The 270,683-nt window shown below is 42.0% G+C and overlaps 18 protein-coding genes across 32 annotated transcripts; 9 read left to right on the forward strand and 9 right to left on the reverse strand.

Annotated features, from left to right (window-relative positions):
• Nucleotides 1–8,447: 8,447 nt before the first annotated feature.
• Nucleotides 8,448–24,376, reverse strand: clic4 (chloride intracellular channel 4). Its single transcript, XM_058615923.1, has 6 exons — nucleotides 23,930–24,376; nucleotides 13,761–13,870; nucleotides 12,174–12,299; nucleotides 11,391–11,497; nucleotides 10,250–10,431; nucleotides 8,448–10,069 (listed from the first exon to the last, which is right to left on the reverse strand). Exons 1-6 carry the CDS (start codon nucleotides 23,996–23,998, stop codon nucleotides 9,905–9,907), a joined length of 759 nt encoding a protein of 252 aa, XP_058471906.1. The 5' UTR covers nucleotides 23,999–24,376; the 3' UTR covers nucleotides 8,448–9,904.
• Nucleotides 24,377–25,043: 667 nt separating this feature from the next.
• srrm1 (serine/arginine repetitive matrix 1) lies at nucleotides 25,044–34,693 on the reverse strand. Of its 7 annotated transcripts, none has more exons than XM_058615430.1 (17): nucleotides 34,537–34,693; nucleotides 33,579–33,668; nucleotides 32,542–32,664; nucleotides 30,371–30,541; nucleotides 30,051–30,145; nucleotides 29,733–29,957; nucleotides 29,201–29,392; nucleotides 28,978–29,097; nucleotides 28,653–28,858; nucleotides 28,429–28,506; nucleotides 27,678–27,761; nucleotides 27,332–27,467; nucleotides 27,130–27,216; nucleotides 26,571–27,050; nucleotides 26,278–26,464; nucleotides 25,996–26,169; nucleotides 25,044–25,869 (listed from the first exon to the last, which is right to left on the reverse strand). In XM_058615430.1, exons 1-17 carry the CDS (start codon nucleotides 34,555–34,557, stop codon nucleotides 25,771–25,773), a joined length of 2,568 nt encoding a protein of 855 aa, XP_058471413.1. In that variant the 5' UTR covers nucleotides 34,558–34,693; the 3' UTR covers nucleotides 25,044–25,770. The 7 variants fall into 7 exon arrangements, with proteins under 7 accessions (XP_058471413.1, XP_058471412.1, XP_058471414.1 ...); XM_058615429.1 differs by having other exon boundaries at nucleotides 27,678–27,764; XM_058615431.1 differs by having other exon boundaries at nucleotides 25,044–25,895; nucleotides 27,678–27,764.
• Nucleotides 34,694–35,402: 709 nt separating this feature from the next.
• Nucleotides 35,403–38,663, reverse strand: tdh2 (L-threonine dehydrogenase 2). The gene is made up of 9 exons (XM_058615173.1): nucleotides 38,369–38,663; nucleotides 38,052–38,260; nucleotides 37,538–37,580; nucleotides 37,384–37,454; nucleotides 36,947–37,096; nucleotides 36,698–36,870; nucleotides 36,521–36,611; nucleotides 36,174–36,443; nucleotides 35,403–36,044 (listed from the first exon to the last, which is right to left on the reverse strand). Exons 2-9 carry the CDS (start codon nucleotides 38,245–38,247, stop codon nucleotides 35,899–35,901), a joined length of 1,140 nt encoding a protein of 379 aa, XP_058471156.1. The 5' UTR covers nucleotides 38,248–38,260; nucleotides 38,369–38,663; the 3' UTR covers nucleotides 35,403–35,898.
• Nucleotides 38,664–38,717: 54 nt separating this feature from the next.
• On the reverse strand, nucleotides 38,718–45,481 carry zgc:154055 (uncharacterized protein LOC556036 homolog). 2 transcript variants are annotated; one of them, XM_058615168.1, is made up of 11 exons: nucleotides 44,998–45,481; nucleotides 44,764–44,814; nucleotides 44,363–44,471; nucleotides 44,094–44,219; nucleotides 43,427–43,600; nucleotides 41,696–41,913; nucleotides 41,447–41,608; nucleotides 40,568–40,709; nucleotides 40,256–40,476; nucleotides 40,007–40,158; nucleotides 38,718–39,105 (listed from the first exon to the last, which is right to left on the reverse strand). In XM_058615168.1, exons 1-11 carry the CDS (start codon nucleotides 45,180–45,182, stop codon nucleotides 39,005–39,007), a joined length of 1,641 nt encoding a protein of 546 aa, XP_058471151.1. In that variant the 5' UTR covers nucleotides 45,183–45,481; the 3' UTR covers nucleotides 38,718–39,004. The 2 variants fall into 2 exon arrangements, with proteins under 2 accessions (XP_058471151.1, XP_058471152.1); XM_058615169.1 differs by lacking the exon at nucleotides 44,764–44,814 and having other exon boundaries at nucleotides 38,721–39,105.
• Nucleotides 45,482–46,018: 537 nt separating this feature from the next.
• On the forward strand, nucleotides 46,019–66,363 carry lck (LCK proto-oncogene, Src family tyrosine kinase). 3 transcript variants are annotated; one of them, XM_058615170.1, is made up of 14 exons: nucleotides 46,019–46,109; nucleotides 51,653–51,729; nucleotides 54,171–54,283; nucleotides 54,735–54,795; nucleotides 55,915–56,005; nucleotides 57,163–57,261; nucleotides 57,404–57,507; nucleotides 58,408–58,557; nucleotides 58,653–58,805; nucleotides 59,929–60,108; nucleotides 62,424–62,500; nucleotides 65,063–65,216; nucleotides 65,608–65,739; nucleotides 65,837–66,363. In XM_058615170.1, the coding sequence occupies exons 2-14, from the start codon at nucleotides 51,678–51,680 to the stop codon at nucleotides 66,028–66,030; spliced, it is 1,560 nt and encodes a 519-aa protein (XP_058471153.1). In that variant the 5' UTR covers nucleotides 46,019–46,109; nucleotides 51,653–51,677; the 3' UTR covers nucleotides 66,031–66,363. The 3 variants fall into 3 exon arrangements, with proteins under 3 accessions (XP_058471153.1, XP_058471154.1, XP_058471155.1); XM_058615171.1 differs by having other exon boundaries at nucleotides 51,656–51,729; XM_058615172.1 differs by lacking the exons at nucleotides 46,019–46,109; nucleotides 51,653–51,729 and adding an exon at nucleotides 51,936–52,467.
• fam167b (family with sequence similarity 167 member B) lies at nucleotides 46,026–50,278 on the forward strand. The gene is made up of 3 exons (XM_058615174.1): nucleotides 46,026–46,109; nucleotides 47,372–47,656; nucleotides 49,240–50,278. Exons 1-3 carry the CDS (start codon nucleotides 46,026–46,028, stop codon nucleotides 49,501–49,503), a joined length of 633 nt encoding a protein of 210 aa, XP_058471157.1. The 3' UTR covers nucleotides 49,504–50,278.
• Nucleotides 66,364–67,680: 1,317 nt separating the features above from the next.
• Nucleotides 67,681–71,890, forward strand: LOC131444858 (probable histone deacetylase 1-B). Of its 2 annotated transcripts, none has more exons than XM_058615542.1 (14): nucleotides 67,681–67,836; nucleotides 68,534–68,646; nucleotides 69,062–69,179; nucleotides 69,274–69,348; nucleotides 69,445–69,583; nucleotides 69,707–69,848; nucleotides 69,931–70,023; nucleotides 70,111–70,219; nucleotides 70,302–70,442; nucleotides 70,715–70,823; nucleotides 70,911–71,041; nucleotides 71,138–71,308; nucleotides 71,410–71,461; nucleotides 71,552–71,890. In XM_058615542.1, the coding sequence occupies exons 1-14, from the start codon at nucleotides 67,785–67,787 to the stop codon at nucleotides 71,577–71,579; spliced, it is 1,473 nt and encodes a 490-aa protein (XP_058471525.1). In that variant the 5' UTR covers nucleotides 67,681–67,784; the 3' UTR covers nucleotides 71,580–71,890. The 2 variants fall into 2 exon arrangements, with proteins under 2 accessions (XP_058471525.1, XP_058471526.1); XM_058615543.1 differs by having other exon boundaries at nucleotides 71,138–71,290.
• Nucleotides 71,891–72,519: 629 nt separating this feature from the next.
• Nucleotides 72,520–77,445, reverse strand: tmem54a (transmembrane protein 54a). Its single transcript, XM_058615544.1, has 6 exons — nucleotides 77,308–77,445; nucleotides 74,899–75,095; nucleotides 74,335–74,394; nucleotides 73,879–74,073; nucleotides 73,653–73,790; nucleotides 72,520–73,053 (listed from the first exon to the last, which is right to left on the reverse strand). Exons 1-6 carry the CDS (start codon nucleotides 77,318–77,320, stop codon nucleotides 72,925–72,927), a joined length of 732 nt encoding a protein of 243 aa, XP_058471527.1. The 5' UTR covers nucleotides 77,321–77,445; the 3' UTR covers nucleotides 72,520–72,924.
• Nucleotides 75,666–81,683, forward strand: zpcx (zona pellucida protein C). 3 transcript variants are annotated; one of them, XM_058615541.1, is made up of 11 exons: nucleotides 75,666–76,754; nucleotides 77,015–77,076; nucleotides 78,712–79,028; nucleotides 79,097–79,209; nucleotides 79,289–79,350; nucleotides 79,428–79,599; nucleotides 79,691–79,796; nucleotides 79,952–80,037; nucleotides 80,356–80,432; nucleotides 80,512–81,301; nucleotides 81,604–81,683. In XM_058615541.1, the coding sequence occupies exons 3-11, from the start codon at nucleotides 78,816–78,818 to the stop codon at nucleotides 81,623–81,625; spliced, it is 1,641 nt and encodes a 546-aa protein (XP_058471524.1). In that variant the 5' UTR covers nucleotides 75,666–76,754; nucleotides 77,015–77,076; nucleotides 78,712–78,815; the 3' UTR covers nucleotides 81,626–81,683. The 3 variants fall into 3 exon arrangements, with proteins under 3 accessions (XP_058471524.1, XP_058471523.1, XP_058471521.1); XM_058615540.1 differs by having other exon boundaries at nucleotides 75,666–77,076; XM_058615538.1 differs by lacking the exons at nucleotides 75,666–76,754; nucleotides 77,015–77,076 and having other exon boundaries at nucleotides 78,504–79,028.
• A 758-nt stretch (nucleotides 81,684–82,441) lies between these two features.
• On the forward strand, nucleotides 82,442–91,343 carry pabpc4 (poly(A) binding protein, cytoplasmic 4 (inducible form)). Of its 2 annotated transcripts, none has more exons than XM_058616061.1 (15): nucleotides 82,442–83,073; nucleotides 85,708–85,901; nucleotides 86,796–86,911; nucleotides 87,845–87,984; nucleotides 88,064–88,158; nucleotides 88,232–88,369; nucleotides 88,477–88,572; nucleotides 88,658–88,927; nucleotides 89,141–89,231; nucleotides 89,904–89,999; nucleotides 90,098–90,228; nucleotides 90,317–90,407; nucleotides 90,525–90,655; nucleotides 90,732–90,839; nucleotides 90,928–91,343. In XM_058616061.1, exons 1-14 carry the CDS (start codon nucleotides 82,881–82,883, stop codon nucleotides 90,831–90,833), a joined length of 1,884 nt encoding a protein of 627 aa, XP_058472044.1. In that variant the 5' UTR covers nucleotides 82,442–82,880; the 3' UTR covers nucleotides 90,834–90,839; nucleotides 90,928–91,343. The 2 variants fall into 2 exon arrangements, with proteins under 2 accessions (XP_058472044.1, XP_058472045.1); XM_058616062.1 differs by having other exon boundaries at nucleotides 90,104–90,228.
• Nucleotides 91,344–91,787: 444 nt separating this feature from the next.
• Nucleotides 91,788–96,977, forward strand: ppie (peptidylprolyl isomerase E (cyclophilin E)). The gene is made up of 10 exons (XM_058614548.1): nucleotides 91,788–91,856; nucleotides 93,639–93,737; nucleotides 93,877–93,920; nucleotides 94,317–94,343; nucleotides 94,925–95,006; nucleotides 95,757–95,860; nucleotides 95,950–96,073; nucleotides 96,177–96,362; nucleotides 96,460–96,602; nucleotides 96,775–96,977. Exons 1-10 carry the CDS (start codon nucleotides 91,826–91,828, stop codon nucleotides 96,841–96,843), a joined length of 909 nt encoding a protein of 302 aa, XP_058470531.1. The 5' UTR covers nucleotides 91,788–91,825; the 3' UTR covers nucleotides 96,844–96,977.
• Nucleotides 96,978–97,716: 739 nt separating this feature from the next.
• Nucleotides 97,717–99,619, forward strand: LOC131444303 (gap junction beta-4 protein-like). The gene is made up of 2 exons (XM_058614500.1): nucleotides 97,717–97,835; nucleotides 98,212–99,619. The coding sequence occupies exon 2, from the start codon at nucleotides 98,306–98,308 to the stop codon at nucleotides 99,089–99,091; it is 786 nt and encodes a 261-aa protein (XP_058470483.1). The 5' UTR covers nucleotides 97,717–97,835; nucleotides 98,212–98,305; the 3' UTR covers nucleotides 99,092–99,619.
• A 2,193-nt stretch (nucleotides 99,620–101,812) lies between these two features.
• gjb3 (gap junction protein beta 3) lies at nucleotides 101,813–104,503 on the forward strand. Its single transcript, XM_058616370.1, has 2 exons — nucleotides 101,813–101,977; nucleotides 102,549–104,503. The coding sequence occupies exon 2, from the start codon at nucleotides 102,620–102,622 to the stop codon at nucleotides 103,478–103,480; it is 861 nt and encodes a 286-aa protein (XP_058472353.1). The 5' UTR covers nucleotides 101,813–101,977; nucleotides 102,549–102,619; the 3' UTR covers nucleotides 103,481–104,503.
• A 461-nt stretch (nucleotides 104,504–104,964) lies between these two features.
• hmgcl (3-hydroxy-3-methylglutaryl-CoA lyase) lies at nucleotides 104,965–107,533 on the reverse strand. Its single transcript, XM_058615510.1, has 9 exons — nucleotides 107,398–107,533; nucleotides 107,155–107,238; nucleotides 106,899–107,006; nucleotides 106,675–106,770; nucleotides 106,437–106,585; nucleotides 106,285–106,348; nucleotides 106,002–106,190; nucleotides 105,783–105,908; nucleotides 104,965–105,435 (listed from the first exon to the last, which is right to left on the reverse strand). Exons 1-9 carry the CDS (start codon nucleotides 107,491–107,493, stop codon nucleotides 105,334–105,336), a joined length of 1,014 nt encoding a protein of 337 aa, XP_058471493.1. The 5' UTR covers nucleotides 107,494–107,533; the 3' UTR covers nucleotides 104,965–105,333.
• A 13,782-nt stretch (nucleotides 107,534–121,315) lies between these two features.
• Nucleotides 121,316–125,804, reverse strand: zbtb8a (zinc finger and BTB domain containing 8A). Its single transcript, XM_058615436.1, has 4 exons — nucleotides 125,642–125,804; nucleotides 123,187–124,064; nucleotides 122,283–122,452; nucleotides 121,316–122,151 (listed from the first exon to the last, which is right to left on the reverse strand). The coding sequence occupies exons 1-4, from the start codon at nucleotides 125,704–125,706 to the stop codon at nucleotides 121,834–121,836; spliced, it is 1,431 nt and encodes a 476-aa protein (XP_058471419.1). The 5' UTR covers nucleotides 125,707–125,804; the 3' UTR covers nucleotides 121,316–121,833.
• A 253-nt stretch (nucleotides 125,805–126,057) lies between these two features.
• gale (UDP-galactose-4-epimerase) lies at nucleotides 126,058–130,961 on the reverse strand. Of its 2 annotated transcripts, none has more exons than XM_058615399.1 (11): nucleotides 130,822–130,961; nucleotides 130,011–130,138; nucleotides 129,750–129,862; nucleotides 129,006–129,119; nucleotides 128,709–128,885; nucleotides 128,513–128,626; nucleotides 127,638–127,704; nucleotides 127,463–127,548; nucleotides 127,279–127,356; nucleotides 127,052–127,166; nucleotides 126,058–126,932 (listed from the first exon to the last, which is right to left on the reverse strand). In XM_058615399.1, the coding sequence occupies exons 2-11, from the start codon at nucleotides 130,129–130,131 to the stop codon at nucleotides 126,874–126,876; spliced, it is 1,044 nt and encodes a 347-aa protein (XP_058471382.1). In that variant the 5' UTR covers nucleotides 130,132–130,138; nucleotides 130,822–130,961; the 3' UTR covers nucleotides 126,058–126,873. The 2 variants fall into 2 exon arrangements, with proteins under 2 accessions (XP_058471382.1, XP_058471380.1); XM_058615397.1 differs by having other exon boundaries at nucleotides 129,750–129,865.
• A 17,390-nt stretch (nucleotides 130,962–148,351) lies between these two features.
• On the forward strand, nucleotides 148,352–151,494 carry insm1b (insulinoma-associated 1b). Its single transcript, XM_058615354.1, has one exon. It carries the CDS (start codon nucleotides 148,757–148,759, stop codon nucleotides 150,281–150,283), a length of 1,527 nt encoding a protein of 508 aa, XP_058471337.1. The 5' UTR covers nucleotides 148,352–148,756; the 3' UTR covers nucleotides 150,284–151,494.
• A 3,281-nt stretch (nucleotides 151,495–154,775) lies between these two features.
• ralgapa2 (Ral GTPase activating protein catalytic subunit alpha 2) lies at nucleotides 154,776–235,564 on the reverse strand. The gene is made up of 41 exons (XM_058614732.1): nucleotides 235,299–235,564; nucleotides 222,812–222,922; nucleotides 221,898–221,947; nucleotides 213,947–214,004; nucleotides 212,507–212,550; nucleotides 212,210–212,390; nucleotides 211,928–212,043; nucleotides 211,339–211,477; nucleotides 210,410–210,618; nucleotides 209,557–209,796; nucleotides 209,148–209,330; nucleotides 208,689–208,820; nucleotides 208,453–208,601; nucleotides 208,247–208,358; nucleotides 207,344–207,581; nucleotides 206,554–206,733; nucleotides 204,563–204,709; nucleotides 204,123–204,245; nucleotides 203,553–203,638; nucleotides 203,382–203,472; nucleotides 203,121–203,294; nucleotides 202,326–202,502; nucleotides 201,484–201,677; nucleotides 201,249–201,347; nucleotides 201,004–201,159; nucleotides 197,465–197,593; nucleotides 196,837–196,965; nucleotides 196,650–196,708; nucleotides 196,464–196,572; nucleotides 194,044–194,154; nucleotides 193,736–193,804; nucleotides 193,315–193,452; nucleotides 190,910–191,087; nucleotides 188,764–189,595; nucleotides 188,052–188,123; nucleotides 187,582–187,705; nucleotides 187,310–187,465; nucleotides 184,397–184,555; nucleotides 182,518–182,645; nucleotides 162,834–162,955; nucleotides 154,776–156,803 (listed from the first exon to the last, which is right to left on the reverse strand). The coding sequence occupies exons 1-41, from the start codon at nucleotides 235,402–235,404 to the stop codon at nucleotides 156,640–156,642; spliced, it is 6,174 nt and encodes a 2,057-aa protein (XP_058470715.1). The 5' UTR covers nucleotides 235,405–235,564; the 3' UTR covers nucleotides 154,776–156,639.
• Between the last annotated feature and the right edge of the window lie 35,119 nt (nucleotides 235,565–270,683).

A 270,683-nucleotide genomic window follows, 5' to 3' on the forward strand; every position in this document is an offset into this window, starting at 1 on the left:
TTTTCATTTTTGGCCATAAAAGAGTGTTAATATCAAATGAATGATGTTTTAGACTGCCGTCTTTAATAACTATATAACACAACACTACTTTTACTTTCAGTACCTGAGTAGGACATTTTAAATCAGAATCATAATCCTTTTATTATCTGGAAGGAAATTAAAATAAATTAAAATTAATTTAATTATTAATTAAAATTATTAAATTTAAATTTTAAAATTAAAAATGTAATTAGAAATTTAAATTAAAATAAACTACTTGCAATACTTGAGTACAAAAAATGCTGAATACTTTAGTACTTCCACTTCAGCTTCTACTTTTACTCCAGTCTTGGTCTCTAATACTTTATACATCTGTGTCTATGTCCAGAGTGGAGCCGTTATGGTGGAGTCCTGGCCCAAACACAACCTTTTAATATAGAAATAGTGAGACAGTAAAGAAGGTTTTTCTCTCATAAGATGACAGGGGGGAAAAACACAGACTCACATCCAACCAAAGCAGGATCCTGGGTTCTGTGGCCCAGCCACAGAAGCAATGGACCCAGGAGGCTTCCGTAGTATGAGCACTGGTGCGGAGAGAACACAGGGACGGCTATACACACACACACACACACACACACACACACACACACACACACACACACACACACACACGATGTGCAGCCTTCCCGGCAGGCGACAGTCAACTCACTGGAAAAATACGGTAAGTGATGCATTAAAGTGCAGGACTTTGAGGCATCGCAGGGACAGAGCGTTATAAGGCAGAGCACGGGCGAAAACACAGAATACAATCTCCAAAAAAGTAGGATTTGTGGGGTAAAGTGGGTCAGTGCAGGAGAATACACCCACAAAGAAATACAGTTGGATAAATGTAAAATACAACTGGACAAATCCATGTCAGAGTGGTCATATTATACACAGTAACTGTGTGCATATAAAAGGCAGAACTACGCAATTAGAGTGATCAGAAACAGCAAAAGAAAGAGACCTTGATCCAAATAAACAACATTCATAAAATTAAAATGGCTCCAGAAGTAGAACCAAAAGAAAACAAGCTAAAACTTCCCAAAAATCCAAGCGTTGAGGCCTGTGGTTCCATTTCTCCTAACCCCATTCCTACTGAATTACTCCCCCCCGATATCAAGCCACAGGACTCTCCTCATTAAAAGGCACGGCACAAACGTCTTCACATGTTTGTCAGTGTGAGACGGCACTGGAACAATAACAGGGACACGGCTGCAAGTTTATGGGACATGGGAGCCGCAGCTTTCGCCGCTCAATCCCACAAATTCTCCAAAACTAAATGTGACTCAGGACTAATAAAAGAAGCTGCTGGAGCTGATGACAGTGAACCAGCCTCCTGACAGGCTGCACAAGTAACACTGACTGTCTTATTAATGCTTAAAGTATTCTGACAAAGCCTTTTGTTACTTACTTAAACCACACACACAAACTAATGGAAGTCTAAAAAGCCATTAGGCTACAGAAGGCTTAGCCAACACAAACCATGCACGGAGGCTATGAAGGAGCAGCTAAGGGCAATCAATACATCTCTCCCCATCCTCCTCCTCCTCCTCTTGATGCTGCTTTCTTCCGTGCAGTGTTAAAGCGAAGTGTCATAGCATCCTCTATGGCTGCTGGCGAGTAAAGGAGACGCTGGTTGAGATCAGAGAGAAGCCCGAGCACCTTAAGCGTGGGCAGATCAGATGCGTCCATTAACGTCGGCTGCAAGTTAATTGCCTTTCGCTCTGGGCCCCTCTGCACCGTGGCTGTATCTGACAACTGTTATTGTGTTAGGACACAAACGTCAAAATCAAAACAAGACAGGAACTCCACTGTCGGTGAGGGCCATGACAATTTAGTCTGTTGTCATTTACCATGGTGACATGGCAGGGAGAAGCCAGCTGGAGCATTTCTGGCTTTCTTTCTTTTTTTACAGGCCAGGATAAGAAAGCCAGCGAGCTAAAGATGGATGACATAACCCAAACTTCAAAGACCTCGTCGAGTTCTGAGAGGGAACCTGTTAATTCACTTTAATGCACTGTTATGCACACACACACACACACACACACACACACACACTAACCAAAAACCTTGGATCACCAGCGCACCCAACATACATTTCCTGATTCCTTTCATAAAAGGAAGAACACGAGCGTGGTTGGTTATGAAAACACACACACACACACACACACACACACACGGCAATAATTCACTACATACCAGACAGAAAACTCGCCACAGGCTTTGACACACTAACGTAATATAAACTGCAAGGTAAACCATCCTGTGTGTGTGTGTGTGGAGATAAGGTGAGGGCGTGGCTGCTGACAGAGCAGAGTCTTTTATGTCTAATAACTCCACCGTCACAGACAAAATAAAACAGGCCACTATTGTAGTCTGCTAAAGAGACTAAACAACGTGGACAAAGGCACCTGGAGGCACGGAATACCTGCCATCTTTCATGTACACAGAAGAGATTTCTCTTTTTAAAAGCACTGCATTTAAAATGTCACTTTAGCCCCCCCCCCCCACACTCACAGCAGCCCGCTCGCACTTCCTGTGCAACACTGTTGACCGTGTAAAAGGAGATAAGAACAAAAGCCCTGCAGCACAGTGTCCATCAGCTCTGAGAGCACCCCCCTCTTTTGGCTTACTGTAGCTGAGCACCCTCTAGTGGCCGTTGTGTGCAACAGCACATCTCCTTCTTGACATTGCATCCCAAAACCCTCATCGCGCCTCTTTCGGCAACCAAAAAACTAACCAAGCGACTGCGGCAGTTAACCACAGCTCTGCCACAGGGCGTAACAGCCGCATCCAGATGACGAGCGGGGGGGGGGGAAGGGGGTGAGGGGGCAGCTTTCTGTGGGCCGCCCAAGGGGGTCCCACCACAACAGGCCCCCCATTTCCCCACCACAGTAGCCACCGCCGAGCCCTGGAGAGACACAGCCACCCCACCACATTTTAATGAGGGCTAAAATAAACAATGTGATCACACAAAACCCACCCTGACTGGTTGACTGCAGGCACTGGAGCAGAGCAGATAAGCAGGGCTGTTAATCGCCGGTCTGGGAGTTGCATGGGGTGGCTGATGCTGCAGTGAACTCCACCGGCAAGGCAGCAATAGACCCTCAAATAATGAGGGACGGCGTTTATCTTCAGCCTCTCGTGGAGGAACAGGAGGACAGACTACAGGTTTCCCTTTAACTGACACCGAGACTCCAAATAAAAAGGTTAAATAAGACAATGTGAGCAGTGACAGCCACCAGAAACACTGGCCCCCAAACCAAGACACGTGCTTCAGACATGTCATTTTTATTAAATAGATAACACTGAAAATGGCTCTGGAAACAGTTCACTATTCTAAAATAAAATACTGTATATGTGACAGGTGGAGTCAAGGGTTTCTTGAATACACAATAAACGTGTGTATTGTTAATAGGCCTTGTTTAAGCAGGAAACACACAAGTGTTAACATTATAACATCATTATTATTATTGACGGCTCTTTTCAGTTCCTGTAAGCGAAGACACTGTGTCACGGAAAAGTCCCATCATTTAATAATGCTGTGACACAAAGGTCATGAGGCCACTTTTCATTTTCCACAGCAGCCATCGCCTACGTCCACACAGATACTTTGTTCCTGTTCTTAAGTACAAAATATCTGTACTTTACTTTATTTATATTTCTATATTTACTCTAAATACCTTTGTTACTCCCGAATACAATCAGAAGGTATTTGTATTTATATGGAGCTTTTCTTGCTTTTCACACACTTCAACATGGATTTAGCGTCTTAGCTCAAGGACACAGAGCCAGGAATTGAACCCACAGCCTTCCACACATATCAATACTCCTCACTTTAATACTTTAATAAGTGACTTTTTTTTAAAGTTAAGTACATTTTATATCAGAAAATGTACTTTTGATACTTAAGTACAGTAAATGTCAAACTTTAAGACTTAAAAAAGTGACTTTGACTTCTACCAAAGTCATTTCCTGGTCACATACTTGTACTTTTTACACCTTTAAAGTACTTTAAACACAGACTGTCTACGTCTGATCCAACATAGGAACAAGTTTTTTAATTATTAACAATCATTTTTGACTAATTACAGGAGCATTTCTAAGTATCTATGAATGGAATGATTATTATTAAAGTGGATAAGTACAGATAATACAGATAATAACAATAAAGATGGAGATTATTTGCACCTGGTGGAATATCAAAATGGCGGCTAATTTAGAGGAAGACCTGAGTATTTGGGTCACAGTCCCTGAACGCAGCGTTTTTAAACGTCTGAACATTTAAATAAAAAACAACAACTACGTCTGTGAACATTCACGCAAACTGAGACCTTACATTAAATACATGAGAAGATTTAAACCACAGGCCCCAAAACTGCGGGAAACCAAACCTCAAAAAACCCCACGCGAACCCCGCGGAGAAACACGCACCTGTCTGTGGATGAGACGCGGAGAGAGCCGCTGCCAGCACTTATGGAGACGGAAGGAGAAGATGGAAGGCATTATGGGATGGTGGTGGGGGGAGGCTGTGGGGTCTACTCTCCAGTGCCGTGCTGTGCCGTGCCGTGCTGTGCCAGGCCGGCTGCGTCGCCTCTGATTGGCCTCTCACCGGCGCACACCTGGGCCAATTAGTAAATACTCAGGAGCTCGCGCAGGTATGCGCTTATTAACAGCTGTGAGTGATTAAAGGACGTGAATGTAAACATCAGCAGCAGCAGGTCACACGAGGTAAAGCTCAGACAGGTGTGAATTATGAGCGGTGGCTGCGTTCCATTTAGCTTTCACAGTGTCGGGTGTGTGCGGCGCTGCGTCAGTGTCACCGTGTCCTCGTCTCCATGAAGTGAACAAAGCTGTCAGCCAAGTGTCACGTCACTTAAATCATTATTATTTTACATATTTGACTGAAATGATATATTTAAAAAAATGCATTTAAAGCTACAGTGCATTATTATGCCTTTGTCTGTCTCAGACATTTACATTTAAGCATTTAGAAAAGCACTTTTATCCAAAGCCAATTACAAAAGAGGAATAAGCTGCATAGAAGAAGTCTTGGTTTGAACTCCAGTGGACTGATAGAGGTTGAGAGTGCAAAAGTGCATCCAAGTGCAGAAGGAGGAGGTCAAAGGGTAAGTGCTCGGGCAGAAGACGCTCTTGGAAGAGCTGGGTCTTCAAGAGCTTCCTGAAGGTAGACAGGGACGCCCTCAAACTGTCAATAATCACATCTGTGATTCTGAGGTTCAGAGCGGGATAAACCTGCGTCGCCACAAGGTGATTCACGGAGGAGAAAAGCAAGAAAAGTGAACTTTAAATTTGACTAATTCTAATCATTACTGATTATCCTAGTTCCACAGAGTATTTGGATAAGTATGTTACTCCGTGTGCGGGTGATCTGATGTCAGCAAGACGTAGAAAACAATCATGATTACACTCATTTTTGAAGAAGTGTGTATTCATTAATGATTCAAAGGTACAAAGTGACTTCAAAATACACTTTGTAATTCCCTCTAAAATGACAAACATCCTCTCCTCTCTGAAGTGGAGTTGTCCTGCGTTGACCACATGAGAGGCCTTTGTTCGGTCGTTCACGAGCGTAACTCAAACACAAGACGATCAATAACCACGTCAGGTGACAGGTGCACGGAGTTCATATGCAAAGAAGGATTTTCACACATTGTGGGTTTGGGATATCACTGTGTACCCTTGACTGAGCTACTTTACCCGTGTCAATATTGAACCAGCTGTATAAATGGGTGTTGTGCACAAACCTGCAAACTGAACTGGTTCTGCAGAGAAAGACGAGCCGGTGCCAAACAGAAAAGACTTCACTGAAGTGTGGAGAGGAGAGAGGTGCAGAGGAGAGGAGAGAGTCGACTGATTCACCTGTTCAACGAAAAGAAGAAGAAACAAACAGTAAACCATACTCATCACGTACAAGTCAAGTCACACACTTTGTGCTTTGTTCTTCCCCACACAGAAAACATCCAGGGCAGTAACTGTGTGTGTGTGTGTGCAATATAGAGTGTCTTATATCCTTTTCTTCAGCACAAACATTCATTTCCACCCACTATATAAACTCTAGAGCTGAAACGATTAATCAATTAATTGATTACTAAATTAATCGACAAATATTTTGATAATCAATTAATCGGTTTGAAGCTTTTTTTCATGATTAAAACAAGATTTCTGATAGTTTAAGCTTCTTAAATGTGAGTATTTTCTTCATTTCTTTGCTCTGGAGAACAAAGAAATCATTAAAAGTCAATCATTTTGGTTTGTGGACAAAACAAGACATTTGAGAACATCATCATTTCCAGGTTTGACGAACACCGATCAACATTTTTTAAGGTTTTCTGATATTTTATGGACCAAACGATTAATCGAGAAAATAATCGTCAGATTAATCGATTATGAAAATAATCGTTAGTTGCAGCTCTAATAAACTCACCTTTTTTTTATCAACAAAAAGAAAATAATTATTGCTACTTTATATCACGACAAACAAAATGTGATGGAAAATGACTCTACAAAAAAACACATTTTTAAAGCCTGAATATGTGACTTATAAACACACCCAGGATGTCCATATAAGGAGTTGTGTATTATTCCCATGCTAAATGAGGAAAAAAAACTGTTTGTTTTCTAATTTTAAGGACGTCGATAAGGGATGATATAAACAATACAACTGAAGAAAGAAAAAGTATAAATATACAACTGAATGTATGCACAGATGAGGAATTATGAATAAATTAAAATGGTGGTTGTAAACATGGCATGAAGGTAAGAGGAGCACAGTACTGTTAGGGTGCTGAAAGGTCAGGGTAAGAGCTAAGAGTGTCCTCACTATAAATGTCTGTGTTCACAGTTGAGCTGATTTTCTGGTTCACTTTGATTCCAAAACATGTTGGAATGTTACCACCATTCAGTCGTGTTGGTCCCTTGGTTGGTTGTGTAATAAAGACGATTTCCTTTCCTTATTGTGTGTAATACAGGGCCTGTACTACACACACACACACACACACACACACACACACAGACACACACACAGTCTTCTTAGGACACTTCATTGTCTTCAGTCGTTTGAACAACTTAACCAAAACCTCATCCCTGACCACAATTCAACTCTCAGCCATACACTTTAACCAGTTCCTCATTAGGACCAGGTTTAGGTCTCCATGAGGACTACCGGTCCTGACAAGGTCAGTGTTTATGCCGAACAAAAAAAGGTCCAAAATAGGCAACAAACACACACACACACACACACACACACACTGGGTCTGTGTGGATTTGTGTGTGCAGAGACTGTGTGTCAGTGTTCTGGAGGTGAAACCTGACACTTTAATGATCTGGAGCTCATCCAAATAAAACTGTGCGCCCCCCCACACACCTTTTCTTCTTCTTCTTCTTTAAAAAAATCCACCCCTGCTGTTTCAAAATGTTCATGTGTGTGTGTGTGTGTGTGTGTGTGCTTCAGAACAGCAGGCTGAAAAACATCACCACGCTAACGGCAAGAGGGTGTCATCGGGGGGAGGAGGAGGAGCCCACAGTGGGCGGACACCCACATGAGACATTCCTTGGAGACAGAGAGTTGTAAACAAACATGCTTTGGCCCAGGGGTTCTCAAACTGTGTCTCTGTGTTGGTCGGTTGGCCTCCAGACACGTTCACATAGAGCAAGAAAAAAACAGAACAAAACAAAAAACCACATGAGACGTTTTTTTAAATACAAATCATTCGGTGGAGGAATGGAACACGGCTTAACAAGTAACATATAAAGAGTTCATAAAGGACGACGAAGGTCCTCTGTGAACAGCTGAGTGTGATTCATAGACTCAAGATCACGACACATACATGTTTAGATGGTTTATAAAACCTGAAACCACGCTTCACCACAATGAAACTTCACTTTTTAATCAGAATCCATGAAACTAATTCAATTATTGTTCATTTGAAGTGGAAAAAAAGACAGATCAAGGTGTTATTATGGAATGAGTTCATCTTTAAACACCTTAGAAAAGCACGTTTAACAGCAGGAAGTGTAGAATAGTGGGCTCCATGTTAATCTGAATCTTAACCTTCCTCATCCTCAGCTGATGAAGTTATTTAGTCTCCGTGACAACTGTGGAGAAACACACAGATATTAAATAAAACAGCAGGACCCAATACAAAGAATTTATTTTTATAAGTGGAAAATTGATGTAACTCCACCCTGAGGCCAAGAAAGAACTTTTAAGTGCAACTGCAAAGGAGATAAAAACTTTTAAAGATAAAAGGCGGACGAACACATCAAAGCCGTGACGGGGAGTCATGGCAACGCTGGCCGCGACACGTAAACATGCATCAGGACACGTGTAACAGTTGTGTTCGTCTGCCACTGAAAAACAGCAAACACGTCAACACCGACATCTTCTACAACACGAGTCAGAGTTGCCAATAAGAAGTTTATTTCAGTTCAGTCGACATAGCTCGGATATTTTTCTGTGAACAACTTCACACATGTTATGAAATCATCTCTGGGGGGGCGGAGAAAAAAAAACAAAAAAAACCTTCCTGTTAAACCTCTGCAGAGAGAAATGGGTTAGTCCAGAATTCAAATCCAAGCAGGCGAGGGAAAAATGGCCCGCCCTCAAAATTCTGATGATACGTAGAAAATTTACACGTTGAATTCTGAGAAATCCAAAACAAATATTTACAAGTCCTTACTTACGTTTGCCGTCGAAAAATTAGTTACCATCACAAAACGTCTGAAAAATATGGCAAACGGGAGAAAACAAAAACAAAAAGGAGGTTTGGTTTTTGTTTCATCCGCGCTAAAGCACTCTCGGAGCTACTGTATCGTTACATACGTTCACAGGCACACGGTACGTTCCATAGCTACGCTGCTCGGCGTGTTTTTATCATAAATATCTTTAGCGTTAAGTGTTTTCTTTTCACCTCCAGAGTCTTTTCACCTCCACTCATAAGAAGGAAAGACTCGTGTCTGTATGGCAATGTAGTGATTTACAAAAAAGTCCTTAAACAATCCCTTTAAACATGTCTGTGAGCTACATAGAGTTGAATATTTGTTTTAGACCTCAGGTGATGTTTTTCCTGAGTTGCGAGTGTTGCAGCGGTTACAGGGAAAACACAATTCTACTGAGTTTTTGCCTGTTTTAAGGCAATGAGGAAATCAGAGCATGGATGCCAGGTAGCTTTACCTGCAGTCACAATGATTTTTGCTGAGCAATAATAAAAAGTAAAAGCATCACTTATCTGATATGTAAACCACTTAAGTTTGGATTAGCTTCAGCTTCTACTTAAACCTGTCAAAATAAACAAAAAACACTGAAGCTTCAACACTGTTTACGACGCCTCTCAATAAGCAAAAAGACAAAAAAAAACTGCTTCTCAGTGTTTCATTTTTATAGCAAAGAAAGAGCAAAATAATCATTATTAAACAAGTAGAAAATTGACAGCTGGTGACCTTTTCCCCCCTTCATGCAGAGAGAAGGTCAGCTTGAAGGTCACTTATCAGGGCGTGTGGTCATCGACGACGCTCGTGCACGACGGCTGCCTTTCTGTCTCACGACTCCTCAGGACGTTCATCAGCAAATGAATAAACAAGAGAAATTGGAGGTGGAACGACTGCACCGACTTAAGAAAATAATCAAAACGTGGGACAGAGACGGATGAGGGTTCATGCATTTGCTCTAAATGAGGGGGGGGAGAAGAAAAAGAGGTCCAGAGTTTGTTTTTTTCTTTCTCGTGGATGAGCACATCAGTCCTGGTGCTGAGCAGAAAGAGAGAGAGGGGAGAAGAGTGAGGGAGGAAGGAGGTGTAGAGGGGGGAGGTGACGGAGTGACTACACAGTGACCGGTGGAGGGAGGGAGGTAGGAGGAGGAGGTTTATTTGACCAGCCTCTTGGCGACGTCTCCGTAGGCGATCTCGATCTCTTTGTCACTGGGGCAGGTGTTGGTGAACTCCTCGCGCGTGTAGGCGATGTTCAGGTACTTCCAGATGGCCGTCATCTCTTTGGGGATGTCGAAACCTCTGTACTTCTTGGCCACCACCTGCAGGGACAGTGAGGGCATCATGAGTCATACGTGAAGAAGCAAATGCATGAATCACGCCGTCATTTATGTCGGTACGATAAACGCGCTTAGGCGAGCAAACATCTACTACATTCCTGCATACTATATTTAAAAATAATAATAATAATAATAATGATAATAATTTTATTCCTCACTCACCTTAACTATGTGCAGTTTTGGCAGCAGGTTGCAGTCGGCCAGAGTCATCTCATCGCCATCCAAGAACTTGCGACTGGAGACCTTGACGTCCTCGATGCTGTTGTGGTCGATCTCATCGGGCAGCGGTGATCGGAGGTACTCGTCCAGCTTCTGCAGGGTCTTCAGGAGCCCGCGCTCCAGAGCTACGAGGAGACACGGGATACGTGATTACTTTAAAATAACAAAACTGACTTCAGTTTATTTATAACATGCTCAGTATCAACACACACGCCTGGACCGCTGCAGCTGGAGTTATATACTGAGCGACCACATGAGGGCAGCATTCCATCACAGAGACAAACCTTTGTCATGTGCGTTTCAATCCTGAGACTCGGTATATTGTTAATCTAACCTCATCTATCATCCTTCATTTATCATTTATAGATTAGTCATTCATACTTTTTTTCATTGGAAATTATGACACAGGTTTGAATGTATGACCTGAATGTGGCTCCATGCTTGGTTCAGTGACCTGTTCCTTTAGATAGCACTTATCACTGAACCATGAGATTCAGCTCCAAACTGTTGACACAGCCTTGCCTTTCACATCCAGCTGCACATGGCTCAATATTTTCCCAGGGTGGAGAACAGCCGCTGACGACGCGATACAAAATCTAGGTAATCTGTGGAGATTATTAACATTGTTCCCGGGAAACAACCCCAGGATTCCACAGAATCTCAAAAAGCCAATAGAATAGATATTTTTCCTTTTATTCAAATAATCTTATCTGGTGGTTAATCATATGGCTTTTCTCTGCCAGTGCAGTCAGGTTACATTTAAATGAAGAACTGTCAGGGTGAGACTGTGAGCACCAGTTCATTCTCAGGATAGCTACTCTGTGGTTTTATGTGGAAAGCTCCGCCAGGTGAGACGGAAAGCACGAGGACAGGAGGCAGCGGCAGAACAAAAGCTCTGTGTCCCAGAGTGAGAGTGTAATTCACCAATCAGGGCAGGGCTACCGACGTCACCTAGCAACCAGTAACTCTCACTGTACAACAGGAAGGTTTCTCTAGTGCTGCTCTTAGCACTGATCTCTTGCATGCATGCATGTGTGTGTGTGTGTGAATGTGTCTCACAGAGAGACACGGGCAGCCAGCTTACCCTCATTTGCATCGGGTTTGGAGTTTTTGATGTACGCTGAAAACTTTGCAAAGATGTCCATACCAGCTGTGTTTGATTCAGGGTGTCTCGCACCAAGCTTTATGTACCTACAAACACACAAAAACACACGTACATATACATTTACACACACAATATTACAGTATTCTTCTGAAACACTGATAGGGTGCACCACTTTAGCTTCGTTTTGCTTCGTGTGGACAGGCTTCGTTTGCTAAAAACTAAAATGCCCAAATTTAGAGAATTGTTTTCTTTTAAATAATAGCATATTTGCAAAATTACCAGTTAAATCTGCAACTAACGATTATTTTCATAATTAATGGTCCATAAAGTGTCAGAAAACGTAAAAAAAAAGGTTGACCAGTGTTTGTCAAACCCGGAAATAATGATGTTCATCTCAAATGTCTTGTTTTAATGATTTCTTTGTGTTATAGAGCAAAAAACAAAAACAATATTCACATTTGAGAAGCTGAAACAATCCGAAAATTTGTTTTAATCATGAAAAAAGCTTCAAACCGATCAATCGATTATCAAAATAGTTGACGATCAATTTAGTAATCGATTAATCGAGTATTTGTTTCAGCTCTATAACCAACCTATGATTTTATCTGTCTTCAGTTGGGATAAATGGACTTGGAGCTAAAAGCTAAAAAAGGTATTAAGAAAGTATAAAACCAAAAATACTAAGTGACATTTTGTGACGTCAGTGTGTTTAGATTGTAGGCGTGGCCTGTTGGAGGCACAGGGATTGGAAAGAGCACTCACTTCGGTGGGCAAAGCACATCCTCGAGGAACTCCTCGATCTTGTTGACGTCAGTTTTGACCTCGCCGTTGAAGGTGACGAAGGGCGGGTGTGTGCCGGGGGCCAGGTTCTGGAGGTCTGCCGGCTTTCTGGAAGAACAAAGAATGTGGAGACTTTAGCACGTTTGGCATGTTTTAATACAGTTTGTCGAAAGGTTGTCAAAGTGCAAGACATAAGAGACATTACGTCTTTGAAATAAATACAAAATACTCTATGACGACCTGCTGCACACGAAGCAGCGCTTGTTTTTTTTAATCCAGCTATAGCTGCTGTGTCTTTGAGCGTGTGTGTGTGTGTGTGTGTCTGTCTCCATGAGAACGCTTGTGTGTCCTTCAAACTAGCATATTTTGTACCAGATGTCTCTGGCAGGCAGATGCCATTGACACACAAACAAATATGAGCATGTGTCGAGTGAGCAGTAGCACTACTGTGTGAATGCACACAGCCCCAGATGCTTCGATCCATTCACTGGAGACGACACAGACGAACAGATGGACGTACGCTGGCAAACAGCGTGAATCTTCCCTCGGTCCAGCTCTGTGTTTCCGACAATGTTCATTAACATTAACGGTGGAGTTTTGAGTCAAAAAAAAGGCACAAAAACGGGAAATATCGTCAAGCTTATGGCATGAAAAAAGGAACTGGCTCCCTGACTCACTGATATCACTGAGGAGTGGTAAGAAACCACAGCTTTGACCCACAACTACGACTCATGTAAACATGTTGCACTCAAGGACGTGACATGTGACATGTGACATCCACGTCCTTGTGCAGCTGTAAAAACCCTGACTGTTCTTCATTTTCTTTTTTACACTACAATAAAAAGACAGGTTATTATCAGCATGGAGTTGTTTGTTACATACCTTCTTTCAGGTAAAATGCATGCAAATAAGCTCAAGACTGTGCATGCACTGACCTTTTCATGTGCACACAGTTCTCCTTTTAGCATAAAAAAGCTCAGCAATGGTCAGGTGTAAATTTTGGTTGTTTGTTTGTTGTTTTTTTGGGATTTTGTCCCAGAGGAGGAGAAGCAGCTGCTGCTAGAGACTGTGGGACAAATGTGAATGAAATAACCGTAAAGCCATAGAAGCCAGGCATTCATCTGACCATCAGCCATGGCTGAAAATAATCTGGCACTTGCCTGTCCTGGAAAAAACATGAAAGGGACCATTTAGATGAATCACACAGACAGAACATAGTGGGTTTGGCAGAGAACATCTGGTGCTGGAATCCACATGTGAGGGGAAATTGCAGATGATAACTGGTTTTCTGATCCCAGGCATGAAAAATAAGACGTTGCCCACCAAAATCTAAGCAGGAAGTGAGCGGAGTTAGGAACCTCAAATAGCCCCTCCAGGGTCTGTGTTTATTTTCCTCTGATATTCTTCAGCCTGGGAAAGGGTCATGGGAAAACCAAATAAGTAGTTGGGAAGCACTGAGCGTGTCAGAGGTGTGGCTGTGTTACGGAGTCTTTCACAGAAACACCCAGACATTTCAACAAAAAACGCAATATTTTTATCCTTTTTTCGAACAAATCAAAAAGGACTCACCTCTTGAGATCGACCGTGGTGACGTTGAAGACGACTCCTTTAAGCCACAGGATCATGAAGAGCCTCTGAGAGAAGGGGCAGTTCCCGATGCTCTCGCCATCACTTCCCGCCTTAAATAAACACACAAGTTAGAAGAGCAGCAGATTAGAAGTCGGCAATAATGTAACGGTGCCTCATTCCTGAGGACCGGGTACACAAACGACGGCACCTCTTCCTATCTGATGGAGACAGTCATGTTCCTGGATTTAATCATTACATATAGAACACACAAAAGCAGCAGACAAAGATCTTACAAGAACATCTGTAACAAGTTTCTATTGCTGATAGCACTTGGCTTGAATCTAAAGCCGTAACGGAAAAGATAGCAATAATCTTAAGATCCCATCTCTGCTGCACAACCTTTATGGCCCTCGGGCGTTTTACTGCACTCGCCCATTTCAGACAATTACTCTCTCATACATAGATCTCAAACACATTAAAGGAGGAGGGAAACAGTAGAGGGCCATCTCCGTCTCTTAAATGCTTCACCACACTTTCCCTGCATTAGTCTGCCAAGCTGCTGCCTGACAGTAAGAGGAAACTTCTAGAGTGATGGACTCACTCAGGCGGCCTCTTCTTACCCTCTTTTGTTTGACTGCACACACACAAGACTGAGCAGTGGTGGTGAGAGGTGCATCAACATCATTAATGATGATTCACATCTATCTGAAATCAGATATTTAATGTGAAATCTGGAGATTGATCTAGGAAAATTGAAATAAAGAAGAGCTGGATTACGAAAAAGAAAACCTCAAAAGCAGTGATTTATTACACTCTCACTCTCAAACTGTCAGAGATCTCTCAACCATCTCCATAACCATCGCTTTTTTCTGTTACACACTGTGTTGCATGTTTGCTTTGCTCGACTCACGGCCATGTAGGGAGTAAGAGGGGTGTAGAAAACCACAACAAACTGTTTCTTAAGCGCAAACACTTGTCATTAACCACCTGACCACATTTATCACGACTATTAGTGGTTTGACAACTCAGGAATAATCGTGATGACCTTTGTGGCCATGTTGTCCGGCCGTACTGACAGTAAACAACCATGCATATTATATAATCTTCACTGAGGACTTGTTGCAGAGCTCCAGTATAACACAGCCTGTGAGGGGAAGCCGCTCTCCACTCAAGGCCAGCCAAGAAAGAATCATCTATTCATCTATTCACAAGGACATGCATGGAGGTCATTCATGTATCTGTGCTGTGGAATGCACCTCTTTATTCAGATAATACAGTTTCTTTTGTCAGTCATTCCACTTTCATTGTGTGAAATGCAAAATAAGAACACACACACACACACACACTGTATTTTTTTCACTATGTTGCAAACCAATTTGCAAAGATATTCAAATCAGCTTCAGCTCCACAGCTTTATTCTGCGACGTGTGCTCCGTGTTTGAGACGCAGGTTCTGAACTGTCTTCAATAGAGGACTTTGTTTTTGGAGCATGAAGTCAGTCCAGCAGCTCCTTGCCGGTGTGGACAGGCTGGCTGCTGTGTCCTCTGTGTGACACCCTGTGGGATGGCTCTGTTTGATCTGCCTGCTGGCTCCCATTGTACTGCGACTCTTCCCTCCCCTAAATTCAGTATCTGAAAAGCATGGATTAGATCATTGCCTTTGTTCGGCAAATGAAAGTCCTCCTTTCACTTTACAAAATTCAATTCCACAATAAAAGCTTTGGCCGTGAAGTGTTGGCGGTATCATGGTCCACGGCCATCACTGGACCAGACTTGCATTAGCGGATCCTTAGGGGATCAGGCAGACATCAATGGGATGATTAGTCCATTTTCCCCACAGCCTTACACCTACAGAGAACCACTCAGTTCTGGATCCAAGGTGGCAAAGCAGCACAGCAACTGTTCCCATGGCAATGGTCAGACACATGTGACACAGAAAACAGAGCAAACAGTGCGGAGAGGGCGACCAGTGTCTGAAGACAACTCTTATTCTGTGGGGACATTAATCATTCATCAAAATAAAATCAGGCAATTACAGTACTTGGACACAGCACGCAGCACATGAAGACATTTTACACTTCTCTCTTCCTCCTCAGTCTGTTCTTGGAGCAGTGGCAAGGTTCCAACCCTCAGGAGTCTGCAGCACAGCAGACAGCCGCTCTCTTTCCTACCACAATGATAGGTGGGATGCAACAAGAGACTTCAGGACAGACAGACAGACAGAGATTCGACGGGAAGCAAGGATTTTACGGGCAGTGTCTGTAAAAGATGCGAGAAAGAGGAAAGAAATCCTCAGCAGCTGTGTGCTATTTGGCACACTGTTCTTTCTTCCTCCTCCTCTCCCCCCTGTATCCCTCTTTCCCCTTATCCTGGGCCCCTCTGTGGCGTCGGAGGGGGGCGGGAGGCGGGGGAGTTGGGCATTTGGGGAGGAGAGGCAAACTATTCGAGACATGTCCTGTTTCTCCCGCCAAAGAGGGCGCTTTGTTTAGTTTAAGAGATGATGTTGGTCGGGCTGCATTTCCGCCGCCTGTGGCACATAAAGTGCTGTGCTGTTAAAAGGAGCTACACTACACAAGTGAGGAGATCAGAGTTCAAATTAGCACCAGGACACTGACCTCACCTGATCAATAGAAATCATAAACATGCAAGATTTTTTTTATATCATTCCAAGGGCCCAAAACCAATCTGTAAAACATTACAACAACTGCTCTCCACCACACAAACACCTCCCAGCATGCCGCTTGTTCACTGTGCCACTGGAGAGCATTTTACACAGCAACAACACAAAGCACTTTTTGTTGTGCTAGGAAAGTGTTAGGAAAGTCACCAGCAAGCAAGTGCAGAAGAAAGAAAAAAACAAAAAAAAAAGGTTTCTAACTGGCCCTTATAAGGCAACGGACATTAGTTCACAAAAAAAAAGCACATTTTCCGAGAAGTTAACCAGCAATTCGGTTGCAAATGCGAGCAGCATTCACATGAACACTGAGCTGTGTCCAGTGACTGCTCTGCCAGTTTTACCACCCATGACTCACATCTTGGAGACAGCAGTGCCATCTTTTATAAAGACTGAAAACCTCCTGTGAAACGGCCACAACTCAATCTGACCCACAGCAGCAACAGTCGACTAATGCTAACGGACTCTTGTGCTTCATTTAAGCTCAGTGGATGGGTCACGAGTGGACAGATACTTGGTTTATTTAATGCCAAACACACACACAGCTGCCCATCAGCGGATGGTAATCATGCTCAAGTCGGATGTTGTTGAGAAATCTCAAAAAGGAAAGCTTGGCCCCACAGCAGTACAACAAGGTTCTTTCTTTCAGCCGGGGGTCCAATCATGTCCTTGAAAGAAAACACAGTGAGGTCATTCCTATTATCACTTCCTTTTTGACTTTGAGTGATTATGTAGCCACTGATGTAATCACAAAACCTAGACCGACTACAGAAGGTTTTCACTGACACCGATATTTTACAGGTATCCTTGTCCAGTGTCATAACATTTTAAGAGCAGTCACATAAAATCCAAGAGCTGTTACTTAACCTCTCCCCTCTATTTTTTGTTCTTCCACTGACATTTCTACTCATCTGATGCAACATCACAGTAACAGTAGCCAACCGTCAGGGACAATGGATCCTGTTCAGTCTGGGCACGGTCCTCCCAGTCTCAGCTCACGGTCTAATTTTAGTAACATGGTGGCCCGTGCCTTCCCCTCCCCAGTACACTTCATACTCTAAATTGGGTGGGCTGCTCAGCAATTTCGAGCCACACTTTGACCGAATAAGGAACTGGCTGATGCAAGGAGCGCGGCAGCGTTCCACCTCCTGCTCTGACACACAGTGGGAATGTCTGTTTGAGAGTAGGCAGCCATGGCAACGTCATGGCGACACCTCTCCCCGTTTGCTGGTTAAGTATAGAGGCTCATGTTAGGACTGTCCCAGCCAAAATCAGTCAGTTTCAGACAGTGTTGCTCAGTCCACGTTGGTCTAAGCTCAGCCTGGTTGCTGGACGACAATACATTGGGCTCATGGCACCTACACACTAGAATTATCTATCTATTGTATATAGTGTATATTATAGTTTGGCTCATTGTGTATTGCAATGTCTTTAATTTCATTTAATTTTTAAGTGCACTTTTCATTGTATTGTATTTGTATTTTTGACTTATTTGTACCACTGCTACGATGACCCAATTTCCCCTCAGGGATAAATAAATAGATAGATAAATAAATAAATAAATAAATAAATAAATAAATAAATAAATAAATAAATAGCTAGATAGCTAGCTATCTATAAGTTTGAATGACAAGGCCCGGGGTGTGTGTGTGTGTGTGTGTGTGTGTGATGAGAAATGCTTCCCCGGCTGTGACCATGGTGAGGGGGATGAGTGTACGGAGGACTCAGACCCTGCTGGAACACGGAAACACCATCACATCCTTGGTGTGGCTCTGACTCAGGCTGACATCACACAGTGGAAACCTCAAAGCCGTCCAGACACAGGGCTACTGTTTCTGAGGCCTGAGCACATAAGCGTCGACTTGTGGAAAATTGGAGGCTCAGGTCTAAAAAAACAGTGTTTTACAGCATAACCATGCTATGGCAATGATGTAAGCTAAGTCAATAAAGTTTGACCACCAAATTTCTAAAGAGATAAGAGACTGAGTGAGTTTAAAGCACGTGGTGGACGTCTGCTAATGAGTAAGACTGAGCCAAAATGAGGCAAAAGCAAACACAGAGGCAAGTGGAAGATCAGTGTGAACAAACATCATCATCCTCACTCTGCTGATTCAAGTGTTCAGCCTCAGATCCACCTTCCACCCAAAACACATCCATAGACCCCAGACAGATGACTAAGTTACACAGTATTCACATTTATACAGCATGTCCATGCTGATATTTAAGTATGGAGAGGCAAAGGTCGAGCTATTACTAAATCTATGTGGTACCAATGCCTTGCCTCCACCGCTGGAAGTTAAGTCGTGACTCGTAATTGATTAGCCCTTAAAACTACCAATCTTTAAAATCTCAACTACACTGACTGAGGGTACAAACGTTTAATTTCAGCTCAAATTAACTCACCATCTGTTCATTTAGAACAACTGTCTCGTCTTGACAACTGTGCACACATGGGAGGCAGCAGAGCATGTGTCATGGCCAACAAGCACTTGCCTGAGACAGTTTCTGTCTCTGTCACTGTCTCACTCGCTTGTTGTATTTACTCTGACCTGTCCCTGAGTTGTGTTTCCATACATGTCTGCTTTGAACATTGAAATTTGCACTGATGTACACTGTACATTACAATAAAAGCAACATTTGTCGTCTTATTGCAGTGTTTTCAATCCATTTTTGATCAATTCCTATGAGTTGAGGTTTACGGAGGCCCTTATAACTAATATTTGGTAAACTTGTCGCTTTTGTGGGGAGAGGATGAACCCAGTCACTTTATCCTCCATGTTCAGGTACGGCAATGTAATGAAAAAACGTAGACGGTGAAATACAAGCACACTGGATCATGTTAAGACTGATTGAGTTACATGTGTAGTCGGGAGGATTCTCCTTATTCACAAACACACCTCGTCTCACAGAGAAGATGATGTGACAGAGAGGCACAGGTACAGTCAGAGGATTGTTTATAGAAAAATAAAACACTCCACGTTCCAGTGAACCAGTGTTTCTCCTTCATTCATTTAGCAGTGGCACAGCACCGTTATTAGCACCGCTAAAGTCTTACATAATATCAAATGATTTGAGCACAACCTCCTACGTTAACTTGGAATTGTTTTTAAAAAAAACAAACAGAAAAAAATGCACTTCATGTACTTAGAAGAGTCTGAAGTGGCCGCTCATTGATGTTAGAGGCAAGCCTAACTTCCTGTCATTGACCTTGAAAGAGAAACGCCTCATTAGTCATTGGTTTCCTGGTCATGCAACAGAGACGAGATCTTGAACTAAGCTTTTCCTCTAGATGTTCTGACACATCATGATATTATACAGCCATTTATCCAAGTGAAATTAGGATCAAGGCCCCAAGTCAAGCAATGATCCAGCCAATAATCTTCTGGCATAGACATAAATGAACCTCTGAATTTGCCTTCCCATTAAAAAAGGCAGTGTTTGCACAGTACCTCTCTGAATTGCTGTAATAAAACATTAACATAACCATACAAATTAGGTTCATTTCCAGGAAGTCAGTTGACCTGATCGTTGTACAGAGTCAACGGGAAGGAACGGGAAGGAAATTCACAGATCAAGAACAATGACAAAGTAACTGCACCGCATTCTACAACAAGCAATAAGCCATTAATCTTTGCCCGATAACTCATGACGCAAACCGAATTGCTGTTACTTTGCTGTTTAATAAACTGCCCTATTGATTTTCCTTTGTATTTCTTTTGTCAGAGATGGCAAGAACAACAACCAAATTCATTGAAAAAGAACATGCAAACAGAAAGTAAATTGCTGTAAAGGTTTTTATTACCACCACCCATCAAAGGTTACTCTCGGACCAACTGGTAAAAAAAAATATACAAGCAACTCTTGACCTTGTATTTACTTTCAAACAACTGCCTTGAACAAAATAAGTGCTGAAAAAGCTCACTGTGTTCCCATAAAAAAATCAGCACATCATGTGGAACAAGTCTCATGTTCATTATTGTCACATGTTGTGACAGCACAATAGGACAGGAGCAGCTCTTCTTGAAGCCAACAGAACAGAATCCTTGTGTCTACCACAACACTATGGGAACCATATAGTTTCTTACATGAATGAAAAAAAATGTAAATCAGCATGTATGCAGCACGATGTGTGTTCCTTCTGCAGAGTGTACTCATGCTCCACACCCTGATCATGTCTACAGAAGTGCTGCTTTGTGTTGGGACCAATATCTCTGTCCCTATGGGAGCATCCCAGAGGACGTACACAAACACAGATGTTACCCAGACCTAAAAGCACGTCTGTGACATGTTTTGTTTACTCTGGCTTTGTTGATGCTTCTGGTGAGAGACAGCGAGAGGTTTTGCAGCCACAGTTGCAGCCGCATACACGAAGAGAGATAAAGCCTGTGTGTTTCTCTTAGCTCAGTCACGTCATATGGTGGCGGCAAATGGTTCCCTCTTCAATGTAGATACATGTCTGACTGAGGGACATGTGATTTTAAAAATGATCTATGGTAATTGTCTTCATTATCGCATCATTTAATTTTGGTTTAAGCAGGAAACAAAACAAAATCACAATTATCAAAATTAATCAGAACACAAATTGAAGATTGTGATACAATCAAATTGTGACAAAAGCATATAATCCCAGCCCTAATTACCAATTACGATAGTTTAATATAGTTCCAGCTGCACTTGTATCCTTTTCAGCTTGACGTTATTGTGAAACATCTCAGAATACAAAATATACAGCAGATTTAGGGACAGGCAGGCAGGAAGCGAGAGATTCTCCAGCTCACAGCAGAGACCACGTTACCACTCCTGTGTAAAACAATTCAGTATCTAATCTGCTGTGCAGTGATGAGGTCAATGGTTGGCCCTCCCTCTTACGCTGTGCTCACTTGCAACGAAACGCAATAAAACTGTGACAATGCTGAGCTTCACCTTAACGCCCTCAAAGACGGACACAATGTCAAGCGTTCCCATAGCAATGCAATGACTGTTGCTATAAACACTGCAGATAGAAAAGTGCCAGATCATCAAAGGAGCTGTGAACAGGCAGAGTCAGCTACTGTCAGTGGGTAAACATCATCTATACAGAAAGACACTGTGTGGCAACTCCTATACAACAAATATAATTAGTCTGCTTTGATATGTGGCAGTGCACTAACAGATCTGACACCACTGCGCATGGAGAGAGCACACACACACTTATCAGCTGTTCCCAGAGGCCTGACTAGCAGCATTGTGCCTATGGCAACCTGCGTGCCTGCCATTGTCTCTAATGACTGTGTTTAACTCTGCACAGTAAAGACAATGGCATCAATAATAGACGTGGACATGTCAGATGATGATGAACATAACACAGGGACCTGCTAGAGCGTTGAAAACCAAAGACCACCAAGCTCTCACACAGACAAGGTGAGAAAATATGAAATTCACTCATGTACACAATGAGCTGTACAGTCCAAACAGGGAGGGGCTGCCTGACTCAGCCATATATAAAACCTGGTCAGTTCTTTCCCCTCAGTGTCATCAATACCTAAGAATTACAGTCTCTCTATGAAACAGTCAGTGGAAAACAATAAGTAAGGAGAAAGAGGATCTGGACAAGTGACTTCAGATCAAAAACAATATTTACTGCAATAAAAATCCCATCAATATAAGGTTTGGTATATATCAATATTTTAATGCACTGTGTAAACACTGTTTGTTGTTTTCTTCAACTTTCACTCAAGAGCAAAACTTAATCTTTGACGTTTTATTGTGATAATTATCGATATTGGCTGATTTGAAATCACCCAGCGCCATAAACCACAGCTACTGCAGCTTAACAATACGACTTTTACAGAGCCGGGAGGACAGATTAGCAGATAAGAATCTTTTTACAAGGATTAGTAATTAACTACTCACACAAGTTGGATTTAGAAATGACGTTTTCCAAATATAGAAGCAACCACAATCACAATCTCTAATGACTTGTTTGCTTTTCTGGTCAGTAACCACCCACCACACCACCAATAACATGCTCCCCTATCAACGAACGCATTTAAGATTGACAAATCATTGAGTAACGACCTAAACACCAACATTACACTCAAAATAAAGCGGTCACCAACGACGGAGCATGGTCCAGATACAGAGCCAGACCTAGACGCTGTCCTGTCCTAAACCAGAACTACAACTCTCATACATTAATGATAATAATTTTGATGGACTGGACATGCGTCCTGCCGACGGTGTTCCCTGCATTTGGTCCCATGTTGGCTGGGATTGGCACCAGCACCCTCTGCAACCCTCATGTGGAGGATGAAGCGATCGTATTTTTCCTGCTTTTCTACCTCTATGGTACGAGGAGTGCGAGAAACTAAGACCACTAATGACAGTCAATCACGTTTAAACCAATCAGTGTTTCAGACACAAGGGGATGAAGAAAGGAACACGTGACATCTGATAGACAAACTGTTCTGAGAGTTTTCATCTGGACAGATGCTTTGGTTAACAAAAGGAACCAAAAATGGCAACTTAATCTACACATTTCTTCCTAAAATTAATCGTTTTAGTTTAAGATGCTCATTTTGTTATGTATAGTAGAGGTTGAGCGATTCTATGGTCAATGTCAATCTTTAGAAATAAGTGCAACTAATGGCTTAACCTTCTCCATGAAAACAAATCAGGTTTTACTGATTTGGCAGCATATATTTTTGAAGACAAAGATGTGTAAACTACAAGAAATAATCGACGGTGACAATTATTAAAAAAAAATGTGATAGTTTTTTTTTTTAAATGGCCAAAACAATGGGTTGGTCTATCTCTAATTTTTACTTGACAAAAGAAGAAAATATGATATTTTTTTTTTTATTACAGTTATTTTTTATAGTCCCTTGAGTTCTATGTGAAAACTGATTAAACATATTGCTGCATTTCACTTAATTATTAACACAGAAATACTGATAGACATGTTTGAACACATACAACTACTATTGAGATATTACGGTGTTTTGGACCGATATTGTCTGATCTGAATGCGTCCAGCACTGTTTTATATCATTATTTACTACATCAATCGACAAAGAAGCGCATAAGAAGCAGTGCAGCGACGTGTAAGTGTCTTCTGTGTCGCTCCAAGTACTGAGCTTTTGTTCACGACATAACGCCCGGGATGGACGGAGGGAGAGGGACAGAGGGAGGGAGCTGCACCCGCCCTGCGTGTGACACTGCGGGATCCACATGGCCACAATGGCAAAGAGATGTTCAACCATAAAATGTCTACTTCATGGGAAAACCGTTCTCCTCCTACTCGTATTTCAATACATATTTTTTTTAAAAAGCGTGAATAAAACATTCGGACACGGCTAGTTTCAGGGGTATTAGCTAAACAACACATTTCCACAACACTAACGTTATTTTCATTTTTCCAGGAGAGAAATAAAACACATTTCCACACGAAGAAGTGATAAATGTTACTTAAACCAAGCAGAGAAACTTCTCTCAGACGACGTGTGCTGCGCTCTTACCTTCACAAAGAGCTCGATAACGGGCTCAGAGTCCGCCTTCACTCCGTTCTGCGGCACCGACAGCGACATGGTGGTGGATGCTACTTCTGGAAGTTTCGCTAACAAGGATGAAGAGGGTTTTTTCCCCCTGCTACCACGCCCGCGTTAGCCCGCTCCAATTCTCCAGAACCTTTACTTTTTTTCCGTACTGAAGCCCAGTAAGCGCTCCTTTTTTTTCCTCCCCGGGGAGGAGCCGCAGATAGAGGCAGAAGAGTCTGTTAGAAATGTGGGGAGAGGGAGGCAGCGCCGCGGTGTCCTCCAGCTAACGAGCACCGTTTGTTTCGACGAGGACGTGTAACTTGGAGCTAGCTGCAGCTAAACTGCCACAAGCATAGCCCGGGTGTGTGAGGCTGCTGCCGATGTTGAACAGGGGAGGGAGGACGAGGACGAGTGGGAAGAAGAAGCAACGGGAATATTTAAGGCAGTGATGTCATATGCAGCGCAAACAGAGAAAAATGTGGGAGGGTTAGAGGAGGGGAGTTTTTGTTAGGAGAGGATGAGGAGGACGCCGGGGAGACACTCAGCGGCTGCTCACATGTAGTGCGGGCTGTTCCAAAATCCACACTTTAGTAGTATTTTTTTTCCCCCTTTTTCCTTTGTTTATGTCAACATTTTGAATGTCTGTGTAAACTTTAAGTTGGGGACCAAAGGGGTAGAAAAAAGTCACTTTGTCACCCCTCTAAAGGCAATTTAATCTTAATTTTAGTCCTGTTATTTACGTTCACATATTGTACTAATAGTGTGTTTGTATCTGATACCCCTCATCAATTATTACATTAACTGCCAACTATTTCGATTCTTAAGTCATTTAAGTGACTGTTATAAATAAAATAAGTTATCTGATTTCGGTCTATTAAGATATTTTCCACTTTTCGCACAATTGTGTTTATATCCGAGATAAAACCAATCATTTTATTTAGAACATAACTAAAGCATCAATCATTACGTGGATAATTAGTTAATTGTGGATGGGTTTTCTTATCAACCTAAGTGTAAGCGCATGCAAGTTTCATACATCCATGTAACAACTGCCGCCAAAAGTCTCAGTTGTTGAAATGAAGGAAAAATACACATGTCCTATAAAAAAGGTTTTAATTTTGACATAATGACCAGATGACAAGGAACCAGGATTACTAAATACAAATTATATAGCAGTCCAATGGAGATTGGCTCGGTGTAAGAGTGTCAACATAAAATTGCATATCGATTCATTTGGAAAAATTAAAGCATACTCCATAGATCAGACTGGTTTAGTTTTAAAACAAGATTATTTCAAAGTCAGGAGAAAAAAAAACAGCAGGTTAGACATTGCCAAATGACTCGATTAATTAACAATGTGGGACAAGACATTCAGTTAGAGCCTTTTAAGAGCACACAGCTGTGTCACTGGTTCCACTAATCAAAGGCAGTAACAGTGTGTTCCTGTATGTTGGGTTTTTCTCTACACTTTGTAACGTCAGTGGTTCATGCACATCAGAGACAATCGCTGCACATGCAAGTCTAGTGTAGGCTGTGGAATTTATCTGAAACCTGCCCCAACTCTAACCTGTGAGCTGCAACAATTTCCCTGCTCAACAATTTCAAACAGACAACAGACTTCTTAACTGTTAAGTTACACAAGCTGACAAAACAAGCTCTGAATGCAACACACTCTTCAGAATGTACCAAACCAGTATAAAGAAAACAAAAAAAGACTTAAGGATTAACAATTTGTACATTCTAAAGCTGAACCAGGTTGATGACAAACATCAAGTGAGAGGGAAATTCTTAAGTGAGAAAGCCACTTGGTTCAAGGACATCTGTTATGGAGACAACTGAGCCTTCCTCATGGATCGCAGGGCTTTCTCTCTTAGGTGCTTCTCTAGGTCGTCCAAGCTGTCATCTACTTCACTCTCTGATTCCTAAAAGAACACCTCAAATTAGCCACCTGGACACAAATAACAATGAAGGTGCATGGCAAACAAAAATATGTGTAAAAATGTACCAATTTTAAAAATTAAAAAAAAGTCTTTACATTTTTTGTTTACCTTTCTTGAGTCGCCATCCTCCTCCACAACCTGGTTCTCTTGTCCATCTCCAGCACCAGTGGCACCAGTCTTCTCCTTCTTATGCTTCTTGTGTTTCTTCTCTTTCTTGTGCTTCTTGTGCTTCTTTTCCTTCTTCTTTTTCTTTTTCTTTCCACTGCCATCAATGTCAGAATTCTGCAATACAACAGAACTTTATGAGCAAGACAGAAAGGATGACAGACGTGCAACAACATAACATGATATTGAGACCATTACAGTTGTAGTCATACAAAGATAAAATACCTTGCTTGGAGACTGACTGCCAGAAACACTGCGGGCCTTTTTAGCTGCTGGTGGGGAACCACTGGCAGAGTGAGCTGGTGAGGGGGAGGCAGATTTTGCAACTGGACGCTTCTGAGCTGCTGGTTGAGGGGAAACAGATCTAGATCTGGAAGATGCTCTTCTCATGGGCTGGGGACTTGGAGAGGATCTGTGGAGAAGAAACCAGAGACATCAGTGGACATTCAAAAAAAGTCCAAAAAACCCCCCAAAAAACTAGAAAATGAGAGTCAGATAAATGCTGGCTACTTATTTACCTCTGGTTGCTACGTGGCTCTGGGGTGCGTGACACTCTGCGGATGGGTTTGCCACTGTGTGAAGGGGACTGTTGTCTTCTATGGTTAGATGGGGATGTGCTAGAGGTTTCAAAACGACCCTGGGGACTGGGGGAACTCCTGACAGCGCGACCACGGTTTACAGGGGATGGGGACATGCGGTGTGCTTCTGCAGCAGGAGATCGTGTATCCCTGCTTTGCCAGCCTGACGGTAACATGGGACTCCTCCTGTGTCTGGGTGGCGATGAGCGTGGAGGTGAACGTCTCCTGTGAGGAGGAGAACTTCTGCGCTTGGGAGACCTGGAGGAATGTCGCTTGGCAACTGGGGAGGAGCGCTTTGCAGGTGAGCTGGACAACTTCCTCCTCTGTGGAGGCAAAGGTGAGGGGCTGTAGCGACGCTGGATAGGGGGCGAATATCGTCTGGGAGATGGAGATCGTCGGCGAGGAGGTGGGGAAGGAGACCTGGGCAAGCACCAAATGCAATTGTAAAAAACTTTTCCTTCGTAAATGTATATTAGTGATATAAAAAACATGTTCATACCTGCGTCTAGGAGGAGAGGGGGATCTGCGGCGTCGTGGGGGAGAAGGGGTGCGACGTCTGCGCCCAGGAGATGGAGAACGCCTTTTCCTGTTGGAGAACAAACACAATGAATATTTAAAAAGAACATAATTTGCACAACATAATGAACTTGGTTTTAAAAGTTAAATCATTCAGACAGTGTGCAAATACTATGGTGCCCAACCTTGGAGATTGATCCCTGTGTCGCCTCCTTGGGGAAGGTGTGCGGCTTCTTCTCCTCCTGACTTCACCGTTTCTGGCTCCGGGCCCCGCTGCAGGCCTCTTGGGGGCTTCATCTTCTGAGGAGGAAGACCCTGTATCTGAAACCAGAAGGAGAGCAAGGGCATCAGAAAGTGCTCCATTATAGTCGTCACTGTATGCCGTGAGGAAAAGACACCAAGGTTGGGTTGTTAGGACACAGCTTCAAAAGTCCATGAGACGATGGGAGCAAGATGACATGGACAGAGACTTGGTTAGAGAGAGGGGTCGGGTATGGGAGAGGAAAGAACGGGGATAAAAACGCTTTTAACCTGAAGACGACTGTCGATTCTGCCTGCGATACTGACGTCGCTGCTGCACCGAATCTGCTGTTGCCCCTTTTTCATTTTTATCCTCTTCTGAAATGTAGAGCATTGAGTGTCCCATCAGTGTTAACCAAACCAGTGACAGAATGCCATGGAAAAGTTGCAAATAATACAAAAAACAGACCCATTTTATTGGTTTCAATATTGCGTAGTGCAATATATGACCTATATCCCTTGTATAGGTACAGATTTAATGTTCCCTGTTTCAATTGAGACAGAATTATCACATCAAATTGCCCCAGCTTATTAAATTGGAGGTTAATACTGTTGTAATTTACTCAACTTTCTACTCATCTCATTTACTACGTCATGACAATATTCTCTTTTGAGGTTTTTGAGGGGTTCAAACCTCTGGAAATGCCTATATATGGTTTTTTTTTCTGCACAGAGATCTCCAAAGATTTGATTTGTGTATTTTGCAATGGGACAATTTTTGAAGGTTCTCAGTCTCCCTTTCCTCCGTTCTGAATAAGCCCCTTGGATGACAGGTGAGCCTAAGTCCATATCTACACTGAGGATAATGTAAATGTTTGCATTATGCTTATCCCTCTAAAAACAGGGCAAACCAAAGAGGCAAAAAAAAAGTGTCAATTAAGTCAAGCAGAGGTGGGTAGGAACTCCATTATGAGTGGTCATCTCAGTGAGCCATACAGTGAAAGGCCATTTTTGTTCTTTAAGCAGACAATTCATCTCTTACCTGACTCAGACCTGTCAGAATGTCTAGGCTTAAAAGGAGAATCACTCCTTCCTCCTGCTGCTGCTTTCTGTTTTAAACCTGAAAAACAGGGCACCAAGAAATTAGTATACAAAAATAATAATCTAAGCACCACAATGAGCCATGGAGATGGAGTAGTCACATGTCAGTATAACACAAATATGCAATAAATATGGCGAATGGGTAATTGATTAAAGGAGTAGTACCCAATCTGGGTGGGGACGCTGAACCCCGTCCTCTTCTCGCCCTGGGAGACGGCGACCGTCTGTCTTTCACTGCGGGGCTAACTGAGGCATCTCGATGATGTAGCGGTTTTCGGGGTGGTGTGTTTGATAGTCGTTTCACAGCTTTCTTAGCTGAGCCAGAGCCTGAGGAGCTGCTGCCAGAGGATGAAGCAGAGCGAGAGCGCCTCCTGTAAGACGAGCACATTTGATTTACAAAAAAAAACCCCAGAAAGATAGCATAGAGGATAGAAACCTAGCAGTAATATCCCCCAGAAAAAAAGCCACCCGTGCCCACTATCATACTGACCTGCGAGGTGGGGAGCGTCTGGGTCTGTGTCTGGAGTTGGTGGGACCACGTCGAGGGGGACTCCTGCGGCGAGGAGACATCCTCCTCCTGGGACTTGGTCTTCTACGAGGGGAGTAAGATCTGACCAGGTAGAGGAGGAAGGTGAATTGAGAATGTTTTAGAATGATACTTTCTTACAATTGTCGACTGGAAGATGTTGTCGGAGAAGAATCTCAGAATTTACCGAGAACGAGAACGTCGTCTGCGAGAACGGGAATGAGAACGGGATCGGTGATGAGGTCTTTCCCTCCTGCTTTCCTTCTCCCTTTCTCGAGACCGGGGCCTTTCTTCTTTCTTTTGTGTTTTCTCTGGAGTGGGTTCTTTGACCTCTGTGACTTGCTGTGAGTCTGCTTTCACCACCTCCACAACTATGTCACTAAAGACCAGAGATAAAGTTTTAAATATTACCTGTGCATTTAATATTATTAATCTAAAAACAGAACTGTACTGCACTATACAACCAATTGTACTACACAGCAATTAAAATGCTAAAATCCTAACATAAAGGAAAGGAAAACATCTTTATTGTCATTATACAACTGGTATTGCACAACAAAATGTCGAGGTCAGATGGAGGGTTGATCAGAGCCGCTGCGAATGAGCGCGCTGCCACAAGGGACCAACCTAACCGAATGTAACTAGCAATCTAACATGTTGTTTTGATGGTGGGAGGAAAGAGGAGAATTTTCTTTCTTTTAAGGAAATACTCAACACACCAGGTGGAAGAAGCTTCTTGAACCACTGGTTCAGGCAGGGCCTGTCCTGATGTATCGGGTTCCACGATTGGCTCCACAGGTTTCGTGGGCAGCTGCATCAGCGGTGGCGGTGGTGAACTGCCACCAACTGGACTGGGTTTGCGCCTTGGGGAGCGAGACGGGCTGCGTTTCCTTTCACGCTTCACCGGCGACCTTCGTCGTGGGGATGGCGACCTTGTCTTTCGTCTTAACAGAGAAGAACCACAAAAGAATATGTTACCACCTACTGTAGTAATAATAAATCCAGCAGCTGTGCAGTGATGCATTTTTGTTTCTTACCTTCTTGGACTTTTTGACTGAGCTCTCTCTCTGGTGTCCTTTTCCTTCTTATCCTCATCCATCTTCTTAAGAGAAGCTAGCTTCTCCTGTTCAATCTACAAAACAAAAAGGAACCATGAGGGGTGGATCACAGCATCACATTGACAAACAAATCTACACAACAGTGTTCATAGTTCCCTGTGGCATCAAACACAGAGCTCACTTTTGTCTCGCTCTCTTAAATATAGTTTTGTCTCATCCATTTTTTTTTTTTTTTTAGTTCACACTAGACGACTACACAAAGTGCTGTTCTGTCAAGTGTTTTAATGTCTGTTCCTCACCTGTCTCTGTTTAATTTCCTCTTTCTTCTGTTCCAGAAAAGCAGAGGGGATGCCAGCAATGTTCTCCTGGGCACTCAACAGCAGGGGCCACAGGTCCCTCATGAACTCCCGGGCATTCTTTCCGTCCAGAAAACCTGTCAGGTTGATCTGCATCATCTTGCTATCCGGGTGCTGCAACACACACACGAAGGGGGGAGAGAAAAGACCATATATGGATTGAAATAATGTAGGGCACAAATCAATTGGAGGCAGGATCCCACAAATGAGATTTCCTACCACTTTCCTATACCTGTGACTATGTAGCTAACCGTACTTTCAACATATTATATACTAACAAGAATACTTGGGTCCTGAGTCCAATTCAAAACTTAATAAATAAGTAAATAAATAAATAAAGTGATTGACTTAAACACATACTCACAAACTCATCAAACTGAGAATGCAAGCTATCTAAGGGAAGTCTAGTGATAGAAAAACTGCATGCAACCCTGCTGTTCTGATTTACTTCCCATATAATTTATCTATCATAGCTCTACCATATCAATAGACATGTTCAAATATTTGATTTTCTCTGTGCTGTCCCCACTACTATGTCCCGACCCACCCATTGTTATCCAGTCTCCCCACAGTCTACACTTCTGGAGTTAAACAAATAGCCACAATACAGAGTGCTTTAAAACCCAACAGTGCAAATACAGTTCCGGTGTCTTCAGTGAGTCCCGTGGGATCAGTGGGCACGGAGCTCCCTTGGCTTGCTTCCGCCTCCCTACTGCTTGAGACTCAACCACCTTGAGCTTAATGTTATATCATTTATCTAAATTGCAAGAGACGAACAAGCAATAATGAGTACACAGTTACACAAAAAATGTTTTCTTTCAACAACTGATTATGAGAATTACTGGGAGTTCGTAATCTAAATTTAATAGACCATAATGCAAAAGTAACCTTTAAAACTTAGCTTCAACAGTCATCAAAAGCCATAGCAAGCAAAAGGTAACTCATCTCATTTTTAATGTGAAATGCTGATGTATATTTGCACATGTATATTTATTTACTTTTAGCATCTCAGCAGAGTTTTAAAAGGGTAAATAAAACTTTGCTATAAATACATAATAAATGGAACTAATATTATTCTAATGGGGACACTATGTAAATTTCCCTCCATGGAACTTTCCCCCCCAAACACCCTAAATTATTAAATATATCAGTGGGGTAGTAAGTCTTCTGTCTGTCTGAAACATCAACATCAGTGAGCCTGAGCATTACAGCTCTACTGACAAGAAATTTATTACAAAGCTGGAAAGCATTGTTCTTTACAACTGAAGATCCAATTTGTTTTATATGTGACCACTTGCAACAGTGATGTTGTCTGTAGTCAGAGGTGTAAACAGAATAACAGTGACCTCCAGTGGTATAAACTCTGTTTGATACAGCGGTGCAGCGACACCTTCACATCACTGTTGTTTGGTTAAAAGTGGAAAATGGGACATGGGAGTGGTCACTGTTCTGGCCACTCCCAACAGTAGCTACCCAAGACTTGAAACTTTCATCCAAACAATGCATTTCAGCTTGGCTTTAAGAAACTCTTAATATGACTCTGTAAGACAATAAACAGGATTAGTTTGTCTAAACAATGGGCTGAGACACATTGTAATACCTTTCCTGTTTCCAGTATATAATGCCAGTTACATATAAAGGGATCTGGTAAGTTAAATGAATAATCATCATATACCAGCGGAGAATGTGATTATGGCATTGCTTAGTTGTGTCTTTCACTGACATGATATAGATGACCCTGCATACAACTCACCTCAAACCACACACTGCATCATGAAGGGAGAGTTGGGCTCAGTGACTTTGGGCTCAGGAGAGAGCTAATTAGGTGTTGGTGCTATACTTCTGATGCAAGGTATAACATCCATATTGGTTCAGGCCTTTTAAATCATAAATCACATCATCATTAGAAGACTGCTAAATAAAGGCACTTTGTCACATAACAGCAAAACATGGTTATGTCATCATATTAGTTTGATACCAATTGTTACTCTACCCATTCACTTTCAATTTGACAAAGATGTGCAATTATTATATGCCTTATTATTTGCAAAGCAATACCCTCAAATGTATGACAGCTCTGAAACAAACAAAGAAAACACAAGCAGTGATGTTACCTTTTCCTCAAGCTGGTTAAATATGAACTCTATGACGACATCGTCCTCAAACCCCAGAATCCCGGTCACCCGTTGAGTAATCCAAGGTTTGATGACTTCCAGGTTCACTTTGGTCATGTCCACCTAAGGGCAACACAAGCAACACAAGAGTGAAGACCATCAATGATTGAATTAACTGACAGCAGTATGTGGTTTGATGAAATCAAAAAACAAAACCCTACAGGCAGCTGGAAAATCACAACTCTCACTTGTATTCACACAATTAAGGCAACAATCAGCTTAACTAGGGATGTGACCATATTGCAAATTACACAGTATCACAAGAACCAAGTGTCTTGTAACAATTGTGGACATGTGGCAATATCAAACGTGTTCCTGGCAAAAACTGTACTTTTAATTCAGCTGCAGTGGAGCAGAGTGGAGGGAAGTGAGTGGGTGTGTGAGTGGAGGGAATCCTTTGCACTCTGCTCATTGCTTCTGCAGATCTAGTACAGCAGAAATGTTGGTGGTCAAGGAAAAGGTAGCATGCAGGAGAGAGAGAGTTCAAGATTCTGAAACAATGGATGCACTAGCTGCATTTAAATCTGACCTGTGGAAGGATAAAAGGTAATGGACAAACAATACACTGTGGCAACCTGAACAGGGAGAAGCCAAAACAAGAAAACAAACAAAATGCTGACAGTGATCATAACCAATGACCTACATGTCAGAAAATGAAGTTTAGTGAAATAAGTGGCTACCTGGATATCATCAAACTGAAAAAATTGAGAAGTTCTACAGGAAAAGGTCATTTTTTAAAAAGCCTTTCACAGGCCAGACGACTCTAAAGGAAGTATTTGCAAACATAAATCCCCAATCCAGAGTGAGACCTAAAGAGATCTCAATACACATTGATAAATTGTATTTTAAACCTAATGTTTGACCTTTTAAGTGGATTGTTTTGGCCTTGGATATGAACACAAAAAAACATTGGATGTTTCCATTTCAATTGTAACATAAGTATTAATGAAATGTTATTAATATGGGTGATCACAAACCTTCTTGTCCAGACATTCTGCAAATTTCAGCTGCTTGAGCAGTTTCTTGTGCTTGTTGCTGAAACGGTTGTCTTGCTCCGCACTTGTGCCCTGAAAAACAATCGACAAACAGATCAGTCAGCTTGTTATTAAGCTTAACGCCGTCCTGTCTAACACACATGTCACCGCATGCTTCAACCATGGTACTTGACATATAACCAACACCAAGTACGACAGTTCAGTGACTGATTGTGCCAACATGTGTGTCGTAATGTTAAGCGTTCAAATAGTGGGTGAAGACAAGCTCAGGTGATCAAATTATCGTGTTAAATTCACGCCGCCACACTGAGCCAAATGATACGGATACCTGTTAGCTATCGAGAGTCAAGCTAACAACTAGCTTGCTTAATCCTACACGATGAAGGCTAACATGCTAACATTAGCCAATGCATGTTTTATCCGTAACATGATAGTGTAGCCAGAATAGGCTTATGTTAAAAGTAATATACAATACACGTTAATGACCGTGTATACTCGCTACCGGGAGCGAATTAATGGTCGTGACGAGCGTACAGACTCAGAAACGACGCACCGCCCGGGCGCCATCTTTAGCTACAGCTAATCAGCCATAGCTAGCTAGATTGGCTCGTCTAATGCCTGGTCGTGTGCCATTTTGCTAGCTCATGTTGAAATGTTATAGTGCTTAATCAACACATAATAGCTCACGAATATATCAGAGCAAATGTGCACGTTAAGATATGTGCTCCCATACTATGAAAATGCACAATTTAACCACGACCATTGACGGAGCCCTAGACTGTGATCAGATGATAGACGAAGCCCTGACCGTGACGTCCCTGGCTGCATGGATCTCCTGGCCACAAATCACCACATCAATGTTCTAAACAAACAATATAACCCCAAATGCGACTTAACACCAACATATTTAGGAAGACACAAATCAGTGTAAATATCTTACGCGGAAGAATCCCGCGTCCATTATCGGAGAAAATGAATAAACGCCGCTGCTGAGAAAGACGTGTGTGACGAGCCGGATGGAGATTGCGCCTCTGGAGGAGTAAACCGGTACTACATCTGATGGAATGGCAGCAGAGAGGGAGGGGGGATTATTTTATGTCATCATCTATGATAAAACATTTACAATTTCTAAGAAAATTAGTCCTGCCAAAGTGGGTGTGGTCTGACTGTGTGTTCCTTTATATTTAGAGCAATCATGATGCCTTTGATCTGTGTGTGTACTCTTTCCTGTCCTTGATCTGCCCTCAATTCAAAGCTCCAGAAAAGGCTAAATACTCCCAAAAGTATAAAAATCAGAAGATAAGAAATACAGAATAACCTCGGAAGTTTTGACATTTGTCGGAATCAGCTGCAAAATGTAGGATTAGTAGGCAACCAAACAATAAAATCACAATTACCAGGATTTGTGTAACGACTGGCATTTAAATGTTTCTTGTTTAAAATTATTTTTGTTTTTGAAATGTTTGTAGTAAAGAAGAACTATTAGATTGGGTAAATTGTAAAATACTCAATAAGTACACTCAGGAGACCCCATAATCAATATTTTTGTACATATTGATATCATTGATATATGATATCAATGGTGGAGTGGCTCAGTGGTTAAGACCCTGTGTGCAAAGACTTCATGGTCGCAAGTTCAACTCCACCCTTGGCAGGTTGTGCTCAAGTCGCTTTGGATAAAAGTGTCTACTAAATGACATGTAATGTAATGATAATCACTACTCATTAAACAACATTTGTCTTATTTGAACTACACTACAGTGTAATCAACATTACATAAAGCATTGTTTGTTACTTATATTTATTTATTGCCAAAATCAAAAAAAAGTACAGGCTTTCTGATAGATGTAACAGCAATGTCAGTTTGTGCATAGAAAGTGTGTGATTTTTCATTTGATTCACAAAGATTATTTTAATATTGTCCATTTAAAACCACTCAGAGTTATGGAATCATAGAGTACAATAGGTTTCATTACCTTAGAACTGGTGCATATTTTTATTAAGCATTGTAACAGACTGTGTTGCCCGTGCATGTGGTAAATGTGACGTTATGTTTACACCATGGTAACAATTACAGACGGCAAAGATGATGAGAAGGTTTAACAGTATATTATTCCCTGAAAAAGACTGACTGGCATGTGCATGCTCGTGTGCATGTGAATCCATTACTTTGTAAACAATCCTTGGCTCATTGCGGTGATGTTCCAGAGTAACATAGAATAGTGGTTGACGGTGTCTGCGACAGAAGTAACAGATGGTGTATTATTGGTTGGTCTGGGGTAAACCATCACTCAGGTTTTTGCTAGCTGACTGGCAAGCCCTCGTTGGTCCTCTTGTGTCGAATGGAGTGCAACATGTTTATCACCATCTCTTCAATCCCGAAGGTTGGTGCCCAGCCCCAGTCTCTCTGGGCATTGGTGTCATCAAACCTCACGGGCCAGCTGTCGGCTGCAAAACAAATCATTTCAAAATAAAATAACATTTCAAAATAAGACAGTAGAGATATCACAGTCTACATCAAGCCATTGTATTTTTTCTGGGAATGTCTCTCATGTCAGGTGGACTCCAAGTTCATACCGATGGTCTGGCGGACAGTATCTGGGTTGTAGGTGACTTTGAACTGGGGCAGATGCTTGCAAATTTCTTGTGCCAACTCCTCTGGCGTGAAACTCATGGCAGCGATGTTATAGGTACGCAGGGACAGCTGACACTGGGGGGCCTGCATGAACTCAATGGTGGCACGGTGGCAGTCAGAGATATGCATCATAGGAAGACGGGTGTCGGGCCGCAAGTAGCACTCATGGCGGCCAGTGCTGACAGCATCGTGGAAGATTTGAATTGCATAGTCTGTAAAGACAGAGTGCTTATTCCATCACATCCAGCTGATTGCACTATGTATACATTGTACAGATGTTATTTAATACCTGTTGTTCCTCCTCCAGGATTTGTTGTGGCTGATATCACACCTGGGTAACGTAGGCAGCGGAAGTCCAGGGCATATTTATGATGAAGATACTAAAGAAACAATGACATACCAGAACCATTTGGGTTTACTGTATGCAGTCATGTCATCACAGGTGTATCTGTTAAAATAACCATACCTCCCCCATCAGTTCCCCGTGCACTTTTGACACGCCGTAAATTGTTTGCGGTCTCTGGATACAGAGGTCTGGGGCTGGGTCTCGAGGAGAAGAGGGACCAAACGCACCGATGGTGCTGGGAACAAAGAGGCGCAGACAGTTCTCCAGGGCCAAGTCCAGCACATTATGAAGGCCTAGACGCACAACACGACAAACACTCAGCACGGAGAAGAGGTGGCACGTGGAAATGCTGGGTGCAATCAAGCAAACCTGAGATGTTGATCTTGCGCGCCAACGCCACATTAGCCTCGCCCACAACGCTCAGCAGGGCGCTGTAGTGGATCAGCCAAGTGATCCGATTATTTACAATCAGCTCTCGGAGATTCTTGTAGTCCAGCACGTCAGCGTACACAAATGGACCTGATGGGAGAAGAGGGGGGAGGTGGGAAGATCATATAAGTATGGGAATTGCGGAAAAATATAAATGTGTAAAAGCTTTATCCTCCTCATGAGGGAGGATAAAGGCAGTGCTGGTGCCAATCGCCAGTCCATCACAGGCCACATAGAGACAAACCCTAACCCATCCATAAAATCCTTAAAACTTACCAACTTTGGTTGAATTTGCTTAATTAATTTCTGTGATAACAGTTTAAATTGTCTCTTATTTCAGCCAGAAAGTCATACGCCTTGAAATAGATTTAGCTTACCATCGCTGACAACATGAGGGGGAGGCTTCTTGATGTCCGACAGGATCACGTTCTCTTTTCCGTACTGTTTCCTAGACAATAATACAGATATGACATCAAACATCAAACGGTTGCAAACTTTAACGTCTTTTAAAGTATTTTCCAAAGATCTCACCTCAGTAACTGTGCGAGCCCCACACCTAACTGCCCGAGGCCACCTGTACAGACAGACGTTAGGAGCTTGGTATGAAAATAACATCAGTGTTTTGGTTGCACCATGCTGAAGTTGCCTGTGCCAAAAGCTTTATCGTGGCACAAAAAGAGACAGCAGCCTATTCTTCTCCCCACGGTCACTCATTGGTTCTTTTTTGATCACTAGCACTGTCTGCACGCACTCTATTGTGATGCGTCAAAACGGGGTCCTGGTGCTGGTGCACGGTGAAAACAACTCCAAAACAAAGAGCGGACATGTCTATAGTATTCCACTGATACCACAAGGACATGAATCCTTTTTTTAAAATGATAATATATCACCACAAATCATTTTATCTGAAACATAGGATGCGTTTGGAAGTGCCACTCGCTGAAAATGTGTCTTTGAGCAAGGCATTTTGCAAATATTTTAACCAAAGGAAGCCAAACAGACTCAGTGTTAATACATGTGATACAGTGGCTGAAGACAGAATCACCTGTGATGAGGATGCGAGGGTTTTCACGACGGGGTAGTGGGCTGTAGGTGTCCACGCTGTTCCACTTGCTCAACTGTCTGTGCGAAGAATTGAGGCCGCGACGGGACAAACTCCACGTCGTCCTTCTGACAGAACCTTGGCAAAACAGGCCCAGCAAAGCCTCCGTGCCCACACAGAGCCTCACACCCAGCAGCATCTCTACTGCAGTTCTTCAGAAACGTTAAACAGAACTAAAATCACTCTCTATTCTATCATACAATGACATAAGTGTGCAGACACAGACTTATTTTATACAAGATGTAAAAGAAATAGATTACCTGAGTGCTGACAAAATCGGACGACCTTTGATCCAACACCAGCAGATCCCAAACTATTCCACTAAACTAAATTACAAAACATCATTTAGAGCATTTAAATGTTAGTGAGTGATTAACATCCACAAAGTCAATGATGTATGAAGTCACAGTGGCCTATGTGGTTCTTGTCCGCTTGGCTCTTGACTGAACAGGACTACAGTCTCCAGTGTGTGAAGCTGTGCGTGTGTGCAATCATGCTGACTTGCTGTGTACAGGGATTTGTATTGTGGACGGTGTTTAGCTGAGATTAATAGGACAAAGGGGCAAAGGGGGGGGGGGGGGGGTCCATTCGTTTGGTCCTCAATCTTTTGATGGTGTTTATGAATGACTATATGTAAGAAAATAATAAACCCAGTTGAGTTATGCAAAAACAGATGATGTTTCTCTGTAATTAAACTAAAAAGCCTCAAACGACACATTTTTGCTTTCTTAAATCAAGTTTTATGAAAGAATAAAAAATTGTTTACATAAAATCACCGGCTGGTCGTCAAGATTCCTGACATTTACACATTCGTCCTCATTCAACATGCTCAACACGTTGACACTGACCATCCATCCATACATATTCTTTCATATTGGAAGGGAGGGTTGTTTCTATCAGCTGAGCACCAGCCTCCCCCACTCAATCACCATGTTTCTAATTTCCTCCTGAGCTTCCTCCAGGTGCCGAGTCTGTTGGGTCCACCTCAGAAAAAAGCCTGTAAATCAGATGTGGGCATGAGTCGGCACCAAGAATCATCGATTCAACGGCAAAATACAAACACCAGGGGAGGGAAACACCAGAAAAAAAGGCTGTAACATTGAATAAGTAGAGGATGAGAAGGGAATGAGACAAGGAGGAGATTGAGGAGATGTGAGAATGAGAAGGGGATGAGACTGGGTAGTGTAGGAGGGAAATGCACTATTTCATTTTGGTCGCCTCAGCATATTTGACTGTTTCTGTTACATCCTGAGTAGACTCATGTTCTGTTTCCTGTTTTATTTTGAAATAATTACCATTGCTTCTTGTTTCAGTGTCTGCTTCCTGTAGCGTTTCCCTCCTCTGTGATTACCTGTCCTGCCCTGATGTGTTGCACCTGTTTATCGTTATCCCTGCACATGTGTCTTTAGCCTGCATGTTTTCTGTGTCAGTAAGCGTTTCCAGTAGCCTTTTGACCTCTTTTGTTGCCTTGTGCTGTTTTGGAAACCTTTTTTTGTTCAGTAAAAGGTGTTTTTCTGTTCAAACAGAGGCTGTTGTCGAGTCGTGCTTTTGAGTCCACATCCAGTGTTTGCTCAGCCTGATAGTTTCAGCTACATGATAACTTTTATGGCCTCCTATAAACCTCCTATGAAACATCAGAGTGTAGAAGGAAGTATAATATTGTGTACTACTCGTTAGACAGTGTGTCTCTTGTTTTTATCATTATTGTGTGTGTATTTGGCACCAAAAATGATTGCTGCTCCCATGATTCCATGCTGCTTCTCGTCAGGACTGAGAGACCCATGGTGGCAGAAATTACTTACAATTGTGACTGAGATACAACTCAACTGTTAACCTAATAATGACCAGAGATACTAAAATATAACATCAGGTTTCAATCCATTTCAATCCAAGCTTACCTTTCCACAGCTGCAGGGACTGAGGGTGGACCGAGGGCCAGATTGCCAGCTCAGTGTGCTCGTACAGAGGGTTGGAGTAAATCTCTCTCTCCTTAGGTCTCAACAGGGCCTGGAACAAACAGTGAGTCTTCTTCTTCACTTCTAGTAAACACCTGAGGTAAAGAGAAAGACAGGACGAAGCAGGGACGCTGGGTAAAGCAGGCAAATGCCAAACTTCTCAATGTCACGGAGACAGGACGTAGCACTGACCTCTCCTGATCGCTGTTGCAAAGGAAGGTGCCGTAGTCAGAGGCGTAGGCCTCGGTCGCCAGCCTCAGGAGCAGCGTCTCAGAGAATCCCAGAGCCAGAGGGAACTGACGCCACAGCTGCCACACACAGTCCAGCAGCAGCAGGAAGACCGGCGACTCCTGCTGGAGACGAGTGTGGGAGTAGGCCGAATGGGCACACCGCTGCTGGAACGGGTGTCCCGCCTGAGACACACAATATAAACACAAACAAATGTGTTATTTTTGTCATTTATTTACGGCACACGTCAACATTTATTCCAAACAGGACACACACCTGCACCCACTCCCTCTCCAGAAGAGCCAGGAAGCCCTCCATGGTGCGGCAGCACGGGTCCATGATGAGTTGGGCCAGAGTGCTGATGAGCAACGTGGAATCTGTCCCTTCAGAGCCATGAACCAGGACTGAGTGACCGTCCCTGCACAAACACACAAGTAGAGAAACCTTAACACTGCTGTCAGGTGTAAAATGCCTTAGCCTTAGTCTTCCTCCTGTTTGTTTAGGATCGTGTGATATTTTATTGATGCTGTGTAGCATAAATTCAGTCAGGAAGTCTATTCTTTTTACCACATTGGTTGACGTATGTGTGTTTCATCCTGTCTCTGTTGCATGCACACTCTGAAATGTTGCTGTCATTTCCTGGAGCTGACAACCGAGAAAACAGCTGCTTATCATCCTCTGGCGTCTTCTGTCCAGTAGCACAGCAACACATCATCCTTTTCAACCTATATTCTTGCTGTTGTCGTCAGACATATGATGTTTATTTTCCTTCTTTAATCCATAACACACAGCAGCCACCTCCACATCACCACCCAGTCTGTGTGGTATCTTCATATCTATCATTTTTTCCCCTCTAAATCATCTAAGAACCATCTCATCACTAATGCCTGCACTCTTTTGGACTCTTTCTGGAACAGGACTTGGTGATATGGTAAAAAAAACATTATCATAAAATGTTTTCAAATGACCAACAATATCATGATAATATCAGATAATTAAAGACTGAGTTTTGCATGTATAGAAGAAAATAGAATGTCCTCTTAGATAAGAATATTAAGCGTCCTCATAAAGATCGGTTCTGATACTTGAATGCAGATTTTAGCCTTGTGTAAAGACAGTGAGAACAGATGTATGTTGTGTGCTGTGAGCTCGTACCTCTCCACACACTCTGCCAGCAGGCCAGCGGTTGACAGAGCGGTTTGGACGTGCGACAGCCACTTTGAATTCTCCAGCTTACTGAGCCAACGGTCCATATTATGGGATTCATCGCCACAGGCCTCGACCAGCTTAATCAGACTCTCCTGCAGGGCTTTACCTCTGTTTCACACACACACACGGGTCACAGAGGTTAATTTGGTCATTCGGCTCAATATCATTAAAAAGGGGGAATCTGCTAACACACACCTTTCCATCTGTCTGTGCAGTCGCTTCCAGTTATTGTAGCACGACTTGGACTCAAAGCCTCCGCCTGTCATGCGGGCCTGCTGAGCCTGCTGACTCGAGCGTGTGTCGATAATGTAACCTTTGTCTGAGGTGTCGATCACAGCCTGGAGGAGGAGCTCATCTTCTCTGCAGCGCTTCCTGTTGGCTCCTGTCAGTGGCTGACTGCTGCGCATGATGACCTGAAAATGCATAGTTTTGTTAGAAAACGGTTAGTTGTCCTAGACCAACTAGGTTTGCAGGAAACTCCAGAATTCAGAGACTTCACTTGGACTTGAACCTTTTGACTTGAAAAGACTTACTACTTTCCCCCAGAACCCAAAGATTAAAAGTATGTCATTAAGGAGCGCTCTGTATCTTTCATTGTGTATATGTGTTTGTCTATTAGTGATGAGTGGATCTTTATACTCTAAAATCGATTAATAAAATCACAATATTGATGCGTTTGATACTTCAGTCATTTGAGGTAAAGTATATCATTAATAGGAACACAGTGGAAAGTTAATAAACTATTGAGATCTTGTCTAAATGATACGCGGTTGGTAGGAACTACTTTTTCTTCCACTTGGGCAAGTGCATAATGGATAAAAAATAACATTGTATCTATAAAATTATTATTTATAATCAGTCTAATTTGCGGTTAAAAACTGTTAAATTAATGTTTTTAAATGAAGTGTATGATTGTGTCCTCTGTTTGTTTTTATATAAATAAATAAATAAATAAATAAATACTTTTTCTTAAAATGTACACATGTAAAAGTGTATTTGCATAAAGTATCTTATCGGTATCGCGATACCAGCCTGAATTTGACTCAGTATCGGATTGAAAAGGAAATCGGTGGTATCGAACGTTACTATCGTCTGTGCGTGTTCTACGTCCAATCAAATGAGCTGTTTTGATTCGACAGCATCCATCCAATCAAATTGCAGGACAACCAACGAACAGGAAGTGTCAAACAACGCGCCGCCGGTTAGCTAAAATTATAGCGAAGACAGTTTCGTTCGAGTATAAAAAAAAAACTACGAGGTATTTAACAAAAAAATAATAATTACAGTATGAAAAACATGCGGGTAGAGGATTACAGACGCAGCTAAACAACTTCCGACTGCGTTCGACATTTGAAGTCGCACAAAGAAGAACGGTAAGTTATGAATGAAAGCTAACGTTACTAAGCTAAGTAACTTAGCTGTGAGGCTGTAAACTCACTGTTCTCTGTACTGGGGCTGCGTTGTGTGTGCGTCTGCCCTCATAAAACCACATTTCATAAATCACCAATTATTCCTTAAACGCAAAATAAGTTTTACAATATACATGATAACGTAATGTTTACCACACGCGCGCACACACACACACACACACTATGAGATGAGGTAAATACAGGACAGGACAGAAACTGCTATGAAACGAGTTAAAATGCAATTATATGCCATAGAAATACAATGTTAGCACTTTTGTACAAATAATTACTGTTTTCAAATGTCTATTCTTTAAAGGAGTTTTTTTTAAATGAAGAATATTCTTGCAAAATATGAGTTGAATGTTAAAAAATGACTGGTTAGTAGTACAATTAGGAAGTGCAAGGTCAGCACCTTTTTTTTCTGCAATTTCAATTGCTCTTGTTATAATAAATATATATGTAAATAAGAGGATAAGGATGTAGTTGGACACACACATGCTGCAGGAGAGCATCGTACCACGCCGTTCTTTTGGTGGTAGTAGCACAGCACCGGGAAGCGTCCTCCCTGTCTGAACTTGGCCACTTTGACCAGCATGTCATCGTTCACATCCTTAGGAACGATGACAGCTGTGGTGTAGCTGGGACACACTGAGTATTCTCTGTTCACACTGCTCAGTCTCCAGCTGTCATGCTGCAAACAGAGGAGAGAGAGAGAGAGAAATAACAAACATTTCATTTGGTCACATTGGTCACTGTAGATAGATCATTTAAAACTGCATTTGACATATGTCTTTAATCAAATGTTATGGTTCACAAAGCAGACAAAGCCCCGTCCGTTTCCTCTGAAGTCAACCTGATGACAAGTACAGATATCTTCCATGTTCAGGGGAATAGTGTGCCTACAGAACACACGGAACAATGTTCCGCCCCTCACCGTGGCAACGCGCTAATCCCAGAGGAAGATGCCTCTTGCTTAAACATGAATTCAAGCTGTGTGCAGCACTCTAGAGTTAAGGGGAAAACAAATGAAAGCTAAGCAACAGGGATATCCTGAATGTCGACCCCCTGCATTCATGCTTTCCTGTAATTTTCCCATCATGTGGGTGTGGGTGGTGACCATTGTTGTTTAAAGGTTATGAGTGAGCATGTGTGCATGTTCTCATACAGAGTTTTATGTTACTTACGAGCTCCTTCGTGTGACTGAAATACTTCTCAGGGGATGAGAGACCCCAGGGTTCCTGCAGGCTGAGATCAGGGGGTCTGTAAAAGAACGGATACGTCTCAGACACGCGGTCCAGACACGACAGGGTCTGCAGGGAGTGAGAGGGAGGTTATTGTAAGACATTGAAATAGAGATTGTTATCAGATTTTCAAGCAGGCATGACGGAGAAGAGGACGCGTGAGGCGTGATGTACACAGAGAAATAATGTGATTATCTACAGTATTATTATACCTCAATAGAGTGTGCGATGTTGAGACACTGCTCCATGCCTGGGATGTCGAGCTGGAGCACTCGCAAATCTTTACACTTGAGGGTTAATGTCCCTGAGGATCCAGATATCCTACACACACACACACACACAAACCATTATGAATCTCAGAATACAGTGGAAATAGAAGCATACGTCCAGAAAGTTGGACTTGCAGCTAAATATCAAGCCATCAGCTTTGACGAGGCCGCGCAGCAACAGACTGATAATAGCAAGCAACTCACAACATGAGCGTGTGTGTGTGTGTGTGTCTGTGAGAGAGAGTTGCTGCAATCTTGTTGGCAAATTTCCTTCTGCAGCACTGAAAGCAGCACAGAGAATAAAAAAAGAAACTGGAGGAGCGGCAACACAAATGTTGTCCAACCTTTCACTGCGGCCTGAGAAGGGGCCGGAATAGCCCCAGAGATTTTCCACACTGGTTAAAAAGATTTGAGGAATAATGTCATTAAAAAGTGTGGGGAATCATTCACATGTGGCACTGGTTAGTTATTGTCCGTGCAGATGTTTGTCATCTCCAGAGGGAACAAGAGAAAGATTCATGAAGTCATTCAAATTAGATGATAAGATGCAGTGATGCTCAGTTCCTGACCCGCCTCACCTTTTCTCAGTGGCATCTATGTTTCTGAGGAGCAGCAGAACCTGACGACCGCTCCCCTCCTCTCTCTCCGAGAAGAGCAGGTGGTGGCCGGTGACGCACAGGGTGCCTCTGCTCGGTGGGTGCAGGGGCTGCCGCAGCACCACGTTCTCCACGTTGGCTGTCTTGATGTGCTCAGAAAACTCCATCAGAATTGACGAAAAAACGATAAGAGCAACCCTCAGCTCCTGGACGTTTCACGCACTCACACACACATGTAGAACTGCTCCCCTTCTCCAGATCACTTCCTCGCCTCTTTCTCGCTCACAATGAAATGAAAGCAGCAAGCCTCCTGCTCTGTCTACACCTCTGTAGTTTAGCTTTCTGTTTGTTTGACGATAAAGGAGCTAAAAATAGGTTGTGTGAACACGGGAAGCCACATTATTGAGCTACACCTCCTCAAACACAGGTGACAGCAGCAGCAGCAGCAGCAGCAGAGAGGCAGAGAGGCAGAGAACAACAAAAAGAAACCCAAACTGTGTCTTGGGTTGACCGAAAACGGAAGTGCTCGCTTCCTGAGACACTAACATGTGTCACTATGTTGCTGGTAAAAAAGTTTGAACTGTGGGGAGAGAGAGAGAGAGAGAGAGCACTGATGTGTTTGTTTTACAATAAATGACCACAAGATGGGAGCACACACACACACATGCACACTGATTACAACCTAAACAAAGCAACACTAAACCTTATAAAGTTCCTTAATTACCTTCATTAATTCACCTGTCCTCTCTGTCCTCATCGTTCCGATGTGTGATTTATTTATTTATTTTACTTTTTTAATTCAGGCCAACATTTTTTTTTACTCAGTAACAAATGTGATTTAAAACATTTGTGTCAAAATGTGTGTGTTTGTGTGTTAGAGAGAGAGAGAGAGTGAGAGTGGTGTCTTTGTGAATAAAAAGTGCTGTATCAGTTAAGTTTGATGGTTTGATTGCAGATTCACACTGTGCTAAACTGTATTAAACTTTCTGTGAACACTTAAACAGCTCAACATGGCCAAGAGGAAAGGAACTGGGCTTCTAACCAAGGTGTTGCTGGTTCTATTCCCAGGATGGTACACCACTCCTCAGGTGCAGGTAAGTGCTGCCCCCCTGCTCCTACACCCAGTTTGTGTGTGTATACTGATATAAAAAATGAAGGATGGGTTAAATGCAGAGGTCAAATTCACTATCACTGATTTCTGTGTGCAAAATTCTGATTCTAAAATGCTTGTAACACATTATTGCACCAGTGCTTCCTAAAGTGTGGGCTGTGGCCCACTTGTGGGCACTGGAGGTACTGCAGGTGGGCTGCAAAACATTCTACAATGTATCAAATGAATTAAAACATGTATATATAATTTGTTCTGCTAGAGAGAAAAAGAAATTAAGATATTTAAATATGTCAAGTAAAATGTGTGTTATTCACATATTAATATGCTCTTTTTATTTCAACATACAACAGGACTTCACTATTCATATTTAGATTATTTTGTTTATGATTATCTTTTTTGCTTCAATGTTGCATTGTTGTTGATTTACACACATTCTAATGACTTTTTACCTGAAGGTGGGGCATTCTGTTCTACACTGTTGTTATGTCAACTGTTTGTGTCAATAAAAAAAAGTTAATTTAGAAATAATTTTTAGGTGACACAGTGAACACACTTTGAAATCTGAAAATCCTCTCAGGCATCAGCCAAACTTTAAACCATGACTGATCAACACAAAAGAGAATCAATAACATATATTTTAGCTTTTCTGTGAACATGGTGATAAATAAAAATAATAATAATCAGTCCACTTCATTTTATACATATAGAGACAAACAACCATCCACTCTCACACCTACGGTCAATTTAGAGTGTCCAATTGACCTAAACTGGAGAAGGAGAACATGCAAACTCGCATGCAGAAAGGTCCTTGTTCCGACCACGTCTTGAACCCAGGTCTTCTTGCTGCAAAGGCAACAGTGTGAACTACTACACCAACCGTGGGGCCCTGAAATAAAAACGTATTATATTAATTTAAGCGGTAGATAACGGATGGATGGATTTATATTGAATGAGCCGGCCTGCAGTACCGTCACGGCCCACTAGGAGGCCGCGGCCCACAGTTTGGGAATCATCAGGTGTCCCATGTGTTATGCCTCCCTCCTTTGTGTGTGTGTGTGTGTGTGGAATGGGCGGTCACTCTCTCACATAAGGGAGAGTTTTCCTTCAAAAACCTGTTGCGCTCTAAAACCTGAGTACAAAACTTCCGTGGATCCTCGTGACTGTCCACTGACTGCGTGTCCATTGCGTCCTCTCACTGACTGCGCGTCCACTGCGTCCTCTCACTGACTGCGCGTCCGTGGACAGATGGATCACACAGAGAGTGGAGATGAGTCCTGTGAGGGAAACACCGAGGACCTGGACAGCGTCAAAGCGCTCACGGAGAAGCTGAAGCTGCAGACGCGCAGACCGTCGTATCTGGAGTGGCAGGAGCGGCTCCAGAGCGGACCGTGGAAGGACAACTGCTCCGCCGGTGCAGACGGTGCGGGACCCGCGGTCATTCTGCGCAACGAGAACTCACAGCTGGTTGTGCGCAACATCTGCGGCTTTGACACCATCGATGACGCGTTGGAGTTTCTGAGAAAAGAGCTGGTAAGTGTTGCTTTATGACTTTATTTCACCAACTGTGAAACTGACATTTGAGAACATCATCATTTCCACGTTTGGTCAACACTGATCAACATTTTTCATCACTGTCTGACATTTTAGTGACCAAACGAGTATTCGATTAATCGAGAAAATAATCTGCAGGTTAATTGATTGTGAAAATAATCGTTAGTCCTAGCCTTGAATGGAATTAAAATAAAAGCAAAAATCCAATAACACAAAATAAAAAAACGAATAAAACAAATGAATAATTATCAGCTTTGTTTTTTTTTGACAAATGTATTAGTTTAGAGTCAGCATTTTCAATACGCTTCAAATCTGGTTCTCGATCCAGATATTGACCAAAATACACAGTAACACTGAAGTATAATTACATGTTTGTTTGTTTTTAAGCAATACTGACATTCTAGAAGTTATTGTAATTTAAAAAAAAAACTGAAGGTAAACTGAATCCTGTATCTGGATCATTTGGAACATTTGATCAAAATAATTTTATAACGTTTTACGTAAACAGAGCAGACACTGCTACAAAAACACAATCATCTTAAAAGGTTTCATGTGTCAGTAATTTGCTCTGCATCAGCGGCCACACTTTAATTCAAGGCATCACCACAGTGACCTCATGCAGTCCTGCTAGTCTAAATAACAACACAGTTTTGAAACAACTTGAAAGTCTGTTCGCTCAGAGTCGTGCAGGCTCTTGCTGCCCATATATTGCACAAGTCAGTGATTAACACCCTCTAATGAGCAGATTAAACTGGGATTAAAACAGTCAGGGAGTGCAAACCTCTGCCAGTGTCTGTGTATGGATCACAATCATCTCCTCCTTCAGCCACAACCTAGAGTGCATGCCCGGAAAATGGAATCAAAATATGTTGTTAACTTTTTGCATTATGCTGCTCATAACCATGATAAATAAACAGACATGTGGCAATTGGTGGTAAGAATCTGAACAGTTGTGATGCCTTTGCAACTTCATCGGCGTCACATGCAACCAGGCTTCTGTGGGACGATACCAGCTGTCAATAACACTGTGGTGCTTTATTGTCTATTTTCCGTTTATTGGGAACATCATTTACAAAATGTACAAATTGTCATGTTCTATTGAAGAATGACACTAGATTAGATTAGATTCAACTTTATTGTCATTGTGCAGAGTACAAAGAAATGCAGTTTGCGTCTAACCAGAAGTGCAGAAAAGTACAATTGGGTATTCAAGTATTGACAGTTGGTACAGAAGGTGGTTTAGAGTAATATGAATTAAAAACATACCTTACCTTATTATAAATATGGCTGCGTAATATGAGCAATGTATGAATAAACATGTCCAGATATGTGCAATGTCGTAGCAGTTACATTATAATAGTAGCAAGAATAATATGGATGTTTGCAGTGTATTAATAGAATATTATTATAAGAAGGGTTAGGGTCACTAGAAACTAATGCCGTGTTTTGGCTTCAGGAGAATTTTATTCATGATCTCTGTAAAGATGACAGCTTTGGTGGAGATAATAAATGTCATAAATCCACATAGTTCACACTCGTCTAACCCTCTGCTGCCTCCTCAGCGGGAGATGCAGGTGCAGGACAACCGTCTGGCCCGTCAGCTGATCGGTCTGCGCGCGGAGATCCACCGGCTCAAAGTGGAGCAGGTGTGCGACCGCCACAAGGAGATGCTGGACGACGCGTCGTACGAGCTGGAGGAGTGCGACGAGGAGTCGGACCTGCTGTGTGACATCCCCATGAAGGCCGCCTTCGCTCTGTCCACCCCACTGAAACACCTGGGCCTCACCAAGATGAACATCAACTCCAGACGCTTCTCACTGTGTTAAACTCTCTCTGCATTTCATCACTGCCTCTGTGCTTGTATGGACACATTATCACCAGGTTATTTCCTCCTCTGAAGATCTGGAGTGCCAGATACCAGTGCCAGCAGTCAAAATGAAAATAACGACATGCACGAGGAAGCTTCTGTGTGCAGACCTGTATATGAACACTCCCTTAATGCCAGCACACCCTCTTGCTGGATAGAGTCTGCACTGTAGTTACACAGTTTAATGTGAACCCAAGTAGAATAGACTGATTTAGGTCAATGGTAGTTAGGGTTTGGGAAGTATAAGATACTGACACATAGACAAGTGTGCTTTTAGGCCTCACCTGATAAAAATCTACACATGCTTTGAATATCATGAGGATATGTTTACCATGTTACCTCGCCATTAGACAACAGCCCTTTACTCGTTCACTGAGGTAAACGCAAACAAGCAAACAAACGACACTGTCAACAGAGGATCAGCAACCTGCGGCCGCAAATGTAAACTTGTAAATGTAAAATTGCTAAGGTTTTCAGTTTAATAAAAGAATGTAAAATTAGAGATATGGTCCAATCTAATCCAATCCAACTTTATTTATAAGGCACTTTAAAAACAACAACAGCTGAAAACAAAGTGCTGTACATCAGAGATAAATAAAATATAAAAACATGAGACCTAATAGACCTAAGAACAAACAATAAAACATACAAGTAAGAATGAAAAAGAAAAGATAAAACCAACTTCTCATATTGGGTTGAAAGCCAAAGAGTAAAAGTGTTAGTACGTCATACAACCACACCATTAAATATACCTTCAACTGAAATAATAATAATATATAAAAAGACATTTAAAGCTGGCATGTCTGATCTATTCCAGCCCCTTCACATTAAAAAACAATGTTCAGCAACAGTTTTCCCCTTCCATTAAATTTGAAGTAACGCATTCCAGTTGCTCATCAGTAAAACAAAGCAGAGAGGAAGTGAGAGACTCGTCTTCTTCTCACACAGCAGACACCACTGCAGTGACAGGACTCAGGAGGCTGCTCCACGTCGCTGAGCAGTGACCAAATGTCTTCTGCTGTAAAATGATTTGTCACATGTAGACGTTTCTCTTGTTGATATTGTGTGAAATGATGACATGAATAATCTGTGTATATACTGTATATGAATTTTGAGTTCTAAGTTGTATTTCCTTGGAATAAACTTTAAAGTTTTTAAAGACAAATTGTACAATCCGCTAATCTTTGGGTTAATGCTCCTTCATGGTCCGCACCATGTCATCCGTCCATGCACAGTAAATCTATTCTTTCCTTTCCCACGAGACTTATGAGACGTACTGCATGAACGCCTCCCTGGAGGCGTGTGCAGAACCACAGACATTGTCGAGAGATAATTAGTCGAACAAGGAAACTGAATATGCTTCAGCGAGGCCCTGAGTGTGATCTCCGTGCAAAGGCGTGACGTGACACCATGATATTGTAAAGAAGCGTTATATGGAGAGTGCTATGACACCTTCAGGCTGTATTCTGTGCTGAAAAGCTTTTCCTTTGACCTTTTCCCCACATTATAGCACATAATATGAGCAGAGAGCGGTTTTAGATGGAAGATAGTGCGTGATATATGAGTTAGTTAAATACCGTTTATGTACACAAGCAGAGATTCGCAGCAAGCAAAGAGCCCTAGTGTGCACTCGCTCACATGAAGGAAGGAGGCCAACACCTGGATTGTGAGGCGGGAGGTAGTTGGGTCTGGAAAATGTTCTGCTCATTGATAGCATCTCAATCTGATTGCGTAAGAGAAAGTGATTTCCAGCCACATTTGGATACAGTCACAGCTGTAGGGCGACGGTATTACCATCGCAAACTGTCACACGCTCCAAATACGGCAAAGACACTGTCACTACATCATGAGTGCGTGTTGAATATGTGCCCTCTTATGTTGTCGTATTGAAATCAGCTCAGTAACAAACAAAGAAAAGGCCTCTGCAACAGTCCACTCTCTGGGAAAAAGTGAAAGTACTTGCTCAAAGGTTCCGAACGCACAAACTCTGGCGGCTTTCACCGCAAGCGAGACGCATCTTTTTGCCATGAGAGTCGTCTGAGCACATATTTCTCTGCACTTCCTGTAATGTTTGGACTGACTTCCTGCCGGCGTGTGCTCTGTTGCAGCAGCCATTCACCACAAGAAGAAGAGATGTGGTCCACAGTGAGAGAATCGTCGTCAGAGCGCAGTGGAAAACGCTCAGGTTCGTGGGGCGCCATCGTCTGACATATACATGTGATTTCTTGTCTCCTCTCGTGGGATTAATGTGACCACAGTTTGGCCTCCATTCAACAGAGATGCATTTATCTGATTGCTCATCACCTCACTCATAAATTTATCATAACATAACACACCAAAGGTCTATTTTAAAAAGGGTGGACTGGCCACAGAATAACACAAACCACAAGTCTGAGGGACAGAAATAGCCTTTGTTGTGTTGACACTTCATCTGACTCTTGAAACAAGATTCACAAACGAGCGTCTCAGTCGAGCAAAGCCTCCTTTTCCTAACTGCGCTGGAACGTTCACGTCTGGGCTGAGGTGCTGTCCTGACCTCTTTACCATGGAGCCTGTAACGTTCCCTTCTGCTCACACACAGCTGCAAAGTATAAGCACCTGTTATAAGTCTGCAGAGCAACCCTCAACCTTTCAACGACAGGAAACTCTGTGTGTGCGTGTGTGGTTGTGTGTGTGTGTGTACATGCTACAGATGCCACATCAGAACTTACCTAGCAGTGGGTTAGTTATAATAAGAGAAGCGGATGATGACATCCTCACACCTCTAAGCTCTGGCAGTGAGAAACTCACTTAAAGTGAAATATCTCTTTATTTAAAAAGGAAAAAATGTGGAAAATGACCATTTAATTCAGAATATTTCTGTGGCGACAGCTGATGTCTGACGTTGTTGGACGCTTAAAGAGACGGTTTCATATTTCACACGGTGAGTTTCAAACTTGTGATTCTTTCAAGTTAAAAAAAATATTATTTTCCTGTCATCATTAAAATTATTATTATTATAATTATACTGTGTGTGTTACAACAAATACCCTACATACAATGAATGGAAAAAAGATGGTTTTGAAATATTCTGAACATTAAAACCAGAATGGAACAAAAACCATGTGCAGATATAACGTGTTATCTCATGTGAAGCCTAACTTAGTCTTTGTCTTCACTTCATTTTGTACAAATACTGGCTGTTTTGTTGTCCGTGCTGATCAAACCTAAGAAAACAATAACTTAGAAAATAAGTTAAGCTTTGTTATTGTAATGGATTACAAAGTGTGTGATTGAAATAGAACATTTGTGTTAAATTAAAGCAACAGGATGTGAAATGCAAATACTTTACATGAGGAAATAAATACTTGTGATGCCACAAAAGGAAAATTCACAACATATGTCATATTTTCCTTTCCTGTAGAGTTGATTCTTTTTATTGGATGTTAAAATAAAAATTATTATTATTGTTATTATTATAATAATTATAATTATTAACCAAGAGGCTTCACTGCCAACATTGGTGCGTTCAGTCAGATGTCTTTGTTCAGTCTTATCTCACTCACGATGAACATACTGAAAGTATTTCAGCTGCAACCCTTAAAAAGCAGAGGGCAGCCCCTCAGTGGAAAATGCTGACTTTGTTTGTGTGACTCCCCGAGTACAGAACACAAGTCGTAGGAGTGCTGATCATTTAAATAGAAAGGGGGCGAGAGGGGTTTCACTTATTACCAGGTCAGGCCTCTCCAGACTTTTCTCACGGCTCTGATCCTCACGGGACGGACGGCTGCTGCGATTAGCACACTGACCCCTGCGCTGTGAGAGCTCCAATGTTGGGCCTCAAGCGAGCTTTAGAAAGGCCGCTCTGTGCAGCGCACGACAATACAATACAAAGCACGTGCCAACGTCGGATTGTACCAGATTAGTATTTGGTACAGTTTTATAAAGAGCCCACGAATCAAAGTCTACACCAGAGTCGGCGCACGTACGAGCCCGGGATTATTTGCAGCACAGAAAGTTCTGCTGATGGTTGTGTAGTTGAGTGTTGCACGTCTGTGCAGGAAGAAGGAGGTTGAAAAAGCCACCATTTTGAGGCGATGCCGTCAGTCACATACGATATCAAGAGGGGGAAAAAAACTTTTTGTGTATTTAGCTGCGACTACAAACATTAAAACGCTTTCATTTATTTATTTTTGTTACTCAAAATCCAACACTTTGAAAATAACCGTAGATCGATACCACGGCGAGGCCTTATATTCCAAATAAAAAATGGTGAGTTATATTCCCGTGGAATTGAGTCATTATTATGAATGCCTTAACAGAAAGGCTACTCGTGCAATAAACTGTACATTTACATTAGTGAAATATACCTATATCATTTCCCATGTTCAACCTTTGTTTATACTCTAAATATCAAGTCCATATTCTGGAAACTGTCTACATTCTACATTCTATTTTAACTTGTTTTTGTTAATATCTTTATATAGTGTACTTTTTTTTGTAATGCATGTTTATAATTTATTATTTTCATCTTTACTGTCTTTCCCCCAATTTCCCCACTGCGGGACAAATAAAGGACTATCTTATCTTATCTTATCTTATCTTATCTTATCTTATCTTAAACCGCTTGAAAAATCTCCACTGCAGAAAAAATGGGATGTAGCTGCAGTTCAGATTTTTCGGACACCGACTGGATTGAGAACCTGGATGAAATCTGTGAACACTGCAACTGTCCTATACCTCCCCAGTCATGTAATCCAGTAAGTTATTACCATTATTATTATTATTATTATTATTATCATGATAATATATTAATTTATATGTACACATTATGTGTCTTTGACCACATCGCAGTGCTTGTGTGCAGCTTGGTCTGAATACTGTAGGTTTTCTGTGGCTGACAGTGAATGACCACACGCACAATGACCTGACCACGCTCGTGTTTTACAGTTTAACAGTGGGCGTAGTAGTGGTCTCTTCTCTTGTACGTGTCATAAAAGTTGTTTGTTTTCTCTCTGTGCGTCATCACATGGACCTTTAGTTTGGAAATACACAGGACAAAAGCACCTATATGTGCTGCAGGACACAGAGACCCTAACCCTAACCCTTTTATTATGAATTTTTTATTCTTTTTTTCATTTTGACAAACTGTGCTGTTTCCATGTTAACTCATTGCACTTCTTCTCCTGAAATCTCTCTCTGGAAACCCAGTACACAGATCAGCTGATTCCATATGCGTCACAGCATTCGCCTCCTACATCACCTTTACCAGGTAAATGAGATAAAGGATATTTTTGTGTGTGTTTCTGTGTCTCTATACCACAATAATAGAGGGGGCCAAAATTAAAAACTGGGCCCAATTTGAGGGCCGGATGAGGTCAAATAAGAACAAATCATTTTCCATTGTCCATTTCCATCTGTCTTGCCTGATTTCCTCCGCTGTATTTCAGTAGAACATCACAAACAGACCTGTAGTCACATGTATCTTAGCCAATTATTTGCTATTGGCTGAGCCCCATTATAACCCCCCCTCTGGTTCCGGCTCTGTGTTTTCAAAGTCCACATTTAATTTGAGTTAACTTGATAAGTGTGGTGCTAATCAGTAAATCAGTGGGAAAAAAGCAGAAAAGACATATTATCTCACGGGCCTTGAGTTTGACACCTGTGCCATAATATGTGACACAACTTTACTACACTATGAAAAACACAATGGTTGCTATCGGCATGTGCAGCTGTGCAGTGTTGACACTGTAACATCCGTAAAGTCCATTAATTATAATATTTAACATACGTACTATGCATTTGAATCCGTCCACAGATGTATTCATGCTGGTTTTGACGCCGCATGTCCTGCTGTTGTGCTCAGTCAGGCGTCTTTTACAAGATTTTAATAAATAATCAAATTGATTCGTCTCTGTAGGAATTTGCTCGTATATTTATGACCTTTTTGCAACAGTTTGGATTGTTAGTTTATTTGTATAATGTCTGTGCAGGACCTACTTTTTCTTTTGTCAGTAAAATAATGCTGTCTTTTCTTTTCTCTTTTCTTTATTTAGAGAGAATTTAAATTGTATAGGTGTTTACCTGTGTGCTGCTTCAGGGGCTCCACATCCCCCCACCATGCTCCGTATCACCTTTCCTCTCTTGCAGTGTTATATTTCTGTTCTCGGGTAAAAAAGCGAGTCATTGTTAGCTATACAAATCCTTGTTGTTCCTTCTGTGACTTGGACTCTGAACCTGAAACCTTTATCTCTCAAAAGGTGGAATGAAAATGTCTATCTCCTTCTTTGCGACTAAAACATAACTATTTATTCAAATTAGACCCCACGACCCTCATGTGACGATCAAGCGGTAGAAGATGAATGAATGAATGCATGCATTTCTCTTGCAGACAACCTCGTGGTGGCCATCTACAGCTATGAACCCACCCATGATGGCGACCTGGGCTTTGAGAAGGGAGACAAACTCAAAATCCTCAACAAGTGAGTGGCTGACAAACACAACACAGCACTGAAGTGAAATCTGGTAAAGCTGCTTCCACCGAGGCATAAGAACATTTCAGTCGCCACACCACTTCCTGTGAAAAGTGTCAGAGAGAGGTGTTTGCAGCACAAGATAGCCCCGGTGCATCTTCACCGGCTGTTTGTTTGGCCATTATTTTACATCCTCTAAAATAAACCCACGTCATCCAGGTGCACAACAGGGACAACACTTCCAAACAAATTTTGTCCAGGAAGATAGCTGTTATACAAGTTTGACATGTTCTCACCCCATGTTTCCTCCCTCTCTCTCTCCCTCTCTCTCTCCCTCTCTCTCTGTCTCTCTCTTTCTTTCTTTCTTTCCTGTCAACACTTAAAAAAACAGCCATGTGATTACTTTTATGGGTTTGAAAAGGAAACATTGTAAGGACAGGAAACACAAACCAATAATCATGAGGTTTTAATTTAACTGATGGTAAAATGAAAAGGTAACATTATATACAGTATATGTGACAAAATGTAAAGTTACATTCAGCTACTATAATGCTAAATGTGCAGTCCCTGGGTACGTGATAAAGTACATGACTAAATAAGGTCCGGTGTGTAACAGAAAGTAGGAGTTATAATTATTATAATTATTATTATTATTATTATTAGATTCTACAGGAATAAGCCTTTCATCAGTACTTCAGACGTCATGATCATGAGCAGACAAACCGAGCTTACTCCACAAACAAGAAAAGAACAACATCCTCTCTGTTGCACTTGGGAAAGGAGTCATCTTTATGCATCACTAATTCTAACACACTGCACCTTTAATCACAACGCGTATTTCCCAATTCCTGGTTATTACTGTGACAAATGAAATAAAAATATAATTCACTTCTTATTTCTGTGTTGTTCCTGATAAACTTCACAGTCTCAGTCTCGTACAGTGCCATGTGAGACCAGATATATGCGGTTCATTTCATACGCTGATCGTTTACATTGCAAAGAAGCTCCTTTGCCTTTGGGGGCCTCTTTGAGACGGATTTCTGGACGTATAGGTTTCATTACAGAGTCGTATAAAAGGGTTTCTGGACGGCTGTAAGGGAAATTCACAGAGCTGTAACTGAACTCGCGCTGGTGTCGTTGTTTTGTCTCTTTTGACGTCCATGCAGGAACGACCCGGAGTGGTTCTTGGCGGAGTCACTCACCACGGGCCAGCAGGGCTACATCCCTCACAACTTTGTTGCTATGACAACAGTGGAGACTGAACCGTACGTCAAACAGGAAACTATAAAAAAATATACAACACCATCTCATCTCACAGAGTGCATGCTTGGGTCCCTGGGGAACGGGAAGTGGTGAAGTCAAATGTGTGTGTGTGTGTGTGCGTGCGTGTTTGTGTGTGCACTGCAGGTGGTTCTTCAAGAACATCTCTAGAAACGAAGCCATGAGGCTCCTCCTCGCTCCTGGGAACACGCAAGGCTCCTTCCTGATCCGAGAGAGCGAGACAAGCGCAGGTGAGCATCAAAGCTTTGACTAAAGGAGACACCTTTGTCTGCAACTTTGTGTTTGGCACGACAGGCTATTCAGTGGAAAATGGGATTGTCGGTTTTCAAACATCAAACATCAACCAAACAAACAATACAAACTGTAATACATGGGTGTAATTACCACACGAGTGAGCTCATGCTTCGATCTATCTCAGTCTTGTAATTACTCACTGATTCCAACTTCCGCTCTTTCACTTAGAAATATACTACTCAAGTAAAAGTACTGTTCTAAAAATGTGCTCAAGTTAAAGTCAAAAAGTAACTTGTTTAAAATGTACTCAGAGTAAAAGTTACTTAGTTACTTTTTTTTAACACAGTTCTGTCTTGTGTTGTTGCAAAAAGGACAAGGGAACACAAATCTCACATTATCTCAGTCAACATGGGTCAAAGGTCACAAATGCTTTAACTTTCTGACTTAACACCAATTCACCTGTCCTTCACCTGTCCTCATCACTCACCTATCCTCATCATTCACGGCCAGTTTCCCAAAAAATCATACCACGCTAACATGCTAAACTGAGATAATCAACATCATAAACACCCTTTTTTTGTTCCCATGAGGTGTGGAGTCAACAGTTAATGACAAAATTCACACTCCTGCTGCAGTCATGACTCAGTTATAGGCGTGGCACACATAATTAATGTGTAAAAGACAAATAAAAAATAATATTTATGACTTTATTTCACGGCATTTCAAAATAAAAGTGTTTGTTTTGATATGGAACGATAAATACTTCACAATATGAACATAAATCATACAGACATAACTCATTATAACTTGATTATTAAATGGCGAGCTGCATGAAATTGATGGCGGGGAGTTTCAGGGCCTCTGTGACTGAAGCTTGTGCCTCCTCTCTGCTGTAGGGTCCTACTCCTTGTCAATCAGAGACTTGGACCACAACACAGGTGAAGGAGTCAAGCACTACAGGATCCGCAACCTGGACAACGGCGGCTTCTATATCACGGCCAAGATCTCCTTTATCTCTCTGAAGGAGCTGGTCCAGCATCATTCACGTACGTACACGGCCTCTTTAGGTCTGATCTTAAAGATTGTGTAAGGCTGGATCTTTAACCCTTGTCTCCTCTCTCTCTCCCTCTCTGCCGTCCAGGTGATGCAGGCGGACTGTGCACAAAGTTAGTGAAGCCGTGTCAGTCGAGGGCCCCGCAGAAGCCCTGGTGGCAGGACGAGTGGGAGATTCCTCGCGAGTCCCTGAAGCTGGAGCGCAGACTCGGAGCAGGGCAGTTTGGAGAAGTCTGGATGGGTGGGTAACGGAGCAGATTAAACCATTTAGCACGGGCTCAGTTGTGGACTTGACTGTGTTTCTGCCAGAAAGGCTTTAACCAAGGCTTTTCTGCAGCGTCTGCATGAACAAGTCTTTAATTATAGACTTGTCTGAGCTGCCTGACTGGAGACTGATGCGAGGCATTAACCACGTTACACAACATCATTTCTAACCGCACAAATCTACCTTTTCTGTGAGATAATTAGTTTGGAAGCATTGTCTCTAAACATGTGATGTCCATTGTGGCTGCAGAGTCTTACATTAAACAAGAAGTCTAAATGTTTATTATTCAATAGGAGAGATTTTTGTGCCGTCTATTTTCCATCGGCTTGTCAGTGGCACCGTTTAAAACATCCCAGACGAAGCGCTGTATCAGAGCTAAACACTGCCTCGTTTCTCAGCCGCTCTTTATTTACAAGATCGTCTCGCATGTAGATTTTGCCATTTTGTTTGCGTGTCTCCGTCCAAACTTTGGCTCACGGACATATTTGAATAATGGGAGAGACTGTCGTGTCGTGAGCCTGTGTTTTCATTACATGATGGGACGGGAAAACTGGTTAGCGATGGTTTTATTTAATATAGCGTGTAAGGAAAGATGCAGCGACATCCTGTTTGTGTGCATGTGAATCCAAAAGAATTATATTAGAATTTTATTAACCCTTAGAACACAGAGCATTTTGGCTGCTTTTTTCCATTACTATGTTTAAACATACAGTTTATATAGAGGTTATAAGAATGTTCAATATATATATCCACACCTATATAACACACCTGAGCAAAAAGTAATCAAAATGTCTAAAATCGGGATTGAATTTGTGAAATTTGGAAATACGTCACAGTTCGTCTATTTTTGTGACTTATGCACAATTATTGCTACTTTATCACTTTATCAAGACTAAAAATGTGATATAAAATAAATCGCAATCCTGACTCAACAACACATAAGAAGTTAGTTAGTTAGTTAGTTTTTCCCTCTTTTGTTGCACTTTGAAAATAAATAAAATTCACTTTGTCTCCCGAGTTGTGCAATTGGGTCCAAATCCCAGATATCAGTATCACTATACTTTATCTCCCTGACGTCTGTGTGACCGTGTGCTTGCAGGCATCTACAACAATGACAGGAAAGTGGCCATTAAGAACCTGAAGATGGGCACAATGTCAGTGGAAGCCTTCCTGGCTGAGGCCAACATGATGAAGAACTTGCAGCATCCTCGCCTGGTGCGCCTCTTTGCCGTGGTGACCCAGGAGCCCATCTATATTGTGACAGAGTACATGGAAAATGGTAGGTTGAGCATGTGTTTCAAGCATGGAGATATTACTGAAATCATTACTGGGTATTTCCATGAAATGAGTGTTCATTGAAAAGAGAATAAAAAAAAAAGAAACAAAATCCCCCTGTAATTACACTGGCTTTTTATATTCTGTCTGAGCAAAGGAAATATGCCTAAGCCTGTGTAAAAAGGATAACCTGAAACTAACACTGCGCGTGTTATAAGCATTCAGGATCAAACATGTCGATCTGTTATCAGACTCTTGACTATGAGAACATGCTTCAACAAAGGCCTTCAAGCCTTTCACAAGCTTTTCACGCGTATTCTTCTTCGCTCCGGTGACTCATGTGAAGCAGCCCGAGCGTCTTTTAATCACAGAGCCACGCCTGCCGTTTGATATCGGTGATGATACGAGACGCTCATTGCTGCGCGGTGTAATCGTCAGCTGTGTGACTGCACATGCACGCAGCTGCACGGTAAAACTCCAGATAAGGGAGCGGCAGAACGTCATGAGCGCTGCCTCACTCGAGTGGCTCGGCCTGCGATAGGCTATTTTCAGCTTCTCCTCATGACTCTGCTGCAGTCACTCTTCCACGTTAAAATGTTTCAAACCAAACATGAACTTTCACCTTTTTTCTTTCTTTCCTTCTTTTTTTTTTTTATTTGGACCAAGCCCTCACAGGCTGGTGTTTACTCACTGAAGAGGAAGTCTCTCCTGGCCAGTCTGAGATTAGAGGTGTGAAAACAGGAGAGGGTGATTCAACGTGTTATTGTTCACTGCGACCCCTGATGAGAGCTGGATGCTTTCCAGAGGGTTTATTGGGCACATGCATGGACACATGCACACACCACAACAGTGCAGTAAGACACAAACTGATAATGTCTCTTCTGACTCAACTAAGTGAATGCAAATTGACTGCAAATCATCTATTACAACCTCCATAAAGCTGATAACATGTCTATCATGATCCATTGATCACTCACTCTATAACACCTAAGCCTCAAAACGTCCATCTGGACTTTTTATTTGCTTATTTTAACTTCGCTTATTTTAAAAAAAGGGTGAGTTAGTGTTTTTGCAAAATTTTTCCAGAATAACTTTCAATATCTGGGAGTTATTTTACAATTTACTGCACGTTAACAATTTAAAATGAAGGAAAAACAAAGTTTTATTTAAAACACACTGTAGTTGTTCATGAACACCAGATTTTGTGTGTTAAATTTGAAATTTGAGCAGTGTAAAACATATTTAAAATTTGTTCACATTTTTCACATCCAACTCTTTCCTCTCTGATTCGCCGGCTTCCTGCAACAGCGAGAGTGAAATTACCGTAATAACCACACGTAGGCTTTGACGTGCAACTTCTCAGCTTTCAGAAACTGTTGGATTTTTTTTGTTCTACTTCTATTTTATTTCTATTCTCTGTCCTTTTAAACTGCTGCAACGTGAGAATTTCCCCGTGTGGGATCAATAAAGTCTAATCTAATCTTATCACATTGCATTATAAACACAGAACTTGAACCTGAAGGGACTTTGTACTCCTCTTCAATGTGTGGAACGCTGACAAAATGCATAGAAGGACGTTGTCTCAAACACAACAACAACAAACAGCCTTGCAGCTGAAATGAAAGGAGGGCCTTTGTATGCTCGTCTTATTATAGCGGCCTGTAAACCACCAGCACTGCTCCGACATGAGGCTGCCTCTTTGTCTGGCATCCACGTGTGGACGGGACACAGTCGTCGCCTCTGTTGTCAAGAAAAAGGATGGCTCGGAGATCCCATCTTTTCACTTTGTCTCCTCTTTTATTATCAGAGAACAGGAAAGATGGAAAATAACCGGCGCGTCACTGCAGCTTCCCTTTGTGACCCTGACAAAGAGCACAGACTTCAAACACAGTCTTTGGGACTTCTGCCTCCTATTTCCTGCCCCATTCATTTGTCTTGCAGCATTTCCTTTAGTCTGCCTTGGCCGGCCCGTGTGCAGAGGTGTTGTCTCGTCTTAATCGAGCTCTGCTGTCAGAGACTGTGCATCAGCCTTGAGTGATGCATCGTGTACTTCCTCACCGTGTTGTGTTCCCTGATTTCAGCTGCTATTCTTGGTCCAACTGCGTCTATTTATGTCTGTGGGGAATTGTGAAGGAAAGATCTCACTTTTGTTTTCCAGTTCATGTCGTTTTCCATTGTTTTTTATTGTTCTTCCTTGAAAAAGCATCTTAAAATACACTCAAAATAATAAACGTAAATAATATTTGCAGAAATAGAACCTGTTAGGAAGAAAAACAGGAATCTTTGTTTTTCTGAAGCCATGCATGTGATGTCTTACAGGAAGCCTCGTGGATTACCTGAAAACAACAGAGGGAAGCAGTGTGGCCATGAACATTCTCATAGACATGGCAGCTCAGGCAAGCATCTATTTTTTTTTTTTTTTTTTTTTTTACTTGCTCAATGTTCAAGCAGATATCCTTCCATTTATTCTTTAATTTCTCATAATCCCAGCATGATCCTCCTCTTGGACATGGAAAGGGGCCGCTGCTTTAACGAGGCTTACACTCAACACTAGTCTAGCAACACAGCTGTGTGTGTGTGTGTGTGCGTGCAGGTGTGTGTAATGTGATTTATGTCAGTCTAGACATGGGAGAAATACAACACCATTATTAGCACGCAGTCAAATAAAGGCAATGCTTGTATTGATTCACAAATTAAGTCTAGCTTAAGTAAAGTGACTATTTCAGGACACATGTACCTCACAGACTATTGACTGTTAGTAAAACTATTTATTACTATGAAAGTCACAACATTACACAATTTAAAGGACCAGTTTATAAGAATAAGTGTCATAATTCTTTAAAACGTGTATTTTCTTATTTATTTTAAAGCGGTTTTACACATGTACTAACATACTTACTGTATGGGTAGGACATTCAATTTTAGCCAATAAATCCTCTTTAGAGGACGACCTTTTCTTAGTTTAAAGGAACACAGCATTTAGCTTTGTATTATTAGAATAGGGGGAGTATTTTTGAAAAATATACTCCCCTGAGTTGAGAAATATCTTGATTATTTTCTTTGTTATGTGCCCACCAGTGACACTTGGTCCTGTTAGCGCAGAGTGCAAGTTTAAGTGAGAGTGTTGAACATCTGGAACTCAGCCAGCACTGTTTCCAGTCTGAATGCTAAGATAAGCTAAGCTATAGCCAAACCAGATGCTCATTCACTTTCTGCTTACAAACATAAACAACAAAGCCAATGAGCACAGTATATCATTAAAGGTCGAACTTTCCGACCAATTACTATTCATTAATAATTACAGATCTCGCCTCGGTCGACTATTTCCACTGTCACACGCGATTAAAGGAGCTATAGGTTAGGGAATGGAAAATACAACCCGCAGAAAGACAGATTGACGTTTCCCAGCAAGACAAAAGATGATTCATTTGGAGCAGGCAAATCCTCAGACGCCACAGACTTTGACTCAGAGAGACGTCGAGTCTCTGCAGAGCCCTGTGGGGAAAGAGCCATGCAGTGAAGCCAGTCGACACGCACTGTTGGCATCTGTGGTGTAAACCTTCGAAAGCAAGAAACCTTAACCTTCATGTGATGTCCCATAAAATCTAAATGATTAATGGGATTTAATGTTTTTTTTGTGTTGCAGCACTGGAAACTTTGTCTGCACAGATTCTCTCCACAGTCACATGAATGAGAGAGTGAAGAGGTGTTAGGTTGTATGAGTTTGTGAAATACCATACGTCAACAACATATGTATATCTCAGGTTTCTGACAAGATCCTGCGGTCCCATCACAACTGTGTGTTACATTCTTTTGTGTGTGATATATCAAACACAGATAAAGTAACACTCGTGATACAGATACCAAGCATCTGTGGGTGTGGAATTTTGCAGAAATGGCCACAAAACGCTGACACTATAGTTCCCCGATGCAGTCATCTCCCCCATATTTCCCCCCATATACTGAATACATCAGAGGCAAACGTATATCTGAAAGTTTTCAGTTGAATCAGAGTCATAAGGCAGTTGTGTGGTTCTGTAAAGACAGGAACGGGAAATGAAAAAAGACAGGAATACAGGTTTTGGAATCAGGAAGTGGAGCCTGGGTGGAGGCAGAGCACAGAGGTAATAGAGTATAAGAAGGTGACCTGAGGAAGTGGTAAACTCCCTGGTTTGGGAATTTCACTGTTCATTAGTCCAACTCACACACACACACACAGGTTTACTTGAGGACATTGCGTTGACTTACATTCATTTCCTGGAGACTTACTCTAACATTAACCGTAATTACTACTGTCCTAATCCTAATCCTAATCCTCACCCTCAACCTAACCTTAAAACATATCTTCACCTTAAAATGTAATCATTTACGTTATGGTGACTTACTTTTTGTCCCCACAACATTAGTAATACCTGTACACACACACACACTCAGCCTAAACAAAGCAGTATCATTAACCTTAACGATAACCAGTTAATGACTAACCCTCCATTAGGATTACTGGTCCTGACAAGGTCAGTGTTTATGCCAGAAAAGATTCTAAAGTGGTAACAAATATAACGCACACACACAAACTTGTTTTAATATCTTAGTGAGGACACATTGACATAATGTATAGCCCCTTAACCTAAACCCAGTTCTAAACCATAACCCAGGTCTTAACCCTGAAGAAGCCCTTTAAATTTGTGGAACCCAGACAAAATGTCCCCACAAAGATAGGTTTTTCCACACACACAGGTTTGTACAACTATCCTTTGTAGGTCTCTTCCTAAACTCTTCCTAAACAATCTAATGCCTTATCTTATCCTTAACTGAACCACAATTCAAATCTTAGCTCTACACTTCCTCAGAAATGAGGGTCTGCCTCATTCGGACCAGTGGTGATGCCAGAAAAGGTTCTTAAGAACACACACACACACACAAAGATGGCTTGTCTGATGATGTGCTGCCCCCTGCAGGTGGCTGATGGCATGGCCTTTATTGAGCAGAGGAATTACATTCACCGAGACCTGCGAGCTGCCAACATCCTGGTGTCTCATGAACTCATCTGTAAGATTGCTGACTTTGGACTCGCGAGACTCATCGAGGACAACGAATACACGGCCAGAGAAGGTAACAGCTGAGATCATGTATGTTTATGTTTATTTTTATTTTAAGGTCATGGTGTTATAACTGTATCGTGTGTCTTTTAAATACTAACAAAGGTCTGCTACATTCACACCATTTTCAAACGAGTTCACACACGACTGCAGCGGTTAGTTCTCGTGTCACAGGTGTCGTTCCCACTCTGCACAGGAAGTGATTTGTTTTATGTCAAGACAGACGTAGGCAACAGCGACGTTGTCTAAAGTAAAGCGAGGCGGCTGCAAAACAGTTCTGAAGTGCGACAAACGAGCAAACGCGAGAAGTTTCATTCATACTTACCCCTGCACTCCCTCTGTGTATACACACAAATGCTTCCTCTATCATATATGAATGTTATAGTTTTCCCCTGTGTCCATAGGTGCAAAGTTCCCCATCAAATGGACCGCTCCGGAAGCTATTAACTACGGCACCTTCTCCATAAAATCAGACGTGTGGTCCTTTGGTATCCTCCTCACAGAAATAGTGACATATGGACGCATACCGTACCCAGGTACATGATCCTTCACTGTACTCGTGCAGCACTATTGCAAGATTATTTAGACACAAGATGTCATATCAAGGGCCCACTGTGATCTCGTGTTGTGCAGGTATGTCCAACCCAGAAGTGATCCAGAACCTGGAGCGGGGCTACAGGATGCCAAAGCCAGATAACTGTTCGGACGGGCTTTATAACGTTATGGACGAGTGCTGGAAAGAGAGCCCCGAGGACAGGCCCACCTTTGAGTACCTGAGGAGCGTTCTGGAGGATTTCTTCACTGCCACAGAGAGACAGTACCATTAATGACCCTGAGGGGCCACAAAGACATTCATCCACAAATATACTCAAACTATACTTAATGTTTGTCATTACTGTTACTTTTATGAATAACTCCTGTGTATCCTGAAGTGCCCTCTTACAGACTGTATGATATGATTCCATGTGAGCTGGATCACTGAATAACCACCAACAGAGGGCGATCATTAAGCTGCTTGAATAAACTGGAGACTAGTTAATGTCACTGAAGTAGTAGCTGCTCTCCTGGTGCTTGTTCCTGAGGTGTAAATACTGTCAAATGGCTTCAGTTGTGTCTCACATTTGCAGGTTAATAAATGTTTTCAGATGCTTTTACTCACAGTCAAAAGCTTTTCTTGGATGTTGTTTGTTGACCGAACCACAGAGAACAAACGTTCTGTTTCCTAACACAGCAAAATCTCATATGTGGCGTTTGTGTTTAAAGCTTACGAGTGATATTCAGCATGATGTCTGTGTGTAAAAACAGTAGGATATGACGTTTAGAAGGACAAACAGGCAGGCAGACGTTCTTTGAAGAACGGGGTGGGTACATAAAAGTTTTAAGGCGCATTTATACTCCATCGCTGCTCTACATACCTCTGTGTGTCTTTTACATTGATATGGCCATTACACAACATTTCCTCTAGAGGACAGTGCAGAGCACCAAGTTACAGAGACATTTTACAGAAAGAAAGAAGCTAAATTGGTAACAGTGTTAAAGTGATGTCTTTAACCACAAACTAGTTCTATTATTGCTGTTTGTTTAGACAGATTAAAAACTTTAAACCTAAACCCAGTGTTATAATATAACAAAGTACAAATAATTTGTTACTGTATAAAAGTACAAAAATCACATATCTGTACTGTACTCCTATAATTCTTACTCCTATGAACTTTTACTTTTACTCTACTTCATTTCCTAAATAAACTGCGTACTTTTACTCCCCTACATTTCCTCTAACTATCTTTGTCACTCATTACTAGCAAATAAAATCAGAAGAAGAGTTGGTATTATGGTCTGTATCTAAGTAGAGCTTTTTTAGTCTTGATGAGCTGCTTTATTTATACTACAGTTTTGCAATTCACCCATTCATACACATCAACATGGGGTTAAGTGTCTTTGCTTAAGGACACATATAGACGAGTAGATCCAGGAATTGAACCCACAGCCTTCCACTGAGCCACCATGGCTCAATCCTAATTCCTCACTTTTTTATTGCTTTTACTTTTACTTCCAAAACATACTATATCAGAAATGTATAAAATATGTTTTAATACTTATACTAGATAAGTATACTAATACTTACTATTTTTTTATAATCGATTATTCAGTTTAAGTGTTTTCTTAAGAATTAAAACCAGATTCTGCGATTTTTCAGCTTTCAGCGTTTCTTTGCTCCATAGAACAAAGGATAATTTTGGTTTGTGGACAAAAACAAGACATTTGAGAACATTGTCATTTCCTGGTTTGAGAAATAATAATAACAACAACAATAATAATAATAAATGTGACATTTTATGGACCAAACGATTACTCTGTTATAAAAAAGTGACTGTAACTTCTTTAGGTTCCTTTAAACGTAACCTTACGACAGTGATAATAGAGTTGTTCTCAGTCCAGGGCCACCAACGACCAATGGCTGTGCAGGGTGGAGTTTGTCGCCCCCTGTTGAGAGCACCCGACAATTAGATACAAATCTCCGCCTCTTGTGGTCGTTGTCTCTGCAGCGTGAGTGGAGAAAAGACGGCCAAAAAAGAGCAAAATGGCGCTCACTTCTCAAGGAACAAAGAAAAAAGTTTGCTACTACTATGACGGTGAGTATTCGCGAGGCTGATTTTGAACCAGGGAACTCTTTCACCGCTGAGCTCCGACACTTTGCGCCAACAAAGGTCGCAGCTTGTTCCGCCGCTCGCTCAGACTAGGCACGCTAGCCTAGCACCTAGCCAGCTAGCTGTAGTATCGAGCGGCTTTTCGTCAGTCTGACTCACACATACACTCACACACACACGGAGTGATAACACTGGTCTGATTTAGTAAACGCGCCGGTTTTATTATAATGACGCAGCGAGTGTGTTTATCTCCAAACACGTAAACACGTAAACTAGATGGTTTCACATCACTAGCCGCTAGCGTGCTAACAATGGAAGTACCTCATTGACGCTACAATTAACACCAGCACTAAGCTAACATCAAAATGGCTCATGTCGCCGCTGCCTTCACAGACCGGCAGGTAGCGCCATGAAAAGTCCAGTTTTAGACTAATATTTGTGTTTAAACGATAGAGACTCTATTTTATTTGCACGCGGGTAGTTTGTACTTAGTTTTAAATGGAAGTGTTATAGTAGACTTTGACTTAAAAGAGTGAACGGTCCGGTTACTGCAGCATAGTGTACTTTTTAATTACGTGGATGTGAAAAACTCGTTTACGTTACGTTTACTCATTGTTTGCAGAATTGTGATGTAAGTCAATAACCCAACGCGGTGTGTTTTTTTTATTTGTTCTCATGATAGGTGATGTTGGGAACTATTACTATGGACAGGGACATCCCATGAAGCCCCACAGGATCCGCATGACACACAACCTTTTGCTCAACTATGGCCTCTACAGAAAGATGGAGATCTATGTATGTTTAATATCAAGATACCACAATCCAGCTCAGACAGGGTTTAACATCCGTCCTCGGGGATCCAATCACAAGTGGTCTGAATGCATCTGCTCAAGTCTATAGTCACAGAGAGACACAATCTAACACAATCCATCCACAGACCCACTACACTTTCACAGTGAACTGAAAGGGTTTTTTCTTTCTTAAGTCATTCATTTGTAGCCACCGTGACAATTTTAACACTCATCACAACACTTATTTTATGTCACAGCAGCACGAGTGTGAAATCTGATTGCGTTAAAGCCAGCTGTGAACAGTTGTACCTATTATAACAACAAAGTCCACTTGTGATCATATCTCTCAGGACAGATGTTAGATGACTTGTTTTTTCTCTGTGTCTCGGAAGCTAATTTGACGTCTTGTCGTGTTACAGCGTCCCCACAAAGCCAGCGGGGAGGAGATGACCAAGTATCACAGTGACGATTACATCAAATTCCTGCGTTCAATCCGACCGGACAACATGTCGGAGTACAGCAAACAAATGCAGAGATGTGAGTCCGACTCAAAGCATGACCACGTAGATAAAGTTCATCAAACTTTATGACATTAGTGCTGATCTGTGCTCCGTTCTGTGCTGTTTTGCAGTTAATGTCGGTGAGGACTGTCCTGTGTTTGATGGGTTATTTGAGTTCTGCCAGCTCTCTGGAGGAGGCTCTATTGGTAAGTTTTTGTTTCATTGCTGCTCAGACAATTGCCTCAGGGTTAGGGTTAACCTGTTTCATCAAATCTAACCGTTTCCTCCTCACCGTGGTGCAGCTGGTGCTGTGAAGTTGAACAAACAGCAGACAGACATCGCTATCAACTGGGCTGGGGGTCTGCATCACGCCAAGAAGTCCGAGGCCTCTGGATTTTGCTACGTCAACGACATTGTACTGGCCATTCTGGAATTACTGAAGTGAGTACAAACATCATATCACACATTTACGAGCACAGATGTGTTTTTCCTGGGTATGTTGTACCCTGCGCTGTTGGTTGGATGAAAATGCAGAACATCAAGAACGTTTTCCCTCTTTCCCAGATACCACCAGAGAGTCCTGTACATAGATATTGACATCCATCATGGAGATGGTGTGGAGGAGGCCTTCTACACCACCGACCGCGTCATGACCGTTTCCTTCCACAAGTACGGAGAGTACTTCCCTGGCACCGGCGACCTGAGAGTAAGCCTTTCTTTTTCAAATATGTACATAAAAGCCACGTTTGTCACAGTTTGTAATACAATGATTTGACATCCGTGTGCAGGACATTGGTGCTGGGAAGGGCAAATATTATGCCGTGAATTATCCACTGAGGGATGGGATCGACGATGAGTCGTATGAAGCCATATTCAAACCTGTGAGTAAACAAATCCTTTTATTTGTATTGCTATATTTGAGGATCAGACATATATGAAAGTGGCTGTGTGTTTGTTTTTGTGCGTAGATCATGGCTAAGGTGATGGAAATGTACCAGCCCAGTGCAGTGGTTCTGCAATGTGGAGCTGATTCTCTGTCAGGAGACAGACTCGGCTGCTTTAACCTCACCATCAAAGGTAACATACGCACATTTTAGTACTAGCAGAGGTCTGTAACTGTCTCGATCCAAGTTAAAAATGATTTATTATTTGTGCTCAGGTCATGCCAAGTGTGTGGAGTACATGAAAAGCTTCAACCTGCCCCTGCTGATGCTGGGCGGAGGCGGCTACACCATCCGCAACGTGGCTCGCTGCTGGACGTATGAAACCGCTGTAGCACTTGATTCCCCCATCCCCAATGGTGAGTGTTTATTACCACAGAATGTGAATTTAAGCTGTTGATTATTGACTTAGAAAAAGAGTTTGATGATGGGCCAATATCTGAATATAATAACCGTTCTTTGAGTAAGACAAATGTCTGCAAATGTCATGACCTTTGACATTTGACCTGCAATTAATTCATCATAATAACAAAGAACTTGCTGCTTTGTTACAAAACCACACCACTTAAACAGTTCAAAGTTGTTGTTTTTTAAAGGTTTTAAAAACTGAAAATGCTGCTTCACTCCACAGAGCTTCCATACAATGACTACTTTGAGTACTTTGGGCCTGACTTCAAGCTGCATATCAGCCCCTCCAACATGACCAACCAGAACACCAACGACTACCTGGAGAAGATTAAGTGAGTCCATGGCCGTTTCATTCAGATTCATCCCCGTTTTCAGCCATTTCAGCAGCAGTTAAAGTCACTTTTACGTGTGTCTTCCAGGCAGCGCTTGTTTGAAAACCTGCGTATGCTGCCTCATGCACCAGGAGTGCAGATGCAGGCTATTCCTGAAGATGCTGTGCAGGAGGACAGTGGAGACGAGGAGGAAGACGATCCCAACAAACGCATCTCCAGTAATGAACTCTCCTCTTCATTATCATGCAGTCCATCGTATAAAAAAGCTTCGAGCGATGTGTTTTATTCAAACCCTGTCCTCTGATAATCTGCAGTCCGCGCTCATGACAAGAGGATAGCGTGTGAGGAAGAGTTCTCTGACTCTGAGGACGAAGGTGAAGGAGGTCGCAGGAACGCAGCCAGCTTCAAGAAAGCCAAGCGAGTTAAAACCGAGGGCGAGAAAGAGGGAGAAGAAAAGGAGAAGAAAGGTGAGGAGGAAACAAAAGGTATCTATTTGATTTTTTTATTATTATTTCATCTCACTTAACTTTTTCAAATAAATAAAGAGATCATTTTTAATCTTGTGGCTTTTTTTTTAAAAAAACAGAAGTCAAAGTAGAGGAGAAAGTGCCGGAGGAAGAGAAAATGGACACATCCAAGTGAGAACAAAAACATAATAATAATATATATTATGTTGAGCATGTTTCCCAGCAGCATTAATGATGTCCTCGCTCTCCGGCTCCTTTTAGGCCAAAAGAGGAATCCAAGACTCCTTGAGGTCGTAGCCACTCGATGATGCCAGTGCAGCTGATCAGACCAGATCCCATTTTTTTTTAAGATGAATGTTCCAGTCTGTGGCTTTGGAAACCAGTGAAGGACTGTTCTTTTGTAACGTCACATCCTAACTCCTCTGAAATGTCACGAGGAGCCGAACATGTTTTTCTAGGATAACTTTTCAACTTTGCTGTTTATGGACTTCAAGTCAAACTGGCTGTTTTTTTTAATACTTTCTTGTTGTTTTTTTTTGTTGTTGTTCTGAATCTTTTGAAACTACTCTGTAAAAAAAATAAATTTGCCTAGTAAACGTACGCTTTTATACATTTGATTTAATTTATTTAAATCATAGATTTTTTTCTTTATTGTCTTTCAGCCCCACTTTAGCCTTTTTGAATATGTAGTTGAAGCATGTTTGTACCATAGATCCTTTTCTTTCATAACATTTGTGCCATTGTTCTTCCACCAGTAATGGACAAGAGGGTTTTCTCAACTTATTTACTTCTAACATGTCACAATGTCGGTTTCATGCTTATATTTTAGGTAATGATAGAATTTGTCCTTAAGTGACACGTATGTATTTTTCTTTTTTTATATTTGTGACTCAGTTAAACAATGTTTGGGTCCGGCGTTAAGCTTAGGTTCGGCTGATATTTGGACTTCTAATATACTGTATAGTACTCAAAACAGGGATTCCCAAGGTCTGGGTTGGGACCCACAAATGTGCAGAGTTTTTACACCTTTTTTGTCAAGACTTACAAGTATATATTTTAAATAACACGCTTAAATGAAGTTGTAATTCATTGACAACACATGATTTGTTTGGTGTTAAAGATACAACGCGCACAAGTTTGCCATCGAAGTGGGTCCCGGTCCTCGTGGAGAAGGTTTGGGAAGCGCTGCTGTGACACGTGAGGCAGAAATAAAACCCCGTCAGAATGCGTTCACGTGTTGTATATATTTGTATTCTGAAATCAAAAGCAAGAAAGTTTTACTTTCACAAGATTGATTACAAATGACACCTACAGTATGTCACACAGACCCTGGGCGTGTGTGTGTGTTGACCACGTTTTAAAACACCAATAAAAACTGCCATAAAAAGACAATTTACACAACAGTGTCTTATTTGGTTACTGCATTTTAAAAAGAAATGGAGAAAACACTTCAAGATAATGTGAAGACATATAAAAAAAACTAAGCTTTTCAAACCAACGACAAACAGAAATGGTACTAAATTTCCATGCTTTTGCTGACTGAGGTCCCACAAATGTCTCCTCCTGATGTTAAGTGTGTAACAGACAACTTCACAGATGATGAGGAAACGAATGTCATTTTGATTTAAGCAGGTTCACAGCCAGTGACTCTGCTCGGCTCCGTTGGTGCCGTCCAGCAGGTCGTCCTGCTCTGCAGGCCCGGGTTCAGCGTCTACCTTTGGCTCTGGGACCGGTGTCAGGGTTTCGGGTCTTTGGATACGTACCTGAAACCATACAACAATGGTAACGTGTTAGAAAAGCTTACATGTGACCTCAGCAGAGCATTTTACACCTGTGTGATGTTACGTTTGGATTTGAACCAAATGAGTTGGTTTTAAGAAGATAGAGTTAGAAGAGGATACTTTGTATTAGTTTTTAAAGTTTGAATATGAGACTGCTTGTTTTAGGGTAACAGCTCAGACTCAGAGATGATAGCGTGGAGGGATGTAACGGACAATTTAAATGAAGTACTGTGTGTGTGTTAACCGTTACAGAAATCGAATGGTGAGACTGCAGAATGTACCAAATGGACGACCCCCACACCCCCCCATCACCCCTCCCTTCCCTAGCACGTCTGAAAACTACGATGGGATGGCCTTTGCATACCAGAAAGGTTCTGTTGTCATCAGCATGTAGACTAGTGGAGCAGGAGATCAAACTCCGACTCCCACTCTACCACAGGACTGTGCAATTACTTTTGCTGTATGTAAATTTCTAAAATATCAAAACACATTTTGTTCCCCCCCCCACACACACACTTTGAAAACCGTCACTGTCCAATTTACATGTAGGTAACCGTCAGTGTCGTGCGTCAGCGGCTTACCCTCCTCGCCCGGGTCGGCCTCCTCCTGCAGGGACAGAGGTAGAGTAACGTCGTGCAAGCAGCGAAGCAGCGGAACGAAAACACCGACTCCACCACGGACATTAAGATGAGAGGCACCCACAGAATGATTGTAGTCGCCTGGTAAACAGAGAGAAAAATAAAAACCACATGAACATTTCTGAAGGTATTATCATAAAACTGCAGTGGCAGTAAATCTTTCACTCACATAGATCCGCGTCGGATCGAAGGGGCATTCGTACGTGATGCTGGAAGAGCCGACGTCTTTGGCAGAGAACGTGCAGTGTGTTAGAAGACCTTTGCCTTTGTCCATAATGGCTTTGACCATAGACACCGACAAGCCCAACGTGGAGGCGACTGCCAACAGTCCGGCCAGGAAGCCGAACACCAACAGGACCCACTGCTGCAAAGACGGCACGATGACGACGTCAATACGAGTGGAAACACACGAGAATAAAACACAGTAAACGGTGATGGTGTTTCGCCTTAGTCAGGTAGACGTAAGAGGCAGGTACAGAAAACACATTTACATGTCATTTAAATAAAACGCACTCCGTCATCAACAAAGGGCAAGTTCTAACAGGAGCCACAAAATGACAGCTGTGTGTGCAGAGCGAGTGTAGGAGGGAGACGCTGTGCCAACAGTGAGGGAACACTCATTTACCAGGATCCGGTTTCTCTTGTTTTTGGACAAGATGATGGCTGTTATTCCCCCGATGATTCCCTGAGAGACACAGGATGTTGCTCAGTTAATTCATGTCACACATGATAACAAAGTACAAGAATGCAGGTTAAAGCTACAGGAGGTACATGGTTGATTGTTGAGTTTCAGGGATGTTTGTGGCTCTGTGTTCTGAGCTCCTCTCACACACTCATGTGACAACATCTGCATCTCTGAAACTCTGCCAAACGTTGCGTGTCTATTGCTCAACTGTCATTTTTCATTTTAATGGGTTTCTTTTAAGTTTCCGAAGAAGCAATTATTCCACCAGTCTCTCTAAGCTGCACTGTGATTTGTCAAAGCCTCTCGTGACACCACAGTGTTAGCTGTGAGGCAGTAAACAGAGCGCAGATGCAGCGCAGAAGTGTCACTCTTTACATAACAATGAAAGGTTATTATAGGAGGTGAAAAAAAAAAACAACCCTAACTACTTTAATCCACTCCCTGCTCCTGTGTTTACATATTAATGAGGTCACTATCAAATTGCGTGCAGGTTCTACCACTTACCACCAGCCCGGCCACAATGGCGATGACATTAGAGATGGCGTAGACCATGGTCCGAGCCTGCGAGTGCACGTTTATGTGCCGCAGCACGGCGCCGTGCACCAGCGCGCCGAGAAGGAAGTTGACGTGACCCACCAGCACCAGCCCCAGCCCCATCTTCATCAGGGCTTTGTTGTCCTTGAGGCTGGCGCAGCAGACTCCTACAGGAGGTAAGACAAGGATAGTGTTCAGTCTGTACGTCTACATGTAAGTGACGGTTCATAAAAAAATTATGACGTTCTCAAATGTCTTGTTTTGTCCACAAACCAAAATGATTCACTTTTGATGATTTCTTTGTTAACCAGAGCAAAGAAATGAAGAAAATACTCACATTTAAGAAGCTTAAACAATTGGAAATCTTGTTTTAATCATGAAAAAAGTCAAATAAATATTAAATAGTTTAGATTAATTTAGTAATCGACTAATAATCCAAAACAGTGAGCACACACATCTGTAACTGCACTGAGAACATGTGTGAGAGTGAATTTCACACACACACACACACACACACACACACCATAACAACAACATGTGAGAAAAGAGCAGTTACAACAATTAAACACCTGCAGAGACCCCGGCAGAGACAGGTGAACATCTCAGCCGCTGCAGAAATGCTGCAGCTATGGTAACAGTGCAGCCGGGGGGTGATTGTGTGTCCCTGGAATATTTTGTTCCTCTCTTTGAGGAAAAGCCCCCGCCCACTCACCCACCCCCCTGAAACAAACAGGACAAAGCTCAGGGTGTGGTCGTGGAGATATCACCACCACATTTATTTACCTGTCCTGAGGGGTCAGGTGGAGACTGACTAACTGGTTACTGACTCCCGTTTGTCTCATTTGTTCATGCAGGTGGGTGCTGTGGAAATACTCTGGCTGTGTGGTGTCAAAACGATTAACTTAATAGTGTTTGCTGCCATTTAAGTGCACATCACAACACAAACATATGATGGATGAACCCTTATTTTGAAACAAACACTGTGTTTAGTCACAAATATTTCACTTGAATGTGTAATCAATAAACTGTCATACAGTGTGAAGTGTATAGACGCATGTAAGTGGTAATAATGGTAAATGTAACTTTGTATATCTCATATACTGTAATGCTATAATTTAATCACGATGGTTACGATATTTGTTATGTTTCTTTTAGGGATGGGAATCTGTATCGGCCCGATATTCGTCAAAATCACTGGCTCTGATATCGCACGGATAAAAAAACTAAAAATAAATAAGCTGCTTCATAAATGGTCTACAATGACTTTATCGAACTAATATCAGTATCAGTAGATACCTGAGTTTGTGATATCAGTATCGTATCGGACAGGAAACACAGTGGTATCGTCCCATCTCTCATTTCTTTCATTCTGCTTAGAGAAGTTTGTTACTTTTGACCTCATGATACGACACACGATACCAATAACATCACGATACCAATAACATCACGATACAACCCTTCTGTAATAATCCATATATTAAAAGACAACCATATAGCAATACATCGCGATATCTGTCTGACTGAGGAAAACAAAACGTTGGTGAAAGAAGCTAAAAGTGCAGGATTTCTCGATTTATTCACGGTCTGTGTGTTGTTACCCCGCTGTAAACGCCCTCTTCTTCATCCAGGTAACTTCCTCACCAGGTTTTCCCTCATTTATTTGAGCAGCGCCGCCGCCCGCCTGGCGTCTGTGGCATGGACTGTTTACTTTAGAGCACCTTCATTTATTCAATTAAAATATCGATATTTGCGCTGGTGTATCGATTATCGCGTTGCACGAGGAGCGATACATCACCAAATCGATATTTTGACCCACCCCTGTTACAGTGAGTGGATTCATGGCTGGGCAATTAATCAATAACAAGAGAGAGAGAGAGAACTCAAAAAAGTCCTATAAGTATATTGATATGCTGTATAACACATGTAATAACTTTGTACTGTTTCATGTTTGTTTTAATTTACCTGTTTCTTCAAATTGAAAAGTCCATCTTTAACCATCTTACATGTCACAGGATACTTATTGATAATGAATGATTTGTTTGTTGAATGAAATGTTTATCACCTTTTCTTTTGTTTGTTGCTAAAGGTCCAGTCCTATGAATGACCGCCAAATAATGCTGAACAGAATGCTTTAAGAGTTTAAATCATGTAAGTGAACGTTTTACAATGACGTATAACACCGACAGGTAAGTTTCAATAACAAGTATTAGTGTCTTCTTTGCACACACACACGCACACACATTAAGGAAATGTAGGGTATTATGTCTCCTGTCCTCTGAGCTGCGCAGACCACGCCTTAAAAACTCAACACGCAAAAACTTACTCTAAACACGAAAGTCTGACGCACTTTAAAGACACAAACAGTGCACGTGAACTTACCTAAATAAACCATGGTGGAGTTAAAGTCCTCTCAGGTCACATTAGTGTGGCAGTTGTGTTAAAAGTCATGTCTGACTGACACCTCAGTGACGGTTGGTGTGTGTGTGTGTGTGTGTCCTTGTCTTCCTCCACTCACCTCCGGCGGTAAACACCGCCTACCTGTGCGGAAGCCCCGCCCACTACCTTTACAACGGAATCTGACTCTGTGTGTGTGTGTGTGTGTGTGTGTGTTAAAGGGTTTTTGTCTTATTTGAAAAAACACACAGTGTGTGAGTACAGAGTGTTTGCATCCTAATAATCAATAATCAGATAGTGTTTTTAATGAAGTTTATTATAGAAACTATAAACACTGCCTCCATTTTTAGATGTAGACAGATTCATCAGGCTGTTTGGAATTCCTGGAATTTACTTTTAGCACTCTTGCCAGAAGACCCGGGGTCACAACCCGGGCAGAATAAGAGTCTTTCTGTCTTTTTTAAGATTATTTTTAGCTCTCTTGTTCTTTTTAAGTTTTAAAAATTTCAGCTTTGAATATTGTATTTTTTTTACTGCCTGTATTCTATTTATCTTTATTGTATTTTCCACTTTTTTAATCATGTATTGTAAGATGACCTTGTGTGCTCTGAGAGACGCCCTTAAATTAAATGAATTTAACGGTAATTTCACTGTCGCAGGAGACAAAGAATCAAAAAAAGGTTATTTTAAATGTTTTATACTGATCACATTTCAAATTTAACATGCACAATCTGGTGTCTGTGTATAATTAATCTCAGGGTTCTTTTTATCTAAATAATTCCTTTATTTTAAATTGTTAAAACAGTATTTTAACATGCAGTAAATTGTACATAAGTGCCAGTTATTGAAAGTTATTGTGAAAAACTTACTCACAGGACATTTTCTGGTTATTTTTTCTGGTTAAAATAAGTCTAAAAGTCCAGACAGACATTTTGAAGCTTAGGTGTTAAAGGGTTAAGGATCAGAGCAGTGACTGTAAATCACGTAGGACTGTTTGTGAATTTATCATATTTATTCATCATTGTTTCTGTAAATATGTGCTCACTAATGCTTCTGTTTTGCAGATGATGAAAACTGGTTATTATGTAACATATTTACTCAAAGAAGAACAAATAATTTGTTGTCAGGAAGAAACACAAGCACAGATTTCCAGAGGGACCTGAACGCAGCATGTTAGCCTCATTAGCCTGACCATCAACACCTGTCCCTCTCACACCTTATTAATGTCTCACCTGTGGCCAGAGAGCAGTCACACAGGTTGTGCTATACTGTGGAAGTGTGCGATGAGGGTCGTGGAGATATTTCTTTGTGTCTTTTTGGGATGTTCTGTCTCTGGAGACTCAGTCATAGACAGACATGCTCTCACACAAATGTCCCATGAATTTCCAGGATTTTTCCCAGAGTTTGAGCCTCTGCCATTCGAGGGAATCTTTGATTTCCCTCCATATGACACCGTCTTCAGCTCCTGGCGAACTCCAGGTCCTGACTTCCACATGCACGCAGAGTTGCCTCCCATGATGAACGTCCCCAGGATGCAGGTGTTCTGTGATGAATCCCGCTTCTCGGTGCTGGTTGATAAGAGAATCAATGGAGCTGTGCTGACTGCAGAGGAGCTGCAGCTGGGGAACGGCTGCTCCAGCAACGGAGAGCGACCGAACCAGGTCGTCTTCACTTACAGTGTCGATGAGTGTGGAACTACACAGAAGGTGAGTTCACTACGGTCTCCCTCACCTGTGTGTTGGCTCTTGTGAATCCACACTCTTGTGTCTTGCAGATGCAGAATGGCTTGGTGATGTTCACCAACTCTGTCCACTTGACTGTGAAAGAACCTCTGGCTGCCCGGAGACAAACTCCTTCCACAGTACATGTCTCCTGCATCCCAGAGAGGTGAGTCTGTTAACACAACATCGACAAGTGTCCATCTCTAAAAATCCCTCATGTCAAAGATCAACGCTTCTCTTCTCAGGTCTCTTTTCAAGGCCGTGTCTTCTGAGAGTGACAAGACCTTTGATATTAAAGCCATGAACTGTGAGTGAAAGATGAGTCTGAGAGATCCTGAAGCTGCAGAATGTTGTTTTATAGACACGGTTTTACTTTTCCTGCAGCATCCTGGACGAGTGCTGCCGAGTCTAACGTCTATAAGAGAGGCCAGGTTGTCAACGTCCAGGTTTCTGCTAACCCTGGAGCTGGTGAGCAGCTTTTCATCCAGTCCTGCTTCGTCTCTGCGTCCCCGGATCCTCGAGATAAACCCCGGCATGCGGTCATTATGAACAAAGGGTGAGCAGCTACAGTCACTCGTTCACTCACTCACTCACTCCAGTGTTTAGTTCTGTGATCACCTGTGAACCTCTCTCTCTCTCTCTACCAGGTGCACAGCCCCGCTGGGTTCTCCTCATCCTGTTGCACAGTTTCTCTCCTCCAGCAGAAGAGATGTGGTCAACTTAGCTCTGAACACAACTTATCTAATGGCGGAGGTGAAATATTTTTCTTTTCTCCAACAATTATTGGATTATCGCTCTGGCCATGTCAAGATGTTGCTGTTTCAATACACTTTAGAGCATCTACTGAGGTTTTAAATACATGAAATAGTCTTTTAAATAAATATTATGACTTTTTTTCTCTCTTGAAGATCTACATCCACTGTACTGCGATCATCTCAGACCAGGGTGTCACGACTGGCTCCAAATCCTGCAACTACAACTTGATGAAGTCCAGGTACAGCACTAATACAGATTTGTATTCTGTGAACTATTTTCATATTCGTTTTTAATCTGTTGATTATTATTTTACTTATTTGGTCCAAAACATTCTGATGGTTTCTTTGTGATATGGAGCAAAGAAAATATTTACATTTAAGAAGGTAAAAAGTCAACGCCCAAGGACAAAATGTTCACATTTTACTTTATTGTGTTAGTTTAAATAAAATAAACCAGAGAAATGTTAGTACTTTTGCCAATTAAACTTAAATTATTAAACCTTCAACACAAATGATCATCAAAAGTTGTTGATTTATGGATTAATATATTATTTCAGATGGGAAGACCTGAGTGGAGATGTTACGGTGTGTAAATGCTGTAGCTCAAAGTGTAAAAGCAGACCCCATCAGGAAGGTCAGTGATTGTTTTTAAGTGCAATGATCACTGGGTGATAAAGTGTAACCTCACAAAGTGAACTCTGGTGTAATTTCAGGCTTCAGAGCCACAGTCAGCACAGGCCCGTTTGTCACCGTGGACGACAACATGAAGACGAGCTCCACGCCTGACGCCTCTGAACATCAGCGGCCTCCACCTGCTGCTGTTGGCGACTCGATGCAGTCTGACGCCACGGCGACGGACACGATCGTTTCTGGAGCTTCACTTTCAAGAAGTAAACTCTCCTCGCCCCTGCAGGGCGTCGTGGTCGTGAGTCAGGAGCCGGTTTCCAGGCTGATCCTCTGGCTTCCCGGGCAGGTGCAGGACGGTGAGCGCCATAACGACGAAGGCTCCGAGGCTGAGGGTCTGACAGCAGACTCGAAGGAACGTAGTGTAGCTTTAAATGAGCTCCCTGAGCCACGACCTTCATCCTGCCTCAATCCACCCTCACATGGTCAAGATGGTCAAAGAGACTCAGAGTCTCTGAGACGGAACAGGTTTGGACGGTCTGGAGTGTTGGACACAGACGTCCCTCAAGTCAACATCCTTCTACCGGTTGAGATGATGCTGAATGACCTCAATTTTGACCTTAACCTAAAGGAAGAGGAGCTGACTGGGATGCAGGCAGATGCAGCCGAGAAGTCCCGAGATCAACCGGCTGATGTTGAACCAATAATTCGCTCTAAACTCCAGTTCTCCAAAGGTGCAGATGGAACACAGACGTTGAGTTATGAGGAGGAGGAAGTGATGAAGAAGCCAGAGGTCATGAGACGAGGGATGGGTTTGAGAGAAGGGAAACCGGAGCACGGTCGGAAAGGACTGCGCTCAACTTTCCTGGATTTCTTGAGGTATTTTTAAGGGATTGTCCAGGATTTGTCACTGAAAACATGGCTGCCAGGGAAATGTGTTTTGGCAACCTAATTCAATTTGTATGTACTCAAGTGAGCAATATTGTAATGTTTTTGCTCTGTATCTCACTGTTGGACAACCATGATGTTTGTAAACCACTTTCCCTGCTGAACTAGAACAAGAGGACAAAAAACTGATTTATAAAGGGAGTCTTTTGTGCTGACTGTTTAGAACTCATACAATCACACACGCATGTTTAATTATTTTACATGTTTTAACAAATGTTTCTTTTTTTTTTTAGGAGGATGGACAAGGCTGAATAACGGCAGTTTCAAGAGACTTTTATAAAAACTTAAATTGAATAAAGGTACTGATTAAAAATGCTGCTGCTCTTTTTTTATTTTAACATTGGATGCTTTTTTTTTTTCTTTAAAGACATCAACCAGCTCAGATTCCCCCACACACTGCATGTGTTGCTGCGTCTTTCCGTTCACAGGCTGATGGCAGAAGACAATAATAGGTGTGATAGATGGATAGAGATGATATGCACTACTGTGTATACATTCAGATAACCCTTCACTGGTGTTCAGTTTATAATTTCATATTTATATTCAAAGTTTTTAGTTGTCAATAACGCATAGTACATATCTAGATTTTCAATTCTGAATATGAATTGTCATCAAACCAGGTTTATTAGGGTGTTTGGAATTTGGACTTTAAATCTCCAAATTCTGACACTTTTTCTAAGAATTCTGCTTAGAAACCTCAGAATTCTGACTTTAATCCGAATAATTCAGATTTTTTTTTTATCCCCTCAGAATTCTGACTTTAAATCTCAGAATTCATACTGTTTTTTTCTTTTTTTTTTTTTTTTTTACGTGGCCCTAATAGTCGTACAAATCTATGTTTGAATGAATTGAGCGCATGTTTTTATTTGTATTGGTGTGGTGTTGTGCAGTGCAGTGCGTGCCTGTGTTTCAGTGAGAACCCTGTGCAGGTCGCTGTGGGCAGCTGGGCTGTGTAGTGGGGACAGCTCACGGTGCTCTCTCCCTTTTACAGCACATGGTGTCCGTGTGTTTTTTTCCTCTCTGCAGCTTTGACCCTGGACACTGTTTCCTCTCTATAAAGTGACCACGCGTCTCACACGCAGCCTCTTTCCCCGGCCTCAAAACAACCGTGAGTGTCCAACTCACTGTTCTTGAAAAACTTTAAATAAAAAGAATATAAAAAATATAAAAGCAACAAAATCTAAATAAAAACAAGAACAACCACAATACTTAAAAAAAAAAAAAAGCAAACAAACTTGAATAAAAATCGTAAAATATTAAATAAATAAAAAAACACCTACAAACAGGAGGCCTCGGGCTTTAACCCGAAGTGTTTCGTATTTAAAGGAAGAAATCGCACTTTCAGGACAGCGGATTCTTTTTCTTTACATTTTTTTTTTTTTCCTCCCAACTTTGACATTCGGTGTCGGAGTCAGTCGTCGTTATTGGATCAGAAATCTCTTCATATTCTTCATCATAGAGAGAGGGAGAGGAGAGAGTTGCCGACATATTCATTTGACAGGTCCGAGATATGAACACAGCGACCGGGAGTTATCCGATGGCTTCTCTCTACGTGGGCGACCTGCACCCGGACATCACGGAGGCGATGCTGTACGAGAAATTCAGCCCCGCCGGACCCGTGCTCTCTATCCGGGTGTGCAGGGACATGATCACCCGGCGATCGCTCGGATACGCGTACGTCAACTTCTCTCAGCCCGCCGACGGTAAGACTCTGACACGGTGCATGTTACCCACACACCACGTTACCCATGTCAATGTCAACCCGCAGAAATGTGCACCTAAATCATGGAGAACGAGGAGAATCCAGTGATGCTCTCCGCAGTTTGACCCACATAACAAGCATGTCCCAGTTTCTTTTATACTCACTATAACACACGTATGTCAATACTGTTGTTTAAAGCACACACCTCAGCTTCAGTCTGTGGGAAATGTAAATGTAAACACATGTGGTTGGTTGATCTATTATTATTATTATTATTATTATTGTTGTTCAGCCCAGAAATGACCCATTTCTGCTCCTATTTAAAGGGTGTAACTCATTCCCAAAGACCCTACAGTGGTGCTTCTCTGTGGGGTTCTGTGTCACACTGACATTACAAATATTAAGATGTTGAAAATCCTTAGAACAGAGGGTCTCAAACTGAAATGACCTGTGGGGGCGCTGAGCATCAAGTCTGGTCACAATCTAGTGAAAAAAGTCCAAATTTACTGTTCAGTAAGTGTGGCCAATTTGAATCAAAGACAATAGTTGTGATGATATTTCACAGAATTTCAAAACAAAAGTGTATTCAGTCAAGAAATAAAAATATCTTTGCATTAAAAAAATGTACAGAAAACTAATTTTAACTTATTATATTAAATGGTAAGGGTAGATATTAAATGGTGGCCCCAGAAGGTTCTCCACACTGGGTCACATGTAGGTTACCAACTATTAGAAGGTGACAGTAATCAGCACCAAGTGTTAATGACTGACCATCAGTTAGATAAACAGCTCATCACTAACCATGGTCTGTTTCTTGGGTTAGTATTTGTTAAATTGTTGATTGTTGAATGTATAATACTCTAACTTAAGGAGCATGTATGTGAGATAGTTGATCTCTTATAGGGGCCAGATCAGGTCAAATAACAAAAACCTCCAAACAAATAACTAACAATTCCATTGTCTCAGTCATTTTTACTAGATGCATAAAGGTCTGTGTTTTCAAAAGTTCCACGTTTAATTATTTTATTTATTTTACCTTGATAAGTGTGTTACTATAGTCAGTGGGGAAAAAAAGCAGGAAAGACATAATATATTATCTCACAGGCCGAACTCAATTGCATGGCGGGCCGGATGTGGCCCACGAGCCTTGAGTTTGACACCTGTGTCTTCTTATAGTGTCTGAAGCTAGCATTTTACCTCCATAAGAAACTGCCACAGAAATGTAAACTTTAAGAATGTTTGGTTGACATCAGGACACTGAGCAGCGGTGACAGGTGTCGTGGTCGTCTCATCTCCAGCTGTCTGCTGATAATGTTCACATTGTTGTGGAGACGTCAGTGGCTCTTATCGACGTTCAGCACCTGTGACGAGTATAGAGTCAGGGTGGGTTTACGACCAAAGGGAAGTTTCACGAGTAAACGGATAAAGAGCCACAAGCAAGATAAACGCCATTTGTTGTTGGAGGTGAAGACATGGGGGGGGGGGGGGGGGTGTTACATGGAGTCCAGACTTGTGTCTCTGGGTCAAAAATGGGAATATTTCTTTGTTTCTTTGCTGCTCTATGACTAAATTAAATATGTTTGATTTGTGCATGAAATGAAATGTAATTCTGAGGTTTGAGAAACATTTTTTCCTGATGTTTAATGAACGTCAGGGAAGAAATAGTTGGGAAATGATGATTTGTTGCAGCGTCACACGTGAATGTATGTGCTTGTTTATCGTCTTTGGATTTGCTCACAGTTCACGTGTCTGCGTTAACGAGATCCGGTGTCGTCATCTAACAGTTCCTGGTGTGAACGTCGCCTCTTCCCCATCAACTCTACTCTCAGTCCAATAAGCTAGCACATACCTCCCAGGACCCCTCTCTAAATATAGAGCTACTTTTTCAGCAGCCCCAAAATCTGCCTGCCCACAATGCTTCACTCTCACATGACTGAAGCACAGCAGCTCTCACTGGCTCACTGTTTATCATTTATCTGTTTTTGTGACAAAGATTTCTCTGTGTGAACCTTCCAGAAGTCCACATGTCACACACACACACACACACACACACACACACACACACACCTTCTCTGAGCACAACGCTTGTGAAGTACAATTGTGAGCCAAACTGCTGATGCCAGCAGACGCAAGGCAGCTCTGTTTTGTTTACCAGACACTTTTAGCTGGAAAGCCTGGACTGTGTGTGTGTGTGTGTGCGCGTGTGTGTGTGTGTGTGTGTGTGTGGAGTGACTGAACAAAAGGATGTACGACTATTTTACACCTGCGTTGACATTTAAGAGCCATTGTTACATCTAAGGCAACACGTTTTTATTTTAAAAACTGCCTCTGTGATATGTCTGCCCCCCCCCCACACACACACACAGCTGCTCACAGACAGCACACATGGTCCACTGCAGTGTCTTTATCTATTCTGCACATGCTCAGTTCTCTGTTCACGTTGTGGTTCTTCTGTGGCAGCACAGACTGTTTTAATACACTCAACCACTCACACTGTGTGTCCTTGTTCTTCATGTTAATACTGAGGTTTAGAGCTTCAAAGGTATGGTTTGCATTTCAGACCAATACTGTATTTGAGCTGCTGATGTTTTTAGACACTCTCCCTCTCTCCCTCTCTCCCTCTCCCTCCCTGCAGCTGAGCGAGCGCTCGACACCATGAACTTTGACGTGGTGAAAGGGAAACCGATCAGAATCATGTGGTCCCAGAGAGACCCCTCCCTCAGGAAGTCCGGCGTGGGCAACGTGTTCATCAAGAACCTCGACAAGTCCATTGACAACAAAGCCCTGTACGACACATTCTCTGCCTTTGGCAACATCCTCTCGTGCAAGGTACACTCATTCACTCACTCATTCATCCATTCATCCATTTACCACTTTATCCTCCACATGAAGGTCATGGTGGCTGCTGGTGCCAATCCCAGTGTGCAGTTTACCTCATCCCCAAATACAGTTTGTTCTAAATGTTTCTGAAAGGGTTTTAAACCCAGAATATTGTTTCTTTAATATTTCAAAAGCCTTTTTTCCTGAATCACAAAATGAATGAATTAAGGTTAAAGGTCAGGTTAAAGGTCCAGTGTGTAGGAATGAGTGACATCTACTGGTGAGACTGCAGATTGTGCTCACTCACCCCCTCCCTCTCCTAAAGGCCCTGGTATACTTCTGCACACATGCCACGCATTGCAAATCCCGGACCCTGGTATAGTTGCGCGTCAGGGTCCTGTAGTATCCCACTTCACCATCGGGTGGCAGTAAGAAGGAGAGAGCGATGCTACAGCTCCACGGCTGAAAGACCCGGGTGTCGGACGGTTCGAGGGTCGCCACGCCGAGGCTCGGGCGACTGTCTTTGCCCATGACCGTTTTTTTCCTGCTTGGTGGGCGGGGCTTAATAATACTCGGACATTCAGTTCAGGCATATGCTGTCCACGTGCACCTAACACGCTCTTTGGAAGTATACCAGAGCCTTAAGTGCATCAAAGAAACAACAGAGGCCTCTGTGTACTAGAAAGCATTTAATTCTTATTCATTTTAAAATGCAAAATACACAACTAAATATGCTCTACCTGCAGAAACGTGGCGGCCATCCTTGCCTCAAGTACAAATTAAAGGCTACACAAAAAGCCTATTTTTCCTCTTTATTTTAAAGTGATTGTACACTTCTACAAACAGGATTATACGGCTAATGTTACACACTACATCCAAACGGTCTGTGTTGTCGTGCGACAGGTGGTGTGCGACGAAAACGGATCCAAGGGCTACGCCTTTGTCCACTTTGAGACGCAGGACGCGGCCGACCGCGCCATCGAGAAGATGAACGGCATGCTCCTCAATGACCGCAAGGTGTGAGTGTCCCACCGTCACCGTGTTCATTCTTGTTTAGAACTCCAGTTTTTGTAAGTCCATGTTTGTCCAGATGTTGCTCAGGAGTGACGGCCTCTGATATCAAGTGTCACGTGTTTGTATAACTCTGACTTGACTGCTCTGTCCTTGTGTTGAGTGAACTGACTTGTCGTGTCTTTTTTCAGTTGGTGAGTTTGTGTGTGGAAAACTCTCTGACTAATAAACTCCCCCCCCCCCTCACTGCCGCTGGTTTGAAGATAACCCTCGAGAAACTGAGCGAGAACTCACTAAAACTCTTACTTATCTTTCCTGCCAGATTTTTTTTTTGTTGTTGTTGTTTTTCATTTGTCCACATGCTGGTCACCCCGTCTTGGAGTGTTTGTGTGTGTGTGTGTGTGTATGACCACGCTTGTGTGTTTTAGTGATGGATCGAATGCAGGAATGCAATACTGGATGGCAGAAGGGGAGAGGTCATCACAACAAGGTATATAAGATCATTTGGTCCACCTCAGCTTTCCTTTGTACTGTGAGACTCTGTTGCTCCATCCCTCTCCATCCACCTCCTCATCACGTTTTGGACCTGGATTATTGATGGTTGTCACTGTGTTGTCTAGCATGCCAACATATCTGCCTGCCTTTGGTGATATTAATATTAACAGCAGCTGGATTCTTTTTCCATGGTTTACTCCAGGAAGGATGAGATTCACACAGTGAAACGTAGAATCAGAACCAGAATGTCCTCTCCTTTACTTTACTTGTGTTATGGTGTTTGTGTGGTCAGGTCTGTGTGGAGCATCCTTCACCTCAGAGCCCCGGATAACCAGTGTTTTAGAGTTGGAATGAGGATTCAGAAGAGGTGGCGTGTGGTTTGCTTTGTGGATTTCGTCAGGACCGTTTTACGAGAGTGCGTCTCGCTGCTCTCCCCCTGTTTTCAGATTCGTGGGTCGCTTCAAGTCGCGCAAAGAGCGGGAGGCCGAACTTGGCGCCAAAGCCAAAGAGTTTACCAACGTCTACATCAAGAACTTTGGGGACGATATGAAGGACGAGCAGCTGAAGGAGCTTTTTGACAAATATGGTAAAACTGAGACTCGATCCTCGGCCTCCACCTTCACTCCTAACTCGCATTTAAACTCACTTCTTTCTCACATTTGAAGGTAAGACTCTGAGTGTGAAGGTGATGACCGACCCCACGGGCAAATCCAGAGGCTTTGGATTTGTTAGTTACGAGAAGCACGAGGATGCAAACAAGGTAATTTGAACTAAATGTGTCTGAGTGCATCTGCTGAGAAAAGTTCCTGTGATGACTGCGTCTTCATCCGCAGGCGGTGGAGGACATGAACGGAACGGAGCTCAACGGAAAGACCGTTTTTGTCGGGCGGGCGCAGAAGAAGATGGAGCGACAGGCGGAGCTGAAGAGGAAGTTTGAGCTGCTGAAGCAAGAAAGGATCAGTCGTTATCAGGTCAGTGGAAACTAGCTTCTCTCTCAAGTTAAATGCCGTGGTAATTTTTGTTTTGTTATGCACTTTAGCTTTAAGTCCAGTGATTGTACCCCTGTGTTTTGTTTCAGGGTGTAAACCTTTACATTAAGAACCTGGACGACACGATAGACGACGAGAAACTACGTAAGGAGTTCTCACCGTTTGGATCCATCACAAGTGCCAAGGTAAATAAAAATAGATATAATCCATTTTATTTATTGACATTATTTGTGTATTTAAAGTCACTCAGACACGTTGTCTATATTGTAGGTGATGCTTGAAGAAGGCCGCTCTAAAGGCTTTGGCTTTGTCTGCTTCTCTTCGCCTGAAGAAGCCACCAAGGCTGTGACTGAGATGAACGGCCGCATCGTTGGCTCCAAACCTCTGTACGTGGCTCTCGCTCAGCGCAAGGAGGAGCGCAAGGCACATCTCACCAACCAGTACATGCAGCGGATCGCTGGCATGAGGGCCATGCCGGCCAACGCCATCATCAATCAGTTCCAGCCCACCAGCGGCTACTTCATGCCCGCCGTGCCCCAGGTGGGACAGTTACAGTCGTCTGAGAATCACTCATGTGACTCAGCTGGATATGTAAATACATGTGACTCACTGTGGATAATACACACGTCAGTGTCAGTGTTGAGTTTACTGGGTTTTCGTTCTTTCTGCTGCCCTCAGTTGGCCTAAAATAAAGTAGTCTCTTCACCGGTCAGCGGTCGTTTAAATGACAAATGTCTCTCTTGTGTCCACCAGGCCCAGAATAGGACGACATACTATGCACCCAATCAGCTGGCACAAATGCGACCTAACCCTCGGTGGCAGCAACAGGGTGGTCGAGGTCAAGGTGAGCATGTGATGCCTGTGTATTTGATATACTGTAGTTTACTTAATGCTTTATTTGTTATTCTGCCTCTGTTTGGTCTTTATTAACAGAAATGATGTGTGTGAGGGAGCGTTTGTGTGTATACAGCTCTGTTTTTTAAAGCAGTAGAATTCACTCTTTTGTGTTTTCAGTCATACACCGACCTCTCACTTTACTAGCACAGTAAAGTGAGAGGTCTGTAAAGTTTACAGCTGTTGCCTCCATCTGTCGTGGCATAAAACAAATACCTACTACCTGTCTGCAGCAGTGTAATCTAACCACTGCTATACTGAGAAACACAGAGAAAGTTACAGCCTCCTCCCTTAAGACGATATACGCACGGCTCATAGGAGGCCGAACATAGAAGGAAGTCACAAGTTTACCCAGTTAATAATTCAGTTTGTTTTATTAGCAAAACTCATCCCTTTTTTAAAACATGGTGAACAAAAGAAAAGGGTTGGAAAAATAGGACTGCCGGAAACCTCTGAACTGAAGAGTGAAGAAAAACCATCTAAGGAGGGAGGAAAAAAAACAAAGAGCTCTGCAGCTGGCTGCCCATTCTCCCGTCCCGAGAGGACACATAACATCTGTCATGGATCATTTAAGAAAAATTCATTTTCTGTGGTTTAAATCTCTGCTTCTGTTCTCTTTCAGGTGGTTTCCAGGGAATGCCCAGCTCACTGCGTCAGCCAGGACCACGTGCCAACCTGAGACACATGAGTCCTGGTGGCAACACACAGGGTCCACGAGGTGTGTTCACCAACAACTGATCATCACCTGTGCAGTTTTATTGGATGTTGGAAGATGTTTGTGTAAATTCTGCCCCCATTTCTTCCCGTGGCCGTCAGCTACAGGCCAGACCATGGCTCCTCGCCCATCGATGGGAGTCCCGGGCCCTCGAGCCATGCCTCCTTACAAATACGCCACCGGCGTCCGTAACCCCAACCCCCAGGTAGTGCAGCCGATTGCCTTACAGCAGGTACGTGTGAAGAACACCAGCTCCACCGTCCAAATCGTCGTCATTGTTGTCATTTTCCTAACTGTGTTCCTTGATCTGCGTTTTCCAGACGCAGCCAGCGGTGCACGTTCAAGGTCAGGAGCCTCTCACTGCCTCCATGCTTGCTGCTGCGCCGCCTCAGGAGCAGAAACAGATGCTGGGTAAACACTCATCATTCACGATGAATGAACTGCAATTCAAGATGTTTGAAGTATGGATGTACGACAGTTTGAAACGCTTCAGGAGCCTGATTATTGTTCTTTTTTTTTAACAATTAGGAGAGCGTCTTTTCCCACTGATTCAAGCGATGCATGCCAACCTGGCAGGGAAGATCACTGGTATGCTGCTGGAGATCGACAACTCTGAACTGCTGCATATGCTGGAGTCTCATGAATCTCTGCGTTCAAAGGTAACGTCTCCATGTCTGTCTCCACGCTGTCGCACCGCACTATGACTGTATTCTTATGGAACGTATCTTTGTGCAGGTGGAAGAAGCTGTGGCCGTGCTCCAGGCTCATCAGGCAAAGAAGGACGCCACCCAAAAAGTGGGCAGCATGGCTTCCACTCCTGCTGCAGCCACATCTTGAAGACTGGTATGATAAATGAATTCACACTTGATTCAGATTCACACAGAGTTTGTTTTTTTTGTGCCACTAATGTAAAGTCATTGTGTTTTTACAGGGCACAGAAAAACAATCAGAGATGGGAAGAGAAACAAACACTGACTCCAAACACCAGAGTCCTCTGAACTAATATGCAAAAATGAAAACCAAGGCAAAAAAAAGAGAAAGAAAATGTAATTTTGAAACATACTTGAACCATTTAAAAAAAAAAGAAAAGAAATTACACTTCATAGTTTTCTAGATCTGTAATACTTTTAAATAAGAGCTTATACCTAAAGCGATAGTGCAAATGAATTCTTGACTGCAGGACCTTTCATTTAGTGGCTGAGGAGAGAAGAAAAAAAGAAATTCTGGAAGGAAATTGAGCTGTTGTTCTTTTTCTTTCTCGATGTTTGATGATTGATTTGAAATGATGGACTACTATCATGTTTTCATGAGTCTGCAGTATTGTCAATAAAGTGATGATATATCAAGGTTACAAGTCTTGTGTTTTTTGATCAGAACTGGAATACTTTATTCATCCCTGGGGGGAAAATTGGGTGCGTTACATATGCTCTTTCACTCAGAAAAAGAAAATTATGAATAAGATTTAAAAAACAAAAACAGATGACCTTCTGAGTTATATGATAATAGCTATAACTAAATACTATCATGTTGATAATCAGGGTGTGATGTTTTCATCATTATCATGTATTTGATTTAAATCCTTATATTTAATCCATTTATTTTATTAAATGTGAAAAACATGTTGAAAGCAAAATAAAAGAAAATGAAAATTCTGACTTAAAAACGTAAAGTTCTGATCATTATATTGTTCCTATTGGATCAATAAGATCGAAGTAAAGGTTTCGTCCGACAGGTGGCAGTAGAACGCACGAGACATGGGAGGCGTGGTCTTTAGTTTGACTCCACCAATCACGAGCTTCCGGGGTTAGAGTTGAAGGGTTAAATCCAACATGGCCGCCAGCAAACGAGTGCTTTATGTCGGTGAGTTCTTTGATTTCTTCTTATTTTTCACTAAAACTCGCCGCAGTGACGTTGTTTAACTGAGTTTAGCTGACGTTTGAACGTTTGAAGGTTATTAATCTCATTAATCTCGACTTCTCGGGGTCGAAACGTATATAAAGTGAACGTAACGTGAAAACATTCACACAAGGCACCCGGCGAAATACAGCATGTCATAAACTTATTACACTTTTCACAACAGTATGAACTAAACACTCTGGGTTATGTTGGTTGTGTAGTTAAGTTAATGAGAAGGACTAGTTAAGTTAGGCGTACGTAAACGTGTAACTGTGGCGCAGTTTCTCCAAACTCTAAACTGAAACGAGTTTGAAATGACTGTTTAAACAACACTGAAAACCATATTCTGTCTTATCTTATGCACATAGCTATTAAATACTATTTAAAATGTAAATAGTATGTATTTAATAGCTTTGACGGTCTCGTCTGGTCAGTCGGGGGTCAGTCAAGTAAAGAAAAAGCCCAACTCTTTTGGGAAAAGCAACAGTTGCGGTGGACGATATGAGCTCAAATTGATGTATAATATGCTGTAATAATTCCTTTTTTAAAATGTACTCGATTGCCACGTGTGAGCTTTTCCGTCTCTTACTTATTCTGACTTTTATCCATTATTCTGTACAGCACTTTGGTCCACTGTGTTTGTTTGTGCTTTACAAATAAAGTTGGATTGGATCATTTCAAAATATAAGTGGTTGTTTTAATATGCAACAATTAAAAAAACAAACATATTTATGATGCAAAATGAATCTATTAATTTAAAAATTAAAACATATAGAAATGACTTGATCTTCTCAGTAGCACCTGTGCTTCACCTTGTCCACAGCACTGTTTTTATTGTAGTTTCGGTCAATAATGTCAATCGTTCAGCACATTTCCACCTGAGCAGCATCTCCTGCCTCTCACTGACAACAGTACTGTTATTGTGGTTCACACTCTGGTCACATCCTGCCTCCACTTCTGTAATTCTCTTCTATTAGTTTTATCCATAAACTGCAACTGGTCCAAAACTCTGTTGCCCGCATCATCACGTCGCCTTCTTCCATCCAACTCACCCTCACACCCGCTTGTTTGACCACTATAGGGTCGAGAGCCTTCAGTTGATCAGCCCCTCTCCTCTGGAACACTCTCCCTTAAAACACTACAACCTCAGATTCTCTTCAGACAGGCACATTCTCAATAGCTTCAACTTTTCTGCAGTATGTTGTTAGTATTTCTCATGTGTTTTTATACTGTTTTGTTGTATGCTAATTATTACACTATGTATTATTATTGTTATGATCCACCCGCTGTCTTTGAAAAAAATGCCTCTGTTTACATGTTAAAGAAATATAAATGTATTATACAATAAAACATACAATAGAAATAGAAAATATTGACAGAAATGAAAAAGTTACACAGATAATCAGCAACATCAAAAAGGGGGTTTTAATATAAACAGCGTTGTATAATTAAAGCCTGGGTTTTGATCAGAAACAATGATGAATTAAAATTAAATGAATTTAATAAACATCTTTATGGACAGTAAACAGTGAAACATTTAGCAAATCCTTGACAGTTGTTTGGTGTGTGTGTTTCAAAGTGTGTTCGCCCAGTGCACAAGCATTATATTAATATTTAATAATCCTTTCCTATATTGATACTGAAGAAAACAATATCTCAAACACATTATTGCTCAGTCCCAGGGTGCATGTACATTAACACTGTGTGTGTGTGTGTGTGTGTGTGTGTGTGTGTGTGTTTTATCAGGTGGTCTGGCTGAAGAGGTGGATGAGAAGGTGATGCATGCAGCGTTTATCCCCTTTGGAGACATCATAGACATCCAGATACCGCTCGATTATGAGACCGGTAAGAGTCACAGCTCGTACTAACTACTACTGTGTGTGTGATAGTAATGAGTGTACTGTCTCATATCATGTCATGTGACATTAAACACAGAGAGTGAAATGTAAAATGATGTTTTGAATGTGTGTGTTTCTTTTTCCAGAGAAGCACAGGGGGTTTGCTTTCATCGAGTTTGAACTGGCAGAGGTATGTAGAGACTGTAAGAGTCTGTAAGAGTCTGATATCTACCAACATATCACAGTATTCATAGCTAGACCATGAGTAATTCATTGTAAGAATCAAATCAGGACAAAGGTGCATTGTAGAAATTTAACACACACTGTTCACACCTTTTATCTTTGTGTTATCTTAAACTTCTTTTTTGTACAACCACAAACCATAAAACACACAATGTATAAGACAAAGTATGATGGAGTTCAGTTGAAGTTCGGTTGGTAAACAGTGTGGAACGTGTGGAACTGTTTTACTCTCATTATATTGTTCTGTATGAAGCAGGTTCATGGTAGACTGATATAAACATATTCAGTTATTGCACCCAGAGATCCTTTCATGTTGAATAACCATGTCCTCCATCTTCTGTAGGATGCTGCAGCAGCCATTGATAACATGGTGAGTGGATCACATTCCTGCACACACATCAGGGCAGTGACTAACAATTATTTCAATTCATCTGTTGTTTGGTCCATAAAACAGTGTTTCTCAAACCTGTAAATGATGATGTTCTCAAATGTCTTGTTTTGTCCACAAACCAAAATGATTCAGTGTGTGTATGTTACTGTGTTATTTTGAGCAAAGAATCCAGAGAATATTTGCATCTAAGAAGCTGAAAAATCAGAAACCTTGTTTTAATTCTTTAAAAAAAAAACCTCAAACCTCAAAATTATGAGAATATCTGACGATTAATTTAGTATGTTTTACTCTTGTCCTTAAGGCCGTGTTTTGATCCAAAAGATTTAACTGAAAATCAACCTTTTGAAAAAGAAGAAATGTGCTAAATATGGTTTCATTAAATATAAATTTGAGGATGACAATAAATGCGCGTAAACAAATGTATTTAATGCAGAGTCTTGGACTAAATTCACCTACAATCCAAAGAGAACATCAGAGAAAATTTGACTAAAACTAATACACATTTAGACTGAGGAATAAGCAACTTTTGTTAATGTCCATTTTTTTTTACACTTACACAGAATGAGTCTGAGCTTTTTGGACGGACGGTCCGGGTCAACATCGCCAAGCCCATGAGAATCAAAGAAGGTTCTTCTCGACCAGGTGATTATTCATGACTGCTTGAAATTGGTCAATTTAACACATTTTCTAAATGTTTATTAAAGTACTGTATACATGTATTTGTCTTGTATTAGTTTTGTTTGATTGTAAAGCAAAAACACGGGATTGTTTCAAACCAAATACAAATGTGGTTGAAAAATACTCAGAACACAAACGACATCAAAACTGTTGATGGAGGATCTAGGCTGCACCCCTCACTACACAGCGAAGCCAGCTTTAACAACAGTGTTGATAATAGCAGTGTATAGAAGTCTTGACTTTGTCTTGAGAGACTGGAGTTCTGCACTGCAACCTTTCAGGATGATTGTTCAAATTATGTCCCTCACTTTTCTTGCTTTCTACAAATGTGGGTTCACATTAGAGCTGCAACTAACGATTATATTCATAATCGATTCATCTGTCGATTATTTTCTCGATTAATCGAGTCATCGTTTGGTCCATAAAATGTCAAATGTTAAAAAATGTTGATGAGTCTTTGTCAAACGTGTAAATGATGATGTTCTCAAATGTCTTGTTTTTGTCCACAAACCAAAATGATTGACTTTTAAGGATTTCTTTGTTATTTGGAGCAAAGAAATGAAGAAGATATTCACATTTAAGAAGCTGAAACAATCATAAATCTTGTTTTAATCATGAAAAAAGCTTCAAGCTTCACTTGTGTGTAGATATATTAGTTGTGCATGGACACTTAAATCTGATTTTAATCTGATTCTTGACTGCACTTTTCCTCAGTCTGGTCGGATGATGACTGGCTGAAGAAGTTCTCAGGGAAGACGATAGAAGAAGCCGAGGCGGAGGCTGCAGGTGGAGAAACGACCAACACAGAGACGCAGGAGGTGAGAGGGTTTCTTTGTTGACTGTGTTTGTGTATTTGACGCTAACCTCATGAAGGCGTTAACACAATTTGTGTGATCTGTTTTTGCAGGCCGAGCCCCCGGCTAAAAAAGGCAGAGTTAATCCTCAGGTCTACATGGACATTAAGATCGGAAACAAGCCGGCAGGAAGGCTACGCTTCCTTCTGCGGGCTGATATTGTTCCAATGACAGCAGGTGTGAAAGATTATTATTATTTGTGTGCTATTATTAGTTTTATTTCTCTGTGCCAAACTAGAGAAAGAGACCATAAACCTCCTTTTCCTAAAATCCTTGGTAGAAAACTTCCGCTGCCTGTGTACACACGAGAAAGGCTTCGGCTTCAAAGGCAGCAGCTTCCACCGCATCATCCCTCAGTTTATGTGCCAAGGAGGCGACTTCACCAACCACAACGGCACCGGCGGCAAGTCCATCTACGGCAAGAAGTTTGACGACGAGAACTTTGTCCTGAAACACACAGCTCCAGGTGAGCGGGTCGGTCAGCGGTCAGTGGATGATGTTTTTGTTGTTTTGTGTTTTACTGTCGGTGACTGGTGGTCAAACCTCGTCTCTCGTGCTCACAGGACAGCTCTCCATGGCCAACTCCGGGGCAAACAGTAACGGCTCCCAGTTTTTCGTCACCACCGACAAAACGGACTGGCTGGACGGCAAACACGTGGTGTTTGGAGATCTGGTGGAAGGCATGGATGTGGTCCGTGCAATGGAGGTAAACGTTCAAACGATTCCATTTGTCGTAACACATAGAATAAAATGTCTCGTTCCCATGGGTTTAGATGATAGTTAAATAATTTTCTATTTCTATATAATAGAAAATTAACTAAAGTCTGTGTTACAGTGATTAATGAGTTATATTGTGATTAAAATCTTTGTTTTTGCAGGCTCAAGGGACAAAAGATGGGAAACCCAAGCAGAAAGTCATCATTTCAGACTGTGGAGAATATGTGTGAATCAGTAAAAGTAAATTTTTGTGTAAATGTGTGTGAGAGCACGAGTGTGTTCATGTGTCTTTGAACTCACGTCCTCTGCCATGTAAATATTTCAATAAACACAGTTTTTCTACATGTCATACTTTTATAAATCACATGTTGGATTACTTTTTCTTACTCTAGTTACATTTACATTTTACATTATGTGTGTGTGTGTGTGTGTATATATATATATATATATATATATATTTTGTCCTACTAATCATCCTCAAACAAATCCTTAGAACCTTTTTAGATTGTTTTCTCAATATTTGAATATGTTTGGTTAAAATAAGGAGTTTAGGGTTTTTTTGCCAAGAAAAATTTAATTCTTATAGTTAGAAGTCCAAATAACCATTTTAAATCAAGTTCTATCTGTAATCTTGATTTAGTAAAGGAATGAATTGAACTCCAAAAGCTTCTTAACTGATCACAACAATAACAAAACATCTGTATAAGTGTTCACTCCTCTGTTTAACATCTGAGAGATGGATATAGAGCAACATTTGGACATTTGCCATTGCTTATTCTACCAATTTTTTTAGTAAATTAAGTAAAGTCCCTGTTCGTTTTTACTAATGTGCAATAAAAATCTGTATTCTTTCTTTACATTATTATTATTATTATTGTTCATAATAATAATGATAATGATAATAAAACACTACAAGGTCTTGGTGGCAGAATATTGTGTTGATCTAAATCTAAACTGTTTAGAATAAAAGGGTGTGTGTGTGTGTGTGTGTGTGTGTGTGTGCGCTGGAGGAGCGGAGCAGCCACACCTGAGCAGGTCGAGAGCTCTTCACTCTTCTCAGGCAAACAACTCCACCCTCCCTCTCTCTCTCCCCCTCATTCTCTCTCTCTCTCTCTCTCTCTCACTCTGCTGTTGAGAAATCGTCAGATCATCGTCGCACAAGTTTCATCCAAATCCTGTTCCTCCACTTCGACGCTGAACCGCATCGACTGCGTACAAACTTGTGAGTATTTTAAAGTCACTTTGTTAAGTAGTTCCGAGTGTAAAAGTTAAAGTTTAAGTAAAGTGAACGTGTTTGGATTGACTCGCTTTTAGACTTTTCGCTTTTGGATATGCGTAACGCGCGTGCTTGTACACAGTAGTTTGACGCAGCGAGAGTGATTTTTTTTTATTTTTTAATCTCCGCACAAACTCGGTTGTTGTTTCCGAAAGTGTAATAAAACACCAGCGTCGCGTTTGTGCTCGTGTTAAACACACGTTTGTTTGTAAACTCGCGTGTAAAACACGTGATTTCACGCGTTACTAACGCAGATCCTTTGTTCTTTTATACTTGAACATTCTTTCATGGGAGACTTTTTGTTTTTGCTCCACGTTGACAGATTCCTGAAGTCTGCCTGTGTCGTTTCCTCTGAGAAGAGTCTGCCCTGTCTTCCATCAGCAGGAGGGGAAGACAGACTGTGAAGAAACCTCGTCATGAACTGGTCTTTCCTCCAGAGCCTCCTTAGCGGAGTCAACAAGTACTCCACAGCCTTCGGCCGAGTCTGGCTCTCCATCGTCTTCCTCTTCAGGGTCATGGTGTTTGTCGTGGCGGCGGAGAAGGTGTGGGGCGACGAGCAGAAAGACTTCAAGTGCAACACGGTTCAGCCCGGCTGCCACAACGTCTGCTACGACCACTTCTTCCCCGTGTCCCACATCCGCCTGTGGGCGCTGCAGCTCATCTTCGTCACCTGCCCGTCGCTCCTGGTGGTGATGCACGTGGCCTACCGGGACGACAGGGAGCGGAAGAACCGCGAGAAGTACGGCGAGAACTGCCGCCGCCTCTACCAAAACACGGGCAAGAAGCGCGGGGGCCTGTGGTGGACCTACGTCCTCACGCTGGTCTTCAAGATAGGCGTGGACGCCACCTTCGTCTACCTCGTCTACCACATCTACGAGGGCTACGACTTCCCGTCGCTCATCAAGTGCGAGCAGAAGCCGTGTCCCAACAAGGTGGACTGCTTCATCTCCCGGCCCACGGAGAAGAGAATCTTCACGCTCTTCATGGTGGTCACCAGCCTGCTCTGCATCCTGCTCTCGGTGTTTGAGATCGTCTACCTGATCGGCAAACGCCTGCGCGAATGCCTCACCGCCATGCACCACTCACGCAAATCCGTGACCCACACCATGTCCAGTGGGAGCAACTTGATGGAGGCGACCAGCGTGAAGCGGGGGACCACGCCGGAGACGCCGGCGCCCTCATACAGCGTCGCCATATCTTGAGAGGCGGACACAATAAGAGACACAAAGACATGAAGGAGGAAAGACGCTTCTTCTCACTCCACAGGCACGTCTGTCGGAGTCTGAACTACACTGGAGTTCGTTTTGGTCCAGAGTCAAAGACTAAATGTGTCATTGATCTGGAATGTGACCACTGTTTTTGGGATTGATGGGAAAAAGGAGTGAATTTGTGTGATGCAGGGTCAGATTTGGTCTTGATTTCATTGACATGAGTCACTGGGTGGTTTGGAGAGAAGAGTTTCCTAAACACATGTGGTCTCTGCGTAAGAGTTTCCCCTCCGCTCGAGCCCAGCCTTAAACCGCTCAGCGCAGACTCTGCTGTGTCTTTCCTCGTTGCTGTAAATGTTCTGTACTTTCTACATAATTTATGTAAGTGTGAGCGAGCTGTGTTGTATGTGTGTTTACAGGCCTCATGAAGTCTTCATGCAGTTGTTAATAATAACCTCGTAATAAGTGCAGCACGACTGCATGGAGTTGTTGATGTTTTTGATTAAAGATGATTATTTTCCACGATTGACGCACGTTTGTTTTTTCTCCACAACGTTCAGAGAAGGATTTCTTGCTCTGTGGTTTCACAGCGTTCACAGAGTCTTGTTCTGCTTCCACTTTTTCCTCATGTTTTTCTTATAAATCCCACCCTCACCACCACTTACACACATTTCTGTGTTGCTATGCAGCGGTGCCCTCATTGTTTTGGTTGATTGGTACTTAGAGAAGGGTGGAGGAGGAGGAGGAGGAGCCTCCCACTCCCCTCTGATTCATCGGCGCAGACGTGTGGAACCACCCAGTGCAGGAATTCGGAGGTCTTTACAGACCTCTGAATGGATTTATCCACTATTTACACTGCATTGTGCCAGAGGAGAGATGTAGTGAGAGTGGGGAAACAAGGATGTGCATTCAGTAACTGCCGCTGTGCAGAAGAAAGACAGAAGGCACTTCTCAAACAATCATCACCTGGCACTGGGGGTTTTTCACTGGAAACAATGTTGTATCACACCTGTGTACGTATACGTGTACGTGTGTGTGTGCAGAAATGTAACAATACCTGAAAGACTAGATGCCACAGGATGTAAAGGGAAACAGTGTGTTTGTGGACTGGAAACATTCTCCTGAGAGAATGTGAGCCTTCAAGTTTCAAGTATTAACCAAATATGTAATAATATACTTGTGCAGGCTGTAAAAATAAATAATAAGATTAAAAAAAAGCTCCAGGATGTTTGTTACTTTCATTAAGAGACCACTCCCACTTAATGGACGTTGTTATCTGTTTTTGTCCCAGCTCTCTCTCTCTCTCTCTCTGCTCTAGTACATTTCCTTCCTGTCACAGCACCAGCAGAGAAGAGTGTTCCATCTTGTTAGGACTTGTGGCCGAGGCTGAGTCATGGCGTGCATTCCTGCAGGTGTGTCAATGTAGACTGCCTGGACCAGTTCAGCATCTGCAGCCAAAAAGCTCTCTCTCTCTCTCTCTCTCTCTCTCTTCCTCCATTCCTCCCACTCTCTCTGAACACTCCTGTCCTCTATGATGTGATGTCTCTGAATGTTGCACATCAGCCGCCGCTGATACTTCTAACAAAACTCTGAGAGTTGTAACTCGGGCCTGCGAGACTTTGAGTCTCAGTGTGTGATTTGGAGACGTTTTCACAGGAGTTCACGCTCAGATCAGACAGATTCTGCGCTTGTGTAGTGACACTGGTTCGTGTCGATTGGTTTCAAAGTGGCCAAAAAGGAATCTTTGCCTTTAATACGTGATGTAAACACAGGATTCTTGTGATCTGAAAGCAGGCACCAATCTGCAAGATCTGGCAAGTTGTTGACAGTCGGCCAAGCTTTCATAATCCCCAGGCCGGAAGTCATCCGTAAACATTACTAATAATGAGACGTTTCTTTTACAAAAACATACAAATGAAATGTAGACGCGAACTTGAGTGGAGTTGTTGAGGATGAGCTTGGGACTGTTGTCTGAGTCCAGCTTTGTTTTACAAAGGAAAATGGAACACGATACATTCCTTTTTGTGGGTGTGTATAAAACAGAAAACCAGCAGGAAATTAAGCAAAGAGGAACAGAGACATAATTATGTGTTTCCTTCTTCCGTGACCTCTTCACCTTTTTCCACAGCCGACCCCATCAGAGCAGCTCAGGAAATGTGTTGCCAAACACACCTTATAGTCGAGAAAACAAAGAAAAAGGGGGCCGAGGACATGTACGGCACAAATATATTCACCTCAGGGTGTGTCTGCCTGCCTCTTACGTACAATGTACACCACCGAACACTGCGAAACAAGTTCAGACAAAGAGACGTCATCATGGAAACAAGGCACACATAGAACAACACCCCTAAAACTTGTGTCAATAAACAGTAACATACTTCTTTAGATGCCCAGATTGGCACATTCTGGCACAGCAACATAATTATATGGGTTTTATGTGTAGATTTCGTTCTCACACTGAAATTAAAACACTTGGGGAAGCGGTGCAGGGCCTCACTGTGTCTCACTGTGACCCTCATGTTTGCCAGTCCCAGTCTCAGCAGCTGGACACGGTTTATACCTGCTTTATGAAATGGAGAGGACGCGTATTTCAACTGTCTTTGAACACTTGAATGTGGCCATGAAAGAACATGAGAGAGGGAGGTGGAGAAAGAGAGGGAGGGAGAGAGAGAGAGAAAGGGGATCATCTGAGGCTCCAGTTTTTCTGCTTTAACCACACCCACGAGCGCATTTCTCAACACTGCATCCGTCTCTACCTGTCTACACGAGACGAATCTGTGCGTCCACGCACTGAAACCACGTAAAAGCGACAACAGAACCGTTGGAAATACGTGGAAATCGCGCGGCTTTTACACGACCATGGATTAAAAACGTCTCTCGGTGAGTGGAAATAACTCTTTTACATTAACTTTTTTTTTTCTTCTGAGTCTGAGATGAGATAATGTCTTCGCGAATGTCTTAGTCCGCCGCGCTCGAGCCAGTTGAAACCCAGATGTTTTTGTTCGCTCACTTCTCTTCGTCTTCATCTTCATCATCATCAGGTCAGAGTTAGTAGTTGAGTAATTTGACGGTGGTCACAGGCGAGAGACAGCTTTTTGTCGGCCACGAGCCAAACTTGGCCACGAAAACCGAAATGACGCACAGGAGCCGTGCGTAAAAGGCACAGACAGCACCCAGATTCACACGTGCAGTCGATTCAACAGATTTAAAGCAGAATGTTAATATTTTTCACTTTTAGAACATATTCCCATGAGTATATTAAGTAAATGTTTAAAACAAACAGCTTTCAAACACGATTGTTTTGCCTCGAGTTACTCAGTTTCTTTGTTAGAAGTACATAAAAGGCGGGGCTTATTTAAATGATATGCGAGAGATGTAAATGACTGCTTTAGGATTGAAACTAAACTAAACAAATAACAAAAACATGTTGAATTGTTCTTGTCACTAACAGGTTTGAAGAGAAACTGCCACGAGAGACAGAAGCATTTCTTCAGAAGATTCATCTGATTTCCAGCCAAGGACATGGACTGGAAGACCTTCCAAGCTCTTCTCAGTGGGGTGAACAAGTACTCGACAGCGTTCGGGAGAATATGGCTGTCAGTGGTGTTTGTGTTCAGGGTGATGGTGTATGTGGTGGCAGCAGAGAGAGTGTGGGGCGATGAGCAGAAGGACTTTGACTGCAACACGAAGCAGCCGGGCTGCGCCAACGTCTGCTACGACCACTACTTCCCCATCTCCCACATCCGCCTGTGGGCCCTGCAGCTCATCTTCGTCACGTGTCCCTCCTTCATGGTGGTCATGCACGTGGCGTACCGGGACGACCGCGAGCGCAAGTACAGGGCCAAGCATGGGGAGACCGTCAAGCTCTACAACAACACGGGCAAGAAGCACGGCGGCCTGTGGTGGACGTACCTGATCAGCCTCTTTGTAAAAACAGCCATCGAGGTCGTCTTCCTCTACCTGCTCCACTGGGTGTATGACAGCTTCTACCTGCCACGGCTGGTCAAGTGCGAGGTGTCGCCGTGCCCCAACCAGGTGGACTGTTACATCGGTCACCCTACCGAGAAGAAGGTCTTCACCTACTTCATGGTGGGCGCGTCGGCCCTCTGCATCGTCCTGAACATCTGCGAGATCGTTTACCTCATCTCCAAGCGCATCGCGAGGTGCACCAACAAGTTCAAGAGGCGCCATCGCAACGTGGCCGTGCATCACGACGACTACCACGACGACCCGTTCAACACGACAAACCAGCCGTTGCCAACGATCAAAGAGAAGGAGTCGCCGCAGCCCTTCAAGGGCGTCCTGCCGTCATTTCAGCCGGCCACGCTGAAACTGCACGACAAGATTCGGGCCTCGGCTCCCAACCTGTCCTCTATGTCATGATCGAAGCCAAAGCCAGGACAAATATCAGGAGCTCAGCAGTGTTTGGGCTGCAGAGCCTCAAAACAGACTCAGTTCAATGAGCCAAAAACACAGAATGTGTGAGAACCTGGAGGCTGAGTCATCCTTACTGGATTCACTCTGTGGGCCTCTGTGTCCACATCCACAGACTCTTCTGGAGAGCATGAACTTTGGTTTCCAAGTCGACTTCCACAATATTTACAAGTCATTTAGAGCCAAACTGATTTGTTGATAATTACGCGAGGTTCCATTTTTGAATACAATAGCGGTCTCTGCACCTTTTCCATCGTCACAGTTTCACCTCTGTTAGAACATACCAGCGGAGTTTCACTCCGTCTTTGTCGTGATTGGCGTTTTGACACAGGAAGGAAACAATGTCACTCACCAGCCGTAGGGAGGCAGGACACACCTGGCAGAGGTATTCACCCTCCCTGCCCGTGTGTACAGTGGTGTGTCAGGGTGCTTTTGAGTGTAAAGTGTACAGTCCACTCATCTCTTATTTAATTTACTCTCAGATCTCGGACAGTTTTGTCGTCCCAGTGATCTCAAGTTTTCTATGTATGGTAAACACAGCTGCACCGGAGCACGGAGTTATGGCTGTTATTACTTGAAGGTGTGTTAACTGGCCCAAAATGAATAAAACTAAATCACTAATATATCATCAGTTTATCCCTTTATGTTTCCCCTCTTCCACAGACTTTAAAACTCTCTCAGGTTTGTGCTGCACAGCTACGTGTTGTTGTACATATAGACCGCTGACATGCTGTACACAAACTCGCCTCACACCAACGTTGTTGACTTTAAAAATGGGGCGAAGAGGAATGCTGCTGTTCAACTGTGTTGCTGGAGCTGTAGCACAGCGGAGAAACAAACACACACACAACTCAGCCGACTGTTCCGAGTTGTCGTTCCTCCGCTGTGCACATCAGGAGGAAATGTATTTTCCCTGCACTTGTTACTGAACTTGTCATTTTTATAACTTTGAATAAATTAAATTGAACTATACTTCATGTGTTTCCACATTTTGTTTCCATTTAAAAGTAAACGTTTAGATTCATACACAGGAAGTAACAGAAAAAGCTATTTCTCTAAAGACAATACTAAGGCTCGACGAAACACTAATTTCTCACGGAGATGAATTTTCCATTGATGCCAACTCATGACTTAAAACTCTTACACTCCTCTTACACCGTCAGCGTTCACTTATTTCAAATTTCCGTGAATCATCGTGATGAGCGACTTTGTCTCCGTCATGCGTGAACGTCTCTGTTGACGAGGTTTGCAGTTGAGAATCTCAGTCTGCCTGTCGGACTCGTCGGTCGGGTTTCCCTGAGGTGCGGCGTTTTTATCTCCAATCTTTTCAGCAACGAAGTGTAAAAAAAAAAAAATCACTTAAGAGATTGTGTCGAAGATTAGCTCTCACTTAATACTACTTAATATTGTCAACAACAGCTCTGAGGATCAGATACACTTTCTTTTATGAAATGTTTATTTTTAAATTTCACAACGTAGTCGCATATGTACAGGTATATTAAAAATAAATACTTTTAACACAATTCATTCACATTTCATCAACCAGCACAATGCCCCGGGACCGTTGGAACAGAGTAATGATGAAAAATCAAAAATCAAAAACAACACTTCTGTCTTTTCAGACGTGAACAGGTAATTCATCTATTACAGGTGTATTTTCAGTCTTTGAGATTCCGTGACTTGACATAAGGAAGAAGAAAATGGGGTCAGTACCATCCACATATTAAAAAGAATAATATTCTCATTCAGGTATATGATGACAAATCAAAGTTAAAGAGGGGGGGGGGACACACACACATGTGTTACAGTTTACAGATGGCCTGTGCCACTTTGGAGTTGCTCTTCCTGTTCAGGCTCCGGCAGATGAACGCTCCGGCGGTCATTAGCTTGGTGAGGTCCACTCCCTGGTGAGTGACGAGAGGAAATCCGACATTTTAGGAGGCAACTCGCATTCACTAAATAGCTACGACAACTTTTGTTTGTCCACGAGCAAAAGAAAACGTCTAAGGTTTATTTCTTTTACTTCCATCTGAGCCGCACTGCTGCTATGTTTTGCTTTGAAAACTACCATAAACTATACATTTTTAACATGTCTAAGTACTCAATTAAATGCAAAGTAATAGTACAACAATAGTATAACAAATAGATAATAAAGAGAGCTCTATTAATGAAAACCAAGCCACTCCAAAACCTTTCTGTACACATTGTATCCTAGGCTCAACTGGAAATAAAACAAAATGTGGCTTCTCACCGTTTGAATGCCAAGTCCATGCAACATGTAGACGACATCTTCAGTTGCAACATTCCCAGAAGCACCCTGGGCATAGGGACAGCCACCCAGTCCAGCTACTGATGAATCTACCACACTGATTCCCATCTGTACAACAAAGACAACATTTCCCCTCTTTAATTCAATACTGCTCAGCTTTCTATAAATCATACCTTACACTTTATTTTTTGCGTGGCTGACCTGTAAGGCTACAAAAATATTAGCCAGGGCCTGGCCATAGGTATCGTGGCAATGCACCGCCAGAGCACTGACTGGCACCTCTTTGGTCACTGCTGCCAACATCTGAGTCATGCTACCTGGAGTCCCCACTCCGATGGTGTCACCCAGTGAGATCTCGTAGCAGCCCATAGAGTACAAACGCTTTGCTACCTGCAAGACAGAGGCAGACCTTGAGCTTACGTCTAGTAGTAAATTAGTCTTTTTTACGTATTGTAAACAGACATAAAAAAAAAAAAGAACTCACATGTGCCACTTTTTCAGGTGAAACCGTGCCTTCATACGGACATCCAAGAACACACGACACGTATCTGTGACCGCGAACAACGTGAAATATCAGACACATGCAATGATCAAACTGCCGGGGTTTAATGGTTTGTTAAGCTCGTATCCTCGTACCCTCTGACTGGCACACCGGCCTCTTTAGCTGCTTTCATAACCTCGGCGAAGCGCTGCAAACTCTCGTCCACAGAGCAGTTGATGTTCTTCTTACTGAAAAGCTCAGATGCGGCACCAAATATGGCTACCTCTGAAGCTCCCGCCTTCAGCTGTGGTATGTAAAAAGCAAAGAAAAGACAGTTTCAGGGTACGACGGTTAATCTTGAAATGTTGCTAAAATATAATAATGGACACCCACAGCAGTCTGGAATCCCTTGAGGTTGGGGGTGAGGACTGGATAAGAGACTCCGGGTTTTCTACAAATCCCCTTCATCACCTCCACCTGGTCGGCCATCTGACATTGGGCGGGAAAAAAACAAGAACAGAAACCTATTATTGTTGACAGTAAGCGCCCTTTCATTCCTACACACTGTAGTCTCTGAAGCACTTTGCATATGAATAGCTCTGGGACAACAGACTCACCTGTGGGACCCATTTTGGAGACACGAAGCTGGTGGCCTCGATGACTGGCAGTCCCGACTCTGACAACAAGTCAATCAGATTGATTTTTGTCTCGGTGGTCACGAGAGTCTGAAAGCAACAATAACAATGGGGGAGGGGAGACTTTAAAAACACTGAAAACAATATGACTCAGCCCTAGACACACAACCCAGCTGACATGAGACATGCCCTGAAGTGTTATTTAAATAGAAATAAGCATATACATGTGAATATTTACCTTCTCATTCTGAAGACCATCTCTGGGACCGACCTCCACTATTTTCACCTTCTTTGGAAGAACTGAATTAGCTGTGACTCCAGCCTACACACACACACACACACACACAGATGTAGCATTACCTGTCACAGGCTAAAGACAGTCTGTTACTACTTCGCTTACACACAACTGGATAAATAATCACACAACACGTCACTATAAGCTATAACTATAAGTTAAAGCATAACAAAGATTCAAACTCACTGCTTGGACCTTCGCTGCGGAGCTGAACGTCAGGAACTGTTGGCCCATCGCTGAACTGTAGCTGCTTCTGTTGACAAACCGCACGATGGCCGCCATGTTGGTTCAGCCTCCGTCACAGTGACACTTCTTCTCCAGGAGAACCGGTCACTTACATGAGTCTCATACATTGCAAGGGCGCCATCTACCGGCTGCAGGTGGGAACTACATGAAATTGTTGTTTGAATTCACACTCGTCTTGCTTTTTCGTTGTTATTATGCCTCACTTTTATTACATTGTATCCACGTAACTACACCACAAAGTCATAGTTTATTTAGTATGTCCTTCACAATGTGACAAAAATGTCATACTATAGTATGATATTTTTTTACTGATTTTGGACTACATACTAACCTATGACTTTTTTGACTGATTTTGGACGACATACTAACCTATGACTTTTTTGACTGATTTTGAACGACATACTAACCTATGACTTTTTTGACTGATTTTGGACGACATACTAACCTATGACTTTTTTGACTGATTTTGGATGACATACTAACCTATGACCATTTTGACTGATTTTTGACGACATGCTAACCTATGACTTTTTTGACTGATTTTGGACGACATACTATACTATGACTTTTTTGACTGATTTTGAACGACATACTAACCTATGACTTTTTTGACTGATTTTGAACGACATACTAACCTATGACTTTTTTGACTGATTTTGAACGACATACTAACCTATGACCTTTTTGACTGATTTTTGACGACATGCTAACCTATGACTTTTTTGACTGATTTTGGATGACATACTAACCTATGACTTTTTTTGACTGATTTTGAACGACATACTAACCTACGACTTTTTTTAACTGATTTTGAACGACATACTAACCTATGACTTTTTTGACTGATTTTGGATGACATACTAACCTATGACCATTTTGACTGATTTTTGACGACATGCTAACCTATGACTTTTTTGACTGATTTTGGACGACATACTATACTATGACTTTTTTGACTGATTTTTGATGACATACTAACCTATGACTTTTTTGACTCATTTTGAACAAAATACTAACTAACCTATGACTTTTTTGACTGATTTTGGACTACATACTATACTATGACTTTTTTGACAGTTTTTTTACGACATATTAACCTATGACCTTTTTGACTGATTTTGGACGACATACTATACTATGACTTTTTTGACTGATTTTTGATGACATACTAACCTATGACCTTTTTGACTGATTTTTGACGACATGCTAACCTATGACTTTTTTGTTTGATTTTTGATGACATACTAACCTATGACCTTTTTGACGGATTTTTGATGACATACTAACCTATGACTTTTTTGACTCATTTTGAACGACATACTAACCTATGACTCTTTCGACTCATTTTGAACGACTATGACTTTTTTGACTCATTTTGGACGACATACTAACCCATGACTTTTTGGATTGATTTTTGACGACATATTAACCTATGACTTTTTTGACTGATTTTTGACGACATGCTAACCTATGACTTTTTTGACTCATTTTGAACAACATACTAACCTATGACCTTTTTGACTCATTTTGGACGAGAAACTAATCTATGACTTTTTGACCGATTTTGGACGGCATACTAACCTATGACCTTTTTTGACTGATTTTGAATGACATACTAACCTGTGACTTTTTTGACGGATTTTTGATGACATACTAACCTATGACTTTTTTGACTGATTTTGGACGACATACTAACCTATGACTTTTTTGACTGATTTTGGATGACATACTAACCTACGACTTTTTTTAACTGATTTTGAACGACATACTAACCTATGACCTTTTTGACTGATTTTTGCGACATGCTAACCTATGACTTTTTTGATTGATTTTTGATGACATACTAACCTATGACCTTTTTGACGGATTTTTGATGACATACTAACCTATGACTTTTTTGACTCATTTTGAACGACGTACTAACCTAGGACTTTTTTGACTGATTTTTGATGACATACTAACCTATGACTTTTTTGACTGATTTTGAAAGACATACTAACCTATGACCTTTTTTGACTGATTTTGGACGACATACTAACCTATGACCTTTTTGACTGATTTTTGACGACATGCTAACCTATGACTTTTTTGACTGATTTTGGACGACATACTATACTATGACTTTTTTGACTGATTTTTGATGACATACTAACCTATGACTTTTTTGACTGATTTTGGATGACATACTACCCTATGACTTTTTTTAACTGATTTTGAACGACATACTAACCTATGACCTTTTTGACTGATTTTTGAAGACATGCTAACCTATGACTTTTTTGATTGATTTTTGATGACATACTAACCTATGACCTTTTTGACGGATTTTTGATGACATACTAACCTATGACTTTTTTGACTCATTTTGAACGACATACTAACCTATGACTTTTTTGACTCATTTTGAACGACATACTAACCTATGACTCTTTTGACTCATTTTGAACGACTATGACTTTTTTGACTCATTTTGGACGACATACTAACCCATGACTTTTTGGATTGATTTTTGACGACATATTAACCTATGACTTTTTTGACTCATTTTGAACGACTATGACTTTTTTGACTCATTTTGGACGACATACTAACCCATGACTTTTTGGATTGATTTTTGACGACATATTAACCTATGACTTTTTTGACTGATTTTTGACGACATGCTAACCTATGACTTTTTTGACTCATTTTGAACGACATACTAACCTATGACTCTTTCGACTCATTTTGAACGACTATGACTTTTTTGACTCATTTTGGACGACATACTAACCCATGACTTTTTGGATTGATTTTTGACGACATATTAACCTATGACTTTTTTGACTGATTTTTGACGACATGCTAACCTATGACTTTTTTGACTCATTTTGAACAACATACTAACCTATGACCTTTTTGACTCATTTTGGACGAGAAACTAATCTATGACTTTTTGACCGATTTTGGACGGCATACTAACCTATGACCTTTTTTGACTGATTTTGAATGACATACTAACCTGTGACTTTTTTGACGGATTTTTGATGACATACTAATCTATGACTTTTTTGACTGATTTTGGACGACATACTAACCTATGACTTTTTTGACTGATTTTGGATGACATACTAACCTACGACTTTTTTTAACTGATTTTGAACAACATACTAACCTATGACCTTTTTGACTGATTTTTGCGACATGCTAACCTATGACTTTTTTGATTGATTTTTGATGACATACTAACCTATGACCTTTTTGACGGATTTTTGATGACATACTAACCTATGACTTTTTTGACTCATTTTGAACGACATACTAACCTATGACTTTTTTGACTGATTTTTGATGACATACTAACCTATGACTTTTTTGACTGCTTTTGAACGACATACTAACCTATGACCTTTTTTGACTGATTTTGGACGACATACTAACCTATGACCTTTTTGACTGATTTTTGACGACATGCTAACCTATGACTTTTTTGACTGATTTTGGACGACATACTATACTATGACTTTTTTGACTGATTTTTGATGACATACTAACCTATGACTTTTTTGACTGATTTTGGATGACATACTACCCTATGACTTTTTTTAACTGATTTTGAACGACATACTAACCTATGACCTTTTTGACTGATTTTTGACGACATGCTAACCTATGACTTTTTTGATTGATTTTTGATGACATACTAACCTATGACCTTTTTGACGGATTTTTGATGACATACTAACCTATGACTTTTTTGACTCATTTTGAACGACATACTAACCTATGACTTTTTTGACTCATTTTGAACGACATACTAACCTATGACTCTTTTGACTCATTTTGAACGACATACTAACCCATGACTTTTTGGATTGATTTTTGACGACATATTAACCTATGACTTTTTTGACTGATTTTTGACGACATGCTAACCTATGACTTTTTTGACTCATTTTGAACGACATACTAACCTATGACTCTTTCGACTCATTTTGAACGACTATGACTTTTTTGACTCATTTTGGACGACATACTAACCCATGACTTTTTGGATTGATTTTTGACGACATATTAACCTATGACTTTTTTGACTGATTTTTGACGACATGCTAACCTATGACTTTTTTGACTCATTTTGAACAACATACTAACCTATGACCTTTTTGACTCATTTTGGACGAGAAACTAATCTATGACTTTTTGACAGATTTTGGACGGCATACTAACCTATGACCTTTTTTGACTGATTTTGAATGACATACTAACCTGTGACTTTTTTGACGGATTTTTGATGACATACTAATCTACGACTTTTTTTAACTGATTTTGAACAACATACTAACCTATGACTTTTTTGACTGATTTTGAACGACATACTAACCTATGACCTTTTTTGACTGATTTTGGACGACATACTAACCTATGACCTTTTTGACTGATTTTTGACGACATGCTAACCTATGACTTTTTTGACTGATTTTGGACGACATACTATACTATGACTTTTTTGACTGATTTTTGATGACATACTAACCTATGACTTTTTTGACTGATTTTGGATGACATACTACCCTTTGACTTTTTTAAACTGATTTTGAACGACATACTTACCTATGACCTTTTTGACTGATTTTTGACGACATGCTAACCTATGACTTTTTTGATTGATTTTTGATGACATACTAACCTATGACCTTTTTGACGGATTTTTGATGACATACTAACCTATGACTTTTTTGACTCATTTTGAACGACATACTAACCTATGACTTTTTTGACTCATTTTGAACGACATACTAACCTATGACTCTTTTGACTCATTTTGAACGACTATGACTTTTTTGACTCATTTTGGACGACATACTAACCCATGACTTTTTGGATTGATTTTTGACGACATATTAACCTATGACTTTTTTGACTGATTTTTGACGACATGCTAACCTATGACTTTTTTGACTCATTTTGAACAACATACTAACCTATGACCTTTTTGACTCATTTTGGACGAGAAACTAATCTATGAGTTTTTGACCGATTTTGGACGGCATACTAACCTATGACCTTTTTTGACTGATTTTGAATGACATACTAACCTGTGACTTTTTTGACTGATTTTGGACGACATACTAACCTATGACTTTTTTGACTCATTTTGAACGACATACTAACCTATGACTTTTTTGACTGATTTTGGACGACATACTATACTATGACTTTTTTAACTGATTTTTGACGAGATACTAACCTATGACTTTTTTGACTGATTTTGGAGGACATACTAACCTATGACTTTTTTGACTGATTTTGAACGACATACTAACCTATGACTTTTTTGACTGATTTTGGAGGACATACTAACCTATGACTTTTTTGACTGATTTTGAACGACATACTAACCTATGACTTTTTTCACTCATTTTTAACGACATACTAACCTATGACTTTTTTGACTGATTTTTCATGACATACTAACCTGTGACTTTTTTGACTCATTTTGGACGACATACTAACCTATGACCTTTTTGACTGATTTTGGACGACATACTATACTATGACTTTTTTGATTGATTTTGGATGACATACTAACCTATGACCTTTTTGACTGATTTTGGACCACATATGAACACTATGACCTTTTTGACTGATTTTGGAAAAAAGTCATAGGTTAGTATGTCGTCCAAAATCGGTAAATATGTCATAGTATAGCATGTCGTCCAAAATCACCAAAAAAAGTCATAGTATAATATGTCGCCCAAAATCAGTCAAAAAAGTCATAGGTTAGTATGTCGTCCAAAATCAGTCAAAAAAGTCATAGGTTAGTATGTCGTCCAAAATCAGTCAAAAAAGTCATAGGTTAGTATGTCATTCAAAATTAGTCAAAAAAGTCATAGGTTAGTATGTCGTCAAAAATCTGTCAAAAAAGTCATAGGTTAGTATGTCGTCCAAAATGACTCAAAAAAGTCATAGGTTAGCATGTCGTCCAAAATGTGTCAAAAAAGTCATAGGTTAGCATGTCGTCAAAAATCAGTCAAAAAAGTCATAGGTTAGTATGTCGTTCAAAATCAGTCAAAAAAGTCATAGGTTAATATGTCGTTCAAAATCATTCCAAAAAGTCATAGTATAGTATGTCGTCAAAAATCAGTCAAAAAAGTCATAGGTTAGTATGTCGTCAAAAATCAGTCAAAAAAGTCATAGGTTAGCATGTCGTCAAAAATGAGTCAAAAAAGTCATAGTATAGTATGTCGTCCAAAATCAGTCAAAAAAGTCATAGGTTAGTATGTCGTCCAAAATCAGTCAAAAAAGTCATAGGTTAGTATGTTGTCCAAAATCAGTCAAAAAAGTCATAGGTTAATATGTCGTCAAAAATCAATCCAAAAAGTCATGGGTTAGTATGTCGTCCAAAATGAGTCAAAAAAGTCATAGGTTAGTATGTCGTCCAAAATCTGTCAAAAAACTCATAGTTAAGTATGTCGTCCAAAATCAGTCAAAAAGGTCATAGGTTAGTATGTCGTTCAAAATGAGTCAAAAAGGTCATAGGTTCATATGTCTCAAAAAATTGGTCAAAAAAGTCATAGTATAGTATTTTGTTCAAAAATCATAGTCTTCCCTAAAGATGTCTCAGTTACCGTTGAGTGTGGGATTCGAGCCAGTGTCTACTAAAGGAGGATGGCACCCGAAAGGTAGCATGATAAACCTCTCAGCCAACTGAGATGATGGTAAACATACAATTTAATCCACACAAGAGACATAATGTTGTCCAAAATCAGTCAAAAATATTCATAGTATAGTATGTCGTCCAAAATCGGTAAATATGTCATAGTATAGCATGCCGTCCAAAATGAGTCAAAAAAGTCATAGGTTAGCATGTCGTCAAAAATCAGTCAAAAAAGTCATAGGTTAGTATGTCGTTCAAAATCAGTCAAAAAAGTCATAGGTTAATATGTCGTTCAAAATCAATCCAAAAAGTCATAGTATAGTATGTCGTCCAAAATCAGTCAAAAAAGTCATAGGTTAGTATGGCGTCCAAAATCAGTCAAAAAAGTCATAGGTTAGTATGGTGTCCAAAATGAGTCAAAAAAGTCATAGGTTAGTATGTCGTCCAAAATGAGTCAAAAAAGTCATAGGTTAGCATGTCGTCCAAAATCAGTCAAAAAAGTCATAGGTTAGCATGTCGTCAAAAATCAGTCAAAAAAATCATAGTATAGTATGTCGTCCAAAATCAGTCAAAAAAGTCATAGGTTAGTATGTCGTCCAAAATCAGTCAAAAAAGTCATAGGTTAGTATGTTGTCCAAAATCAGTCAAAAAAGTCATAGGTTAATATGTCGTCAAAAATCAATCCAAAAAGTCATGGGTTAGTATGTCGTCCAAAATGAGTCAAAAAAGTCATAGGTTAGTATGTCGTCCAAAATCTGTCAAAAAAGTCATAGTTAATCGTCCAAAATCAGTCAAAAAAGTCATAGGTTAGTATGTCGTCCAAAATCAGTCAAAAAGGTCATAGGTTAGTATGTCGTTCAAAATGAGTCAAAAAGGTCATAGGTTAATATGTCTCAAAAAATTGGTCAAAAAAGTCATAGTATAGTATTTTGTTCAAAAATCATAGTCTTCCCTAAAGATGTCTCAGTTACCGTTGAGTGTGGGATTCGAGCCAGTGTCTACTAAAGGAGGATGGCACCCGAAAGGTAGCATGATAAACCGCTCAGCCAACTGAGATGATGGTAAACATACAATTTAATCCACACAAGAGACATAATGTTGTCCAAAATCAGTCAAAAATATTCATAGTATAGTATGTCGTCCAAAATCGGTAAATATGTCATAGTATAGCATGTCGTCCAAAATCACCAAAAAAAGTCATAGTATAGTATGTCGCCCAAAATCAGTCAAAAAAGTCATAGGTTAGTATGTCGTCCAAAATCAGTCAAAAAAGTCATAGGTGAGTATGTCATTCAAAATTAGTCAAAAAAGTCATAGGTTAGTATGTCGTCAAAAATCTGTCAAAAAAGTCATAGGTTAGTATGTCGTCCAAAATCAGTCAAAAAAGTCATAGGTTAGTATGCCGTCCAAAATCAGTCAAAAAGCTCATAGGTTAGTATGTCGTCCAAAATAAGTCAAAAAAGTCATAGGTTAGTATGTCGTCCAAAATGAGTCAAAAAAGTCATAGGTTAGTATGTCGTCCAAAATAAGTCAAAAAAGTCATAGTATAGTATGTCGCCCAAAATCAGTCAAAAAAGTCATAGGTTAGTATGTCGTCCAAAATCAGTCAAAAAAGTCATAGGTTAGTATGTCGTCCAAAATAAGTCAAAAAAGTCATAGTATAGTATGTCGTCCAAAATCAGTCAAAAAAGTCATAGGTTAGTATGTCGTCCAAAATCAGTCAAAAAAGTCATAGGTTAGTATGTCGTTCAAAATCAGTCAAAAAAGTCATAGGTTAGCATGTCGTCAAAAATCTGTCAAAAAAGTCATAGTATAGTATGTCTCAAAAAATTGGTCAAAAAAGTCATAGGTTAGTATATCGTCCAAAATCAGTCAAAAAAGTCATAGGTTAGGATGTCGTTCAAAATCAGTCAAAAAAGTCATAGGTTAGTATGTCGCCCAAAATGAGTCAAAAAGTCATAGCTTAGTATGTCGTCAAAAATCAGTCAAAAAGGTCATAGGTTAGTATGTCGTCCAAAATTAGTCAAAAAAGTCATAGGTTAGTATGTAGTCCAAAATCGGTCAAAAAAGTCATAGGTAAGTATGTCGTCCAAATGAGTCAAAAAAGTCATAGGTTAGTATGTCGTCCAAAATGAGTCAAAAAGGTCATAGGTTAATATGTCGTAAAAAAACTGTCAAAAAAGTCATAGTATAGTATGTCGTCCAAAATCAGTCAAAAAAGTCATAGGTTAGTATTTTGTTCAAAATGAGTCAAAAAAGTCATAGGTTAGTATGTCGTCCAAAATGAGTCAAAAAGGTCATAGGTTAGTATGTCGTACAAAATCAGTCAAAAAAGTCATAGGTTAGTATGTCGTCCAAAATGAGTCAAAAAGAACATAGGTTAATATGTCGTCAAAAATCAGTCAAAAAAGTCATAGTATAGTATGTCGTCCAAAATCAGTCAAAAAAGTCATAGGTTAGTATGTCGTCAAAAATCAGTCAAAAAAGTCATAGGTTAGTATGTCGTCCAAAATCAGTCAAAAAAGTCATAGGTTAGTATGTCGTCCAAAATCTGTCAAAAAAGTCATAGGTTAGTATGTCGTCAAAAATCAGTCAAAAAGTCATAGGTTAGTATGTCGTCAAAAATCAGTCAAAAAAGTCATAGGTTAGTATGTCGTCCAAAATGAGTCAAAAAGAACATAGGTTAATATGTCGTCAAAAATCAGTCAAAAAAGTCATAGTTTAGTATGTCGTCCAAAATCAGTCAAAAAAGTCATAGGTTAGTATGTCGTCAAAAATCAGTCAAAAAAGTCATAGGTTAGTATGTCGTCCAAAATCAGTCAAAAAAGTCATAGGTTAGTATGTCGTCCAAAATCTGTCAAAAAAGTCATAGGTTAGTATGTCGTCAAAAATCAGTCAAAAAGTCATAGGTTAGTATGTCGTCAAAAATCAGTCAAAAAAGTCATAGGTTAGTATGTCGTCCAAAATCAGTCAAAAAGGTCATAGGTTAGTATGTCGTCCAAAATCAGTCAAAAAAGTCATAGGTTAGTATGGTGTCCAAAATGAGTCAAAAAAGTCATAGGTTAGTATGGTGTCCAAAATGAGTCAAAAAAGTCATAGGTTAGTATGTCGTCCAAAATGAGTCAAAAAAGTCATAGGTTAGAATGTCGTTCAAAATCAATCCAAAAAGTCATAGTATAGTATGTAGTCCAAAATCGGTCAAAAAAGTCATAGGTAAGTATGTCGTCCAAAATGAGTCAAAAAGGTCATAGGTTAGTATGTCGTAAAAAAAACTGTCAAAAAAGTCATAGTATAGTATGTCGTCCAAAATCAGTCAAAAAAGTCATAGGTTAATATGTCGTCAAAAATCAGTCAAAAAAGTCATAGTATAGTATGTCTCAAAAAATTGGTCAAAAAGTCATAGGTTAGGATGTCGTTCAAAATCAGTCAAAAAAGTCATAGGTTAGTATGTCGCCCAAAATGAGTCAAAAAGTCATAGGTTAGTATGTCGTCAAAAATCAGTCAAAAAGGTCATAGGTTAGTATGTCGTCCAAAATTAGTCAAAAAAGTCATAGGTTAGTATGTAGTCCAAAATCGGTCAAAAAAGTCATAGGTAAGTATGTCGTCCAAAATGAGTCAAAAAAGTCATAGGTTAGTATGTCGTCCAAAATGAGTCAAAAAGGTCATAGGTTAATATGTCGTAAAAAAACTGTCAAAAAAGTCATAGTATAGTATGTCGTCCAAAATCAGTCAAAAAAGTCATAGGTTAGTATTTTGTTCAAAATGAGTCAAAAAAGTCATAGGTTAGTATGTCGTCCAAAATGAGTCAAAAAGGTCATAGGTTAGTATGTCGTTCAAAATCAGTCAAAAAAGTCATAGGTTAGTATGTCGTCCAAAATGAGTCAAAAAGAACATAGGTTAATATGTCGTCAAAAATCAGTCAAAAAAGTCATAGTATAGTATGTCGTCCAAAATCAGTCAAAAAAGTCATAGGTTAGTATGTCGTCAAAAATCAGTCAAAAAAGTCATAGGTTAGTATGTCGTCCAAAATCAGTCAAAAAAGTCATAGGTTAGTATGTCGTCCAAAATCTGTCAAAAAAGTCATAGGTTAGTATGTCGTCAAAAATCAGTCAAAAAGTCATAGGTTAGTATGTCGTCAAAAATCAGTCAAAAAAGTCATAGGTTAGTGTGTCGTCCAAAATCAGTCAAAAAAGTCATAGGTTAGTATGGTGTCCAAAATGAGTCAAAAAAGTCATAGGTTAGTATGTCGTCCAAAATCAGTCAAAAAGGTCATAGGTTAGTATGTCGTTCAAAATCCATCCAAAAAGTCATAGGTTAGTATGTCGTCCAAAATCGGTCAAAAAAGTCATAGGTTAGTATGTCGTCCAAAATCAGTCAAAAAAGTCATAGGTTAGTATGTCGTCCAAAATGAGTCAAAAAAGTCATAGGTTAGAATGTCGTTCAAAATCAATCCAAAAAGTCATAGTATAGTATGTAGTCCAAAATCGGTCAAAAAAGTCATAGGTAAGTATGTCGTCCAAAATGAGTCAAAAAGGTCATAGGTTAATATGTCGTAAAAAAACTGTCAAAAAAGTCATAGGTTAGTATTTTGTTCAAAATGAGTCAAAAAAGTCATAGGTTAGTATGTCGGCCAAAATGAGTCAAAAAGAACATAGGTTAATATGTCGTCCAAAATCAGTCAAAAAAGTCATAGTATAGTATGTCGTCCAAAATCAGTCAAAAAAGTCATAGGCTAGTATGTCGTCAAAAATCAGTCAAAAAAGTCATAGGTTAGTATGTCGTCAAAAATCAGTCAAAAAAGTCATAGGTTAGTATGTCGTCCAAAATGAGTCAAAAAGAACATAGGTTAATATATCGTCAAAAATCAGTCAAAAAAGTCATAGTATAGTCTGTCGTCCAAAATCAGTCAAAAAAGTCATAGGCTAGTATGTCGTCAAAAATCAGTCAAAAAAGTCATAGGTTAGTATGTCGTCAAAAATCAGTCAAAAAAGTCATAGGTTAGTATGTCGTCCAAAATCAGTCAAAAAAGTCATAGGTTAGTATGTCGTCCAAAATCTGTCAAAAAAGTCATAGGTTAGTATGTCGTCCAAAATCGGTCAAAAAAGTCATAGGTTAGTATGTCGTCAAAAATCAGTCAAAAAAGTCATAGGTTAGTATGTCGTCAAAAATCAGTCAAAAAAGTCATAGGTTAGTATGTCGTCAAAAATCAGTCAAAAAAGTCATAGGTTAGTATGTCGTCCAAAATCAATCAAAAAAGTCATAGGTTAGTATGTCGTTCAAAATCCATCCAAAAAGTCATAGGTTAGTATGTCGTCCAAAATCAGTCAAAAAAGTCATAGGTTAGTGTGTCGTCAAAAATCTGTCAAAAAAGTCATAGGTTAGTATGCCGTCCAAAATCGGTCAAAAAAGTCTTACTATAGTATGTTGTCTAAAATCGGTCAAAAAGTCTTACTATAGTTTGTTGTCCAAAATCAGTCAAAAAAGTCATAGTATAATATGTTGTCAAAAATCGGTCTAAAAAGTCAAACTATAATATGTCGTCCAAAATCAGTCAAAAAGGTCATAGGTTAATATGTCATCAAAAATCAGTCAAAAAAGTCATAGTATAGTATGTCGTCTAAAATCAGTCAAAAAAGTCATAGGTTAGTATGTCGTTCAAAATGAGTCAAAAAAGTCATAGGTTAGAATGTCGTTCAAAATCAATCCAAAAAGTCATAGTATAGTATGTAGTCCAAAATCGGTCAAAAAAGTCATAGGTAAGTATGTCGTCCAAAATGAGTCAAAAAGGTCATAGGTTGATATGTCGTAAAAAAACTGTCAAAAAAGTCATAGTATAGTATGTCGTCCAAAATCAGTCAAAAAAGTCATAGGTTAGTATTTTGTTCAAAATGAGTCAAAAAAGTCATAGGTTAGTATGTCGTTCAAAATCCATCCAAAAAGTCATAGGTTAGTATGTCGTCCAAAATCAGTCAAAAAAGTCATAGGTTAGTGTGTCGTCAAAAATCTGTCAAAAAAGTCATAGGTTAGTATGCCGTCCAAAATCGGTCAAAAAAGTCTTACTATAGTATGTTGTCTAAAATCGGTCAAAAAGTCTTACTATAGTTTGTTGTCCAAAATCAGTCAAAAAAGTCATAGGTTAATATGTCATCAAAAATCTGTCAAAAAAGTCATAGTATAGTATGTCGTCTAAAATCAGTCAAAAAGGTCATGTTAATATGTCATCAAAAATCTGTCAAAAAAGTCATAGTATAGTATGTCGTCTAAAATCAGTCAAAAAAGTCATAGGTTAGTATGTCGTTCAAAATGAGTCAAAAAAGTCATAGGTTAGAATGTCGTTCAAAATCAATCCAAAAAGTCATAGTATAGTATGTAGTCCAAAATCGGTCAAAAAAGTCATAGGTAAGTATGTCGTCCAAAATGAGTCAAAAAGGTCATAGGTTAATATGTCGTAAAAAAACTGTCAAAAAAGTCATAGTATAGTATGTCGTCCAAAATCAGTCAAAAAAGTCATAGGTTAGTATTTTGTTCAAAATGAGTCAAAAAAGTCATAGGTTAGTATGTCGTCCAAAATTAGTCAAAAAGAACATAGGTTAATATGTCGTCAAAAATCAGTCAAAAAAGTCATAGGTTAGTATGTCGTCAAAAATCAGTCAAAAAAGTCATAGGCTAGTATGTCGTCAAAAATCAGTCAAAAAAGTCATAGGTTAGTATGTCGTCCAAAATCAGTCAAAAAAGTCAAAGGTTAGTATGTCGTCCAAAATCAGTCAAAAAAGTCATAGGTTAGATGGCGTCCAAAATGAGTCAAAAAAGTCATAGGTTAGTATGTCGTCCAAAATCTGTCAAAAAGGTCATAGGTTAGTATGTCGTCCAAAATCAGTCAAAAAAGTCATAGGTTAGTATGTCGTCCAAAATCAGTCAAAAAAGTCATAGGTTAGTATGTCGTCCAAAATCAGTCAAAAAAGTCATAGGTTAGTATGTCGTCCAAAATCAGTCAAAAAAGTCATAGGTTAGTATGTCGTCCAAAATCAGTCAAAAAAGTCATTCTCAACCAAGAACGGAGACCTTTATATTCCATTTCAGCTGCTTTCTAAGTGAGCAGGAACAGGGTCAATAATATATATAAATTACATTTTTTCAATTACGCAGCAGCTTGTAACCCTGAAAATAAAGTCCCGCTCAGCGTCATTGTTGTTGTTGTTGTGATGAATGAGTCAAATGCAAAATGTATAAAAATATTTTAATGTGTCAAAAAGTAAAAAAAACAAACAAATAAATTATAATTGGCTTCATATCGTAGAAAGCGCTGCAACTGTGAGACATGGAAAAGGAAACAAAAAGTCTGCAGTCAACTTTTCCTACAGGATGTGGGAAAAAAGTTGAGTCATTGTCGCTCACACTTTGTTTTGCTCAAAGTTCCAGAAAGTTCAAAGGTGTTCTTCCATGCACATGACGACGCAAACATGTTTTCAAAGAGTTATCATCGTACAACGGACGCAAAGGAAACACTCAACATGCATGCGTTCTTTATGCAGCTTAACACAAATCATTCCATTTTGTCACGATACAATTGAAAGTGAAAATTAATTTCTCAGTTGCTTTTAAACTAAGAGACAACATAAATGTGTGTATTTACATTAGTGGATTCTTTTATGCATAAATTCTGTTGCGAGGATTTCACACACACACACACACACACGCACACGCACACACACAAACACGCAAACTTTGGTCCCATTTCACTGCAGCTCCTCGTCACTGTCGTCCACCTGCTGTATGATGAGGTCGGTGCCCGAGTCCTCGGCCAGGTCGTCGTCGTCGTTTACCATCCAGCTTCTCTTGGTGTCGCCCTCCTCCTCCCCGTCCACACCCAGCAGCAGCGCCGGCTCCTCGCAGGACTCGTCCATACTGTCCATGGGGATGTTATCACAGCCCACTTCCTGGATGCACGCGGTGCACATGCGGTAGCGCCGCGTGCCCTCACACACCACATGCCCCGTCTCCTCTGTCACTTGACACTTGCACTTTCTGCACACCAGCTTCCTCGCCTGATGGATCTGAGGGGGGAAGGAAAGTGCATTCAACATCAGATGTTACTGCAGCTGTGTGCATTATCCTTGCATGGTAATCGGGCTGTATTTAAACGGCACTTTTCTAGTCTTGATGACCAACTCAAAGAAGTACCCACTGTCTCAAAATGGCTGCGGAGGTGCTCCAGGCGAGTGAAGCGTTTATTGCAGGCCTGGCAGGGGTACGGCCGCTCTCCGGTGTGACAGCGCAGGTGCCGCTTCAGGTCCGCCTTCCTCTTCACCGTGTGGGTGCAGAAGGGACATTTGAAGCGCATGCTGGGGTTGGAGTCTGCAAAGAGCAAGAGAAAATATTCACATAGTCTTATTCTTATATGTGCAATCCAACAAGAATGTAGATAAATGTAAATGAAATAGAATTAAATATTCACTCATTACTGTGGAAGGGGGAAAATAAGGTTTTTAATGTTCCTTTTGTTCTGTAACGGTTTGGGTTTATTTTGTCAGAATATATATACTGCATATATAATATTTTGTCATATCATATCATGTTTTATTTATCTCTTCGTCACGACTATGTCATATGTGTTTTGAAATGTTTTTGTACACACTAATTTAGCGAATAAAAGGGTTTAAACTAAATATTTTTTTTCATATTAAATTTTTTCTTGCTCTCTAGGGGATTGCCACAGCGGATGATTTTATTTGTCTGGAGAACCCTCCCATTTATGAGGAGTAGAGCAAGTGGGTGGAGTCAATTTAGAGTGTCCAATTAACAATGAGCAATGGGTTGATTGGGTACACCAGCCCTTGACCTGGCAGGGATTCGAACTGGCAACCCTTCAGTCACAAGACAAGTTCTCTTTCTGCTTGACAATGGGCTGTGCACCATATTTCCTGATGTTTGTAACGGTGTCTATTTATCATTTTTTACTATCTGTACTACTGTAACACTGGGACTAATTAAGGATTTGCTTATCTCACTTATCTTCTTATCTTCTAGTGTTGAAGTATGTTTTTCATTTTGTCAAAAAAAACAAAAACAGTTCTGACTCTCAAACCCACCTTTATTAAAGTGTCCAATCACACCAACGATCTGTGGTAGAGTTGCGTACAGCTCCTCTGCTTTCTCAGCCTTTTGTGTCCTTGCCTCCTGGATGTCCAGGTCCTCCTGCTGGTTGGCACGGGTGCTGTTAGACGCTTTCCTCTTGTTTCCCCCTTTCCCCCGCCGGCGCTCTGATCCTGGCAGGGTGTAAAGAGGGTCCTGCGGGTCGTGGAGGTCGTCCGGGTCTGCACCAATGAGCTCACTGACTGGGCTGCTTGGGTTTGTCTTCATGGCTGAGGCTGAAACCTCCTGGTCTGTGTCTTTCCCCATAAAGCTAGACTGGGATCTGGAGTTGTCCCTGGTCCAGAGTGCAGGTGGAGGACTGACAGAGCACGGGCCTTGATGCTGCTGCTCCGAGGACTCCTCCCCTGCTCCGCTGGTGAAGCTACAGGTCTCAGACAAGCTGAGGCAGCGCTCGCTGTCTTCATCTTTCACACTGATGTCTAAGGAGGATTTGATGAAGTTCTTGCAGTAGGTGATGACATTGTTCATCTGCAGGTAGCTGGCTGCAGACATCACCTCAATCACATTATGGCTGGACAGGTCCAGCTGGCCGGAGTAGATGAAATCCAGGATGACGGTGAAGGTCTCGGGGCTGAAGGCGTCAAAGGTGGCGTTGACGGAGTCTGATAGGCCGTCGGGCCCCTGGGACAGCAACATGCGGAAGTAGCCGCTGCTGGCAAACAGGACGTTGCGGTGGGCCCTGAAGAGCTGGCCCTCCACCAACACGCTGCAGTCACAGAACAGCTCCTGTCTGCGCTGCTGGTTGAGCTGCTTCAGCAGGTTGCTTTGGTGAGCCACTGTGATGTCAGCGGTGTTGAACCATCTCTGAGGCTGCCTGCAGGAAAACAACATGACAGCACTCTCAGAAATGTCAACGGAGATATTCAGTTTACTCCAATGTGCTTCGAACAGACTAAATAGTTTGAGAAATCTTACAGCAAATCACGCTATGAAACATTGATCTAACAGATTAAATGTGAATAATGATTAAATGTGAGTATTACTTTAATTGTAAGATTTTAACAAGATATGCCGCTTTTCCAGTACACAGTCCCGGCACGGCACGGTTCTCTTACTCCATTCCATTACTATAGTACCTCCTTAATGTGGGCTGCAATCAGTGGCCGCCAGTCTATCGACGTCACATATAGTATAATTCACTTGGAACCTCGAAAGAGCAGGTACTTAAAACAGTACCAGGTACCATCGCTAATGGAAAAGCAAAGAAAAGGGTGCAGAGTCAAGCCGTGCCGGAACTGTGTAGTGGAAAATATATAATTTAATTATAATTAAAATAATGAAATGTTACACACTGGACCATTAAGAAGCTGAAATCAAATAACATAACACTTCAAAACACTCAAAGGGATCCAAAAGATGATCAAAAAAAATGTTGATTCAAATGACTGATCGATTCATAGTCGACTAATTGATTGGTGTTTGTCAATTATCCTCCCGTCTTTGTCCACACAGTGGACCAAACACCTCTTTCGCACAGGATCCGCCTCCAGGACACTGTCTGCGCTGTGATTGGCTCAGAGAGCCTTCAATCAAAGTCTTCTCCTAATGGGCTACACCCGTCTCCAGTCAGAGAGCGTCGGGTGACAAAACCCAGTAATCATACCTGAGGGGGGGGGGATTAAATATCTGCTGTGACGAACACATCAGACCCACGAGAGGAGAGAAGCCAACAGTGTGGAAACTGACATTCAGCCCCGAGAACAGGAAGAAAGAAAGAAAGTCATGCTGCTGCAACCTCTGTTACAGTATACTTCTCCTTCTACTGTGTTAACCTATTTAGCCATCTTCCTCCTCCTCCTCCTCCCCCTGCAGACTCTGAATTACACGCTCTCATTTGTAATTATGTGATATTTTGCTCATAGCCGCAGCGCCCGGTAATAACCCACGATTCCACGACGCCCGGCCCTGCTCCTCATGTCACACACACGAAAACCCAGTGTGATATTTCGTTTCTGAGAAACCCCTCAGTTAATTCACACACACACACACACACACACACACCAGCAGCAGCAGTCGACCTAGAAAAACGACACGGGGAAAAGAGTGCTGCAGTCCTGCGAGAGAAAAGCGGGCAGCTCAGTCTGTCCTGGAGCGACGCCCACTTCAGGCTCCGGCGGCACACAATAGAAAAACAGACACAAACCTCCAGCAGCTCAGCATGCTGATAAACAAATATATTCAGGTGAGACAAAATCGCGCTAACACGCCCGTTTTCCTCCTCAACGCCGCCCCCACTTCTCGCTGGAGGTCCGGAGCGCAGCGAGCAACCGAGGAGGCTTTGCCTGCTGCTTTGCCCAAGCCCAGCGACTCCTCCGCAGGCATGAGGTGTCGCCAGCACCCGCTTACGCCCCACGCAGAGATAACCCGTGATAAAAATGCATCGATACTCACTGGTGACTCGATTCGCCCGGTGCCCGGTACAGTCGACTCGCCCCCAAGTCTGCCACCATGTCCATTTTTTTTCAATTTACTCTTTTTTTGTGCTGCTTTTTCCCCCCTCGTCCAGGGTCCAGTCAGCCACTTCCTGCTCAGCCCTAAAGACCGAAACCCGGTTAGAGCGACTGGAGCAGCGCTGTGCTGACGTGGGTGTTTATTAACTGGGTGCCCGAGGGTTCAAGGAGCCATTTAAAGCCCCAGTGCCCCGTTAAAATGTAGGTGTTTGAACAGAACACAGTGTGGTCCAGTGTTTCTAAACTCCAATTTAAATACAACATGTGGCGTTTTCTTTTGAAATATGCTATAGCATCATCATAAAGGAGCATTGTGTTATACAGGAGGGGAGGGCGTGAAATAAATACACACTCCTGTTTTTCATGTAAGAAAAATAATTTATTAATTTGAAAACAGTTATGGCTTATAAATCAATGCATTTATAGAGAAAATCATCATCATCGTCAACCTGACAAAACCTACATAGAGAAAACAGACATTTGCCCACATTTAGGGACGTCTTGATACTTTTTTTTTCATATATCCCATACTTATATCACCACCAACACCAAATCAGTCCGATATTGTCATTTACTGCCAACAAGCCGAAACAAAACATTCCAAAATCATATAATATTCCAACTGCTGAACAAATGTTCCACTGCCATAAAGAAATAAACAGCATTTAAAATGCCTTCTTTATAGTCTTTTAGTTCTTTTTCCTACACCCAATCCAGTGATTTTGACAAATATCGGACCGACAGTAAGTATCATATTAGTTCATCCCTTCCTGCAATTATTAATTAATTAAATTACTTATTTTGATTTGCTCTGTACACGTGACATCTATTACATCTGTCCTGGAGACCACTCCTCCATGTCTCTCATTGAAGTTTCTTCCTTGTCTTTTTCTTTGTTTGTGAAGGTCTTTCTTACCCTGAACCAGGTTTCTAAGGACAGAGGACGCCACTTCTTGTACAGATTGTCAAAGCCCACTGGAGGCAAACCATGATTTGTGAATTTTGGGCTACACAAATAAAACAGACTTTGATTTAAAAACAAAGATACACTTGATCCAGAGCTAATGACACATGACAAAAATGTAAAGCTTCAGTTTGTCCTGAGGTCATAACATGTTTTTTTTTTCCCTTCATGATTAGAAAAATTACTTAAAATATAATTTCACAAATGCATCAAGAGGCTTCGCTGTATCCGTTGGGGTTCATGGACTGCCAGCGCCATAGATCCTCACCTATGTATAGGGGGGGGAGGGAAACTTGATTATGGTGGAAATTTTTCCAAGAACAGACAAAAAAACACATGTAATTTTTGGAGATAGATGACATGAAATGGAAAAAAAAGGACATTTACACATTCTTTCCAGGTCTAATACAGCCTTCCAGCCAAGCTCCTTCTCAGCCAGACAGGGGTTAGCGTAGCAGGACGCGGTGTCGCCTGGTCTACGAGGCGCGATCTTATACGGGATCTACAGAGAGGATGTATTAATAATGTGAGACAAAAAACAAAAACCCAGAACAACATCAGATTGTGTGGTTACTACAAAGTCACTCCCAGGAGACTGGATACAAATAACTCACCTCTTTCCCCGCTGCCTTCTCCATGGCTTTTACAATCTGGAGCACAGAGTAGCCCTTTCCTGTTCCTAGGTTGTAAACCTACAAACACATGTGCAGTGATGTATGAATGCCAGAGCGCCAATAAATACCTCAAGGGCGCCAATGTAGGCGAAAATAAAAAAAAAGGGTCAGTTTCCCAGCATACCTTGCATCCACAGTTCTCCTTGAGCTTCTTGAGAGCTGCTATGTGTCCCGCTGACAGATCTACAACGTGAATGTAATCTCGCACACCTATCAGAGAGAGAGTGACACGTCCGTGTCTTTAAGAAATAATATTTCATGGCACGGTAAATTCTGTGCTCAGTCCATTATTTCATTACCTGTCCCATCAGGTGTGTCATAGTCATTCCCAAACACGTTGAGATAATCTCTTCTCCCAATAGCAACCTATAAAATAAATGTAAAATAAGAAATGTGCATAATAAATGATCTAGTAGAACTTGAAAACAGTGGAATATGATACTGAATTACATCTATGAAACAAAACTAAGGGTAATGGATTTTTCCCATGACGCCAAATCTGATAACTGTTCAATAATAAACAATGTACACATGTATATGTGTATTGATAGGCACTGCAGTACACTTAAGTATTTTAAATAAAACAAATATAAAGTATGAACTAAATATTAAATACATGAAACAGGCAATAAAAAAAATAAACATACTATTTTCTAATATTTATTTTTAACCTTTGGATAAAAATAGAAAAGTACTTGACAGCTTTAATTACGTTTTAAAAAAAAAAACCCAACCCGGATCCAGACACACGTGACGTTCTCCACGTTGACTGAATATATGAGCAAACATCAGATTATGAAGTCTGTTTACTTTATGAAGTCAAAGTCTAGAAGACTCCGCCTTGTGTTGGCAAAGCCACAGAAACGCCAGTGTCTAACTGTCAGTGACTAATATTCAGGCCTGCACAGGCACGACTGTGGTTTCTGTATTGTGACATTGTTTTTTTTTTTGCAGCACTTGATTCATCCTTATCATGTCATTTCTTATTTTATGTATAGTAACCACTCATCTGACGGACTCATTGATGCATCTGTGCTCAATTATTCTGATGTGTATACTACAAAGTGGTTTTCATGTCCTTCTCTCTGTATCATTTTAATACATAACTTTTTTTTTTTCCATTCGCATCCACTGCTGCTCCGCTGTAGTTGTTTTTGTAAGACAGTTCACCTACCTGTGCAACATAGGGCAGCAGGTTGTTGGGGATGCCCTGAGGGTCCTCTCCAATCAGGCCAGAGACATGGGCTCCAATTGGGTTGAAATAACGCAGCAGCACTGCATTCCAGTCCTGCTCACACAGAAGAGACAATGACACATTTTCTACATGTTTGTTTACATCTGTGAAGACCTTTCCACTTCCTACTCCATACCTTCTCTGCCAAACAGTGGTCCATGATCATCTTCTCGATGAAGTACTTGGTCTGGCCGTAGGGGTTCGTGCAGCCACCCACAGGATGCTGCTCATCGAGGGGCAGGGACTGGGGGTCTCCGTACACTGTGGCCGAGCTGCTGAAGACCAGATTGTGCACTCTGTGGGCCTGCATCACCTGTGCAGAAACACGGCACACGTGTGTACAATGAGCGGCAGGTGAGCACAGCAGACCTACAGCCCACAAACACACCGAGCAGCTCAGAGTGAAGACCGATGTGACGACACGAGAACTGACCTCAAGCAGGTTCATGGAGGCGGTGAGGTTGACTTTGTAGTAGCGCAACGGATGCGCCACCGACTCTCCGACAGCCTTCAGACCGGCAAAGTGAATCACTGCAGTAAAGGCATGCTGGAATGCAGACGCACAAATATGAATATGTTATAGAACCATTGAAAAAGCTATTTGATAACATAGGTACAGTAAGTATGAAAGCTAAGTGTGGAATTATTGGTGTATTCCTGTTCTTTTCATATTCACATAAGTCAGAAAACTGAAAGACGCTTGTCATCATTTCCCAGCTCCTCCCTCCTGATGTTGCTATACAACATCAGGAGGGAGGTGCTGATGCCACCTGTAGTCAACATGTCTCTTATTTGGGATCACTTTTGGGCATTCACCTGTAATTGCATTTTCTCTGCACCTCCCTCATGCTTCGGTTCATCAATTCTTTCTATTGATGTATTGTCTTTTTACAAGCTTGTTCCCTACATCTGTTCCAAACTACGAGAAACTCTGAAGACGGAGCGGGAGGGAGGAGGCCTCAAGTGAGAGAAACGATTGGGCCGGCCAAGTGTCGGTATAGGAAGTGCCTTAAACTCCTGGTATGCCAGATTACCAGTCCAGCCCTGGAGAACATTAAGTGCCCGACAATGACGACAGACATTTGGTGTTTGCCGCAACAGGTGACAATAAAACATCCGGCAGTCAACTGAGTAATAAATTGGTTAATCATGAATCAGATGTTATATCCTGTCTTACCTTTTTGAAGAGTTTTTCCAAGCCAGGGCGGTCCAGGAGGTCTAGTTCATGAAACTCGATACTGGTGTCCAGAAGCTTCTCTATCCTCCGTATACTCTCTGGCACGTCCCCTTCTCCTCCATTCATAACAGGATGTAACACACACACACACACACACACACACACACACACACAGAGACACACACAGACACACAAACCAGAACATGAATATGACCACACTAAACAAACACATGTTTATCATTAAAAGAGAAGGGAGCTTACCTCTTACTGCATTACTGAAGTTATCCACAACAACAGGATGAAAGCCTGCTTCAATAAGATCCAGCACACAATGACTCCCAATGTAGCCCCCTCCACCTGTGACCAGCACCTTCTCTGCCATTCTCTGACTGTAACACACAACATTTACTCAGATCTTTCGACTCAACACTTTCATACAAAATGACTTACGAGTAAAACAAGGGACACAAACACAAAACACTGTTCTCATTAGTGGTTAGATAAGGCTGTCCCTGTTGACTTTGTGGTTTCTGACATCTACAAAATCTTGATTTTGTTTGTCCGCTCTCAGGGGAAAGAATAGATCACCCCATGTTCTTCATGTCGCACGTCAGCAAACTCAGCCCTAAACCAGTCTGACTACATGATTGTTTTCCTTCTATAAACTATCACTAAATAGAAAACTATTCCATGAATGCAGGACATGCTGGTGCTGAATGATATGTAGGGTTATATGAAGCAAAACCCAGTGCACACACAAGAGGTCAAATGTCATCAATTTAGGTTTAAAACACAACCTTAATTCAATCTAGCATTGTAATCTGTGTGTGGGATTTAAAGTAGAGACTTCACAGTGAAAATTAAATGAATACATGGTGACGACTGAATCACCATTTCAATGTGGCTGGCTGATCAAAAACAAAACAAAAACGTTTTATTTCTCATTTTCCAGCCCAGCATCTTTGACAGGAAGCAAACAGCTTTAGCTTCAGGTCTATTTTGATACAAAGGTCCGACTATAAACTTTCAAAATGACACTTCCGTGAGAATAGAATTGAAGTAAAATACTTACGTGTGTATTACGCGTCTCTCTGTCAAAAAAAAGAATTGAGAAGAGGAGTAAATAAGAGACAGTAAAGACTTTAACACCAGTTCATTCACTCAAGTTTCTGTCCTCTCTATCTGACGTGTCTTCACTTCCTGTTCAACGTGGAACAGAGTTAAGCGAAACATTGTCACCCAACTTCCTGTACGCATACTTTCAAAATAATACGACAGATGTGCGCAAATTCGTAATACACCAAAAATCTATACTGTTTCGAAGTATAAAAAATAAAAAATTCATCAACGAGTAGTTTGACACCGAATTTAACAACACAAGCAGCAGGAAGACTTGGTTTATTATTGGCTCGATTCAAATTCATAACTTTTATTTTGAAGGATAAAACAAATACACCAGCTTCATGGTTCTATAAAGTCGGTCTCGTGCGACGTGATGGCCTCATACGTCATGACGGCACACGAGCTCTCTGAAAACGCCACGCCCCGGACCTTTAATACAGGGAGGTTATTGTGTGGAGTGTTTCACCTGGTACACCCGGTAGTAAAGGAAAAGTGCCACGTTACATAAAACACAACCGCCCTAACATCGACCCTAAATGTTAGCCCTCAGCCCCCAATGTGTTTCTGTCTCATTAGGACCAGGTTTAGGTTCCGATGAAGGTTACAGGTACTGACAAAGTCAGTGCTTATGCCTGAAAAAGTCCTAAAAAGGCACACACACACAATCTTTATGAGATATATAATGAGTACATAATGCTGGGTACAGAAGAGGATTAGACCCACATGGTTTTGTTTTTCCCATCAATCCATCCATCCCTCTTCTACCACTTAATCATCCACATGGGAAGCAAAAAAAAAAAAAAACACCCCAGAGATTAAGATTATACATATATAATGCTATTATTGGATGAATCTGGCAGTGTGACATGGAGCCCCAGGGGCCCCACACCCCATTTAATGAGACATTGAATGATAAAGCGCTAGACAATGGATTGAGGGATAGTGACACACCCACACACACACACACAGACAGATTTGATTAAACAAAATCCTGATATTCGCATTGTATTACAGTGAGGAAAAAAATATTAATTCCTAAGAAGCAGCTCTATGTACAGTATTCCCACACCAGATCCATCTGTACAAAACAGAAAAAAACCAAAATGCATATCCTACTAACTTCAGATCCTTAATAATACACAATACCTTTACATAAGGATAACAATGATCATATACAGTAGAATGTTGTTTTCTTTTAATTTTCTTTATTCTTTTAATAAAGTGCAGCTTGAGCAGGATTCTTTCATGCCCTGTTGGGAGGAAAAGAAAGATGAATAACATACCTGAAAAGATGAAATTTACTTGTTCCCATTTGCTGCAAATGCTGCCTCTTTGTTAGGTAAGGATGTGGAGCTGATGAAGAAATCTCAAGGAGAAAAACAACATTGCAAAATAATTCAGCAGGGGTACACGGTCATAATAACAGAACACAATCCAACCACTCAGAAGAGCACAGAGGAGAGAGGACAGAAGGAAACATTTAAAACTCAGAGGAGGACCAACATGTGACTCTTTGATAGAACACAGCAGGAAACCAGCGCTGCCATCTCTCTTATGAATTCGGTCCAGTTTGTAAGAATGTACACTCTCTGTTAGGGCCAGCTGTGTGCTTCCAGTTAGTACGTCAGGATTTGCTTGTGACTTTTTGTGCTGTTGCAGGTCAGCAGCCTGGCACAGCTGTGCTCGGGTGTCTTTATGTGTGTGAGCGTATGACTCCACTGTTTCCTCATGCCTGCCACCCCAGCACTGTGGGTGGCTGCGGCTGTGGGAGGAGGGTGAGGGCTCCAGTGCCTGCGGATTGACATGCAGGAGTTTTATGCCCACTGTGCAGAAGGCCTAGCCTGCCAGGAGAAAATACCAAAAAGGGAACACGGGGCTGAGCAGGAGCCTACATGCCTGCGCCGTGATAGGGGATCTGTGTGTGGCTCAGATGGGTGGACCTACCAAAATATTTGCCAGATGAGAGAGAGACTGCAACTGGGCAAAACACAACACGAGGAGAGGACCCTGCTACTCTGGTTACCACACTATATCTTTACATATATATGTATGATCAATCAAGAAAACAAAATGTATAGTTTTCTTAGTACGGACAACTGAGACGGGCCTAGTATTGAACCTTGTGGTGTTCCTTTCTTCTGTAGCAGCTCCGTGTGTCCTTCAAGACTGCAGGAACCATGTCCGCCTGCACAGGGAGTGACATTGGGTTTGAATGTGAGGTATCAGTGCTGAACTGGAGGAAGAAGGACGGGGTGAGAAAACCTCCTGTCAAGGACGATCCTCACATTTCTGTGCAGTTATGAAAGTACCTGGACAGTAGCTTCAGTAGCTACGCATCACAATTTTCAAATTTCAAGCACACATCCTTCGACTAAACCACGTCTTGTTGAGTGTTTTTGGTGTTTTTAGTCCAAGAAGATCTTTTTGTCTATCAGACATTTTTAATTAAAGGGACTAAATGTGTATATTTGTCAGGAGGGTAATTTAGTAACGACTCAGAAATATTAAATCATCTTTTTCACAGTTTGTTAAATATATTAATAAAGCAAGGGGGTCAATACTTTTTTTTTGTACACTGTATTACACTGCACTCACACACACACTTGAGGAGGCCCCATGCAGGGCTTTAATCATACATCTCCCACAATTCTTTGGGAAAAACCTCACAGCTGAACTTAATCACTGCACTCATACATTTCGTTACAATGACTGATTCTGAAATACTTTGTCCATTCAAATATGTTACAATATACAACACTATCTCTAAATCTGTGGCTGTCATAACATAAAAGTACAAAAACAAGGGAGACAGTTGATTCATCACAACATCATATGACATATAAAGTCCACTCCTCCCATCAAATCCACAGTAAATCATATTCATCCACAGAGGGAAAATAGAGAGTGATGGATGAGGCGAGAGGAGGTGTGACCATCCGCAGGGTCTCTTCATCTCTCTCCACCTGAGTGCCAGTTAATCCTCCCCTCATCCCCCGAGTCCCAGCAGGATACGCTGGCTCCTCCTGAATGGCAAGCTGCATTAACGCGGAGGAACTTTCCCCTGCTGTCTGTTAGTCACTGCTGATTGGAAATTACAGGCCTGTGGTGAAAACACAGCTCTCCATCTCATCATCAAATCAATTTCCAGCCTTTTCTCTCACGGTCTTCTCTTGTCTTCATTTCTTTATCTTTTTTTCTAATCCCAACTCTCCACATACTCAACTTTCACTTGCCACTGCACTCCTGCCCCTGTTCAGCTCTCTTTTTGACAGCTGAATTGACAAGAGAGATGAATAAGAGGAAGCAGAGGGGGTAGAGCTCCCTCCTGAGTGGAGCCAGAATGATGTCATGGGGGCATTTGTCCTCCTGGTGTGGAGGCTTCCCTTCCTCTGCTAATTACCTTGTACAAACTTGAATCTGATATGGCGGATATGAGGCCCAAATACAATTATTGTGGGCTAACAAAGAGATATTGAGATTCAGGGAATGAGGGAGAGGCTGCAAGTGAGATAGAATGGAAGGCACGCGCACTGCCATGCGAGCACACACACATACAGTGACCACATGTGTGTGCACACACACGCACAGACACACACTCACACACACACACAACCACTTGTCCTTCCCCTCCATTCCCTCAGATAGGCTAATGTTATTACTGGGGTAATTATCCTCATTAGTGCCAGCAGCTGTAGAGAGCCCATTGCTTGCTGTTCCAACTCCACCCTAAACCCTTTCTTCTTCACATCCATTTTGTATTCTCTCGATCTCATTCAGAGACTTTCTGTCCGTCCTTTGCACGCGACGGACGCTATCAAATATCTAATAAGCCAGAGCGACTGCTGTTCTTCTTATCTGGTCATTTTTAGATGTGCTATAATGAGCAGCGCTGCTCTAACTCAACCAGCACCTGAGAGCAGCTTCTTGTTGAGGACTGTGCATCATGTACATAACATGATGTATGTTATGTTTAGAAATATGTAAAAAAAGTACACCACACTGGTGTCAGGGTGAGTTGTTTGCCGTTTCCAGTTTCTCTGAGTTGAACAGAAGATGGCACTGTTTAGCCAAATAACCACTGCATACTTCACACAGACAGTATTTTTTTTTTTTTTTTTAAAAAAAGCCTTGGAATACTTTGACGATAGAGACTTTATTGTACTCTGAAGCCTTTTGCAAATAAGTAAAAATATAGACTTGGATATATGTAAACACAAACTGGCAGTTGCAAAACAAGATATTAAAGTTAGTAAGTGATATATTCAGTACTTGATATGAAGTGATTGCTACACGAGGAGAATCTGTTGTGAGTTTCCATCGCTTCGTCTTCTTTGGTCACTTTGTGCTTTGCAGCCTCTCAGGATCTCTGTCCCCGTTTAAATTTAAACTGCTGATAAGGTCAGATAAAAGACAAAAAAACAACATGTAATTTAAAAACCAGGACTTTGTTTTATTCTTTATAAGTATTTCCTAAAATATATCGTACACATTTTACAGAAATTTAAAACACATTTATGTTATTTACATTTCACGACCTTTCACGGCCCACCTGCAGCACCACCACAACCCACTGGGGGGCCGCGACCCACACTTTGAGAATCACTGGCCTAGTATGTTATAATCCAGTGTGTGTTAGGATTTGAACAGAGCATCTTTGTACCAACTGTTTTGGTTCCGACGGCGTGACGTCAGCTGCAGATCTGTGATCCATTAGAACCAAATCACCGCTGACCCCATAAACTGCTGCATGCTCTCACATTTGCTACTCCCGGTCTGACAGATCGCACAAGGTCTTCAGTTTTAAATTATATTCACTTTTGTTTTAAATTATATTCCCTCTGTTGTAAATAACCCCCCTCTCTAACCTATTTTATTTTCCTTATATTTTATTTGTCCGTCTCTCTCTACATGTGAGACTGACCAGAGTCAACTTTACCTGGCAATAAACCTGATTGTGATTGTGATGAAGGCTTGAGGCTCATCATGTCTTTATTTAAAACGGTCACACATGACCATTACAGGCCTTTTAACAGCTTCAAAAAGAGAGAGAGTGCCTTGAAGTTTTTCTTTGACTTTGTTTCGACATGTTTCCCATTCAAAGAGCACCTCTTACTGAACCTAATGTGAGTCCAAAAAGCACTTTGCCTCCAAGGGCTTTAAATGCCGTACAGCGAGTGACACCCTCTCTGTCCTTAGACCCTCACATTGGGGGGGGGGGGGGGGGGCACTCCACTAAAACACTTGTACAGAAACTCCAGGAAGAGCCACAGAGCAGGGATCAGAATCAAGTTCAGCAGATTACAAACAAAACATCACATTTACCACCTGGATATTCTTTTAAAAACAGGATAAGAGATGATTACGCTCCCCTCTCATCTGTTAATTTATCTGTCTTTATTCTCTCCACATTCCTCTTGAGTAGGAATTTATTTTATGTGTACAGAATAATAAAAAAAAATGTGCGGTTATTATCCGATCCTCCAGAGTGCAACGACATTTTCCACCCAGTGGTAAATGGAGATGAAATTGTTTGGATAATTGAAGGTGCAGCCTGCGTCTAACGTCTTGGTGTTTATTTGTATGAAAAACACCTGAAACGAGTCCCTGCACGTGTTTTTTTTTTTAACTTTATGCCATGAACACATCTTAACTCACGCGTATTATGGGATCAACAACTGAAACAGGCAGCTTTACACGCCGCATCCATCCCCACTCTTTCAAATTGCCTCCTGTTTTATTGCCAGAGGCTACAGTGGTGACAGTAGGTAACCTGTACGGCACTAAGCTCCACATCAGGCGCTAAATGTCATGCATAGCCTGTTTTTATTGGCTGATATGGCCTGTTGTGCCCTTCTCCTTTTCCTGGAAGCCATTGTTTAAGAGGCGGCTGTTAATGCTGCTGACCAGATGGGCCCCTTTTTCCACGCCGCTCTGGCTCAGGCTGTTTACCATGCAGTGGGATGTGGATAACAGGTGAAGCTCGTCAGCCAATCAGAGCGCCGCAGATGCCAGTAAACCTTTATTTTATATCAGGAATCAAAGTAGATTCTTGACAATAGATATTTAAATATGACTATTATCCGAGGCAGTTATGAAAGAGTAGCATCCGCGCTCTCTTTGCCTCTCTGAGAGTTTGTTCGTGTAGCTAATATTTCTAGAAAACAAATTACTCAGTCATTTCATGTTCCTTCCACAAAATCTGGACAGCATTTCCCGCAAAATGTTCTCTCATCCCTTGTGTGTGACAAAATGTTTCCAGCATTAGCTGAGCAAACAGAGAACATTCCTTTCCATTTCCAACGCAGGCCGTTCTCGAATTACTGCAATTTGGTATCATGGCAACAGAAAAGGTATAAGGCCGGGCCTGGGATCACTGATGAGTCGTCTTTTAAAGCTCTGAATCAATCTGCTGTGCTGGATGACCTGTGCCAGTGTGCATGTATGGATTAGTTTGGCTGGAGCACCTGTCCCCGCTCTGTAAACACCAGATCAGGTTACCGGCTACACATTCACCTGGACGACACTGAATTCTGCGATTGACAATCCAGCAGCTTTTGTTCTCTGCTGCCCTTTAAAATACGAAGGTTGATTTCATGACTGAGTAACAATATGCATGTGTTAGGTATAAAAACCCCATTTATTTCTACCTTTATTTTCTAAAAAAACAGACGAAGGAGAGTAGCTGCTATGGGTCAAAACACGTAGATAAAAATGGGTTTTTATTGAAAATAAGTGCACTAGTGTTATCAAAATTCACAATAATACCCTGAGTCCTAAAAATATAAGTGGAATTTCTAAAGAAAGGCAAGTGTAAACTCCTTTAGTTATTTATGGATCAACACTCAACAGTCCACATGTGCTCTGATCAAGACTTTCTAGTCTCTCTTGTTAACGATTATTACTGAGAACTTTGATTAAAGTGTATTTTCTGATTTAAAAATGAATCACAATAAGGCCTCTCAGGTTGATTACAGAGTTAAGCTGCCATCATGGCCCAGAGAGGCACAAATAAGGCTGGGCTTAATGTTCTTTCAAGGACAGCTTGTATGTAACATCAACCCTGAAGCTCAGAGTGAACAGTCTCTCTGAAGTTTGCTCCCGAGTGCTGAGATTTAAAGATTACAGTATTTCCCTTTAAATATGTGTCTGGGGGCAGCGTGATGTTTTGAAGGTGAAGTGGGACATCAACTAGATCAATCTATCAAGCATAACTAAAGCTGTTAGTCTCATAAGTGGCTGAATTCTCCTCTTAGTTTTTAGAGGAATATCAGGAGAATCATAGAAATCATAGAATCATCCACCATTAAATGTCTGGTGTGTAAAATTATGAAAGGATTATTGAGCGCACAATTCCAAAATCTGCCTACACGTTCAACTCCACTCATCACTGACTCCAGAGGTTCCTGATCATCAAAAATCTGTTACCCTCACACACACTAACAGATCTCTGTGTCAGCTCGTCCCCAACTGTGAATTGTGGGTAAATTCTGACTTTACATGTCACTGATTCTCACACACTAGCCCTTTAACTTTTGCTTGAACACTTCCCGCTCAAATGCGACCTCGCATGCGTCCTCGCATGCGTCCTGACTGCGATGCTACAGTCACTGTCAACTCCATTATTAACCTGATGATGAAATGATTAGCTAGCAACCTTTATGCCACCTACGCCGCTGAGCGGGTGATGGATGGGTTAAGTGATAGACTCAGGCGGTTTGGTTTGGGAGGCTTTGTCCTGGATCTCTGACACCTTCTATCTTGTGATCCACACAGCCCCCCCCCCCCCGACCCCCCCCCCCCCCCCCCCTCCTGTGTCCCACCCCCAAATCCACCCCTGTTACCCCCACCAGCTGCTTCTGACCCCTCTTCATAGCCCTGCCTCTGCTTGCCATGTGCTGGGAGTCAAAAGGTTCCCACCTATCGCTCATCAAAATGGAACCCCACCATCTCCTGCCCCGTGCACTAAATCACAATCAATTGCTGGGCAGACAGAGATGGATTGGAATGTCCACGACCCTGTACCTTTCGGGGAGGGGGGGGGGGGGCTCGCCCTCCAAAGAGCTGCTGTCACTGACAAATAATAGTAGTGATTCTAAGGGGATTGAGCGGGTCAAGTCTGCTGCCCCTGGTAGGAAGTCGTCACAAAGCATCGGAGGGAAATTCCTTTCTCTTTAGGAACAACAGTCACAATGTCTGACAGCATGTCTGACAGAAGCGTGTGTGTGTGTGTGTGTGTGTGTGTGACGGGAGAAGAAAAAAGACTTTAGAATGAAATATAAATGCATCTAAATGTAATTCCCTACACATTAATGCATCAGCGGTGTGGGTGAAATATTCTGATGAGGCTAAACTGGTGGAATACCAATGTGTCGGCTCATCAAAGAGCACAGAATACACCAATCAGGCCTCACATGGAAATGAGGAAGTGTCTTTAATGTTGTAGATAATCAGTGGATCTCTGTGAATAACTTATTTTGTAGGTTCTGCTACTTTTTTACATCTTAAAAGTCCAGTGTGACATTTAACAGAGTATAAAGTGTAGAACCCATTTACTTTTAACATTTTATGTACTAAAGACAAGGGCCACGCTTTACACTTTTATTTTACAGATTCCCGAATGGACAAACCAGCGTTTCACATTTTAAAGAGAGAAAAACAAAGTAATTATAATTTAAAATGACACACTAGACCTTTAATATCTAGAGTATTTTAGAAATAACAGATTCACCACAATCAGAAAACCAACTAGTTTTGATGCCGCAGCTGATTAAAAACTTTTGTCACAAAAAAGCATCAAATCTAAATTTAAAACAGTGAAAAATGAAAGCTGTGGTGCAAGTGGTGACTATTTTGACTTTTGAAAACTGGTTGGTGGTAAACTTTGTTGAATAATAACATACACCTTAAACTATTCTCTCCAACCCAATGAATCAAACCTTCACATACTTTTATATAAATGTATAAAAGCTGCCTTGCACTGGTGCAGTCTCCCCGCCTCCCCCTCTATCTCCACTCCAAATAACCCAGTGTTGACATTCTGCCACGCGTCATCATGTGTATTTCAAGAGTCGCTGTTTAGTGCCTCCTGATTTACTTCACAACAGACTGAGTGATTGCATCATTCACATGAGCCCCGGCGACAAATATCATTCAAATATGGAAAAGTCTCCCCGGTGCCATAACATGATGATTGGGAGTGAAAGATCTTATTCTGCATTCAAAGCCAAAGGCTCAAGGAGGATCATTCACATGTAGATGTGTCCTTCTGGAAGTACCTCGACTATACAATTTCCATTTAGATGTGGTGTATACACAAATAAAGAAAGGACATCGGGTTCTTCATTTGATTAACTAATCACAGTCTTTGTAATTCCACTCTGAGACCTTGAAGGGCAATGGCGGTCTGTGCACTCTGATTAGCCTATTGCTGCCGCGACGGCAAATCAGTTCAAGTAACTCAACTCCATACACGACACAGTGGCTGTGATTAAACAAGCGATTAAGACATAGAGAGTTTCTGTCTCTTTAATCCCTTTTCCCATTGTCTAAATAGATAGCCACAGCATATTCCCTGATCAGCAATAACTGAACACCACAAGCATTGGAGTGGGAGGTGATTAGGGTCTTAAAGCTCCCTGGAGTGTGGCTGCAGGTTGTTTGTGATTAGCTCAAATTTAAAGCTACATTCTGTTCTTATTGCCTCTTTCTTGCTGGAGCAGGGAATTCATTATCTGATGTTTAAGCTGCAGGAAAAAAGAAAGAGACTCTCTCACACACACACACACACACACACACACACACACACAGCTCTAGAACAGATGTAATATCTTTAAAGTGAGAATGGAATTATCCACGTTTGTGGATCCACAGCTGCCAGTTTGTCAACATGTTGACAAAAACCCAAACAAAACACTCCTCAGCCTCACGACTCCAGCCTCAAAGTGCTTTAACCCTTTTGCCACTCGTCTGCGAGGCCTCTTCATGCCGTGGTTTGTGTGTGTGTGTGTGTGTGTGTGTCATCTGAAGGCTGCATAGAAAACTCTACAGCTCTTCCCCGTGACTGATCTCTTTTGATAAAGCTCATTATGCAAACTATTCCCAACTCCTGCTGCATAATTAGTGCTTAATTAATTTGAGTGAAATCTTTCATCTGTCTGTGTCCAGCCAGCTCCTTCCTTCCATTTACAACATGATATTAATTTTGGAGGGGGGGGGACGCTGGCCCGGCTGATGAAAAGGCTGATATCATTAATCAAGTACTGTATCCTTTTTCTTGCTTTTCTGCAGGAATAATAATAAGGGTGATGAGCAGAGTCTGATTAACCCTATTATGCTCCCTAATTAGGGTGATCATTTAATAATCAGGGAAGCAGCACAATTACAAGAGAATGCAAATTACAGCACCTAATGAAGAGGGCGCCAATTCTGGGGAATTCTCTGTTTTGAAAAAGTGACATTCCAAAATCAAAGGTCAAGAAACGGCGCCTCTCTAAATGCACACGCGCTAATGATGATGCACTCACATAGTTGAGCCCAAAATGTCTCAAATGCTTTATACATTTCTGAGAGTCTCGTACGTCTCTGTGGAGAGGAGACCACATCGAGTTACCACAACCGACCCCGAAATCAAACACACATATATAAGCTTCTTAGTTTAGCTCACAATCAGAACCTCTATTTATATTAATCCATTCATTTTAAATGGATTTATCTGTCAAAATACTCATGTATTAAAACAGTTTAATGTTTTTTTGGCTCGTCGGTTTTACGTCAATATGATATTTTAGTGTGGAATAGCAAAATATTATGTGCTATGCAGGTTTCACTGTGATGGTTAAATGTCTCGTTGCAGGGAGATTAGGTTCTGTCTCCACTCGCCTTACTGTCTGTTAGCAGAAAACCAGCCTTGCAAGATCAGGACCTGAAGTCCTCAGAATCAAGAGGTCTCGCGAAGTTGGGAGACTCGCGAGAAACACACAAACGCTAGCCTAGGTATTGACTATAAGCTCAAGTCAGCGATTGCGTTATTTTAGACGTTCATTAGAACAGAGCCGGCAAAAAAAGAAGCAGAGAAAACCTGACAGAGCGACAGGTAAACATACGAGTAAACATTGGCATTTGTCGTATGGCGAGAACTGTAGTTCAGTAGTCATGTCATAATAATATGCACTCCCAAACTGTAGGATTAAAATTCCCTGAGGAAAATCAGTGCAATTTCATTTACACGCGTGCATCACAACGTCGTACAGATCCCAGTGGATCTACAGGGGCACGAAACATTCAGTCACAGGAATCTAGAACTGAGTATTATTTGTGTGTTCTGCACAGTCTGAGGCAGCTGCAGGGCAGACGTTCAGTACCATGGACAGCAACCAGCGTTGTTAGGAGGGAGACAAAATCTATTGACGAAATCTAACGCTGTGGATAATTATTTTTAAAAAAAAAAGAAAAAAGAAGAAGAAACACGAGACAGTTGGACTATTTAACACGTGTTTGTATGAATAAGTGAGATAAGCTGACGAAGGATACGGCCCATTAGGTCTGCGCGGTCCATCGTTCATGCTCCTAAATGATACAACTGCTGTCTGCAATTTCATCAAGATAATGGTGACCTCATAGATGGAGCCTTTGAGCAATGGCCCTGATTTCATTTTTCTTACACGGACTCATTATCAGTATCATTACAATCTGCAGGAGGAGCCGAGGACGGAGCTTTCTTTGGTTTTGTCTGTTGTTGTGAGAAATGTACGACTGAGCCAAATGCCCGTCAGTGAGATCCTTTAGGCCGGCTGCTCATGCTGCAGCTTGTGTGTATACATATGTGTGTGTCTCTTCCACTTCTTTGTATCCTGAGGAGTGTGTGTGTGTGTGTGTGTGTGTGCGTCTCCATGAATGTACCTCAATTTACTCCCCTTCACCCCCATAGTGCAGCTGTGCCTCGGAGAACTCTTGTGAAGTAATTGAATGAGCCGGGGCAGGGGGAAACCTGTGGCAGCGAATGTGGAGCCCGCTGGCCTTATTATCTGTAATACAGCAGCCGCTCTGTCTGCGCGCTCTCATCCACTCATGAATACAGAAATGAATGTGCTGCACGTCAGAGGTGAACGCAGAGGAGGGGGAGGGGGGCACTACAGGCCAGAGCCCGTTTTAATCAGCTCGCAGATAGAACAATCACTTTATCCACCTCTGCAGCTCAGAGGTGAATTAGTGTTTAACATTCCAGGGCATGCCTCCTGACGGGGGGACTCCACCCCAAACAACCGCTGGACTGCAAAGATTATCGAGAGACACTCGGATGCTTTTGATGAGTAAATTAGAGCGAAACACGGCCCCTGAGACTCCGGCGACTGTTATTAGACCTCTTCTAATAAGAGTCACGTTACAGGAAAACAAAACCTGCCATAATCCATTTTAATCCCTCGCACGTTATCATTTGCATTTATTGTTTTTTTTTTTTTTGTCAGTTTCATGTGCAGACATGTGGGCGGGGACAGAGGGGAAAAAGGACACCTGTACCATTAAAGGCATGTCATATATCTTGTTAATGTAATGTAATGCACTCACATCTATAATCTATGTAAATGATTTCTTTCCATTCAAGCTAAATGGGCTTCTTCGTTTGCTTTGATGACGATGTCATCAAAAGGCGACGATCTTAACTAAACGAGTATCTCTCACTGTAAAGTGCAAAAGGACAACCATGAAAAAAAGGTTCCCATGATGCAACACTGTGTCCCAATGTCATCAATCCTAGGTCTTGTGTTATTGTTTTGATTGAGAGATTGAGAGACCCCTAGTGGTGGAAAACACATACTATGACTTTAACTGAAAATATAGAAAATAAATAAATAAATAAATAAAATAATAAAAATAACCTTACATTTGTGCATTAGGGTATATAGATCTAACTTATGTACGGTGATCAGAAAATAACCTTTACTAATGTTCAGCTAAAGTAGTTTTGTGTTCAATTTAGACATATACATATATATATATATATATACTGTATATATATATATATATATATATATATATATAAATACTTACATATACTTATTTTTGCAGCAGCAGAATCAACCACAGTTCCACACGTACATACATGCAGCCCAGAGACCGGTTTACTCGGTCCAACTCCCTCCACTGAACATTTTCAAAAATAACATTTAAAAAAAAAAAGCACAAAAGCATACGTCCTTGTCTTCATTGAGTCATCAGCATCATTGTCAAAAGTACACACGACATCAGGGACATTCCCCCGTCAACACTGACGTCCATTAGTCTAAAGCTCAGAGCTCCACCACCACTTTACCCAGCGTTTCACAGTCACCTGCTCTCCTGGGCATCGTTTCTAAAGTACACTTTAAAAGTCTAGACAGTGACCTCTGATTCTCTCATGGCCAAACAGTACTACAGTCTAACTTCTGTTCCGCTAAACACTTTACTACTGTTGCTCCTTACAAGTGCCGTTTCACTGCCGCACATGGACGTCTACACTACAGTTTCCCACGTAGTTGAAAGAAAGAAAGAAAGAAAGAAAGAAAGAAAGAAAGTTCACCTGTGGCTTTGAAATCACGAGAAAACTCACCCTCATGTGTCAAAACTAAAGGCTTAAGTTCTTATTTCAAAACTTCAGATTGTTTGGTCTCTACTGTTTTTTATTCTCTTCTATTATCTTTCTCTGTATACATGGAAAACTGAGAACTGCAGATACTTGGACACATTAAACACAAAGTTTTTCTCATATTTGAAAAATAACACAAACTATAGGTCAATAAATATCCGTTTAATCTGTAGTAACAGGGCTTAGAAATCTGAGACTCTGCACACACTACTGTAAACAAATGTAACCTCTGACTTAGATGTAAGCACATGAACGGGGAGATTGTAAATCCAGCGCAGAAGAAGAAAATGTAGCCGTCACGGAGCAGAGTTTGTTTTTTTATATCTCTGTGGAAACTGTTTACGTGTGTTTCATCTGAACTGTATTTAGAAACCAATCACTTCATTAAACTCTGGCACTTTTGTTCTCCCGTGTCATTGTTCTCCTGTCGGTCTCCTGCCTGCCGCTCAGTTTTCGGGGACAAAGCTGTGCTGTGTCCACAGCCGGCCTGATTAAATCTGGGTCCCTCGCTGGCTCTCTCCATGGTGCTGAAAGAGCCCTCTATCAGATTACACTCAGCCAGAATAGGACCTGGGCTAATCAATTGCATTAACTGATTGACAATGCATTGGAGGTGGCCATGTAGTGAGCACCAATTACAGTCGTGTCCTACTGCACTTTCAAATTGGCTCGGGTTTGGCACGGCACACAGAGCCAATCAATCATCTCAGACGTTTACATGTGTATTTATATATCTGTGTGTGTGTGTGTGTGTGAATAATCTAATCCAACTGTCCCACGGCTCCCACGGTAACCATGGTTAATGTTTAGATGTGAGTGACTGAAGAAATAATAAATGCCAAAATATCTGCTTAGATGTAACATCAGTCATCGAGCAGTGAAATGATTTGAAATGCACAGTGGGTTTGTCTGCACAGGCTCAGGTCCTGTTTCTATGGCAGCGGTTCCCAAAGTGTGGGCCACGGCCCACTGGTGGGCTGTGGGGGTACTGCAGCTGGGCCTCAGACAGAGCTTTACAAATTCTCCCATTTACCAAATAAATGTGTTCTGATGTTAAATAACAAAAATATATTAAAATAAACCTAATTAAATTGGAATAGAAATTAGACAATTGTTCATTTATGATGCTAATAACAGGGAAAAAGTTTAATTTATTTTTCAGTGCTATGTGATTACTTCTCATCTTCAAAATCTGGGCCTCAAAACTATGAAACACTGAAATTTGGATGCTCTGGTCTGTGGCATCTGCTCTAAGGTTGAGTTTGACTAAATTATTTACAGGTTTGCCTCAATATCACCCAGCCATGAGGTAAATCAGGACCCATTTACAGTAGTTTACACAGCTCAGGGACGACTACAACACTACGACAATTATTCAGTCATCTGAGGAAAGTTTCCCACTTGAGTCAGGCTGTATTCTTGTGAGGCACCGTCGTCTCTCTCAGGACACAGACTTGATAAATCAAACCTTGATCCTCAGTCTAAACTCAAACTTAAAATCATGTCTCTTTAAATGAATTTAAAAACAAGGAATTAGTTGCCACCAGTGACAGCTGCATGGTACCTGCAATAAGTGCTTGTCCCATTGTTATGAAATTGGGACTGCTGCTGCTGCTGCTGCTGCCACTGCTGCTGCTGCTCTCTGGCCCTCTGAGCTCAGTCTCACTTATAAAAGAGATTTTAAAGTCAGACTTTCCACTGATATAAAGGTTTAATGGGCTATTTTGACACATTTCAGCAGGAAAAACACTGAAAATGTTGTTTAAAATCATATCTGAGCATAATATGTGTAAGAATGAAAACATCCTTTATTGTGGGGGTGGGGGAGGGAGTGGAGTGTGGTGGGGTGGCGAGGTCAAGAGGTCAGTTCATGTATGGCTGCAGGGTAAAAAAGTGTTGTTCAGTGTGGAGATGCTGTAGCTCCTCTGTTCACTCCATGCAGAAGAAAGAGCTGTTCTTTATTTCATTATTAACACCTGCGACTTTTCTACTGTGACCTGCTGCTGTGGAAATGGATCCACCAAACACTCAGGAGCCACAAGTTAAAATAAAACTATTCTTTTACACCAGTTTGGACACCATTCATAGACAAATAAAGAAGTACTGTAAAGAAAGACCTCTAAAAACAACACATATTCAAATATTGTCCTTAATCTAAACGAGTACATTGACAGCGTGGAGCCTGAAGGCAGCAGCACAACAGATTTAAAGAGCCGCAGCTTGTGATAAGGTGGTTTTTGGAGGATGTGCATTAGGCTGCAGCTGCAGCTGTATGCTAATGAGGCGCCTGTGCTCAGTGCGCACAGTGCAACACACGCCACTGAGCAAACACGCGCGTGCGTCCGCGCGCGCGACCAAGGCCGACACACAACACAGCACAACCACAACACAGCGGCCCACGCGCCTCACTGACACGATCACGCGGGGCAAAGAGGAACTCGTTAAAATGCCATCAAAGCTCGTTCTCCCAACTAACCACGACTAATAGACGCGCGCGGCGTGGAAGCACAAAGTGTGGCGACGTGACGCAGAAAAACACGAGCAATCTGGTGATTTATTATGTTTTAAAACACACACACACACAGTAGTAATTCTAGGAGAATAAAGTTTGTAGAGTAATTGGTTTTTGGTTAGAATTAAAACATGAAGCACTTTTCTGTTTAGTTTAGCCACCTTACAAACTTTAAATTAAGCGTGACATTTAAACTCCACCAACCAAAAATACCTGCGCGCGTGTGTGTATGTGTGTGTGTGTGTGTGTGTTGTCAGGCAGGTGAGAAGACACCGGGACACTGAGGCCTGTTATGAAAGGAAGGCACAGGCCTGCGGCTCAGCTCCCCCGATTGTGTAATTATTTGACTTGGTCATACTGCAGCTTTATGCAAATGAGGGGAACAATGTACGACGATGGAGATTAATTCCTCCCTGGTCTGCGGACTGAAAAGAGAAAGAATGCTCTCTCTGCCAAGTGGAGCACTGCAGCCTACATCTATAATCTTTACAACAAAAACAACAACCTGTGAAGTATGTAAAGAAACTGTAGGGAAGCTGGTGAAGAAGAAAAGACACAAAAGACTAAAAAAGTTCTTTGTTGTTGGAGTTTTTTTTTTTTTTTTAGACATCTTTAAATCTCAGAACTAAAAAAAAATATATAGTAAAAATAAATAAATAACCGGTTAAATGTTTTTACTTTTGGTGATGTGTGCAGTTTCTCTGCGGCCTTCTTCCTTCTTTGTGTGCAGCACTGATTCCGCCCAGCACGCGCCGAGCTGTGGGCCAGATTGGCCCCGAGTCCCGTTTCACAGTTAAGAGGTCAATTTGCCTTTCAAACAGAAAAAAAGAGAAAAAAAGAAGAAAAGACAGGCATATCCAAGCACGGGCAGACGTGGCCATTGTGCACAAAGAGCAGAGGGCCTTTCTTATTACTTATGTATGCAGCGAGATGTCTGATTTATATGTCGCGTTAAAGTACCGAGACAGACACGTGCCCTAAAATAAAGACGCGCTCCCTCTATTGGTGTTTATTTAAGGCATAATAAACCAAAGGTCTATAAAAAGGTGAGGTATAAACTTTGTGCGTAAAAAGGGCCGTGCGTTATTAAAGTGGAAATAAATAAGCAGCTGTTGGTGTGTGAGTGAGTCTGAGGAGAGGCTGCACACACACACACACACACACACACACACTCAACAGCAGCATCAACTAAAGCGTTTCAGTTTTTTATTTCGAACCAAACTCGTCTTAATTCTAAGATGTGATGATTGTGGCGGTGACAGACGTTTCCTCTTGGCAGCTCGGGGCCCCCCACAGGAGAGCCACAAAGCCGTGGCACGTGTGCATTTGTATAAGGGCCCATCAGACCGTAAAAGGAGGAGGGCCCCGGCGTGTGCCTGAGCAGGGGAGGGGCCGAGCGCACACATTAATGTAATAAACCGCCGGTACATCTGCTAAGCTATCTGCACATCCTCCAACGAAATCCACCAAAGCCAGACTCTGAGCCCTCCCACAATCAAATCCACTGGGGTCTTGGTTTCATCCGATTGGTCAGGGATGCAGCGACAGGGGGGGCGAGAACAATAGCATCATTCCGGCATAAAAAGAGTGGAGCTATGCCTTGGAGACGAAAACATTTCAGCAACAGAAGGATCAATATACTGGGGAGATAAAGTCCCACAAGCTTCTAGTGTTTGCCATATTTTTAACCAACCTGGATACTCGAGACTTCGCCCTCCTCCCCGAAGTGCCTTTCAGCCGCCACTTGCCAACATGCCCAAAGGATTCCTGGTAAAAAGAAACAAGAAATCTGCACATGTTTCCTACAGGACTCGGTCAGATGAAGATGACCTCCAGGAGCCACCCACCCCAGCTGCCTTACCGAGTCATGCGGACCCCTCCCTGCCCATGTCCTTCGCGTCCAGTCCGGAGCGCGCCGCAGCATCGCCAGATTTCAGAGCAGCTGACTTTCCGGTGCCAAGACTGGAGAAGCCGGCGCAGTTCGGCAACCCGGAGGCGGTGTGCCAAGCCCTGTACAGCCCCACCCGGCCCATCAGCAAGGAGCACGACAGAGGATATTTTGAGCGAAGTTTCAATCTGGGCTCGCCTATTTCTGCCGAGTCATTCCCGACACCTGCCTCCCTCTCCGGCCTGGACCATCTCCTCTACGCCCCGGTCGACCTGAAAATCGGTACCAGCAACAGCAGCCGCAGCGGCACCACCACCACCACCAGCAGCAGCTCCAGCAGCAGCAGCACCAGCCTCCCGGCACCGAGCAACCGGTTCGGCACTAAAAGACCCGCAGTTGACGGCGCAGAGCGCAAACCTAAACCCGCCGCCAAGAAACCCAAAGCCATCAGAAAACTCAACTTTGAAGACGAGATGACGACTTCTCCCGTGCTCGGTCTCAAAATCAAAGAGGGGCCGCTGGAGATGAAGCCGAGGGCGCCGTCCTCCGCGGGGAACAAGCCTCTGGGGGAGTTCGTGTGTCAGCTGTGCAAAGAAGCGTACGCGGATCCATTCTCTCTGGCGCAGCACAAGTGCTCGCGCATCGTCAGGGTCGAGTACCGGTGTCCAGAGTGCGATAAGATGTTCAGCTGCCCGGCGAACCTCGCCTCTCACCGCCGCTGGCACAAACCACGCACCACCGCTGCGCAGCAGCAGCAGCAGCAGCAGCAGCACATCAAAGCTGAAATGGCCAAAATCCCCCCACTGGGTGTCAAGTCAGTGATCGACGAAGCCAAAGACATGAGTGACAGGGACACCCCGAGTCCAGGTCTGTCCGAGTCCGGCTCTGAAGACGGCGCCTATGACTGCCAGTTCTGCGGGAAGAGGTTCAAGCGTCAGGCATACCTAAGAAAACACATCCTGGGACACCAAGCCCTGCAGAAGAAGGTGCTGGAGGAGCACGGGTTTCAAACCAGCGACCCCCGCGCTGTGGAGCAGGCACCTGTGCCGCCATCCTCCTCTTCATCCTCCACTGCACCCCCATCCTCCACTGCACCCCCATCCTCCTCCTCCTCCTCCTCCTCCTCCTCAGAAGAAGCCTCAAACCAAAGCCCCCTCAACCTGAGCCCCGTGGACTGCCTGCTGTGCCCGGTGTGTGGGGAGAGTTTCACCAGCAGGGCCGCTCAGGAGCGACACCTGCGCCTCATGCACTCCTCCCAGATTTACCCGTGCAAGTACTGCCCCGCCACTCTGTACAGCTCGCCGGGACTCACCAGGCACATAAACAAGTGCCACCCCTCGGAGAACAGGCAGGTGATCCTGCTCCAAATGCCGGTGCGCCCCGCCTGCTGAAGACAGCGCTCAACTCGTGCCTTTAATGAAGAGAGTGGAGGATGAGGAGGGAGGAGGGATTCAAGATAAAAATAAAATAAATGAAAGGAGGAAGAAAACAAAAAAGAAGTGGCTCTGAGGAGGAAAAAAGAGTGACGCTCACTGCCACAACTTAAGGGCCAATGAAAGGCAGTTTGACGCGGTTTGATGTTTAAGTGGTGTCTTATTTTTCTTCTTCATGCCAATCAGTGATTGTTGAACGCTTCTCTCTCTCTATATTTGAATATTTTGAGATTTTTTTTTTCCTTTTCTCAAATTAGTTTATCAAGTTGAAAAGAAAAGAAAAGCATACAAAGCGTTAGTTTGACTGTTAAAGGGTATTTTTCTAGGACAGCACCTGTGTTCAATGATAGCTTCTAGACCTAAGAGAAAAAAAAAAACGTCTTAAAAGTCTCAGAAACCTCCTTTTCCCTCGTCTCCATCAGAGCCTTGGATGTTGGATCCGCGGACCGTGATTTGCTGTAGCTTTACGCGCGTGCTCGTGGACCACAGAACTTTGTCTTGATGGGGGGTGAAAAAGAAAAGTGTGACTGAAACATTCCCTGTTTAGTAGAACCACAAATGCCTTTAGTGAAAAAAAACACAAATAGTGTGAAATAGTCCACAAACATAAATACACACACATCCAAATCCCGCTGTAAAACTGCCTTAAAAAAAGAAAAAGAAAAAAGAAGTCAACATATAGATTGTTTTAATTTTGAATGCCGGCACATATTTTATAATAATAATTATTATTGAAGATGGTTGCAATATTTTTCATCATATGTTTATTTATTTATTTATTGGAATTTATTTTATGTAACTTATTGTTGTGTTTGTTGTGATTATCTTATGTGAATCGTTCTGGCAGTTTACATGTCGTATAGCCAAAATGTTTTAATTTAATTTAATTATTATTATTTTTGTTTTCTTTTTAAAAGTTTTTTTTTTTTTGGTCAGGTTTATGAGTTGTGTTATTTGTCGTGGGTCGGGTTTTAATCTTCAGTCTCCACAGCTCTTGTAAAAAAAAAAAGAAGAAAAAAAAACATAAAGCTCTTACCTTAGATGCAATCTTTTTTAAGGACAAGTTATTTTTCCTAAATGTTGGCTTTTATAGCGCTTTGATTGTACGTGTATATCGTTGTTGTCTATCGAAACAATAATAATAATAAAAAAAAATATTTTCAAAAGGACATGTGGTGTCAAGGTGTCTTTTTGGTTACATATGTAAGTTTTTAATTTGTTCAAAAAGTGACATTTATTTCACTAAAATTCGCCTTTTTCCCTGAATTTTGTTCAGCTAAAAAACAGCATCATAAGATATTTAAACTAAAGATGACCCTCAATTATTCATACATCATGAATCATACACACATTTATAAAATAAATAATCCACACATGTGTAAACACAATATTTACAGAATGTAGATGTTAAAAAACTCATTTGTGAACAAACTGTTTTAATTTCACTTAACATAATTCCTCTGTAAGTCACTTCTCCACTGACGCACCTATGAAGTCGTCTCTAACAGGGCAGAGAACCCTCCCTCTTCCCCCCCCCCCCCCCCCCCGGGCCTCAGACAAACCCCTTTATCAGACTTATTCTGGAGTAAATCATCGCCGCTGTGGCTCCACAGACGCTGCTGCCCCTGCCACCCAGAAGCACTTAAGAAGGCCTAATCATAAATTCCTCCCTTAATGCCACGTCAGTGTGTGACAGGAGGACAAGGAGGTGGTGGACGAGCGCTCACCTCTGCAGCAGTAAAACATCTGCATGGGAGACTCCGTGCAGCTCCATTTTCGTCAGCGTTCCTGTTGATTTAGGAGACATCGGGTCCCTGTTTGGCTTCATATCTGATCCCACAACCTGCAAAGCATGAGGTTAGTTTTAGTAACTGAGCAGTTAACTTCTAACTGTGTGCATGTAGAGAAGGGCCGACAATCTCATTACAGTTAAGGGGCCACATACGGCACAATTTGACCTCAAGTGGCCCAGACCAGAAAAAAATAATAATAACATGTAAACAAGAAGAACTCCACATTTTTCCCTTTGCTTAACATTTAATGAAGTAACATATTATTTATTTCTTGAGAAAAACAAGTGCAATTTCAACAATATTATACCTAAATTTACCATTTACATGTGTGCATTACAACTTTTACGAGGACAGTTCTGGCCCGCAGGCCATACATTTGACAGCCCTGAAAACAGAGTCCAATAAGTAAAAAAAAAACATATATATAGTATATATATATATATATATATATATATATATATATATATATGTCACCTTTACACTGACTTTAAAGCTGCTTTTGTTGATCTTCATGAGGAGAAATGAACATCTGAATCATTTGAAAACAGGCTCTGTCCGACGAGACGATCAGACCTGATTGAGGGAGCATTTGTGTGTATACAGAGTCAGAGCAGGGGTCTGTGTTTGTCCCATGAAACTGTTGAATGAGCTGTTCTTTGGAGCAGTTTCTCAAACTTGTCGTCGGTGCTTCACTGCATGTCCGCTCACATATTCCTGCATATGCTTTACTAGCGCCGCACTCGTCTCGATGTAAACAAATCACTTCCTGTGTGCAGCGTAGACATGTCACCCGGCAACACGAGGTGTAAAAACACTGCTATGCAGAGAAAGACAAAGAAGAGTCACGTGGAGCTCACAGATGTATTTGACAGCGGTTTGAACGTAAACACACGTTTGTTTTTGTCTTTGAATAAAGTTACACACTACAGCTTTAACCCCCGGCTCTCTTGCTGCCTTAAAAAAAATAAAAAAAATAATTGGAGAGTGAAAATGCACTACAGCATCAATGTGACACATGGAATAATACAATGTGGGAGTAATAAGCAGGGCAGCCCGCCCCTGCATGTTCCTCTGTAAACTGTCTCACAGTCGGTGGCTCACAGATGAAGATGAGGCGACATTAGGGCTCCTTTCTCACACTCGCTCTCACACACACAGTTTTAGCTTCTTCAAATTACACTCAAGTGCTTTTCCTTGTGTCTTTCTGTGACCCAGGCGAGGCCGAGCACCCGTAGGTGCAGCGACCGTTGCACCTGCACCTCCCGGTGAGCTTCCATTATGCTGCTTCTCCACTAAGCCCTGAGCTGAGCAGCAGGGGAGACAGATGGGACGCGGGTCAGGTTACCCCTGCTGCTGCTGTTGCTAGCGTGGCCAGGCCAGGGTCAGAAAGCCCACGGTAACAGCGCTATCATGTCAGCACTCACACACACACACATTAAGCCCATCCACAAAATCCCAGCTTACACAAGAAGCTGATGTGCACTGCTGTCATGTTATTGTGACGCCAGCTCAGCTGTACCTAAACCTAACCCTTGTGTAATATTAACAACGTTATAATGGGCTGCTTATGCAGCCTTTGTTTCAAGGGGTCATACACCTTTGCCAAGGTCAAATTCAAGCACTTTTCAAGCACCCTCAAGGTCTATTTTTGTGCTTTTTTGCAGCTGTGGTAAATGAATATGAAGACAGGCATACTTAATTTGAATATTTATCATAAGAAAAGAGATGGTATTGTGCTAGAAAAGACCAACATCATGTTTTTCTAATTGTCACAATAACACGTGCAAGGGAGGTCGAGGCTTCTCCCACTGAACGGGCCAATTATTTAATTAGAAATTTCTTTTTTTCCCCACTATTTCAAGCACTCAAATCTAAAATTCAAGCACTGTTCTAAACCATGAAAACGCACCTGTATGTTTGGGGGAGAATAAAGTATATTATTTGAATTGAGCCGGAAATGAACGGAGAAAACAGCAGCAACAGAAGATCAGATCAAATTTGATTTAATGAAATGTTTAAATTTTCACATTTCTAATAAAGATAGCAGGAGTTCGGTCGTTAAAAACAGTTTGATATGTTGACAAGTGATGATGAAATCTTCAAGCTTTTTTTCCCCCTCCCCTCTCTTTCTCTTATACAAAGATTATATTACAAGCATTATTATTATTATCATCTTTAAACCCGGGAGGACACACAACGGGGTCCTCAAATTTGACACACTGTACAAGGATTTCTAAAAACAGGAAGAGAGAGAGAGAGACAGACGACATACTAGGACTAACACTAGCTCATCTTCTTCACGTATTATATGAGACACACGATCCTTAATCTTGGTCCACACTAACATCTCCAGTGACTACGGCACCAAGAGAGGGACACAGACCCTCTCTGCCACACATAGACATAATCTATAATCTATAATCAACAAATCTTTAAATCAGCATCCTGGATGGTTCCTTCAAGTGGCAATGACGAGACCCCAGGCTTATACATCTATACATTCTTCACCGGGGGACAAAAAAAGAGAGAAAAGAACAAAAGGACATCGAGGAACCCTCTCACCACTTCCACACTGTTTGAATTCCCTGTTTTCTGCTCAGGGAATTAAACAAACAAAGGGAGGCATGATGTGAGAGGAGGAGGAGGAGGAGGAGGAGGAGGAGGAGGAGGAGGAGGAGGAGGAGGAGGACAGGTGAGCAAGGGGAAAGTAAGGCATAGTCGTGCAACAGATGGGGATAGTGTTGCAGCTTGGGTGGAGCCCTCAGAGGGCGTGAGTGTGTGTGTGTGTGTGGAACACCTGGCTGCTATGACAACACAAGCCGGGCTGGTTGGAGGAGTGAGAGAGCTTTGCCTGGTGGTTGCTAGGAGTGCTGTTATAGTTCAGCTCTGGCATGCCACCTAAACCCAGCCACCCCCTCCCCTGTGGACCAAGTCGTAGGGAGAGGATCATGGGAAAAGGGAGGGGTTGGTGCCACTTGATTCCATTCATGGATGAAGACAGAGGATCGCATAGACTAAAAAAAAAAACTAAAAAAAAAACAGGGAAGCCCACGACTCCACGTCCATCTGTTGTATATGTCGTTGTTGTGGGAAGCACAAGGAATTGACCGTTAGAGCCACAGGGGAGGGAAACGGTTTGTTTTAGACAGTTAATGAGGAGATGTGATGCCGGGCGGCCATGGTTTTGTCTCGCATGACGAAGAGGAGACGGCTAAATGTGATTATTGGGAGTATGAGGAGGTGTAGGACAGGACAGGACAGGACAGGATAATACACAGGCACTGCGAGAAGAGAAGCTCCCTCAGAAAAAAAAAGACACGCACACAGTGCATGGAGTTTAGATTCACCTGAGGCTCTGGTGGTATTTTTCCCTCTGAAACAGCACATGACTACATTAAAACCACACAAAATAAGTAGTCCTCACTATATACATCGAAGGAAGATACATCGGCAAATAAGATTTAAAGCAACGCAAAGAACATTCCACTTAATCAATGACTGTGAGTGCAAATAATGTTGTTTGGGAACATTGGAATGTCAACGTCTCGGCCTCGTAGGACACAGAGAGACTAATCGCAGAGGAAAGAGACAGGAGGAACTTATTCAATTACCGGACATGGGCCTATGTTAACAACATCAGAAAACAATTACAAACGCAGTCTTTTCTCATTCCACTGGAGCTGCATAAATCAAATCATGACGCAATCCATCGGAATTCATTTAAAAAGGAAAATAAGAGTGATAAAAAAAACAAACAAACCCCAAAACAAATTGAAATCCAGCTTAAGATAGAAAGACATCACCGATTGTCCACAGTGAGTTCAAAATAAGAACAAAAACAATGTCCATGAAACATGTGCAGCAGTTCTTCGTCCTGCTCCACAGACCGGTGCAACCAGGGCAGGGAAAAAAACATCCAAAAATAACCCCATTCACCGAGTGAAGAGGAATCTTAGACACGGAAAAGGTTGTGGCAGGTGCACAAACGGGTCAAAAGGCCGACACGTTTAGAAAAGGATAACAATGTCTTGTGCAGGTTTAGCACGGTGTCGCTTACAACAGTGTCTTTCAGTGCTTTAAGTGTCGAGATCGACGCGATACGGAGCCAAGGTTACGCACTTCTCCCATTCCCTTACAAGGCTGCGCTAGAAAATGAGAAAATAAGAAAAGGGGACATTTTGCCACATGTTGCATTAAGATTCCTCAGTGAAGTCAAGTCTTCCTATGTTGCCAATCCTCGTGCTGAAAACCACCAGGATGAACACAAATAGCTTAGTCTCGTGTGCATCCCTGTTAAACAGTTACAACAAATGGAAATGTATCAATGAAATCAATGATTGCCACTCAAATAAAATAAAATAAAAAAAAAAAATTGCAATATGCTCCAGTTGTAGGTTTATATGACACAAAATAAAACAAAGGGAAAAAAGCACCTCTTGCAGTCGTGGCTGAGTGTGTGAGGTTCTTTGAGAAACATTATATTAAAGGCTGCACTTGACGGGTTGCAGGTGCTGAAAGAGCTCAGTTGGAAGATTTGCTTATAGCGCTCGCCGATCGGCGGAGTTTCCCGGACACTCGGTTCTTTGTGGCGCGGGGCATCGTGGGAGAGACCTGGTCCACGGCGGCGGAGTCCGCGGCGCCCGTCTGAGCGCTGGATTCGGTGCTCGTGCTGCCGGTGAAGGAGCCTGGGAGAGAGACGCAGGGAGAGTTTGTGCACAGGGACAAACAAAACAACACTTTGAAGAGAGACAGAGCAGATTTGACATGAGGGGGAGTTCATTGGTCTTTGGCATGATTGTCGTACATCCCAGCATGCGTCGTCATGCATGTGCCTGCTCCCCCCGAAAACCAAGATTATCCAGTTCACAGGATTTTCACCAACATTCAAAAATTCAACAATGCAAACTGTAACAAAAACAAACAAACAAACGAGGGTTAGGAGTGGAGGTTGTTCTGTGAAGAGTCGGGACCGAAAGCCGATGAAATGTCACAGGAATCACATGCTCGTTACAGTACGGTGACATAGAAAAGTATAGGTAACCCTTTTGATGAGGATAAATATTCACGCTCTGAATGAAAGTAAAATGACACATTGTACTCGTGTGTACGTGGAGAGGCTTCCCACTGTCAAACATGGTCCTTCACATCCATGATTTCTCTCCTCTGTGTGAACTGTTGGATTCTCTCTTCTCTCTCTCTATAATACTGTAAGGTTCCTGCGTTACTATGATATCAAGGTGCCTTGAGATAATCTATGTTGTGATCATTACCATCATATTTGATGTCAAAACTCAATGTGCAGCGAGGTGGGCGCACGGCGAGGACAATTACATACTGTGAATGGCCCCGAGCCACAACTCTCTCTCAGTGTACCCCCTCCCCACCCTCTCTCTGGCCCATGCCTGGAGTTTAAACAACTTTTGTGCTTTGTTGAGATAGCATCTGGTTGCCTATTTTCTTTCCTATCCTTTTATTTCCTGCCATTTTTTCCCCCCCCCCTTTCTGAGGCATCTCGAGTTGCAGCAGCTAAAAGGAACGGCAGATGGCTGGAGTAACAGACACTCAGCAGCACAGTGGACACTGGCAGCATCCAGGCCTGCGGATCACTGGGAGAGGAGGGCCAGGCTGTGGATGAAACACTGGGCGCGTGTTTTTGTGAAGGGCTCGAGGGGAGGTGTGGGGTTTAGGACGTGCAATGCTGCAGCAATCTGCATATGAATATAAAAAAAAAAAGGAAGGGCTTGGCTAAAAATGTGGGCTGGACTTCTAGATCCATCAAATCCGGCATTCCCGTATTCTTCTACTCATTCCATCAGTAAACCATAAGTCTTACAAACTAAGAAACGGCCATTAAAGCTAATGAACAGTATTGTGGTAGTGGAGTTCAGCACCCACTCAGCCATTTAAAGATCACTGCACTCAGCCGTCCTCGCTGTGGCTCCATCACTTCATCTTCAAATCCTGTTCTTCTTTAAACGTCCTCACGTAAATTGTTGATATTCATCGTAATTTCACAGTGTGACAAATAAAATGCTCAAAATAACCCGGCATTTCTGCTCCTTGCTGCATTACAGAGCCGCTCGTTTCAGACGGAAAGAATAAAAGAGAGACGGAGAAAGAGAGAGCAAAAAAAAAACAACAACAAAAAAGACGAGTTTAAATGGTCCTGCAATCCCATTGGTCCCCGCTGCAGCAGTTCAAACAAGGCTTTGGATGACAAAGACGTCTTCCAGTGCGGCAGGTGTTAGTCTCAGAGTCTGCCCCGGGCAAACAGGCACACTCCAACAGGAGGAAATGAGGGGGGGGGCAGGTGGGGGGTACTTTGGGTGGGGAAGAAAAAAGAAAAGAGAAAAGTGTTTGCTGGGGGAAGAGATAAAGGCGTGCCACATGCAGGAGCGAGGGCCAGAAGTGTAGCCGTATTGTTCATGCTGCTACTTAGTCAGGTGCTAATTGTCCCCACTGTGCATCTCTCTCAATTACCAGCCTGGTCTAAACAGTAGGACACCCCCACATAAACAGCCTGGTTTCTCTGTCCCCTTCCCTTTGTCAGTAAATAAAGCTTAGTTAGTACTGAGGGAGAAAAAAAGGGGAAGGAGTGGGTAAAAGACAGCCAGGATGAGTAAACAAGCAGAGCGTAAGGTGGGCCCGCCGGACGGAAACAAGCTTCTGGTCTGACTTGGGGGCTTACCTTCGCCATAAACAGTATTTGGACCTTTAAGATATTTTTAATCTAAAAGGGAAAAACAGAGTAGAGCATTATGTTTATAGAGCAGTGGACACACAGCGAACCACACTGCAGCGACAACACAACACAATGCTGCCGGAAAGTCTAGAGTGAGGAGTGTGGGGGGGGGGGGGGGGGGGGGGGCGCTTTCAGGCAGCATGTGTGGTGTTGTGGTTAGTTTTCACTGGAAGGTTTTAAAAAAAAAAAATTAGGTTATGTGATCAGGGCACGGAGATGAATCAACAAGTGTTTTGTGAGGATACCTTAAAGACCAAAATGTCTGGTGCTGCCCGAGGAATCTGTCCCAATTTGCAAATTTCAATTAAGTCAAATGAAATCCACAAATAGTGGGGCAGTTCACATGGCAACAACAGTCTGAGGAACATGTGTCAGCAAGTACAGAACGGTTAGGTGAGAGTTAAAGCTGTTTTTATCCCAATATACAGAAGTACTCGTGTGAAGTTATTTGAGAGAATGAACACAAAATACCAGAAAGACTCAAATCTGTGAGAGGTGTAACACAGTAAGGGCAGCACACTGACGACGGAGTCTTGGGTTCACGTGACAGATGGACTAGCTCATGCAGGAAGCCATGGTACTAGACTGAGGTTACATTCCGGGTCATGGAGGACGAGGCTGCAGTGGAAAACTGAAAAGCTAAAAAGGTAAAGACTCGTGTTGGAAGAGGTTAAATGACGTTCAGCAAACATGCATGCAGGAAGCTGAAACCTGCTTCTCCAATTACAAATGAGTTAAAAAATCAAGTGCGGCCCCATGTACGGGATGGCGATGGGGTTCACAGTGACCTGAATGAACGAATGAATGAGTGAAGGAACACATGAACGTCGGTGGGCTGTGTCTGGGCGTCATGCCATAGTGTGGAGGAAGCAGGCAGAAGAGTCTTACAGTCCAGTTTGGCCCAGGGGTTCTCCAGGTCCCAAACCATCCCCGGCCAACGCCTGCACGCTGTCATGGAGCATGGATGACATGTTAGTGGCAGCAATGGAAGCCAGAGCAGGATGGACACACAAGACAGATGACACACACACACTCACGCACACACACGCGCACACACACACACGCACACGCAGAGAGGAAACAAAAGCATAAGGGGGCAGAAGCATATCTGAGAAGTGCGAGCATGAGGAGCAGCGTCATCCAGCCATCACTGCCACACTGAGGCTGTATGCTTGGAGGGACACGGAGGAGTGGTGACATGATGACTTATCAATGACTCATTTATCGGTCTTCCAATAAAAGATTAATACACATATAATAAATAAAAGATTGGCAGCTAATAAAACAAAAAAAAAGATAATTAGTTGCACCTTATCTCATGAACACCTGGTAATTTAAAGTCTTGATTTTCCCAATTAAATCCATTTAATTCAATAAAAAAAACCTTAACCTAAGTGCCTATTGTGTATTTGTAAAGCCTGAGCATATGAAAAGTGAAACATTCTAACACCAGCTGCCATATGTGCACAACAATTAGCACAAACATTTGTGGCTGCCAATTTACATCATCTTTGCCAAAGTGTGCCACTCAAATTAAAACCCACAATCTGTAAGATGGAGCTTTTGTGTTTTGTTCCCTCTTATTTTGATACAGTTTAATAATCATACATTATAATGGGATGTCTTCTCCAAACTTTCTTTCTAAAACAATTCTCACATGTATTGACTGTCTCTTAACACACAAATGCCATAGAAAACCAATAGCACACTTAATATGCTGAAGTTGGACTGAAGTTTTAGGCTCAAAACGTGCCCCTCTTTTTTAAAACAGCTTAGCAAATATGATTTTAGAAATTAACAACACTCTTGATGATGGTTAATGTACAAAAGTGACTGCATTACAGTGTCCTGTGAGCCCGAGAGAGCCTTGGGATAAAATATGAATGGACAGGCACGCACATACACAGAGCATCATATTAATCCATTAATCTATTTACATGGGCAGATTCCGGAGAAATACAAATTACCATTCAGGACGAGTTTCCGCAGCAGTGAGGGTGACACACACAACAGCCTCACAGACTTCATTATGTTACGGCCTCTCACATTAGACACAGCGTCGTGTCCCATGCTGCGAGATGTTATTTTAAAACCTCTCCGTCTTCTCTTCTCCATGTGCAGCCACACACGGACGCAGGGTTTAAAAACTCACTGACATGATGGTCAAATGTTTTCTACTCTCCTCTGTATTTGTGCTAAAACTTTACATTACAGTACGGTAAACAAATAGTAATAGCATAATAATAATCGCAATGTAGAGGTAATGTCATGGAAGTTTGCCGTCTATTGCAATTTGTAATAACGATGGAGTTAGTGTGGTAATAAGCAGCGATGATGTTGTTAGCCCTGTGTCCTGCGTCTCTGACGCAAAGAATTCATAAAGACGCGCAGACGTGCTGCAACAGATACTACATGTATAAACTCCATGTGGAAATCTTAATCATTGTGCTGTGCTATGCCACAGTGAGACTGATTGACGTGAGTGCTGTTTTAAGCACAGCTACTTCCTGAAAATCAGCAGGTTTCACGAAAGCTGAATGTGAAAAAATACCTTAAATATCCTTAAATGATTGGTTTCTGGTTGTGATTTTTGAACTCTAATACCACACAGGCTCTTTATTTAGCTCATAATGCACAACATATGGTTTATCTTATTTACTTTTGTGCAATTTCTGTTAAAATGTTCTCCTCTGAGTGCGGCACATTTGTTATCTTTATTTGAATGTATTTATTTTGGTGCTATTTACCTTATAATGTATGATGTTCTATGTTTGCATATTTTATTTTGCAAATATTAAAGTTGTCAGATTTGAAATCACGTTTATGTCTTTCAGATGCATTTCCTACACTTAAATAACCATATAAGATCCGACACGAGTTAAACTCTGCACTTTGGGACTCATCTCACAGGCCAAACTTGGGTCCAAGGACCACATACATTGCAAACTTAGCAACATCACTGAATAAGGGGATCATTCTATAGGAATACTATGTTATTTCCAAACTAATATCCAGGTAATAACTTATGGGAATGAGTGGAATACCTTCACACGAAAATGTATTTATTATATTATAAAGATGAATGTCATCCTCCCTTACTATCACACGCTATTACTTTGTGATTCCTACAAAAATAAGAATGTAATGTGAGGTGTTATTGTACTTTTGCCCTTAGTTCCTCTCTCTGGTTTGGTGCTGAGGATGAGGAGAGGTGACAGGAGGTCAGTCTGCGGACGTGTGACACTTTGGCTGAGCACATCTTGCCTGTTTGAATACCATTCCCCCACCAACTTTATATTAACTTCAAAATGTCTACAAAACAGCTCTGAAAAGACCAGATATTATGGTGTGGTATTAGGGAGTGCTTTCCTTTTCAAAATGTAATGTGTGTCGGGATCCAATAGAGTGGAAAAGTGCAATCGTGTATTGATTTCAGTGCTGTCGCAGATCGATCGGCGCTGGTACAAGTAGGAAGAACAAGATAAGACACATTTTCCATTCTATTCATCACGGACTGATAAGAGCGCTGTGCTGACATCTGCGAGCTGCTGTTTGTCAGGCACATCGCTTAAGTGTTGGTGAATGAGGTCCCTTACACAAACACACACACAGACACACACACACACTCTGCAACTGCCATTTGAGGAGGCTGCTTATATTCATAGGAAAGTAACAGCACAAAAAAGATGCAGTTTGAAACCAGAAGAGATGAACAAAGTAGAGTGAGTGGGGCTCGAGGAAGTGGAGGAAGCGGAGTGTTTGAAGTCCCCCAGACAACGCGAAGAGCCATGGCCCGATGTTTGATATTCATCAGCGAATGTGGGTGTGGGAGCAGAGTGGGGGGAGGGGAGGGGGGGAGAGAACAAACAGGTGTGTTGTGAAGGGGATGAAAATGGCATTGGAGTTGGAGAAAGAATGAGATGGAGTGGAAAGAATATAAAAGGTGGACAGAGATGTTTGTTTCATTTCTCACCTGTCCCACTCATTTGGTAGCCAGGAGAGGGGGAGAACACCTGCGACGCAAAGTCTTCAAACGTCATGACTTCCCGGTGGTTCTGAACAATGGCCTCCAAGTAGAGTGCCCGCTCCTCATAGCTGGTCAGCTCTCGTTAAGGGACAGAACATAATGAGACGTTTGGCATTAAATAAAAAGCAATGCAACAAGGTTTAGTGACAATTCAAAGTTAAATTAAATAACAACAAAAACAAGACAAAGACAATAATTCAATTCCACAGGGTTGGTTAACTGTTGCATCTAGAGACAGTAAATATTAATTCTAACATAATTCTAATCAAACATGACTTTTTAGAAGTAGAGGCTGGAGAATATGATCATAGAAGAGAACTGGAGAGTATTTGAGGGTTGCAGCTTTGTAGTTTGTGCTAAACACTTATACTCAAACATATGACTGTTCTATTGGTTCCACTATTCTCATCTATGTCGTGATTCTGCAAAAGGCAAGTGACAAATTATCAAATCTTACCGACTTTTTCAATTATGTGAGAAAAAAAATGTGTTAATATTTTTATTAAAACCATTTTAACACCAGTTGTCTTGAGATGACTGAATCAAATGCCTGCACTGTGTAAAACATGCATTTCTCTATTGCACAGATGATCAGTTAAGAACAAATCATAGCGATGGCAGCAAAATTGAATTTTTTCAGTGCTGCACTGCAGGTGTACTCTGGACTGTGAGTGTGAGGCGGGAGAGCAGGAGGCGTGTTAGTGATCAGGGCTGCTCCACCATCTGCATCCCAGCCAGAAGCAGAGATGGAACAATCAACCATGCCATACTGCCCCAAATGAGACAGCAGTCTCCAAAATAATCACAAAAAAACAGAAAAGAATACATCACTACTGGCGTGATGCTCCGAACCTCTCCTCTCCCCCTCTTTCGTCGCTCTCTTCTCTCTAATAGAACCCCTGCTGCAGGCAGCATGTCTAGGACCACCCTCCCCGATGTGCCGCCTGCCACTTCTCCGTGCCATCAGGGGGAAAATTGGAGCCATTTGAAATTCAGAGTGACAAGCAGTGACTGGAGCCTGGGCAGCCAGCATGCAGGATTGATAGTTGGATTTGAAATGGGAAAGCTCAAATAAAATAAATAAAAATAGCAAAATGGCTGCCGGGTGTGGGTGGAAAACATTCTGATGGCCATTATCATATCATTATCATAGCTATATTGTGCAAAGTCTGTTGTGGAATGGAGGCAAGTGCTGGATAAAATGTGGTGTGGGGAACTATTAGAGCAAAAAGGTCTCTGTGATGGCATAATCACAGTAAAGCAGACTGATTTAACAGAGCGTGCGCATGTTTGACAATGAGTCTGATTATTCTCACAGCTGTCTGGTGTAGACATGCTTCCCTGATTGATGACACCTCACAAACTGCTTGACAAACACACTCTAGCCCCCTCCCTGTCGTCTCATTATGACTGCCAGGGTAGAGTGGCACTGGGCCGTTGGTGACGCCAGGGCTGAACCAGGCTCAGCTGAGATAGGCTGGACTGGACTGAGAGGCTCTGGTCTGGGTTAGATAGATACGACGAGACAGGGATTGGGAAGAGGGCCTGCTGTGGGCACATGCCGCCACAGTGAGGGCCAACGCAGCCATGACCAATGGCTTTGAGGGGAACCGTGGCAAAGTGAGGGTGACGGGCACCTGAGCCGGGACACAGCAGAGGGTATGATGGCCAAGCTGCTCACAGTAAGACACAGAGATGGACAGAGGGTAGAATAAGACAAAAGATGAGTGTGAATACCCAGGTCAGCATAGTGTCTATTTAACAGCAAAAACATAAATGTTAATTAAACATGAAAAGGAGACAAATACAATTTAACATGTTTTGTCAAAAAGAAACACTTGTTAAAAAAAAGTTAGGTTAGTCTGCTCTGCTTAGTGATGTTATTCTATTTTGAAATTTGGCTGCAAATTGAGATGTGGAGAAACACTTTAAGACTTATGAGGACAGAACCACAGGAAATCCATTAAAATAAAAGCTCACATTTCCCGACTCACAGAGGGAAAGAGGAATGGAGCGACAGTAAAGAAACTAAGAAACTAAACGGACCAAAACAGCTGTCATCTAATGTAACGTACCTAATTGACCATTTTTACAAGGCCTACGTCTCCATTTAAGAGATAACTTTAAGCACATGAGAGCACTTCCCCATTGGCTCTGTATCAGTCTTCCAGTCAGAGTGAGAGACACATTGTCAAACATGTGCACAGACTGTTAAATCCCTGTTTTCTGTCACTTGCTGGAAACACTGTTGGACAAAGAGCGAGCATCCCAGACTCTGCTGCCATGGTAACTTGGGTCACAGCTCTGTGTGGTGGGTCATAACCAGGGTTTTATGGACAGAGTGAGCGGGTGTTCGTAAAAAAAAAAAAAGAACAAAATGTGCCCAGAAAGATGATAAGTGCAATATAGGAGAAGGAATAAGAGAAGTTAAAGGGAAGCCGATAAATGAAAGACAAGGAGGAGCAGAGAGAGAGAGAGGGAGAGAGAAAGAGAGCGAAAGAGAGAGAGAGAGAGAGACCCTCAGCACAGCGTGGGTCAACAGAGCCATATGGCTGTCCATTATCAGAGATGCAGATGACTGCAGGCCTGTTATTGAGATTCTTAAAGCAAATATTGACTCCAGCTGGAGCAGAGGCTCTCTCAGACTCTGACACACGCCTCTCCAACACCACTTCCTTCCGCTGCCCTCTACCCAAGACAAATGGATTATAGTGGGGGAGAGAAAAAACTTCAAAAGAGTACAATAAATAAATAGATATCGTGTGGAACTATGAAGAGATGAGGGAAAATAAACGCAGTGGAAAAGGGAGACTCAAAGTAGGCCTTTTGGAGACGAGTGAACGCGAGAGACATAATCAGCTCATTTAAGTAAATGTACAACATTATCTGTGGGTAAAAAAAAATTGCTGCACAGACATCAGACCCTGATGCACAGAGAAGCGTAATGTCGCCTTCTCTCTCTTGCACTCCCCGCATCTTTCTGCTCCTCTCTAATTGCTAAGCCATGGGCACAGCTTGTTCCCCTGCATATGCACAGATGCTGCTGCTGCCTCCATGAAGTAACTTAATCAAGGGACACGTCCAGAACAGTGACGCAAAAAGACTATGTCCATGTTATGGACACTAAACCCTTCTGACAATGACCTACTTTTTGGAAGTGGAAGAAAAAAACTACCTCTGATAAGCCAGGGCTTTGTTTGTCACAAACTTCTCTGAAAAGGTGAATCACGGAATACGAAAACACTTAAAAAATGGCTCATATTTTCAAAGCCATTTTTATGAACTCTATTACTTTATCACAATGAGGCTCCTCTCCATTTTGCTCTCACATAAAGGCATGAGGCGGAAACATGAAAAGGGAAAATGCAGACGGGTCTACATTTCCACAGAAGGACTGCAACTCAAGTCACCCGTGACATAACTGTCATTTACAGCAGAAGTGGGTGGACAAACAGGACAAGTGGAGTGTGTTGCAGCACTTTGGGAATTTCCACGGAACCCCGACGTTCCACGCGGCTGCATTCCTATTAGGAAGAAGAGCGAGTAACCGATGTAATGTCAACCACTGGGACAGTTGGGATAAAAAAACTCATCCAGATCTGAGGTAATGTGAAACTACTTTTAGTTAGGCATCTGATATGTGGCGACGGTTGTGGTTAGAGCATTTTGAGGGCAGGCGAGGAGAGAAGTTATGAAAAGGAAAGCATGAATTGGATCTTTCAGGATAATGTGTTTTAGTGGATGACACTACTTCTGAGTCCTATATGCTCTCGCCTTCTTTTAACACTAGTGGTGACAAACACAGCAACACGAGCAAACGACACCTAAAGGAAATAAGTGCTTTTCTAAAAACTAACTCTAAAAAATTAAAAACTTACAGAGAAAAGTGTAATGTAAAAATATTACATTTCAAGAATTGAGAGGTAGTTAGTGACAGATGATGATGAGAGAGAATGAGCGAGTCTAAATGGGTTTGAGGAGGGGTTTAAAGGTGTTGTGGATGAGTGGTGGCAGTGAGTTCCATAGAAAAGGAGCTTCTCAGCTGAAGGCTCTGGAGCCCATGGATGAGAGTAGGGTAGGGGGTGTACTGAGGAGGATGGAGGAGGAAGAATGGAGAGTGTGAGTAGGACAGTAGGTGTGGAGGAGATTGTAAATATATTGGAGTGCAAGGTTATGGAGAAGAGAATTATATAATATCAATAGAAAAAAGGTGAGTACTCCAAACACATTCACTGGTAAATTAGCAAAAAGGTAAATTACACACATTTTGCCATTTAAGGGCGACACAAACCGCTAAAAACACTCTGCCATCATAACACCTGTGAAAGCGTATAATGTGCATGTATCCAACATACATGTACATGCATATGCATCTGTGGATCTGTGCACGTATGTATACATATGCATGCGTGCCGTCCAGATGGCAGGGGGTGGGGGGAAGTGACTCTGGGGGAATGGTGGGGGTCAAGCATCTTTGTGGATCAAAGCCAAGGTCAGGGCAGCTGCAGTGGCCCATGTTCAAGGTGAATGGAGGCCTCAGATGGCTCTTCATTAGCAGGCTGCTCTGTCGCTGCTGGACCCCAACGGACAACCACCACCAATCCTCATCATCATCCCTTGCCCCCTTTTCTCCCTGTCCGTCCACAGGGACCTGTCTTGAAAATGCATGTCCACTGGGATCCATTTTGTGCCGCGCACAACTCCACCCCACTGAAAGCAGACACATGCTCACACATTGGTGCTCGTGCATAAGAAGGCACATGGGCTCAGCATACACCCTCCAGGTCAAAAGGAGCCTGTGGTGACCTCTGAACTGGTGTCTCTCTGGAGAGAAGCATCCTGACCATCCAGCCTTAGGCTTTGTGTTCCTCAGTCCCCCTGCTGACAAAGACCTCACGCCACCATTGGCCCATGACACACACCCAACAGCCTGCAGGGACATTTAAAGGAGGCTCTGTTACTCAGAATGTAAACAGCTAACATCTACAGTGTCTTAACCATTTCTCCAAAATCAACATGACATTTAAATGATATTTAAAACTGTAGTGTGTAACATTTAAATGCAAACAAATTGTCAAATGAGTTCACACAATGCTACGCAAGCCCTCTGTGTTTCTCACTGTATGTTGTCCAGCAAAATTCCTGCACTGCACACAGGATGTCAAGACAGACAGAGACAACAGCGGAATTGTGCTAGTGGAGCGAAACTACACGCACAAAATTGGACGCAGCATATAAATGACATCATTTCTATTCAGGAACACCAAACAGAAGCAGACGAATAACAATAATGACAAACATCAACAACAGGTTACGCACTGCCGCTTTAAACCTGCATTATTAACATCCACATTTACATGTGCTGTACGCAACATGTCTTAATGCATAATCACCACCAAGTGTCAATTAATGGAGAAGCCTGAGAGCACTATCAAAGATGTTTATCCATTTATATCAAAGTGCCTGTGGTCATACATTTACTTCCTTAAGCCGGAGCCAGAAGAGCATGAAAAACAAACAAAACAGGGACAACTGCATCATTGGACTGATATGGCAATTAAGATTTGTACTGTGTCGAGTGTGTGTACTCTGTTGTACATGTTTTGTTAAGCCATAGATCAATTTATATGAGAACTAATACATCACAGCAGTCAATCCATCCCAATGAACCATCTTGTCTATTGAGTCTACCATGTGGCCCACGTGTTAGTGTCACTGTGTTATTGGTCAGGAGACATCGCTCTGTATGACAGCTGACCTGCAGTTCTCCAAAGACTAATTCAGTGATTTGTGCTGAAAGGGAAAACTCAAGATCCACATTTTTTGCACTCTATTTGTAGAAAACCACAAAAGGCTGCATAAGTATGGTTTGCGTTCATAGTCTGAACTCTCAGTTTGACGCGACTGCACAGATGAACACAATGAATCGGACAGACCGAGAGGAACGCAGGCAGTTAATCTGTTGATAACACAGGGTTGGGGCTAAGGTCCAGATTAGAGAAAGCAGCATTAGAAGGGGTCTTAGATGCTCCCCACTGACATTTCACTATCTGAGCTCCATGTCTATCTACTCCTAAGTCACAGAAGCTGGATGATGGGTGCAGAGAGGATGACTGCCCACTGATTTCATGTCCAAGACGCCCCGCTGCTAAAAGCTGACAACCCTCTTAGCTTAATTAGGGAGGTGTCATAGTAGAAACGGATAAAAGAGAGGTGGCGTGGAAGGCAACACAGGTTTTAAATGTAATAAACCACATTGATATTGCAGGCACCAGAATCAAAGAAGTATTAAAGTATTGAGAAAATGATGCTTTATACTTTTGAATAACTGCAAACCTTGCTGGAATACAAACTAAAATCTAATAATGATTTTTTTTCAGCTCATGTAAATAAAAAACAAATATTTGGCCATTTTGGGAGAGGAAGGAGGGAGGAAGGGAGGGAGAGAGTGGAGCAGTGCGGGGTGACGGTCTGGTAATGAAATCAGACACCGAGTTACAGCTGTTTAACGAGGTGCTGCACACACTGTGCTTTTACATGGTGAAAGGCGACAAAAAAAGGGTGAGGAGTCTGGGGCAATGAACCTTACGCTGATTAGACGAGAGAGTGACGAAAGAGTGTACCAGTGACGCAAGAATGAACTAAAATAGCCAATGGTGAATTTTGGAACTGGCCGGAGAAAAAGGAAGAAGGTAAGCAGAAGAACAAATACCATTTCTAGATACCCATACACACTGGGAGGGTGGCATCAGGAAGGGCATCTGGCGCAAAAATCCCTGCCAAATCAAATATGCGGAACATCCGCTGTGACAACCCATGGAGAGAGAATCTGAAAGAAAAACCTAAAAACCTTTAAAATAATAATAAAAAAAAATGTTTTACTGTGCAGGTCAAGAAACAACTCCTTCACTCCTCTGTATGAGTACTGGTGGTAAAGGGGGCTCTTATAGTGAAGAGGGACAGTTTGAAGATGAGGTGGAGGGAACCTCTAGGTGCTTGACCTTTTCCTCTCTTAGACCCACATCTGCCCATTAACCTGGGCCCGTCAGCTTGACCTTGTGAAGAGACAGAACCTTCGGAGTAGCTCACAGCACCATTGACTCCCAGCAGTCACATAATTGGCCTGTTAAGAGGTAGAGATTGGGGAGTGCTTTGGTTGTGCTCGAGTACCAGTGCAACCATGGTAAAAAAAACAAAAAAACAGGCAGATGTGGTGGTTATTTTGTTTAGAGGCATAGTACCTCACCTCCTGATACCGCATGCACCCTAACGCTGTTCAGTCTCCTACAAGGTTTGGGGACCTAAGAGGAAAATGTGTCATAATTGAAAAAGAATTAGAGGCAAAGCCAGACTAGACACACCTTTAAATGACATGTACAGAGGCTGTTGTTACCAGTCATTACTCTGGGTACCACAGGAGGTAATGAGTGCAGACTGGTGTAACATGTGCATGTTCAAATCATCAGGGAATCACAGTGCCATCTCCAGGAGGCACTGACATGGGGAGAGGCATTAGACTGCATATGGATGAAATATACTTTTCTGGAAGAAGAGATAAAAGGTATAAAAATGACAGTGAGGCAGGGAAACGTACACACGGAAATGGATTAGTGGCGACACAAAAACAAGGGATAGATCGGGGAGAAAGAAAGAGAGGGAGGGATAAGTGGAAAAGATGAAGGGAAGAAAGATGGGCAAAGCCGTACAGGTGTTGATTGGAGAGAGGCCAGGCGGTGAGTGCCAGCAGTACCTGTTGTCACAGCGAGGGCTGAGGTGTGAAGCTCGTCTCAGCAGAGGCCCTCAGAGGTGTGAGGTGATTATGGGAAAACGGTACAGAAGACAGAGACATTTAGATGGAGAGACATGGGGGGAAAGAGAGATAGGGACCGGGTGAATGTGGCAATAAAGCCAGCAGCAGTAATAATGCTAGAGTGAGAGGGAACAACAGATTTAGACGGATAAAGTGAGAGTCTGTATGACAGAAAACAGTCAGTAAGGTGACTGTATAGTGTGTGCGTGTGTGTGTTTGTGCCACTCTCATTTCATACGGCAGCTACTCAAACATTGGTGTCTCATTAAACAGCTTTTTTCCTGTAGACAGATGCAGGACAGAAGATGTCTGAATGTGTCACAGATGCATTATGAAGAGTAGAGGTGTTTGCGTGCCCATTTTCTCGGTAAGCATAGACACACACAACATCAGATGCTCTAGAGGACGAGCAGCTTTCAGAGAGTTTTTACAACTAGCCTAATTAGGTCCAGGAAACTGGAACTTGGGAGCCCCCAAAGGAGTTGTGTCAAACAGTAATCCCGGGTTAATGACACCTCCTGAGGGGAGAGTTTCCCACAGAAAGAGCTTTTTAAGCTCCAACCTCCACACCTCGCTATCGTCCATCTGGCATTCAGACAGCAGAGTGGGAAGTTATTGCCGTGACATCACTCCTAACCTGTGACATCATCACTGCCCATCAGTGATTTCACACAGGTTTGCTACAGCAATAGACAAAATCTGATGTAGGCTGGCTGGCATGACCAGGTTATTTATGAGCTGACTGGAGGAAGTAGTCGCCCATTTTCTTAAGTCTCTGGCAGCCCACCATTCCTCTGAGGGACACTAAAAATCGATTTCTGCTTCATAACAAATCTTCAGACCACCACCTTCACCAAAGTCAGGTGGTGACCCCTAAACTATATTTGAACACACTGATTGTTAGGAGTTCACAAAATATAAATGATGAAGCAACAAGTCATCCTCACACGCCACAGTAACAGGACAGTCGCAGGATACCTGGTGACATCATAATTTGTTGCAGCGCGGTTCGTTTATCACGACGAGACTGCTCTCAAAGCTGGGCCCATGTATTCAGATGAGGTGAGTCTGTATCCAATCTCATTTTCAAAGGACCCTGGGTCTGCATTGATGAGTCCTAACGCAACCGCCTTAGATGTGAAACACAATGGATTGACATGATTAATCAAACACAGGCCCATTATAGCCAGACAGTCACACAGGCCTCCACCGTGCATTAACAGAAAGTCATAATAAGATGAGCTACAAAAGGCTGATAGGGATGAAGATTAACAGATACAGGGCTTCGAGTGGGCAGGGTGAGAGTTCTCTGTGAAGGTCTCCTTTGTCTGTGATGATGACCAGAGTGACATGAATGCCTTGGCCTTCTGGAAACATTATTAGGTTAGGACAAAGGTGGGCACCTTATGAGTTCTCCGAGGTGAATATTCGCAATATTTTTCCCTTCAGTCCCTGGTTTTTGAATAGTTCAGAACTGAGGCAAGAGAACGACAGCATCTATCTGATCTCAATTTGAACTTTTAATAAAAAGTCAAAGATGAAACAGGGAAGGGGCAAGAGAGACTTTGATTGAAATCCATCAACAAGGCATTTCATCTTTGCTTTCTTCCAACATTAATGAGGAAAATAATAGCGTGATGATCATCATCAGGCTACAGACTTATTTCACCTAACTCTGCCCATACATAGTGGCAAAAAAGTACACTACCGTCTCCTACTTCAGGAGTCCCCAACGTTTTTAACAAATACTAGACAGCAGTTGGCACATTTTCTGGCTGACCGGTGGTGGAGAGGGTGATGATACAGAGCTGACAGTAATCTGATATTACTGTCATGTTAAGATACACTGTATAAAGCCCAGTAAAAGCATAATTCAACCTTATTCAGTATACATAACCCAATAATTAACTTATCAATAAAACAAGGCCTGAGCCTGTTTTCAAGAGACAATGTTGTCATAGGGTGGTAATATACGTGTGATTGAAACATGGCTTGTTTTGGCACTTTTAAATGAATATAAATTCCTGTCTGATATGTAATAAACGGTTTGACATTTCCAAAAAAAGCACAAAGCCTAGTACTGGTTCTCAGCCTGAGGGGAGGGAACCCCTGATGCATTTTATACACCTAGAAAACTAGTCTGACACATTCATTGCAGGACGAGTGTGCCAACTGCGGGTCATGCCAAATGGCTCTGATCTTAACCCTACGATAACGCTATTCAGACAAGCACTGATGAAATATTAAAACACAAATGAACAGAGGCTTTTGCAATTTTAATGATGCTTGTGGCATGTGCAACAGAATAACTGTGATGTGTTAAAGCCAAGCATCACTGTCTGCTTCCCCCCACCAGGACATGCCGTCTCTTGTTCCTCCATTGCCCCCTCTGTGAAAGGTTCATCGGGCCAATTAGGCTGCCTGGCCTTATGCAAAACGCCAGGCATTTCACGGGAATGATAATGATTAGTGCTAGGTTACATATGATCACAGCTGTGGTTGAATGCACTGAGTGGAGAAGGTTAGTTGCTGGAGACCAGAGCCGTTTCTCATTTGCCCTCATATTTGCATTTTGAGCATATTTCAATCAATGCCATTGTCATTACAAAGAGATATTAAAATTACATATGCAGACACTGGACTGCTGCGCCAATTTGCTCATATCCTCCTGACAAAAGTAAGTTAATAATGACGACTGAATATGTTGTTAATAGAGTCAATGATGTGATCTTTAAAAATGTTTTTGTGAAGTTTGAGTCAGCTCTGAGTCCAGTCTTACATCCTGTCTATGGCCAATTCACATTTTCCATGTGAGCAACTCTGAGGTCAACTACACACAGTCAGAGTCTGTGTAACATAAATGTAGTCATGCACTCATGTCTGCAACAGTTTCACGCATACTGGGGCATATATGAAGTATGAAACTATGCAATCAGCTAATCACTAATTTAATTGTCCAGCTACAATTATTAAAAATGCAATGCATAACTGTTAGAGATGATTAAGAGTTCTCATCTTTGCATTATTGTGTAATGATAATACTTTCATGGTATCTTGTGTTAATGCTCCTAATCTTGTTTTGAAATCTTTCTACTGAACTAAACAGTGACTCAAGATCATACTGCAGCTCAAATCATAATCGATATATGTCAGAAAAAGTCAATATTTTACCCAAGTACTGAGAGGCATTTCTATTCAGCTACTAACTTTATTTCTGACGGATGAAGAGAATTCTTCAAAATTTCAAAGCCAACTTACAGTGTTACGTACTGTGTTACTGTGTTGGGCTGCTCTTGGACTGTCGAGAGGAGAATGACAAAGGCTGACGTACAATATGTATTTATACACACATATTCATGCACACAGAGAAACACACACACACACACACAAAAACCTTGGGCAAAAAAGAAAATGGACTGCTGTGTTGGCAACAGCTTTTTCCTAATCCTTGCCCCTAGGCTATATTGTGCAGTCAAGCAGGCTATTACATGGCAACAATTAGGGGGGCCGGAGCCCAACACCTGGTCGTCTCCTATTCTGGCCCTTCAGTGGCAGCTGACTGTACAGTCTCACAGCCAGGTGGCCCTCCTTCAATGACATTAGCGAGTCACTCCAGGGTTAATCAGGAGCCTGCCATCATCCAGTGGGTATGCATTGAGCTCTATTCAATCTGGAGGCTTTTATACAGAAAAGGGAAGATGGAGGCAATGTTGCTATAAAAACTTGTTCAACTGAAGATCTCAGACAGAGAGCTCAGATAATCAAAATGAACTTGGGAGGGAGGGGGGGGGCAATAGAGCCTCTTGGATTTGTGGCCCAAGTTGGGTGCCCTGCCCTGATTGGCTCAAGCGGAGCTTGCGGCACGTCAACTGTGCATCCTGCAGATTATAATGGACCTTTTTATGGGTGGACAGAAACAGATGGAGGAGCGGGAAGTGCTATACATCCAAGCAGACGGGTGATAGTGTGTGTGTGTGTGTGTGGGGGGGGGGGGGGGGGGGGGGGGGGGGGGAATACAAAAACAAGATACAAAACAAGTGGGTGTAGCTAGAGCGGCCCCGGCTATGTCTGCCTGCACAAAGCCCCATTCCAAAGCCCCCTGGCTTGGAGATCTGAGGGTAAATAATGCTCATTAGAATAACAAAAGCTATAGATTTGTACACCAATCAGCTAGTCTCATCAATAGTAATTAGAGGCTATACATAACTAATGAAGATGTGTACACTACATTAAACAAAGGTACTGAGAGCTGTTGTGTATCGGCACAGAGTGCTGGACGAGTGGACGTCCACAGCACAAAGCTGTTCTTACATTTCAGCCATAAAAATGAGACTGCAGCGGTTAATTTGATGGAAACACAAAAATATACCACAGGTGCATAAGTGCGCATAAGTTGCTATGACAATTAGACTCCACTACTAGAAGGTGCTGTGCTTGTTTTAATACTTCCTCCTTGTTTAAAATCTAACTCAATATTATTAAAGCTCAGTGAAAATGGAGATACGCAGAAAGATTTCAGGAATATGTCTCAGTGCTCGTCTTTCAGCTGCAACATCCACTTGAAAATTAAACATGGACCATCAACATTACCACATCAAAGGCTGCTTCTTGTAACAAGAGGCAGACAACGCACAGTGACACATACTTAAATGTTTTGTTTTTGTTATTGCTTTGTTTGCCGTGCCTTGTCTGTTAATGCAGAAAATTCCATTTAGTGCAAAAATGCAAATGCTGTGAGGCACAAGGACATCCTCTAAACGAGAACAATGGCCACAGGCCAGCGGAGGAGCAGACTCTGCCTTTGAACCATTTAAAAGGGCATTAATGTGCAACTTATAAATAATCAACTAATTCCTTCTTAAAACACCCAATTAAGTCTGTGACATTAAAAGAAACCCGGGCTTATTAAAAAATAAAAGAGCAACGCTAGTCGATGGAAAAAAAACAAAGAGAATCTGAAATGTAACGGCCATTTAGGGACAAAAAAAGCCCAGTAATGCCACAAGGTGTCCACATAAGAGTACCCAAAAACCCAAGGCTACATCAGAGACTAAGAGATTCCAGTGGAGAACGATGAGTGACATTTCACTGACATTTCCCTGCAGCATTCAGTGTGGAGCTGTGTCACGACAGCGTCTGAAATATCTATGGATACGTTTGAATGTGAACAGGCGTTAAGGGATGCAGGTTCTTTCAGGGGACGGCCTCAGCTCTGGGGCCGGTGATGAGGAGCCTGGACCCTGAGAGATTGAATGGTAATCACTGGAGCACAGATAATGGATGATTGAAGGCTCTTTCTACGCTGCTGTTGGATTTCAATATCAGAGAGGCCCTAGAATTGGGATTCTTATCAGGGGCGGTGTGTCAAACAAAGGAGAGCCGAGCGTGAAATATGGGGTCCAACTCAGGCACACGACCATGGCGATTAGCACAAGGATAAAAAAGGCCGCACAAACAAAAGAGGGCAGCTTCAGCCGGACAAAGGGCTGTCCACTGCCTTGAAACAAGAGACACGGAAGGAAGAGGGGACATAAAGGAAGAGAGAATACTTGGTGGTAAAACGAGGACAGGACAAGAGTTTTGCAGAGATGGTTGGAAGATGAATAGACAGAGCCAACTGTTAAAGAGTGTTCCAGACTCCCTGCTTCTCAAGAGGAATAATGGACCAGCAGGGATTAAATGCAATATATCGTGCCTCAGTGCCATTCATACACATCCAAACAAAGATGCATCATCATTCACATACACCCACACACACACAGGGGCACGGGGCTTCACATCTCTGCCAAGTCCACCACAAATAAACAAACAACAACAAAAAAACAACAACAAAATTATTTCCATTTCTCCCCAGATTCCAAGCACTCCAGCTTGCCAGGAAAACTCATTAACCCTCTCTTCAAGAACTCGAGACAAAGAGGGGAAAATAAAACATTACTAATCAATGAGATCGCATCATTGTGGGGGTGGAGGGGAGCATTTGGATAACCTGAGAGGGCTAACAGCTTTTGCTTTAGTGTTGTGCTGGCTGGCCATGGGGCAGAGAAAGAAAGTTCATTAATTAAACAGGACTAGGGGTAACAGATGGAATGGCTAGCTGGATTCTAATCACTTAAAGTAGACAGAACGTTTTTTACACCCGAGCTACAAGCAGCAGCACCTCCACACATCAATCATGATGAACTTGTCTTCTAAACAGCAGTGTGGTCAGTACTCGTCCCGTTGTGACACTGGGGTCAAGGTATCCTGGGTGACTGACAGAGATCAGCAAACCTTAACACGATAGCCATTAGAGCCATTTTGATTTTGTTGACATTTAGCAAAGGCATCTGTGACACCCAATACTGGACGCCTTATAATGGTGGGACAAGGAAACTGGGAATGAAGTCAAATGTCTTTACTAAGATGCTTAGAATTAAGTGATACCCAACTGTGAGAATTAACGCTATATGCTCCCACTCAAAAGTGACATAAAATAGTTGAAATAAATAATATTGGTAGAAGCCAAACAGTTGTCAGTAACACAAAGCATTTACACACTTGTGCGTATGTCATTCTACCTGATGAGGAGGAGAGGGAGGGAGGGGGAGGGAGAGGGAGAGAGAGAGCCGGCAAAAGCAATCCCACACACAACCGGCAGACCTGCTTGCTTTCACTTTGCCGCTTACAAATAGACAGATGTCAGACATGAATGCATAACAGACGGAGTGAGGAGGGGAGGGGCACATGGGTGTGTGTGTGTGTGTGTGTGGGGGGGTTCAAGTTTAAAAATACACATACATTGGGTTACACTCGTCTATTGTGTGTTTGTATTACTTTGAGTTGGGAACTGCATGAATTCTTATTTCATATACTCTGTGAAAACTGTTATTTTAGCATGAAAACTCCTTGATTGATCCTTAATATTTATTTTATTTAATATAAAAGTGTATCTACAGTAATTATTTAAATGTAGGAAAATAAATACTGGACAAAAACTTATATTTAGAGGAAATTACTACCATTAATTTGGCAAACCGCAAAATAAAGCAAACACAAACCATCCTTATTCGTTGCAAAAACACAAACAGGATGCATGGTACACATAAACACATGCACACACACACAGTACACACATAAAGCTCTTCCTGTTGTATACATACAAACACAAACATCCAAACAGGCACAACAGTTTGACACCAGCAATGTGTGCGTACACTACAGCAGGCGGGGCCCTGGGTCCCTGCTGTTGGCCGTCTGGTTCCACGCCTGCTATACCTGTGTTTAAAAAGGGGTGGCCCTGACGAGGCTCAGACCTCAGTGTGCAGACTGGGCTGAGCCGGGCCCCGAGGGCATTCAGGGTGTGGGTGCCTCGCAGCGGACACCTTTTGTTACAGGCTGGGTGGCAAGAGGAGGAGGAACTGATGGGGTGGGGCGGCGGTGGGGGTTGAGTAATGCTATGAGTCATTCTGCATTAGCAGCAGGGAAGGGAGACACGGAGAAGGGGGTGGGCGAGGGAGAGAATACTTCTGCATGTTGCATGAAGCTAGACGCCATATGCCATCCGAGCTGGGCTGCCTCCTGAGTCAGGGCTCTTGGTTTGACAGGCTTGTGCTTGCCCCCTCCACATGACCAAAGCTACCCCCATCTTCCCCAACTAAAACCCTCCTCCCTCTAGGCCTACGCTCCAGCTACGGACTAGGCAATTGCTGTGGTTGTGCATGGAGGGGGGGGGGTGTACTCAGTGATCTGAACACATCGGACATTGTCGTGAGTCCCGGCAGGAACAGCTGGTCAGCTGGAGAGAAGGGTGGAGGGGGGGGTGGGGATAAGGAGGGGAAAAGATGGGAGGCAGTGCGGTACACTGATAATGGGATTAGGTTAAAACATTCAGTGGGCGAGAGACCCCTCCTCTCTCTGTAGCCTCCAAAATACTGCGTTAACTCTCAACCGCTTCATCGAAGCCAGTGCCCAAACCACCCTGGCCAACGCCAAGCAGGGAAACCTCAAACTGGCCCTTCACCCAACCCCCCCCACCTACCAACAACAGCCAACTGCCTCACACTGAAAGGTTTGCACTCAACATGATGGATACACAACCAGACAGTAAATATCATACATTGAGCTACAAGAAATTTGGGGGCATTTTTAAGAGAAGGTTGAGTTGAGTTGGTCAGCCCTTTTTTCCATAAACAGGAAGTTGGCGAGTCATACTCGCATCAGCTCAGTTCAGCACTTAATGAATGACCAGCAGGGCGTCTCACTGTGCCCAGTCAAGCACTGTGTTCCACAGTGATATAGACTGCTGAGTATTATCCACGAGACTGCCGACAGTTATGGCACAACAGCTGGCAAATTAGACCTATCAGTGATGCTAAATAATTCATGTGAGACAACAGTAACGTGGCAGATCCTATTCATGGCACCCCATCATGCATGCAGACGCACTTTCATCTCTGCTAGGTGAGGAATCTTACTGTACACAAAAGAAAGTGTTGTCACCGGACAAAGACATAGTGAGAGCGGGACAATAACTTGCTCAGAAGGGGTGTGAGAATATGCCATTGTCAATGCAGTCGGTGACTGTAATAATTATGTTGGCATCTGGAGGGTGCAGCAACAGCACACAATGGAGCTCATACAGGACATCATCTTATTCATGATGTTTCCAGTGCGCGTCCCTTGTAATTATGTACATCATCTGTGGAGCTGCGGGACTGTGGATGTGTTCACGTGAGCCTGCGAGCGACACATGACGGACCTCAGCAGCTTTCTGGGTTCCAATGAAAGGATCAAGCCTCTCTTTCTTTTTGCCACAACACAGACACAGACACACACACACACACACCACCTAAAAGCCTGGCTCGCATGACTAGAGATGGGCAGAAACAGATTATGGTTATTGATCGCTGCCTGGAGATGGATCTGTCTGTGTGTGTGTTTACGTGTGTGTCAGTGCAGAGGATGGGGACTAAGGGCGGTGTGCAAAAGCTATTGATTCTGTCCAGTAGGAAGGCTATGTGTTTGAATCAAGGTCAGTTCCACACTGTCTCACCTATTAGAAACTTGCAGTCTCCCCAACACACACACACGCGACAGTTTTTACCCTTAACAATAACCCCATCACAAAGAATGATGGATGGCACGTCAAACTCAAGTGCGCGTTGAAGAGAGAAATGAATCTCAGGTCCAGGATGAAGACATTATTCTACACGGACAGTATGAAGGATCCTCATCATACAGTAAATGACAGCAGACAGCGAGGCTACCCAGACAGGGTTTGCTGATGTGCCATTAAAAGAGGCGTAAATGACCGTCGCCCCTGCCAATAAATCAGTAAAAAACAACAGCGAATTGATCAAAACTTACAGTAAGTTGTTTTTCGATTGAACATTTTGTGGTCACATCTATTCAAAATGCAGCTGTGTAGTGTGGACTAGTTGCAGACAATCTACTTAGAACACACAAAGCCAGACCAGCTGCATTTTCCATCAGGCGTATAAATAATAGATGATACATTATGAGTTGTCTGTGAGAGGCTTGTGATATGATGTCTACGAGGCCTTGGTTGTGTCCTCACAGGAGAAACTGTCAAATTCAAACCGACAAAGGGATCTGGCCACTGAGCAAGAAAAACAATGTAATGGCACAGATTTCACAAACCCTCACAAAAGAGAGAGGGAGGAGAGCAGAGGATGTGACGGGGAGAGAGGCAGCGACAGGGAAGTATCTTTCTGAAGAACACCCGTAAAGCTCATCTGTGTGTATTTTCTGACAATGTTGCTGAGGTCATTTTTATTTATCAAATCCTATTATCCCAAGAGATCCCATGAGCACTGCAGTTGACTGCTGGAGTCCTCTTGAGCCCTGTGACAGAGTGAGAGAGGCGGCTGCAGCACCATACTGGCCTTTTATCTGGACACACAGGGGTCATATAGCTTCTCTTTGAAGAAATATTCAACTAATTACCTTAGGGAGTGGCCTCACAGGCAGAGAGCAGACTGTGGATTGTTAAGGCATTGTGAAAGGGTAAACTAAGGATGAGGATTTTCATCTTGCACACACACACACACACACACACACACACACACACACACACACAAAAACAGATCCAAGATGAAGTCATTGCTCCAACCCGTGAAAGACAAAGAGCCACATTTCCTGAGAAGATGAAAGAATGATGACTGGAAGAGGAAAAGTGCAAAAGGCTGGTATAATACAACAACAACAAAAAAAAAATCTAATGATGAAAAGAGTAACTGCACCTGCCACTCAGGCCTGTTTTGTTCATGGTTCATGCCATCGCTGAACATTTTGTCAGTCAGGCCAATCTGATGCCACAATCTATAAATCTTGGTTCATATGGCATACATCAAACTCAGGGCTCAGATGCCATTCATTATTTGATATAGCTTCTGTCCTCATGAGCCCCTCAGCTAGGCAGACAAACAGCAGGCAGACATGCAGATACTTATGCTGGCAATGTTGTGCTTTGCCTGGCACGTTCACTCTCCTCTCTTGGAGTGCATGAGGCCTGGCAGAAGTGCAGAGGCAGTGCTTATCTCCTCTCATAGATCATGCCTTTGTGCCTGTCTGCTCCTCCTGCTGAGGAATGCCAGGTAAAGGCTTTATATCCCAGCACAGGCCTGGTACTGTCCCACCCATACCACCACCCAGACCCCCTGAGGCAGGCCCCCCTCTGGTACTGAGAGTAACACGGGGCTAATTCACTTGGCGTTGGGTAACAGACATCTGTCACTCAGGACGCCCCCCGGGACTCGCAGACAAGGCCTGATATAGGGGTGGGGAGGGTCCTGTGGATGTGATGCACTGTGAAACACATACAGGCAGACGCATACTTACACACACCCAACTGTAAACATCACACACATGGTGTGTTGTAGAATAATTAAGATGCCAAATCTTGTGCTGTGAGCACTTTGGATACGAGACCTTGACAGTAACTTAAAAAACGACAAAAAAAGTTGATGTCTCAAAACAATAGATGTTGTCTTCCATCTAAATTAAACCTCTATGGGGGAGGTTTCTATAGCAACCGCCAGAGGGGCAGCGTGGTTCTGGTGTTGTACATGCTGTCCGTGGAGGAGCGAGGCGCTGGGGGGAGATCAGATTTCCCCCTCCAGGGCCCATCCTGACTCTGCCACCCCCCCTCATCTCACCCTGCAACTCTGTGCTGCTGGCATTCACATGCTAATTAATCTCCATTGGTGATTGCACTGCCTTTAAACCAACTGACAACTACAGCTGGAGTCAGGCTCTTAACGGCACACTGTTGGACGGATGATTGGAGGGATGAGAGCAAGCGTGTGTTTGTGTGAATATTTGTATGCGTCTGCATGAACTTGTATGCTTTTTTTTCTTATTTTGGCTCTCCTTGTGCTCCCTAAAACAGCAGTGATAGATGATGACACATTATCGGTGCTCCTACCCAAAACAGTTTCATACAACCTCCCATGCTGCTCCAGGCTGTGAAACAGTCCTGGCCTAATAGCTGTATGTAAATTAGCCAGCCCATAAAAATGAGTGTCAGCATTCCGCAGTGTACGTTGGCTGACGTGACAAGCACGCCACATGTCTCAATGAATTTACCCAAATGGGCTGCTGGTGGTGTTGAAAATTTATGCTCAGTGGTGTTATGCAGCTAATGCAATCATCATAAAAACTACTGCTAAATGTATGCTCATAACATTAATGGTCTCAGCTGTATATGGGTAATAAACAGAGCTGATCTTTTTAAATTGTTGCATTTGTCTGATGAGCCATCCCTGTATGGGATAGTGAACAGTAAATGAAGCAGAAGGCACGGGGAGTAAAGGATACAAGCTCTGGTAGAGAGTCAGACGGGATTTGACAGCTCTGCTGGCATTGATACAGGTGGCCCGCACCAGGCTTGGCAGCAAAGTCCCAGTGATGATGGCGCCATTGAATAGAGGACCAAAGAAAGGAACCTGAGGAAGTTAAGCAGGGAATGAAAATAAGAAAAAAAAAAAAAGGAACAAATAAACATCCACAATGATCCACATTTACTTTTGGTCCGTTTTCTGTCTTAATAAATGCTTAAATATAAGATGCTTTTGTTCTTTTTCTGACCCGTTTCTCCATCTGTTTGGGGAGAGGTTCGAGTCGAAATTGGATTTCACCTAACTTTGCATGACAACCATACATATCTAATGCGAATCAATGTTCGGTAAATGAAATTAAAACGACAATCCATACCAAACAATGTCCACATATTGAGCTACCGAGCAAACACAAAGGGCCAATATCCATTTTAGTGACAGCATGCGAGTGTGTGTGGGTGCACACGTCTGTTCATGCATATTGGAAGGGGGCCCTTAATCACTGAAGCTCAATGGTCGTTGACCTGGAAGTTGATGTGAATGTCAAAGTCTCTCCAAAAGGTCCTGCTGTCTTCAACTTGGCAGTTCAGGGGTATAATAACCAGTCAAATTAAACAATAAGTGGATTTTAACCAGGAATGATACAGACCAATTAACTTAATCGCACGTATAAACCTGAGGTGACACGGTGTAAACGTCTATCAGAAATCTGGAAATCTCTGGAAAACTTTAAATTCATGTGAAGAATCACACCTTATGAAGACTTTCACAAATCTAACCTGCATAGGAAGTGTGCGCTTGCTAATGAATGGATGGACCATTTTCCCCAGAGAAGAATATTAACTTTTCAATATAACTTCCATGTTTGCATGTTGAAGAATCTGTGTTGAAGCACGAATTGTGTTTCTAACTTTCAAATCGTGTGAAGTATGAATGCATATTGTAAAGCAAGTTTTCATGCTATTTCTATACAAAAGCCCCTGTTTTGCCCTCTTAGATTACACTTTATAACATACAGTGAAAATTGACCCCGCTTTAGAGCAAGGACACAATGTTCCTCAAAGAAATTAAAATGACTATGATAATTATACTGGTTAAATGAGTCCATTGAATGAGTAATTGCCAATGAAATGGAGCAAACAATTGATTTGTAAACATGGTGCGCAGTATAAGTACACTACAAACCATTTCTCCGGAGATCTGAAAAGTCCTTTGTAGTTCCTTTCTATAGCTTGGACTGTACTCATAAAGCTAAGTGGCGACGCTATTGTTTCTTGCAAAATATAATTTATTCCTCTTTGATCTCTCTGAAGAATCTGTCGCTTCAACTGAAATTCATGCTTGAAAGTGGGAATACGAAGCAGATTGCTGTTAAATAATTTGAAATACCTGAATATTGTTTAGTATGAATGATTAAACCAGCCTTCTCACATGAAGAAATGCCCCATCTTCACTAAACGCACACACACTTAAGAGTATCTGAGATGAAAGCCAACCAAGAGAGGCTGGTAACCATCTCTGAAAGCACATACCCACAGTGTGGCTAATAATGCACTACTGGAGTAGGAGCCTTCAGACGGAAACCACAGCAGAAGAAAGAACCTAAAAAATCTGCAGCAAGGTCTGAATGGAAAGGAAGCACAAGGGACTGCCTTAACCCATGAACAGAGATGGGAAAGTGGTGCAAAGCTGAAAATAGCCAGTGTGGTTTTTATGCTTTCTGTGCCTGGAAAATAACAGAATAAAATATTACTGCCGTCCGAGCACTAAAGAAAAAATAATGAAAGGCATGAAAAATTACCTCGACAATGTATTGCCAACAATGGTCTTCACTAAAATGTAAGATGGCAGCGCTTTACCTGTGGCTTCTTCATGATCTGGATGAAATACATGTGGTTCTTCATCGGGTAGATAATAATCAGGACATCTCCAAAGTCAGTTGGGACGATGCCACGTCGATAGTCTCTGTTGTGCTCCGACCACACTATATGTACCTCATCATTTCCCAGGTGACGCAGCTGTCAAACAAACAAAATCACTCTAATCAAGCATTTGGCAAGTGCACGTCGTTCTTATTCCTATGGTGGTAATGACAAGAATACAAATTCAGTGAGACTGGGGCTCGTCACCGGGGTTCATCCCAAGAACTTCCCAAGAAGTCTCAAGAGTGAATTAAGGGAATGAACGATAGTAAAATATGATTTACCACGGACAGGTCAGTGGAGGCTCCATAAGTAATCCATCATAAATGGCTTTTATTACAACATATGGCAATATTTTATTGAACGATTCACCCCATCATAAGCCCTGCTGTAAATTATGTATACTGAGAAAAAAAAACATAAATGCAACAGGTGCAACTAAATCAGAACCTGTTGGAAAACAATGGTTTACATAAAATAGAAGCCCGGGCCCTGCTTTTGACTGTTTTTTATAGCTTTTCATTATAAATTCAAATTGCAAACACAAACTGCACAAAATGGAGCATTTTAAAACCAAATAATTCAAATCCAATTAACTTTCTCCATCAGAGATAAAATTGCTTCCCATTTCCACTCTATTCAAAAACACAAATGAAACTGGGCAGGACACGAAGGTACACTTTAATGACAGGAAATTGCCTGATGCTTGTTTGAAATAGGTAAACAGCTTTCCCTCCTTTTTTCCCAAGTAAAACAGGTGGATACAACGATACTACATTCTCTGGCAAGTGTAAATCACTTAGCCAGTGGTCAAGTGATGTTGAATCAAGCTGTCCTTCCCCTTCCTGGGCTATCATGGACAATGAAAAAAGAGCCTCTGCTCTGAAGAAAACATCTGCCAATGTACTGTGGGCCTAATGAGCTATTACGGAACATGCCCTCGCCAACAAAAATGCAATTAGCACATTCTATTATAAGCCCTTAATTATGGTAATACGGTAATCTTAAACAAATCCACGGCATGCTGATTACTGGAGCTTGCCAGTTGAGTCTGTCTGTCCAAGGATCAGCAGGTACCAACCAGGTCAGTCACTGGGACAATTTCAGAGAAAATGTTGAATATGCATTTGCAGTAAACAATCAAGACTGGGATAATTTGGGTTAACACATTACCATTTGGATGAGCAGAATCCCAAGTCTAATGAGGATGCTTATGCTCGAGTCAATCATCTTCTGCACCACTCCATTTATTCCCTCTTTAATCACATCCAAATGTTTGAGACGTCTTTGATAAAATGTGACTCGAGTCAAAGACTCTTGTTCAATTAGCCCTCTTTGACCTTCCACCCAGAGAATTAGGCGTCAGACACATGGAGACAGTAAACCAGAGGACCCCAGAAAACAAGAGGCTCCTTCTACAAACAGCCTGCCTCAGCACGGCTAAGCTGCAGTGCCTGGGGTTGTGCATGATAACTTAAGCACACATTTCTCCCTCAGACACACACACACCACACACACTGCATGGCCTGACCCCAACCCTGCAGGTCATTTCTATAACTGCATTACTGAAACCAGCTGCTACTGCTGCAGCTTGCACTGCCCGAAAAGCCACAATTGGATTGAGGAATTCATGGGTTTGCCTCTTTTCGTTTTTGGTTTAGCTGTTCTTTTTTACCTACATTTTCAAACAAGCAATCTGCCCACTGAGAGCTCGCCCACAGTATGCCTCTGAGGGTCAGAGGCAGTAAAGTGGGTGACTGTTGGACTAAAAGTGTTATTTTTAAATTGACAGGTAAACATCCTACTTGAGGACAGACAAAGCCAGTTTCTCATTCCAATTCTTCATACCTCTCCCCTTCTCTTTGCCCCCACCTGCCCTCCCATCTTTTTTTGAAGCATCTGTGCATGCAGCCAGCCTGCCAATTTCTGCTGAGCCTGTGGCTGGTGTGGAGAACTGTGCAAGGTGAGCATAGGCAATTACAGAAGTTCCAAAGTGAAATGAATGGAACTGTAGGGGTAGCACACACCGCTATGGGCATGGCCACCCCACCAGCGCCTCACTCTGGCCAGCCAAAGTTAAAAATCTTTACTCAGTGTCACTAATTTTTGCAATCACTAAGCACAAGTTCAGGATGGGTTTAGAATGAGTAGGGGGTTATTAGCGAAAAAAAGTGGGGGTTGGTCTGTGGAGGACTGGAAGGGGCTGGATATGAGGAGAGCCTGATTAATTTCCCTTCTCAGCAGGTTACTGTATGAGAAGATTGGCAGCACGGGCAGGGGCCTTGTGGCTCATTTCTTTGTGCTAACTGCTACTGCTGCACTGCAGCTCAGAATCCCATGTCAGAACCCAATCGATCGCTCCTGTGGCGGCAGCAGGAATTGGATAAAAGGATCCTGCCGGCATCCGGCCGGCGCCTGCCCTAGCAGGGAGAGCTAATGGCTGATTCCAGGCCCTGGTCACAGCACACGGGGAGGGGGGCAGGGGCTAGCTGAATCACAGTCATTACTGCAGCGGCACATGCCCTCTCTTCACTCATGCGCCTTTTACTCTCTACTCCTCAGGCCTGCCTGGACAGGGTCACTAATCAATGCCCGCACTCTGGAGTCACACCTCCTGATCACAGCTTAACACTGCGCTGAAGGCTACAACAACATATTGCTATGGGCAGAAAGGACTGTGTAGCCATTTCACTGCATCAAATGGGAAGAGTATTTTGTTGACAATGTCTCTACATTTGACCAGTGAAATGCATACAGCACAGGCGATAATAATCTAAAGGCCATTTACTGAAAAAGACGATGATAATACGACAGGTTGAAAACAGAATAAACATAAACAGGTCATTTTACCTTTTTTGTATGGCAATCATCAGAATCAGATGGCATACGTGTGGAGACATGGAAGATGGCTTCCACCGTGGAGGTAGCGTAATAAGGGGCCGTTACACCTGTGCTGCCATTTCTCTGAAGGCCTCCCATAAAACCACAGTGTGTAGCCAGGTTCACCTAGGGGATTGATGAACAGTTAAGTTACAACTGGGTGTGCCTTTACACGTGTGTAAGCATATTTATGTTATATCTGAGGATCTGGTGTGGTTATATGAATGCATGACTGTCTCCACCTCCCATCCCAGTCCAGATACAAAGTCTTCATAGGCCTGGCTGCCTGCGCTGTTTGACAAGATGGAGCACTTGTCCTCTTGTCCCTCTCCAATGTAGAATACAGCAATCTTGTGCGTCTCGCGACTACAGAATAAAATACATGTTAGATAGTATTAAAATAACAACACCACAAGGACCAATTTTACATGCAAACTACTTCTCAGCCCCTTGAAGTATAATTCCCATGACTCAAAACACTACAACTTGCTTATCAAACTAAAGTGTTTAAATTAAATAGTTGAATAAAACCAGAAATAAGCTTCTGTCATTAACAATATTTGGAATACTTTGATGTCTTATAACCAGACTGAGGTAACATATGAACAGTGGGGACTAAAATATAAACAATTACATGTTTTCATTAGTATTCAGTGTCTACAAGGAAAATTCTGAAATTAAATTTGTGATTCAACATTAAAAAAAGTTTTACCACTGCCTTGAATCCAAGTTCTTCAGTTCTCTTAAGAGCTTTGAATTTTTCTTAAGCAGGTGGAAACTTTTCCTGTTTGGGAAAGACAGTCTTGGTTAGATGACATTTACATTTTATTATTCTACATTCAAATAAAACACTCAACAATGTGAGTTTTATTTTGCACTCAAGATTACCAAAGCCAAAAAGGGTGCAGGTGCAAACATCAATCTCCGACAAGCTGAGTGGATTTTGCACCATCACCATTAAGAGGTGTAACCTTTTAATTTACAGGAAGCGTTGCAAAGATGTGGCACTGTATGATAGACTTTAACGAAAGCAGCTGGACATTTATAACCTGTGGAGAGGAGATTAAGACGCTGCAGTGTGCTTTTATCTCAACTCTCTCTTTCCTTCAGTAACAAGCAAACAGCTGAACAACCCTGAAGTAAAAAAAGTAGGTAGCAAGATATTAGTAAACTGCAGAGGATTATTGTCAACATAGTTGTGTTTCTTTCCTTTCTGACTGGCCACATTTAAGATGCATGTTGATGCTGGAAAAAAAAAGAGGATAGGATGCAGTAAGAAATGATAAAAAGAAGAATCTATTTAGCAATAGCAGGGAAAATGATGTGCCACTATACATATACATCATCATTATTTCAATGATGAAGAACTACACAATAATCCATAGAAGACAAATCACTGTAGCCAATTCTGGTGGGGAGTTTACCTGCGGTCCCAAGAGTTCATGCCGAGGTCATTAAGTAGCAGCCGGCAGAAGTAGAAAGGAGCTTTTGGTTCCTGATGGGAGGGTTCCCTCTGGCAGGCAGCTCGAAAGCTAACATCAGCATCCCAGTGCCTCACCTGCTCGTCCTCCTGCTGAGTCTGACGGAGAATGGCCTCCACAATGGTGCTCTCCTGCTCCACGTTCATGCCATGTGGCGAGGGCGCTGGCTGGTTGAGTTTAAGTTGCGGTTGGGGCAGACATTCTGGACTGCTGATGCCCAGGTTCTCCAGCAGTTTGTCGAGAACATCGACTTCTTCCACCTCACAATCGAGGACCGTGTCCGAGAATGAACCTTGTTTGCTTCGATGCAGTGCCTTAGAGGGAGAGCAGGTCTGGTTTCTGCTGTGAGTGACGGTGGTGGTAAAAAGAGGGCGGTCAACTGCACTAAAAACTCCCACGTCAACAGAATCTTCTTGGGTCGTGCAGTAGAGGATTGAACCATCCCACGAGTATTTGCCAGAAATGTCCCGGACGATAACTCGCACTTGGGAAGAAGTGTGGGGGGGCTGGCCAACGGTGGGTGTTTCAGCAGGGATCTGCAGGTAGGACACCAGTGTGCTATCATTGAAAACAAAGAGCTGCAGGTTGGGGCTTTTGAATACCTCAGAGGACAACTCGGACGACTCCACATAAGGGTTGTCGTGGTTTTCGCTCACTAAGCTGTGGAGAAGGGCCGGGCCACCGCTCAGCGGATGATGGCCCAGATGGTTCACCAGGTGTGTCATTACCATCCGTGCTGTGAGAGGTATCAGTTCCATGTTCCGCCGTCGCTTTTCTGAAAGAAGAACAAGGACAGAAAGATAGGAAAAAAACTGAGAACACGTCCAAAGAAAAATACACAGGTAAAGTGTAAAATGGAATGAATGGTTAAAGTTACTGATGGGTTCAGGATAACGTTGCATGTGGTACCTTTAATAATACAGTACATCCAACACAGACTTTGTCGACCCAATTTTAAAAGCCCCATATTTGTGTGCAGACATGCTATCATCTCCGTTAGCTCTTTTTTACACAAAGCCAAATCTCATTAATGATTACCAACAGGAGCACGTTATTCATTGCTCACAATAGCCTGGCCAGCACACCTCTAAATAGGTAGCATCTAATCATAAGAGACAACTTTGTAAAGCCCATTGAGTCTTCTTACAATGGACAAGCATTGCAACTGGCCGAGTGCTAATGAGAACCACCGTCTTTAAAGGCTGCTGAATAGAAATCTACTTAGTGAATTGCATTTATGTAAATGCACAGGTTTTTACTCCCCAGAGAAAGACATGCCATGCTTTATTCTGCAGTGATGTGGGGAAAAAAAAACAAGAAGATGCACTCTTGCATTGTGACAATGCTATCAATACCATCATCCCCCATCAAAGTGGAGAAAGCTCTTTAGAAAGCAGGCCAAGCTGCATTAGAGATGTGCTGGCCCTTTGATGTGACTTGATCAATATGAGGTGCGGGCATAAATATAACTAGGCTGACATGCTTTGGTTTGCCCTTTTAATAGTGTTTTGTTATTTCTAGCAGCTGTGCAACAAAAAGCAGAGGTGGGGTGAAATTTTATCAGGCAAAAACCTAGTGTCTAATTCTTAGACCGTTCCAGTGGACATATGCGACGTGTTTTTGGGCTTTAAGGACTTTTCAGAAGTTGAGGACGAGAGAGAGAGAGAGTAAGAGAGTGGGGAATACACGGCCTAATGGAATTACAAGGTCACAAAAAAGAAGAGAAAAAAAAATCACATTTTTATCAAAACCCCATAATGGGTCTTCTCTCTTGTGCTGAGCACTAATGCGAACATTCCATTCCCTGTGATGGTTCATTTCCTTTTCATACTTTTAATAAGATATTGACGTTTAATGGACAGGCTCAAAATGGATGGTTTACTTTGAGTTTGGTTGTTTCTTTAGGGGGCAAATATATGCATCTACAGTCCATAAGAACTGGAGGGAGATGGAATGGAGTAGTGTAATAATTAGTAGTTGTACTCCATTATACTGCAACATCATCATCATTTTTGCACTCTTACACAGAACAGATATTAAAGGGGTGGGCATCAGGATGACAGTGTTGGAATGCTGTTTGTGTCTTTACCTTCAGCAACAGTGAGCAAGTTGCCAAAGTCAGTAGTGGTCGACTGTGTGGGCGGTGGCTCACAGCTCTTCACCTGACCCAACATGAGGTCATAGTCACTGGACAAGTCTGACAGACTGAGGAGGTAGTGGCTCTGTTGGGTGTGCAGGTTGGACCCAGATACACAGCAGTGCAGCACCTGAGGAACAGGAGAAAACATCGGGATGACTTAGTCACCGTGTCCAGATAGAGTGTGTCTGGCTACTGATTCTACAATATGACAGTGAGATGCACTTTGATGATTAAACTGAAACTTTGATGTATAAAGACACTTCCCTATTAGGAGTGATGGTGTCTGGCAAGACAATGCACAGTGACACTCCAGAAGGCCTGTTTGACACTGACATGATCCAGGAGCATAGGAAAGAGGCATATATATGCTCCATATACATCATAAGGCAGTGGTGGAAAGGAGGGAGCGAGGGAGAGAAAAGAGGGTCTTCATTGCCACTAATCCATTTCTCCTGTGATGTGTGAGTGTATCGATCTACATAACAGATGGCAGAGCATCCGTTGGCAGGGCTAGATAAGGCGCACTGGGGCAGTTGATTACAGCCATTGGACAGGTTTACACTGTTTGATTTAATTAAGACTTTATCCTTGAGCTCAGCTCTCACCACAGACATGCATGCTCAGCCACACACGCACAAGCACACAAACTCAAACACACCTGTATACTGTATAATCTGAGTGGAGGTAGGGTGCACCACACGAGCGGGTGAAACATATGCCTAATGTATGTAAATGAGGGGGGCCTCTCATTCAGAGTTGAGCAACTTGGGTAAAGCCCTGCACAGGCTAATCCCATTCAGCACACACATACGCTCACACTTGGCTGAGAGGACGCTCGGAGAGGCAGGCTGGGCTTTGCCATCTGAAACAGTATTGTGTGGGGCAATGTAGACAGTATGTGGATGATTCTAGTGAGCAGACCTCTGGCTTCGTGGGGGAGGGATTGGAAGCGTGATTCTGAAAAGACCTGAACCAAACAGCTGCTACACCAAAGCCCCAAAGAGCTTCCTCTGCGGAGAGGTGGAGAAACGGAAAGGGAGGGGGGGGGGAAAACCCACGGCTGTGCTTGACAACTAAGTGACTGCACTTAGCATAGCAACAGTTCCAGGAAGAATACACATAGTGAAACAAGCGTACCGTAGATAGAGGGACATGTATTGAGTACACCTATGTACACACATTAATAAAATTATTAAAAAGGCAACACAGACACACACACAAACGGTAGTGCAAAGGTAGCCAAAGAGAGCAAACCAATGAGGTCTAGTGCAATTATACTCCTTACAGTGATTTGCTTGCTTTTAGTCACTGAAAACATTTCTCCATATCATTATAATTAGATTGTGTGTATAAGTTGTGGTTGTGTTGAATGGATTAGAAGATACCAGCTTCTTTTAAAAAAATATAAATGTAATTAAAGGGTGAAGCATGGAAAACAAATAGACACTCAGCTACCTCGTCAGTGTTCAGAGGTGGAATAAAAGCATGGCGTTTTGTATCTAGGAGCAGCTCTTTTCTACTTGCTATGGAAAATAATTCACCATTAAGTGTTCCTGGAAATATATAGATCATAGTTACGATATTACATTATTATTGTCAAACCTTGTAATGCCTTGCTTAATATATTATTTCAAATGAAATCCAGAGGCCTCTGCCTTTTGTGTGCTGATAGGCAACCAATCATGCCTAATTGTCTTTGCATTCATAGCAGCTGCAGTCGCTCTCATATTAAGACATATTCCATTCAAATCTCCAGAACAAGCATTTATAGCCTGAGCTTATCAAGTGGACAAAGGGTCCTGTTTGAATAATTGGACCATTTCTTATCAGGGGTGACATCCTTACAAAGATCTGCCGTTGACCGCATCTGCCCAGACAGGAGGGGATGAATAATACCTCATTCATTTGTGCCTAAAGCTTGGCCCTCATCCTCAGGGTCAGGCCATAAAATAAAGGGTTAAAGGGACATATAAAGAGAAATAGATTGAATACAAAATATTATGCCCAGTTAAAAACAAATGGTAGTACACACATGCCTCAAATATTATCAAGCACTTCATACATACTGTATGTGAAATGTCAACCGCATGCATCGACTTTGGCGGTCTTCATTGCTGCCGCAATAAAGTTCAATGAGCCGTAGCCATGAGGTCACATTAGAGGTGAGTCTAATTAAAGGGGCAAGCCCATGTGGTGAGGAGGGGGTGGAGATGTCAAAGCTAAAGTTGTATCTCTGGGCAAACGCTTATGTATATTTCATTGGATATTACACAGCTGTGATAAAAGGGGGTTGGCTTCTTTTCAAGTTGGTTTGTGGTAGCTGAAACTCTCAGCTACACATTGAGGCTACCCACCCTGTAGATGTAGTCCAGCAGTGGGGCCTTGAGGGATGTGTGGTCCTCCACTGAAGGCATGGTGACGGGTTCCAGCAAGAGACTCAGGGGCACGGCCATGCACCAATCCAACAGGCAAAGCAGCAGTGAAACCATCAACTGAGGAGGTGAGGACGTAGAGAGAGGTACTTTTATCAGTTGGGTTAAAAAACATCAAAACAAAATTAATATTAATACAGTAAAAAAAAAGAAGAAAAGGGAGTGTGGGATTGCTTCAGAGAAACAACAGATGAGAGCCAGAGGGATAGAAAGAGGTAAAAAGGAGTGGAAAGAACAAAGCACTTCAGTTGATACATTCCTCTGCAAATGCACCATTCCAACATGATAGATCAAGGGCCTTCAGATCTCAGCCATTTCATGTCGCCTCCTTTCCAACATGTACCTTTTTGTCTGCTTCCACTGTTGAGTGCTCTGCACTCGGCAACAAAAAGGCTATTGTGGCCACAAAGATCTGTATTGGGAGAAAACAAGGAGAAAGATAATTGGATGACACACTCCTATTCATCAGCTGAGTCAGGGCTTTGTGCTCAAATGGATGTGATGCCACAGGATGAAGTGTATGCATATGCATGAGTAACACTAAGATAACTTAAGTGACTTGACATGAATTTCTCTTCTAACAGATGATGCATTCTTTAAAAAGGCCACTAATGGCTATTGGAAACATATGTGCTCGTGTGTGAATGTTACCTCGATTATTTTTTTCGGCAGAGTGGACTCCAACCTCTTGAGATGTTCCCAGTGAGAAATAAGCAGCTGAAACACGTCACAGGCTACCTGAGCTACTGCTTTGTTTCCGAACTGCACAAACAAACAAGAGAACAGGACGGCATCTTCTTAACAATGGAGGGAACTAGGCTTATCATACAGTAAGGAACAAAAACAGAAACAAAAACAAACAGTTATCTGGAACTTCTGTTATTTTTGATTGTCTGAGAGACAACCCCTATACCTTGTTTCACTAATTATAAATTATATGCTCAGAAGCAGATACAGTTCTTTTTTCTGTTTATTCTGATGTAACCATGCCTGCACGTACAGGCGACCCAAGGTCATAACAAAGTTTAAAAAAATAACGTGACAATCTGTTGAAACACACAGCAGAACTTTATGTTTCCTCATGGTATGTGAATTCCTCTACTACTATTCTGCATAAATTGATCAAAATACAAATGGAGCAGTATGTATAAACCTGACACTCCTCCCTTAAATAAACACCTGGTAAAATTATCGCTGTATTGCTGCTCTTAATGGCCAGAACATAGTGACTTTGTTGTCTGTTCATGAAGCAAAACTTTTATTACTTCTCAGTTTTAAGATTTGTAAGTTATTGTATTTCATACTTGCTGGAGAGTCACACTAATTCACGAGGATAATTTATTTGACATGTTCCCCTGCTGGATTTGGGTCACCTTAATACCCCGAGTCCCAATAAGAGGGGGACATTGATGGTTGGAGATTAGAAGAAAAAGAAAAAATGGAGTTTAGGCATAGCCTGACTGTGTTAGAATTCTCTGTGATTTGCCTTAAATTCAGCTTTTCACATACTGTGCAGATAATCAGCATAATTTCATTTCCACTTCAAGCCACGGCTCATTTTCTCCAGACTCATTGGAGTAAAGAATTGAGGCAGTGACAATTTTCTTTCAAATGTTGATTTCTTCTGTGATTTGAAATTCTTTGTGGGGAAATAGAATTTCCCATTTCTTCCAGCTGAATGCCTCTCAACATGTAACAAGGGCAGACAATGTGGGGAGTGCAGAAATGGCCAAACACAAAAAGGGGCCCTGAGAGTTCAGCACCTGCTTTTAGAAAAGAGACTCTCAGTGCCACTCTTCCCCCTAGATCCCCCACCCAGCATATACCCTCTATTTTGGAGCTGGCTGAGGCTGTGTGTCAAGTTGTACAGGGGAGTGATTACTGCTCCATTAGAGAAAGGGGGGTAGGTGGTGGGTAGCTCGAGCCGGAAGCTGGGAGATGTAGGTGCTTAAATTGGCCCACATCTACTGTGAGTGAGCCGCCTGGAAATTACGCCACCGCCCCAAATCCTTTCCATGAGAAAAAAAAAAACCAGTCCATCTCTTCACTCAGGTAATGCAGGGCTCTGTCACAATATACCAATGAGTCACATCACTGGATCTTTTCTTCTCATACTTTTCCTCTATTCAGTGGGCAGACATTGTTTTGCAGTCCTTTTGTTATCATATATAACTATTTCCATTTCTATGGTAAAAACCAAAAAAGACTGATGAAATGCAACCTTCCTGTCTCGATTGTTTAAAGATAGTCGGCACGAGTATTGTTATTTTTCGAAAAATATAATGTACAAACATTTTCCATTTTCATTTAAAATTGCATAAATTCTGCTCCGGGTAGGCCTGTCGTCCACGTTACACCAGCGTTTTAGAGCCACCAAAACAGAGAAGTTTAAAAACTCTGCGGGGTCCATTTTCATTTGACAAGAACACGGTCATGCAGTGACCTACATTCCCTTCTTGATCGGTGCTTATCAGCTACAACTTAACTATCCATTGCGGACAAAAAACAACAATAGATGCTTCTCATTAGAGATAATTAACTTCTTTGACAAGCATGTGGATGGCCACTATACCAGAATGGTCACACCGAGACTGTCCTCCAACGAAACATAACTATGCGTTGTATACAGGGATTACGACTCATAGGTTTTTTTTGTTTGTTTTTTTTTTAAAAATAGGCGGTATTAATAACAGGAATCTGGTACCTTGCGTGTGTCATCATCAAGTAGCTTCAATGAGATTGCTTAGTGTTTAAAACATTGTACTATTTAAAGCGTTAGATTTTAACACACGATAATACGCGCCATGCTATTTATTTATTTTTTCATGTCATTGTCTGTAACTTACTGCCTAACCCTAACTTCACTCGTATTCAGGGGTTGACCAAAACGACCCATAGATAAGTTTCAGTAGGAGGACTTATTGGTCACATAATATACATTTTTAGGTGTATTGATCTTGATGCAGACAACTTCTGACATGGAGATAAAATATTCATCTGGAAGCACATCTAAAAGTTTTTAAATGGAAACGTAATGGTATAGATGTAGCCTTAGGCAGTCTGCCACTGACCTTTAGTGTTACTCCCAAGACATTGATGGCATCTTTAACCTGGTGGTGTATGTTGTTTTGCATTAGCTCTTCACACACCCACAGGCCCAAACTGCACACTGCGATGCACCTGCAATGATACGGTTTATGAAAATGTTGCAAATTACATGGGAGAAAAAAAAGAAATTCTACTATTGCATATCATACCTGGCTCCTTCCATGTGTTCCTTTGTTGCCATTTCAAGCAGGATGTTGATCAGATAATCCTAAATGACAGAATTGAACAATCAATTCCATTAATTTTACTTAATGTTGATATATATTTAAATTCACCAACACTGGGTTATGCTGTTTTTTTTTCATTATCTCAAAGTAGCACATGTTGACTGTTTACCTTAATATCCTCCTTGCCAACAATAATCTCCTCAGAGCCAGACACATGTTGAAGTACAGGAATCTGGAGGTAAAGGTTGGGGAAACACACCAGAGAGCCCAGAGCAGCTTGAGCCTCCATTCTCGGAACCTGATTGAGATGATAAGGGAAAAATAATAAGGATAATACTAATGTGATCATTAAGTCTCTGCAGCTCCGTGAATACAACCCACTTCCAGGGAATGGGAAGCTCACTATCCAGGGGAAAAGGACTGGACTTTATTCATGATTCTGTTTTTGTTCAAGCAGAATCTCTTGCCACATGTGGTAGGCGTTGGACAACAAAATGACTAATTAAATGCCTGATGGATGCAGGTCTGTATCAGATTGTACACGTCATTGCACCTGATGAGTCCTGTACAGATAATGAATCCATGCTGGGAGATATGAGATGATCTGGTAAACAATGCAATAAATAAGAACATATATACATGTCCCCGATTAAATTGAACAGTGAACGTATTTTATGATTATATTATTGTTTAAAAAAAGAAAGTGATATTCATTTTCTTTCGATTTTAGTGCAGCAAACAGTAATTCATTAACAACCTGATTCATATAATAACGTGTGGGTAAAGAATTGTTGTACCTCTGGGGAAACTGAGCTGAGAACGCAGGCAGCCGCAGTGATGTAATCTCCAACTAGCATGGTGAAGCCCGGCAGGCCGAGAAAGAAGAATCGCGGGGAGCAGGAGCGGATGATAGTGTTCAAAACATCCTGATGACAAGCGTAAACACAGAAAAATATGAATAAAGCAGGTTTTAACAGGAGGGCTATGCATTTTACATTCAAACTGTTTGATTTAAGCTGAATATAAGAATAAAGCATCACCTACACTGACCAAAACTCAATAACTTCCAGTGAAGTATCTTAATGGTGAGTGGTATTTTTTGCATTTACTATGGGTAAGGAGGGAGTAATAAGGTAGCAGGGAAAAAGCTTTTCCCTCCAACAGGTAAGCTAAGCACGCTAAGTGTGTTGAGGAGAGTACAGCACTCAACAGTGCATGTCACCAAAGCACAGAAAAAACAGAGTGGAGAGAAAAGACAGGAGAGAGAGAGAGAGAGAGAGGGAGGGAGAGAGAGAGAGAGAGAGAGAGAGCGAGGAACAGCAGATGGATAAGAGGGAGAACAAAAGACCTCAACTTTCATGAGTCACATGTAAATACACACACAGGCAAACCTGTAATTAAAGCCAGAGACAAGGTATTGTTTTGCTGAGGTACAGGCGGCTCAGTGGCAGATGGGTGCTCTTTCAACATTGACATATGCTGTACTGCAGAGGGCTCTACACAAACTGCTCAAGTATGTACACTGTAATACCATGGAGCGCTTTTAACAAAAATGGCCCATTTTATATTTAGATCACAACGCAAAAGGTTAGTTGTTTTTTTATATATAAAAAAAAGCAACAAACAAATACAAACACAGCAAAAAAAAAAACCTCTTCTCACTTTTATCTGAGGCATGGGTGTGAATATATGTGTACTAAGGCAAGGTCCACGCTAGAAACACCTGCCGCCTTGTCCATAAACTTGTGCAAATCGTGCAGTTCAAACATCAGCCCGTTTGTAGCTGAACTGCGGGGCAACTTCACAAACACGCAAGCACACAATTTACACAGACGCACACTCCACACTTATCTGTGACATCCATCACCTGAAGGTTTGGTAAATAAGGAATGCACACGAACAATGGATGGAGAAATCCAATGTACACGCCGAGGAAATAAACAGGAAGTTTAACCAACATTATGTGCGTGTGGAAAATTGGTGGGAAGAGCTTCAGGATTGAGGGTCTATTTTACCCTCATTTTGTTGGTAATTGACCTCTGAAACATAATGGGCAGTGCAGACAGAGGTAATTAGCATGTACCAAACTGTTGTTTGATTGCCTGAAAAGAGCATTTTAGAGAAAGCCACAAATGTAGAATGCAAAGTGTTTTTCTATTGTATGTGTAAGTAGAGGGAACCCTGATTTGAGGTGTTTGTGTGCGTGTGTGTATAGAAATGGGAATTCGTCTCTGCATGTGGCTCTGGTGGCGTTACGAATGGCCCCCGCGTCAACAAAAGGTGCATTAACGTAACGCTGAACACAGCCACCTCGGGCCTTTTCATTTGGCCTTATCTCCAGGAAAGCATACACTGTCCACCTGCCGAACCCTGGGGTGACAGGGTTCATTTCAGCATTACATCACTTTCCATCTAATTTAGTGAACTTGGGCGTCACTGTGAAAGTGTGGGGGTTTTCCCCCCTCACAAGCTGTTGGGAAGGAATATAATCCACCCACATAACGATAAAGGTGAAAAGTTTAATCAGCAGTTATGTTTGTGGCTCTGGGGTCAACTGTCACATTATTTCTTGTCGTGCATAAATTATTCCTCTGGAGACACAGGTGAGGAAACACTTTATGCAACGTATTGGTCTTTGCAGACAAGACTGTTCTAAAAAACATGTTTTCTTTCATCATAGCAAAATGAACACGTGCAATAATAGGCAGCTATGTCAGTGTAAATAAAACACTGACACAACTAACTACTGCAGTCCAGACTGAAAGCCTATTAGATAGATTACTGCTATTGTGTTATGATCATGCCTTTATGGGACCAGTGACCAGGGAGTGACAAACAGTCAGGACAATAGACCTGACCTTGGCACTCATTTCCCCTGGAGGGATTGTCCTTCCAACTGACAGTTATTTTCCTTTGAGCTTAGTTAATTATAACGGTGAGGATTTAGCCTGCTATTCCTCTTTCTGTCCATAAAACATGGCTGCTTAACAGAAAGAAAGGCCAATAATCTTAGGGTATTTAAAGGTAAACAGGTTTAACAAGTCAGCTGGAAATGACATATTCCACCCAAAAAGTGACCAAGGCAAAAAGGAATATTTCACAAGCACAATAACAAAATGTAAATATACTTATTAACTAATTATGCAAACGTGCACGTGCATATTACATTTTTTTTTTAAAGATAATATACTTTCATATATGTCTGAAAAATGTATGTTTTTTTCTATTTTGGATGAGGTGGGGGTTGTGGGTAAAGGCAAAGAGAAAAGAGGAGGGGTATAGTAAGAGCCACTTTCTTATGTTAAGCAGGCGTACGGCTGTCCTCTATTGTGTGGCGTGAGGACTCTTTTCTTCGGCCAATTTGAGCATGCTTCAGTGGCCAGCCTGGCTCTGGCCCCCTGACGCATTATACAGAGCCACAACAAAAGCTGGAGAATGTTGCCTCGTCCCACAGTGTGCCCCCCTCATTGCTCTACTCTACGCTACGTTCCCCAGGCTCCCCTCCCGCTCCTTCACACACTCTCGCGTACACACACGCAGGCAGGCAGGCAGGCAGGCAGGCAGGCAGGCAGGCAGGCAGGCAGGCAGGCAGGCAGGCAGGCAGGCAGGCAGGCAGGACAGCCTACTCTGGGCCCCTGGCCAAAATGTCAGTCTAGCGGAGCACGACAGACGTCAATCCTTAATTAATCACATATACGCGGCAGGGGCTCAAAACATTATTTAACGACATGGAAAACATTCTAACAAGCTTGTCGCACTGCCAAGGTGCAATAGAAACCAAACCAGGAGGGCACAAATCTTAACACACACACACACAGGCATTCTGAACACCCCCTTAACACACTTTTATCCCTGTCCTTTGTTTTGGGACAATTCATTCATCTCCACTCAGCTTCATCCTAAAGGAATAGAGCAAGACCAGATTTAAATACAAGGAAAGTTGCTGCTGAAAAGCGGGGCAGGATGCCAGACAGCGACGCCTTCATCATTACCCACCACAGGTTGGCAAGTGTGAAAGAGAACCCCAGTGATAATACAGTTCAGGTTTATTATTCTGATCCTGGGTTCGTCCCAAAATCACCTGATTCGTACAAACGTGATCATGTACTGATACTCAAAGTGCTTCAGTGACAGGCATTTAACAGATTAACATGAGTCAAAAAAAAAAAAAATCTAAGCTAATAATAAATACTAAATAGCAAATTAACCACTACTGTTTGTCAGTGTTTAGAAAGGGCCCATGTACAGGCGTTGCATGAGTTTGACTAGTGCCCCATCTAGTGCTGAAACGAAGAACAACAGGCTACTTTGCTGATGCGCCATCTGCTGGCTTTACCTGGTCATCACTGGAGAAGCCTTTATGCAGGATGTAGAAGAGGTGCACCAGGAAATCACCGTTGGGGAGCACATCCTGGTGCCTGGTCATCATCTCACAGATCAGCTTGTAGGCCTGCAGCTTGCCAGTCTTGTATTCTGCTGGCAGCATGGTGGCCTATGACGAAGAGTGAGACACAAGTTCAATTTTAAAAGACTTTGATATTGAATATAATGTAACCATCACAGCTAGTGCGGTGCTGATACCCTGAAGAGCCAGGAGGCCAGCATTCGGAGTGGAGGGATGAACGCAGGCTGGGGTGGAGAAGACTGGTTGTCCACACTGATCCCAAGGTTGTCCCGGATCTGTAAGCACACATGGTAAGTATCTATTCTGTGTTCACAAAATTACTGACCATGGCAACAAACTTCTACACATGTATTTAATTCTCTTTTGAGATGAAATGCTTCATAAATGTAAATGTTTGCCTGTCCACCTTACCTTGGCCAGCTTGTGCCAAAGATCGTAGAGGTAGGAGAAGACCTTGGCATGAATCTTTGGGCAGCGGATGCTGTTGACATCTCCCAGGATACCCAATATCCTTCTCCAAAGGACAAAGGCTGAATCAGCGTGCCAACCAGTCAGGGTACCACCAGCAATGATGCTGACATCATCAGCCAGGCACTCACTACTGTCTGCACGGTCAGAGAAAATGTTTGGAGTGGTATGAGTGACAGAATTCATTATTTTAATTGGTACCCAACACAAAGTGATACAATTTAATTTCACTGAGCATATGGGATTCGGTCAACAACAGCAGAACATTTTGATAGAAGTATTTTAGGTTTTGAGACTCTTAATAATGGGTAAAATATCAATACAACTTCAAGGCCTTCCCTGTTTTTGTCAAAGCAGTTGTTGACCAAATACAGAGTCCCAGCATATTTTCCCAAAGATGTCCAAGTGCTAAGATCGGTCTAATAAAACTGATCACCGCATTAAAACATGTTTGGGAAACAGGCATAAGTCTCATGCATCATCTAAAAGAATTCAGGTTGAACTGTGGGAGGACAGTGCCACCTAGTGGGGGAGCAGAGGAAAGATAGGGAATACAGGAAGGGACACAAACATGGAAGATGAATGTAGCAGATCTAAGGCGGTTTATTTTAATCACCAATATCAAATTGACATATATATGTAATTAAGAAACTAACCATGATCTGCAAAGTGGGAGAATGAAAAAAAGTAAATAAAGAGATGGGAGATAAAGGATGAAAAATATAGAGTAGATGTAAATGAGGTATCTATGGTCTGTGTGATGAGTAGCAGCTTGAGAGCAGTACCCAAGTGGTGAGGCATGTGCAAGACAGACTGATGCATGGTGTCGTCCAGGGGGCAGTCCCGCGGGCACTCTGTGTGCACCAGCAGGGCTGGTGAGGCTGGGGGGTTCTGGGGGTAGTGGTTGTGGTGGTGGTGATAGGTCGGGGGGGCAGAATGGGAAGGGAGGGCACAGTCAGGACCTAAAAAAAAAACGACAAGGGAGAAGGGATAAAACTGGGCTTCAGGAAGGGAGCACAGGGACAAAAGAGGAGTGACAAATCCATGATGATCTCCGTGTCAGACAACACACAAACAAAAGGTTACAGACAAGGGTGGGGAGGGGAGAGGTGCAACAACAACTGGCTGCAATCATTACAATTAAAGGTTATTGGCTGCTTGGTAATATATGGCGTCATTACTGCAGATACTCTTTCTTACCAAACCACTCTTTCCGCACAGGGCTATTGTAATCCATCATGGGTGGGGTAACTGGAGGCATGAAATCCTCACATGAATTGGACACATATAATGTATTTCCTCTGTGCTGGATTGCTCTATGAAATTCAGAGCTTTTATAAAAACAACAACCTGTCTTCTATGAATAAAAAAATAAATGTAGGCTGCTTTAATAATCTATTTTACTTTAATTAAAAACTGTTTAAATAAACTGTGGAATCAAGAATTACTGAGTAAAAACTGAAAACTGTTTCTCTCCAGGCTTCTGTTCAGACTCTAAAAAGTTTTGTGTAAGTTCGTGTAGAACATGACGTTAAACTGCAACCAAAATTGTGTTAGATGCTCAGAGTGAGTTCCAGTACCTGCTAGAGCCTCATTGTGACTGAGCAGCAGACTCCCCTGACTCTGGGGGTCAGCCGTCACATCCATGTGGGCCGACTGCGTGGACTGAGTGTCAGCCTCCTCGTCGAAGGCATGCCAGGTAACCTCAGCTTCATTAAGGTAGCCATTGGATGTTTCACTGCTTATACTCTCACCTGGGTAGGGTAGGTGAATGAAGGATAAAAATAAGTACCTATATAGACATCACATTTAATCATAGGGAAACACCGATCAACTCTCACTTTTCTCTCTGAGCTTGGGCCTTGTGTAGTTTGCGTGTCCCTCAGCATTACACTCTGTCTCAGCAGCACTGCTGCTCCGCCGGATGAGGATCTAGAACCACACAAACAGTCATTTAAGAGGATATACATGTTATTTATATAAAGAGTATTGTAAAAGATGATTCTCCTCACCACTGGTGGCTCGGTGCTTTCTCTCCTGCCCTCAGACGTCCTGCTATCTGAGCCACAGGATGTTGGGGAGTAGTCCCTCTTCTGGGCTGAAGTGCAACAGGAGAAATTAGAAAGTGTTATCTTAAAAGGCTTCAATCCTTCAGAGTAATTGGAGGAGGAAAAATAGGGATTAGACCACGTGGATTTAGGAACAGTTCTACTATTGATAGGTTAATGACTGTTTAAAAGGTTAGCAATATAGGTTCATGCATGGAAAGGGTTGTACTTAGTCTCTTTATTGAACTTAAATAAACATTTATTAAAGAAAATGTCCCTCCATTTGATAATTTCAATTTGTGCCACAGTGCACAATAACATTTCTGTACAAACTAGATATTAAATGCAAATGCATCAAATATTAAAAAATAACATATCATCCAGAATATTCTTAATAATGCATTTGAGAAAACAATTCATTAATTGCAGAGGCAATCATCTGTGTGTAACATGCTTAGTGGAAGCACAGTGTAGGTGCAAAAGTCTTTTTGTCTATTTTCATTGAAAGATCAGAGTTGAGTGGATTAAATTCACCTGGTAAAGTTTCAGACAGTTGCTGGGTGATGTCGGAGGTGCTGCTGCTACGTGGCAGGGGGCTGTCCCCAGCTCCAAGCTCCTCCTCTCCCCCACATTCTGACAGCTGACATTCTTCCACATCTGACAGGATTAAAGAGGGCACACAGTTAATCGTGAGTGACAAGACTGGGGTGTGCACTCACAATATATCTGAAGGTTTGACACATTCATGAGGACATTATGGAAGATATGGGGCATGCACACACGTAGCGGTGATGCAGATACTACATCTACGCAGTGCAAGGCTGTTCTAAATGTCTTTAACAGTGACATGTCCAAGGTTAAACATAAACCTCTGCTTCACAAAAGGTGACAGAATATGACAGACGATTGAAGAGACAGGGTGGCATTCACAAACACACAAACACATGCAGCTCTCAGAAAGAAAAAAACATTACCTGAGAGTCTCTGAGAGCAAGCAGAGTTACCAGAAGAGATACCAGGCAAGAAAGAGCTCACAGTGTGGAGCAGCATAGGAACACTTTTAGTAGCGGGCAAAGCCTCGTACAGATGAACGCAGTTGCTGATGGACTGGCTTCGCTTAGCTTCCATCAGGGAAGGAAGAGCAATAAATAAAAGGAAAAAGAATGAGACAGCGGAAAGAGAAAAGGGGTAAAGGGAAGAAGACAGTATTCAGTGACAGTAAAGTACAGAGGGCTGTAAAGGAGTTGCCACTGACTAATACATCTTTGAGCAGTAGAGCACAAACAAAATAAAGCACCAAGGTGTCAATCATTGACCTGGACAGGGTCACCTGCAGTAGATGTTGAAATGTGACTATGAAAGAAATTTGACTAAAAACAAAAACCCAGAAGACATTTTAACAGCAAGAAAAAGATTGAAACCAATATCTGCTTTAACATAACATAAACTGTTACTTACTACATCTTTTAAGAGTAAGTATTTTGAGGCATTAAAAAAACCTCTCAGCATTAGGCTAATAATACTATAAGACTATTAATTATTCAAACCAGCACTAAGTGAGTCTGTCATCAAGTTACTGCTTTTGACTATTACTGCTTTTTTATTCTCCTCAAAAGCCCAGGGTTACAATAAGTCTGCAGTAGTGATACTGCTGTACTTATTATTCTGCATTTAAGAAACCAAATTAATCACACACTGACTGTAATTACATTTTATCTTATTTGCAATCAAAACATATTATCCTGTGACATAAAAAAAAACTATATATCTTTCTAAATAAAACCTGGTGCACCCAAAAAACACTGCAGCAGTTGGATAAACAGGGTCCGTACTTGTAGAAGCTTAATTAGTATCCGGTCTTTCTCTTCATTATTAAAACAAGCCGTCACAACAATATTATTATTTTGTAATTGCATGCATAAATTTAGCCAAGTTTTCACAGTTGTCAATGATGAGGCACTGCTATTGTGTCTGGATAGCACTTCAATGTTAATCTCAAAGAGGGCAATGAAAGAGGGATGTTCTCTTCTCTGCTTTCAGCACAATTTAATTATACATTTAAGTGCGAGAGAGACATTGTCCCTGCTACAGCCAGATCACTGCTTCCCATTTATGCATATTAATGAGTACTAAATACACTCTTAATGAAACTATCAAAAACTGCCAAGCAATTGATGTGTGGGCCGTGTCTTGAGGAGTAGGGAGGAGGACTGCCGGGCCATTGAAGATCAATGTGGGAGAAATCCAATTAGGCCAAAGAAAGGGATGGGAACTTGAAACCGCTGTGGCTAATGTCTATCTTTGCTCACGACTAAAAAGGTACATAAACTGGATGATGGATTATTATAAGATTACTATATATATATATACCTCTATGACTCTGTCTAGATAAAATGAAGACAGCTAAGACAGGTACTGCAGCTGCTGTTACTTCACAACTGCTTTTCAGCTCAACTCATAATCAGCCTGCCCCATTCTCATCAGATAAGTGGTGTCTGCAGAGTCCACACACTAAGCTAATGACAATCAGTGTCCAGAGGGGACGTCTGACATGCTGTCATGGGATTGTGCTGTGTGCCCGCAATCAAGCTGACATGGAAACATGTTGACATTGGCCGGTGACATATGAAGGAAACAATAAGGGGCCATCTGCTGGTCTCTTTGTCTTTGGTGTTGGGCCTTTCAACAACACCTGGGCTTGTGCACACATGGACCTGTCTTAAGGCTTTCACATGATGACTCTGATAAAAAGACAGTCTGATGTTTTGCTGCAGAAGGTTATCACTACTGTGTTGTTGGCCCCCACAAAGCCGGCAGATTAAAACAGCATGGATATAGAATAGCATACACATCTTAAGGGGATATATAAACCACCCCTTTGTATTTTATTTAGGCCTGCTTTGATGGATTAGTAACACACAGGGCACACAACAATACTGTCATCATTTGTCTTACAGGTACTCACCAGAGGCTTTCTGTCGCACATTGTTTCGGGCCTTCTCCACACCAGGAGCTCCTGACGTAGTGGCCGAGCGAATCCTCATGGGCTCTTGGACTCCAGAGCTGCCCTGCTCACCCTGGTTCCTCCAGCTCAGAGAGAAGGAGCGAGCCACAGCTGCTGCCTTCTGGGAGTCCTGGATCACTCCTGAAATGCAGAGACATTGTACATTTGCAATTAATAAATCAGATTTAAATGAGTGTTTAGCGCTATTAAAACAATACTGACCTGCAAAACACTTCTCTGACTTAAAACACATTTTTTGACTATAACTCTGTCAATATCTGAGCTTATGAACCCACTGTCAAGGCCACACTTTAAATGTTGATCATTTCTTTTTTTTGGCAACAAACAGTGATAGTGTAAATAAAGACGACACCCTGGTAGACAGCAGGACATACTGAGTGAATCAATTACTGATGATCACATTGTTCCAAATGTTCTGCCAAGTGACTAAGAAATGAATTGAATAAGTGTAAGCCCTAAGCAGCTGTTTAATAGGTCCATGTCCATGTCCGTGTGAACAACTGGCCATTAAGTTTGCATCATTAAACTAATCAACTCAGTGAATCCATTACACATGAGTATCTACACAGGTCAGTACTAACACTACCATTCAAATGGTAACTGGTTCTAAGGCTGTGGCACATCTATGAAAATCTGTTTTCTATTTGAAGAAGTTAATTTTGAAACGTAAATCAAAAGTTTTTCTCATTATCTGATGATATATGGCCAATATCCCCTGCCCCCCCCTCACCACGTCCTCTCTGCCTCTTCTCCTTCTGTTCGCTGAGTTTGTCCAGAGGCAGGTTGCCCATGTCCAGGCCATAAACGCAGCGTGCCAGCACAGCCGTCAGCGAGTCCATGATGCTGGCCCACTCCGTCACCAGCTCCTCCCAGCAGGTAAGAGAGGACAGCACTGCCAGCAGCTCGTCCCACAGCTCCCGGGATATAAACACGCACAGGTTGGCTCGCACCCATGCAACGATGATGGTCTGAATGTAAGATGAGACAACGACATATCAATCACCATCTACATGCAGGAAATTTCACCCTCTAGTAATTTGGGACAACACATGGTTAACATTGTTACATACAATATAATATGGTGGTTTTTTTTATAACCTTGAGATAGATCGATAAATAAATATATAAATAAATAAACTGATAAGCAGGCAAACAGCCTTTTTTAAGCAGTTAATATTCAGTATGTTCCTGAGCAACAAATGTTTATAGTTGCTCATAAAGGAAATTGCATAGATTTACATAGATTAAATTACAGAGTAATTGCACTGTATTATAAATTAAAAGAGAAGCAAGTTTGCTTGCATTTTCCTTAATCAACAGTTACCAATGGTTGATTAATCATTAATTAATATAGAAACTAGCGTCTTTTATAACTTAAAATTTTAAACATGTACTGTACATTGCTGGCACATTAGTTACATGAATTACAAACAATACTATTAGTCTAATAAAGCAAGGTGGGTCTTAAAAAAAAAGACACCTGTGTTAGCCTGTAACTAAGTCATCTCGCCTCACATGCGTTTCCATATTCTTCTTCTTCTTCTGCTTATTATTGGAGAGCTTTTGTTTGTTTGTGTCCCCTGATGGTATAAATCTTAACACAGCATGTGAGGTCTAAAACATGCAGACGCACCCTGAAGAGGATTGATGCTAAACTTTCAGCAAAGCTGTCTTTTCTTTGGTTTTCCCGTGGCCTCTTCATCACCGCCTCTGTGATCCTCAGCAACACCTGCAGCATCTGCTCCCTGCACAACACAGACAGCATATTCAAGTGAAATGACACTTCACTGTGATAACGCAGAGAAAATCTTGTGTGCACCATGTGAATATCCAACTGACCATGTCTGTGTGTTCATCGTGTGCTCCATGATCATATGACGGTAGATGCTGAGAACACCCTTGCACACCTCAACCTGATTTTCCAGGAGTTTAGGTACATCCTGGCACGGCTCCAACAGGAACACATTAGATGAGTTGGTCAGAAACACCTGCAAGTATTTGTGTATGAAGACACATTAACAAACAGTTAATGATGTGCTGTCAGGACAAACAAACAAAACAAAACAGAGGCAGACCTGTAGTGTGGGCTGGATACCAGCCTTAACGTCCTTATTCGCCTCCTCAGTGAGAAAACCCCGACTGATGGCGCTGCTGAAGGAGTAGGTTCTCCCCCAGCTAGAAGTCCGTTTATGCCCGTGAATCTCCATCTTAAAGAAGACAAGGCGGGACAGGCAGTTATTCAGCAAATATAACACAAAAAACAACAAAGACACTACTTCCACGTTTGTCAGCAAAAACAATGGTCTTAGTTTTGGTTAAGTTGTATATTTCAGATCTTGCAAGACTATTTAAGTGCTTGAGACTAGTAATAACTAATAAATCAACTTCAAAGTCTATGGAATTACCAAAGGAGACAATGATCCTCAGGAAAGCACAATAGAAAATGTTTTTAAAAGTATAACTAACAAGCGTTTTTGTATCCTTCTACCACATAATAATCAGTCACAACATAAGTGTGTAATGCATTGTCTCACCTGTGCATGGATGCTGTTTGTCTCCTTGCTGAGTATCTGTTGGGAGCCGACATCCACTTCATCTGCTTGGGAACTTTTGTCAGGCTCCGTCATAAATCCGGGCCTCTCCTGCAGGAGCCACTTCCTGTACACTTTGATGACCTTCCTTGTCGCTGACGCCTCGCAAGACGGCAGCAGGAAAGCCTGAGAAGAGAGAGAGAAAAAGGACATTTACATTTCACTCCTTTAGAGTTTAAATGTTCTGTTCTTTTTTTATGTGTGGCCTGTGTGCAGGAAGGAGTTATGTCAATAGACAGCCAGCAGAGGGCGACATTGTACGTGTTATGAAAGGACTGCCGTCCAGTCATTTTTGATAGTCAATTTCACAACCTCAAATGAAGAAATGTTGCTTATTGTGACCCAACTGTACCTGATGGAAGACCTCGTTGACAAAATTCACATTGTCCCTGGTGGACAGAAGGATGGCATGCACCATGTCGTAGACATGGCGGTGCTCCTCCTCAATGCTACACAGACTGGAATCGCTGGGCCGTCGCCCCGACAGCGTGCTGCTGTTGGAGTGGCTCTTCTCAGGCTCCCCTGCTGGTCCATTCAGATCACCATCCGACACCTTCTCCTTCTCCTGGCTGCTACTGCCCGCAGTGACAGTCTGGCCACCGCAGAGAAGACACAGAGGTAAGTGAGAGCCCTTGAGCATGGTACAGGAAAGTCTATGCACGGTTTAATAATTCACAATAGAGTCTCAATGACCTTAACATCCCTTAGTTGATTAGATGTATAGTCATATTTATGGGGAATGTAATGGCATAATAAAAATCTATTGGAATATCTGTTGTGCAGTTGGACTATACTGCACTATGTTATTTCCAGAGATTGGGCTGGGACCTCAGTTGGGTCACAGGATATATTTGGGTTGCCAAATACTTTTTCAAAATTGTTTCCAGCCTTTTACTTAAGATTTATCAATCAACACATGCATAAAACAACACTGTGATTTATTTATCATCAAATATCTCTTGGAAATAGATGGTTTATCAATTCAAAATAACTATGTGTTACGAAAATGGTCAGAAACGCATGCACAAATCGAGTCCTGTTAACAGCTTTGAACATGCATGCAAAAAAAAAAAACAGTACTGTACAACACACAACACATAAACACAACAACTGCTCAGAGGGTTGATGGCAACTCTACATCATTACCATCTCCTCCCTCACAACGACAGTTTGAGAAATAAACAGAAGGGCGGTGTCATCTTCACCTGGATGAGTTTGGGAATGACCTCTGTGCCGTTTTTAGTGCTCTGTGCTGCGGCAGCACTGCTGACATACTTCTTCTCCAGGAAGAAGGTGACCAGCCAGGTGATGAAGGCCACACGGGGTGCCAGGTACTGGTCCCGGGTGCAGAAGGTGCTCTCATTGTTCCGTGTCACTGGCACATACAAAGGTTTCGGCCTGTGGTGTGGGAGGTCTGATTGAAGAGTGGAAAGAAAGGTGAAAAAAAAAAGGATGATTTTCCAGCTGAATCTAAAACTTTACTCATCTGTGAAGCACTGGAAGATGAACATGCAGAGGTTAATTGGACACTTTGTTTGTCTCTGTGTTGGCCCTGCGGTGGACTGGTGACCTGTCCAGGGTATACCCCGCCTTTTGCCCTATGTCAGCTGGTGCCAATAACAATAAATAAATAAATAAATAATAATGATTATTATCATTATTGGCACCAGCAGCCCCATGAACCCCATATTTACAAATTTTACTTACAACTACTGGGCTAATAGTAGGGCTGCAATGATTGATTGATGATTAATTGATTACTAAATGAATCAACAACTATTTTAATGATCAATTAATTGGTTTCAGTGTGTTTTTATATGCTCCATATAGCAATGAAATCATTAAAACTGAATCATATTGTTTTGTGGACAAAACAAGAGAGTGGAGAACATCATCTGTCCACAGTGTGGGGAAAAAACAATTACCATTTATCAACATTTTCTAACCAAACAATAACTCACTTAATCAAGAAAATAATTGACAGATTAATCAATTATGAAAAACACTGCAGCAGATATTTAACGCCAAACAGAGATTCCACATCAGTGTGTACGTGTGTGTCTTCGCAGTAGTAAATACAACTGAAAAGGCTTCAGCACAAACTTTTGATGCATATAATATTAAGTGACCTTACCTAATAAAGGCTTGTAGAGGTTTGTGAGCTTGGTAAAGGAGGGGAATAAGTGTGGAAGGTAGTACTTTTTGAACAGGCTGAAGAGAAACCTGAAGCCCGTGTTCTGGTTTTCTCTGTTCTTCCATTCTAAGCTGGATGCCTGGCAAAAAAGACGGCACAAAAGCAGACAAGGTCATCACTTAGACAGAGACAGTATATTGTTTCAAACACACTAGTGTGAAGGCTCTTTAAAAAAAAACTGTACACAGAAGGTAAAATGTTTGGACTCTATACAAACATTAACTGACTAACCCAAATGTTGAAATGCATTTATTGTAAGTCGCTTTGGATAAAAGCGTCTGCCAAATGACATGTAATGTAATGTAACATTGTATTGATTTTTTGTGGGAGCCTTCAAAATAAATCATACATATTCAGTTGTTTTAATTATCCCAAAATGTGTCCCTCTCTCTCATATCCACACTTCAATTGAACCCATGTCACTGTGATCACCTCATGCTTTTTAACAAGAAATCCAGTCCAGATTTTATAGACACTCAGTTATGTCAGATGTTGTGTAAGCTTAACTTGACGCTTAACTTGCTGTTACCTGAATGACCATGTACTTGAGCAGGGTCTCGAGGATGTAACAGGTCTGGTCATCTGCTACTTTTTCTCCCGCCACAGCCGGAACAAGCGGGGTAATCTCCTCAGGCACCACTTTTGCTGCTCAGATTGAAGAAGACATTGATTAACCACAGGAAAAGTACAAAGTGTTATCAACTTAAAAGGAACACACGACATAATATAATTTCATTTTGTTTTTAGAGGATACTGAAGTGATACTGAATCTATGTGATTATCAATGTTCACATGCAGTAGCATGCCTCACCATCAGGGGGACTGGAGAAGGGGTTGTAAATGATGGTGTCCAGTGTGCAGGGCCCTCTGGTGGACGGCACAGCAGGGAATCCTGGCACCAGACAGGCAAAGATAAGGAACTGCTCCTCAGCACAGTTGTCCCTCAGGGCCTGCAGCCACAGAAGGAAGAGCCGGATCCCCTCACAGCGAATCTGAACAAGAGAAGATTGAGACATTTTGATGGGACACACAAAACAGAAGTTCACCTCAGTGTTATGGGAAGCAATGTGGCTGGAAAATGATGTTTCATATCTCATGAAAACAGTACCTTGAATGAATTTCCAGTGTGTAGAAGCTTTTTTAGAATAGATCCTGGGGGAAAGAGAGAAGAGAGGCAGTTGTCAAAGACGTCTGCTGTCCAAATACACAACACAGGAAAAACCCCCACAGCAACACAAAACTGAAAAAGGAGCCCTGATTGTCATCTTCACTGATTGACCTTGATGGACAATCCTTACAAACTAGTGGGGAGAGTGGCGAGGCTTCACATTAACCTAATGAAAATTAACACCAGTTAGCAGCACCATGCATTCATGAAGGCAATCTGGTTTCACACATAATCAAATAAGACATTGCCCTGATTGCTAAATACCCCGGGCATTCCGTAAGAGTAAGGACATGATAATCTGAAGAAAACGCAGTTTTTATGAGGAAATAGTGAACCTGGTCGTAACAGCAATTTGAAGTCCAGAATAGGGTTTAAGAAATATAGCAGATGAGTTTTTGTACACAAAGGAATACAAAGCTCACAAGTTTGAACATCGGTTTAAGTTCCTTATTCGCTAACAGGGTTAAATCAATAAAAATGTCTATGTTGTGTAAAAAAGCAGATGGAGGACAACAAAAGGTGTTTTCTTCAGTCTGTGTCAAGAGTCTGTGACCTTGCTATCTTCAGCAACAAGGACAAAAACACTGAAAGTCATTAGCACCATTATTGGTCAACTCTCTCCCACCACAAAGAATGGATTACAGGAAGAGAAATGTTTTCAACAATGTTCCTTTAGAATGTGTGTGGGAGGGGAAACATGTGAAAGAAAATGTTAGGTCTTAGGAATTCAATTAAAACTCAGGTATGGTAAGAAGCGATTCCGGCTGCCACCACATTGTTAGAGCAAAAGTACAACGTGACCACAGACTCATGAACTTATGAGTGGCAAAGAAATGTCTGTGAGATCAGGAAAATGACCATGAGGCAGTTTAAAACCTGTGATGACTTTGTTTGTTTAGTGATTAAGAAAAAACTAAAAATTTAGTGGCTTGAGGGAGGGCTAATCAATATCTGATCTAAACCTGGACTGTTCAACTGCCAGAGGCTGACAAACAACACTTATAATTGAGGTTATCGCTTCTTGTTAGGTTTTTTTTTTTTTTTTTTTTTAAATCGTGCAATCATAATTCAATGACTTATTTGCATTTCAAATGAAGTGCTCATTATCATTTCTCTCATTTACATCCACTCCTAGACTAATTCTTTTCTCTTCATTATGGAAGGCTGGGACATGGTGGTGGTGGTGATGGTGGTGGATGTGATAGTTTTTGTCACAACCATTTTATCCTATATGACCTTGCATCAAGGTCACAGAGGCATAATGAGGAAACACACATTCGCAGTGCATAACAACCAATCAAGCATAACAAGGAGACATTAACAGGACTTCATAGTATTGTACATTGGTACAAAGTTACGACTAACGTTAGCGATACATACCTATACTGTGAAACTGCCATCGGCTGTAGATTTTCTCAGGCAGAAGCTGTAGAATTTTCTGTAGAAAGAAGAAATAATGACTAATTAGAATTAGAAAGATTTTCACCCTTGACTTTGTATGTTTCTACTTAACACAGTGTTTTCTTGCTGTGAGGTGGTTATTGTAATCGCCACTTGGTTCAGCCATTGTTTCATTTATGAGAAAAGAGGTGACAACACACTTCACGCTTCACGTACTGGACAACAGTGACACATGACCATAAAGTAATTAAACGTGCCAGAGAGTAAACATTTCTTGTTAATGCTTGTCAAGTCTAACACTGGCTGTGTAAAAGAGCAAACCTTCAAACAGGCCTTTTAAGCAAAAATAAGTATTAAAACTATTACTAATTTATTATCAGGTCACAAGATTACCAACTAATATTAATCTGCAACAATTTAGATCATTTTAACAGAAAAAAATTACAAATAAAAACCAAACTGTATTCGGTGTATTAGTATTACTTTGGTTGTTTATTGATTTTTGGACTGTTGGTCTGGGAAGGTAGTGGTTAGCACTGTTGCCTTTGCAGCAAGAAGACCCGGATTTGAGCCCCGGTTGGAACAAGGGAACATTCTGTATGGAGTTTGCATGTTCACCCTGTGTGTGTGCATGGGTTCGGACTTTGCTTTGGTAATTGGAAAAGTGCAGTATAAACTTAGAGAAAGAAGAAGCTACCTCGCCCTTTCTCTCCACTTGGCCCACATGTCTGCAGATCTCTGTGACACGGGACGGCACTGAAAAATGTCATCACCTCTCCAACAACCGCTTTACAACTCAATTAGAGCGCCCTAACCTTTCAGCAGCCAGTCATTATTCTCGAATGCGGCACCAGGTTAACTGGGTCCCTCTGGAGAGATGAAAAAGCCCTGAGGATGGCAGATGTGTGTGTACGTGCATGTGTGGCTGGTTAATAGTAAGTGCACTTTGAGCAATTGATACCCCAATAGCTCACTTCTCATCAAATCCTAATCACTGACCCAATAAGACTTCATGATTACAATGTAGAGGTCAAGTCTGTCTTTTACTGTGTTACGCATGCAGCTCTGACCCACTCAACCAGACCACCGACTCTGATCAGCATGATAAAAAGCTCAGCTGACACGGATAGTGAGAAAGTCAGGGAAGAAAACGATGCAGAGAATTTTTTAAAAAGCCCAAGTGTCTGCAGAAAAAACAACACAATAAGATGGCACAGACTTAAACCTTGTGATCATGATTTTCTTTTGTACAATAAACATAATAAATAAATGAAAATGAAGGAGAATGATTTAAAGAATAGAATGGAATAAAAATAAATGTTGTGATTGTCAAATTATATACAGTATCTGGCAAAATGCTACGTTATTTATATACAAAGAAAGTTGTGCATTAAATTGACAATCTGATCATTGTGTCGTACAAACTTTGGATTACTAAACCTGAATTGGCCAGAAAGACAACGTGAATACATGATATGGTTTACTTCTCAGAGCTGTGTGGTGGTCCCGGCCTCATCTAACGTTTTCAGAGTCAATCAACAACTGCCTTTCTCCCATGTGATCCTCCATCATTAACTTTTCTCATCCTGCGAGACTAAATCCCTGTCATTATCACCGACACTGGAGATACTGATAGACATACATCACTTGGGGGGTGGGCAGTGGGCTGCTGCTGGATCTATGCTGCTCAACTTCTCTCTGATCCCCAGATGTAATGATATGTGTGTGTGTGTGTACAGACGTGTGTGCTTACACCTTGCTATTGATCCCACATGGGATTATGACATCTCCATACAGGCTCTGCCATACTGGCCTCCTTTATTCTGTCTCCTTGCCGCAGCAGACACATTATACCAGGCAGTAACACAGTAGGATAGCCTGCTTAAGCCTTTCTCAGTGTGTGTGTGTGTGTGTGTGTGTGTAGTCACAATAACACCATCATTCTTTCTCCTTACTGAGCACCAGTAAGGGAGTAAAGGGAATGAGATGGAGAAGGAAGCTCAGAAAGACTCCCTGTGGGGCTGGAATGGCGGCAGCAACAATGTGGAATTTAGTGGATGATCTGAGGCGAAAACAGAGTCTGCCGGACTAGAGGTTGGTGGAGTTACTCTAATCTGCAGCCATACTCCAGCATAAAGATGGGAGCATTACTGAGGTACAACAGCAGCTTTAATGCATTTACATGATCCGCACTTAGGTTTCCAGCCATGAGGCTCGAGCATGACACAGAATAAACTTCTCCCAGAGGTTGTCTACAAGGGCTTTTAAAAGACAGCAGCAGACAAGCAGCACCCTCAGAGGAAATTCAGTCATTTGCATATTGTTTGTGTTTTGGATGAGATGATTGCACCTTTCTAAGGACAAGAAAACCTCCTGAGAGACAAGCACAATGGAGACAGATAGCACAGGCCAACTCATGCAAACAACAAGCACAACAAAACTATTATTGTTAGCAACGAAAAAACAAGGCGTAAAAGGTCATTAATAGGTTTTAGCCAAGAAATAAAATGTGTTTCTGAACCAGGTAGCTTATTTACATCCAACCTTAACTTTAACCTTGATATATACAAACTAGTAAAGTGTGTGACATACAAAATGACCTTTAAAACTATTACTCAATTCAATTTTTATTTACAAATGTACCCTCAGCTTTTACCACAATTAGTAAAACACATCTTCCCTCTAGTTCTCCTCTGCAGCCAGAGGGTGGCAGCAGAAGAGTGCAATCAAACACAACAGGATTCACAGCGCCTGTTTGCTCAGTCATTAGGATCAGGTTTCTCTTTATCCTCCTCTACTCATCCTGTGAAACCAACGCTGCAGCAGAGTTGTGGCTGTCAAGAAATTTTCAATGACTATTATGAACATTCATGTTAAAATAAGACATGTCAACGCATAAATACATTTACTGAAACGACCACATCGCGATATAAACAGCAAAATGAATAGCAGAATTCCAACAGTACCTTTTTGAAGGCAAAGGAAAAGGTAGAAAAAGGCCTGAGACATAAGAATTCACTCAGTCTGTTCCATGTTAACCTGAGCTTCACTGAGCAAATTTACCTTCATGCATAAACCAATAATCCCCTGCTGGTGAACTGTCAGTCATAACGGTCATTAAGAAGGAAAGAGGGAGAAAAAGAAATCACTTAACCAAATGGCCCTAGGTTCATTTCTCAGACATGCAAGCCAACATTTGTTAAGACAACACATAGCCTTTGTAAGCAGCATTTAGATAAACATTAGCCATAAATCCATAAAAGAGTGTGTTTGCATGAACCATTGCAGGTGTAAATGATTTCCAATTTTTTTTTTTCTTCAGATGCAAAATGTCTTACCAAAACAATAACATGCAATTATTTATGTTATTTTGTGGACATAGTTTTACATTCTGGTTGTTCTTCTAGGATCTCGGACCCGATCTCAAGCCATCGTCTTGGTTAAAGAAACATAAATCAAGAATGCAGCTTTGTGCCAATATAAAGGCAACTGAGTAAGTACCGCCTTAAAACTATAAAGAGGGTGTTTTGCAGACAGGATGGTGAGGGGAATTCAGAAAGCTGAGTCAGGTCCGGATGACAGACGGCAGGACAGGTCACAGTGAGGTCATATCCTGGAGTGAAAGTGGATAGGAACAGACTTCCGTTGGATTTTTGGTTGGCCCCAGAACTCTCCCATAACCTGTCCCACAACCTCAGTGGCACCAGGATCAGTCCCTGCCAACAGTCATATGGGAGTAAACAAAGTGGAATGGCCTTAGGTCTGAGAGCTGAGTATGCCTACCAAGAAGCTCCATCTGGTCTTGTGACCCAAAACAGCGTTCCAAAACAAAAAAAGATAACTAGTTCTGTTCCGAGAATAACACCAACACACACTTCCTGAGTCATTCTTGTTCAGCGACAGCACATTTTCTGTACTTCTCTTATGTTCACCATTTACCCTCCTGAGGGTGTGTGTGTTCCGCTGATTAGCAAGACAGCATCCTGACTCCTACAATACTGTGCTGTACTACAACTCAGAAATGAGTTCCAAAGGGACACATGCATTATCCGAGGGCAAGGACACGACAACAGTCTTACACATCAGCCAAGTATCGATTCAAAAGGCAGAAATCTCTCATAAAGCGTGAGTACGCCCAACCATCAAAAACCTAAATGAATAATCAATAGGCCTGAATCAGCGTTTTACATCTGGACACTGCTCGAGCTCGGTCAAGTTAAAGCACCAGTCTTTTAATGGAAACAATATTCCAGACAAGTATTACAATAGGAAACAATAACAAAGATCTTCCTCAAAGCTGCAGTTATGTTAGTTATATGCTTTCAGAATTGAACCCTCTCCCTTCATTTGCCTTCCAGATTACTGCAGATGGAATCCCACCAGGCAACTTTATGGTAAGTCAAGTGTGTTTCTGCAGAATGTGACTGGCTTAAAACACAGGATTTAGTGAGACAACAAACAAATAAAATCATCTTGTATCTCAGGTATAAACCCTGTAGCACCAGGCAATATTACCATTGGTCTCATGCTGACACACTTTGTGAGGCTTTACCCACACAGAAACAAAACGTTTTGTTATTTGTTCTGCAAATGCAGCATTGTATAAAGAATTTTCTTCATACATGTGAAACCTCCCAAATAGACCATAAATGCAGCAGTATATCTGCCAGGCCTGCATGTGGCGCTGTAACACTGCCACAGAAGTACACCAAAAACGGAGAAGACGTGGAACATGTGTATAAAGCTTGTGTACTGTGTACAAGCATAATAATAATAATACTAATAATAATACAAGTTTAATTTGAACAAGTATATGTACACAATCACAAGGAGGGTCACCAACCCCTTAAGCTCTTAAAGTATTTACAAAGGCCATGTGGGGCATTTGTTTTAATGTTTCTTTGCCGTGATGGGTTGGTTGATGCCAGGGAATTGACTCTGACACCCACATTTGTATTTAACTTAAGATCACTCATTAGACACCCGTTAAAAAACAGACCTGATCGGTCAAAATAACAAATACACTGACTAAGTCTGTTCCTCAAATCTAGGCCTGAAGTGTAGAGATGAGAGTGAATTTAAAACCAAAGGCAGTAGTGTAGGAGCAGGTGCGTTTACTCAGCCGTGAACTAGCAATAAAGCGTGTTGAAGGTCTTATATAGTTACAGCGAACACAAGACTGGAGTGAAACGGTTTTCAGTCTATGTCCATAATTCTTTACTCCAGTTTTTTCCACACATTCTCAGCCACTATTTTCTGACGTATATAGGAGGACCGACTCTATTCGCTTTGCATGGACTTTAAGCAATGCTCTTGCATTTTCACAGAGATCGGGTCTCACATCTGTCGCTCCAAGGAGCAGCATCACAAACTGCCACGGATTCCTCTGTGGCAGCAGACACAAAGAAATCCTGGAAGGCAATGGCGACGGTTGCTGGTGGCAGTGAAGGTGGGGGTGGGGTGTTCCAGTGCAGTTCAGTTCAGGGGGAGGGACAAAAGATTACTCCCTCGAGATATCCATTACTCAGAACGACTCAGCACGGGGATCGCAGTCCCCCAGAGCAACCCACGGAAAAGGGGTCACATGTCTCATCGTAACAATGAATTAATCCGCATAATATCCAGCTCACAGCAAGCACACAATGGAGATGTGTACTGTATCAGTCAGCCAGACTTGAATGTGATGCCAAACTCAGGTGAGAGGATGTGAGGAACCATAATTCCCATCTGCCATGAGGAAATTAGGACATAACTGTGGTTTTACACTAAAATTGTTACAGGAAATACATAATGAGAAGGGCACATAATGGCCTTTTGACCCAACAGGTATCCATTCATAGTTAGTTTTTACACCACTCTGAGGTGTGCTGGATAACGGCTGCAAGGGCTTATCTTCTGGTCAATTGTCTTATCTGACCCAGATTTACAAATAGCTTCATCCTGCATTTTCATTTTAACCTAAAAAATATTAATAAATTAACTAATAAATGACTCAGCACACTGCAGGATGGAATATCATCATGATGCAAATTTCACTTGCCTGAAAAGACAACATTAGTTTGTCTTTGAAGCATCTGTCACGGTCCTGTCTGTGTTACATAACACTATACATGTTAATTTTGTTTTCGAGCAAATCCGTGTCTATTTACATCATATTCCAGACCATACAACATGCCTGATCTTGAATGCCATAAAGGACAGTGTCTGCTAGGGCTGCAACGATAATTCGGGTGGTTTTGTGTGTATTAATCGTTAACTATTTTGATGATTATTAGGTTTTACAGTTTTTCTTAAATGAGTAAAACAAGCTTTCTGATTTTTCAGCTTTGACACAGAATCCTGTCAACAGCTTCTTAAATGTCAATGTTTTCAGGTTTCATTTCTCCATTTTGTGACAAATAAATCAATAAAACTGAAAGACATTGGTTTGTGGACAAAACAAAGACATCTGAGAACATCGTAATTTCAAGTTTGGAAAACACCAATCGACATTTTCTGACATTTTATGGACCAAACAAATACTCAATTAGTCGAGAAATTAAATCGACAGATCAATTATGACACGGTGGACCAGAGCGAAGGATCAAAGCATCTCTGTGTCTGTCCTGTACACACCACTCAAAGACAGATTATCTCCTCAGTGCACGGGTAAAAGCACATGTCGTCACAGGCAGGGGCTAAAAGGGGACAAATGGGGGTTAAGCTGCTTTCTATATTAGTCCTTTTAGAAAAGATAACTCCATAAATATGCAGCAGGCCTGAATCCAGGTTTTACTTACAGGTCAGATGACTGAATGTGGAGTAGCTGGAAGGCTATAATTGTCATGTGTGGAGAAAACTGGAGCAACATTTCGTCTTTTTTTTTTTTAAATAAGAAACGTATCTTGCTTCAAATCAGCAGACAAAAAGGCCTTCGGTAGAAATTCTAAAAAAATGTTGCTAACCTGAATCAGCGTTATCAACACACAATCAAAAAAACTGCATATGACACACTCTCTATATTGTACTACTTACTATAAACATAATAAATATAGGAGACAGGAACAAAAAAGATGACACGGTGATGCAGTCGCTATCATTGTTGCCAAGAAGATCACCGGATTTGTGTGGAGTTTGCATGTTCTCCCAGCGTGGGTTCTCTCTGGGTACTTAAGCTTCCCCTAAATTGACTGGCGACCCCTCCAGAGTGAACCCCCATTTTTTGCCCCATGTCAGCTGGGATTGACTCCAGCTCCCATTTGACCCTCATGTTGAGGATAAATCGGTAGAAAATGGATGGATGGAACACAACAGATGTAAGGTGATCATGACTTTCTATGTTCCTTACAACTGTTCAGTGGATCTCAAATGTTGATGGATGTAATGCCATGATGCATATTCCACACTCTGCTCCCAGATGATTAGAAAAACTAGGACAAGACATACGTGTATAAGGAGGAACAAACAGACTGCTCCACTTTTTTTGTTGTTTTGATTTGTCATCATCCTTACAGCCCTGCCCTGTGCAAATGTAACTGGAGAGGCGACTGTTTGTGTTGGAAACTGGAGCTGCATTTGCAGTCAGGTGGGAAAACAAGGTGAGGGACTTTAACCTGTATGTGTAATGTAAGAGTGTTCAGGAAAACAGTGGGAGGTGCTATTGAGTCAAAGATGAGCGTCCCCTGTTTTGCATACACACCTAGGTTTTAAAAACAAGAATTGAACCTTACTCCCACAACCTGTCAAGGTCTGGAAAATTAGGCTTTTTTTCCCATCAGCACAATCTCCATTTAATTTCCCGGCTATTTGAGGAGAATGCAGGAAGTAACTAGGTTCTGCAGCACGGCACCATGGAAACTGTGGTTCAACTCCAGAAATCAGCAGTAAACAGATTGGGGCTGTGGCAGTGGAAAACAGAGAGCACAAAAACATGAAGAACATAATGACTTACTTCAAAAATAAAGAGGATAGAGTCCAGCTCCTCCCTTTGAGATTTGTTCCCTGAAAAAAGGGAACGAATGTTTTTTAAACATACAACCTGGAGCTACACTACATTAGTTTCATCAATAATGTAACCATAATATGTGCCACATTGTGAGCACTTATTCAAAGTAACTTGTTTCCCCATAAAAAACACACTCATTGCTCTGTGCACATGGGGCGGAGGGAAATAAACCCTTTCTGTAACACACACCATAGAGAGCAGGGACAGGGTTAATTATTGAACCACCATTCAACTACTCAGTGTGCAGGTAAAACAAAACCATGTTAAAACCTAATATATGGCCAGACTGTGTATAGTCAAACTAGCGCTTCTAATCACCATGTTCATGACAATGGAATATTTGCATTCTTTTACAATGGTCGGCTGCTTTCAGACCTTTACGCTTCATGTTTGCTTACCAGCTCAATCGGACATAACGCAGACTGTGGCAGGGTAAAGTCTGTTTGATGTCTGGTTCACCCGAGTTGGGATTTGTGTTCATACACACATCTCGTCTGTGTATTGTGTAATGATTTGCAGTGCATGTGCTGTGTGTTTCCCACACCATTTATTTGGGGGGGTGAGTAAACAACAACATTGGTGCACAATAAAATGTGCATCTTTCTTGAGGGACAGTACTGGTGACTGTATTTTACATAATGTACAGGAGCAAAGGTTTGCAGCCAGCATTTTGCAAGGTGTATTTTGTATAAAATAAAGTCCAAAGTGGTCCACTGACACAAATTGTTAGTGCTAAATTGTTTAGACAGAGCAGGCTAATAGTGTAACTCCAGTCATGTGGCACATGGCTTGAACAATGGTGTAACTCAAGCACTCACCCCCCACTAACATTCTAACATTCAAACATTGTGTCCGCTCACCTTTTTGCTTTAGGTTGCTTTCCAGTGTAATGAAATTTTCATAGAAGATAAAATAAATCTGAGAACAGTTGTTTTCAAAGAATACCTTCAGATCACTCTTTTCAAAGATATCTGTGGAGAAAAAAGAGAAACACAGTCAGTGGGATTCTGAAATGGAAAAGTTGGCTTTATACATTAAAAAAACACAATAAACCTTGTTTAAAAAAAAATGCACATTTAATTTGCTTAGCTGTGCTATGAACTACTGAGAGAAATGCTCTGAAAAACAGTCAGGCAACCAACTGCGTCTTAATTCTTTAATTCTAAGATGCTGCCCGTATTGTTTGCTGTCTCTTTAATTAAAAACTGACAATGTTAAAACCACTGTTGCACAAAATGACTTTCTACTACTTCCCCTTTTCACAGACATCGGTTTAAAAATCAAGGCAATCCGTTTAACTTCCTTGTCCTGCATTATTTCAAGCACCTGTAATCAACAAGCAGAGCGAAGTCGAGATTTGTAGAGGCGGTGAAAACAACTCTGTCCGTTTATTTCATAATCCTTGTGAAAAGTGCAGAGATGTCTAAATCATCCCTCTTCTGTGCTGATGATCCACTACAGCAAATGTTTGATTTTAAGGTGGAAAGAGAAGTACAATTTAAGAGTTCATATCCAGAGACTAAAATGTTTGTTTTAAGAGGTTAGACCCAAACTCGCAACAATGTGCCATTGAACGTGTGCTTACCGTAGACATTTAGGATGTTACTTTATCATCAGTTTGGCTGAGTTAGGGCTGCAAGTAATGATTATTAATTCTTTATCGATTTAACAATTTCATCCATAAAATGAGCACAGAAGAGCAAAGAAACCAGACAATATTCACATTTTAGATATAAATCAAAGAGCTTGGCTGCATTTTATAAAAAAAAAAGGAACACTTAAACCAATTAATTGATTATCAAATTAGTCTGCAGTTCATATAGATATCAGCATTAATAGATATAAATAGGTATACTATTGATAAAGGCCTGGCTGTTTGAGGTGTACAGTCAAACAGATAAACAAATAAACAGAGTGGCAGTGGCACTGACAGAATTCCAAATCCAGGTATTGAACCCCTCTTATCGTCCATAATTGCACCCAAGTTTTGACTTAATATATAGGCCAGGAGGAGCCCTTTCAATGCATCATTGAAAGTAAGGAGGACTTAAATGAATACATGTGATGAATAAAAAAGGAAAAACCTACAGAGAATATATTCATATCAACAATGTATCAATCTATGGATCTTAACAGTTCACTTGTTAAGATTATATTTCACTTGTATTTCTCAACTTTCACCTGCTCCTATTTCTCAATGCTCCTGCTCCCTCCAGTCAGTGTATTATTCCAGATAACAAGAGGATAAAGTAATATCTTTGATACGAGCAACAGCAGCCAGCACCAGAGGATGAAAGCAGGTCGACGTGTGATGGAGTAAAACTACTTGTGGCTAATATATTTTCTATATTATCAACTTATCCTTACAGAAATACTGACAACACCGATTTCTTTACGCCCAGTGTTGCCAGCATTGGCTTCTTTGGCTTCATCTGCAGCATCAGATCACCCAGATTGCCCATTTTCAGTAGAGGCAGATGGAATGATGAACTGCTCTGCTGTACCAAAACAACACTCCTGGTTTAAAATCCCACAGGTCATTATAGTACAGGTGTGCAGTCAAGTGTTCAGAATGGAGTTGTGCTTATACCCAGACAAACACCACCAAAGACTACTTTATTGTGAAATGTGGCTTATTATAAGGTTAACAATGTAGTGTCTAATGTTCAATGATATTCAAACTAGTCTAATTACACATACACACAATTAAAAACAGGTGTGATCAGTGCACATGACGTGTGTGTGTCTGAGAGTGACAGACAAAGGGTAGGGAGGCTATAATAATTGTGCAATGCTAATTTAAATATTGTTGTTGGGCGGGGGTTTATTTCAGGTGTCATGCTGCATGTCACAGAGACGTCACGGCCTGTCTTCCTTTGCTCTCCAGACTCACTGCTCTCCATCTGCTCAAATACTACTAACCAGCCACTGGAGCATGACGGCTGGTGAGAGTGAGGCCTTAAGGGGAGGAGAGGGAAAAAAATGAAATGGAAGCTCACAGGACTTCTGACAGTGAGCAAGAATTTCAGGTGGAAAATAACCGTCAGGGAAAAAGCTGACAGGACACTGATCAGCCTCCCTGTAGTGAAGTTCATAGACATTTGACCTCTATTATTCAAATGACTTACTGAGTTACTGTCCAGGTTTCATAACAAACTAACCAGTAATGAATGCACACTCTGTATCAAACAGGGCTGGGGAATTTGAAAAAACAAAAAACAAAGAAAGACAATATTGCAAAATTCAATATACGTCAATATAATGTTCTTGTGTATGCAAACACACTTAAAGGTTGCTTTTGTGGCTTTTGAATAATTAATATCAACTCATTTGTATTTTGTTCAGATCACCCCATTAGTATTTCATCTACTGTGCAGTGGTTCTCAAATGTGGGATTGGGGCCAGGAGGTTCCAGATTATGATATACAGTATATGATATATGCATGTAATTGTTTTATTTTCCAATCTGAAAGAGTGGCTAAAATATTTTATAAATAGGGCAATTTGAGTGTTCTGTCTGTGAAGTTCAGTGATTTCATGATGTTCTTCCTCATTAACGTTTTGAAAAAAAGAAAATGTTCGCCTGAAAAGATTATTTTCTACAATGGTTTTGAGCACTGATATCCAGTGAAATCCATCTTTCAATGGCTTCACTAACGTCTCAGGTAACAGCGTGAGGACAGAAAGTGACAGAACCTGTTCCTTGAGGCCTGGGAATGCAGTGGATGACACTGTATCCCCTCAGCCCGACAAGATAACTGTGCCCTTCCATTAAAACCCCTTCTGTGTGTGTAAGACTCCCATGTCAAAAACAGGAAAACAATGTTGGATGAACAACAGCTTTAGAGAGCAGGGATCGTACAGGGGGGAAAAAGTATCTTAATACTGGTGATAACAGCTGGATGGGCTGATAGCTTGGCTCTTTATCAAAGCAAAACACTCAGTGATCTGATGCACACACTTTGGAAAAAAGGGAACAGAGAAAATCCAGCTTTGTGATTTTAAAACAGTACTTTCTTATGGCAGTACAGCACAATTGCTCTTCTGATCCGCACTGGTGTAGCATAAGCGTTAACTGAATTTCTGATGACTGATGTGGCATTTTCAGCAGTATCCGAGAAGCCATTGCTTATACTAGCATTGCTATGTGAGCATTGTTGTTGCACCTCTTTGCTGGCGAATAATCCACAGTTCTGTTCGTCCAACGTGTATTTTAGTCGTATTTACCTTGCGAAGAATGTCTGCTGCCATTTCCTATGATTATCTTTCTTACTTGAACCTCATTTGCTTCCAGAAGCAGACACCATCAACTCTCATCTTAAATCATTATGGTTAATGTCGCCTAACCCAGCTAAGGTTAGGCACCATTAGCCATAAGTCAGCTGCTGTTATAATTGCCAGCCTATGCTTCTAAATAAAGCTAAATACACAGTTAGTGCTAATCCGGTTCTTAAACTACTTTTAAGTATTATATAAGGATAATTAAAACCGAGTTATCGTTAACTGAAAAAGAACTGTGTGAACCATTCTCTAGTTACCATTGACAGTAATGACTTAATGATGCAGAGACCTGCAATCTTCTGTAGAGAAATTAATAAAGACATGCCAAACAGCCATGGCAGGTTTGGGTTAGACGCCAGTGTTCCCCATTGTGAATATGCTTCCTGAGAACTGTCAGGGAAGGGCAGATGTTCCACCCATGTCAGAGGACCAACTGGAGAATAATTATGTGCAGTTAGAGCGGAAGGCCATAATGTAAGATTTTGGGTGGCAGAAAAACACAGCATCTTCTTAAAAATGTTCTATGGAAGTGGATATTATCAGCTCACTGTCATTTCCACAAAAACTCTGGTGGAAAAAGATGTCCCACCCCGATGCTAGCACAAACACGTCGTTATTTTTCAACCTTGCTGAATAAACATGGTGCTCTGATGTTTCATAACCAAGGGTCTCCTTGTGACTCTTGGGGGCAAAGCCTAAAATGGTGGAATGAACTGCTGAAAAGCTGTGGCACAAACTACCTTCACATTCATGTTAACTAGGAAACGATCGCCCTACACGTGACTGCTCTTTTGCTTGCTATTCAAATGAACTGCTGTTAAACTGAGTTTGCCATGCAAGCACTTAGAGAGTGCACCCAGCAGTGTACCTACTGGGCTTGTTAGCAAAAAATAGGTGAAGGTCATCTCGTCAGCTGAAGCCGATGGTATATTTACACAACCAAACCAAACGTCAGCTACTCTGCCCACAGCTCCCTGTTCAAACTTGATCAGCACATGGAGCAAGCAATTCTAAGAGGCTGTGTCAAACCATAGTTTGACCCTCTAGGCAACTTACAATATATGTTGTTTATACCACCTGAAGCATAATCATTAATATGCAATGTCATACTCAGAAAGCAGCCTGAGCGGGTGTTTGATCCGACATGCCCTCATTTACATTAGCTCTGGGCTAGCAGACACTGCAGGTGCACTATAGTCTTGCCAGAAAGGAGATGAGGCAAGAGAAAGACTGATATGTTTCTTTGGCAGCATGCTCAGATTAGACACAGAGGACTCTTTAAGAGCCCCATCAGAGGGATGCCTAGAGGGTGCCGACACACAGAAGAGAAATGGGGGGGTGTAGATAAAGTGGAAGCTGAAGGATGCAGTGTAGATGGCACTTCCCCGCAAAAATGGTTGTCAACAAACAAAGGTGGAACAAAAGAAAATCAAAGAGACTGTAGGAAATTAGGGGAGTGTTCTTTTTTTATATATATATAGTGATGATACGAGGATATGCAAATGGGAGATTCTAAAACTATAACGATAGACACAGTGTGTCAACTGGTTCCAAAGTGATACTTTAGACACAAAGTCTTTATAATTTGTTCCACATTTTAAGGAACAAGATAAAAGACATGACAAAATTTTATATGAGCTCAGGAAGTTGGCAAATGTCCATAGTAGAGATGTTAATGAGTAACTGTTTTTTAGACCAAAAATCAATTAACAAAATACACACCCGTGCCGATATACATATTTACATAAAACACAAATGTGGTAGCTTCCTTCCAAATCAGACTATGTAGAGATATGGAGGTAGGCAAATTGTGCAAAATAGTCAAACAAAGAAGGTAACTGTATATACAGGATTGAAAAAAAGGTCACCATTTCCTTATTATATCATAACAAAACAGTTGCAATACAGATCATTCAAGCAGCGGGGAGGTGAAGTTGTTAGACAGCCGTGGCAAACACCCAGGGCAGGAGCGGTACACGTCTCCCGCCCACAGATGGACCTCACTTGCGATTGCTTTTCAATTTCATCTAAAAGCACTGTAAACAGAGGTAAAAAATTAAAAAAAAAACATACAAAAAAACAAAAAAAAACCTTTTTGACAAACTCTCCGCTTTGACTGTACACCTTGTTGACTAGTGGAAAGAAAATGCACCATGTTTCCCTGACTTAGTCAGGTCATTTCTGCAGCCTGTAGTGCTTACGGCACACGCAACTCACAGTACAACCACCTGTGACAGTTAGGGTTAGGATCAGACTTGATAACAGGGCGACATGAGCTGATATTTCAAGCTACAGCCTCATTGTTTTAGGCTCACATAAAATATGTTTATTACATTTAAAGTAATTAAAATGTGTGTGATTGTAAAACAAATGTCCATAACTAATTAACTGACTGTCATTTATTAACTATTTCAACTCATGGTTAAGGACAACACACAAAATGTGCAAACGCAAGTCCATAGTCAAAAGAGGTTAATAATAAATCTGTTACACAGCAGCTGAGGAGAACCTGTCACATGGTGCAATTTAAGGTAGCAATAACAATAGGTGTATAGCACAGTGTATGACACTCACTGGGAGCCTTGATAACACTTCACTGCTCCTTACAACCGTACTGTTCAACAGTTTTTAAGCTGCACCAAATTAGAGACTCGTCCTTGATGGGCTGATAAATCTTTGGTTTTACAAATTATTTCAACTGCACTGGACCGTGGGTTAGCTGATTGAAAGTGAGCTGCCATTGCTCCATCCACTGTGTGAAATGTGAAGAATGATTAACATACTGCTAAGCTAGCAAAAATAATTGAGTAAAGCATGCTGCAGATGATCAGCTACAATTTAAAAAAATGCTTTGTCTGTTAGTTAAACCCCCACATGCTCATTATTGGCTCTGCAATAAGAACCACATAATCAGAGTGTTTTATATATATATATAAATGTATACACACACATCAATAATATTTTCAAAAATATTACTTATGGTTGTTATTATGATTCAGAACTCAACATAAACTAAAGCTACATTCAAACAATTTCAAGGAATGACATTTCTTTGCAGGGGCTTTCCAGCCATCACAACATTTGAGGGATTTTTATTGAATTATGTCGCCTATGTGCCAAACACTGCATGAATGCCTCTTGACTTACTGTCAGTGTCTAGCTGTGCAACAGATTGGGGCATTTAAATCCAAACAGAGCACAGCGTGTATAATAGTCACAGCAAAGCTAACTTTCAGCTAGCTGCAGTGACGTGTTCACTGAAATCCCCTTTTTCGACAACAAGAAACAGGTCATGTTCCGGATTATTTTAGGGGTTTTGGAGCAAAAAAAAGTTAGCAGGTTTTCAAGTTCAACCAATGATGATATCTGGCCATTGAGTTCAGTTGAGGACACATTACAGTGGCTCCATAAGTGGAACATTTCAAGATAGCATCAAGGTTCTAGGAAACCTGCTTCGACCCAGATTAAGAATCAGATCTCAGAAGTTTTAAAAATGTACAAATCCTGTGTGGCTGCTTGTCATTGAGTCTGATTCTGCCAGAGATTTCCTGTTAAAGGGGAGATTGTTTGATTGATATCTCCACTGATACTTGGGGTTTGCTGTGTGTGAACTGCTGGGCTTCGTTCTTGCCTTGCCTTGCCTTGCCCGGCAAAACACAGTGAAATGTTTGATTAGGCTTGATTGGACTGTAAAGCATTTTGTAACATTTCTTGCTACAAAATTATATAAACAAAAGAAATGCTCATGTGGCATCAAGTAGTGAGATCAACCTCTAAATATACTAGAAAAGCTACCTAATTAAGTAAATTAAATTAAGTGTATATACTAGACACAGCAGTTTATCACTCGGTACCAGCGAGTACATTTGCCAACTTCTAATATGTTCTTAACAACTCTCAGTGCAAGCCAAGGTTAACTTAAACTTATGTTCTTAACAACTCTCAGTGCAAGCCAAGGTTAACTTAAACTTATGTTCTTAACAACTGTCAGTGCAAGGCAAGGTTAAGTGTTTATTTTCTTTAAGATTTAAAGCTGCAAGTCCATTGCAGATTAGCAAACACTTGGGTACTCAGAAAGGCAACATAAATCCCACTTTGAGATCAAATCTTGTTGACACGTGCTGCCCAAGTAAACACAAGTGCTGGGTTAGGTTTGACTATTATAAACGCAGGACAGGTACACAGTGTAACCAGACAAACTGGTTTTTCATGTGCTGCGTAAGAACCACACAGATATTATCCACAGCAGAACACAGAGCACTGACGTTTTCCTATCTCCAGCTCACCAGCAGCTAAAAGAAAAAACGCCTTTCATTCAGCACCATGTGATTTTAAATCTGGGTTTTAAGAAAGTTATGAAACACATGATGGTAAGAAAGGCCAAGAATGATGACACAGATTTCTGTACATTATATTTAAAGACCATAACCTCTAGGATATAAAACCAAATAACAAAAAAACAAAGCTATTAATACTAGAATATGTTGCCAAGAATATACAATACAAACAAAGAAACTAAAAGATACTAATTAGATCTGTGTTATGGAAGTTTTACATTATATAGAAGGGTTTTAACTCCCATTTCTTTTAAAGGTTCTAGACTTCAAAAGTCACAGTGAATGGAGACTGATAAATGAAGCCCTTAAAAACTGTTAAAAAAAACCCAAAGAAACCCATAGCCCAATACAATTAACGAAACATATGTGTTAGCTGTAAAGACCTGTCAAATAATCATCTTTTTATTATAAATGCACTGCAGCATCTACACAACATCAGTTTGAGCCTATATGACACTACGAGGTGCAGTGATCTTGAACCAATCATGTAAAATAGCTGCTTGCTTTATCGTGGCGTAGTTTGCAATTCTAATGACCCAGCGAGAGCAAGCACAGTACTTCTTTATACTACAAATTGCACATCCTGATACTGCCACTGGTTCAGAGGCATATAGTTGTACTATATACACAAACAACAGCAGGTACAGTGTTTTCAGAAACTTAATTTCATTATTTGTACCAATTAAGTTCACTTAATACAATACATTTCAGGCTGTAATGTATTGCAATTTCAATTTGATTCCAATATTGTTATTTTTTAAAGTCACAGTTCAGGTCAATATTAACTGTGTTATACATTGAAGTGACGGTGTTATTAAGATTACTCCATCAAAATATTAGATGAAAGATGAAAACTTGAAGCAATAAATTGTTTTGAACATGTACGCATTACATTTCTTATTTGGCATAGAATATAGAACAATCAACACTAGAAAATAAATTGCAGCCTTTGCTTCTGAATTTTTAAACAATTCAGCTGGACTGTATAGAGCATATAATCGCTGAATGTATATGTTCTAACTATTAGTTCCTAAAGTACTCCAATACTAGACAATCACCAATCAAGCAAATCTCTTGATTGTTTTTGCATGACTTAGTACCCCTTAAAATCAAGTAAAAAATAAGTGGGGCACAGAGACTAGTGGGTTTTATTCTTATCACAAGTGTGTAAAGACACAAGTCAACCTCAGTGTACAACAGCTTTTAAGGAACTAAAACAAAAGGCTTACAAAGACCTTAAAAAGTAATAAAACATATTATGCCTTGTTGCTATAGTGGTTATATTGAACTACATTTGCAGAGAAAACCTCTTAAGTGTTGGTATCATGGTGTGGGATGTAAGGCGACAAGAGGCTGAAGTTGTTCACAAGTCTAATCGGAGTGTTTTACAAAAGGGGAGAATCAGAAGTCGAGTGATCTCAGCCTTTACTTCAACCACACAGAGGACCTCCTTAAGAGCCTTTCCAGTGTTGTGCTCATTGTTTCCTCTGGTGCTTCACCTTGTGATTTCCTTTTATGCCAGCAGCACTTTCAGTTGACCCTGACCTCAACAACACTTAGAGCCTGCACACTGACAAGGTAAAGTGTAATAAAACTACATTTCACTTCTTCTGAAGATGAGCACGGAGCTTCCTGAAAATGCATTACCTTTTGACTACAAATCCCATCACAAACAGAGTGTTAACAACACATTCACTGTTATTCCAGTTCACAGACAGGTTCAGTTTAAGGTTGTTTACTCCACTGTAAAAGAAAAAATGGAAACAAAAACATCTTTGTTTTTTTTGTTTCCTTCATTAGGTCATGTAGTTACTTGTCCTTCAACCACAGGGCCCATGCTGAAGTCCTCATGACAGCACATTGGATTTGAGCTAGAAAGTGCATCTACCATCTCCAGCACCACTCTTAGCTCTACAGCTGACCTGACATTCTGACCCTTCCGTGGAGGGAGCAAGTGAAAAGAAACATATCTGTCACTCAGGATTCATTATGGTATTTCCCAGACAAACTCCTGTGAATGGTCAAAACTGATTTACCATCACTGTCTAGGTACTTTTTTTGGACATTCTGGGGTAATGCAATGAAACAGCGAAAGAGAAGTGAGCTGGAATTGAGCCTGAGAACAACTTTAAACAACAAAACAGTCAGAGAAATAGCAGTATGCAGTGGGCGATCAGGTGGTTTGCTGGGCTCCTGTAATTAACAACTTCAGCCAGATGAAGCCAGGCATGACCAACAAATTAACATGCAGCAGCTTTCACACTCTATCCCACAGCTCAGTGAGCAGAAAACCAATACAGGGCCACTCTGAAAATAGCCCCAACCACAGATTGTCCTTTCTACCTCAATTCTACTCTCTACTCAACAAGTAAGCTTAATACATTTCTGATTCTGGTGGTACAATGCCATAACCACAATGACACACGACATGTTTAATCTTGTCACCTCACACACAAGGTATTTGGCAAGGTCTGCTGTAAGGTTAACAAGCTGCCAGTAACTCTTCATTTTTCAAACAATTCTGACATTTTGACTATTTTCAATGTCACAGGTGGGTTAAGGGGAATTAACTATTATGGTTACATTGTGACTACTTCTCTAGCTAATAATATGAACAAACAAACAAGACAGTATAAAACTGTGAGCAGTTATAATTAAAAAAATTTCCTGTCCTGTCCTACAGCAGCCCATCTTTCATCACCGCTTCCTGTCCACACAGGAACCAGCAGTACCAGGAGGAAATCCTTCCTGAAAGCATCTTGAAAGCTGGCACGTTGGGGACAGTAACGTCGGTCCTACTATCTGCTGCTGAACAGACAAACCTTATCTATAACTGCACATGAGGGGAAGAAAAACAGAGGGCACGCAGAGTGCCATGTTGACCTCCAATTTGGTTGAAGTCCGGTCTTGACATTGAAAAGTGTGCCATGGTAGCATAGAGGTCTAACTATATTAACTTCCAAAACAGCAACATCAGCACAAGCCGCTAACCACTATGAAACAGAAGGTGGCTTTCACAGCTATGACACTGTACAAGAAATCAACAAAAGCAACAGCAACATAGGACTATGATAAGGTTACAGGCAAGCATGATTCAGTTAAACAAATATCTGAAACGCCAAACACTCCCATAAAGATGTTTACTTACTCCCGTCTCTGTCGTCATACAGTATCTTTACATTTAGACTTTGCCTGAAAGTAGCTGGCAGCCATTTTCGGAGGATGGGTAACTTTATTGAGGTTGTGTTTTCATGTCTGAATGAGATTTGAAAGATCTTTATTACACTCTAGGCCGGAGAGTTAATTTTTCATTGTTTTTACTATGACTACTGTACACATTCTACTTACAGAAACCTGCTCCTTTATTTTGGAGTTACATCCAAAAATATGTACAGTATATAAAAGTATAAATACATGACAGAACTAAAAATATCCATAATACTCGACGTTCATCCTTTGAAAAAAAAGAGCAATACATACACATTGGTGACCTACTTTGCCTACATGTTCTGGAGTAAAAAGCATGTCAAACATTATATTGTTCCTATAATGTTCCTTTGCAGCTTCCCTACAAACCCTGCAATTCCCTCTTGACAGATTCCTTCCTCTCAGTTCTTTCTCGGCATATCCACTGACCTCATTTTGTTTGTGATGCACTGAGAACAACAGAATTGTTAAATTATGTAAACTACAGTCTCTAATACTACGATCTCGGTTGGAATACAATAATACTGGTGGGGTAATATGCAAAAGCGACATGTGCACACTGACAGGGTGGACTATTATATATATATATATATATATATATTGCTTTGAGCGATTTAATTACTTTCTGTTCATAAGTTACAGTATGTTAACTTAAATTTTTTTGTGACATTAACTATCTGACTGACATGGAGTGTGTTTTGGACATGTCCATCAGGACTTTCATCTGACCATGGAATAGAACCTACACAATAGGATTAAAGCTGGTTCCATTTTGTGTGATACAAAACTACTGCTTCTTAATTTTAAACATTGATTACCATTTTGATGATTATATATTTGGTCATTATAATTTTATAACATGATTGAAACAGTTTGTTTCCACTGAATGAAACATAGGGCTTGGTGACATTAACAATTATTCTTCATTAATATCATTAAAGCTAATTTTCCTTAGGCAGTGTAACCAGATGGACAACTGAACCAGCTTCAGAGACGCTCAACTCTCCATAGCACTTCACCCTTAAACGCTCAAATTAGTTCTAACACTATGTTTGTGCAGTTGAGTACTGAAATACGTAGGACTATTTACATTTTCTACGTTTTAAAACAGGTTGACACAGGAGTGATGGCAACAAAGGCTATGGTGAGCACCTGCTCCTCAGACACGGATGCACTGACCAGGCAGGCAGCATCAGTTAGCAGTGGCTGGCTAGTTAGCCGCGAGGAGCGCTAGCTCCCATTAGCTAGTATGCGTTATGACAGTGTAATTTATCCGTTATTAGTGCGTTAAACGTGTGAATAAACATGTAGGGTAAATGTCAACATTTTAAACAGCAAACGCAGCGTTGTGTCATCCATGTTACCAGCGAGTTAACTTAGTATTAGTGAGCGCAGTGACAGCTGAGCCGGCTAGCCGCGGTCCCTGCTTGACGCTTAGCTGTCGACTGATGCCTGACTTAGCTAGCAAGGCTAGCAAAACCTCGGCGCTGCAGAATCAAAAGCTCGGTGACATTTCACTCACCTAACAGTGAGCGGAGGTGTTTGAGCCGGGTGAGCACATCCTTCTTTGGGTCCAGAACTTTCTGTGTAGATTTCTTGACGTCTCCATGCCCCCTTCGAGTGAACATTCCGCTGTAAATTGCAACCGTGGAAGCCGAAATCACCTGTGTTTCACCATACACCGAGCCTCCAGTGTGGCTGTCACTTTCCTCACCACTACTCTATGCTTGCTGGGTAAACATTCATCTGACGGCCACTAGTGTCCTGTTTTTTGTGGGTGTGTAAACACGGAAGTACAGCCTGACAGAGAGGAGTGGTCACTTCACGTGAATACGCCTCCTTGTTTATAACCATTCCACCTTGCACCTCCGTTGGTCTTTTTCGCCCTTTTTTATTAGTTTATGAGTAATTTGATTTGCCCTTTCATTCAGTTGTCTGCAGTAAGAGCACACTCTCATTCTTTTTGAGAGCGATTAACCTGAATTTACTGCTGGTGACTATACTGTCTAATACCAGTTGTCCACAAGCTGAAGACTGGCACACAGCTCCAGTCTGTTAAGATTTATAAAAAACACTTCCTTTGACACAAGAGAGATTTGATACTAATGTGTGATGAGATTGTTTTAATAGCTCCCAAGCGCCCCCTTGTGTTCAAAATGGTAGAGTACAACGCTACAGTGCAGGAGATGGATTTGTTCATTTTATATAACATGTTATCTTGTTATTGTTAAATATGGCATTTATATGTATTGCATATTAGCATATAGTATTATCTTAATTATCTATTTATATGGCCATACATTTTACAATACTAATATTATGTATATTTATGGTCTTAATTCTATTTATGTGGCCTTGTGGGTCCTATCTGTGTTAATGGGAGAAACTATTAAAGGTGTCAATTGCAATGGAACATGGGAACAAAAGTGTCCTACTGTGACCTGCATACGACCCACAGCCCAGAGATGCTACCCATCCAGAAATCTAAAGTTATAGCATTTAACCTTTATTTCACTAGGAAGTCATATTGGGATTGACGTAAACTGAAGCATGTACATGTACAATACAAGGAAAACCCCAGGAAATCAGCAATGTAGAGACACATACATGACGCATTACACTTAAAATTATAGTACTAGACTGTTATTCTTGTTTAAAATCATATAAAGGGACAAATATTTCAAGTAAATGTTCATATTTGAGTCGCTATGACTAGGCATCTTATACTGCAAATATGCCAAATATACGTGATAAAATAGTGTAGTTTTTTATTCATTACATGTCTATGACAAATACAGGTGTAACTTCCAACAATAAAGACGGCTGGATTCCATTTAGATGTTCCAGGACATTGGTACTTGGACGCTTGACATTGACATCATTGATCACTCAGAAGCTTTTTCCTGCTTGAGAAGTGTAAATGGGTCACAGAGTGGCCGCTATAAATAGGTTTGTTAAATGCAGGTGTAGCGTTGTAGATGCTGTATATACTGTATATATAAATGCTCATCAATGTCTGTAGTATTCCAGTCCAGGAACATGATCACTCGCCAGTGTGTATTAAAATCACCGTGGGTCTTAATATAAATCCATGAACTTCCCTGATTAAAGAGACCTGTACTTTTTTGATATTCACACTCAGCTATGGCGATGCACACACAAAAGAAAGGCTGTAACAGCTTTGACGCTCATTCAAGCTCCTGCCACTTGACACTTCAATCTGTTGGTTTTTATGAATAAATGTAAGAAGAAATCTGGAGATTTTTCAAGTGGAGGAGCTCCCCTGTAGTAAAAGTCAACGCCGGGGTTATGCCAGATTGAACAGAGTTCACCGAGTTTATGACATTAATGGGTTTTTCAAAAAATAATTTGTTTCACTCGTTTGTGCCGACAACAAATTCCATCTTGGGAGAAAGAAAAAAAAAAGTGTTAAAGTGTTCTGAGATGAATTAAGTTTAAAGTGATTGGACGCCTCCTTTAATCAAATCCTACTAAACTGACATTATGTGCAGTCACACACTTTTGCATGTCTGCTGCTATCGGTCTTATTTCAGAGGCGATTAACTTTGAGGCTACACTGGGGTAAATTCTTTTATTTGTACACCATAGAAACATCTCATTGAAGATGGAGTATACATAGTCGAGTTAAAACGGAGTTTAAGTGCTGAGTGGTAAATACTGGCAGACTTTTATAAAGAAATGCATTACTGTCTGTGCCTCTGTATATCGTTATTTCATGTTACATTATCCATTAATGTATTTTTAAGACCGCATATTATGAGATAAAATAAATAAACAGGTTTAGTGGCTCTTTATTGTGGTCACAAAAAAGTAGGGGACATGACACAAGTGACCAGGAGATGGCGCCTAAACCATTTGTTTGAGGGTTGGAGTCAATGACAAACCAGGCAGGATTAGGTAAAACACATAGTACACACAGTGAATGTGGGTATGTTTGCTTCCATGAATAAAAAGTGCTTAATGCCTGACGCATGACTGTCATATGTAGTGCAGAAGACATTGTGGAAATAAATTCAGCAATAGGGATAGAAACCGTAATTACAGAAAAAGTAAGAAAATTCCACAACAGTGTACTTTGAATAACTCAAATTTGTAAGTAAAAAATGCTTTCATGAGAATTTCTTTAGAAGTCAACTGTGAAGGATCCTATACTCTCAATAAAGAAGACATGATTGTGTTCTATTTCATCCACCACCCCCACATACTGAGCTCTGGCAGTGCGGTAAGAGCGTTCATCTCTCTTTTTCAAGGTTCTCAATAGTGAGCGTCTTGAATGATATGAGAGGAAACAGAGGGAAGTGAGAGCGGAGGCCAAAGAGGAGGAGTAAAAAGAGGAGTAAAATCAGCCTTTGCCCTGCAGTTTGGTATGACACTCATTATCTGAAGTGGGCCATTCTGAGAAAGGAGGAGGTTGCCTGTCACAACAGATGTTGATTACACAAAACAGGGTAGTTTGGAGGGATGTGTGAATAAAATACAAGGACACACACACACACACACACACATGCAAACAGACACAGAGCCACAGGGTTATTGTTGGTGCTTTGTCATCAGTCCTAATTGATTGTAATCACCATTCCTCCTCGGCAAACCTCCCCTGTTCTTAAAGGTCAGGTTATAGCTCATTATCTACAGAGGCATGCACCTAAGATAAACTATCAACACTAACAGAGGGATTTAATGGTCTCTTCTCTCTCTAATCATGCACCTGGAAGTATTCTGTGCCCAGCTTTTTTTTTTTTTTTTTTTTGTGAAATGATATACCATAAGCTGAGGCAATTTCACTTTATAGTCTACTGTGGAGCCAGGCACTGCATTCTCAAAGATAATCCCGTGCAGAATAAGACAATTATGGTGGCATTATTTTTGAATGAGATAATTCATTTCAAAATAGGATTTTCAGATTATAAAACATTATAAATTGTTTTTTTTGTGTTTTTTTGGGAGGGAATCTTTTTTTAAAGACAGACTGGAATCGCCAAGTGCCGGATGCAGTGAAATGAAAGCCTCTTTGTGACCAAATGGTGGCACTGTAGCCTTAAAAATGCAGAGCATCCCTCTCACGGCCAGGCTGTCGGACTGATTCCAATCCAAGGTTTGAAAAGCACTTGTCTGCTCTAAATTGTTCTTATAAAGAGCTCGGAAATACTTGACTTTTCTCCTTATGTGGTTATGGATTTCCTTTTTGAACAATTAAGTGCCATTAAAAGCTAATGTATCCTGTTAAACCACATTAAGGTGTTGCTGTGGACAGTGGCACAGTCATCCATCCGAAACGCGGCGAATAGGAGCCAACTCTGGGAGCATTTTTTGAAATCTATATCGGACCATTCAAGAACTTCAGGATGAAAAGGATCAAAAGGGAAATGTCCGCAGGGCTGCCGACGGTCAGGCTGTGAGACCACCCACAGCCGCTTGACACAGATGAGCCACGGAGAAATGAAATAATGAGACAAAAAAAAAAACCCAATCTGTGTTTGACTCAGCCAGGATCACACATGAATAGAATCTAATACAAACACTCTTCTTGAAATTTCCATGGCGCTGTTTATGTTTTTGTCACCGCCGAGAGTGGTCATTAAAAAATTACATTAATCAGGATTCAATGGATACATTTCATAAAAATGTGTTCATCACAGACCCACAGTAATGTTACTGTGTGTATGAAAAGTATCAGCCTTTGTAATGTGGCAGGTTCCACAAATATGACACAAACACAAGCCTGTGGCTCCCACCAGGGGTCATCATAGTGCCCTGAACCATAGAGGTTAGCACACAATTAACAAGTTTAAAGGACAGAATCCCAAATATTAACGTCTCTTTCTTTTATTCTGAAATTCAGATTGAGAGAAATGGTTTATCATTTACCATTAAAGGTATCATTATGACGTTATATGCATGAGCATAAGCAGTTTCTCGTCTCACACTGTATTTTGGAGCACATCTCCGTACAGGTTAATGACTGGGCCACTTTGAAGTAATTAAAACAAGAGCATTATAAGGCAGCAGTTTCACATAAAGGTACTCACGGCAACATACCACCCACTTAATTAAAACTCTTTGCCGACAACATTTTGTATCTTTGCAGGTAATCTGCTGTGAAATTAATAAGGAGGGAGAATTAAATGACAAACGTTGGCAAAGAAAGGCTATTTTTCCTCCCCTGCCACACGCACGACAGGGGTCTCTATCTGGAACACATGATCCTCGTCGCACTGCAAAAAAACACTGCTTCGAGTTCTCCCCGTAATCTGATTCCAATTTCACTTGTGGCGTGACACCGCAGAGACAAGTCAGGGGGACGTTTAATTGAAACGTCCGCGCTTTTAATTGGATTCTGTTAAGATGGGAAATGAGCTCCTGAGTTACAGTCTTGTACCTTTAAATGCTGATACAGGACGGTTTTCCAGTGGGGATCAGTCAACGGGCGTTTGAATTTAAAGATCTCGCGCCACGTATTTCAAAGACACGTCGTCGTGTACAGTGAAATGTTGTCTTTAACAAGACGGTGCTTGAGAGACAATGCGACACTTCAAGCGTGCTCTCGTGGCAGTTTCAGTGCAGAACAGCAGAGTATACACTGCTCCTGATCAAGAACATGCATTGATCACGTTGACCCACAAATGCTCATGACCAATAATGAAATGGCTGCCAGTATATACCGTATACTGCAAAGGGAACCTGTCGTCCATGATATCATATTCAAGCTGAAGGTATTAGCTCCACACTCAAGCATGTTCAGGTAATGTGTGGGAGGAAGGCAGCAAAGCTTCTTTCACCTCCTGGGTTGTGCTCTTCCTACCTCCTACATTGAGATATGTGAATTTTTTCCCATTCTGAGGCCGGCGTCACCCTGCTGTGGCTGTGCAAAACATGCCTGCTCTCCCACTGCCGATGCCTCCACCTACGCCCGTCACCTCCTCTGATAAGTTTGGAGTTCAGCCCTTTCACTGATTAGTTTGCTGGAACATTGAATGCCCATGTCTGCAACCCTGTGTCACCCAGTCTGGCACTACCTGTGTGTGCTTGGATCAGCAGGGGGATGGCACACATGGCCGGCGTGATACTGAAACCATTATTTATACATCGCAGTTCTCCGGTGGCTTAGCTAAGCCGAGTCCCTCGCCTCAGAGAGGAAGAACTCAGGACGCATTTTCTAATTCTAGAAATGTAGATGTCAGTGCTAGATATGCACGCTGTATGGGAATCATTTGCAAAAAAACAACCATGTGAATCTAGGATTCATATTCTGTGTAAATAAGTGGGGGCATTAATAAGTGTGCTGCCTCTTTAGTATACTGTGTGAGTACAGTATGTGTGTGTGCGTGCGTGTGTGCATGTGGATTGCCTGAATCGAATTCACATGTTTGTGTGTTTACTGTGCCACTGCTGCACCCAAGTTGGAGCCACAGGAGTGTGAAATAACAAGCACAAGAGGGATTTCACGCCTTTACAGAGCTGAAAAGATAGATTTATATATATATTTATTTCTCAGAAAACTCAGTGCATTTTCATCCCCGACAAACTTTGTTTACTTCCCACTACTCACAGCATTACCTATTTCTAAATCCCAAACTCCCCTTACCCCAAACAATTAAACGGCATCATTACGTACGGGTTCCCACGGGTACGGAGTGTCCAGGTTTGCTTATGCTACATCTCCGGGACCCGTTTTATCGCAGCTATCAATGGAACAAGGTGCATCATTAGGAAAAGACAAACAGCGCTGTTTCCTTTTGGGGGGGGGGGGGGCAGACACAGTGACACAAAATCAATGCTCTGTTTCCCAGGAGCACCTAATTAGGTGGGCACTTGTGCACTGTTGAAACACGGGCCAGATCTCTTTGTCTGCCGAGTCGATCGTGTGAAATGCATGAGAGACACCTTCAGTGCTGATAAAGTGTCAGACGGGTGAGGAGTAAACACATAAGTGACACTTATGGTCTAGCAGGTCTCACTCCCACCGACTGCAATGACTGTATGCTTTCTTATCTAACGATGATTATTATTATTCTTGTTGTATGTTATATGATATTAATTGCTGTGAAAGGGTTGTTTCTTCTTTCTTCCATTCAGCTAGCTGTATCACATAGGGTCACGAAAGGAAAGTGCTGAATGTGGAGTGCCACGCAGGAGGCAGTTTTCTAAAATGACTCTCTTTCTGAGCAAGAGGTCTGTACAAAAAATAAAAAAATAAAATAAAATAAAATGTCCAAGCCCTTTCCTATAAACTGTTAGAGTGACACTTGCGAATTTCCACTGTGGACAAGGTGGCAGTACAAACACTGATAGACGGAGGGGAATAAAAGGGCCTTCTCATGACAAACTTTCCGGAAATGTCAGCCTTTCATGCTGTTGAGAAGACCTATTCCATATCTATTACAGCAGGCATTCTGTGTCCGATATTTCAGATTTCAGTCCTCCCCACACTGCAAATCCTCTGCCAATCTTCAGCCCTTAAGAATCTCTGCCAGCGCCGATGCATTATTCCCCCCTCCCCCCCCCCCAACCCCACGCCTCCTCTCTCCTTCTTTTGATGTGACAGAACAAACCGCAACCTATTAGGATTAAGGCTTTGAAAAGATCTTTGATGCCGCTCAAGGTTCCTTTAAACTGGGGAATGACAATATGAGCTGTGTGGCAGCAGATGCTGAATGGAGTGATTGCTAGTCCTCCTCAGTGAAGTCTGCTCTGCTGTCACACACAACACACAGGCACATGTGTGCTCATCTGTTTACACACACACACACACACACACACACACAAACACCCGACAGCATCCACCCTTTACCTAAAGCACCACAGCTGTCATTTACAGTGTAAGGTATTGTGCTCACAAATGCAGATTTGGTTCAATACTTTTTTGTCAGAGATGAGTTTGGCTCGGAGTCAGTGCTCTATCTGAACTGCTGCCCGGGATGAAAACAAACAAGCATTACAATACCTTGCATATTCTCCTTGAAAAACCTATTTGTGTGTTGGGACATGAACATGTCAAAAGTGTCACCCGAGGGCCAGAGATGCAAGGATGTTAGGCTTCTGGAAGAACCCACTCGTGTGTGTGTGTGTGTGTGTGTGTGTGCTAACGATGTCTGTATGTGAATAAGAAATCTGTGTCTGTGCGAGCGGTTTATTTGGCTGAAAATTAGACGAGGTTCAAGGTGCCTCACTTTTCAGAGCAGAGATTCTCGAAAGCAAACAAGATTTTTTTTTTGTAAATTTCTTTATGATGCCTCAACACTGACAGCTCATCTGATGATGCTGGAATGATGGAATTCTACAGTGAGGAGGAGGAGGAGGAGGAGGAGGAGGAGGAGAGCAAATTAAGTAAAGATGACATCTTGAATGCTACCTGTACACTTTACTTCAGTCACAGAGACGTAGCCGAGTGCAAATACCACTGCGATGCAGCTCCCTCAATCAAAAAAGACTTTAGCTCCGTTTTATCTAATCGCTCCTCTGAATATCTCTGATCATACCTGCCTCACCCCCTGAGGTAGCCAAGGACAGGTGCCATACCGAATTAAATATTCAAACTGGTGATTCCCAGGAGAGATTTATTGTGGCAAATTTTCACGGGTGATCCCATTTAGATATTCACTCGTCTGTTTCGCGTGGTGGTGTCTGGGGTGAGATGTCACTGAGAGACTGTCACCGCAGATAGCCGGTCGGTGGAGGAATGAAGCCACGGGGCACGAGGGGTAAAGGCTTCTCGGCGCACAGTCGGAGAGACAAGTTCTCAGCGAGCTGCCACCATAAGCACACATTGATCGCATCTTATCTTTGTGACTCTAGATTAAAACGCTCAACGTTGGCTGTCCCGCCCTCTCTCTGCAGGCTGAAGGCCTTTCTATATCCCTGAGTGGAAGAGCTCTAATCTCCCTATGAAGTAGTGGGAGCCTGTAACTGGCAGAAGATGGCACAATTAAAAAAAAACAACAAAAAAAAAAAACAGGAAGCTCAGAAATTAACCGTCTTAAACTGTTCCCCATTTAAAGAGTAACTCGAATCATAATCAGGTTTGATCCTCAATCTGCATATTTTGATGCTGCTGGTTGAGCTCTCTTTACAGAACGTTGGGAGCTGAGAGATTGTCTTTTTTACTCTTTCTTCTTCAGGCACTGTTATCGTAATCCAAACAATTGGCTGTTGAAACTGCATGTGTCCCCTTTTGTGGGGATATGGCTGGGAATCAGATCCTCCTGGGTCTTGTTTAAAGTCCTGTCCAAATGAGCAGGGACGAGTTGGGGCTCTGACAAAAACAGGCAGGAATAAAGGGGAGAAAGCCTGGACAGACAGACGGATGAGCCCCGGGCTCCAGGGCTTTGACTTTGGCCAAACAAACATTTGTTTTTCAAAGTGTTTTTAAAGTCGGGTGGATTAAGGCGGATGTGGACCAAATCCCACCCCCCCCCACCACCCTTGCCCATCCGTGGTCTTGTCAAATGGTGCACTCAAAAGAGGGGTTGCACCTGTTAAGGCAGCGCAGAGGAGCAGGGCCAGGATGATACTGAGCAGGGCTTTGTGGGTATCAGAGTCAAAACAAAGCTGTCAACCGGGGCTCATTCATCTTTGATGTTCATTGATGAGGAAACTGTTGGGCCTCAACAGGGCATTGTTTCCCCTAAGTGGTGCCCATTGATAGCCAGAAAGCCACATTTGTTTTTAGTCTCTGACGGGTGGAGCTAAATTTAAAGGGCTTAATGGTGCATTTAACTGGTCCAAAAACACTGTGCTTTGGATCCCTCCTTGCACCATTGGCTCGGGCTGTCTTCCTGCTTCCTAAATGGCCTATAAACAATAATAAAATGCTAATCGTGTATGAATGGCCAAACACCAGTGGGCATGCATGTATCGTCAAACCCTGGGCTCTTCTGAATGCCTGCTGCGACAAATCTAGATCCAGAAAGCGGGCGGTTTAACTGCCGCCACGGCTCCTTCCTGGCCCGGTCTCCACCTCTCGGCGCTCTTTGTCATAGAAATCTGGATAGCCTTCATAGAGTGCATTTCTCATGCTATTGTTCAGCAAATCATATCCTCTTCAACGTTTTCAGGATGTGACAAGATAAGATAAGGGGGAATATTAATGTCATATCGCGCCATCTAAAATTATGAAAATGCATGGGAGCGAGGAGGGGGCATCTAGGGCAGGAAATAAAAATCAATTTGCGGGGGCTTCCATTTTGTGTATTGCCGTGGAAAAATAAAACAGAGATTTTTCCACGTTATCTGTCCAAAATCCAATTAGAATCAGGTTAATTTAGTGGCAACAGTTTCAAAACGCTATCATATTGTCCTATCAGCTGATGTCTTTGAGTGCTCTCTGTTGGTAAGGTGTAACTGTTCAAATTTAATCATGTCAGATACCGTATCTGACTGATGCACAATCTTGGCTATCACTTGCACACGCGGCGAATGCAGAGACACTGCATTAATTAAATCCTTGATTGTAGTAAGCTCACAATGTGGTCCACCTTTGAATAGGCGGAGTGTAACTGTTCTACAGAACCATCTATTTCTCCTTCAGACAAAAAAACAACTGAGTTACTCACCATTGAAATCTCAGCCTAACCTTGTTTTCCTTGTTTCTTTATCTCTATGGGTGCCGTCTCCATTCTGCACATGCACTATTTTCAATTAAATGTAATTAATGAGGCATCCTTCTGTCGAACAGTGAACACTGCATAAATGTGCAATATTGTTTTCATATATTCTGCACATGATTATGATGGTGTGCAAGGTTCAGACATGTCACCTCACAAGGACTGCTGCATATACACGTTCACTATTGACCACCACAAATCCTGTATTCATGAAAAGGAGTCCCTCTTCCTTAAGAGCCGGCCCGTATTCTTGCAAAAAAAAAAAAAAAATGAAGGACTCTTGCTTTGTTTCAGTGCAGATGTGTATCAAGGATACATAGCCACATCTTTTCTTAAATAAGAGTCTCTGTTTACACCTTCAAAGCACTGGAAGGAGATGCTTTTGCACAGTTCCTTTACCGCTCCCTCCTGATTGTTTTGCAAGCTTGATTTGCTTGGATTCTTAAATGATAGGCTCATATAGAGTCCCAGACTCCATTTACATGGCTGTGTGTTGGTCGGCTGCCTCCTTAAGCGTGAGGAGATATGCGAGAGCAATCAACTATTTCTATGGCTTGTATAAATGGCGGTGGATGGGAGATGAAGTTTGAATTTTTTACCACTCATTTGTGGTTCAATTGCCAGAGTGTGTATTGCCTGTTTTTTCACGGACGGAAAATAGATGGCTTTGTCACTCAGTATGCATAAACTGTTGGTCTGTGTGCTGTACTCTGGCAATGGAAATGATAGCAATGTTATTTGTCTTGTGAGGAAGACATTGTTACAAAGTCTGAATAGTATTTTTTCATGAAAGGGACTGTTTGTCTATTGTGGAGTTACTTTCCTCAGATATTATATGACATATCTGCGAACCCTTTTCAAACGCCGACACGGCTGTTATAATGCGATATGTTAGCGGGAGCAGGAAAGTAACTTCACACTTTACATATATTCATGCACCTCTGTCATTGTAATGTTGTCCTGTTATTTCAGCGCAAAGTGTCTGCAATTCAGACAGCGGCATCGGGGCAAAAACATTCACACAAGTGCGGGTAATTATAAGACGCTTATTCAACACTAACCGCTACCACCGAGATTGCACTTTGTCTCTTCACCTAAAATGACACACTGTCACACATACGACCCGTTCAAGACCTCGCAGTTTTGTGTCATTCTGCACTTGAACCAAACGTATATTTCTATCAAGACGCGCGGAGATAGCATCCTCCGTTTGGCACAGAGGAGGTGTGTCTCTCTCTATATTCACAAGAGAGGGCGAGGAAAGGGCTGGCGATGGTGGCGGTGGCGGCGGTGGTGGTGGGGCACCTCTCTTTTGTTCACTCCCCTCTCTAACTGGTAGTGTTTGACTTCCCCCAGCCAGGAGTGGGTAATTCTGGAGCCCTGTGTGAGGTTGTTAGATCACTGAGGCCCAAGACAGCACCATTCTTTGCAGACCCTTGACAGCAAATATGTGGTAATGATATTGTCTCCTGCTGGGTAATAACACACAATTCAGACTGCCACATACTGCAGTCGCCGGGGAAAAATGGAGGGGAGAGGGGAAAAAAGAATTACACTGAAGTACTGGAGGAAAATGACAGGAGAAATGTCTTCAACCTGAAGTGCTATATTGAAAAAATTCACTGCGGCAGGACACTGCAGTGGGGAGAACTGTTTTATTCTGCACTTCTCAGAGTGATTTGGCCCAGAATACAAAGATCACTGCTTCCTGGAATCGGAACACGTTGGTTTCCTCAAGCAAATGTACATTTCTGAGCAATTCTTTGACTTTCCTTTGGATTTTTGTGTTTAAAAAAATCATTTTCCACTTGGTTGTTTGTGGAGGCATGCAGAAATAATGGTCTTGGCTCTTGAATGCCTCGGATTAGCAACTGGGGTTGTTTGACAAAAACCATGGCTTCAAATGACTCGAGTCCTTTGTGTCCATATTAACACGTTGCAAAGTTGGCGTTTAGCATAAACAGCATTTTCTTACCATGGAGACCTTCCATTGTTAACCAGACCACACTGGCAGATTCAACCTTGACCTTTGTGTTGCTCCACTTGGTTCTCGGCTTGTAACTGTCAACACCATCCATCACCGGCCAATCAGGCCCTGGGATGGGGGCCGGTCCCCCTGCTGTACTGTGAAATTGTGGCATGTGATCCTTAATGTGCGTGAAGTAGACAAGGCTTCGGCACAATACATCAGTCTTCGGAGGGGGGCTGCTCTGTGCTAGTCTATTAGCCCCCCGCTGTGCCCCTGGCTGCCTGGATTTATTCCTAGGGATAAGTTGGAATAATAGTGTGATGTCTGCATGCCACCAGCCTTAGTCCTGCTCAGGCCTTGGGCTGGCTGTCAATCAGAACCCTGACCAGTCAGACAACATGTCACATAGCTGACATACGCCATCTCCCAACTCAACTCCAGCACACGGCTGATATATTAACAAAACCTATTTTATCATAGGGAAATCAGCCAGTGACAGCTGGGAAGGCTTTGGGCATTCCTCCGCTCCAAATGAACCCTGTTCTCACTTAGTCAAAATGATCTTCTCTGGTCTCCTCTGCTTGTGTCCATGATCTTAGATACAGACATTGCCTCTCAGTGAGACGTGTGTGTGTGTGTGTGTGTGTGTGCGACTCCTTCTGCTTATTCATACATTTTACTGCCAGAGCAGCATTGTGCAATGGGCTAAAATAAATGAAAGCGCCGTGAAAAAAGGTAGCCTTGATACCGCACGACTGGGGAAACAGGGAGGCATATTGAAACGGAAGAATTCATCTTTTCTATCAGCCCCTGCGCTCATGAGTTGAACCAGGTATTCAAATGGGTTCAATCTGCGCCGCTCAGATTTGCATAACACAGACAGATGAACTCAAGTGATTGAATTGGGCAAGGTGGAGTGAGGAAAAAGGGAAAGAAAATGAATTTCCAAGTGAATTAGGAAAAGATGGAAACGGCAAAGGGTATATTACATATTTTTCACACCGAAATTATTACGGAATTAACCTTTCTTTCCACTGTGACAGCCCTCTAAACCCTCTTTATCACAATGAATTTGATGCACTGGACTTGGGAAAGACTTGACTTTTTGACAAATAAAACAGGGGGTACACATTAATGCCACAGTGACTGTTTTCTCTCAAGTCTGTTGGTCTGCAGAGATCAGATGATGTGACGCTCAGTCCACTTCCATGGACAGTTAAGTCAAACTATGGTTGCAGCTCGACTAGCCCATATCATTGGACTACTGTCCTTGACCCAGTATACAAGCACGAGCGAGGGATAGATTCATTCAGTCAAATGTGTCCATTTCTGCACACTAGTTGGGGATAAGCCCCCTTTCAACTTGTCATTATTATACATTTTCTGGTTTATCCATTCTTCTTTTATTTTCCATGACAGAGCCAGGGGATACGAACTGTGGCGCATGTGATGTATTTGATAGGCCAGTTTGGGTCCAGTTGAATGTATCCATGCAATAGGAATCTGATTCCCAACTGTATTATATCGGCTGTTCATTTGATGTTTAACTGCATTTTGCAACAGGTCAGGTTTTAGTTGGACTAACACAATAATTTGTCTTTTCTAACTTCTACCGACTAATGCCCGTGCAGCCCTCGCCATGACTGGCAGTGACCACTTTAGAGTCACAACACTGCAGGAGGGGAAAAGGCAATTTCATGGTTCACGCTGTGGTTAATGTGCTGCTGTAATCTTTAGAGAGGCCTTTTTTTTTGTTTAAGTTTTGTAGAATAAAGGGTCGGCCTATCGTGTACTCGGGCCTATTAATCATTGGGTTAAATGGTGACAAGGAGGCGCCCAGTGGGAGTGGGCAACAGTGGAAGTGTGTGTCTGCTGTTGAGTCTTTGGTTTTGTTGGTGTGCTGCTGTACATATTTACCTGAGTGTGCATTGTGTACTTTTTAAGAGAGGGGATGCTTTAGTGTGTGTGTGTGTGTGTGTGTGTTTGCTGTGGTCACACAGTCAGGTAAGACCCTCTAATTGCTGCAAGGTGCATTAGCAGTCGGTCACCTATTTCTCTCTCTCTCGCTCCCTCCCTCTCACCATGTCTTTGTTTTTCCTCTCAGTGTCAGTCTGTGGGCCAGAAGACAATCAGACCAGAAGGGTCATTTTCTGCAAGAGCTCACCTCCCTCCTCGAAGCCTCGCAGCTGACAGGCTCATGCTCGGCAGGAGCCTTAAATTAACACTTGACGTCTGCGAGGCTCAGCCCTGATGAGGCCGCGGAGAGACAAAATGTCACAAAACAAACACTCCATCATTTTTGCTTCATTTCCTCCAGCGTTGGAGAAACACTCACCTGGAGGGCCAGTGAGGGCTGTGGTGACTTTCACCTCCCCCACGATCCCAACACCCCCATCTGTCGCCATGGATCTGCCCCAGAGCGCCAAGGTGAGAGATTACGGCCAAATAAGAATCGAGGGATGCTGAGCAGGTTGGGCATTTCAAGCGAAAATGCTATTCAAATATTCTATAGGATTATTACCTGTGCCATAAACATAATTCTCCACTCACAAGAAAAGAACAACAACAAAACCCAGCACATGAAGAGTTAGTAAAATGAATGCAGGGTTCACAGTGTGTTGAGCTAAGAGGCACAGCTAACAAGATGCTTTCAAAGACAGTGGAACATTTAATTAATTCTGTGGTGTCAACATTGTGCTGAGACTAGAAGAGTAGCTTCAAGATGCATTCATTAAACCTCGTAAATGTCATCACTTCTGCAAACACACATGCAGTCCTCTGACTAAATGCCTGCTGCTGCCAACTTGATGCACCACAAATGATGTAGTTATTAGAGTGGAAGTCATTGATAAACAGTCACATTAACTGATTGACTTTTTTAATGACAGGAATAATTGAATAATCAGACATTCATGCCCATCCCTAGTAATTATATGAGGGTAGAAGTGAACTGTTTGACACCTGTTGAGTTTGGGTTATTTAAAAAACAGTGTACAATTTGTTATACAAGTGTGATTGTTTTCTTTATTTCCATGCATTGGATTTGTTTCCTGTCGCTGCTCGTACATCGTCAATTATTTGTTTTCCTGTGTACACGAACAAATACCCTCACTGAGGAGCTACACAACCACTGGGAGTCAGCACGGTAAACTAGCATGATACTATTTGAAGCCTACTTCAAACACATTGCCCCCAGCGAGTTCCGATAGCGGCCGTGTCTATTTTATTATTTGCTTTATCTCTTTGTTGCGTGAGAGTTTATTTGTTTACACGAGAGGGATTGGAGGTTTGGTGATCTGAGCAAATTGCAGCAGAAAGTACTTCAGATGGGAATGACTGTAATTAGCATGCTCTTAAATGTGGAACACTCTCCTAATGTTTTTGTTTACGTGGGGCAGCTGATCTGTGACTCGGTGTGGGGGCGGCCCACAGGCAGGTTAAAATCACTTGTCATGCCAGAGATCATCATTATGAGCTTAGAATTGGTCGGCGTTGAGAAACAATCAACGCAGCGCCAGGTAGACACTCTACGAGCAGCCATGCTATGCTGCAAGGCCTTCCAGAGGAGATAATTTGAAAACATGAGTGTGTTTATGAGAGTGCGTTTGTATGAAGTCATGGTCATGTGTTTTGGCTCGTAGTTTTTTGCTTTGTTTACGGTGACAGGACTGTCTTTTTTGTAATCTCTGCATCTACACCAAAGCGTAGGCTCCATGACACTCATTAAGAGTCAATCAAGAATTTCCTAGTGAGCCCAGTTATTCAGTGAGTGATTATATTTCACTGGAGGATAATATCCAGGTAAATTAAGATTTCGATTTAATTCAGCCCTGGTTGCCGCTGCATCTCCATTTCACATCATGGAACAATTGAGATCTTATCGTGGATTAAAGTGGGGAATATTACACCCAATTTAAAATATGCACATCTTTGACTGCACGCACAGCTTAAGCAGCTGCCATGGTATCTGGAAAAAAAAAGAAAAGAAGAAGAAGAAGAGCGAAACAATTAAGCGCCTCACCCACAAAATTCAAATGACTGAGATACAATTCATCAAATTGGCAGAGGAATTTGGGGTGGAAACACTGTCTTAAAGTGTTCTTGAGAAAGATGAAGAGAGGCAGCTGAAGAGAAGGAGACAGCAGGAGCACAGAGGAGGCAGGAAGTTGGGACACATTGAAAAGGGGGAGTCGTGGTGGTCAGGTGACAGTGTAACAAAGTTGTGCTTGTTTAAAATGGAAATCTTCCCAGACTTCCTCCCTCTTGCCCTCTCTCCCTCCCTCAGCCCCGTGGAGCCCATTGCAAACGCTAAGCTCCAGCATCTGAAGTGGCAACACTTGAGATGGTGAAAGTGACAACATCTTAACATAAGCTGAGGGGCTAAAGTGAAAGTCAGCACGAACCCCCAACCAACCTCTCCTTCCACACACATCCTTCACTGTCACTCTGTCATCCCTCTCAGCACTGGCATCCCCACGCCTGGTCCACTCAGCCACCTCGCTGTGGCTGCTTGGACATGGGAAAAGTTACAGGTACAAAGGAGGGAGGTGGAACGCTATTTTTCTTTTGTGGACATAAAAAGTGTAGGAATAAGAAGTAGAAATCTGCCTGTCTTCTCTCTTTCTGTTTCACTGTCATCGTTGGTCCTCACTTCTACTTCCAGTCACAGGTGCCTCCAAACAGAACTGGAAGCATGTAATCCGCCCAAATCCAGCTTCTTCCGAGGAGTGTAAAACCAGGAATGTTCTGTGGGGTCACTGGATTAGACAGAATTCATGGTGGTAGCTTGGCTTGAGAGGCGGAATTAGAGGAGTAGGGGAAAAAAGGGAGAGGAGACTGAACTGGTTTTGTATTAAAATGAGCTTACCAGGTGGTCTCCCTCCCAAAAGTGGACACAGTGTGTCAAGTAATCTGAAAAGCCCCCGGGTGTTTGTCGCTCATTGGCCAGAGGCCTGGTAAAAAGGGAGAGCGAGGGACTGAGAGAAAGCGAGAGAAAGAAGAGGGGGCTGGCTAGGGAGGTGGCACTGATGTGGCCATTGAGGCCTCAGTGAAATGTCTGTCAGGCTTGGTTTACCACAATCACAGCAGTGATTAGGCCCCTTTTGATGACAGGTTTAGTTTTCTGTCCATTGGCAAGAAAGTGAGAATGGACAAGAGGGGAGGGGGGGAGGCGGGTGGATGTTGGGGAGCAGGGTTGGGTTGCATTGGGAGACTTTGGGGGTGGGTGTTTACACACTGTTGCAGGAAAACAGGGGGGTGGAGAAGGGGTGTGTGTGGGGGGTGTATATTAATGTCTTGCACCAGGGAGCTCCTACGTAATTTCCCAGCGGGTCGTGGGGTCAGGTTTGTATTTAGTTAGTGGTAATGATCTTGTTAGGGATCTGAATGGACCACCGTCTAAGCCCATTGAGGACAGCGAGTGTGCCTCCCCATCCCCCACCTCTGCCTGCCTTGTGTGGGCTTACACAGCCCGTGAACTGTGATTAATGGACTTCCAGGGCTTAATAACTTGCAAAACAGTATTAAACAAGGGAGGCCCCGGGACAATCGGAGAGGCTACCCAGGCGGAGTAGGAGGTGGCTGTAAACAGTGCCCAGCAACAATTGCAATGCATGGAATTAACTGAGATGGGCCACTCACAATGCTACAGCTGGCTAGTGGCAGGGAGCCAGGCCTGGGAGAAAGCTTCACTGGTGCTTCCAGGTGGCCCAGACCAGGCCAGGCCTTTTCAGTTTTGTAAGTGTTAAAAAATAGAAGGGGAGAAAGGCTACATTTGTGATGGGGAGACAGTGAGAGGAAGCCATTGAGCAGAGACAAGAAAGAGATTAAAGAGCACAGAGAGTGATAAGCAGATAATGGGGGGACACATTCAATGGAACAAGTAATCCTTGACATGCAAGCACAAATATGAAGCCTTTTGTCTCTTGTGTCTAATTCAAGCCAGAATGTGTAAAGTGGCGAAACAAGAATAGGGATCCACATAAACAAGTACACAGAGACAGATAAAACATACTCATCTAAGTGCACACACACACACACACACACACACACAAGCACATTTCGTCACCAACCCACACAGTGCACCTCCCTTCCCACATCTCCTGCTTGTCTTCCTTTTTCCCACCCTTGTGCCCTCTTATCTGGAAACAAATGATCCCAGCATGAAGCTACAAGTACTGATGCGTTCAGACCACCTCCACTCTGTCACAGATATCCTGGCTTTTCTTCAGATATGTACATATGTATATATATATATATATATATATACACACATATATAAGTGTGTATATACAGAGGTGGAAATTAATGAATTACATTTAATCACATTATTGTAGTAAATTTGTAATTTTACTTTCACTTAAGTATGTTTTTTTTCACATCCGTTGGCCTGAATTACAAACAAATTTAGAAAATAATTTCACGCACCGGACACTTTGGCAGTGAATGAGTGAAGGACTTGTGTCACACTTATGTGTTCACATATTTTATCTTGTCAGCACTTAATTAAAAACAATTCATATGAGATTTGTGTCCTCCAAAGAACCCCAACCTTGTTTATAAAAAGTAACTAAGTATCTTTTACTCTGATTACATTTTAAACAAGCTACTTTTATTTTAAATTGAGAACATTTTTAGACCAGTACTTTTACTTGTACTTAAGTAAAATGATATCAAAATAGTGTTACTTTTACTTGAGTAGAATATTTCAGTACTCTTCCCACCTCTGTGTATGTATATGTATATACATATATATACATATGTATATTGCTGTGCACTGGACAAAATAAGTAGCAGACATTTTTACATTACAACTGAAAATGAATAATTATACTTTTAATAACACAGCTCACGTGTCTCGTTTTGTTTGTGGTTGTTGAAACACTGTGGTTTTAGCAGTTGCAGAGAATAGAGGCATGTCTAGTTTCAGGTCATTAAGAGGTAAAAATGTTACTATACTGAAATATTTCCATGAAATATAATTCAAACATGGTAATGTCTTGCTTAAACAACAATCTAAATGATCCATGTGGAAAGGAATGTATTGTAACATGTTTGTTTGGTCGTACAGGAGATAAAAAGTCGACGAGGCTTATCTGTTGCTGCTGTTTGACATTCTCTCCAGTGTGTTTGTTTCTTTCTCGACAATCACTCGTCTCCAAACGAGTGACACTGGGTTCATCCTAATCTGCTTTCCCTGCAGATCAGAGGACGAATTGGACAAAAGCTCACTTTTCCATTCACAGACGTCCAATATGTGCCCGAAATATTTGCCAAAGCCCTTCACTAAATCAGCGGCAGAGAGGTTATTCAGCCACACGTCTAAAACCCTTGAGCAATTCTACACTGCAGAATCTGACTTTCAAAATATGACTTTAAGATATAATAGATGAGGCTAAAATCACACAGATTTATAATGTGTATGTACATACTGGTGTGTTATCTCCTCTCTCTCTGTCTCACCTCACAGCTGTCGCCCCCTTATACTACCCCACCCGACTCACCCTCTCTTGCATCGGGGTGTGGATGCAACGGGGGCCTTGGCCCTGACGAGGCCAAGGAGGGATCCACTGCTGTGCTAAGCCTCTGGCTCCCTCCACCTCCTTGCATCATGAATAATGGAACAGAGAAATACATTTATCTTTTGATAGCCCCGGCCCCCTGGCTGAGACTGTTCGGTCTGGCCCAAACCGCCACGGCACAGCGCTGAGGATTCTGAACCCCCACTCCCCTTCCTCCCAGTGCCACCCCGCCCGTGATTGTCTCCGCTCCTTTTGAAGTTGGGCGCTTCTTAGTGTCCTAGAGATGGGTAATCAGGCTTGATTTTGGAAGGGTCAGGCCATCTTTTGAAGGGGCGGTCATCCCCAAGTTCAGCCATGGATGGCTGTGCTCATGGCCTGCGCGAGAATTACTGTAATTTCATTAGACGTGCTCATTGCCCAGTTCTAAATTTAACAGACACAGGGTAGTGGATGAAGAGGACAACTTATCATGCCAGGAGTGTGTGTGTGTGTGTGTGGGGGGAGGGATTATGTAAGTTGTATAATACAAAGCAGCATTTGCATCTAGTGAAATTTGATGCTGGAATAAATGGCTTTATGATTAAAATGTGATTCCTTGCAAAAATAAAATAAAATATATCAAAAATATCCATAGTAATGATTTTCACTGTGTCATTATATAGATATTCTCCTTATTCAAACCCCTATCCCAAAAATGACTATGGCATTCAATGTTTTCTAAGATTTGTTTTGAATGACTTCATATTATGGTGTTTTTTTATGACACACGTCACAATGATCTAACACAGTAGTTTAAATAATAAATATGGACACTATAACTAGACATTTGCATCTGTGCATTCCTGTTGTCTTACTGTTCCTAATAAGAGACTGTGATTTGCTCTTATTGCGCTCCATACGGAGCACCGTGACGTGGGAATAACACCGCTTCCCTCTGTTTAACTAGGATCAGGAGGATTTCAGCTGGAGCCCCCTGCTTTCATTGCTCACACATCTGTGCGAGAGAGCCGTGAGAGGGAAGGGAAAGTGTCGCTGGACGCCTTAACCCTCTGTTTGTCGACACTGATTTAAGGCTTAAGCTGTCGTCGCTGTGACTCCTGCAATAAACACAACCAGGACACTGATTTTAAACAATTATTCACATAATAATCAGTTATGCTTATATATGTATTGACTGTTAAATAGGTTTGTTTACTTATGTTATGTAGAATTTATTTGATCTAATCCAAGGATGCATTTGACTCTATAACTCTCTCAGTAGAATGTCTTTAATAAAAAAAACCCTATTATTATTATTTATTTTTATTCTTACTTCATTGAATGCACACAGTTATAAATGATACATGACCCAATAGTGAATGATTATATAAAACATGATTATAAGTGCAGTTGTCGATTGTAACTGTTTATTTGAGACTTTTGTAAGAAAAATAAATAAATAAACATTACAGGCAATATTAATGCTTGTGAAAATGTAAACATTGCAATTGCAAACTTTCGTGTTGCATGTGGCATTTCATCACACAAGCCTTTTTTTATTTCTCTAAAAAAATAATTCAATTTCAAGTTTCGTGGCGTGACAAACATAACGAGGAGTCAAGTATATTCCTGAGAGATCTCCATTCATCAGATATTTTATTTCCCCAACTGGTGATCATATAATCACATTATTTCAAATCTCAGGGAACAAAGCACACTCGAGAAACACTGAAGTTGACATCACTTTTTCAGCCAACAATAACAAGTTCAAGCACATACTCCTTCCCAACATGCCCCTCTCCTCCTCCCACTCTCTCCCCCACACACTCACACACACACAGGGTAGAACCTAAATCTCTTTTCTATATATCCACACACACACACACACAAACAACCGGTACGGCATCAAACCCCTCTTACCCACCACTCCCCTGCGCCCCAAAGCCTTCAAGCAGCCCAGGGCTTGTGTAGTCATGCATCAGTTGTGTTAGGGATGAGGCCTTGCTAGAGCCGTGGCTGGAGCTGGGTCCTAGCCAGCAACTCCTCAGCTCCCTGCTCTGCTCTATGGAAGGCAGAGAAGCTGAAAGTACCATTTATCATCACTTGTGTGGGCAGAATCACCACGGCAACGCTCAGGCTGGCAAATGCCACTGCTGTGAATACTAATGAGGCTCTTGGCAGGCCTGTGTTGGCGTCAATGAGGCCAGGGTTGTACTCTGCATGTGTGTGTGCGTGCACGCGTGCATGCGTTTGTGTATGTGCACACGCACATGCAAGTGCTGGGCTCGAGCAGGACTACAGTAGAGGTAAACAGTCCAAAGGAAATCAATTAAGTGTTTCCACAGTGTTTGGCAAGCGCTCTAATCTTCGGCACCACATTTTAAAATACGGACGAAATCTGCCTTTAATACCTCCTCTGCTTTCTGCATGACAATAAACAAGCAGGCAACAAGAAACAGCCGAGGACAGCCGAGCTTGACTAAGTCCTCCAGTCTCGACTTAGAGGAAACACAAGTGAAGTTATTATTATTGCAGAGTTCCTGAGCTTTTGCTCCTCACGTCTGCATGTGCTCGTTTTGGCGCCTAATCGCGGAACTAAACGGGTTCTTCGATATTTTATGAACGCTCATTTGATGGTTGTTAAAATAAAAAAATTGAATTTTATTCTAAATTGTATTATTTATGCAAAATTTTATAGATCTAAAGTTCCAGCGCCGAACTTATATCGCCCCCTGTGGAAATCTGAATAATTGCCACAACACTGCGGTCCTGATTTGACCTAGTTTTTCACACCCACCCTTCCCAGACCCACACACATACACACACACACACTGGTTTCCATGACTTCACCTTAACCATAATTACTAGTGGCCTAATCCTAATAATCCTAATGCTAACCTCAGCCTCACTTTAAAACATGTCTTCACCTTAAAACCCAGTAATTTACACATTATGGGGACTTGATTGTTGTCCCCATAATGTGACATAAGTAATACCAGGTACACACACAGAGAGAATGAGAGTAAGTAGCCATGTAGTACTTTGGTTAGTTATGTGTTTATCTGTCTTTTACCATATAGTCTTACTGACTGACTCCATCCAGGAGACTTAGCGCTATGAGGTCCAGAGGTGCGTCTGGCACAGGCACATAGTCGGGCAGCTGTTCAGGGGAGCGCTTGATTGCTGTTGGCGGCGCGTGCACTTTAGTGAGAGGCTAAAATCATGATGGTGATAAAAATACAGTCCTACTGAACATCCAGATTTCACTCATAGCGATGTCTGTGGGCTCTTCTTGGTGTTTTCTGCTGCATTCAGGTGCCTTGCTTTACTCGCGCTGTGTTCTTCCTCTGCCTCACCTGCTCAGTCGTTACATAAAGCGTACAAATGTTGCCACAGGCCAAAAAAAAGTTTGGCTACACTGAGAAACACAGAGAGAGAGAGAGAGAGAGAGAGAGAGTGGAGCTGACAGGTGTTATCAGCGCGGTGTGAAATCATTTTGGTTTGAATAGACGGAGACGTGTGTTTAAGCAGTGCACTGACAGGAACCGGGGCTCACCTGCCTCTCTGCTACTAACACCAGCTCTTAGTTTGAGCAGGACTTTCATGCTGTCTGCAAATGTTCTCTCTCGCTCTTCCTCCCTCTGTTGCTCTGTGAGTCTTATGTTAGAGCGATGCTGTGAATAAATTGGGTTGGAGCGTGCCTGCTCCGCTCTTTATTGATTCAGGCACTTTGATTGAGCAGGGATCTAATCAATTCTTCAGTGGTAGTGAGACGCCAGAATAAAATTATTCTTAGGCAAACCCTTCAAACGACTTGTCATTAATTTGCCTCTTTACTGGCACTTGTTTGCTGGGAACGAGATGTGTTTTGGGCTTTCTCCGTCTATTAGTGGGGTTGTGCTCCTGGGATTTTCATGGGCTGCTAAGCTTTTGGGGAGGGGGCAGAGAGAACGTGTGCGTGTGTGTTTTGCACACAAATCTGTTTATGGCTATGTGAACTGGTGATGATTGGTCACACTATGCTTGCTCATCCTTACAGAGTGACTTATTAGTGCTAATTGGGAAGGACAGTTCAAACAAGCACAGAGAGTGGTTGTCACACAAGCGTGACAAGAGTGCAGAGAGGCAGGCAGTGCCGGGTGCTCTCACTGACTTCAGCCCTCCCTTTTCACAAACTCAGCCCTCTCCGTGTCACCTCCTCCCTGGACCCCCCTCCTGGTTGTCCCTGGCCTCCGGCCTGGCCCCGCAGAGTGGCCACAGAGTGGGCTCTTTGTCTGTACATGGCCATTAGCAGTCAGTGGACTTCAGAAATGTGAGCGGGACAAGGCAGTGGACAGAGGCGCAGACAGACACACGGCTGTCTGAGACACTTAGGAAGTAAACAGCTGACGGAAGGGCCAACACAAAGGAGGAGCTGCTGAAGCATGGGGAGCGTGATCTGCATAGAATATCCACCGCCCTCCCTTTGCTTGTGCACGTCCCGATAAGCATGCGCACATACACACGTCTACGTATACACATTATGCTTAAAAAGGGTTAAAAGGGTGATTGGAAAAGTGTGTTCCCGCATGCACACACACAACGGTGCATGTGCTACATCACTGCCTCCATTAGCTGGTGTAGAAGTTGCACACGTTGACACCTGAATATGATGGGGGAGGCAATCCCTCTGAACCTGAACCCTCTAGTTAATGATGAATCAACCTGCAGTGCATCGACACTAAGACCCCGTCCTGGAAAATGCTCCATACTTCTATTTAGCATGTTTTTTTTTTTTTTTTTTTTTTTAACCAAAAGATGCTAATTCCAATGATTATTTAGAACCATAATAGCTGCAATTATACTCTGCACAAACGGATATAAGGTATAAGCACCAATTAGCAACTGGTCATTATCTTAAGCATTTGGTGCAGGGAGAGTGAAGTAATAGGCAACCATTCAGTAACCCTTGCTCTGAAAAATGACTGTATAGTGCCTCAGTAATTAGTGGAGCTTGTTTGCCTTTAGTCTTGAAAGTGGCTTGTATATTCACATTTCCTGATTGTAGAGACAGCCTTGCTATTAATGGGCAGCATGAGGAGAGTGCCATATTTTAATTGCTTTTTTATGACAAGATGGAGTTTTTAGTGAAGTAGTCTTCTCTCTAGGAAAACAGTATTTTGTGTCACTGTATCATCGCGCTCTGTAGTACACACACACACACACACATATATATATATATATATACTATTTTTGTAAGAAATAAAAACAAACCGTGGTATGACGGCGGCAACAAAGTGTGCCAAATGAGGCACATTTCCATACAAACGCGTGTAATGCCCGGCTGAAAGAGATGATATCATGAGAATAATAATGGGAAATTCTAGAATACATAAAACGCTGCTGTGTTTAAATGGTATATAATGGCAATGGCCTAGGCTCGGTGCCGTGTGTGTGTGTGTGTGTGTGCTTTTTCAGAGCCACGTCAGTGAGGATCACAAGAGCTGTATCAAAGCACTCGGCCACCAATGCGAAATGTCTTCTCTCAGCAGGAGGTGGTGGGATTGTTGTCAGCATCCCAACTCTCTTTGAATGTCAGCCTCACTAACAGGGCAGTCGGACGACATGGCACTGCCGACAACACAGCTACACTTTCAACTTTTTTTCTTTAATTCTTCCCCCACTTTTTTTTCTTTTTCTCTCTCTCTCTTTCACTCAGCACAGCGCCTCTCAGTGGCAAAGAAGATGACAGGCACACGGGCGACCCTGAGAGAGATTCATGCTAACCATGTGGAAGACACATTGCACGTGTAGGTGGACATGTGTTGCGATGAACGCCGGGTCAGAGCGTGTTATTTAAGGCAGTATATGTCGAGGGACTTGTTTTTGTTCCCAGTGACACATACAGGACGTGAGGAAACACGTAGCCCAACGCGCTGCCGAGCATCGGGACAGCTGAGCACAACAGCTTTGCACATAAATCAAGCGCACCCCAAAACACTGGGCCCGCTTAATAGATGTTTAACTAAACCCCCTCATTTCAAACAGTTTGACCCCAGTTCGCTAAAACACAATGTGAGAACTCCCCGAGGATTAGGCCCTGACCTCGCCGGGAATGGAGGGAATGGCCCACACTGGCTATAAAGGAGCCTGCCATTGTGCGGTCCAGGCATGGGGGAGGACAGTGTGAGGGAGATACATGCCAGTGGGTGGAGATAGCGTTGTTGTAACGACATCTTGATGGAGCATCTTTCCCACCCACCAGAGCAGCACCGGCTCTGTATGTATTTTAATGAGGCTTTGTGTCTGCCCACATATAGACCCTGCACTGACAGGGAATGTGTTAGCAACATGCTCAGCCTTTGTCACAGCATCCAGTCACATAATCGACTGTTCGGTTAGATTTATCCTCTGGACTCTGTGTGTGTGTGTGTGTGTGTGTGTGTGTGTGTGTGTGGGTGTCCATATGTGCAGGGATGTAAATAGTCAGCGTGACCTTTTACAGACACGGCACTGCAGAGCTGGCATGGGCTGTAAAGCTGCCGGGGTGTCCCACCAAACTTATAGAGCTTTTGTGACTGCCTTTAAAGACTGTTTGAGGGTGTGTGTGTGTGTGTGTGCATGGTGGAACCCGATTGTAGTAAAAAAAAAAAGAAAAAAAAAAAGATAAATTCCAACTTTTAACAAATCCCGAGCCATAATGATGGAGGTACTTTGAGAAACGCTTGTCCTGGAGATTAATTTGCCTTTCATATTGTGAGATCAAAATAATAATTTTTACTTCTGAAGCACGGCCTTTTCATTCCAGAGTGCCCCCTTTTGAGAACACAGTGAATACGTTCATTGCATTGGGGGGGAGCGGTGGGGTAAGGGTGATTTTATTTTCTTAAGCGGGGATATGGCAGGGCTGGATGCAATTCAGATTTTATTTTCTTAGTTACTGACCTTGATCGGGGAACCGCAGGGTCAGAGCCTCTTCAGTCTCTATTGTACGCTCGAATAGAATGTTAATGAAGTGGTGCACTGAATATTAAAATGCAGAACTGCTTTCAGCACACAGTCAGACTACTATGGCATGTTGAGTGTTTTGGCGGCTAGACATGCAGAGTTTTCCTTGCTCAGAGTCTGCTGCTGACTGGAGAGTGGGTGGGTGGGGATACTGAATCCATTCTATCCATTTGTAGCCGGCTGAGGCTTTTCTTCCTCCTGGAAGACAAACAACCAGGAGATTGATGGAGTGAATGAATTAGGGAACGGGGTTGTTCTGGGTGAAGGTGAATGTGTGATTTGTAGGTATGAGTGAAGGGCGGGTACGTAGGGTTGTCACTTTGCCCACAGTTGGGTGCCGTGTGATCCCAAAGGTTTTTTTTCTTTCAGGGACACGACAATGGACCATTTAGGGTGTTTCCAGTGCCCGGTCCTCCTCACTGGCCCCCGGAAGTGCTTCATTTTGTTCGTAAGACAGCTGCACGGCTGCGTTTGTCTTCCCCCTGCCTTTTGATTGGCCTGGCATGCTTGAGAGGGGCATGAGTACTGATTGTTTCCAACAGAACCTGGCATGCGTTCAGCTGGGAGGATTGTTTATTGGGGGGGGGGGGGGAGGCAGTCAAAGTCAACAAAGAAAGCGGGAAACCAACATGCTTTTGCACCTCACTGGTGATGCCAGTAAAGAAAAGAAAAATGCAAATAAGGGTGTTAGAAAATATCAGTACATGGTGATATTTCATGATGTGATAGTGTACTCAGAAGTGCTGTATTGATACATGTAGAAATATTATGGGCAGTGGTTTTGTTTAGTTACTCTTTTCAATATTTTATTTATTCATATTACTTCTTAAAATAGGCTCTCCTTTTTTTGGGGAAAAAAATCCCTCCCTCATCTCCCCAGGATATCTGTCGCACCAGCATAATCTTGCCAATACACTGCTCTAATTGCCAAGAAATTGTGAATGAATTTCAAAGCACACGCTCTCTAGTCACGCCAAGCATGACGTGATGAAGCAATAGATTTTAGGAACGGGAAAAAAAATCGTCTCCATTGCAGTTTGAAATTTTATAGCAACTTAGTCACGCACAATGTCTCCTGTCGAAGTCGAAGTATCAGCCACACTGAGCCAAAACGGACTCCGTAGCATCAACAGCCATCACATGATGGATGGTAACGTAGAGAGGAATATTAATTACCACACAGACAGAGAGGTAATCAGCTGGTGATAACAGTGTTCTCAACACACCCTTCTGTACTCTTATTTAAATAAAAATTCAAAGAAAATGTTTACCAGCAGCAGTTTAGCTCACAAAAAAAGTTAATACGCGAGTGAAAAGTCAGGGAGCAGAAAGTAGAAAATAAAATAATAATAAAAATAATGACTTAGATTTATAAAGCGCCTTTCACGAAACCCAAGGTCGCTGAAGAAGCACCCATCAACAAACACAAGCCGCAATTTAAATACGACTGCAACCACTGAGGGAAGTTGCATATTTAATGTCACCTAAGTGACAAACTGAGCCGAGTCTCACCTTGCCTTTGCTCTCTAAATGGAAAAAACGGGGTTATCCTTTTTGAGTTGGGCTGAATAGAGGAAATCCCAGAATTCATTTAACCATTCCTATTTCTCTTTCATGGCCCCACACTGAGTCTGTCTATACAAGGATGAGTGAGTTGTGGCCTCGCGCTAGCCTCCATCTCCCTGAAAGAGGGACGGGAGAAAAGACAGCAAATAAACAAACTCATGTCTTGGAGTTGCTTTTCCTTGCCTCTTCATCCTACTCATTTTGAAGCAGCTGTGCAAAGAATGTCAAAAATTCAGAGTGTCCTTTTTTATATACCTTTCTGTCAAGTATTTCTTTTTTCCCTCAGGTTCAGATAGAAATGTCTGATGACACATCAGAGGTACTCTAAAACGACCCCAGAGAGAAAAGAAGAGCAAGGGAAAAAAAAAAGAAGAAATACAGCGAGAGGAAGGAGATGGGCGTGTATGCGCGCGCTCTCCTGTGCGTCCGCGTGTGCACGTGCATGACTGCTTTGTATCTGAAGATGGTGCAGATGTCCACGCTGTGGCTGGTCTCACACACTGCTGAACATGCCTCGGAAAGAAGGGATTTTCACTCTTTGTTTCCAAAGATTTTTTTTTTTTTACAGGCCGTCCAAATGGGCACAGCCACGCTTCCAAAATAAATAAATAAATAAATAAATAAGCGGATGTATCAGTGGCCAACATCTGCAGATTATGATTAGCATTTGGAAATTGCATCCTTGAATGAGATTTGGATGTCAACTGTCACTCTTCTTTTATGAGTGCGACTCCAATTCTGGGGAAGGAGAGGGTACCGCTTTGTCCCTAAATTGGCTACAATTTGGAGAGAGAAAGAAATCCTCTTCGCTGTCTTCCCCTCTGCCCGTTATGATGTGCCGTCTGAACAAGAAAGAGACACTATTAATTGTGCTGAATATGAATAGCTGCATTTGGTTAACCAGTTTCAAAGGAAAGTGGCCCAAAGGAACTTCTTTTCCTCTTCTTCCCTCTACTGTCTGTCCCTGCTTTTTCTTCTCCCTTTATCAAGATTTTTTCTCCCCTCTCTAATTTTAGTGAGTGAGCTGGCTGCTTTAGTGAGGCTGCATTATCTTATGTATTCAGCTTTCAGCTCTTCTCCCTCTCCCGATGAGGCGAGGCTTAATTGGGCTCTGGCTTTAAAGTCTGTAGAGCTCTCCACTTGCTCATAGAAACACATTCAGGGGCTGCTCATTCACTTCGAGTATGTGTTAGATGTACAAATATTATTTACTTTTATACTCCCAATCAAAAGGCGCACACTTCCTGCCTCTCTACACACAGTCCGTGCAGGAGAATGCACAGTTCAGTTCCATTCACTTCAGGGCGTTTTCTCTCCGCCGTCCTTCGTCAACTGCATTACAAGGGTGTGCTGCTGCTGCTGCTGCTGCTGCTGCTGCTGCTGCTGCGGAGGCTATACAACAAAAGTATAATTTAAAAGGGCCGCTTCATTACAATGTAGTGGCATTGTTGATAAGGAAATATTAACAACCCTTTAAAGGGTAGTAATTATTACATTGCAATGCAGTGGCACGGAATCTAGAGAAGCCATTATAATTTCATTTTAAATAAGGAACTACTATTTTTTTATTCATTCGATTTGCTAGTGTTAAATACATGGTATAGTATTATATAGTTTGTGTGTGTGTGGTAATGAAAGGTGAGATCGGGGTTTGCACACAAACCCGACTGCAATTCCTCGCAACTAAACAACCTGAGCAATTAGCTGCACCATTAGAGCCTGAAGAAGGGAAAAGGAGCTGTTAAGAGAGAGAAAGATGCTGAAGAGGGGAGAGAGAGACCGAGAGAGACAGAGAGAGACAGAGCGAGACAGAGAGAAGCCCAGTTGCTCTTGGTCTGCTGTGATCCACTGTGCTGTTATGTGGAGTGTCTCTGCATCGATGCCGGGGCCATTTCAGGTTGGAGCTGATGAACTGCAGATGAACAATTTCGCACTTCCCTCAGACCTGCGCTCGCACACGCAAACTCCTCCTCATTAGTTTTTGTCACTTGCTTATGGTGCCAGGCTCAGGAATAAATGAGACCACTATCAGCTGCTGCCTTGATAAGCTGCCTTATCTCATTAGGTTCCACATCAAAGTTAATCAGAGATGGGAATAGTAATTGGCCGACGAGACAATGCCACAGATCATGGGGCTTTTGTGGTGTATGTCATCTCTAAAACATCAGCAGGCTGGGGCTGCAAGATAGGGTGCATCTGTTGAGAGAGAGAGAGAGAGAGAAGGAAGGAAAGAGGAGTGTGTGTGCTGGGGGGGGGGGGCTCAGAGTGAGTGTGCATGATGAAGAGCAGGGGGTGAGAGAGACCCAGAGAGAGGGAGAGAAAGAGAGGGGATGAGAGGGGAAAGGAGTAATGGCAGAGGCATAACAAGCAAGCTGCTCAGAATTAATGAGCTTACTCAATAAGAAAAGAATAACCAATCAGTGTGTGTTGGGCAAATATAATTTGGGAATAATTGCTTGATTGCTTTTCCATAGTAGGCTGATTTGACCACACACAAGAACTGAGAATTAAGATGTCAAGACAAGAATTAATTTGGCAAGCGAGGGCTCACAAATGTTCCTCTCGCTCCCCACTCAGGCGGCTGGGGAGGCACCGGAGCCGTGAGTTGGAGCGCACTAATGATGAAAACACAGTGGTAGATTGCGTATTCATTTCCCCATCTCTGTTTTACATAAAGAGAGCCATGGCTAATGCCACAGATGTTGGGATATCATACAAAAAAAAAAATTGTGCGTATGCTAACACATTTAATTGGCATTTTTGCATATTCCACTCCATTGTTGATAGCTAGTTGTCGTTGATTGTTCAGTTTGTGTGTGCTCATTGATTTCAGTATGTGTGTGTGTTTTTTTTGGAGGGGTAACTGTCTGGGGAGAGTAATTGGTGCATTTTGACGCTTCCCATCCCCAAACAGTGCTTATTCCTGAAGTCTTCTCTCCTCTCTCGATTACCAATTCGTGGAGGCTTAGAGTGTGTCTTTCATTACTTGCTACCTGCTTTGAGAAATCAGTCTCGACCTCATTCACACACACTTGTGTGCGAGGCAATGAGGAAATGTTTTTGTCCTCTAACAAAGTGCTAGTGGTCAGAGGAACATATTAGAGAATAACCGGCAGGAAAACAGTGAGGAGAGGAGCAAAACAACACCCACCCTAGGACCCTAATGGCCAGCTGCACCCTGCTAATGATACACACACGCACACATAAATGCACATGTGTGCACACACACACACACACACACAACCCTGATGCTCCATTTCCATTACAGGACACTGTATATGGTCTCCGATGTACACATGGCAGGGGCTTATTAATAGTAATCACGGGGCATGATGCAGGATGGAATCCAACATTAGGGCTACATTTGGAATGGATTCAGTGGGCTCCCATTCAATTTAGATTTGAATAAGAAATACATCCCAGCCTGACCACATGCATATGAATCGCCACATATATTTGCTGCCACATGAGTCTGGTACTTAGTTCCAATTAGGCTGAAAACACTGCTGCTGTGACGGAGGCTGCTCACACCGTCTCAGTTATCACTACTCTGCAGGTTCCTCGGCTAAGGCTATTTTCAATATGTGTGTGTGTGTGTGTGTGTGTGTGTGTGTCAGCATGTCAGGGTGTGCATGTCCGTGCGCATGTGTGCAATGACATTATTTGAGCAGTGAGTAAGTAAAGGGAATAAATAAGCAGGCAGAGGTCCTGTCATGATGATGTTATTGCCGCCCTGGGTTTGCTTGCGGCATTATGAGTACAGGCACACTGCCATATCCCACACTGTCACATGCACACACACACACACACACTTATAAACACACAGACGGCTACGTGCTGTGGATCCAGGGTACATCCTCTAGACAAATTTGCTTTGATCTGCATTGAACCTAATTGAGTCACAGGCAATGTCTCTATTCCCACATCAAGGAATTTGAAAATGTTAGATTATTCCGCTCGGGGATTAAACCTAATTTCTGTGTGTTACATATTAACCTATTAGGCTGGTTCATCTGCATTGCTAATGCCCTGGTGCAGACAGCTGTCACTGCCGCGGCAGAAGAAAAAAACATGATCGTGCAATCCTTGAATGAGTGATCCCTTTACCGATTAGTGGCAGTGAACTTCGCCGAGCCCAAATGATAAGGCTGCAAAATTCCCAAGTTGCCAATAGCTCCAAAAATTATCAGACTGTAGGCAAAAGAGAAATTGTGCCTTCCGGCTCAGGGGCTTCAATCCACGGTATGCCCAGATTGACATTATTTAAAGCTATGGAAATGGGCTCTGGCTATCTGGAGGATTGCTAAAATAAGAAATTTCCCAACAACATTTATGAATATGCTGACAGGAGAGGATGAAGGCAAAAGGGAGAAGATGGATATATATATATATATATATATATATATATATATATATATATATATATATATATATATATATATATATATATATATGTACAGGGAATATGCTATGTGCATTCTCAAAAAAGCAATTTTAGGGTAATTTCATGATTTTATGATCTAATCTTGGTAAATAAATAAAAAGATATGCGCGGAAGGAAAAACCCATATGGCTGTAATTTTCTTAAAGGAGCCCGGCAATCTTAACTGATAAGCTACTTTAACGGGAGCCACTGTGTACTCATATATGTGCAGACCAAGTGCATTGTTTTCTGTCCTGATGCAGCACAAATGAAAACGAAATCCCCTCAATCGCCTCCCGATGTCAGGCAGGACCCATCAGCAATGCAACAACTCTGCAATGTTTGAATGTGGACTACATGGAGATTGTATTATATGTTGTTGTTGGTGGTGGTGGTCAGTAAAACAAATATTTGAGGGATATTTTGTAATGTCACTGCAGTAATGCCTCCTTAGTTGACACACACACGGTCTCCCTCACACACACACACACACTCCTGGCACGCACACATGCAAGTGAATTGTGTGTGCACACTGATAAACAACAGCATTTGCGTGTGAGCAGTATTTATCTGTTTTGGAGTGTGCGTGTGTGAATGGATGAGTGTGTTATCATCATCTGTGAAAATGTGTTGTGAACACGGGGTGCAACTTGGCTCCTAAGTACCTATTCAAATGAACACAAACACCAATTGCTGGCCGGCCCCTCATGTTTCCAGCCTTGGAGGGCGTCGCTGTAGTAGTCACGCACATGCTCCACCCAGGATGCATCTGTGCTGTTTTGAGGACGAGCCGAATATTAATCCTATTGTGTGTTTTTTTTTTTTTTTTTTAATTATCTGTTTTTCCCCGTTTGTGTAAATGCTATGCAAATTGGATGCATGTATGCATGTGTACGTGTGAGTCTCAGGGTTGTGTGAATGTGCTACTGGACACTTCAGAATGCCTAATGGATACAACTTCATTGGATATGGTCATTATGGACGTTCAAGAGCGAAGTGACCTCGCATTATGACAATAGATTCCCCGCTATTCTCATCCACTGTCTAATTATGTATGGGTGCTGGGCACAGTGCAGTGTCCCCGCAATATCCACCTTGCCAAGCCTGATTTGATTTCATCAACACTGGATGACTGTTTTTGTGCGATTTGTAAAAACAACAACCATACACACACACACACACACAAATATGTAACTTTGAAAGAAACGTCATTCTAAATACTTAAGCTCAAAGTAACAGGTCAACTTTACTTGGTAATTCCACACTGAAATATAAGACTAAGCCTAGCATTGTGATTCTCGCCAGTAAACGCTAACTTAAGTCATTGCCCATTGGTAACCCAGCGGCTGCAGCCTGAATGTAGGGAGTTGCAGAGCACAAAGGCTAATCACTGTCAGGGTGGAAGCGGAGAATCCCCTGGCCCACCCTATTTGACTTAACTGCTCCGTTTGTGCTGCTACTGATCCCGTGGTCTTTGTGTACATTGTAATGAGTGCTGACATAATCCTGCGGATTTTCCTGGAGGCCAAACCTTTGCCACCCCCATCAGGCCTGGGGTCTCTCCTGCGATCAGGAGGGCTGCCAGAGGGGGAAAGACAGAACCACAATGCCCAACGACCCCCATGAGATACTTACATTTAGGGATGGTTTGAAGCTCTCTGTGATTGAGCTAGTAACCCATTTTAATCCTATTAACACTAGCCAACAAAAGCTAAATCTGCTGCAGGACAGGCATGGCTGGGGCATGGTGGCTGGGCTGCGGATAGAAACTGGGGGCTGGGACCAGAGGGAGATATTGTGGCAGGATGAAAATTATGTGGCAAAAGGAATAAAAAAAAAAAAAAAGATGCTGAATTGCAAAGCTTGCCCTTAAGGGTGCTTCTTTTTTTAGACAAAAAAAAAAAAAAAAAGGAAAGCGAGACGAAGAAGCAGCAAACAAAGAATGACACGAAGAACACAAAGAAAAGACAGAAAAATCAAGCACAAAAAGCCTCTTTGTGCCAAGTGAGCCTCAAAGAAGTGGACCACCAATGGCCACTGTCAAATATACACAAGGTTAACTCATTCAGCAAACATCCATCATGCAGCTTGAAGGACATGTTATTGGCAGAACGGGGTAATAAATGTACAGCAAAGTGCAGGACAGGAAGTGGGTCCGGTGCCTTGTGGGTGTTGGTACCTCGAGGTCGAGGAACAAAAACCGTGGCTACTCTCAATGCACTTTTGTTTTGGGTGCATCGTGGGGCACAGGGGCCAAGTATGCTGGTGGTCCTTGCCCTAGCCCCATCCGAGAGGGAAGGATTTTACACATCTAGTGTGGCAGCTTAAAACCCCCCATTGTAACAAACAAGAGGGGAGTGACAGGGCCCATACAGACATAAAGTGTTCTTTAGCCAAACAGGGCAGGATATGACTCTTTAAGGGGCAACGGGGTGAATGAACAATAACTTGCGCGAAGAATGAAACCCTGTGTAAGGAACACTGATACTGCGATTCCTCACTAGGTGTCTTCAGCCATCACCTGCCGCGATGCCGTGCTCCGTGCTCGGACATATTCCCCTGTGCTCTTCTGTCTCACTCCCCAGCTCCTTCTCCTAACACCTGTGTCTCTCATCCCCTCATCAATTTGTCACGATGGCCGCCTGACCCGGCAGTAAAAAAAAAAAACCACATATATGATTATAATTGTCAGTGTGGGGTCTAAGTGATGAGGTATGATATGTCATTACATCTGTGCAAGGTAGTCTTTGACACGGGTCATTAGACACAGGAGCCTTAACCAGAGATGCGACAGGCCATGAACCGAAACTCCGAGGGGAATAGCGTGCACCCCTGTTCG

This window comes from Solea solea, chromosome 18 (genome assembly GCF_958295425.1).
Source record: "Solea solea chromosome 18, fSolSol10.1, whole genome shotgun sequence".
In the NCBI taxonomy this organism is placed as follows: domain Eukaryota; kingdom Metazoa; phylum Chordata; class Actinopteri; order Pleuronectiformes; family Soleidae; genus Solea; species Solea solea.

What these genes read in the sequence shown, in the direction of transcription:
- gjb3 (XM_058616370.1), top strand. Translation starts at nt 102,620, where the DNA reads ATGGACTGGAAGACCTTCCAAGCTCTTCTCAGTGGGGTGAACAAGTAC.
- tmem54a (XM_058615544.1), bottom strand. An exon ending in CCATTGTGGCCGGGCTGGTG is followed by an intron (nt 74,395 to 74,898) that starts GTAAGTGGTAGA and finishes TGTGTCTCTCAG; the next exon opens with GGAATCATCGGGGGAATAAC. An exon ending in ACAAGAGAAACCGGATCCTG is followed by an intron (nt 74,074 to 74,334) that starts GTAAATGAGTGT and finishes CCGTCTTTGCAG; the next exon opens with CAGTGGGTCCTGTTGGTGTT.
- insm1b (XM_058615354.1), top strand. Translation starts at nt 148,757, where the DNA reads ATGCCCAAAGGATTCCTGGTAAAAAGAAACAAGAAATCTGCACATGTT.
- pabpc4 (XM_058616061.1), top strand. Translation starts at nt 82,881, where the DNA reads ATGAACACAGCGACCGGGAGTTATCCGATGGCTTCTCTCTACGTGGGC. An exon ending in GATCCATCACAAGTGCCAAG is followed by an intron (nt 88,573 to 88,657) that starts GTAAATAAAAAT and finishes TCTATATTGTAG; the next exon opens with GTGATGCTTGAAGAAGGCCG. An exon ending in TCATGCCCGCCGTGCCCCAG is followed by an intron (nt 88,928 to 89,140) that starts GTGGGACAGTTA and finishes TGTGTCCACCAG; the next exon opens with GCCCAGAATAGGACGACATA.
- gale (XM_058615397.1), bottom strand. Translation starts at nt 130,131, where the DNA reads ATGGCAGAGAAGGTGCTGGTCACAGGTGGAGGGGGCTACATTGGGAGT. An exon ending in TGACACACCTGATGGGACAG is followed by an intron (nt 127,549 to 127,637) that starts GTAATGAAATAA and finishes TCTCTCTGATAG; the next exon opens with GTGTGCGAGATTACATTCAC. An exon ending in ATTAGACCTGGAAAGAATGT is followed by an intron (nt 126,933 to 127,051) that starts GTAAATGTCCTT and finishes CCCTATACATAG; the next exon opens with GTGAGGATCTATGGCGCTGG.
- LOC131444303 (XM_058614500.1), top strand. Translation starts at nt 98,306, where the DNA reads ATGAACTGGTCTTTCCTCCAGAGCCTCCTTAGCGGAGTCAACAAGTAC.
- hmgcl (XM_058615510.1), bottom strand. Translation starts at nt 107,493, where the DNA reads ATGGCGGCCATCGTGCGGTTTGTCAACAGAAGCAGCTACAGTTCAGCG. An exon ending in ATGGTCTTCAGAATGAGAAG is followed by an intron (nt 107,007 to 107,154) that starts GTAAATATTCAC and finishes TGTTGCTTTCAG; the next exon opens with ACTCTCGTGACCACCGAGAC. An exon ending in GCCGGTGTGCCAGTCAGAGG is followed by an intron (nt 106,349 to 106,436) that starts GTACGAGGATAC and finishes TCGCGGTCACAG; the next exon opens with ATACGTGTCGTGTGTTCTTG.
- tdh2 (XM_058615173.1), bottom strand. Translation starts at nt 38,247, where the DNA reads ATGCTGCTGGGTGTGAGGCTCTGTGTGGGCACGGAGGCTTTGCTGGGC. An exon ending in CCCTCGCATCCTCATCACAG is followed by an intron (nt 37,581 to 38,051) that starts GTGATTCTGTCT and finishes CTGTCTGTACAG; the next exon opens with GTGGCCTCGGGCAGTTAGGT. An exon ending in CCCTCATGTTGTCAGCGATG is followed by an intron (nt 37,097 to 37,383) that starts GTAAGCTAAATC and finishes TTCTCCCATCAG; the next exon opens with GTCCATTTGTGTACGCTGAC.
- zpcx (XM_058615538.1), top strand. Translation starts at nt 78,546, where the DNA reads ATGTCTCACCTGTGGCCAGAGAGCAGTCACACAGGTTGTGCTATACTG. An exon ending in AGTGTGGAACTACACAGAAG is followed by an intron (nt 79,029 to 79,096) that starts GTGAGTTCACTA and finishes TGTGTCTTGCAG; the next exon opens with ATGCAGAATGGCTTGGTGAT. An exon ending in ACTTTCCTGGATTTCTTGAG is followed by an intron (nt 81,302 to 81,603) that starts GTATTTTTAAGG and finishes TTTTTTTTTTAG; the next exon opens with GAGGATGGACAAGGCTGAAT.
- clic4 (XM_058615923.1), bottom strand. Translation starts at nt 23,998, where the DNA reads ATGTCGCTGTCGGTGCCGCAGAACGGAGTGAAGGCGGACTCTGAGCCC. An exon ending in TTATCGAGCTCTTTGTGAAG is followed by an intron (nt 13,871 to 23,929) that starts GTAAGAGCGCAG and finishes TGTTTATTTAAG; the next exon opens with GCGGGAAGTGATGGCGAGAG. An exon ending in CAAAACTGCACATAGTTAAG is followed by an intron (nt 10,070 to 10,249) that starts GTGAGTGAGGAA and finishes CTGTCCCTGCAG; the next exon opens with GTGGTGGCCAAGAAGTACAG.
- srrm1 (XM_058615429.1), bottom strand. Translation starts at nt 34,557, where the DNA reads ATGGACGCGGGATTCTTCCGC. An exon ending in CACAGGGATCAATCTCCAAG is followed by an intron (nt 27,217 to 27,331) that starts GTTGGGCACCAT and finishes GTTCTCCAACAG; the next exon opens with GAAAAGGCGTTCTCCATCTC. An exon ending in GCAGTCAGTCTCCAAGCAAG is followed by an intron (nt 26,170 to 26,277) that starts GTATTTTATCTT and finishes GTTGTATTGCAG; the next exon opens with AATTCTGACATTGATGGCAG.
- lck (XM_058615170.1), top strand. Translation starts at nt 51,678, where the DNA reads ATGTGGTCCACAGTGAGAGAATCGTCGTCAGAGCGCAGTGGAAAACGC. An exon ending in AGAGAGCGAGACAAGCGCAG is followed by an intron (nt 57,508 to 58,407) that starts GTGAGCATCAAA and finishes TCTCTGCTGTAG; the next exon opens with GGTCCTACTCCTTGTCAATC. An exon ending in GACAGAGTACATGGAAAATG is followed by an intron (nt 60,109 to 62,423) that starts GTAGGTTGAGCA and finishes GATGTCTTACAG; the next exon opens with GAAGCCTCGTGGATTACCTG.
- zgc:154055 (XM_058615168.1), bottom strand. Translation starts at nt 45,182, where the DNA reads ATGGAGTTTTCTGAGCACATCAAGACAGCCAACGTGGAGAACGTGGTG. An exon ending in TCAGTCACACGAAGGAGCTC is followed by an intron (nt 43,601 to 44,093) that starts GTAAGTAACATA and finishes CTCTGTTTGCAG; the next exon opens with CATGACAGCTGGAGACTGAG. An exon ending in CTGGCAGAGTGTGTGGAGAG is followed by an intron (nt 40,710 to 41,446) that starts GTACGAGCTCAC and finishes GTGTTTGTGCAG; the next exon opens with GGACGGTCACTCAGTCCTGG.
- ralgapa2 (XM_058614732.1), bottom strand. Translation starts at nt 235,404, where the DNA reads ATGTTCACTCGAAGGGGGCATGGAGACGTCAAGAAATCTACACAGAAA. An exon ending in AAGCAACCTAAAGCAAAAAG is followed by an intron (nt 221,948 to 222,811) that starts GTGAGCGGACAC and finishes CCCTTTTTTCAG; the next exon opens with GGAACAAATCTCAAAGGGAG. An exon ending in TTTGGCACAAGCTGGCCAAG is followed by an intron (nt 201,348 to 201,483) that starts GTAAGGTGGACA and finishes GTGTGCTTACAG; the next exon opens with ATCCGGGACAACCTTGGGAT.
- LOC131444858 (XM_058615542.1), top strand. Translation starts at nt 67,785, where the DNA reads ATGGCGCTCACTTCTCAAGGAACAAAGAAAAAAGTTTGCTACTACTAT. An exon ending in CAGCAAACAAATGCAGAGAT is followed by an intron (nt 69,180 to 69,273) that starts GTGAGTCCGACT and finishes GCTGTTTTGCAG; the next exon opens with TTAATGTCGGTGAGGACTGT. An exon ending in GACTACCTGGAGAAGATTAA is followed by an intron (nt 70,824 to 70,910) that starts GTGAGTCCATGG and finishes TGTGTCTTCCAG; the next exon opens with GCAGCGCTTGTTTGAAAACC.
- fam167b (XM_058615174.1), top strand. Translation starts at nt 46,026, where the DNA reads ATGGCCAAGAGGAAAGGAACTGGGCTTCTAACCAAGGTGTTGCTGGTT. An exon ending in ACACCACTCCTCAGGTGCAG is followed by an intron (nt 46,110 to 47,371) that starts GTAAGTGCTGCC and finishes GTCCGTGGACAG; the next exon opens with ATGGATCACACAGAGAGTGG. An exon ending in AGTTTCTGAGAAAAGAGCTG is followed by an intron (nt 47,657 to 49,239) that starts GTAAGTGTTGCT and finishes CTGCCTCCTCAG; the next exon opens with CGGGAGATGCAGGTGCAGGA.
- zbtb8a (XM_058615436.1), bottom strand. Translation starts at nt 125,706, where the DNA reads ATGGACATGGTGGCAGACTTGGGGGCGAGTCGACTGTACCGGGCACCG. An exon ending in GATTGGACACTTTAATAAAG is followed by an intron (nt 122,453 to 123,186) that starts GTGGGTTTGAGA and finishes TGCTCTTTGCAG; the next exon opens with ACTCCAACCCCAGCATGCGC. An exon ending in TCCGCAGCCATTTTGAGACA is followed by an intron (nt 122,152 to 122,282) that starts GTGGGTACTTCT and finishes TTCCCCCCTCAG; the next exon opens with ATCCATCAGGCGAGGAAGCT.
- ppie (XM_058614548.1), top strand. Translation starts at nt 91,826, where the DNA reads ATGGCCGCCAGCAAACGAGTGCTTTATGTCG. An exon ending in CAAACGAGTGCTTTATGTCG is followed by an intron (nt 91,857 to 93,638) that starts GTGAGTTCTTTG and finishes GTGTTTTATCAG; the next exon opens with GTGGTCTGGCTGAAGAGGTG. An exon ending in TATTGTTCCAATGACAGCAG is followed by an intron (nt 96,074 to 96,176) that starts GTGTGAAAGATT and finishes AATCCTTGGTAG; the next exon opens with AAAACTTCCGCTGCCTGTGT.